At 46.6% G+C, this 267471-nt stretch overlaps 2 protein-coding genes and 1 long non-coding RNA gene across 13 annotated transcripts; 1 reads left to right on the plus strand and 2 right to left on the minus strand.

Moving 5' to 3' along the window:
- Positions 1 to 73890: 73890 nt before the first annotated feature.
- Positions 73891 to 79102, minus strand: LOC117062714. 2 transcript variants are annotated; one of them, XR_004428507.1, is made up of 4 exons: positions 78247 to 79102; positions 77202 to 77280; positions 75399 to 76164; positions 73891 to 74510 (listed from the first exon to the last, which is right to left on the minus strand). It is a non-coding gene; the product is annotated as an uncharacterized LOC117062714 (long non-coding RNA). The 2 variants fall into 2 exon arrangements; XR_004428506.1 differs by having other exon boundaries at positions 77202 to 79102.
- A 1882-nt stretch (positions 79103 to 80984) lies between these two features.
- Positions 80985 to 225790, minus strand: LPIN1 (lipin 1). 10 transcript variants are annotated; one of them, XM_033176529.1, is made up of 23 exons: positions 225721 to 225790; positions 189755 to 189811; positions 167997 to 168076; positions 144392 to 144592; positions 142296 to 142391; positions 138501 to 138808; positions 136442 to 136567; positions 134182 to 134289; positions 130706 to 130832; positions 127842 to 128148; positions 126436 to 126529; positions 125278 to 125468; positions 123150 to 123243; positions 121870 to 121939; positions 118061 to 118153; positions 114213 to 114292; positions 106315 to 106441; positions 104802 to 104950; positions 104213 to 104299; positions 93183 to 93335; positions 89059 to 89173; positions 87836 to 87939; positions 80996 to 83750 (listed from the first exon to the last, which is right to left on the minus strand). In XM_033176529.1, exons 3-23 carry the CDS (start codon positions 168003 to 168005, stop codon positions 83591 to 83593), a joined length of 2799 nt encoding a protein of 932 aa, XP_033032420.1. In that variant the 5' UTR covers positions 168006 to 168076; positions 189755 to 189811; positions 225721 to 225790; the 3' UTR covers positions 80996 to 83590. The 10 variants fall into 10 exon arrangements, with proteins under 10 accessions (XP_033032416.1, XP_033032420.1, XP_033032419.1 ...); XM_033176525.1 differs by lacking the exon at positions 167997 to 168076 and having other exon boundaries at positions 80985 to 83750; positions 225606 to 225722; XM_033176528.1 differs by lacking the exons at positions 189755 to 189811; positions 225721 to 225790 and adding an exon at positions 178300 to 178622.
- A 16389-nt stretch (positions 225791 to 242179) lies between these two features.
- Positions 242180 to 254269, plus strand: NTSR2 (neurotensin receptor 2). The gene is given in 5 exon segments (XM_033176828.1): positions 242180 to 242973; positions 250028 to 250301; positions 252300 to 252390; positions 253725 to 253899; positions 253901 to 254269. Coding segments are annotated over 5 exon segments (1239 nt in total). The 5' UTR covers positions 242180 to 242349; the 3' UTR covers positions 253976 to 254269.
- The last annotated feature ends 13202 nt before the right edge of the window (positions 254270 to 267471 follow it).

Raw genomic sequence — 267471 nt, forward strand, 5'->3', positions numbered from 1 at the left:
TAGACATACCTATGCAACTCCCCTAGGAGGATACCCCTGAGTACTTCTACCTTATTTTTCCTAGACTTTACCCCACACCCCTTTCCCTTTGCTGATTTTCATCTTTGATCTGCAGCCTTTCCCTGCAATAAAGTATAATTGAATATAACAGCCTCTGAGTCCTGTCCATTCTTCTAGCACATCATCAAATTCATTTTGAAGAAAATCAACAACATGGGACGAAAATGTATAACTATAATAAGAAAGTTAGATGGCACTGGAACAGAAGGACGAATGGAATGGAACAGAAACTCTGATGATCACTCTTCTCCCACAGATCACACTTTTTTCAAGCCTCCACATTTCCTTCAGGTTGAACGTTCATTTTGCAATGCACTACTTCTGCTATTGAGCTTCTACTAATTCTTACATTCTATTAAAGTGGCATTTGTTTTATGAAATTTTCTCCAGCTTCAGGGAAAAGGAATTGCTCCCTACTCAATGCTCCCACAGAAATTTGTTCTGGTCTCAGCACTAGTCATACTGAAGCAATGTTGTACAATCCATATTTATCTGTCTTCTTTCCCGCTAAACTGTGGGTCCCAGAGGGCTCGGTCAGTACCTGATTCATCCCAGTGTCCCTGGCACACACTACAACATAGAGGACCTCAGTAGATATTAAATAAATGTATAATGAGTAGAATATTAATAATGATGAAAAATCAAGTGTTGTGAGGTAAGTAAATTGTAGTGTTCAATAGGAACTATGGAAAAGGATAAAAACCTGAGATTTACATTTGGCATAAATAATGTGCCATCCAATGAATAACTTCAGGATTTATTTGATTTCACATACACACACCCACAAAATGAAGGCATCATGAAGACCAGACTAATAATTACAGAAGATATGTATACAGTTTGCCAATTTGTTAGAGTGATTGAAGAGTGTCTCCAAATAAATATGTTTTTTCAGGAAGATGCTTCGTGGTGAACTGCAAACAAGCCTTGAAAGTTAAACTATGAAAACTGGGTAGTTTCATTGAGTCACAGTCTGATATCAAACTTCCATTCATGATGGAATCCATTCATCTGCCCCTAGAAATAGTTTTTTACTTAATTTTAAAGACTCTTGCATCAAATCTAAGCACTCCAAAACCATATTACTTCATGCACACTAATTAGAAGAACTTTCTTTTAAAAGATAGAGATTAAAGGAGAATCTCTCCTTTGCATTATTTATAGATAAAATATTTGCTAATCAAATGAATACTAGTAATACTATTACAGGAAGAACTCAAAACTCTCAAGGAATCTTCCATTTTCTTTCTCAACCTGAGTGTTCTCTACTTGCATTACACAGTATGGTAGCCACTAGTAACATATGGCTAAGAATCATAAGGGCCCAGTGTGGTGGCTCACGCCTGTAATCCCAGCACTCTGGGAGGCCGAGGCGGGCGGATCATGAGGTCAGGAGATCGAGACCATCCTGGCTAACATGGTGAAACCCCGTCTCTACTAAAAATACAAAAAAATTAGCCGGGCGTCGTGACGGGCACCTGTAGTCCCACCTACTCGGGAAGCTGAGACAGGAGAATGGCGTGAACCCGGGAGGCAGAGCTCGCAGTGAGCCGAGATCGCGCCACTATACTCCAGCCTGGGCAACAGAGCGAGACTCCATCTCAAAAAAAAAACAAAAAAATAAATGGGGCTAGTACAATAAAGGAATTAAACTTTCCATTTTATTTCATTTCAATAGCCACATTGAGAAGTAGCTAGTGGTTACCATCTTAGATAATGATATAGAAAATTTCCATCATCTCAGGAAACATATACCGGATGGTGTTGACTTATACTCTAGATGTCTAAAATTCAGTCAATATCAATGAAATTAACAAACAATGACAAGTGTGTAGTTTATCAAAATATAAACTCTGACACTGACCTATATAAAGATGAAGGGTGGTCCCTGTCTTCAAGGAGACAGATGTGAAAACAGTGAATCATCCCTAATGCAGGAAGGCAGAAAAATTACATGAGGGAGCTAGTAGATCAAAGAAAGCTTTAGCAGAGACGTGATATTTGTACCAATTCATATAGGAAAGAAAAATTTGGACAACAAACAGGGTGGGGTTAAGGAGCCCTTAAGCCAAGGGAACCGCTGTGTATAAAGGCACAGAAAGACACTGAAGAACCATGGCATCTGGTGGGCAGCACATGGATTAGTGAGGCTAGAAGGGAAAGATGATACTGTAGCGGGGAGGCATGAAGACCTTGTAGATCAGGGAGCTTAGAACAATCCCTTGGAAAGATAGGGAGCTGTATTGGGTTTTAATTGAGCAATGATATGGAACATAGATGTGTTCTATAAATGCCATAATGGCCAGGCACAGTGGTTCATGCCTGTAATCCCAACACTTTGGGAGGTGAGTGGATTTCTTGAATCCAGGAATTTCAGACCAGTCTGAGCAACAAAGTGAGACCCCATCTCTACAAAAATAAGTACAAAACTTAGCTAGGCGTAGTGGCACACACCTGTACTCCCAGCTACTAGGAAGGCTGAGGTGGGAGGATAGATTGAGTCCAGGAGGTGAGGCTGCAGTGAGCCATGATCACGCCACTGCACTCCAGCCTGGGTGACAGGGCAAGACCCTGTCTCAAATAAATAAATAGGTCATAATGGCTGCTGAGGGAGAAATGGAGAGGATGGAGATAGAGCAGAGATGAGGAGGCCAAGGAGGACACTGTGACCAGCAAGCAGAAAAGAAGCGACCACGCTGAGCCAGGACAGAGGAGGTGAGGCTGGAGAGGAAGCAAGCAATGCAACAGTTGTTTATTCAAAATGGGTTAATATTTTTTTAAAAGACTATTTTTTGAAAATATAGCAAGTGTGAGACATGTAATTATTCTGGCATCCCAACAGCATATGCTGTGAGAGAAGGTGTTGCTGCAATTTTTAGGATGGGCTCTCCTTAAAGCTCACAAAACCACTCCAAAATGCTGAGCATGCAGCAACCTGAGAAAGCCCATTGCCACCTGCTGCAATCACTCAGCCAGCACAGCAGTTGTGTGATGGATTCTTCGGGTCAAAGTAGATACCAGCCATGGCAGGTGAGCCAAGCATGGCAAAGAGCCAACTGGGCATGAAGACCAGGCCCTGCCAAGGCCCTGCCAAGGCCTTGCACAAAGCCCTGGAAAGAGTCCAGGATGTGGGCTCACACAGCCCATGTTTTAGGGTCCAGCTCAGCAACTTACCAGAGCCAGGCCTTTGAGTGACTCACTAAACTCTAAGCTCCTAATTTCCTCACCTCTAGAATGAGGCAATGCTATTTATCTCATAAGGTTTATAGGAGCATAACTAGTGCATACTGAGTGTCTTAAATGAGTTAGTTCCCTTTACCTTCCCCAAAGCAGGCTTTCTAGGTAGCCAATCCCAAAGCTCTAGTGGGAAGAATTCATATTTAACATGGAGCCTAAAGTCCTTCCCACTTTCATGTCACATTTTTCTTTGGTGTCCCCAGTCCTTGGTGGAATCTAAATACTCTACAGGTTTTGGAAGAGCCCAGGGAGAGGGCCTCATTGAATAGCTTTGTGAGGATACTTTATTCAATAAATCTATCCCTAGAGTAACTGAGGGGAGTCTATTCTTTGCTGGAAAGCTTTGAAGACGGCAACTGAGCTAGAGAACATGTTGGAAACTTCTCACAGAGTGCAAACAATCTAAACTGAACTTTTGCAAACCATTCATGTCTTACATAAACTTAATAAGGTCCTGAGGGATTTTTATTTAAAAGAATAAAAATGCCCATTGCTGCTTCTGGAGTGGTTTCTATGGGGTCCTTTTCACATGGCTACTCCTTGCAATGATCCTGTGTGGTAGATTGTTGTTATGAACTGAATTGTGCCCACATTCCCCACGCCAAATTCATATGCTGAACCCAAACCCCAAATACATCAGAATGTGATTGCATTTGGACACAGGCCCTTCAAAGAGGTAATTAAGTTAAGCAGACCTTAGAATAGATCCTAATCAAATCTGACTGGTGTCTCTGTGAGAAAAGAAGATTGGGACACACAGGGAGATGCCAAGGGAACCAGCCATGTGAAGAGACAGCAAGAGGGCATCATTTGAAACCAAGGAAAGGGCCTCAGAGGAAACCAATCCTTCCTGCATTTTGGTCTTGGACATTCGGCCTCCAGAACTGTAAGAGAACAAATTTCTATTGTTTCAACTACCCAGTCTATGGTATTTTGTTATGACAAGCCTAGCAAACTAATACGTAGGTTTGATATTTTTAAACTCCCAATTTTTTGGATGAACAAATGGCTTGAGTTTGCACAGCTATACTTGAATTTGAACATGGACTTGCTTGAAAACCCATGCTTTTAACATTACCTTGTGCTATGATTCAAACATGTCATTCAAATTTTATGTGTTGAAAATTTGATCCTCAAATTCATGTGTCGATTGGAGGTGAGGCCTTTGGGAGGTGTTAGGATTAGATAAGATCATCAGGGTAGGACCCTTATGATGGGACTAGTGGGTTTATAAGAGAAAGGGAGAGCTAAACTGACACACATGCATACGCAAGCCCTTCCTCGTATACTGCCCCCCACCAGGTTATGATGCAGCAAGAAGGCCCTCACCAGATGCCAGTGTCATGCTCTCGGACTTCCCAGCCTCCAGAACTGTGAGTCAAATAAACTCCTTTCCTTTATAAATTTCCCAATCTGCAGTATTCAGTTATAGCAACAGGCAACAGATTAAGACACCCCGAATATTTGCAAAGCAAGTTAGGTTTTAGGCATATTTTATGAAGTTACTATTTTTAAGTAAGTTTGCATGAAGATGGTATCTCTACAGTCAGTTCCGCTTTCATCTTCTGTCTCCAAATGGTTAATTCCCACTCTAGATCACTACTTGTTTCCAATCACAATAAACACTAGCCATGCCATGACTAAACTGTGGCTGTGTAGTAAGGCTATTAAATTCACTCTCCTATGACTAAGATAAAGAAGGATAAAATGGAAAAAAGAATTGAAACTCTCATTCCTACCATCTTCAATCTACTACAGTGATAATAATTATAACTTTTTCCCACTTATCCAGACAGATTATGCATGGAAATGGATATTAAGGGAGTGGGTTAATAATGGAAGAAACACAAAATTGGATCAGGACGTATTTATTGATAGGGAACCACTAAGTAGAGATTCTGGATTTAATGCTATACCTCAGGGGGTTAGAAAGGGCTCTATTTGGTTGGTTTGTTGGCTGAAACATGAACTAAATGTGGCCTATACTAAATGAAGCTGAAATGCCATAACTACTTTGGTATACTACAAAAGAAGATATCCAAAGACTTAGACTGGATGTTAGAACAGATTTAACATGTAAGATCTGCTCTGCTCATCTAACCTGCAAGGATCAAAAGGACATACCTATGACTATGAGTGGGAGAAGTCAACTTGTGTGGGGAGCCCCATCAGCCTTGGAGAGTTCTGGGGTTGCTTTTCCCTGTAAGTCAGAAATCACAGTACGTGCTGTGCCCTCTGAACTGGGGTCTTTAAAAGCAATGGGGAAAATTGGATGCAAGGGTGGGCCAACAGGGCCAAGTAATGGCATTTAATCACCAAAGACAAGGTGGGTGTGGTTACTGTAATGGACAGCAGAGTCAAAGCAGCAATCTGAAAAGTCTGACTCTCAGAGACCTATGGTGTTGGTTAATTGATCATCGTGTCCTTAGAAGAGAAATACGTGGATATTCCACTAAATTCTTACTTGATCTGTATAAGCAGAAGAGTCCTAGGTTGAATAAAGAGAAGTCCACCACGAATTATCAAAAACAGAGAGTTGAAATCCTTTCATCAATTCCCAGACTTTAGCCAGTTTACAGACTTGGAATGACCTGAGTGAAATGGAAGCCAGTTCCCTTGAGGAGGGCCCCTCACCATGATACCAAAAATTAACACTGTCCATCTTTTTCCCAGCCTTCCCCAAAAGGATCTACATCTTCTACCAGAGTGACTACGCATTGGAGGAAAGGAAATAATCAGACTTTTGGGCACTACGAGGCACTGACTCTGACCTCGCACTAATTCCAAGAGACCCAAAACTTCAGTGTGGCCCACCAGTCAGAGTAAGGGCCTATGGAGGGCAGAGGATCAGTGGAGCTTCACTCAGGTTCCTCTCACAGTGGGTTCAGGGGCTCCCGGACTCTGGCCCTAGTTATTTCCCTGGTTCCAGAAAGCAGAAACCCCACATGTCTATCTCAAATATGTCCTCCAACCTGCCTACAAATTAGCGCAAATTTTGTTTATTGTCATAAGATCATTGGGATCTTTCTGTCCTCCTTTCTTTTTTAAATTATAAAGAATGTGATTTTTAAAAGTTTTTTTAAAACCCCAGGCTAGAGAAAAAACAGGTCATGCAGAGTAGCTTAAAAGTAGTCATGAGGCCAGCGTGGTGGCGCATGCCTGTAATCCCAGCACTTTGGGAGGCCGAGACGGGTGGATCACGAGGTCAGGAGATCGAGACCATCCTGGCTAACATGGTGAAACCCCGTCTCTACTAAAAATACAAAAAAAAAAAAAAAATAGCCGGCCGTGGTGGCAGGTGCCTGTAGTCCCAGCTACTCAGGAGGCTGAGGCAGGAGAATGGCATGAATCCGGGAGGTAGAGCTTGCAGTAAGCCAAGATCGCATCACTGCACTCCAGCCTGGGTGACAAAGCTAGACTCTGTCTCAAAAAAAAGAAAAGTAATGAAAGTGCTTACACTTACTGGTGCAGTTTTGTAAAGAAACTTTTAGAGAAAGTCCCTGCTGCACACTGTCATTGAGCAAGGGTGGCCTGTCATTTTTCAGGTCTAAGAGGTACATTAACTTCATCAAGCAATTATGGCTCTTCCTGGCACTTCCGGGGACATCAGGAGTCCACAAAGTATCAGACGGAAATTATCTTCCATTTCCTTCCCTTCCAGAGTTCTACCAGGTTCCTCCTCATCTCTGAACTCTGCCTCATTTGAAAGGACCAAGACTATCCGTCCCCCATGTCTCTGTCTTTTGAGCTCAAGTCCATCTTGACAGTTCCAGTGACCCCAGCCAGCCAGGGGTCACCCACATAACAGTGTGGCAATGTTTCTGCCATTGATCACGGCCCCATCTTCAACATCTGTGAGAGGCAGGGCACACAGTCTCCCCTGAGAACATTCTATTAAACTATGATTCCATTTTCTCTCTCCACTTCTTCATAGCCCATTATTCCATAAATGATAGCCTGCCTGGAAACCAAGACCTAAACCCCACTGTTTGGGCCTCACACATGTAATTCCTCACAGTCCAGACCATGCCTGTATATGGATGGATGAGGGAGTAAAATTTCCCAGGGGCTCAAAAGCTGCCAAGGGCCACTCTGCCTCCAGCTGAAGGGGCTGCACTGCAACACTCATCTTCCAGGGAAAGAGCCAGATAATGGGGAAGCCGCCTGTGTGTGGGAGGAGGGTCCATCCCAAGCCTCTGGACTTTGCTCATGGGACAAGGGTAAAGATGGGCAGGAGAGGAGAGGATGTTCTCGTTCCAGGACATGTGTTTTGAGACCACTTTCTCTCTGCTCTGCCCCAGGATCCTTTCTGGAGCCTTGGCTGGTTCTCACACTATCGGTTTCTTCTCAGCTCCAGGCCCCAGGAGGCCTCTACTGATTCTCCTTCCTCTCAGAAACTGGCACCACCCACAATGTTCCCTGACGAACCTCTTCCCCCAGGGCCGGCCCTACCCTTCCCCTGCTCAGCTGTGAAGCGTTGAAGTCCTTCCCAGATACCTGGCTTCCTGGTCGCCTCTGAAGAGGAAACTCCAGGTTGTTTGCATTTGAAGAGTTGTACCACCGGTGCCAACAAGGAGATGGGATAAGTGAGTCCCAGACCTGAGACTCTGGGATCTCATGGCCTACATGGTTGCAGGCCTGGTGTCTAGACACAACCCTCTTCAGATCTAGAAGGCCATGGCATACCAGTAAACGCCGCCTCTTTGTCCTTCTTCCCAGGAGAGGTTTGCCAGCCCTCCTTTTGCCCTGCCAGGGAGGACCCCCAGAGGAAGCGTATAGCAAGACCAAGTGATGAACGCCATGGCATGCAGAGAAGATCATGCATGGGTGGGTGGCAGCTGGCAGCTCCAGTGAGCTATGGGACCATGTAGTGGCCCAAGTGGAGACAGTGGCGCTCTAGGCAACTCACAGGCAGAGACACCAGCTGCTGCAGAAGTTCGGAGGCTCAGCCACTGGACAGGAAGCATGAGGAGGCCTCGGTCACAGAGAATAAAGAAAGAGTTCTGTCCGTGGACATTCATGCTGGAGCTCATCCAGCACACGTTCCCTGGGTGCTTGCTATGTGCCAGGGTTGGTCTGAGGACCCAAAGAGGGACAGGATTTAGTCCTTGACCTCCAGGGACTCTTATTCCCAAGCGGGAGACAACTTGTTACAAAACATGAGTATAAAGTAAAGGTCAATGCTCCCTCCCATACTAATCCCATCCCTATATGTTAAAACGTTGGCACATATTCACTCAGAAATGTTTCTGTGACTACACCAAAAATCAAAAACCAAGACGCTAGAACCCACCCAAACACTACCACGGCACCCACGGCATGCAGTGCACAGAGGCCACCACATTACCCTGTGACCAGTGCCGTGGGAGTCCTGAGGGTGCAGCAGAGGGAGGGACACACCCCAGGCAGGCCAACAGGAATGCCGATTCAGGGGCTGCCCTCTGTCCCCCTCATCCCCTATCCTGGAAGGTACTCGGTTTCCATCTGCAGGTGGGCTTAGGGCCAGGGCTGGAACCCAAGGACAGGACAGGACTTGGAGCTCAGTAAGATCTGACCAATGCTTTGTGTTCTGAGTCTCTGGTAACCCTGTAGGGAAGGCAGTGAAGAGACAATCCTCATTACAGAGCCATGTTAACAGACACAGAAAAGGGGCTGCAGGTTGGGAGCTGTTGCAGGGCTCCTGTCTCTGGGGACAGACAAGAGTTTGTACCAAGGTCCACATCCCTTCCCACACATGTCCTCAGAGGCCTCCTCTAGAAGGGGAGAGGAGGGACCAGTCAAGGGAAAGCAGCCTCCTGAGCAGGGCCTGAAAGCGTCACCATCTGCACTGCCCATCCTTCCCAGGCAGAGGGAAGGAAAACTGGCTGGAACCAAGGAGAGGCAGTGGCTGGGGAAGTGAGGTCGACCTCTAAATTTTATTCTGGTTTACTCACTATATTTTTCTTTTTTCCCGAGACGAAGTCTCACTCTGTCGCCCAGGGTGGAGTGCAGTAGCGGGAATCTTGGCTCTCTGCAACCTCTGCCTCCCAGGTTCAACAGATTTTCCTGCCTCAGCCTTCCCAGTAGCTGGGATTTCAGGTGCCTGCCACCATTCCCGGCTAATTTTGTATTTTTAGTAGAGAGGATCTCACTATGTTGGCCAAGCTGGTCTTGAACTCCTGACCTCAGGTGATCCACCCGCCTTGGCCTCCCAAAGTGCTGGGATTATAGGCATGAGCCACTGCACCCAGCCTACTCACTGCTTTTTAGTGGGTGGTCTCGAGTATAATCCCCTCTACCCTCAGTTTACTCTTCAATAAAATAGAGATAACAAGTTCTTTCTCCTGGGTTTCTGTGAGAATGCAGTGAAATCGTATGTAGGAAATGCTTAGCCCTGGGCCTGTTGCCTGAGGACACCAATAATCAGGGCAGCATTTATGAGCACTGTGTGCGGGGCACTGCCTTAAACACCTGTGTGTGAAACAGTAATTAATGAGCAAATCCTCAAGGCACCTCAATGAAACAGATGTTATTATTATCCCATTTTACATATGAGGAAACCAAAGGGCACAAACATGAAGGATACTGTCTCTCCTAAGTTCACAAAACAATGGAGAGAATGTACTCAGATTTGAACCCAGGCAATCTGACTCCAGTATCTGCAGCCATAACCACTTGTATATGTGGCTTATCAAGTAGCAGAAATGAGGGTGGTCATTGTCATTTTGCTAACTTTAAAAGTTTATTGTGAGGATTAGAAATAAAACCTAGACTGTCTTTACATGGTGCCTGGACCAGTCTGTAGGTATTCAAGAAATAGTAATTAATAATTAGCATTACTATCACTTTAGTTGAGGCCAGTAGAAGGCATGCACATAGCCAGCCCCCATAGAAGCTTCCTGTATTGATCATCAATTGCCACAATAACGCTACATAACAAATATCTCCAAACTTTAATAGCATGCAACAAAAAATGTTTGTTTAACTCACAAGTCTGAGGGACTGGACTCACTCATGTTATGTTTGGGCTGGCTAGGTGCTGGCTGATCTGGGATGGCCTGGTTGGAGCATCCAAGGCAGCTCAGCTGTGCCTATCATTCATTCTTTAGTTAACTAGCCCAGGTTTGTTCTCATGGTGATAACGGAGCATAGGAGCAGGAAGCCCAACAAAGCAAGGACTTTTCTAGTTCCTCTTTGCATCCTGTTTGCTAACTTCCCACTGGCCAAAGCCAGCCACACGGCCAAGCCAAAAGCCAGAACAGGAAGACTCTGCGCAGTTCCAGGGAAGAAGATATGGACAGGGCAAAATCTTTCACAATTGCAAAACCAGCAGCTTGTCTCTGAGCTGCTGCCAGTGCAATTATCAGAATACTACACACTCCTCCTCCGGGAGAACTCCTTCCCCTCATGACTCTTATGTTAAGGTTTCCAAACTCCTCGGGCTTGGTTGTACCCTTCAACCTTCTGAAGTCAGTTTGTTCAGTCAGTGTATGCCAGAAACTATGGTGGCCACTGGGAATAGATCCATGAACAAGACAAACAAGGTCCCTGCTGTGAAGGAGCTGATATTCCAGTGGAGAAGACATGCATCTAAATACATATTATAATTTCAGTTCATGAAAAATTATGTGAAAGAGATTAACCAGAAGAGACAGTGTTGGGATAGTCTTGGAGGACACTGACCTTTGAGAATCATGTCTATATTCTCAGCCCTAAATCTAGTGCCTAACACGGAATAGGCTTCAATAAATATTGAAAGGAGGATGGATGGATGGATGGATGGATGGACGGACAGACAGACAGCCAGGTGGGCACTGAAACCTACCTGGCACTTCCTGCCCTGGCTTCCTCACCACCTTTACTCTCTATGGCCCATAGGATACAAGAAAGATCCCAGAGAGAAGACCCAGTTTCCTCTCCACACCTGGAGGGCCAGCCCTATGGCTGAGCCATCTCAGCTCTCTGAGCTTAGCAAAAGGATTGCCTTCCTTTTGACCTCTCTGCTCAGTGTTGGAAAAGTATCCACAGAGCAAATGCTGCCCACTGTCCCTTCAGAGAAGTCCAGACCTGCTCCTCATGCTTTTGTGTATGCCCTGGTTTAGGGGTGTGAAAGGAACGTAAGAAGCAGAGGACGATGCCACCAGATCCTACTCCTCCCAGGTTTCCCTGAGCTACACTGGCAGATCCACTAACCTGATATTTTAACTTCTTGCCTCCATACTGAACAACTAGCAGTTACTTGTATATTTACTCTTCACAATAATTCACTGAAGTTGGTTTTCAGTGTCCCACTTCACTGAGAAGTTAAGTGATTTGCTTCAGGTCACTGTTATTGAATGGTAGAGCTGTCACTCAGAGCCAATCTTGCAAAGTCGAAGCATGGAAATAAAAAGTTCTTCTAGTCCTATAAACATGAATTGAAATCCACATCCTACCACTTGCTTAGCCCTGTTACCAGGCCATGCTAAAGCAGAGATGAGTGTGACCAAAACCAGCAGACACAATGACATCCACAGCCTTTCAAACTTGTCTGGCAGAGCACGTCTCATGAAAGCTCAGATGTTGGTGGCTTGCATTTTTCTTTTTTAAAATACTTATAGAAGCAACTGACAAGGCAGATTTTAAATCTTAACACAGTAATAAAAATTACCAATCTTCCCAGTTGCATGTGCCTACAAACAAAATATCGTAAATGACACCTTCTCCCTTGGAAGCCATGGCAGCCTGTCAGACAAAGGCTCCAGATGTGAGTCCAGGTGTTTCACTGGACACTCTTCACCAGAGCCTCTCTCTGATGGCAGGTGGTGACATTTGAGGCAGATGTGAAGTTGGCGGGAGCACGATGAAGGGTCTTTGCACCATGCTCTGGGACAATTTATACTATGGAAGGTTATTTTTAATTTGTTCCACATGAATCATGAAAAACATGAAACATTCAGGGGGTTTATCATAATTTTCGATGAGATAAATACTGTGTGCTCATGCAATTTTTAAAAATTGGAAAATAGCTATTTAGTCCAAGAACTGCATTTTTAAAAGTTAACATAAGGAGGTGATTTCCTAAAGAGCCTTGTTGTCTGAGATGAAAGACCAGCTAAGCCTTCTTAAGGATACAGATCAGATTTATTGCTTTGGTTATGTCCCTTGACTAGGACAAGGCTTAAGCCATGAGCTATCCAAGCAGCAAGATTAAATTCTGCAGAACCCAAGCATGTGCGTGACTGTGCCATGTAGCTTCAGCTTTGCTGTATTTGGGTCCTGCAGTCCCATTTACCCTGATGCATACTACTGTCTATTCAACCCTGGGCAAGTTGCTGAGTCTCTCTGAACTTCGGTTCTCCCATTACCACAATAGCTAACTTTTTTTTTTTTTTTTTGAAATGGAGTCTCGCTGTCGCCCAGGCTGGAGTGCAGTGGCGATCTCAGCTCACTGCAAGCTCCGCCTCCCAGGTTCACGCCATTCTCCTGCCTCAGCCTCCCAAGTAGCTGGGACTACAGGCGCCTGCCACCGCGCCCAGCTAATTTTTTGTATTTTCAGTAGAGACAGGGTTTCACCGTGGTCTCGATCTCCTGACCCTGTGATCCGCCCGTCTTGGCCTCCCAAAGTGCTGGGATTACAAGCATGAGCCACTGCGCCCAGCCCACAATAGTTAACTCTTATGGCAGGTGAGAAGATTAAATAAAATCACAGAGCTTGTTTGGCAAACTATGACAATGTTAGCTGCTGTTGCTTTTGTAGACTGAAAAGAAGACACAGTATTTTGAGGATCCATCCTAAGCTCAGCAATGTGCAAGGAGCCAAGAAAAGATGTACAAGAAAAGCAGATGTGGGTCCTAGCTCCAAAGAGGAAACAAAGAGAATCGTGTAAGATAACAAATAAGCAAATTAGTATTTTATGAGACAGGTTACAAACAGGCAGAAGATTTTGGTGTGAGTGGCCACATGCACATGCCTGTAGGAAAATACAGTGGGAGGGAGGGTAGGTTCCCCATGAGACATGAGCAAGGCTGAGAAGACTCGTATCTCAGACACCAACCTGGCAAAGTCAGCCAGATCTAATTTAAAATATGGTCCTGGTCACATACCTGTCACCATGCACCTCTGCAAGCGTGGCTCTGATCCAGGTGAGCTAAGATTTGGAGAAAGCCCAGTCTCCAGGGCAGCCCTGGCAGAGCCACCCCTGTGGACCCAGGTTCCTAATTTGCAGCATAGGCCACCACTGGCCCCTTACCCTACCCTGCACATGGGCCTCCACTAGGAGGAGCTCAGAGAGGGCAGGCAGATGATGCAGAAAGGGAACTGAGGACCTCCCCCAGAAAGAACAGCAGGTGCAACAGGGGGAAAACAGACAAAATGAGGTGGAAGGGAGACGAGGAGGACAATGCCCAATGACCGGGTACCTGCTGTGTGCCAGGCACTATGGTGCGTACTTTACCATCTGTATTAGACCGCTATCTCACTGCCATAAAGAACTGCCTAAGACTGACTCACAGTTCCACATGGCTGGGGAGGCCTCAAGAAACTTGCAACCATAGCAGAAGGTGAAGGGGAAACAAGGCACATCTTACCATGGCAGAGCAGGAGAGAAAGATAAAGAGAAGAGGAAAGTGCCACACTTTCAAACATCAGATCTTACGAGAACTCACTATCACGAGAACAGCAAGCGGGAAGTCCTCTCCCGTAATTTAATCACCTCCCACCAGGCCCCACCTCCGACACGTGGGGATTACAATTCGAGATGAGATTTGGGTGGGGACACAGAGCCATACCACATTATTATTTGTTATCCCACTTAACTCTTTCAACTGGAGTTGAATATCCCTATTTTACAAATAAGGAAACTGAGGTTCACAACAGTTATAAGGCTACCACAAGATCCCACACCTAATAGGTAGAGGAAAGATTTGAACTCAAGTCCTTAGACACTGAAGCACCGGCTCTTTGAGACTTATGGAGGAGATGAAACTGATACAAGTGCAGGTGAGCCTGAAAGCAGCACTTAGCCCATAAGGATTCTTGGCTTTGCTCAGGAATGAATTCAAGGGCAATCCAAAGGTAGAAGAAAATGGCTTTATTGAAGAGCTGCATTACAGCCCCATGACTGTCCCCGCAGAGCAGAGCTAGGCATAGAGTAGTAGCTCAGGGCAGTTTTGCGGTCATACGTATATCCACTTTTAATTGCGTGCAGATTAAGGGGTGGTTTATGTAGAAATTTCTAGGGAAGAGGAAGTAACTTTTGGGTCATTGCCATGGAAAGCGGCAGTAACTCCTGGGTGTTGCCATGGCAAGGGTAGATTGACATGGCACACTGGTGGGAGTGTCTGATTGAAAGCTGTTTCTACTCTTGCCCTGTTTTTGCTAATCCTCAATCTGGTCTGGTGTCCAAGCCCTGCCTCTGGAGTTGAGTCCTGCCACCTACCTTAAAACAGACCATAAGCTGGGGAGAAATGGCAGGGGCAAGGGCAGGGTAAGCATCCTCCACTTCTCTGCCTTTTCCTCAGCTGGGAGAAGAAGAGGTCTAAGTTGGAGATACTCTCTTGGCCCCTTTGGAAAGGTCTTAGAGGTTTGAAGAAATGGAGCCAGAGGAATAGAACAGCTTAAGGAATAGAATAGCTCACCGCTCCCCCAAGACAGAGACAGGAGCACCACAGAGGTCCAGCCCCAAATATCTCAGTTGTGAAGAATGGGAACTGGGGGTACACTCTGTCCAAGAATGAAGATGAGGCATCAGATAGGGCACTTTCTGGAAGGCATGTCTGGCCCTGCCCTGGTAGCCAGGACAGGTGAGATGGATGAGGCTGGTCTCAGAATGCCACTGGGGAGAAGGAGGGCCAGGAGCCTGGATCTAGCAGCTGGGAAGGACACTACCCATGAGGGTATCCAGCCAGACCAAATATGGGGAGAGGCTGGGTGCAGTAGCTCACGCCTGTAATACCAGCTCTCTGGGAGGTCGAGGCAAGTGGATCACTTGAGGTCAGGAGTTCAAGACCAGCCTGGCCAAAATGGTGAAACCCCATCTCTACTAAAAATACAGAAATTAGCCAAGTGTGGTGGTGAGCCTCTATAGTACCAGCTAGTCGGGGGGCTGAGACAAGAGAACTGCTTGAACCCAGGAGGCAAAAATTGCAATGAGCCAAGATCATGCCACTGCACTCCAGCCTGAGCGACAGAGCAAGACTCTGTCCAAAAAAAAAAGTAAAAGAACTGAAAGCACAAGTCAAAAAATCCAGGAACCCACATGTTTGGAGTGGGCAGGCCTACAGCAAGCCCCAGGATCGACTTGCTCCATCTCCCTCCAAGATCAAAGCCAAGTCATTTCAAGTAATACATTTACATTAGCACAAACTCAAAAAAATAGAACAGAATTCAAAAGTCTGCATAGATTTTTAAAGCACAACACAAGACTCCAAAGAAATTTCACCAAAACTCCAGCCACTGGGCTGTGCAATGGGAATTTTCCAAAATAAAATTCGAGGAAATAAGGAGATAGCAATACGAGGGAGAGCAGCGGGACCAGGACTCACGGGAAGACGGGGCTGTGGAGTTCCATCCCTTTAGATAAGGGGATCTAGGAAGCCAAATGGGTGAGCCCTGGACTGCAGTTGAGGATCCACTTACACAAATTTGGAACATGTCGCCAAAGCAAAAGACAACTCCTGCCCATCCAGGGGTTGAACACCAACAGAAATTGTCCAGCCGAGAGTGTGTAAACTATAAAGGGCTCCAGGACATAAGGAATCACCATCCTGGCCAGACAGCCTAGCCTGAGCAGCACTGCCTGGTTCCTGAGTGGTCCTCTCCTCCTGACCACGCCCACCTCCGCTGTAGCTCCACCCATCTTTCTAGCCAGCCCTAGACACATACCAGTCTCTGCTCCAAGCCTTGGGGCTGCCACTGTGACCTCTCTCCCTCACCTCCTGGTGGATGAGTTGCAGATGTGAGCTTTGCTACTGTTTGCTCCCTTTGACTGCTGTTTCTTGGACCCACAGTCCAGACCTGTGGACAACTCTTCACTGCTCTCCAAGGTCCATTCTGGCTGAGCCTCCTCTGCTACTCAGGCTGCACTGGGAGAGATGGTCCACAGTGCCATGGAGCTGGCATGGAATGGGTGCGGGGGGGGGGGCAGCAGGGATACCTGTTGTGAGCTGAATTGTGTCCCTCCAAAACTCCTATGTTGAAGTCCTAATCCCCCTCCCTGTGTAGCTCAGTATGTGCCATTATTTGGAAATAGGGCAGTAAGTGGTTAAGACAAGGTCACGCTGAAGAAGGGTGGGTCCTAACCTACATGACTGGTATCCTTGTGGAAAGGGGAAGCTGGGAGACAGATGTGCATGTAGGGAGGAGCCATTTGGGTGATGCTTCTGTAGGCCAAGAACAAAGCCCCACAAACTGGGAGAGAGGCCTGGAGCAGTCTCCCTCACAGCCCCAGAAAGAAACCAGCCCTGCCCACAGCTTTGTTACAGGAAAGGGATCCCAATCCAGACCCCAAGAGAAGGTTCTTGGATCTCACACAAGAAAGAATTCAGGGCGCGGCCATAAAATGAAAGCAAGTTTATGAGGAAAGTAAAGGAAGAAAGAATGGCTGCTCCATAGGCAGAGCAGCCCCAAGGTCTACTGGTCGCACTTTTTTTTTTTTTTTTTTTTTTTTGAGACGGAGTCTCGCTCTATCGCCCAGGCTGGAGTGCAGTGGCTCACTGCAAGCTCCGCCTCCCAGGTTTAAGCCATTCTCCTGCCTCAGCCTCCTGAGTAGCTGGGACCACAGGTGCCCGCCACCTCGCCCGGCTAGATTTTTGTATTTTTTTAGTAGAGACGGGGTTTCACCGTGTTAGCCAGGATGGTCTTGATCTCCTGACCTCGTGATCCGCCGGTCTCGGCCTCCCAAAGTGCTGGGATTACAGGCTTGAGCCACCGCGCCCGGCTGGTCGCACATTTTTATGGTAATTTCTTGATGATATGCTAAACGGAATGGATTATTCATGCCTCCTTTTTTTAGACCATAGAAGGTAACTTCCTGAGGCTGCCACAGCATTTGTAAACTGTTATGGCGCCGGTGGGAGTGTGTAGCCGTGAGGATGACCAGAGCTCACTCTCGTGGTCATCTTGGTTTTGGTGGGTTTTAGCTGGCTCCTTTACCGCAACCCAGTTTTTTCAGCAAGGTCTTTATGACCTGTATCTTGTGCCGACCTCCTATCTCATCCTGTGACTTAGAATACCTAACCATCTGGGAATGCAGCCCAGTAGCTCTCAGCCTTATTTTACCCAGCACCAACTCAAGATGGAGTCACTGTGGTTCAAATACCTGTGACAGTTTGAGCTCTGACTTCTGGCCTCTGGAACCTTCTGCTGTTTAACATCCCCATTGGATGGTATTTGGTTACAGCAGCCCTAACAAACTAATACAGAACTCAGTCTCTCACCTGCAAGTCAAAGAGGGCTTCTGCAAGTAGTGTGGCCTGAGCCAAGTCTTAAAGAATGGAAAAGAGAATTCCTGATAGAGGAGGAGAATGGAAGTTGTTCTAGGCAGAAGAAAGAAGCTGAAGCATAAAGATTGTTCCCAATTAACCACTAGAAGCTTCTGAAAGTGAAAGTCGCTAACCACTGGAGAGAAAGCAGGGGCTGCCAGTGTTGGTTCATCCATGGCAAGAGCTAGGAGTTGGAAATGCTCTCGGAGATGTAGTCCAAATCTACAATCTTACAAATAGGAAAATTAAGGGAAAGGGAGGGGTAATAAGCCACCCAGGGTCACACAGGGGTTACAGCCCAACAGAACTAGACTCCAGCTGTCCTGATATTCGGCTCTGTAGACACCACACTGATTTCTGCCCAGGACACGAGTGATGTAAAATGAGCTATGATTGAAAGCAGATTTCTGTTTTAAACAAGGCTCATTTAAAACAAAAATAAGCCTCGTTTACCCATTGCTTTTGTTGGTATCTGTACAAATACTTTCTTTTCCATGTAATCAGTATTGCATAAACTTGGTCTATATGGAGAGACACACAGGAGAGAGGGCAGCACCCAGGGCAGACGGGGAACATTGTCGCCTGAGTAAAGTGATGGTTTTTCAATCAGGGGTTCTTACCAGCAAAATTGTTCGTACCTTCCTAAGGACGTTCTGTCCTAGACCAGATGAGGAACAGCATCCTGTACTCCCAGCCCGCACGCCTGATGACTTTAACACGTTCATTGTTCTGCTCAGATGAAGGCTGTTGAGTGACTCACTCCTCCCTTAGTCAGAAACTCTAACCAGATTTAAGGAGAAATTTTGCTGTAAAAGTCATCGGGTGGTTGGACAGGAGTGGCATCTAATCCCACTGCGGGTTCACTGGGCTCTCTCACTGGGAGGTGATGGGCCCCAGGCCGGGCAAGGTGAGGTCAGGCCAGCCAGGGCACCCCAGCCTTCCAGGGACAGACCTCTCCTCCAAACACCAATAGGAAGAATTCAGCCCTCACTGTGATATTCTCACCCCAGTTTATCATCTCACAGTCTGCATGATACAGGACAGGTCCCAGCCTCTCTGGGATTTGGTTACTTCATGAAATTCAGCTTACCTACTTCACTTGGATGAAGACAGAGCACTGGTTGGATGAATTTTAGATTTCTTCTACACTAAAAGGCTGTGCTCAACTGGAAATGGAAATATTAGGATTAACAATCAAAATAGGCTTGAGTTGGGGAGCCACTGACATGAGCTCCCTCTATTTCCCTATTCGCTACCCTTCTTTGAGACCTTACTTCTCTCTCTTCTTGTGCTCCAAAACTAACCCCTCACTCCAGAAAAGGGAAGAGGACAGACCAATGTCCCTCTGGCCCTGGCCCTGGCCCATGGCTCTGGACTAAACCCTTTATGGAGTACACATCACCTCATTTAACTCTCAAAACCCTGGGAGGGGCTACAACTGTGCCCATTTTATGTATTTGGAAACAGAGGCTCATAGAGGTGCAACAAATTGAGCCTTGTGTCTTGATCTCCAAATATGCCCGTCTGCTTTGACATTACATCACAGTACCAAGCTGTACTTGGGTTCCTCAAACTATCCCTTTCTGCCCTTCAGGAATCAGGCTCCAGCCCGTTCCCAACTCCTGCTCTCCCATACTGCTTCCATCTTCCCCATTTCACCACCCTCTCCCCTTTCCCCTGTCCCTGTGGCCTCCCTCCCTCACCACACACACTCTCCCTAACAATTGTATTCCCAGCCTTTCTGCTTCTGCACAAAATATTTTATTTTTCAATGTAATCAGCATAACATAAACTTGGCCTATATTGAGAGACACATAGGAGAGGCTGCAGTGCCCAGTGCAGACTGGGGACATTGTCAACTGAGTTAAAGCATGGTTTTTCTTTTTTTGTTGTTGTTGTTGTTGTTGCTGTTGGATACAGGGTCTCATCCGGTCTGAAGTGTAGTGGCACAATCTCAGCTCACTGCCTCTGCCACCTCCTGGGTTCAGGGATTCTCCTGCCTCATCCTCCTGAGTAGCTGGGATTACAGGCATGAACCACCAGATTTGGCTAATTTTTGTATTTTTAGTAGAGACAAGGTCTCGTCATGTTGGCCAGGCTGGTCTCAAACTCCTGGCCTCAATTGATCTGCCCACCTCAGCCTCCCAAAGTGCTGGGATTAGAGGCATGAGCCACCGTGCTCGGCCTAAAGTGATGGTTTTTCTATCAGGAGGTCTCAGTGTGCTCTTGATAGCCCAACCCAATGACCTTTCCCCCACCAGTGCCTTCACATCATCAACAAATTACCCAAGATGGTTCCCCCTCTCCTTCTGATCCCTCCTCCTCTGCCTCTTTTATTCTCTAGTATGGGGAAAGTCATGACTTCGAGTTCTACTCAATCAGCTACTTCCAAGCCTCACTGATTTTTTTTCTCCTGATTGCTCTGATTCTGCCTATTCCCTGCTGGAACAATTCATACTTCCCCATCAACTACTGACCCGTTGGAAATCATACCACAGTGAAGCTATGCACCAGACGTAGGGGGAAAGGTGCAATTATTTTGTGGAATCATCACAATATGCTTACAAAGGAAAATAAAAATCAGGTCATGTTGCTTTCTTAAGAATGCTGATCTAAATGCAAAATTCAGATGCCACAAAATCATACTGTTTATTCAGATGCATGCCAAGGAAAAAGCTGAATGCGTCCTAATTCAGGATAATTTAAGTGTTCTCTTTTCAATGGTCTGGAATATTTACAGTATTTAGCAAAGGATAAATTAATATATTTGAGTAAGAGAGATAGGAGGGAGGCACTTAGGCTCTAAATTTTGAATATGATGCTAACATAATAGTGTGACATCTTAAAAAGAGAGGATTCTACATCTCAAACTGTTAAGGATATTATAAGATCCACCTTCTGGTTCTGACCACTCTAGACTTTAAAAGTACCCACTCTTTCTTCTCAAGTCCTCCAAAATCACGTTTTTTAAAAAAAATTAGCCAGGAATACTATTTGAACTTTGAATTTGTCATAGCCAGAGCATAAACAGCTAATCATAAAGAATGGAAGGAGAGGCAGCCAGATGGTGATCGTCTTACATTACAATTGAAGGACAAAGCAAGGCATCATAGACAGAAGGGCTGAGCCCAAACTAGCAGAGGGAGAAATCAGTCCTATTGAAAAGTCACAGTCTCAGAATAATACCTCTAATAATATACTTCTTACAGATTAAGAGTCATGAAAGTGTTGTCCAAAATTTGAAGAGTTCAAATCATTTCCTTAGCTTCTGTTTCATGATTTCTAAAAGGAAGGTAACAATGGCATCGCAAGATTGTTGAAAGAATTAGATGATTATATAGAGACTGTCTCAGTGCTTGGCACCTACTAAGCATTCCATCGCCTTATTCTTATTGTCCATTTGACTGAGGGAGCAGAGCTATTGAGGGTCCATTGTATATTCAGGACTCTACCAGGTGCTACATAAAGGAGAATGTTTATGCAACCTAGGAGATATTTGACATGAAATGGTTTAAAAGCAATACTCTTCCTAACTCCCAGCTGTTGCAGCCATGATTACTTTTAATAGTGTGATACCGAAATTGTCATGGTATCTACATTTCTATCTGACAGTGAAATCTGTTTTCAGCTCAGATGCCAATAAAGAAGTGAGCCTACCAAAAGGAATTCACAGTATCCCTGCTTTCTCCACAGAGCAGCAGGACTCTGAAAGAGAAGAGGTGGGAAGCTAAGAACACAAAGAGAAGCCATGCAGGGATTCACAAAAACAGCAGGCAGCCAGTGTTGCTGATGGAGTGTTGGAGGAAGCTGTCCTGTTAAGCAATACAGTAAAAATGACTGCAGTGAAAGAAAATGGAACAAGTGCATACGTTGACAAGAAAGACAGATTCCTGTACACAAAGACATTGCCAAGATGGCAAGGGTGGCATTTGCAGATGATGGGCAGAGGGGCTGGCCCTCCCACACTATGTCAGATTGGCTAACAGTCATTCCTTGGCAGGGAGGTTCCCAACCCTGGCTGCATTGCACCATCATCCGTGAAAGATCATTTTATTTTAAAATCAGATTCTTAGTTACACCCTAGCCCTACATAATTAGGATCTCTGGGGATTATATCCTGCCATTTCACAAATATTAAATGCCATTATGCTGCCTGTTGACTACTGTCCCCAATTCTTCCATATCTTTCCCATCCTCCTTCTTGCTGCATCAGTCTTTGACTTTGAAGAGAACTCTAAAGCCTGGAACTGTCCAGTTTTCCCATACAGTTAGGATTCTCCAGAGAAACAGAACCAATAAGATATATATGTGTTTGTATATGTGCATATCCTTATATATATATATGATTTATTACAAGGAATTGGCTCACATGATTACACGATTATAGTGCCTGAGAAGTCCCAACATTCTGCAGTCAGTAAGCTTAAAACCCAGGACAGGCTGGGTGTGGTAGCTCACACCTGTAATCCCAGCACTTTGGGAGGCCAAGGTGGGTGGATCACCTGAGGTCAGGAGGTTGAGACCAGCCTGGCCAACATGGTGAAATCCTGTCACTACTAAAAATACAAAAATTAGCCAGGCATGGTGGCTGGTGCCTGTAGTCCCAGCTACTTGGGAGGCTGAGGCAGGAGAATCACTTCAACCTGGGAGATGGAGGTTGCAGTGAGCTGAGACCATGCCATTGCACTCCAACCTGAGGCAACAAGAGCAAAACTCTATCAAAAAAAAAAACAAGAGAGCCAACGGTAATTCCAGTCCAAGTCCAAAGTCCTGAGAACCGGGAAAGCTAATGGTGTAAGTTCCAATTCAGTCCAAAAGCAGGAGAAAACCAATGTCCTAGCTCACACAGATAGGTGGAGTTCCCTCTTACCCATCCTTTTTCAGGCCTTCAATGGATTGAATGATGCCACTCACATTACGCAGGGCCATCTGCTTTACTCAGCCCAGATTCAAATGCTAACCTCTTCTAGACCTCTCTTCTAAACACAACCAGAGTACTGTCTGACCAAATGTCTGGGCACCCTGTGGCCCAGTCAAGTTGACACATAAAAGTAACCATCACAGACCACATGGACCATGGGGATGTCTTCTGCCATCCCTGCCCAGTAAGACCCAACATCTGTATTTCTATACCCAAGTGACAGACCAAAGAAAGAGACATCTGACCTGAAACAATTACAAATATATCTAATGCCAGCTTGATCATCAGCACCAGCCCTCACATCCTTCACTGACCCTTACTCACCTCCACCCCAAACTCCCATTACTCCATACACATTTACTATTTTCCCACCCCCCTACTAAGCCCCTCTCATGGCCTTACTACCTCATACCTCCCTGTCAATCCAATCTCTCATCCAAACTGTCAGTCCACTTCCATCATTGCCTTATTCCCCATTTCCTCCCCTTCCTCCCTCGTGCCCGTGATATCCACTATCGTCGCTTTCTGTCTCCCTCCCACCTCCTCACCCTCAGACAACATGCTCAATCCTCTCCCATCCCATGACAGACACTATAAAGCCCCCACCCAAAGATGACCACATCCTCATTCCCAGAGCCTGTGCATCTGTTACTTTATATGAAAAAACGGACTTTGCAGATGGGATTAAATTAAGAACTTTGAGATGGGGAGTGTATTAGTCCGTTTTCATGCTGCTGATGAAGACATAGCTGAGACTGGGCAATTTAATTTTTTTTTTTTTTTTTTTTTGAGACGGAGTCTCACTCTGCCGCCCAGGCTGGAGTGCAGTGGCCGGGTCTCAGCTCACTGCAAGCTCCGCCTCCTGGGTTTACGCCATTCTCCTGCCTCAGCCTCCCAAGCAGCTGGGACTACAGGCGCCCGCCACCTCGCCCGGCTAGTTTTTTGTATTTTTTAGTAGAGACGGGGTTTCACCATGTTAGCCAGGATGGTCTCGATCTCCTGACCTCGTGATCCGCCCATCTCGGCCTCCCAAAGTGCTGGGATTACAGGCTTGAGCCACCGCACCCGGCCGAGACTGGGCAATTTAGAAAGAAAAAGAAGTTTAATGGACTCACAGTTCCACATGTCTGGGGAGGCCTCACAATCATGGCAGAAGGTGAAAGGCACGTCTTACATGGTGGCAGACAAGAAAGAATGAGAACCAGGCAAAAGGGGAAAACCCTTATGAAACCATCAGATCTAGTGGGACTTATTCACTACCACCAGAACAGTTTAGGGAAACCACCCCCATGATTCAATTATATCCCACCACATCCCTCCCACAACACGTGGGAATTATGGGAGCTATAATTCAAGATGAGATTTGGGAGGGGACACAACCAAACCTTTTCAGGGAGATTTATCTGGATTAACCAGGTGGGCTCCAGTGTAATCATAAGGGCCCTAATAAGAGGGAGACAGGAGGGTCAGAGTTAGAAAAGATTTCATGACAGAAGCAGAGGTGGGAGGGATGCAAGGAAGGAACCACGGGCTAAGAAATGCAGGTGGCCTCCGGTAGCTGGAAAGGGAAAGAAAATGGATTCTTTCCTGAAAGCTGTCACAAAGAATGCAGCCATATTGATGCCTTGATTTTAGGGCCTGAGTCCTCCATATCCATAAGAATAAATTTGTGCTGTTTAAGGCCACCAAATTTGTTGCAATTTGTTGCAGCAGTCACAGGAAACAAACATCTGAAGATCACCTCCTTGAATCTAAATCCCTCCTTAGCCCGCTGTTCCATGACTTTCCGTCCTATCCAAGTTTCTGAAATAATTGTCTAATCTTATTTATACTTCCTCACCTGCCATTTACCCAACTCATTGCTTCCTGTCCCATCCCCATCGACATGCATTTTATAATTTATTATTTTAAATAATGTATGGCCGAAGGCAATGCAAATCAGTCAAATATTGTTGAAAATGCTCCATGAGTTTATCAAATGGGCTGGCTGGACTGCCACCTACATACTCACGCTTTGAAATCTGTGACTCCAGACTGGCTGTCCCCATAGCTTCACACTATGGGGGGCACTGCCTGGTACACATTTTCACACAGGCACCCAGTAGAGCCTCAGACTCAAATTGTCCAAATCTAAATTTATTTCCACTATCTCCTTCATCTGCCCCTCAAAAACAGCCTTCTAGTGTCTTTCTCAATTTGAATTACAACAATAAACCAAGTCACCCACGTAGGAAATCAAGAATACCTCTTTAAATTCTTCCCCTCCTTTGGGTACCACATCCCATCAATCTTGCTAGTCTACACCCTAACCATCTCTTAAATCCATACATTTTGGAGGGATTTTGTTGTTCTGGTTGTTTTGTTGTGGTTGTTGTTCTTGCTATTTGGTTTGGGTTTTTTGAGAGAGTCTCATTCTGTCGCCCAGGCTGGAGTACAGTGACGCGATCACAGCTCACTGCAGCCTTGACCTCCTGGGCTCAAGAGATCCTCCTGCCTCAGCCTCCTATGAGTAGCTGGGACTACAGGCATGTACCACTATGCCTGGCTAATTTTGTTTTTCTTTTTCCGTGTAAACCGGATTTTGCCATGTTACCCAGGCCGGTCTCAAACTTGAGCTCAAGCAATCTACCAGTCTCAGTCTCTCAGAGTGCTGGGATTACAGGCGTGAGCCACCACAACTGGCCCATTTTTTTTCCCATTACCTATTTTATTTGAAGTCACCATTATTTCTTGGAATTACTTCTTAATTTGTCTTATTGCTTCCATGTGCATTGATCTGCTATCCCCATGGCAACCAGAGTGGTTAACATAAGATGCAAATCTATCTACTCCTCAGCTTACCCCTTTCAATGACTTCCCAGATGAGGCAAAGTAAGCTGTGTGGCTTAACAGGGGCCTCAGTAATTTAATGCCTACCTACTGCTCCAGCCCCACTTAACTTCAGACACTGCCTCGAATTCCATGTACCACCAACTCTGCATATACCAAGATAATCCTTAGTTCCATGTCTTTTGTTCTTGTTGGTTCATGTCTTCTAACTTTGTTTTTGCAATTACTCATCCTTCAAGCCTTAACTCAAGCATTACCTCCTAAAGAAAACTTTTCTAGACTGTCCCAGGCCAGAGTGAGGTTCACTCCTTTAGATTCCCAGAATGTGTTTGCCAGCACTTGGCCCAGTGCCCAGTCACCCAATTTGATAAACTCATTGAGAATTTTCAATAATATTTGACTTGATTTGCATTGTCAAATATGTCAAATATGTACTGATTTGCATTGTCAACTATTGTCAAATATGTACTGTCAACAAACATTAATGGGACTGTAGGCATTAATGGTTTGTTGGGTGAATAAATGAATACACACAGTCAATTATAGTCAATCGGTACAATAATGGAGGTGAGAAAAGGATGCTATAGGAGCACAGTGGAGGGGCACCTTGCCCTCCTGTAGAGCCAAGGAAGGTTCTATGAAAAGGAAGCAGCAAAGCCAAGCATGGCAGGTGACCTGAAGGGAGAGGAGAAATCGTGTTCCAGGCAGATAAGCAGAGACAGCTTCGTGATCACATCATTGGTGAGTCACATGGGGCCCCTCGCTCGCTGTAGGGCTCTGCTGTCACTGTCTTGAACTTCTTAATTTTTGAATATGGAGACCTGCATTTTCACTTTGCAATAAAGGCCACAACTTAGGTAGCCAATTGTGCAGATGAGACCAGCTTGTCCAGAGACACAGGGACCTGGAGAAAGAGCTCAGCAGACCTGAGAGTAGCGCTGGTCTGACTGCGCTCCCCTGGGCCAGACTCTCAACCACAGTAAGAATGCATCTGCCTTCCCCTGTGCATCTTGATCTATTTATAAATGTTTAGGAGGAAAACACCAAATCCACATTTCCAAGCCTTTTTCTGCTCAATACTTAAATGTGCGTATCATGAGCAAATCAAATCCATCTGCTACAAATTCATTTACACTTTGTTGAGGAGAATGGCCCCCTGCTCCCTCCCCATGAGGGCTATCGTGTGTCCAAGAAGTTATCTAAGCTCTCTTGGAGCTTTTGGGTTTAAAGAAAAGGGTTTTGCAAAATCTTAATTTAACTCAAGAAAATGGAATTTAAACCTCAAAAGGTCTGATCATATCTTGCTACTCTAAATCCTCCAGTTCAAGATGAGGACTCACCCCAGTATCCGTGTGTGGCAGGCAAGTCCCCCAAGGAGGGACATTTCCTCCTAAGAAAGACACAGTGCCTTGGTTGTACATTAAGAGCTGGAAACTCAGAGGAAATCTCTCTGCTGCTTGAGGAAAAAAAAAAAAAAAAAAGCCTCTTGCTCACACCACTGTATTTAGAATCACAAATCTTTATAAAAGGGATAATTGAGATCATCTACAATAATAACCACCATCTGTACAGCACTTTACACTTGATAAATCACTTTTACACTCATTTGCTTATCTAATCCCTGCAGCTATTTTGTAAGAAGAGGAGAACTGTTATCATCACCTTCAATTCTGTAGCAAAGGCAGATGAGGCCCAGAAAGGCTATGCGGATCCCCCAAGCTCACACAGCTAACAGTAGCAATGCCAGGACTCAGACTCGGCCCTTGACACTCCACCGTGAGGGTTTGACCTCAACCCCACCCACTATTTCTCAGGGAGAAACAAAGCTAGCATCGTCCAGGCTTTCACCAGCCTCGCCAGGAGTCACTCACAGGGCAGGGTGACAGCCACACGCCCACCTCCCTACCTGGCACCCTTTCTACTCCTCTCAGTGATCCTTGTCTCCCTTTACTGAAACAAGTCAGGAAAAGAGGCTGATTTCTTCTCATTCCATTCAAAGAAATGATTTCATTGTTGCCGACATTGCGTCACCCACTCCTCTGAAACAGCCAGAAACAAAGCTATTCACTTTAACATACACCATTTTTCAAATCCTCACAACAACCTGGCAACATCAATATTTTGCAACCCATTTTCCTCAGGGAGAAAACTGAGGTTCTGGGAGGATAAATCACAGGCCCCTATGAGATCAATGGTAAATAGCTAGCAGTGCCAAGACTGCAACCCAGGCTTTTTGGCGCTGAGCCTAAAGATGCTTCCACTAAGTCACATTGATAGCATTTGGCTACAATCCCATGAAGACAACCAGAGGCAGAAAATGGAGCTAATACAGGAGAAAAGGGAGAGAGACAAGACATTTCCCAAGGCCTGGACTGGGAAAGATGACTGTATAAATTGCCTGTTTGGTCACAATCACTAAAAACTGCAGGAAAATCTTATGCATGAGGAGCAAGACAGCCTGAAGGGGGATCAGGGGCTGGCCCTAGAGCAAAATCTGAGAAGTCAGTGTGTATATGCATACAGAAGACACACAGTTCCATCTCTTTCAAGTATATGCAAACTAAGCTATAAATTAGTACTAATCAGTACCTGAGGTGAATTAATTAAAAAGTTACAATTCACAAGAGGCCAACATTACTTGATAATGTATCACCAAAGCTTATGAATATGAGAATTTATTGCTTGGCCCAGATGTTGAAAGATGTTGAAGGAATGCTTAATTTCTTGAGCTCTTGGTTTGAAGCATCCATTGATTTTATACAGCATTGAAATAACGCTAGCATTATTGTGTGTTTACTAAATTATCCTTTTAACAAACAACCACCATTTATTCATGAGTTAATATTCGGTGCTTTGCTGTGCTAAGCATTTTCTACACATTTCATTTAACCCTCAAAACAACTACTTGAGACAGACACAATTATCAGCACTTCACATTTGCTTTAAAAAAAAAAAAAAGTAAGCTCTGTGATCTAAGAAGCCAAGGTCACAAAAATTAACTGAAGAATCAAATATACAAATTGGTGTCTGCCCAATTCTGCCCATAGCAATGACTCTTAATTCAAATGAAACCCTTGACAATTCTGACTTACTAAAATATAAATGACTAAGAATTTGTTTCATTTGTAAAACATTTAGCTTTGCCTGTTTTTTATTTGAAGCTTAGGGATGAACTTGAATCTCACATCTGCGGCATGTAATTCTACTCATTTTCATGCTATATGTTCATTCCTAACTTCTCAATTCCTCTTTAACCAAAACCAAAATCAAATGTTTCTTCCTGGTGGGTAGAATGAATACAGAGCCAGATTATAGTAATTGTTTTGAGGTTGCAGGAGCGGAGTGAACATAAAGTCCCTAAACCTCATTGTAGGCAGCTGCAAGAAAAAGGCAGCAGTGGAGAAATTAGAATTTTAAAAATCTGGATTCCATGGATTTTGAGTTCAGATGTTTTAAATTTTTAATAGCATGATTTCCTAGAATAAACATGTTTTTCTTTTGTAATATGAAAATACACTTTAATTATTAAAAATACAAATGATAGTTTGGCTGGGTATAGAATTTTTAAATAACAACCCTTCATCCAAACTTTATAAATGTTGTTCTGTTAACTGTCTTTATCCAATGCTGTAGAAGGAATTATGAGGCCTCCTTGATTTTTTTCCACTGTACTTGTTTTTTCTTTAAGTATTTTAGGATTATTGTGTTATCCTTAGAATTTAATCCTTTTGTGAGAATACATCAAGATATTTTCCAGATTTAATTAGATTTTTTTCAATAAGGTTCACAACTTACTTTGGTTTCAGTAAAATTTTATTCTGTAGTATTTTGAATAATGTTTCTAATTTTTTCTTTATTTTCTAGTTCATGTTTAAGTCATCTTTTCTCTGATCTTTTATTCTTCTGTCATTTTTTTCTCCATCCAACTTTCACTCAGATTTAGTCCTCTACCACTTGGTTCTGTATGACTCCAAGTATCTACTCTGGTATTATTTGCTTTCTTACCTTATTTTTGGAAACTGTTTTTTCCCAATAAAGGTAACAAAATTTCAATCAAAATATAATGGAATATCATGGGAGACTTTAAAAAATCTTCTAAAGTTTCCTATAGGAAAAAAAAATAAGACTAAATGAGACATTATGGGGAAGGGAGCAGAAAACAGTAGAAATGAAAGGCGAGAAGCCCTGCAATAAAAGAAATTAAAATGAATTTTAAAACTAATAAGAACAGAAAGAGTGTTTGCCTATTGCCAAGATAGGCAGGCAAATCAAGGGGGCAGTATAATTTTGTGTATTCTTCAAAAGATATTTTAGGAGGGAAAAGGTTTCCACCAATGGCAATCAAACTTCTAGCTAACCATTTAGGAAAAAAATATCACACCAGAACCCTGGCTTACATTTTATAACCTAAACTCTAGATGATCTTTAAAGATCTCATTTTTTTAATATGTAAAATTATTTAAATAAGTTATAAATATTTACATAATATTCATAAATAAGAGGACTTTCAAAGTATTTCACCAAAGACAAAAAGCATGAAGCCAAACTCTGAGAAATTTAACTCTATGTAAATCACCTAGAAAAGTAGGTACCTACAGTAATGGGAAAAGATACAAATAAAAAATTTACCAAACACACACACACACACACACACCACACACACACACACACAGGGAGGGGTGGGGGGGCAAGAAAAAATAAAAGAAATACAAATGCCCAATTAACTTATAAAAAAACTTTTAACCTCACTATAATCAAATGACTGTAAATTAAAGAAAACTCTTGATATGTTCTCAACTTTTATCACTTGCTTCATAGACTATTTTTATGCATTTGTGAGATAGAAAAAGAGAGATTTGAATGGAGACACTTGTAAGACCAGATGTTGGCAGAACATGAGGGAGATGAGTGAAGAGAGGACATAACATTAACTAGAATAACATAACTGTGCCTAGCAATAAAAATACAACAGGTGGCCAGGGGCGGTGGCTCACACCTGTAATCCCAGCACTTTGGGAGGCCACGGTGGGCAGATCACAAGGTCAGGAGATGGAGACCATCCTAGCCAACATGGTAAAACCCCATCTCTACTAAAAATACAAAAATTAGCTGGGCGTAGCAGTGTGTGCCTGTAATTCCAGCTGCTCAGGAGGCTGAGACAGGAGAATCACTTAAACCAGGGAGTTGGAGGTTGCAGTGAGCTGAGATCACACCATGCACTCCAGCCTAGTGACAGAGTGAGACTCCGTGAGACTCAAAATAAAAAAAAATAAAAATAATTAAAAAAATTTTAAAAAACTAGGTAGGACTAGACTCCAAGGACAGAAAGCTCACCAGGACCGAATGTAGTCAAAGACATTCAGGAAACCTGGGCCTTTGAGCTTGGCCTCGAGAAAAGGAAACACCAGTGCAATAGACTTGGATATACTCCAGTCTTTCAACCTGCCTCAGGTGACCCAGATGGCTGGGAATTTGAAGGTAACTGAGCAGAGGGAAATTAATGCAGGAAAGTACACTTGTGTATCATGCTTTATAGTTCAAAAAAGTTCTTTGGAACATTATTTTCACATAATTTTCAAACAACCTTTAGTATTCGACGATGAAGAGGTCATTACCCTCACTTTAGAAAAAGAAAACTGAGACCAGGCACGGTGGCTCACGCCTGTAATCCCAGCAATTTGGGAGGCCAAGGTGGGTGGATCACAAGGTCAGGAGATCAAGACCATCCTGACTAATACGGTAAAACCTCGTCTCTACTAAAAACACAAAAAATTAGCCAGGCCTGGTGGCATGTGTCTGCAGTCCCAGCTACTTGGGAGGCTAAGGCAGGATAATTGCTTGAACCCAGGAGGTAGAGGTGGAGGTTGCAGAGAGCTGAGACCACGCCACTGCACTCCAGCCTGGGTGACAGAGCGAGACTCCATCTAAAGAAAAAAAAAAAAAAAAAAAAGGAAACTGAAGGTTGGAGAGGTGGAAGAATTTGCCTACAGCCTCACTATTGTATAACTGGAAGGAGTACTCGAGCCCCATCTCATAGAGGAGTCCTGCCTTCTTCTTCATCATGCCTGTTACATGTAGAATAAAAATAACCCACTTCATGCCTCTATATAACAGCTACACTGGATTCCAAGAGTGGATTCTCATCCAAGTTTCAAGTGTGGTTATGCTAAGGAACAACAACTGGTGTTGGATGTAAAATGCTGTCAGACAAGAATTTTCTAGAAGAACCCAGATGCTCTTTTAACCCCTCAAAAAGCCCTTTGCTGCATCTGGATCCTCTTCTGGTGGGGGCAGAAAAACTTTTTAATAAAAGTATAAAAATTGCTGCCAAAAGAACATCATAGCCATCACTGCATAAATCAGAATGCACTTACTGGTGGGTGTGCCCTGACCATGGCAGAACTTGCTGTGTTAACTCTCTTCCCATCAGAACTCTGTTTCTCCAGGTGAAAAACTAAAGTGTCTGGTAAGATACTCCCTAAATTCACATCTAGCTCTGAACTTCATGGGCACCACAGTTTAAGAAGGAAGCAGACACACACTCAAAAAAGAACAAATAGGGTGAGGGGCTGCACCTCACATTGTGATAAGGGGTGACCAAAGGAACCAGGGACTAGAGATGAGAGGACACTGGGGAACGTGAGTGGTGTGCAACTCCAAATGTCCTATGTGGCCACAGAGAGGGAAACCAAGGCCAATGGGTGAAAGCCTCGGGGAATCAGAACGTGCTTGAAAAACTCAGCCGCCCAGGCACAGTGTCTCACACCTGTAATCCCAGCGCTTTGGGAGGCTGAGGCAGGCGGATCATGAGATCAGGAGATGGAGACCATCCTGACCAACATGGTGAAACCCCGTCTCTACTAAAATACAAAAAATTAGCCAGGCATGGTAGTGCACGCCTGTGATCCCAGCTACTTGGAAGGCTGAGGTAGAGGAATCACTTGAACCTGGGAGACGGAGATTGCAGTGAACCGAGATCATGCCATTGCAGTCCAGCCTGGGCAACAGAGCAAGACTTCATCTCAAAAAAAGACAAAAAACTCCTGAACCATCCAAAGATGAAACAAGCAGTTTCAGTTTCTAGAGGAGAGAAAGGGAAGAGAGAGATGAGAAAACACGTGTAGGCCGGGCGCAGTGGCTCAAGCCTGTAATCCCAGCACTTTGGGAGGCCAAGACGGGCGGATCACGAGGTCAGGAGATCAAGACCATCCTGGCTAACACGGTGAAACCCCGTCTCTACTAAAAACTACAAAAAACTAGCCGGGCGAGGTGGTGGCGCCTGTAGTCCCAGCTACCCAGGAGGCTGAGGCAGGAGAATGGCGTGAACCCAGGAGGCGGAGCTTGCAGTGAGCTGAGATCCGGCCACAGCACTCCAGCCTGGGTGACAGAGCGAGACTCCGTCTAAAAAAAAAAAAAAAGAAAGAAAACACGTGTATTGAGCTCTTGTCTTGAGGCAGGTAGGACCTCTGATTCTAGACACCCATAAACGCTAACTCCCACCACAATCATGCCACTTGGGTCTTATCAACTCTGTTTTCCATGTTACAAAACTGTAGCCCAGAGATAAACCACTTGATCAACATTGGGAGTAGTGAGTTAGTGAATGCCCCATCAGCAAGACACTGAAATGGAGGATAAAATACTAGTTTAAGCTTATTTAAGCCTCCCATGTAGAAGGCTGGACAAGAGGCTCTTTGTAATCCCTTCCAGTTAGGAAATCTCATGATTCTGTCTATTGTGCTTGGGTGCTACTTCCCAATCACCATGAAGAAGCCTGACCTCAAAATGCTGAATGGAAAGAAAAAGGCCCATTGATGGTCCAGCCTCCACCACCATGACGACCGCCATCACCACCACGCTGGGCACTAGCCACGCCTATGAGCAGAGATACCGGCTGCCATTAAATGCAATGGCTCTCAAGGTAAAGGTCTTTATCATTTCACAGGGGAGGAAACTGAGCCTTGGCAATGCAAATTATTTATACAAGGTCATCTAGAAAGTAAGTGGCAGAGTGCCAGCCCAAAACCAGTCTGACTCCAGAGCTGCAGCCATCTTCAGAATACCCCACTCTCTCCCTAATTCTCCCTGCATGCTGCCATGATGATGGTGCACCTGAGCACAGAATGTTCCACATTAAGAAGTAGAGGACCAGGTCTTGGACCAGTTTCTGTTCCCATGGCTTAAAAACAAACATGCTCTTCTGCATGAAGCTGTCGCAAATGTTACTCCAGCAGCGCCTGCCCTCCTTGAGGAACACAAAGAACTTGATGGCACAATGAGAATCTGCCTGGTTTCTCGATTTGCTGTGGTTCTGGAAGGTAGCTCCAGGACACTGGTCCTGCCATCTGGAAGCCCTACCCAGAGAAAAGGCAAGATGCTACCTTGCAGAGTGTAGCTCATTTGAAAGATTCATTCCCCCAGGGCCATATGCCCCACGCCGGGGACGCTGATTTGGCTTGCCTTGCTCTCAAGGTACCAAGGCCATCAGTAACTTTCTCCACACTCAGCACTTTCTCTGCCTCTCTGACTCTTTCAGCTGAGGCTGCAATGTTAAACATGTAGTTTTGTAAATTAATTCTTTGAAGATTCACTCTTGTCAGCTAACTTTTCTCTCTGTAATAAGCCAAGGAAGTCACTTACTAGCAACTGAAATTTCCACTTTCATGTGCTCCCAAGCTTTTAAATTTAAGACAGTGCTCCAAAACCTCTATTCAGCAAAACTCCCCAGTTATATACTCAAAAATTTTCACTTAAAATTAATGGGGAAAGTGAGCATCCCATCTTGGCCCCGGATAAGAACAGGATCTCAGTGTATCATCCAGGGGAAAGAAAGAAGCCAGAAGACAAACCTTTAGCTAGCATTTGACTGCAGACAATCCTAGGTTTTGTTTCTCCTCTCCAGCCTCAACTCACAGTCATTTATGCCACGAGCTGTCCTGCGCCAGGTTGGGGGTAAGTGTCCCTACAGAGAAGAACCGAGAAGAGGGAGAGACAGACTCTGCCCTCTTAGAGTGTGCGCTGAATCGGGAAAGGACGCACAATCCACCCCAGGACAGGGCAGGCAGTCCTCAGAGGTGCAGGGCATGCCGGTAGCAGCGTGAGACTGGGAGGCCTGAGTCCTCCGCAAATTTGGACAAGTCACTTCCCCTCTCTGAGTTTCAACTTATTTATTTTTTTTTTTTTTTTTTTTTTTTTTTTTTTTTGTTGAGACGGAGTCTCGCTCTGTCGCCCAGGCTGGAGTGCAGTGGCCGGATCTCAGCTCACTGCAAGCTCCGCCTCCGGGTTTACGCCATTCTCTCGCCTCAGCCTCCGAGTAGCTGGGACTACAGGCGCCCGCCATCTCGCCCGGCTAATTTTTGTATTTTTTAGTAGAGACGGGGTTTCACCGTGTTAGCCAGGATGGTCTCGATCTCCTGACCTCGTGATCCGCCCGTCTCGGCCTCCCAAAGTGCTGGGATTACAGGCTTGAGCCACCGCGCCCGGCCTCAACTTATTTATTTTAAGAAAAAAAATTTTTTTTTTTTTTTTTTGAGATGGAGTCTCCCTCTGTCGCCCAGGCTGGAGTGCAGTGACCGGATCTTGGCTCACCGCAAGCTCCGCCTCCCGGGTTTACGCCATTCTCCCGCCTCAGCCTCCCGAGTAGCTGGGACTACAGGAGCCCGCCACCTCGCCCGGCTAGTTTTTTTGTATTTTTTAGTAGAGACGGGGTTTCACCGGGTTAGCCAGGATGGTCTCGATCTCCTGACCTCGTGATCTGCCTGTCTCGGCCTCCCAAAGTGCTGGGATTACAGGCTTGAGCCACCGCGCCCGGCCTATTTTAAGAAAAAAATTTAAATAGACTCAGATTTTAACTAAGATGCCTTCTATCCCCAGCTTTCTAAGATTAAGAGTAGCAAATGCTCCAGAAGCAAAACAAATGTTCCTGCAAGGATAAGGAGAGTGGTTCCCATACAGCAAGTCTGGGAAGGGGCTGGGAAATCAGCAAACAGGAGCTGGCCTCAAGGAGCAGCCAGGATGCCAATAGGTCATGGGTCCAGAGAGGATGGCTGGAGACCTTCTTGCCAAAGAAAAGATTCCCACCACTTCTGCTGCTGCCAAAGGGGAGGGGAAGGGAAAGCAGAGAGGCGGGGAGAGAGAAACAGGCAGAAAGGGGGGAAAAAAGGAGAAAAGGAAGAAAAAAAGAAGACATCAAAAGAGGAGGAGGAGCAGAAGCAACACCTAATAATAACAGTTATAATAATACCTACATAGCCCTGAACGGTTTAGAGAAGTTCTGCCCACATAGGCTCATTTAACTCAACCCCATGCTGGGAAGCAGGGGTCGGCACATTCACCACCTTCACAGACTCAGAGTTGGCCTCAGAGTTGGGAACTGTGATCTGATAGCAGCGAGCCTCCCATCATACAGCTCTGACCACAAGCTCAGCATGCTGCCACTGTGCCAGGGGGTGTCCTGAGGAGCTCTGTGCAGGTGCCCTCAGCATGTTCCTGGCTGAACAGTCTCTAAAGGCAAGCAATCCACAGGCAATCAAGGACACCCCTGTTGTATTCTGCTGCAACCACTGGGGAAGGTTCTCTCCTTGACCGAACTCCAGCCAGGCTTCACTGAGCCCTTTCTCAAGGAGGCCTTACCCTTGACCTGTAAAGACTTAAAACACAAACCTAGTTTCTCACAACTCAAGGCCACACCCCTAGGATGACTCCAACCCCATTAAAATGATCAAGGCTGAGGAAACTCAAGGCTACCAAAAGAATTCAGTGTGTTCTAGTTGACACCTAAAGATAGGTCCCTACCTCCCAACCCCAACAAGAGCAGGAGCCTAGACCCGATGGGTTTCACATGGGCTCACCACCCTGCCTACCTTTTGTCATTTTCACTTCTGACTCTACCAAGCCCCTGCTCACCACCTCCACCCCACTGTCACCTCCCTCCCATTTCGTCATGCCCCGTCACCTCTGTACAAATCGCAGGTGAGTTCAGTTCATGCTGGCCTCTTCCCCCTGTTGCAATGGTCCATTACTGATGAAAATCTGCCCCTACCACTTACCTAGGGTCTGGCTTTGTCAAACTTTGTCACACCTCAGGACTACTGCTTTCAGTTTCAGAAATTGCCTGCCTGAAACATTTCAGAGGATGGAGAGAGTTTTTAAAGCCAGGTAGGTACCTTAAGGAAAAGTGCAGGGTCTTGGGGCATTTGCGTTGAGAAGGAGAATTGAATGGGTGCACAATGCTGTTGCAGGATTATCTAAAGGGCTATTGTATCAGCCAGAATCCGGCTGGAAACAGATGGCTTTATCAAATTGGGTTAATTAGAAGAAAGCTTGTCAGCAGCAAAGGGACTATTTACAATGCTACAGGTGTGGGAGAGCCTAAGGACGAAGCAGTAACCTGGAGCCAGCAGCAGAGAAGCTGTACCATGGCCAGGCACAGCAGGACACAGAGGAAGTTGTTACCAAAACCAGAAGAAAGTCATGGAGAGAGAAACTCTCCTTGAAGAAACAGTGACAGTCAGGGCAAAGCCAACCAGAGGCAATGCAATCCACCACAGGAGCCCAAGGAATACATGCAGCTGGACTTCTTCTCCTCCCTCCTTTCAGTCTCCTGCAAAGACACACCTTTGGCCAGGTCCAGCTGAAACTCAGAGCACATAGGACCCTAAGGACAAAGAATTCCATAAGCGTCAGATTCCCAAGGCAGAGAGAGGAGTGAAGAAGGATGAAAAGAGACCCTGGAGAGGAAAACGGAAGTTATCAGACACAGCCGTCATGTGGGAAAACCAGATATGGGCGTGAGACCCACAGGGAGAGTGGGAGAGGGGGGAAAGAATCAGGATGGAGGAGGGGGAGGGGAAGGAAGAGAAGAGGTGGGGAAGGATGGGGGCAGAGGGGAAGGGTGGGGGCGGAGGGGATGGAGGGGAAGGGTGGGGGCGGAGGGGATAGAGGGGAAGGTGGGGGCGGAGGCTAGGGGACGGGGAGGCGAGGAAACGGAGACGGGGTGAGGGGACGGAGGGGGGGGCGAGGGGACAGAGGAGGAGTCGAGGGGACGGAGGGGGGGGCGAGGGGACGGAGGGGGGGGCGAGGGGACGGAGGGGGGGGCGAGGGACGAGGGGGGGCGAGGGACGAGGGGGGGCGAGGGGACGGAGGGGGGGGCGAGGGGACGGAGGGGGGGGCGAGGGGACGGAGGGGGGGGCGGGGACGGAGGGGGGGGCGAGGGGACGGAGGGGGGGGCGAGGGGACGGAGGGGGGGGCGAGGGGACGGAGGGGGGGGCGAGGGGACGGAGGGGGGGGCGAGTAGGGAGCGGATGGAGGAGGGGGGAGAAGGAGGAGCTGACGGAGCAGGGGAGAGCGTGCCGCGGACGGTGGGGGGAGAGAGGGAAGGGAAGGGAGAGAGCGGAGGGGACCGCGGGGAGGGGACAGAGGGACAGGGACGGAAGGAAAGAGAAAGAGAGTAATAAAGAGAGTTGAACTAGGAAGGAATAAGGTTCCATAAAGAGTACTGGCTCCCCACCATTGAATTTCAAGTCAAGGTTAGAAGATGACCAAGTTAGGAATGCTCTAGAAGAAATCCAGTGTTAGATTGGATTAAATGACTTATAAAGTTGCTTCTAACTTGATATCCCAATATCTTACAAAAAAAGGAGATTAAAAAGGTTTGTTGTTGTTAATTAAACAATTGAGATTTCCTCCAATCTTCTCAGTCTCCACCCAAATTAAATCTCTGCATTCAGCTTGCCTGGGAGATCATAGAAAATGCTTATTAAGTGTGCCACCAGAGTTAAATTTCTGATTAGGTAGAATTTTGAAGTCACTTGAGATTTTTTAAGAAACCTGTCCTGTTTATTGTGACAACAGAATGACCTTGACAAGGAAAGGAAATATTTTCTAATCCACACAACTTCAGAAGACCACATTCTTCATCACCTCAACAAGTATCACATTTGCTCCTGAAATTTGATACATAATTTCCCCACAGCCTTTCTCAAATGGAGTCACACATTACAAATGAGAGAGCATCTAAGAACTAACTACAAATTTTGTTAACTTTTATGCTTTTACCCTATAGTTTACCAAATAATAATGTTTTCTCCTCCCATTTACCAAGAGCTATGGTCAAAGTTAATTAAAATCTAGTGTAGCTGATGCTTCCATTTCCTGAACAGAAATGGAAATGATTCAAAGGTTAGCAATTCCATAATTACTCATAGTATATTTTATATACCAGAGGCATCTCATGTGGGCTTTGTATTAAGTGAATAATAGCAATGCTGTTTTGACTGAATAATATTTCAGTTAACTCTATGGCCACTAAGTAGTTTACACTTAGAAAACCAAGAAGACCATTTGGAAATGTGTGCATTGAAATCTACCATACATGGTTACACAATATGTTTTTCATTATTGCACAATGTCTTCAAGAATGGAACTAATAAAGCTGATATTTCATGGTGTGGGGTGCAGACTAGCAGTTTAATGTAATGTTTCAGCTCACAGTTTCTTGTATACAAGGAACAGATTAAACTGTTCAACTGCAGACGAAGACCACCCAATGTTTAGCTGCACAGGTGAGGTACAAAAAATTGGCTCACAACTCTTTTCTCCCAGAATGAATGTAACTGATTGACCTATCTCCAAAACAAGCATGACAAAGTCATAAATTGATGAATTCCATTCCTGTTCTGGGAAAATTATGAATTAATTCAGTTATGTTCAGTAAGCCAAAATGTTGTAGTCATTAGTGAGTTTTTTAAGAGCAGTGGTTTTGTTGTCTTTGTTCCCGCATCGCCAGTGGTAAGTGGAAGGCTTGGTGTTGTGATAGATCCATGTGATGGTGCATTAGCAGAGAGCTGTTCACGCACAGAGAGCTGTTCACGCACAGACATGCCGTGTGGGACAGGCGAAATGAACCCTCTGTGTCCCTGGAAAAATGATCAAAATGTGACTCTCAATGCCAGAATTTCACCCAATCACTAAGAGATCCTCATCCCTCACATAACCTCTCCTACTCACTGTGGGCTTTTTAAGTCCTAAGCTGAATGGGCACCACCTATCTCTTCTCTGCATTCATGTAGCAAAGTCCACTTTCATTTGTACATTTGTTCAGAAATCATTTATGCCCTGTGCAGGAGGTTTCACAGACCAAATCTCAACTCATCCACCTATCAAATCTGCCATTCAGGGATATTACTCCCATTTTTATGGTTATTGGCCTTATTTTCACTCACTTCTAGTGGTGTTGGTCCTTGTGCTCGCTAATGCAGCTGAGCATATCGTACAGATGAGGCCAACAAACTCCAGGCAGGAAAGAGGATTGCCCAAGGTCACCCTTCCTGTTAGTAAGGCAAAGCTGATGTCAAACTCCAGGTCTGTCTGAATGCAAGTTCTTTGATCAGCTCCTGTACCAAACTGTTCTGTATCTGGTCAGACACTGCAGCCTCCTCAGTACTGTAGCTGCATCCATTTTCTCTTAGTCTCCAACAACAATCATTTTGGAAACATAACAGGCACTATCCAGCATATTCACACAATACAAATAGCTCATTCTCGCTAGGCACTTACTATGGGCTGGCACTGTTCCAAGTGCTTTCCAGGTTCTTTACACACTATTCAATTCTCACACCAATCAGGAGGAAAGTTACTAGTGTTATCTTCATTCGACAGATGAGAAAAATGAGGCACAGAGGGGTTAAGTAACCTCCTGAAAGCCACAGAGCTAGGAAGTAGCAAAGTTGAGATGCAAACCCAGGTTGTCTGTCTCTAGTTTATGTTTTGGACTTCTACACTAGACTGTTTCAAGGGTTCCTCTATCAACATAAGGGGACTTTATTGACATAAGCAATCATTATTTATCATTATTTACTAAATGTCTCCTGCATGCCAGCCTTGGACATGTCCTGGGCACCCAAGAGTTAATGAGACAATGTAGTCCTTCTACAACAGTGGAAGAAACAAGCACTAAACAACAAAGAGCTATGAAAGAAAACACACAGTAAGCAAAAATGAGGATGGAGAGTGGAGAACAAGGGTCCTTTCAGCCTCAGTGGTCAGAAAATGCTTCCTGGGTTTGTTTTTTTGTTTGTTTGTTTGGAGACAGGGTCTGTCGTCTGGGCTGGAGTGCAGCGGCACTATCACAGCTCACTGCAGCCTTGACCTCCTGGGCTCCAGCAATCTTCCCTCCTCAGCCTCCAGAGTAGCTAGAACTACAGGTACACACAACCATACCCAGCTAATTATTTTTTATAGAGACGGGGATCTTGCTCTGTTACCTAGGTTGGTCTCAAACTCCTGGCCTCCCACCTTGGCCTCTAAAGTGCTGGGATTCAGTCATGAGCCACCCTGACTGGCCTCTCTGGATCTAATTTGATGAGATTCAGCACTGCCAAAAAACACAACTTACAGGTGGGAACGAAACAGTTTCCCTCCTTCAAAGATCATTTTCTCAGCCTGAGTTTGCATCTCTCCTTGGACCCTTGCCAGTAATGTGGCTCCAAATCAGTTACTTAACTTCTCCAAGAAACCATTTTCCCATCTATAAAAGAGGAGTGAGAATAATCATCACCTCGTAGATTGCTGTGATCATTAGATGTAATGTAGAGAAAGCACGGAGCAGATCCCTTGCCACATGGCAGGTCCTGGGCAAATGCTTGTCCTTGCCTTTCTTTCTCCTCTTCAGCCTGATCAGCTGCATCGGTGCTGGAGGCTGGTATCCTCAGAGCAGGTATGGAGGGAGTGTTACAGCCCAGCCACCCTCATACCCAGATCTTCTTGGCCAAGCACATGACATGCTCATAAGTCTCTAAAATAAAACAGATCTGAGGTCAGCCACAGTGGCTCATACCTGTAATTCCAGCAATTTTGGAGGTCGAGGTGGGAGGATCACCTAAGGTCAGGAGTTCAAGACCAGCCTGGCCAACATGGTGAAACCCCACCCACCCAGGTCTCTACTAAAAATACAAAAATTAGCCAGGTGTGGTGGTGGCAGGCGCCTGTAATCCCAGTTACTTGGAAGGCTAAGGCAGGAGAATCACTCAAACCTAGGAGATGGAGGTTGTGATGAGCCGAGATTGTGCCATTGTACTCCAGCCTGGTCAGCAAGAGCAAAATTCCATCTCAAAAAAAAAAAAAAAATTAAAGCAGATCTGAGTGTCAGCTATGAATCACTACTGTGTAGGCCAGGTGGACAAAATAAAGCCACTGATCTTTTGGCAACTGTTTTCAAGTCTATCAGTCAGAATAAGGTGGGCTTTGCTGCTATAATGAGAAACAATCCCAAATACCCAAAAAAGGTTTATTGCTCACTTGTGCTACACGTCATAACCGACAGAACCTCTTTCTTCAGGAACCCAGGCTGAGGGAAGCTCTAATCCTTGTCTCTGCAATGGCTGAGATTGGATAAAGCAAAATGGCACATCAAACACTAGTTTTTGAGGCTTCTGTCCACATGCTACTGTGCATGACAGGTCACATGTACCTAATTTCAAGGGAGCAGAAAGTTGCCATTTTACCCAGTGCCTGGAAGAAAAAGAAATAATCCGAGAACAGCACCCATGAGAACCTCCAGGAGTCTGTAAAAATGCTGTGCCAGAGCCGAGCTGGAGAGGGGAAATCCCACCTCAGGAGGAAACCATCCCCTTCTGAGCAATGTCAGTGTGGCTGTCCAGCAGGTTCCCTCTCCTCTTTGGAGAAGCACCTCACATTATCCACAGCTTCTCAAACATCTCCCCCAAAGTAGCTAACATTAAAGAAGGGAGAACTCAGACCACCAGGCAATTTAAATGCCAAAAAGACCTTCCACTGGTGAGCAATTTCACAAAGCCTTGTTTTACCCTATAGTTCATATGGATTTGCAGCCTACTCCATTGTGTGTTACTGTGTGTTTTAATATCAAAATCAATGCTTATGCAAAGTGTGTGGTGCTTGTGTTTTTCCCTCACTGCTAACCCATCACTTCATGTTTCTGGAACATCTCAGTAACAATCCCTGACATTCCAAAACATGATTCCTGAAATTTTCACAAATTGCCACAATCCCTAATTCCATCACTTTGTTACTTAGATTTTTTTTTTTTCCCCTAGATAAAAAATGCTATCTGCCATTCACTTATAGCCTCGTGTCAACCACTTGGCCTGCATTGCATCGTTCCAGACTCATACCAGTTTTCCGGGAAAGGGACAGCAGGACTGGGGTCTCTCCTAATGATTAGGAAGTAGAAACTCAGGGAGGTTCAATGACTTGTCAAAAGCCACACAGCAAGTAGCAGAGAAGCAATTTGAACCCAGTTCCAAGCAGCTCTGAATCCCTGCCTTTTCCTCTGTAACCATATTCCCTCTTAGCTTCAGCTAAGAAATCAAACTCAGGTCTCCATCAGTGCAAAAGCAAACCTCAGGCACCAGTTGTTTTCGTCGTTGGTGCAAGATTCTGGCTCTCTTTCGGGAGCAAGCTTCATGGAAAAACAAAGTTTTACTACTTTGCAAATAGTGTTACAGGAGTCACTACAATGCAAGTACCACACAAAGATAGCCTCGATCACTCACTGAAAAGCAGCTCCTTGTCACCCGACAGCTTCATAGCCACTGGGATTCTAATTCACAACTCGGAAACAAACAAACCACTACGTGGCATGGGCCTTGGGGGTTCCTGGCGATGACTCAAATCAGATTGCAAAACACAGAAAGAAGAGTCTCCACCCACCTCAGGGTCTGGATGACGGGAGGAAAGGGCCACTAAGAAGGCCATGGGTACGAAAGTGTCACAGTTTCCTTGACGGGCTTAGAGCTAAACTCCAAGGCTCCACAGGCCCATGCTGATTAGCCTCGTGCCCAGTAAACAGGACCCTGAAGGCCTTTACCCAGGCCCAGGTGGGGGAAAACATCACAGTAAAGAATCAGCTCCACCTGTCAACTCTGGTTTCAAAGACAGCCTTTCCAAACATTATTCTCAGTGGCAGAACCATTACGTTTTACATTAAGAGATGGGTCAAGAATGAAATTGTAAGCATAAAAGCAACGAATGTTACAAAACAAAAAAAAAGAAAAAATAGATTCGAGAATAGAAAATGTTAAATTCCTTTATGTCGAAAAAAATCCCCACACAAAATTATAAGGCCAATGACAACCTAAAGGGGAAAATATTTGTAACGTATAAGATAACATGTCAATGACTTCAACACAGGGTCATTCCTACAAATCAGCTTAAAATATATGTCCTTTGTCTGAGGAAGAGAACATTTACAAAAGTATAAACGGTCAAGGAGTATTTCTAAAACGTTTATCCTTACTGGCAACCAGAAACACAAATTAAATAAAGGTACTGCTTTTTACCTAATTGATCTTTATTTTTTTAAGATAATACTTAGTGCCCTTGAGAGTACCATAATGTAGGCCCTTTCCCTCAGTGCTGTGGGAGAGTAAATTCCAGGAAAGCAATTTAAGCAATATGTATCAAAAGTCCTACTAATGTTATCTCATTTGATCCTGTAATTGACTTCTGGGAATCTGTCCTAGGAAAATCATCAGAAATATGGAGGAAGATTTTTATTCCAGAATATTCACTATAATGTTATTTGTTATAATCAAAAGAAAGAAGGGGGGGAGGGAAGGAGGGAGAAAGAAAGAAAGGAGAGAAATGAAACCAACCTAAACGGCAAAAATATAAGTAAAAAGGCAGGGTAGGGTTAAATAAAATATGGTGGGGAGAAATTATAGAGTAATAAAAAGTATATTTTCAAGAATTATTTGAATGACATGGAGAAATGTTCAAAATATACTGTCAATCAAAAAGGCAGACTCTAATACCACTGTTTTAAAAGAAAATATTACTGAAACATATATACACACAGTCATACGCTCACTAAAATGCTCATAAAACAGATGAGGAAATAAGCCACTAACAGTGATTGTCTGTGGTGTGTTACAGGTAATTTGTTTTCCTTCTTTATATTTTTCTGTATTTTCCAAATTTTCAAAACTAACATTTATATACATGTATACACACACACATGCTTTTTTTTATAATTAAGAAAATATTTTTTGAAAACTTTGACTGGAAATTTTGCCACACTTTATTTCCTTCCCTGTATCCATGCCCTTGGGCACTTGGGCAGTGACACACCACACTGAGCTTAGCCTCTTGACTTGTTTTGACCAGTGGATTGTGAGCAGTTGTAATGCAAACAGAGGCTTATGGCAGTTACCTGTGGGAGCTTGTCTTAACTTGCTGCTGTTGGAATCCTCCCACCAACCCCTGTGTGAAAGAGCCTGGGATGGTCTGTTGGACAATGACAGATATATGGCCCAGTTCCCTCATTGCCCCAGCCCTAAGCTGACTAACAGAGCCGCCTAGCCAACCAGCAGGTGACCACAGACACAAGAATGAGCCCAGCCAGATGAGCAGAAAACCACCCAACTGAGCCAACCCCCAAACTGGCAACCCACAAATTATAAAATAAATACATTGTTGTTGTTTTAATCCACAACATTTTGGGGACAGTTTGTTATGCAACAAAAAATAAATTACATAAGGAAAAAACGTACTCTAGCAGTAAAGTGGAAAAATCCTGGGTTTCTCCTTTGAGTACATTATTTAACCTGTGACTCCATTCTGTTATCTATAATGTGGGAATAACACTGCTTGCTTCACTGGGAAGTTGCAAGAATCAAATGAGTTAATGTACATGAAGGCAGCTGATACATAGTAAGGCTAAATAAATATGACATGAATCTGAATTACTCTTAATTGTCAGTAATTATTGGGAAGAAAGAAGCATTTAAAAATCTTAAGAAGAGAGGAATCAAAATATCTCCATCTCCACAGCTTAGGAGTAGCTCAAAAATATGATATTAATATTTTTAGAATTTTATTATTATGAACAATGAATAAAGGATAAAGCCTTGGGCTAGAATTTGGGGGCTTGAGTTTTATATCCTGTTATGGACTAAGTGTTATATTAATTAAAAATTGATATGTTGAAATTTAATCCCCAATGTGATAGTATTTAGAAGTGGGGCCTTTGGCAGGTAATTAGGTCATGAGGTTGGAATCTTCATGAAAGGGATTAGTGCACTGTATTAGCCCATTTTCATGCTGCTGATAAAGTCATACCCCAGACAGGGTAATTTATAAAGAAAAAGAGGTTTAATGTACTCACAGCTCCACGTAGCTTGGGAGGCCTCACAATCGTGGCAGAAGGTGAAAAGCGTGCCCTACATGGCGGCAGGTAAGCGAGAATGAGAGCTAAGTGAAAGGGGAAACCCCTTATAAAACCATCAGATCTCACGAGACTCATTCACTACGAGAACAGTATTGAGGGAACTGCCCTCACAATTCCGTTATCTCCCACCAGGTCCCGCCCACAACACGTGGGAATGATGAAAGCTACAATTCAAGATGAGATTCAGGTGGAGACACAGCTGAACCATATCATGCCATTATGAGAAGTGGCCAGAGAACTAATTCACTCTCTTTTCTCCATGTGAGTAACAATGAGAAGTCAGCAGTCCGCAACCCAGAAGAGGGTCCTCATCAAAACCCAGCCGCACTGGCGCTTTGATCTCAGACTTTCATCCTCTAGAACTGTGAGAAGCACACTTTTGTTGAAGCCACCCTGTCTATGGTACTTTGTTATAGCAGCCCAGATGGACTAAGACATACCCTGCTTCTGCCATTGACTTGGAATATGACATGGGGTGTTTTTCCTATTCCAACTTAATATGAACTTATTTCCTAAGTGGTGGTCTCTGGGGTCTGAGTCAATAGCCAGAGCCAGAGAAGAGTTGAATGCAGAAGTATTTGAGATCTAAGCTTAAAGCCCAGTCTCCTCCTCTGGATGTTCACATAGTCATACCCATCTGCTTCTCCTGCACTCATAGCCCACCCCACCCTATTTGCTCAGCACTCAGCCAAACGAAACAGCTGGCTATTCTCAGGCAGGAGGCACAACGGTTGTACCTTGCTTATGCTGTTGCCTCTCCTTGGAACATCCTTTTGCACAATCAGACTCCTACTCACAGCTTCAAGACTCGCCCTGGGAAGACTCCTCTGACCCCTCAGATAAAATAAGTATCTCTTTCTCTCATGCTCCCACAACTTATTTATCTTAGGTCAGGTTTTCTAGAAGCACAGGCTAAGACAGGGATCCTTGTACAATTGATTTATTAAAGGAGTTCTCTCAGGAGGACCCTTAAGGAGAGGGAAGCCGAATAGGCCAGTAGGAAAAGCCAAGCAAAGATGCATGCTCAGCTGAAGTCCATGTGGAGGCTGAATAAACCCTCAGAGTAGGCCCACCTGAGGCAAGATGTGTCTGGCCTTCTGTGCCCCCTGCTGTCAGTCAACCATGGCTGGAAGCCATCCCCAGAGGTAGGACATGACCTTCCAAGCATTTCCAAAGCAGCACCCATTACCCAAGATGATTCGAAGGGAAGGGCGCAGCTGTAGGCTGAGTGAGCCGTCAGGTAAAAGGGCGCTGGGGGCACTGGCACTGTCTCCTATCATCCGTGCCTCACACCTGCACTTCACAGGAAGTTCACTCCATTAAGCACAGCCTCTTCTGGATTCTGGTTGATCACAATTTCTGGAGAAACGTAAAACAACAATGATGTTGGGATGAACTGCCCCCCCCCCGCCCGCTGCTGGGTGGGTCCCAAGGTTGCCCCTGAAACTCACCATCTCCCTCTTCCACCAGCCACACCACATTTCCCTCCCCAGCAGCTGGGAGGTCTGCTGAGCTATGTGGATTTTCCTGAGGGAGATGGTACCCAGATCTTCGCCTGGGGCAGCGGGGTCTGGGGAGGGTCTGAGCCCCTGGGTTTCATGTTCTTATTAGGCCATAGCCGCAGAGCCTTTCCATTTCCTGTTAGAATTGAGTGTGGGAGTGCCAGGGGTGCCCAAGGGATCACCTGATGCCCAACACATTTCCTGCTGCTCCCACGGTGAAGCATTATGAAGCAGCAGCTCACTGTCCCCTCGTGACGAGCATGGTTCATGACTCTTTTTTGTTTGTTGTTTGTTTGTTTGTTTGTTTGAAACATCAGGCTTCTTTTTGAGACAGAGTCTTACTCTGTCACCCAGGCTGGAATGCAATGGTGTGATGTCAGCTCACTGCAACCTCCATCTCCCAGGTTCAAGTGATTCTCCTGCCTCAGCCTCCCGAGTAGCTGGGAATACAGGCGCCTGCCACCATGCCCAGCTAATTTTTACTTTTAGTAGAGATGGGGCTTCACTATGTTGGCCAGGCTGGTCTCAAACTCCTGACCTCAGGTGATCCACCCGCCTCGGCCTCCCAAAGTGGTAGGACTGCAGGGATGAGCTACCATGCCCGGCTGGGTTCATTACTCCTACCGAAGTAATAACTCCTTTCCTTGCCTGTCATCTATTGGCACATGAACCCAAAATGACCAGCAGCAGCTGTAGCTTTACGTTTAGCGGGCTCTTGCTGTATTCCCTGATGGTATTAATAATATATCCCCTCCGGGAACCAAGAGTTCTAGATCCTCAGAGCCTAAAGTTGCAGGGACAGGCACAAATCCCCACGTGATTGCTCAGGGTGATAGGGAGCAGAGCCACTGCTGCTTCCATCTCAGGGTTCCTGGACCCACCCCTTCCATCTATTCTGCAGCAGGGCTCACGCCAGGGATGACACCTGCTCTGTCTTCTCACTCCGCTTTGCACAGGCTTTGAGAGCAGGGTTCATTTGTATCGATCTCCGTACATACACTCATTCCCACTGCCCTGCATCACTAAGGCCACTGATGGAGGAGAAAGGTGCTTTCACATGCCACATATGCCACATCTCTGAGTGGTTTGGCTCATTTTCCTCAAGCAAAATATCAGGACCATGGTCCCAATACCTAACACTGGGATGGCAGGTCAGGATGCTAAACTGGGGCCAACTCAGGATATCTACAAAAGCAAAATGGCTGCTCAATTTGGGTAAAGAGCTGGCAAAGTTAAAAATATCATAAGCAGTCTATATGTGGTCAGGAAGAAGAAGGGTGATACCGAAGACCAGGATATATAAAGGCCCCGATCCTGCTGGAAATTCAACTTTGGAGAGTAGGCTCATTTCTCTGCCGGGCCAGTCTCCCCTTATTTGGAAATCAGGGCAGCGAGATTGTCACCTGGGGTCACAGCAATGCACCAGGTCTCTGTCCTGAGGACCACAATCTGTCCAGGCTCTGGGAGTGGAAGATGGACTGGGCAGGGCGTGTGCATGGAATGTGCTGGACAATGACCAGCTCCCTGGCCACAGCCAACCCTGAATATCCTGCCTTGGCCAGAAGGATCCTGGAGAGGAAGCAGACACAGAACAATTGGGAAAGGTCTAAAAACCGCAGGAGTTGGCTGAATACAGCCAAGAGGCTGCCCAGTGATGCAATTCATGGGAGACAGAAAGAAAAGAAAAAAAAAGAAAAAAGAGCCCTCCAATCCTACCCAGGAGCATTCATCATTCAGCGTGACCTTCCAGGAATCTGCTGACAGACACAAAGTGTTTTGTGTGACTTTCTGCCTGGGACCTGGAATGACTGACGCGTCCCGGAGAAGGGGCGGAAGGGAGCTGGATGGTGGGAAGACTGGGGGAGGCGGGCGGCCTCGGTTCCCTGCAGGGGGTTTTTGGGCACCATCTGCTGGTGGCAAGGGGAACGACACCCCACCTCTGACCCAACAAAGGAAAGCAATGTCTAGGGGAAGCAAGTACTGAGGGAGGGCGTGGGGGAGAGGAACACACACACTTCTTACCTGCTGAGCCAGAGGCTTCCACGGGTACCTTCTGGTTAGGAAAGAATTGCTATGCCCATCTTACAGATGGGAAACTGAGGTTCAGAGAGGTGATTAATTTCACCAAGGGCAAGAATGGAAGAATTTGTTGCCATTGAATAACCATTCCTTGTTCTGAACTCATTTATACAGGCTGGAATAGTTCCTGGAACATAAATGCTGGCTGAGTGAATGGCTGAATATAGCTTGAGAAGTAACTTGTGTTTTTGTACTATGCCTGTGTGAACCCAACAAAACAGGAAAAAGTCCATGCAAACCGAGAGTGGTGGCTGTGATTGCAGATGGCTCTCCGGAAACGCCCAGTGCACGACATCCTCCCCACCTCCCGTTTCATCCGACAAGATTACAAACTACTTCAAAGCCTGGGGCAGGTTTTACTCCTTGTTGACCTCAACCTAGCATTTAGCTGTCCTGGAGGGGCCACAGAAGGAAGAAAGACGATGCAGCTGCATAGGCAGGCACTAGATTTCAAAGAGGCTCAAACTGGTGCAAGGTGACAGGTGACAGACTACCACTGAAGTTCTGAAGAACCCTTTGCTATTGTGACAGCTTTTCGCCAGCCACCCGGTTGTTTCATGTCTCAGGGAGGACCCTTATCTTCTCAAAGGTCTAGTGAGACTCAGGTACATCAAGCCTTTTCATGTTGAATTCTACCAGCATGTCCATCCATCCCCTCCTAATCCCACCCCCCGACACACAGACACACACACACACATAAACATACACACACATCCTTCCCCCAAACACAGAAACATACCTACATACCAACACTCCTACACACAGGCAAAAACTGCACCAGTCATCAACTATGACACAGTAAACATCAACATCCCTAAACACTGAGATCGGTAACATCTTTGAATCTTTGCAATTAATTCCTCTATTATCCATTATTCCTCCATTCTCTCTGACTGGGATGAATATCGCCCTCTGGCAAACTCCTGTTCAACTGTCAAGGCCTATCTCCAGCATCACCCCACTCTCTGAAACCTTTCCCTACCCCATCACCGTTTAGTGTTCTCTTCTCTGACTACCGGGGGATTATGTTTAGAGTTGACAATAACACTTAGAGCATTGTCTTCATGTGTGCATGCTGTTGGGATAAGTAGTAAGAGTTCATTGAATGAATAAATGAACAAATGAACAGTTTCTTAAAATCCTCTAAGAAAAAGAAAAGGAATTGAGCCAACTGGAAAGGGAACCTAGCCATCACCAGCCCCTGCAATTCTAGATTTGGACCCAGGCAGCTCTCAGCCCCTTGGCCTGACCTGGCACCTTTCCACAGATGTGACTGTCCTTCTCAATGTGGGAGGGAAAAGGGAGGCCCCTAACTAATGGAGGGAAATGCACAACTAGTCATCAAGAAAAATGAGCTTCATAAAACAGCAGCATGTCAGAAGCTCTGAGATCTGAAAGTTTCAACATCCAGCAAATCTCCCCAGACACTTTTAGGCCAGCATTGAACACTCATTTCTTGTTCTCAGGCTCTGACCTCTCTTGGTATTACCTAGAAAAGGTGACTTTAAGACTGCCTGAGAGACATGCACCGCGACTATTTATCAAATGAATGATTTTTCAATGAGAGCATGAAAATGACCAAAAACCAATAGTCAATCCACTCATCCAAGATTTTCAGCCTTGTCCCAATTGGAATAATCCCTCCAGGAAGAAGGACACCAACATTTACTGAGCATCTACTATGCATCTGCCACTTCACCCTCACAGCTCAGCTTCAGGGTAGATGTTATCCTTTCCTGACAGATTAGGAAAGAAGCTCAGAGAGGTGAAGTAATGTGCCCAAGGATACCCAGCTTGTCTGTGGGGCAGCAGGGCTCACTCCAAGGGCATTGAGGCCAGTGCCCCACCCACTCCACAGCCTCTTCCTGCACACTGAGGGGGCTAGAGACCCGGTAGCAGAGACTGCTCTTGTCCTTGGGTTATTTTTTTCTCAATTACCCCTTCTCGACTCCTTATCCCACGCAGGAATGATATCAACTCTGAAAAGGGTTTGAAAGAAACTTCTCTCTACTGAGAGAGAAACAGCAGAAAGAACAGCAGAGATTGAACCCATGGTTATTCATTCAACAGGCACATGGGCTGCAAGCCCATTGTGGGCCGGGTGTGGACAGGTGGAGGGTTGATGCAAGGCCTGCCTCCAGCGGGGCTCTGCCCATCCCATCCTTGGCACAACAAGGGAGAACCAACACAGCCCACGCTTTAACTGGGGAACGTAATACTAACTAAGCTTGCAACCAGACATGCCACCAGATTTAACTAGAGCTTGGCAAAGGCAGAGAAGCCAGAAGATCGTATATTGCTGGCTGTGAAACTAAGTTTCAGGCTAGCAAACCCTTGCTCAGCCTTCCAGAACAGTATTACCATTTAGCATTCAGAAACATTCACTGCAAAAGCCAAAAATCACCTTATTTGGGGGAACACAGACGCAAGGAAAAATGCTGAGTGTAGATCTTATAGAGAGAATAACTGGCACATCCAAACAGCAAGACCTTCCCTCTGGGAGAGCAGAATCCCCATCAGCAGCAAAGATATTTGCACCTTTATTTCCCATTTATTTATTCATTAACAAAAATGCATAGTGTGACTACCAGGTCCCAGGCCCTGTCCTAGGCTCTAGAGCTGCAGCAGGGACAAAATGGACCAAATGTCTCAGCCACACACACCTCACATACCAGTGGGGGAAGACAGGTAAAACCAGGAAGTAAATCCTAAGCAGCTCAGGAAGACAATAAGCCCCATGGGAAAGCTGTAGTACAGCAGGCAACGGGGCTGAGAAGTGCAGGTGGCTGTGTGCAGTGCTCAGAGAGTACACCCATGGGAGAGACATGTTTCTGATCCCTTTGAGGAGCTGCTGAGTCAGAGCCATTTATAAAAGCAGTGGCAGGTGCAAGATGCCCTCATGGAAGTCTGCACAAGGGTTCGAGGGTCAGAGAGAGAGACTCCATATCTTCCTGGATGGATAAAGGAAGGCTTCCTGGAGGAGGTGGCTTGTGAACCAATGTTGGCCAGCAGACCTGGGGCGCTGGGTCATTTCAGCCCACAGTCAAAGGCATAGGTGCACATGAGCAAACGTCAGTCCCCAGCAGCATTGCCTAGCCTAGTGTGTTAGTTTGCTAGGGCTCCTGTAACAAATACCGAAAGCTAGGTGGCCTAAAACAACAGAGATTTATTTACTTCCTCACAGTTCACATCCAACATCAAGGTGTTGGCAGGGTTGGTTCCTTCCAAGACCTCTGATATGGTTTGGCTGTGTCCCTACCCAAATCTCATCTTGAATTGTAACTCCCACAATTCTCACATGTCATGGGAGGAACCCAGTTGGAGGTAATTGAATCGTGGGGCGGGTCTTTCCCATGCTGTTCTCCTGATAGTGAATAAGTCTCATGAGATCTGATGGGTTTAGAAATGGGAGTTTTGCTGCACAAGCTTTCTCTGCCTGCTGCCATCCATGTAAGATGTGACTTGCTCCTCCTTGCCTTCCGCTATGATTCTGAAGCCACCCCAGCCATGTGGAACTGTAAGTTCATTAAACTCTTTTTTTTTTTCTTGAGATGGAGTCTCACTCTGTCACCCAGGCTGGAGTGCAGTGGTGTGATCTTCGCTCACTGCAGCTTCCACTTCCCAGGTTCAAGAGATTCTCCTGCATCAGCCTCTTGAGTAGCTGGGATTACAGCCATGCACCACCATGACTGGCTAATTTTTTTTTTTTTTTTTGTATTTTTAGTAGAGATCGTGTTTCACCGTGTCCACCAGGCTTGTCTTGAACTGCTGACCTCAAGTGATCCACCTCCCTTGGCCTCCCAAAGTGCTGGGATTACAGGCACAATTACTGGGATCCACTGCACCTGGCCTAAACCTTTTTTTCCCCAGTCTTGGGTGTATCTTTATCAGCAGCGTTATAACAGACTAATACAGCTCCTCTCCGTGGTGTGCCAATGACTCAGACATCCACCTTCTCCATGTCCTCACGTGGCCACCCCTCTAGCTCACATCCTGGTCACGCTGTGTGTCCCAGTTTCCTCCTCTTGTAAGTCATGGGTCAGACTGGATTAAGACCCACCCTAAAGTCCTTCTTTTAGTTTAATCACCTTTTTTAAGGCCCTATCCCCAAATGCACTCACATTCTGTGGGGCTGAGGGTTAGGGCTTCTACCCGTGGATTTTGCGGGGACACAGTTCAGCCCATACATAACACCTAGCTCGCCAAGAAATAAGTGCCTGCCCTGGGTCACAGGCTCTCTCTGCAGGGAGGTGTGTTCCAGCGAAGTGTGTGAATTGGCGCACCTGGGACCATGAACTCCACCTTATCCTGCAGCTCCTCCCTCACTGGCTGCTGCACTCTCCTCTCATGTTGGTGCACAGTCACCCTAGACTATAGACTTCTCCAGGGTTCCCACCAGGAGCACAGCAAAGCTTCTCTGTATCATCTTTTATCTCAACACAAGCAATGCACCTCCCACTCCATAGCCTTGGCCCAAAGGGCATGGTCAGGAAAGATGGGCTGACCACCATCCTGCTCCACCTCCCTCTCTTCTCTTTCTCATGTGCTTCTGGACATGAAGGGGCAGACTTTCAGCTTCCTCATCCCCTCTGGAAGGAACTTCCTCTGAAGCAGAGGTCCCCAGCCCCTGAGTCACAGACTGATAACAGTCTGCAGCCTGTTAGGAACCAGGCTGCACAGCAGGAGGTGAGTGGCAGGCGAGTGAGCATTACTGTCTGAGCTCCACCTCCTGTCAGATCAGCAGTAACATTAGATTCTCACAGGAGCACAAACCCTATTATGAGCTGTGCATGTGAAGGATCTAGGTTGCATGCTCCTTATGAAAATCTAATCCCTGATGATCTGAGGTGGAGCAGTTTCATTCTGAAACAACACCCTCAACCCCCAGTCCATGGAAAAATTGTCTTCCACAAAACCAGTCCCTGGTGCCAAAAAGATGAGGGAATGCTGCTCTAAAGCATATTCTCCTGCCTCGCCAGGCTCTAAGCCTCTGCTTCACTGAGGCAGGCCCAGTCTGTCTACACTGTGGAGACCCTGGGCCTGAGGTAGCCATGGAGGGCTTCGTCATAGGAACCATAGGATGGCTTGGATCTAGGGATGACCAAGGATGAAAATGGAGTGGCTTAATGTTCCAAAAACATTATTCCTATAATAATCATAATAGTTCATATCTAGTGATCCATATATGCACCAGGCAGAGAGCAAAGTGCTTTCCATCTTACCTCATGACATGGTTTGAATGTTTGTCCCCTCCAAATCTCATGTCGAAGTGGAATTCTCCATGTTGGAGGTGGGGCCTAGTGGGAAGCGATTGGATCATGGGGGTGGATTCCCTCATGCATGGCTTGGGCCATCCCCTTGGTGATGAGTGAGTTCTCACTCTGAGTTCATACGAGATCTGGTCGTTTAAAAGTATGTGGCTCCCACCTGGCTCTCTTGCTCCCTTGTTTGCCATGTGACATGCCTGCTCCCCCTTCACCTTCTGCCATAATCTTAAGCTTCTTGAGGCCTCGCCAGAAGCAGAGGCTGGTGCTGTGCCTCCTGTATGGCCTGCAGAGCCATGAGCCAAATAAACCTCTTTTCTTTATAAATTACCCATCAGGTATTCCTTTAGAGCAATGCAAAATGGACTAAGACCTTTCATTTAATGAAACAACCTCATGAGTGCCACTTTATGGAAGAGGAAATGCAGCCACTGGGGTAAAATGCCACGCCCAGGTCCACACGTCTAGAAAGGGATAGAGAAGCCAGCACATTCTGACTCCAGCACTCGTGCACCTCATCACCGCAGTTACTGCCCACAAGTACCTGGAAGCAAGAGGGGCAGCACAGTAGTCCAGAGTGATTGTCCCTGTTCCTTGCAGAGGACACGAGGGATAATAACATCACACTTCAGTCCTAGAAGTCCCAACCTCCCAGGCCAGCCCTGATTCTCACCCCTTCCGGTGCAGACACCCTAGAGTGATTCAAGCCCCAAACCCGCTTCCTCCCAATCTCCATTCTCTCACAGCCACCTTCCAACCACCCATCATTCACCCCGCTCCTTGAATACTTTGGCTCCTGGCCCACTGTGTTCCTGTCCAACTCTGCTCTTGCCACTATACCTGATGACATTGAAGCCCCTAAGGATGACCCACTCAGTGCCCTCTGTGCTGGTGTCTGTCCTGCTCACTGTGACCCACCTTTGTCCCATCGACCTTGGTCATCCGTGCCCAAGGGTGCATCCTGGACTCTGTACATGATAAAGACTGCACCACTTCTGACCTCTCAACTTCAAATGGCCCCTAACTGTCCACTATATCCTCGCTTCCTCTAAATCCCTGGCCCTGGAATTCCCTGTGGAATGGAGTGTCATTCTTCAGTGAGGCTAAACTTCTGAGCTCCCTATGTTCCCAGAGGTGGTCCCACCCCCGTGCCCCATGTTTCTGCCCCTTCGGACCCAGCTGTGCTTCTCTGGTCCCTCACGACAGCCACCCCATTGCTGTCCCTCCATCGAACTGTCCCCTAGACAAGCCCCAGTCCTGGTTAAATACCACCAATCACCCTGTCCCTGCCTATCCAGGTCGCTGAATATTACTGAAGAAAGTCCACACAACAAAGCTTATTGGTTCATTCTAACCCCACGACCACAAAAAAATCTCAGATGGGCACTCAACCCTGCCTAGCAGTCCTGTGGTATCATTTCCCCTCTCTAACACAGCTATTTAATTCTTTTCTTCTCCCCACATAAGTCCCTTAACCCCTCAGTTCTCATCGGGGGGTGCCACCAGAAACATGTTCACCTTCCCACATCTTCCCTCCTGTTACAATGGCAGCATCCTGCTCCTATCCAAGGTGGGGCCCTCCTTTATACTGAAGAATGTCGCCTGTCACCTTCTCAAGGACTCTGCTCCCCTCAAATCTCTCAAATCTCCTGTCTTCCCTCCTTCCTCAAGCTCTCCCTTTCTCCTGGGTCATTACTTCCAGCAACACACAAGTTCCCATTGCTCCTCTCTTCAGAGAGAGAGCTAGAGAGAAAATCTGGATAAAGAGTCCATGGTCCTTAACTGTATGATTCTTTCAACTTTTCTATAATTTTCTTTTTTTTTTTTTTTGTTTGAGACAGAGTCTCACTCTGTCGCCCAGGCTGGAGTGCAGTGGCCAGATCTCAGCTCACTGCAAGCTCTGCCTCCTGGGTTCACGCCATTCTCCTGCCTCAGCCTCCCGAGTAGCTGGGACTACAGGCGTCCGCCACCTCGCCCGGCTAGTTTTTTGTATTTTTTAGTAGAGACGGGGTTTCACAGTGTTAGCCAGGATGGTCTCGATCTCCTGATCTCGTGATCTGCCCGTCTCGGCCTCCCAAAGTGCTGGGATTACAGGCTTGAGCCACCGCGCCCGGCCTCAACTTTTCTATAACTTTCAATCTTTCCAAGTAAAAGTGGAAATACATGACAATGGAAGAAATGTTAAGAGAAGTTACCATGGGTTTCACACTGGATCCTCTTTGATATGTATGAGACATTCCAGTAAACTTTTAAATTGCTTTAAAAAATCCCCTTCACCTCCTCCCCTTCCGTGTATCTTCTTCATGGCAGAATTCCTCAAAATGTCATCCACATTCACTACTTCTACTTCTTCACTTCCATTCTGCTGAAACTGTTCTTACCAAGATTCTAACGACTTCCAGGATGCCAAGTCTAATGGCCTCATCTCCCCAACTGCCTAGCAGGTATTGCAGATTTAACATGTCCACAGTGGAGTTCAATGGGCTCTTTTCTTAGTTGTCCTGCCACCACTATCTCGCTAGTTCAACCCAAGAATGCAGGAGGCATCCCCGATTTCTTCCTTTCCTTTAAGCCTCATATTGAAACAACCAAAAAATTCCCATGGTTCTACCTCTACAGTATTTCTTTTTGAGATGGGTTCTTGCTCTGTTGCCCAGGCTGGAGTGCAGTGTTGGCATGATCACAGCTCATGGCAGCCTCAACCTCCTAGGCTCAAGCGATCCTCTCACCTCAGCCTCCGGAGTAGCGTGCACCACCACGACTGGCTAATTTTTTTTTAATTTGTTTGTGTAGAGACAAGGTCTCTCTACCTCACCCAGGCTGGTTTTGATCTCCTGGCCTCAAGCAATCCTCCTGCCTCGGCCTCTTAAAGTGCTGAGATTACAGGCATGAGCCACCATGCCCGGCCTCACAATATTTCTTAATTGCCCCTCTGCTATTTATTCTTCCCACATCCCCCCGCCTTAAAACACCTCAGTTACTTCCCTGCACTCTTACAAAGTCCACTAGAGCTTATCACCATGGCTGAGCAGACTCTGAGGAAGCTGCCACCTGCCTTCTTCTTCTTTGCCATGGGTCACATCCCCTCTCCTCCACGGCTGTCATGCTGGCCCATCCTTCCCCGCCGGGGACACAATTGGCCCTTTCTAGCTCCCAGGGCTCTGTGCTTGCTGTTCCCCTGCCTGGGAAGCCCGTTTCTCAGCTCACCCAATGGATGACTTGTGCTCACGCTCACTACTTAGCTTAGACACAGGCCACCCTTGACCACTTATCTAAAGCACCCGCCTCCCCAACCAGGGCCCTGCAGCAGCTGCCTCTCCTCCACTGCTGGCTTTTTTCAGAGCCTTCTCTTGCTGATGTTGTACTGTCTGTCCTTCCAACTACAAGGGAAATGCCAAGATGACAGAGACTTGATCTCCTGTCGCCACAGTGCAGGGTGATGGATGAATGAGCTATAGCTCAGCAGAGGCCTACCAAGGCAAGAGGAATAGGAGTAGTGGGTCTAAGCGCTCACCCTGCATCATCGGGGTGAACGCACAGGCAGTCTGGGAGCACTGGGTCTTAGCACTCACCCTGCATCATCGGGGTGAACACACAGGCAGTCTGGGAGCACTGGGTCTTAGCGCTCACCCTGCATCATCGGGGTGAACACACAGGCAGTCTGGGAGCACTGGGTCTAAGCGCTCACCCTGCATCATCAGGGTGAACGCACAGGCAGTCTGGGAGCACTGGGTCTAAGCGCTCACCCTGCATCATCGGGGTGAACGCACAGGCAGTCTGGGAGCACTGGGTCTAAGCGCTCACCCTGCATCATCGGGGTGAACGCACAGGCAGTCTGGGAGCACTGGGTCTAAGCGCTCACCCTGCATCATCGGGGTGAACGCACAGGCAGTCTGGGAGCACTGGGTCTAAGCGCTCACCCTGCATCATCGGGGTGAACGCACAGGCAGTCTGGGAGCACTGGGTCTAAGCGCTCACCCTGCATCATCGGGGTGAACGCACAGGCAGTCTGGGAGCACTGGGTCTAAGCGCTCACCCTGCATCATCGGGGTGAACGCACAGGCAGTCTGGGAGCACTGGGTCTAAGCGCTCACCTGCATCATCGGGGTGAACGCACAGGCAGTCTGGGAGCACTGGGTCTAAGCGCTCACCCTGCATCATCGGGGTGAACGCACAGGCAGTCTGGGAGCACTGGGTCTAAGCGCTCACCTGCATCATCGGGGTGAACGCACAGGCAGTCTGGGAGCACTGGGTCTAAGCGCTCACCCTGCATCATCGGGGTGAACGCACAGGCAGTCTGGGAGCACTGGGTCTTAGCGCTCACCCTGCATCATCGGGGTGAACGCATAGGCAGTCTGGGAGCACTGGGTCTAAGCGCTCACCCTGCATCATCGGGGTGAACGCATAGGCAGTCTGGGAGCACTGGGTCTAAGCGCTCACCCTGCATCATTGGGGCGAATGCACAGGCAGTCTGGGAGCACTGGGTCTAAGCGCTCACCCTGCATCATCGGGGTGAACACACAGGCAGTCTCCAAGGGCCTCAGCCCTGAACATTCAGGCCATTCAGGGCAGGCGACCAAGAAGGGCCTCCGTCCTGACTGCAGCTACCTGAAATGCCCAGAAACGCAGCTCCAACCCCATCCCTGGAAAGCATTTTCCTCTCAGCGTCTAGGTAAGATGGTGAGATAAAGACCTCCATCTCTGTGAGTGTCCCCCTTTCCACCCCACAAACAGCGCAACGGTTTTCATCATTGTTTCTTTATGCTCTTTTCACTAAAATCCTCCAATAAACCTTATCACCTGTGGGGGCTCCAGGCCATCATCTCTCAACCCCATTGGCATTCTGGCCTCATGTCCCATGGTCCACTTGTGTGGGCAGCACTCCAGGCCCCCAAAACCCAAGGCACCTGCCTGACACACCTTTAGGCTTTGATGTAGACTTGGCCCCCAACCAGGATTGTTCCCGTTATTTTTCCCACTGCTCTAGAACTGACCTCTTCTTCTTCACAGCTGACTAAAGCTGACATGTATTACTGGCTCTGTGTCATTGCATGGAAAGGTTACCGCCGGGGACAGTTAAGAGGGTGCCATAGTCAGGAGCATGATGAATAGGGTGGGAAGATGGTGTGGGGAAGTGGGAAGAGAACAGGACTTGGAGTCAGGCAGATCAGAGTTCCAAACCTACCTCTGCTGCTTCTCAAAAACACAGGCAGGAACAAGCCACTTCCCTTCACCCGAAAGTCAGAGCAGAATCCCGTGTCATAGTTTTATGTGACAATGACATGAAATCATGTGTGGAAAGTATTCGGCACACAATCAGGGTGCTATCATTGTTCTTCCCTTCCCCCTCCCTGGCCTGCCTAAGACTCTGCTATGAGTTGGCCCTGCAGGCCAGGGTCTCTGCAGGTCCCTTCCCTGAAATAGCAGCTCTCCTTTCTCTCCCCCTAAATACAACTTGAAAGACACACACTTGTTCCAGTTGAGAAGATGATTTTCAGCCTCTCCGCCACTTCCAGTTCTGATCTGCAGCTCGCAAACCTCTCGGGAGATTCATTCTGGGTTATCACTCCAGCCTTCCCTAGGTTATGTCCGTCCATCTATCCTTTGTTATTCTGAGGAAATATGGACTTTCACTGTTCCAGCTCTGCCCCTGCTCACCCAACTCGATGCTGGAAACCAGGAGAGATACTTGGGTTCAAGTCCAGCTCTGCCACTCACAGCTATGCAAGCTCAGAAACATCCACAAAATGTACCTTCACAGGGCAGTGTTCACCCATCCACTAAGCTTGAATTCAGTTTTTGTTTGTTTGTTTTTGAAACGGAGTCTCACTTGTTGCCCAGGCTGGAGTGCAGTGGTGTGATCTGAGCTCACTGCAACTTCTGCCTCCTGGGTTCAAGCAATTCTCCTGCCTCAGCTTCCCACCATGCCCAGCTAATTTTTTTGTATTTTTAGTAGAGACAGGGTTTCACCATGTTGGCCAGGCTGGTTTTGAGCTCCTGACCTCAAATGATCCGCCCGCCTCGGCCTCCCAAAGTGCTAGGATTACGGGTGTGAGCCACCACGCCTGGCCCACTAAACTTGAATTCAATGAACATGGCTGATATGTGAACATTCTTTAAAATCTACAGACTGCCAATTCATTGTCGTGATTCCGGAAACAGGAAGGCTGTTTTCTCCACCATTCTTCTCATATCTGTGAACATTAGGGTACCTGGCCAAAAATACAGTTCTTGACCTGTTGTATCATGCCTTCTTATGATTTCTCTCTCTGCCACTAGACTATGGGTTTCTTGGGGGCAGAGATGGAATTTGGTCTCTGGCTTCCCCTGTATGAGCATATAAGTCTTTGGCATAGAGAAGCTGGAGTCGGTGACTACTTGAAAAAATGACTTCAGTGTAACTAAATTACTCACCCACCATCTCTGGGCCCATTTCTTCATCTGCAAGATGACAACCGTATTCCCTCAAGAGCCAGTGGTGTGAAGGTTCTCCTTGTCAGCCTCTATCACTCTTTCTGGAACCCTCCCACCACCCGGTTAGATGCCCCAGCTCGTGCCCAAGTCACAGGGGTTTTCATGCTCCTAAGGCACCTCTATCTCAGGTAGAGTCTGTATGATGAACTGTAGTCTCATGGTGTTGACTTGGACTCATGTCAAAACCTCACTAATTGTCTCATATCAATGTCATGTGATTTACCCAGGGGCTCACCTGTCCAGGAAGAGCCCTGCTCAGAGTAAACTCATCACTTGGAGCTGGGGGCTGAGAGCAATTAAATCCTAAAGATTGGGGATGGTGAAAATTCAGACACCACAACCCTGACAAGGTGCAGACTGCCTCCAGGCCACGCTGAAATCTTTTGCCTGAAGGAACATGGTGGAGAACAGGCTTTAATATCATCCATTCATCCAACACCTTTTGGGGTACAATCCAAGCCTAACCATTTACTAGCCTGGGGTGACAGCAGGTAAGTTAATTTACCCCCTTGAGCCTCAGTTTCCTCATCTGTAAAAAGGTGACAAAGATACCTGTTTTGAGGCATTAGAGTGAGGATTAGACAGATGTTACAATCATTAGAATAACTAGACAAATAGAATATTTAGAAATAGAAACTCATCATACAATGACTATATTATTTAGCCACATGGTAAGGATTCAGTAAATGAAACTAAATTTAGTATTTTGACTCTATCACTTACTCTTTGTGTGACTTTGGTCAGGATACCTATTTTGGGGGCCCTAAATTTTTCATCTGGAAATTAGAAACTGCTTCTCCTAGTCATCCCATCATGCATGGAATGCACCATCATATATGCAATGTCATCTAGCACGCCACCTGGCACTCTCCTAGCCCAAGGTCACTTCCTTTACCTCACTGCATTAGTCAGGAGCTTGAAGAGCAGAAGTCCAGGAGGGTTTTTTTGATTGGTTGGTTGGTTGGGTTTGTTTGGTTTTTGTTTTTGTTTTTGTTTTGAGACGGAGTCTCACTCTGTTGCCCAGGCTGGAGTGAAGTAGCCTGATCTCAGGTCACTGCAGCCTCCACCTCCCAGGTTCAAGCAATTCTCCTGCCTCAGGCTCCCGAGTAGCTGGGATTACAGGAGCGCACCACCACACCCGGATAATTTTTGAATTTTTAGTAGAGATGGGGTTTCACCATGTTGGCCAGGCTGGTCTCCAACTCCTGACCTCAGGCAATCCATCCACCTCAGCCTCGCAAAATGTTGGGATTACAGGCGTGAGTCATGGCGCCCAGCCTGGAGTCTTATAAAATATGCCCCTCCCGACAGCCCCTAGGAGCCAAGGAGCTACCCAAAATTGATTATGGGATTCCACTGGAGCCCCAAAGCAATTTTAAGACATGACCCAACAGACCTCAAGTTGGCATCAGCTGTTGTTCAGCACACCTACTGTGCGCCAGCCCCTGAGCCACATGCTGGGCCCTGAGATTACTGTTTCCTGGCTCAGTCCGAGGCCAGCTCCGGAAAGCAGGCCTTTCCATGAGTGAGCTGCAAACCTGTCAACAGGAGCTGGGCATGCCTCCCGTGGAAACAGAGCGCCCCTTCTCGGGCTGCAGGCACACTTCCAGGAGAGCTGGGCACACAGCCGCAGCTGGAGGCCAGCCGGGCCGCGGACACTTGCCCAATTGTGTGAAGGACCAATGGGAGAAACAGTATCCACTCTGAGATGCACAAAGCTGCTGTCAGCCTCCCTCTCCAGGTGCTGCCGAAGGGAGCCTTCCAGAGGCCTTTCAGGGACAGCCAGGAATTGTCCCTAATGCAGCCACTGCAGGGCCATCAAGACCTTCCCACGGGGCTCCTTTCAGCTTTCACTGAAATTAATTAGCAAATGGAATCCGAGTAACGTGATAATAGGTGATGCTTGAAAGGAACTTCTGTAGTCACCTATCTGAGTTTCGCTTTCTTGTGGGAACCCTTCTCTCGCCCATTGTCGTCCCAGATGTCATCAGGAATAGGCACAATGTGTCCTCTTCACAGATGAGAGCAGAGAATCAGACTACCAGAGTCAGAAGGGGACTGAAAATTTACCTAACCAGTGGTTCTCGAACTTTAGGCGGTACCAGAACACCCTCCCCATCCTCCCAGTTTAGTAAAACACAGATCACTGTGCTCCCTGCCCTGCATTTCTGAGCTGATGGGTCTGGAGTGGCGCCTGAGAATTTGCACTTCTAAGGAGTTCCGAGGTGATGGGACAGAGACCACCTGGGAAAACCACCAACCAGGCCAATCTTTCAGTGTAATGGGGAGAAACAGAAGCCCAGAGAGGGGAAGGGACTTCCGGGCATGACGCAGGGCATGAGAACGGGTCTCCCTCCCGACACTCAGGGCAGGTCTCAGCCCATCCATCCGAGACCTTCCAGCTTGTTTCTGCTGTGACCCTCCGGCATGATGCTGATGTCTCTGCACTCCACCACTGGGAATAATCGCAGAAGCCAAGTGAATGAGCAGGGAGATAGAAAGCATCAGCTGGAAACTGTTTTGATGCGTTTCCAAAAAATTAGTTCCCCAAGGTCCACATGGAGGAAATAGAGCATACAATGGGCTGAGTCGGAGGTCTGGTGGCTCAGTGTGGCTGCCATGGGCAGGTCAACAAGGCCTGGGACAAGACGCCCTTTGAGACCTATGCATTATCGTGTAGAAAACAGGGAACAGCTGAAGAAGAGGAAGATGGTGAAGAAGATCACTTTGAGTGCACTGGGGAGAAAATAACAGGGACAGAGATTGGAAGCCTAGTGCCTAGGAAGAGGCAGGTCAGTGACCCAGCATGAAACACCCTGAGCCAGAGCCCTGGGGACAGGACAGGCTGGGGGGATGGGCAGAAACATGAGCTTCTATCATGTGATGGTGCCAGACATATAGTAGATGCTCCAAAAACCCCAAATCAGGGTTGCCAATACCCCACACTGTGCACATCACACAAAAAATTAGCAGGCGTGGCAGCGTGCGCCCATAGTCTCAGCTACTCAGGAGGTTGAGGCAGGAGAATGGCGTGAACCTGGGAGGCGGAGCTTGCAGTGAGCCAAGATCGCGCCACTGCACTCCAGCCTGGGCGACAGAATGAGACTCTGTCTCAAAAAAGAAAAAAAATACAGAGGAAGGAGACCTAATATTGATTGGATATGTACTCTGTGTCAGGAAGTTTGTATATACAGCCACGCATTGCTTAGCAACAAGGATACGGTCTGAGAAATGCATTGTTAGGTGATTCCATCATTGTGCAAACATCATAGAGTGTACTTAACACACACCTAGATGGTAGAGCTTACTACACACCAAGGCTATATGGTATAGCCCATTGTTCCTAGGCTACAAATATGTACATGTTACTGTGCTGAATACGGTTGGCCATTGTAACACAATGGTAAGTATTTGGGTATCCAAACATAGAAAAGGTACAGTAAAAATACTGCATTTATGGGACCACTGTCATCTATGCAGTCCATCACTGGCCAAAACGTCACTATGTGGTGCATGACCACATTATCACTTTTAATCTGCAGGACGATCCAGTGAAAAAGTATCAGCCCGATTTTATAGATAAGGCAGCTGAGACTCAGAGAGGTTAAACAACATGCCCAAAGCCGTTATCCTGGTATTCACCATTGTCAGAAAAAGATTGCACAAGACTTTGAAATGGGAAAAAGCAGGCTAGTGGGTGTTCGTTCTAGAGCATCCTTCCAAGTTATCTGCACTTTCTGAACATCTTTGTGCTATTTTACAACTTTATAAGTTGCAGAAAACTGATAATGCAAGTAATGCAAATAATTCCTGTCCATGGAAATCCAAATCAATTTTGGGCCTTGAAGATACAATTGATTATTGCCCTGGGGACACAATTTGTTTTGCATCTATGTGCAAATTCATTTCCAGTTACTGATTGCCTATAATTTGTGTGTTCATTGAACTTGTTTTTACATCTTACTAGTTCCTCATTAATTAATAAGTTAAATAAAATCTTTGGCTTGCATTCATTATATGTTTTCATGAGAGTCATGATTTTACCTTTAACTTTAACACCAGTTAGGATTCAAATCCAAGTTTGTTGGTTCTTTCCAGTTAATTATACATAAACACATGCACACACATATCACTGTTCATAACAAGTTCTTTCACCATTAAGCTTCCTGTCAAAGGCAAACTAACCTTGGTTGAAATTGAAAAGCTATACAAAATTAAATAGATCTTTTAAAAATTGTATTTTTCCATATTATTTAATACGGACTGAATTAGTAAGATTTGACTTGAGTAATATGGCAGGTCAGCCATCAGTGACAGCCCTGGATTCCTACTAGAACATGCATCTGTTGTTTTTGTTCCAAATATTTTCTGTGCTTCCCTGCCTCCAACTTCACCAGATCCAAAGGGGACGAGTTGTGTGTTTTCATCTGTTTCTCCTAAACTACACTGTGGCCAAAAGCAAACTGGCACATGGTCAGGGCAAAATAATGCAGGTTGCATTGAACTGAGCTGGACTGAACTAAACCTGCACTCAGCCTCTGGCATCTGTCCAGGAATGCTTGCCTTCCTACAATGCCAGGTTTTAGTGAATGGTCTTCCAGGGACACTACACTGAAAAATCTCAAGAGTTTTCCCCATAAGGTGACCGGAAGTTGTCCAAAGCAGGAAGAATGGCTGCTGCAGTCAGCAGGCCCTGGGTGAACAGACCCAGTCCCCACCACATCACTGCCCCTGTCATACACACACACACACACACACACACACACGATGAGATCATGGGGAATATGGGACAGGTTCTGGAGTTGGACAGCTCTCAGCTCAAGTCCTAGCTACATCACTCAATACTTTTTTGAGTTTCAGCTTTATCATCTCTAATGGTTAATTTCACATGCCAGCTTAACTAGATTATGGTGCCAGGTATTTGATCAAACACATTCTAGATGTTGCTGTGAAGATGTTTTTAGACGTCACCAACATTTAAATTGGTAGATTTTGAGCACAGCAAATGACCTTCTGTAATGTGAGTGGGCCTCATCCAATCAGTTGAAGACCTTAGGGAAAAAAGACTGAGGTCCCCTGAGGAAGAAGAAATTCTGCTCCTGACTGCCTCTGGACTTGAGCTACAATGTCAGCTGTTCCCCAGGCCTCCAGGCTGCCAACCTGCCCTGCAGATTTCAGGCCTGCAGCCCCCACAACTGCATGCACCAATTTCTTAAGATCTCTCTTTCCCCAAATGAAAGAGTATTAAATGAGAGCCCAGGTGTGCTGGATTGTGCATAACTGGGCTTTCTGAGATGTTGTGGAGTAATAAGAAATGTATTTTCCTAGACCCAGAAAGAATCCATCTTGCCTGACTAGTACTCTGTGGATAAATGAAGGATCAAAGGAAGCTACAATGAGACATGAAGTGTCTTTACCTGTCTTCTACTCTGTGTAGCCACCTCACTTCCAATAGGTATCTGCATCTTTGGCTAAATAAATAGGAAACTTAAACCGTAGAATGTTTTTTGTGTGGGACAATGGGGTATAAATCCATAATTCACCCGAAATGTTGCACAACTAAAAAAAATAAAGATTATTTACTAAAATTTCACACATCTTGAGGATTACTTTACCACCTCATAAAGGTCAGTTATTAAGTAGATTGTCAGAATGGCATTTGGATGTTTAACATCACCCGTACACCCCAGGCCACTCTATTTGATCAAATGCAAACAGAAACCAATAGGGTGGCTGCTGTCATCAGATTCTGAGGTGCATGCGCTGAACTTGATTTAACTGTGCAAGTGTGTCTGTGAATTAGCTGTCTCCTGAGGGCAGGACAGCAGCTGCAAAACCACTCCCCCAACTTCTACTATTTCATGGGATTCTCCAAAGGCTCTGAAATAAACAAGAACAGGATATTTTGTAAATTAGCTCCAAGGCTACATTATACCCTGTTCTGAAATGTACCCCTATTCTATTACACACAGTATGTAAGTTCAGCAGTGTAGTCTATTACGGCCCTGGAGAGATCGTACAGAGCGCCCAAATACACACTGAAGAATGAGCGCAAATATGGACACTCGATTCTTTCTCGTTTTTAGATTTCCACATGGGAATTAAAGTCCAAATAAATTGAGGTAAAAATAATTCTCTTTTCAAATTTCCCTTTCTGCTCAGTGTTAGAGAGAGGGGTTCCTGGTGGAAGTAGATTTCAGATGGATTTCTCCTGAAGACACTGCTTCCCAAACCACTTTTCAATGGACAGGATTATTTTGGCATCTGCAAAGGACTGGAAATCCAATCCCAAGTCTTCCTGGGCCCCACTTTTCCAAGAAGCCAATAACAACCACAAGATTCTCTCACTACCATCCCCTCACCCATAAAATTTAGAAAACTCAAGCAAATTTCAAGCCCTTAGAAGAGTACTACAAGTACAATCATGATGGCAGGACCAATTCGTAATATGGTTCAGACGCCAGCCTAACACCATAACGGACATTTAAGGAATTTTTGAAAGAAGGAAAATAAGTGGCAAATGTATGGAAAAGTTAGATATGCATGATTCCTGCTTCGCTAGCATACCAGCAAGTTCTGCCAATTGTTTGGTATATTTTATCTATAAATACAAATTCAACAGACAGATTTCATCTTTGAGGAGGCTCATGGTGATAGTTGCAGACTGCCTGCCCTCCAGACGCTGGCTTCAGTCCTCCAGCAAACTTGAGAAATGTGAAATCTCTGCATCTCATTAGGGCTCCCTTCTGCCTCTTACAATCTCTTCATTTCTGGCTCCCCAGGTGGTCCTGGCACCCCCATGCTGAAGCAAATATCAAGATCTGTCCCTACTCTCCTATCAGAGAAGCATGCCACATTTATTTTTAGCGTTTTGCTTCCTGATGATTCCACTGTGGGTTTTCCCGTGCATTACTCAAGAAGATGGAATATCCCTTGTAAAACCACCTCTTCCCTTCAGCCCGCAAAGGCCTTTATCCTTTTATAGATAAAATCCACCCTCATGCTGCTGTGGTTGAAGCCACAGTCTGTCTTTCAAATCCACAATGACAATCAGAGCTTTTAATGATGTAAACACTCCAAATTGACCCCACTTGGAGGGTGTAGATGGAGACTCAGATTCAATCGGTTTGGGTCGGGACTTGGGCATCAGTAATTGTTTAAATTGGCCCCCACCCCCAGTTAATGTTAATATACAACCCAGGTTAAGAATCCCTTCTGATGAGATGCAGAAGGTGCTCTGTTCTTAATCTCTCTCACCAGAAGCAGCTGCAGCCGTCATTCTGATGGGACACAACCTGCTGCATCCTCTGCAGAACAAGTGAGGCTGGAGATCCTGAAAATCAAGGCTCAGCTCCCCACCCTGAGAATCTCATTTTCATGCAAAATTCACAAGGGGTATTCTCAAAGATTTCCAGCCAAAATGTGCCATAAATATCAACTATTCCTCCTCCATTCCTCAATTGCAATGCATATAAACATAAGAGAAGTAACAGCCATTGATGAATGTATCCACTGCAGCATGATTAAGTTAATTAATACATCCTTCACCTCATATACTTACCCTTTTTTTGTGATGAGACCATTTAAAATCTACTCTCGGCTGGGCATGGTGGCTCAGTCCTGTAATCCCAGCACTCTAGGAGGCCAAGGCGGGCGGATCACCTGAAGTCGGGAGTTCGAGACCAGCCTGGTCAACATAGTGAAACCTGTCGCTACAAAAAAAAACTACAAAAATTAGCTACACGTGGTGGCACACACCTGTAATCCTAGCTACTTAGTAGGCTGAGGCAGGAGAATTGCTTGAACCTGGTAGGCGGAGGTTGCAGTGAACTGAGATGATGCCACTACACTTCAGCCTGAATGACAGAGCAAGACTCCATCTCAAAAAAAACAAAAACAAACAAAAATAAATAAATAAAATCTACTCTCTTAGCAGTTTTAAAGAATATAGTACCTTATCACAGTCCTCAAAGCATATAAATATCAAAGCATCATGTTGTACATCATAAATATATTCATTTTTCCTTTGTTAATTAAAAATACAATAAAAAATTTTTAAAGAACAAACAGGCACATAGGAAGCAAATGTCAGTTTCACTCATCTGGACAAGTTGTCAACACCCCCTATTCACTCTGGAAAAATACAAGAAGAGCTGGTATGGAGATCACACCTGGGTCTGAGGCCAAATGAGGCGCTGCACCTACCTCTCTATAGGTGGGAAGACAGCCAGGTGCCCACTGAGCCAGGCGTGGGAAGGGGAGAGATCAGAAGCCCACTGGGTGCACATGGGCATTTAGAGCTGTGCTTTGGGGACCACAGAGAGGCCGAGGGATGCCCTCCAGCCTCCCAGCACAGGGGAGACCTCGGCGTGTGTCAGGGGTCACCTCACCACGCAGACTGGCCCTCCCTGTTCCTGTGGCCTCACGTATCCTTGAAAGGGCAGCCAAGGCTGGCTGACAGGGCAGGGAATGGGTGACGAGCAGCCTGGAGGGGCTGGCACCATTCTGAAACTCTGCAGACTGGACCTTCACCAGCGGCTTCTCCAGCAGGAGCTGCCTTTCTCCTGTCACCTTGTTTGGAACAATGAGGATGTTCAGATTGAACATGTTGCCTCACTGGCCACTCGCTGGCTGTTCCTCAGGGGTCAACCACTCAACCTGCCTCAGGTGGACCCCTGGACTTCCATGCAGGCCTCGGCCGGCTCTGTCTTTCTGGGCTGCTGGACTCTGTAATGGACCCTCCATGTACTCAAGTGTCTGTGCTAGAGACTTGGAAGTGATCCCAGCTTCCTCCCCAGCTCTCCTCAGCTCCCCTCCTTCATGCCCGTGTCACTGCCTGTTTGGACCTTCAGTTTCTCCATTCTGAGCCACCGGGAGGGTCTTCAGGAAAGGTTCCTTGCTCCTGCCCAGCCCCTCCCATCTGTCACCACCACCACCTGGGTGATCCCTCTAAAGCATCACCCAACTCTGCCATTCCCCATTCCTTCTCCGTTTAGTGGCCACCAAATGCATGGGAAATGAGGCCAGGCCACCTGGTTCATGATGTGGCCCTGCCCATCCCTCAACAGCATCCCTGCTGCACTTGAGAGCCAGTCCTCCAGCCACACTGCTGCCCCTCCATTGCCCTGTTTTCTCTGTTCCCTGGGGGAAATGTCTTCCAGACTTTGAGGAAGCAGCAAGAGACAAACCATGACCAAATTCCTCTCTGACTATTGGGCGAAGTAAGATGGAGACTAAACTGCTTGGCTCTGTCCCTTGGAGTTCATTGAGGATGTTGAGTGGGTACCTTGGAGTGGGGGCCAAAGGTCAGCTTGAAGTGGGTGTGAGAGGGAAGGAAAGGGAGGAAGGGGGAAAAGCAAGGACAGTCAGCTTCTGGTGTCCACGGTGGATTGGTTTCCGGCCCCTGTGGATCTCAAAATTCATGGATATCAAGCCCCCAATATAAAATGGCATAGTATTTTTTTCAACCTATGCACATCTGTGTACTTTAATCCCTAGATTGCATATAATGCCTAATACAGTGTAAATGCCATGTTAATAGTTGCTATACTATATGGGTTAGGAAATCATGATAAGAAAAAAAGTCTGTATGTGTTCAGTAAAGATACAGTTTTTCTCCCAAATAGTTGTGATCCATGCTTCGTTGAATCCACAGATATCAAACCCATGGATTGGAAGGGTGGACTACCTAGTCATCTCTTCCAAGGATTTGGCCATAAAGGGAAGCAGAGAAATGGGTGGTCACAGAGAGGAATATGAGTTGAGGCTGGTTTTACGTTGATAGGACACATCACAGCAGATTTCTATGATGATGGGAATGATTCTGTAGAGAGTGGGAAATTGAGATATGGGCACTGGAGTGGCTAATGGCAGGTGCATTGTCCTGGAGTTGGGGAGAAGAGGCAGGACAAGGTGCTAGAATAAAACTGGGCATTGGGGGCACTTGTACAGTGAGCGGTGGGGCTCCTCGGCTGCTTCCTTGGTCCAACTGTGGCATGTGACAGGCAGTTCACCACAAGCTCCACCTCCTGCCACGAGGCCAGGCAGCCTCTCTGCAGAGACCAAACAACCCCAGAGAGGAAAGCTGCAGGTGCTGATGTTACAGGGACATGCAGACTACCTGCAGCAGAGCCCATGGCTGACAGGATCTGCACACCCCACAAAAACACAACCACACCCCCCATGTTCACAACACAGACACCCCACACACACCCATATACACCCCACAGACACAGACCCACACTCATATAACCACACCCACCCACAGACAGACGCAGACACCTGCCACCCTGCCCAGGCACCTCCCAACCCCATAACTTTTTAGTACATCTCCCTTACATATAAACAGATATAAAGTATTACCAGACACTTGAGGGAAGTCGCCAATAGAAACCAAAGCAAACAAACAAAATTTGGGGAGTTACTATTATGATTGAGATAATTCAGGAAACAGAAGAAAATTTCACAGGCACTGTAACTAATGTCTTCAGAATGGTAGACTGTTGCCACGCATGGGAGATGAATACCACAAAAAAAAAAAAATTAAGAACAATCCATTTGGGATATGGGACACAGGGCCTCCAATGAAGGAGAAAAGCAGAGAAGATTCCAGAATGATGGCTTGTTGGGGGTCAGAGCAGCCGTTAGACGGGAACGTGCAGGGAGAGCACTTCAGTGGGAGGGTTTCCAGGAGGAAAAAAGGAGACATATATTTAACAATGTGGAAAATATTACAGAGATTTTTTCCCATAACATTTTTTGGAGGCTGAGGAAGGAGTTAGTAATAATTTGAAAAAATAATGCACCATGAAAAATGGAGCATTTTAACTCCAGGAAAGGGCAAAAGTTATAGAAATTTTTTAAAAACATGATATTTTTTATCCTACAAGGCTTAGGGATGGGAAAAAGCACATATGAAAGACAAAAACTTCATCTGGCATCATGAAGTCAATAAGGAATGCTTAAATTTCATTAATCAAAATATTGTAGTATGTTGATTTTGCTTAGAAATATATAAGTAAATTCCAGAATAAACAGGGGAAAGGGTTGAAAATGAGAATCAGGAGGGGTGTGGGGGAGGGGGACAAGTAGGACCAGCCATGTGGATTTTGTGTGTCTTCTGGTAAAAATCTTCAACTTTTAAAACTATGTGAATATGTTATTTTGGTTTCAAAAACCCAGTAGACTGAAAACTATAAAAAGCCAGCAAAATAAAGGGAGAAAGAAAGAAAGGAAGGACAAAAATTGAGGCAAGGGGGAAAGAGGTGGAAAAGGGGAAAGAGAAATTGACCAGCAGGGGCAACAGACACAGTTCTTGCCTGCTCTCTTCTCCACTCTATGTTTTCTCACTAGTCAGATTCTCCAAGGACGATCCCTTTTATTCCATCTGGTGGCCAATTGGAAGAGTAGCTGCAGTGGGCATTGATGGCAACAGTCGCCATTATGTCTGTCTGAGTGGTGTTTTGTACTTCAGTATTATACTCAACAATAAAGCACTGGGAGAAAGAAAAAGTCATTGCAGTGCCTACTATGCAGATGATGCAATGCCAAGCATTAGGAGATCTAGAAGCTTATGCCTAGTTGGAGACAGACATTGAAGAAATTATGCACAGAAGTGGGGCAGGTGCAGTGACAGAATGTCGTGTCCTGTGAGGGTGCCACACAGAGAAGGTCTGGTCTACCTGGGGGTAAAAATGATGGGTGTTATCAGGGTAGGGAAGGCCTCCTCTCGGGAGGGACGCCTGGACAGTCCTTGGACCTTGGATTTTCTCTACTCCTTTCAGTCTCTCCCTGGGCTCATCCTGCCCTGTGGCTTTCATCACCACCTGTGTACTAATCATGCCCAAATGTCTACTGACAGCCCTGAGTTCTCCTGTGAAAATCAGAGTGGCATATCCATTGTCCACTTGATGTCTCTTCTTGGATGTCTAATCGTTCTTACAAAGCTACACATCCAAAGAAAACTTGATTTTCTCCCCAAATTCAGCTCCTCTTAGTTTTCCCCTTACAGTGGTCTGCAAGGCCCTTCACAATCGGGCTCCTGCTACCTCCACCACCTAAGCTCTAGCCATGCCGGCCCCTCATCTCCTCACCCCCTGCCCCCAGCTCTGTCACTGCAGTAGAGGGGTGGACCCCTCGCTTCGTTCTCTGGGAAATGATGCCTTTCCATCACTCCACTTTCCTCTCTCCCCTGCTCCTTTTCTATTTGCAGACCTTATTACCACTTGACATGTTATTGGTTTCTATGTCCCTCATGTAGAATACAAGAACCTTGAGGATAGGGATTTCATTGTTTTGTTCACTGCTTTTACTAATCTTAAGTACTCAGGACTGTCTTAGCATGCCAAAAGTATCTGAAAAGCTGACATTCTAGAGTCTTCACCATGCTGGAAGTTTACTTCTCACTCACACAAAGTCCCTTTTAGTACTTGGCAGGCTGCCTTCCACAGAGTGACTCAGGGACCCAGGTTCCTTCCTCAGAGACCTTTGCTTCCAGCTGATGGACAGAGACAGAGTATGTGACAAAGGTATGCCTGCTTTTTAAATACCTTGGCCCAGATATGATTCAGGTCACTGCTGCTCATGTTCCCACTGGCAAGATGGAGTGACATGACCCCACCTAACATGGGGGTGGGGGCTGGAAAATACAGCCCCTGCCAGGCAGCTGCTTTTCAGCCACTACTCTACAATATGCAAGGAAAGCAGAACTCTTCAGAGGGCAAGCAGCCATCTCTCCCACATCTCCTGAGGTTCAGGGTCTCCAAACTCCCTGTCCCTGCCCCCCACATATACAGGAAGCCCCACCCCAATGAGCATTTCCACCAGGATATAATGCATCATGAACTCAGCAACTGAACACGTCACTCCTTTGTATTATTATTCTATTGTTACATTAGTGACAAAGAACAGAAGGCAGAAGAGAAACATAATTTACTTCGTCCTGTGTCCCATTGTCTCACAAGCTCCCACTCTTGTGTGTCCAATCAGTCTCAGCTTCCTGGTGTCCTGGCCAATCTTGCCATTCAGCCAAGAGATGGTGTCTTTGGCAGGAACCTCAGTTTACATAAATGTTTCATTCCACACCACAGCATAATTGGGTCCTTGCAGATATCTCTGAATTGAAAGAGCAAGCTCTGCCTGGTGAGAGGAGCAGGGTCTGGTTTGCATTTGTTCCTGGTCAAAACAGGAAGTGCCTACCCCATTTTTCACAATGTTAGCTTTTTTTACAAAGCGAATGCTCTGTGGGTGCACACAATGATTCAACACTGAGGAATACATGGAGGCTGCTCCAAGTCACTCTCACGGCTCTGTGGCCCCTCACCACCATCAGCTCAGCCAGGATGGATATTGTTGCCTCTCTCTGAGTATTGTCTTGCGGTCTGGCTCGTGCAGAAAGCACACAACGTGGCTGTCACTCTGATGCCTCCCCACTTCACCTCCATTGTCCAGTGGCCGCCCACAGGACTGTCACTCTTGGTGGATGCAGGGCTCAACTGCTGGAAACAGTGAGACAGAGCCTGATGACTCTCATCATTCTGGATTTGGAGACCTGAATCCTAGTTCTGTCTTTTACTAGTTAGAGGACCTTAGGCAAAAGTCTCTGAATTTCAATTTTCCCCTCAGCAAAATGAAGTTAATGACTATAAACAGTGATTTGGAAATAGCAATGATAATAAAGCAGTTGTGTTTTACCTGGCAGTTTCCAAAGCACAGAGAGCTTTGTATGGGTCTGCTTGAAACAGACCACAGGGAAGGTGAGGCTGATGCTGGGCCTTGAGAAGTACATGGGACTTCCACTGGGGAGAGGAAGGTGGCCATGGAGTCTCACCCCAGTAATCGCAGCACTTTGGGAGGCTGAGACAGGTGGATCATGAGATCAGGAGTTCAAGACCAGCCTGGCCAATATGGTGAAACCCCATCTCTACTAAAAATACAAAAATTAGCTGGGCACGCTGGCGTGCGTGTGTACTCCCAGCTATTTGGGAGGCTGAGACAGGAGAATCACTTGAACCTCGGAGGCGGAGGTTGCAGTGAGCCAAGATCATGCCATTGCACTACAGCCTGGGTGGCAGAGCAAGACTCCATCTCAAAGAAAAAAAAAAAATGTGCAAGCTGTCAGCCAGATGAGATGTTCGAAGGTGCATTACTGTAAAGGCTGTCTACTGTTGTGCCAGTTGAGAGAAGTCCCTAGCTTTAATGAATATAAGAACAAGCATATCAACCACCTATGAGTGCCCCAAAAAACCATGTGTTATCCACAAGCATAGTGAGATACTACCAGGCACTCACAGGACATCCTCAATTTTAATGTTTGCCCTTTTAAAGCTCACACTTTCACACGTTGTACATGGACACCCTAGACTACCCCCGGGTCTGAAATTCACCTTTACACATCAGCCAGTGGTTTCACACTGTGGTGGAACGATGCTGACTGCCAGGTGCTGCTGCTGCTGCTGTGGAAAGAAAAAACCAGGCCTCCTCTGAGCCAAAGTCAAATCAAGGTCAAAGTCTTCCTCCTCCCATGGACGTCAAGGGCATCTCCAGAATCCCCAGCGGGTGGCGCTTTCTGATCAGCCTGGTGTCTCAGGGGTGGAAAGGTGGGTGCATAAGTCCACCCCTGCCCCATCCCACTCATCTGGTGGTGTCATGCTAAGATCCCTTGCCCTATCTTTTCTCCAGGCACTTCATGAATCAGTTCAGACTTTAGGCTTTTGAGACTGCTTAGCTACCTCGCACCCTGACCCCGTTCCTGCAACAGGAGGTGCCTGTGGGAATGAGAGGTACCCAGACCAGTGTCCCTGGTCCCCAAGGAAAGCTCCCTCCCATCACAGGGCCCCCAAAAATCTATGCAAAGGTTATCACCTGCCCATCCACGAGCTTGCTCCCAAAGCAAGCAAAACCATTATGAGAAGTTGTAAAATTGCTTTGGCTCTCTAAAAATAGGATTACCCACCCATTCCTTTAGACACCCAGCCCCTCCACGTGATGTTAGAGGGCGGCAGGCCGCATGCAGGTCTGGAAGTGGCTTCCTGCAGGTCTCTTCACCTGCTCCTCTCTCCTCCCAATGGAAGAAGCAGCTCTACTCACCCATGAAACCTCTGAGCTTTGCCCAAGGATGGATCGGAATGCAGGACCGCATCATTTACATCCCTAAGTGTGCCAAGGATTTGAGTAAGCGAAATGATCATGTAACCTCCAAACCAAGGCTTTACAGCACTTCAAAAAGAGAAAATCAGGACCATGAAGTCTGGCTGAACTTTAAAGTCCCCAAATTCAAGTCAGCGCCACATTTGTCCTGTGAGACAATGGATCAAGGAGATCCTATCGTTGTTGTAAAAATTTGCAACAGTTCATTGGCAGTCAAAGTGGATGTCAATATGGAATAAGAACTTTCTCATTACTGCATTTTGTAGAAGTCAGTGTTATAATGACGATTTTAATGGTGGTCCATTATGCTCAAGTCAGAAGAATCAAGTTGACAGATAAAACAAAAAGCACAGATCCATCTATTATAAGCCCAAATCCAACATCATTTCACTAGCTTCAATACATCAGCACTTTCCACCACATACCATTAATATTAATTTGAACTCTGTTAGCACTATAATTTTTGTTTTGGTTTTTGTTTTTGATACACAGTCTCATTTTGTTGCCCAGGCTGGAGTGCAATGGCGCAGTCTTGGCTCACTGCAACCTCTGCCTCCAGGGTTCAAGCAATTCTCCTGCCTCAGCCTCCCAAGTAGCTGGGATTACAGGCATATGGCACCGCGCCCGGCTAATTTTTGTATTTTTGGTAGAGACAAGGGTTCACCATGTTGGCCAGGCTGGTCTCGAACTCCCGATCTCAAGTGATCTACCCACCTCAGCCTCCCAAAGTGCTGGGATTACATGCGTGAACCACTGTGTCCAGCTAATTAGCACTATAGTTTTATATGTACTTAAACACATTTTGGTTTTATAATGCTATAAGAGCTACTGTTAAATGTTTGTACATATTTAAATAAAGTTATATTAAAAATTTAGTTCAACACCAACATTTTAAATATGCCTACATTATTTAAATTTGAGGAAAAATATTGTATAATATTTGTCCACTTAACATATATTCACTAATCCTAAGAAATTCATCTATTCATCTTAGGATTCACTATCCTAAGAAATTCATCTATAAGAAATTCATCTTATACCATAAGCGGATTTGTGTGTAAGGTCCGAAGGAAAAACTTCACTGTGCAAGAAGTCATCGTTATGGTCATCCTCTGTGTACTGCATGAAGGAAGAACACAAACGTTGGTCCAGAATGAAGTCTCTTTCAATAAAATAGAGGTTAAGCGCCTCACTCAACCAACAAGCACTGTTTATTTTTTAGGATCTCCCTGAAATATGAATCAATAAGACACAGAACAAAAGCAAACTTGATGGGTGGGAGGAGCGGGAAATATGGAGTTCCCAAATGAATGTGTTACTTGAAAATATAAACCATTTCTTCTTAGCTTGGCTCTGTCAACCATCTCGGAAAAGGATGTTTTTACAATCAGAGCAGAAATATGACTGGCGGCTCCTACATTTACATTTCTTTGTTGCAAAATGAATGTAACTTGTTCAGATTCCAACAGGGAGAAAGCAGCAGAAGTGGTGGTTACTTTCCAAAGTGAAACTTAAAACCACAATCTCCGGTGCACAAAAGGCAGAATGAGTCACAGGAAGAGGCCACTTGCTTGCAAAACTCATTAAAAGCAATGCAGGGCTGAATGGACTTCCTGCACCAATGAAAAGATCACTGGCATCAGGACAGGCACCTCCAGGCTCCAACAATTTTGGGGAGGAAGGGAGCCATTAGCAATCTGGGCACAGCCCAGGCCTGCTCCTTCACATGCACACCCCCTCCAAACCCCACCACACACACACACACACACACACACACACACACACACCACACGCTCCAAGCTGCAAGGCCTGGAATCCCCTCCCGGCCTGAGCCGGCCCACATCCCTGGGAAGGTGTCTCAGGCTAGAAGCAGTGTAGCAAAGGATCACAACGACACCTTGTGACTCAAGCGAGCTCCTGTACTGAGCTTCCAAGCTCCTTCTCAGGCGTGGCCAGGAGAAGACAATCTTTCCAGGCAGGGGCTTCCCTCCTGCGGCAGATCTGCCTGAGCTCTGGGCAGTGAGCGTTGCTCTGGCCAGGCTAAATTAAAGTCAGATGTGAGCTGAGCAATATGGAAGAGGCTACCTGGGAGCAGGATGCAGGGCCTCCACTGCATCGTCTAAACCCTGCTTCTCCAACGTGTACGTGAGACAGAATCCCCGGAAGGACTTCTTAAAACAGATAACCAGGCCCCACGCCCACCCACGGTGAGATTCAGCAGGTCTAGGGTAAGGGCCGAAGCATTTGCATTTCTAACAAGTTCCCTCGTGCTGGAACTGCAGACTACACTTAGAGAACCGCAGATCTAAACGGTTTTTAGACCTGAACAAACACAACCAGACAGCACCCTTTCCAGCCAATAAGTGTTGTTGACCTTGGGCTGTGCCAACTGCAGTCACGTTGATACCAAAACAGTCCCCTTGAGGAACTCCCCCCTCTGCCCACAAGTCGGATCCACAGCCTGGCTGGTCTCCAAGGCCAGCACTACCCGGGAAGGGGCCTTTGTCAAAGCGGAGACTTTACAAAAAAAAAAAAAAAAAAAAAAAAAAAAAAAAGGCTGTGCTGCCAAACCAAAAGCGATTGTGCCCCCCGGTGGCCATTTGGGCCCACTGACTTCCAGGGTCAGGTTCTGTCTGCTCATGTTCTGGTTTCCCTCAGGTTCCAAGCTCCCTGCCTGGCTTGCAATGGGAGTGACACTGGTCACCACCTTTGATGCAGCAGGAGTTTGAAAAAAGGGTTGGAAGCAGAAAGGCAGAAAACCTACTGGCATTTTCACCACTTTTAGTTTAAGGCAGAGATGGGGCACAGCACTGGTCTGAAGACAAAATATAAAATACGAAGGGGAGTGGTCAAAAATGAGCCAGGTGTGGTGGCATGTGCCTGTGGTCCTAGCTACTTGAAGCCAGAGCCGGGGGATTGCCTGAGGCCAGGAATTCGATGTTACAGTGAGCTATGATCGCGCCACTGCACTCCAGTCTGGGCGACAGAGCAAGAGCCTGTCTCCCAAAAATAATAATAATAAAATAGTCTTAAAGTAATAAAGAGCAGAGGCAGACAAATGTGAGTGGAGACGGGACAAATCTCTCCTGAAGCAGTGGATTAGGCCGCACCAAGTTTCTATTGTAGGAGCCAGTTTTTTTGTTTTGTTTTGTTTTTGAGATGGAGTTTCACTCGTTGCCCAGGCTGGAATGCAGTGGTGCGATCTCAGCTCACTGCAACCTCCGCCTCCCAAGTTCAAATGATTCTCCTGCCTCAGCCTCCTGAGTAGCTGGGATCACAGGCGCGTGCCACCACGCCCAGCTAATATTTGGGTTTTTTTTTAGTAGAGACGGGGTTTCACCATGTTGGCCAGGCTGGTCTCGAACTCCTGGGCCTCAGATAACCCGCCTGCCTCAGCCTCCCAAAGTGCTGGGATTACAGGCATGAGCCACTGTGCCTAGCCTTATAGGAGCCAGTTTTTTAATTTTTTAAGATGGGGACAACTTAACTTTCCTCCAGGACAGTTCCCCTGTTCTAGGGCTGTAGTAGGGCCACGTGCATTCCCTTTTCCTGGAAAGGGCACTCTGGGGTCCGATGCTGATGGTCAATAGCCCCATCGTCAACCTTCCTCGGCTTCTGATGCAAGAGTGCTGATGTGTCCGTGTTTGAGAACCAAGCTGTAAAGCCTTTTTAACATTCAGGCGATCACAGCTGAGACACTGGGGAAATCCAAGCCCCCGAGCTCCTTTCCCCCGCACACGTGACAGCTGCCTGCAGAGTTCCGCCAGCACGTGGGCATCAACAGGCCGAAGACAATCATCTAGATGAATTTTTATTTTAAAAGAGCCCACACACTGAAGTCTGAGTTGGAACAGATCCGTGACAGTGTTCAACAAAATGAGAAGGTGTTGTTTCTTACGACGCAAAAGCATTAATCCTACAGGCACCTAGAGATGAACCGTTTGGATGTGGGCTTCGTTAGGAATTCAGCCTAGTATCTTGACCAGCTGTGTTGCATTTAGGGGGCCAATACTTTTCCATTTATTCCGAAAACGCTTAGGCTGATGCAGGTAAATCAATAGGAAGTCTCCAGCCACATCCACATGTAAAATCAATAGGAATTATGACAGTTTTCAGCTTCTATGATTGCACTAGTCAAGGATTTTGATTCATTCAAAATGAAAAATGAATCTGGGGTTCACCACAGAGAAGAGTCGAAAAAATGAGGACAGCAGATGTGAGGCTGGGGAACCCCCATGGGCTAAGCACGATTCTAGGTCAGGCCCTGAGAGGCACTTCATGAAATTCACTTGATTGAAACCTCCCTCCTCCTGAATCATCCCACCAGGGCAGGGAGGGATCCTGGGTACAGCCTTCTCCTCTCTTTTTTCATCTCTCCCCTCCCTCCCAAGTGCATAGAGAAGGTTGGTCTTTTACCCATTTAAATCTAAAACATCAGGAAAAACATGTATTCCAAATAGTGAACAATTCATAGCCTGAAGATTTTTTTTTAGAATATGCTTGATAACACACCCCAGAAAAATCAACAACCGAGTAACTTACCAAAAACTATTTAAAATTCACACACGAGGTCAGGAGATCGAGACCATCCTGGCTAACACGGTGAAACCCTGTCTCTACTAAAAAATACAAAACACTAGCCGGGCGAGGTGGCGGGCGCCTGTAGTCCCAGCCACTCGGGAGGCTGAGGCAGGAGAATGGCATAAACCTGGGAGGCGGAGCTTGCAGTGAGCTGAGATCCAGCCACTGCACTCCAGCCTGGGTGACAGAGCGAGACCCCGTCTCAAAAAAAAAAAAAAAAAAAAAAAAATTCACACACCTGATTTTCAGAGAAGTCTTTCATCGGTCTCATTTATTGCAATATTTTCTAGCTTTGCATCCAGTACAACACAATGAAGTATCACAGTGATTTTTATCGTTGCACCAGCATATACAAATACAGATCAAATGTAAATAAAATATGCTTACAGTGGTAATCCAAACATAAAACTGCAAAGGGAATTCTCTTTGAAAGTGTAGTTATTTTTCTCCAATGTACCAGGTATATATTTTTCTCTATGCCAGGTATACATATTTTTCTTCATCACATGTGACAAACATCTGATGACTTGTCACTAAGTGGGATTCATTTCCATAGGGCAACTTTGAAATGTGTGGTCCAAATACAGCATTCCAAAACATGACCTCAGCATCACTGGGTTATAGTCATGGACACAAAGATAAACCAACTTGCATATGCGTGAGTGCAGCCCATATAGAAATCTCACTTTCAGAAGCCAGAAGGCAGGTGTTAATATGCCAGCCTTGCCAGGGCTCACATTGAACTTGACACAGATCTGAGAGTGTGACTTTCTGGAAGGCATGCTCTGTTTCATAGTGCAGTGATGTGGAAGTTTAAGGTACATCAAAATTCGGGGTCCAAAATTGCATGTTCTGAAAACTCCGCCTGCAGAGTGTGCTGGGGCAGAGGGTTGCCCGACTGCAAACTGCATGGGGGATACGTCCCCCCATTCTCACAGCCAAAGTTCCTCCCAGGTGCAAAGGAGAAACTGTGAACCTTCGCAGGCCCATGAGCTTATACTTAGTTCAGAGCAGTTAAAATTCACTCAAATACCCTCATTGCATAAATAATGAATATAGCCTCTTTAGGTTACTAGTGAACAGGTGCAGAGAAGTTAGTTAAGGCAGGCCAATTTTTTTTTTTTTTGACATGGATTCTCACACTGTCACCCAGGCTGGAGTGCAGTAGCGCCATCTCGGCTCACTGCAACCTCAGGCAGGACTATTTTTAATTATTTTTAATATCTTCAAAAGGAATCTGCACATGCACATCCGTGTTTCTACAGAAATCGCAATTGATGGCAGATCTATGTTTGCCTTTGTGTGTCCACACGAACCATTTGGCAAAGGCATCCAATGCTAACAGGGCCCACCAACTAAACGGAGGCAACAACTCTGTGGATTTTCTTTCACAGAAAGAGTAAAATTTCATTCAACTGTTCCATTTTTTGCCTCCTGTGATTCAAACAAGGAAATTTAAATAGGAAAATGTTTCAATCGTTGGAGTAAAACACTCTTTAAAAAAATAATGCTTCGAAAAGTAAAGCAAACTCTTTTACCAAAATAATTCTTTCACTTTTCAAACTGTTCTGTCCACAAGCCAGTGTAATAAACAAGTAAAAGAATCACATTCTGTCAGCTTAAAGAATGCCACTCAAATTATTACTTTTTCACTTGCCCTTAACTTGAGTGGAAAAAGCTAAGGAAAATAAATGACTCATAAATCCCAAAAGATCAGTCTATGAGAAAGAGAGAATAAGGCCCTTTGGATAGTCTAACACATACGTCTTTTTAATATATTAATGACAGTGGTATAGAAAGAACATGACTAAAATGCCTATCACAGTAACCTAATCAGAGTAAAACAATAAATAATATCTAAAAGAATATAGTTTAACTTCTTGAAACTATTTTCTTAAAACTAACCAGTTTCTTTGGAGAGCTCTCAATAGAAGTCAATTATCATTATCATTTGGCATAAGTGTGCTCAAGTCCACATAGTCAGCACCACCTTGCTGGACGGAAGGAAGCCGGCAGTGTCGAACTCATTCAAAATACTGCCTTAGTAATATTTACTATCATTTTAATCTAAGGCATTGCAAAGTTACCATGAGCTAGATGAAGCGCATTCTAAATAAAATATCTGCCATAGATACATTAAGGCATAAATATTTCAGCCTTGAGCCACAAAAACTGAGGGAAATATGCCAATTAAATAGACTATCTTTAACAAAAGGAATTAAAGAAAAACTTATCACCTAAAAATGAGACTAGTCAGCAAATACTGTAAGGGGCCCATCCACGAGGCCAAGTCTGAGGCCAGGCCTGGACCCAGTGACGTCTGAATTTCTATCAGAGACCTCAGATCCAGGTCACATGAGCCTTCACAGCCCTCCCCACTGTATTCAGAAGGTGGTGGCACTAACATTGCTATAATGGAAATGCACCCCCTACTTTGCCAAAAACCGTGCGTATCTGGCATTCCTCGATTGACCCTGTCCTAGGCAGGGACAGCCCTCAGACAGCCACCTTCTGCCTAGGTTTCACAGCCCCAAACTGCACGTGAATAGCTACTTGCTGGGGCAGGCCGGAAAGGCAGCATCGTAACTGGCATTAAGCCACAACTGTGGAATGCTTTTCACGGTACAAATGCGCCCAACTCCTCGCCTAGAAAGTGCTCCCTTCCTACTTGCTTAGAAATGTAAGCCTCAGGGTGGGGCAGAGGAGAAATGCTTCTCAATTCTCTCTGCTGTCAGGCCAATGACGACGCGCCAGGCTCCCAGGTGGAGCGGTGCACTCCCAGGAGATTTATCCTTTAATGGGTGACAACCAGGCTCTGCACTGCTGGCAAGAGGCTGCTTGGGACATTTTACGCTGAGGCAGAATGAATGTCCTGGTTTTCAAAAGGTGGCAGTGGCTCTCTCCAAAAGGTGAAGTTACTGAAGGTATCCGAACAGGGGAAGTCTGAAGAATGGCTTCTTTTCAGCAACGGGAACACGTGGTCGACTACTTCACAGAGTCTGACATACCTGGAAGGAAAGGGACATTGTCACTGCCACGGAGTGACACCAGCTCTGCACCCCGGGGCTGCATGTAGAAGTCAAGAGAGATCCACAACCTCAAGGAGCAGATGGCCTACTTATTGACACGACTGAAGCCATTCTAGAATCATTTGTTATCGACTAATTGAAAATGAGAGATAAAAATGAAGAGCATACAAAGGAGGCATCAGAGAAGGCTCTGGGGAAGAGGTGGGTGGGACCCGACTTCACTTGAAGGACAGGAGAAGGGGAGACAGCCAAGCAAAAGACGGCAGGAGGACGTCAGCATGGCCAAGGGATAGCACCTGCTGCAGGGGTCACATACGGGACATCGGGGGAAGAATCACAGACCAGGCACGTCTTTGGAGCACCAGACAGAGACTGCTTCATTGCATAGTGAAAAGGAGCTGGGTCCTGGGGTTACAGAGACATTCATTTGACCTTCAGCTCTGCCATTTACTAGCTGCGTGATCTTGGGCAAATGGCATAATCTAGCTAAGCCAATTTCCTCCACTGTAAAGGAAGGAAAATAAAAACTAGGCCACAGTTTTAAGGTTAATTAAATAAAATAACATAGGCAACATTAAAATAATGTATACTGGGTGCTCAAATGTATCTAAGCGACAAATTATGAACACGTCTTAGAGAAAAAAGCCCCGGTTGCCATGACGGTCAAGAGACCTGGGCTCTCCTGGTTGCTGTAACCTTGGACAATTCTCTTGCCCTCTCGGCGCCCTTCATCTTTATAGTGTGTGGAGGTGAATTAGAGCAGGGCTTCCCAATGCTTCCTACAACGTTCTCTTGCTCTCTTTTTATTTGCATGCCCAAAAATATGTGGCATGTTAGTTTCTGTGGCTTATACTATGAAAAGAAAGTTGCTATATTGAATATGCATGTTCAGACCTCCAGGCACCTCCAAACTGAGATTCTGGCACACCCAGTCCTCTGCCAGCCATCCCCAGATTCCTCCCTGACAGTCACTGATCCCTGTCTAGTTCCAAATTGCTAAGAACCTAAATCGCATGTTCTGAAGTATAAAATAATGTATTAAATGAGGCTGAGTGTGTATATTTAATAAAGGACCTCCAAAGGACTTTTGAGAAACAGCGTGCTTGCACAAAATGGAAAAATGATGTCTCCTAATATAAAACTAAGAGTTATGTCTTTCCTGGGGATTCAAACAAACAGACAGATTTTTAAAATACCTCCCAGCTTTCAGACTTATTTGTCTGAGGTTTGTGGCTGCAGCAGGAGGGCCCCTCCCTGCAGGCTTGACTGCAAGGCTGCGGCGGGCACTGGACGCAAACCCACTCTCACACTCTCTGAGCAGCCAGGCCGAGTTTCATCTGCGCGCCTCCCCCAGACCGACCTCCACGCACAGGGCTCCTCGGGAGCAGGCACAGCTTATGCACAGACGCTCACAAACGAAAGGGAGAAAGAACTGAGCTGCTCCCCCTGTGTGGCCCCATCCATCTGAAGACATTTCAGATGACTGTCCCAGTTCTGAACGACAAGCACTTACTTGGCTCAGAAATAGCTATACCAAGTTCAGTGCCAGAGAAATGTAAGCCCCCTGGGGGAGGAGATTTCCTCTCTCACAGGAACAACCCCGCCTCCAGTCCAGGTGTAAATCGACAACCTCCCCTGGTAATGAGTCAAGTAAGTCTGCAGAGCTCCACCCCAGGCCAAGCCATGGGCGAGGTGTGCATGTTAACCCTAGAGCCTCCGTCAATGCAATGGACCTCAGAGGCCACCTAGCCAAACCCTCTCAGATGCTGGAGTCCCTTTTGCATGCACCTCATGGCAAGACCTGCCGCTTTCCCATTCCTGGACAGTGTCTCACTGGTTGAAAGTTCTTTTCGATCCTGATATGTTTGGCTGTGTCCCCACCCAAATCTCATCTTAAATTCCCACGTGTTGTGGGAGGGACTCAGTGGAAGTTAACTGAATCATGGAGGCAGGTCTTTCCCATGCTGTCCCCGTGATAGTGAGTAAGTCGCATGAGATCTGATGGTTTTATAAGGGGGAGATTCCCTGCACGAGCTCTCTTTCTGCCTGCTGCCATCCATGTAAGACATGACTTGATCCTCCTTGCCTTTGACCATGACGGTGAGGCCTCCCCATTTTTTTTTTTTTTTAGATGGAGTCTCACTCTGTCACCCAGGCTGGAGGGCAGTGGTGCGATCTTGGCTCACTGCAACCTCCGCCTCCCGGGTTCAAGTGATTCTCCTGCCTTCGCCTCCCAAGTAGCTGGGATTACAGGTGCAAGCTGCCATGTCCGGCTTTTTTTTTTTTTTTTGTATTTCTAGTAGAGATGGGGTTTCACCGTGTTGGTCACGCTGGTCTTGAGCTCGTGACCTCAGGTGATCCACCCGCCTCAGCCTCCCAAAGTGCTGGGATTACAGGTGTGAGCCACCGCGCCCGGCCTACATCCTTTTTCCTGTATAAATTACCCAGCCTTGGGTCCGTGTCTTTATTAGCAGCCTGAAAACAGACTAACACAGATCCTAAACAGAAACCCACTAGGTCCTCTCCAGCCTGGGGAATGAGGGGGGAGCAAGAACGAGACATTGTCACAGTCAGCCACTTAGAATAGAAGAGGCAGCAGAAACTGCAAGGAAGGGTTAAAAAAGGAATCAAGTTCCTCCTGTTTTTCTGCCAATCAGGAAGCAGCCTGACACTGACTCGCCTTCTACAGGAGGGAACAGGGCCTTGGCTCCATCCTCCCCTCCCTGCACAACCCTTGAGGACTGCGCTTGGGTACTGGCATGACTGTAGGGTTAGAGGAGTCTTGTAGGGCAGTCCCAGGACTCCTGTTAGTCTAGAACTGCCCTGCTGACACTCAATTAGAATCCAACTGGTGTAAGGACCATCTTGAAAGTAAAAATCTGCCCTTGAGGGAACTTAGCTCTCTATCTATCTAAAATCACAGGAGCTACATGGAGAAAACTAATCCATAGTAATCTCCTAGAACCAAATTCCCCTAGTCTAACTCCTCCAGATAAAGAGGACCCCCTTGGACTCTCTGGGGTCACTAAGGCCAGAGGCTTTTTTTTTTTTTTTTTTTTTGGGAGATGGAGTCTAGCTCTGTTGCCCAGGCTGGAGTGCAATGGCGCGATCTCGGCTCACAGCAACCTCCGCCTCCTGGGTTCAAGCGATTCTCCTGCCTCAGCCTCCTGAGTAGCTGGGATTACAGGCATTCACCACCACACCCAGCTAATTTTTCTATTTTTAGTAGAGACAGGGTTTCCCCATGTTGGTGAGGCTGGTCTTGAACTCCCAATCTCAGGTGATCCACCCGCCTCGGCCTCCCAAAGTACTGGGATTACAGGCATGAGCCACCGCACCCGGCCTGCCAGAGGCTCTTTTCCAGGTCTGCACAGACAAGACCAGAAGAGATGTGGTCTCTGAAATGGACAAGGCAGGAAGACAAGGGTCTGCCTGGGCTGACGTCACCCAGTGGGCCCACCTCCCAACAACATGGAAGGAGGAAGTGCTCTCCATTCTAAGAAGTTAGGAACCCGATGGGGACAGGATAAAGTCAAGAGTGATTCTAAGTACACAAGCATGCCGCATTAGAAAGAGTAATCCCGTGTAGCCCACTGACTCAGGAAAACTGGGCTTTGACCAAAAATATGAGGGGAATTCTTAACAATTACACAGCAATGTCTCTGGTAAGAAACATTTGGTATGTGAAGAGATATACAGTTCCTCATCTTTAAATATAGCTTCACATATTTCAGTTTGGTTACATTTCTCATTCACATTCTAGGCTTTCAAACCTAACTTGGCAAATCTAAACTACTAGTTTTCAAATTCATTCAATTCCATTCTGTAGCAGAATTTAACCACGAGTTTAAATTTTAGACCCAGAGGGGCTCTGATTCAGTGCCAGCTGTCTAAAAATTATGTTTTGGACAAAATATGAGGAGTTGAAATACATTTCTTCATTATAAGAATTAGAGATTAACATGCAGGCAGCAAAGGGGAAGAGGTACACCACGAACTGGGAAGCGTCATTTTAAGATAATGGTACTGATATAATAATCACATAAAACATGTACAATACTCACGATGAGATGTTGGTCTTCGCATGCTCCTGTACCAGCTCTCCTTTAGGGTTGACAGTAAATATTCTATTCAAAGACACTCCTACTTGCTTGTATGAATACACATCCTATATGTGGTAAAGGTGATTTAAAGTGTTCATTAGAAAAAAAGAGTTCATTGTAAAAACAAGTCCACGGTATTTCTGATTTGATGAAATACCAAATTTTCATTAACCAGAGCTCTACCTCAAAGTGGTGCAGTGAAAGTATATCCTTTTTTTTTTTTTTTTTTTGAGACGGAGTCTGGCTCTGTCGCCCAGGCTGGAGTGCGGTGGCCGGATCTCAGCTCACTGCAAGCTCCGCCTCCCGGTTCACGCCATTCTCCTGCCTCAGCCTCCCGAGTAGCTGGGACTACAGGCGCCCGCCTCGTCGCCCGGCTAGTTTTTTGTATTCTTTAGTAGAGACGGGGTTTCACCGTATTAGCCAGGGTGGTCTCGATATCCTGACCTTGTGATCCGCCCGTCTCGGCCTCCCAAAGTGCTGGGATTACAGGCTTGAGCCACCGCGCCCGGCCAGTGAAAGCATATCCTTCGATGGGAAACTGTTCAATTAGTTTTGCTCTCTGGGCCTCAACTCCCTCATCTGTTCAAGGACTGGGTTAAAGAAAAGACAACCTATCAGGTCGCGCAATTCTAACATTCCTTCAGGTTATTCTCTGACCCATATTCCTACTTCATGAAAATCTCCCATAATTTTCAAAAGTAGGACTTTCCGACGGAGCAGTTAGTACCTAACTACATTCTCTAGAATACTTAGCTTTCTAGTAAATTTGGGCATACGTGCAAAATCTCAAAGCGCTTCTTTCATGATACGAGACAACACTAGATGTGAGATGCTGAATTCACCATCATGGTTAGGACTAATTTTGCGGTTCCCTTCTGGTAGAAAGAACCTAATCCGATTACATGTTCTCGCTTTACTGCTTTAATGAATCATTTGGAATTTGGAGTTTTAAGTCCCACATCTCAAGCTTTGACCCACTTGCCAACCTTCAAAGAACCCTGGAGGCCATAAGACAATTTGTAATCCCCTTCCCTTTAGATGTAGGCAAGTGGCTCTTCACCAGGCTACTGCTTCTAGGATGAGAATCTGACTCTACATATAGTTCTAGGATAGGGCTTTCAGATGACAGCAACCAGAAAACGCAGTCATTTCAAGGGTTTTTCTACACCCAATCTACTACTTACAGCCGGTCGGTTTCCAAAAGCAGCATAAAAGGGTTCTGTATTGGGGAAAAACAGGTTTTTGATGTCTGTCAAACACTGGACTTTAAACTTTTCTGGCTTCTTTTCAATCACTTCTCTGTTAAACAAATAAATAATAGATTAACATGAGAGGTTAAGCTTCCTTTAGCATCAAACTGTTTTTAGCTGACAAAGCTGCCACAACACTAAGAAAACTCAAATCTTCAAAAGTTTAGTGTGTGTCAGGCAGTTAAGACATCCCAGAAAAGCACGAGATGGAAAGTAAACCCATACTTTCAAGTCTTTCTACAAAGAAAACACCAAGGATGAGCCATTTCACCAAGAGTTCTCCTGGTCACCCAGGAAACAAAGAATGACAGAGCATAAAAACAAAAAGGAACATCTCTAAATTAATTCGATGAGGCTAGCATAACCTTAAAAACAAAACCTAAAAAAGAAAAGTATGGGCAAAGTGTGGACCAATCTCATTTGGAATATAAGCGCAAAAATTCTAAAATATATATATACATATAAGTGTGTGTGTGTGTGTGTATGCACAAATTGTAGCAATGTATAAAAGCTGGGTTTATTCCAGGAATGAAATAGCAATTTAATATTTAAAATCAATATAATATAACACATTATCAGGTTAAAAGAGAAAAACACGATCATCTCAACAGATACAAAAAGGGTATTTGATACCAGTTACCTCCCAACTTCAAATTCATTTTAAAAAATATTTAAATTTAAAAAGAGGATTTGATACAATTTAACATCTAATCCAGATGAGAACTCCAACCAGGAATGGAAGGGAATACTAAAAAACCTAGAGTGAACATCTTATTAACAGTGAAATAATGATGGTCTGTATCACTGTGGCAATTCACTGTTGTACTGCCTGCCCTATCAAATGCAATAACATAAGAAAAATAAATAAAAGTTATATATATTAGAGAGAATTAGGGGGAAAAACTGTCATCACAAAAAACAAATATGCACATTAAAAAGCTGAACCTACACATGAATTACCAGAATTAAAAAGACTCTAATAAGGTTAGCAAGTCAATGTACAAAAAAAATCAATGTACAAAAATTAATCGCATTTTCATGCATCTGAAACAAGTAGAAAAGTTAATTGTGTAAATGGTATTTTAAATTAAATTTTAAAGTATAAAATGTCTAGAAATAAACTTAACAGAAGATGTGCCAGACCTTTACGGCTAAAATTATAAAATCTTACTGAAATACATTAGGAAAGACCTAAACAAATGATGAAATAGACTAGACTCTTGGATTGGAAGATCCAATATAATTTTGAGATATTAAGTCTTCCTAAATCACTCTACAGATTCGCTGCAATTTCAGTCAAACTCATAACAGTGTCTTGGCTGTTTTGATGCAATTTGAGTCTAGAAGCTATGAAAACGAGCAGAAAGCCAGGTCTAGCACTTCCGATGCTGGGAAGGTGAGGAGCTTCTGCAGCTGTGGGAGATGGGACACTATGGCCTTGGCCAATTCGTCCAGGCCTTTGCCAGTGGAACAAAACAGAAAGCCCCAAAACAGAATCACACATTCACAGATACTTGCTTTATGACCACAATGGCAACTTGGAGCAGCAAGGACAGGGCAGTCTTTTTAGCATGTGGTGCTGGGACAAATGAATATCCATGTAGGAAAAAAAAATTAAATTGCACCCCCACTTCATTCTACCTAAATAAATCCATTCTTAGTGGATTATAGACCCAAATGTGAAAGCAACACCTTCAGATAAAATACAGGACTGTCTTCATGCCCACAGGTCAGAGAAGACTTTGGTAATACACAAAAAGCACAACTACTGAGGAAACAATATGCTCAATGACATAAAACTAAGTTTATTTTCATCAAAAGCTATGAACTGGGAAAAGATACCCACAGCACTCCTGACAAAGGCCAAGTGATCGCCATCCTGTGCCAAGGGCTTGTTTCTGCCCACTGCACCACACGCATGTCCACCCACTACATTCCCCTCCTGCATCCTAATTCAAAACCTAGCGGTAGAATCAGAACTGCACCCAGTTAAAGAGTTGTGCTAAGGAAGGTCATTTGTGTGCCCATCAATGATAGACTGGATAAAGAAAATGTGGCACATATACACCACGGAATACTATGCAGCCATAAAAAAGAATGAGCTAATGTCCTTTGCAGGGACGTGGATGAAGCTGGAAGCCATCATTCTCAGCAAACTAACACAGGAACAGAAAACCAAACACTACGTGTTCTCACTCATAAGTGGGAGCTGAACAATGAGAACACATGGACACAGGGAGGGGAACATCACACACCAGGGCCTGTCAGGGGGTGAGGGGGCAAGGGGAGGGACAGCATTAGGACAAATACCTAACACATGCGGGGCTTAAAACCTGGATGACAGGCTGATGGGTGCAGCAAACCACAATGGCACATGTATACCTATGTAAAAAACCTGCACGTTCTGCACATGTATCCCAGAACTTAGGGTAAAATTTAAAAAAAAAAAAAAAAAAAGGAAGGTCATTTGCATCAGGGCAGACTTGGCTAGCAATTCTAGAGAACCCCACGGGACAGCTAGCACATGGAATGGCTGTGGCTTGATGGCAGCCCTGGGAAGGACCAGGCTGGTGGCCATTTGCCGCAGGAGCACTTTGGCCTTCCAAGAGGACATACCAACTATGTGATTTAGGGTTCTTAAAATAATTCCTTCCAGGGAAAAAGCAATATACCTTAGACAATGATATTTAAATAAGGAAATGAGAAAAGGATCACTTTAAACGTATAGATAGCATTAGGATGTCAGAGTAACAATGTCGACTTTTTGCTTGGCCTAGCAAAGCCTTACTACTTAACGCAGGCTGATGAACGGCTTGTTGCAAATTGTCAGCATAGCTTAGGGACACAATTTCATTAAAATATCAGGATTTCTATGGAGATCAGTGCTGTTACGATAGCTCTGAGGACTTGAAATACACTAGGTTGTGCCTGACTTTTCTCCCCTAGAACGTGCGTGTCTCAATTTGAGATCCTTTACTACAGGAAAAAAGCTACTGCTTACACAAAACAACACCGTGATGGAAAAGGTACCTACAGAGCTAAAGGAAAATACACAAGAATCAACATGGCATTGGGGGCCCATTTAGATTCTTCCATTGTTTGCATGATTAGCAGCAGCCAACAGTTCATCTGGTCTTCAAATTCAGGCAGAATCACACCAATGACATTCATAAAGACCAAGTCTATGATACTTATAATCAGCCTTCAGCAGGGCCCAACGTCCCATGGTTGACCACAATAGATTTGCCTTTGAGAGGTATCTAGTAAATTGCCCTGGGCCTCCAACTACAGAGACATCCAGTGTTTTCTTCCTCCAACTACAGGGACATCCAGTGTTTTCTTCCCCCAACTACAGGGACATCCAGTGTTTTCTTCCCCCAACTACAGGGACATCCAGTGTTTTCCTCCTCCAATTCCATGGGGCCAGAGTTAGTCTAGCTTAGCTACCTTGATATGGCCCAGTAGATGAAGGGAGGAAGGCAATCAGAAATTGGCTAGTGGTCTGTTAGAGAACCCTCAAAACGAGCAGTGTTCCCAGAACGCTAAGACAGAAAATAACAAGTATGATGGGTGGCAAAAGCCAGGTGGACGATGGTCATTGGTAGATGGGCCACTTAAGGATCCCTAAGGAGATGAGATAGAGGCTCATTGTCCAAGGGACATTAAGATTTAGCCAGGCTACTCAAGAAGAGATGGAGCAGGAGAGTGACCCAGAAAGAGGGGAACAGCATGTGCAAATGCTCCAAGCAGAGACAATTGTCTGGGAGACATAGACTGAGATGTAGAGACGAGAGAAACACCCCTGGAGAGGAGGGGAGGCACGGGCCATGAGGAGCCACCAGGCGCCAAGCTCCTGAGTCTGGGCTTGGCCTGAAAGCCGTGAGGAGCCAATGCAGGTGTGGACCTGTGTTTGGAATGATTTTCCTGGTGCCGGCTATGGAGCATGGATATTGGTTGGAGAAGACCAGTGAGGAAGCTATTCTTACAAAAATTGCAGTTAGGAAGAGAGAGGGTCTGAACAGGCCCACAGATGTAGGTGTAGGGAGCAGGCCTGGTACCTGTGCAGGGCAGAGAAGAGGCTGCTGGGACTCAGCAGCAGGGGCCCCTGGGGCAGCACCGTGCCCCTCTCGTTGACCCAGTGCAGGTAGCCCCGCGTCATGTCCGCCATCCCGATGGCACGGGCAGAGCAGTACAGAAATTTATATCCGTTCCTGAAAGACATAAAACATTCATATTTCATGGCATCAGAAAATGGGAACTTTTTGCCTTCACAAATCCTGATCCAGATCTGTTCTGAAGAATGGCACTGTTTCAAGTTCCCCCACATACAAAAGTCCACATTCTACAAAATCTTGCTTGCAATTGAGAAATAAGCTTAAATACATTTCACTGTAATTCACTAAGCACTTCTGTGTTCCCCACTTTGTTTAATCCTCAGAAGAACATGGCTGGATGAGTATTTTCCCCTGGTTTTACTACTATGGAAACTGAGGTTCAGATGGATGAAACTGGTTCACCTGCCTGCGCCTGAGCCCTTCATACTCCCCCGGTCCCAGCTCTTGGCTAGAGCCCCTGCGACATGTCCATAGCCACCTGCCAATTCACACACTTTGCTCCAGCATTTGCTTTATTAGCCCCTACACACATCCCATTAAATTCCTCCTCTCTTTTGAGTAATTCACATCTGCACATAAATATTCTGCAATCTCTCATTTCATCCTAAAAAAAAGCCAAGCCAGAACAACCACACACACACACACACAGACACACAGACACACACAGACACACACACACAGACACACACACACAGACACACACATACATACACACACACACATACACACACAGACACACACACACAGACACACACACACACAGACACACACACAGAACAGACACACACACAGACACACACACAGACACACATACACACACAGACACACACACACACATACACACACAGACACACACATACACACACACAGACACACACCACAGACACACACACACAGACACCACACACACACAGACACACACACAGACACACACACAGACACACACAGACACACACACACACACAGACACACACACACAGACACACACACACACACACACAGACACACACACACACACACACACACACACACACACACACACACACACACAGACACACACACACACACACACAGACACACACAGACACACACACACACACACACACAACACACAGACACACACACAGACACACACACACAGACACATACACACACAGACACACACAGACACACACATACACACACACACACCACACAGACACACAGACACACACAGACACACACACAGACACACACACACAGACACATACACACACAGACACACACACACAACAGACACACACACACACAGACACACACATACACACACACAGACACACACACACACACATACACACAGACACACACACACAGACACACACAGACACACACACATACACACACAGACACACACAGACACACACACACAGACACACAGACACACACAGACACACACACAGACACACACACACAGACACATACACACACAGACACACACACACACACACATACACACACACACACACACACAGACACACACACACACACAGACACACACACACACAGACACACACAGACACACACGCCAAAACGTCCTTAGTCTCTCTTTGGCTAAGATACCATTTCTCTGTTCCCTTTTGTAGTAAAATTCTTCCAAAAAGCTGAGTATACGCATTGAGTCCACTTCTTCACCTTCCTTCCTCTCCTCACTCCCAGCAGACTCTCATTCTCTCGTTCCCTTCCTTGCTGTCCCTGCACAGGTCACCTTGATGCCCATCTTGCCAAACCCAGGTATCAACTCTCGATTCTTGTAGGAATGGACTCCCCAGTAGTCTCTGCCTCAGGGGTTCGTTCCTTCTCCCGGAGCACCTGAGTCACTCAGCCCCCAGGACTCCACAGTGACCGGGTGTTCTCCTCTTCAGCAGCCACCCCTTCCCAGACACGGCGGCTCGACTGCTCCCATCTGCACTGCCAGTCTCAAAACGTACAAGCGCCCAGGGTCTCAGGCCTCATCTCTCCATAGAGGATCTGGGGATCTCACCCACTTCCATGGCTCCAAATGCCATGTCTAGACTGAAGCAACATAACTATTCTATGAATGCAACTTTGTTGCATTAGCAGGACTCCATCTCACATTTTTTTTTTTTTTTTTTTTTTTTTTGAGAGAGAGCCTTGCTCTGTCCCCCAGGCTGGAGAGCAGTGGCGCAATCTTGGCTCACTGCAACCTCTGCCTCCCAGGTTCAAGCAATTCTCCTGCCTCAGCTTCCCAAGTAGCTGGGATTACAGGCATGCACCACCACGCCCGGCTAATTTTTGTATTTTTTGTAGGGAGCGAGTTTCACCATGTTGGCCAGGGTGGTCCCGAACTCCTGACCTCAGGTGATCCACCTGCCTTGGCCTCCCAAAATGCTGGGATTACAGGCATGAGCCACTGAGCCCGGCCCCATTTCACTTTTTTTTAACCATCAAAAATTTAGTGTCTAGAATGAAATGTGCTCTAAGCATAAAAACTTGGTATCAAGTTTCAAGGTCTATTATAAAAAAAAGAAGGTATGATATATTTCATTAATCATTTTCATATTGATTATATGTCTAAGTGATATCATTTTGAATATGTTGGATTAAGTAAAATATATTATCCAAAAATTTTTAAACACTACCCCAAATGCATGGACCCTGTCCAGACCCCTCTCCCAAGCTGCAGCTACTATGAACTCCACATTATACCCACTGTGCAGTACAGGCTCACTGTGGACCCCACAGTACTCATCATACTCCAAAATGGGTACCTCCAAAACCACACACACCACAGCGGCTCCTCCCCAACTCACCCCGAGACTCCTCGGGAGCCCGTGTTGCAAGTAGCAAGTGGCATTCTCCTAATCCAGGTGTGACGTCCAACCCTCAGGGGCCCCACTGGTGTCTACTTGCCCTCAGCCCTCACACCATACAATCAGCAGGTCCTCTCTGCTCCACCGCCAACAGCCACCCAAACCGCCCCTCAGCACCACCCAGTGCCCCCACCACAACCACACTGCACGGCCTCCCGGCCTCTGTTGCTGCGACAATCTTAAATGACCTCCCTGCTGCTATCCCGACTCCACATGGTGCTCTAAGAAAACGTAAAGCGTAGCCCACTCACACTCAGAACCCTCCCGAGGCTGCACCTCTTGCAGACATCATCCAAACCCTTCACTGTGGCCTATAAGACCAAGAAGACCTGGCCCCCACCTTTCTCTCCAAGCCCAACCCCATCTGCGATGACTTCCAACTCCTCATTCCTGGCAAACCACACAGGTGTTCCCATCCTTCCTCCAACTCGCCACGCTCATCTGTGCTGGCACTTGCCCATGCCGTTCCTTCTGCCTGGAACACCTTTCCCCCAGTCCGCAGGGACGGCTCACACCCTCACCTCACCTAGGTCTCTGCTGGATCTCGCCTCTCCAGAGGGCCTTTCCCTTGACCTCCCCTACACGATCAAACACAGCCCCCCTCACTCCTCACCCAGGCACTGGCCCTCGCTCTGCCTTCCCTCTCCTCCTAGCACTGATCACTAATACGACGTTACAGTCCCTTATTCAGCTGTATCTCTCATTCATCCATAAACTCCATGAGGACAGGGACTTTGCTACAACCCCAGTACCAAAAACAGTGCTTGACTTGTAGCAGACACTTAGTGAATATCTGCTGAATGAGTGAATGAACTGCCCGCTTCCTATCCAACGTATTGCTCTACCATAAATATTTTATAATGGCCAATGGACTTGTTTCAAAAACTGCTCAATAATATGTTCTTTAAAACTAAGAAACAGGAAAGTTTTAAGACAAAAAGAATCTAGACATAACAGCTTATCTGGAATACAGGGATGCATCTGAAAATCAGTCTTTTCAATTTCTTTTTTTTTTCTCTCTCTCTCTCTCTCCTCTTTTTTGAGACAGAGTCTCGCTCTGTCACCAGGCTGGAGTGCAGTGGCACGATCTCAGCTCACTGCTACCCCCGCCTCCCGGATTCAAGCAATTCTCCTGTCTCAGCCTCCTGAGTAGCTAGGACTACAGGCATGCAGCACCACACCTGGCTAATTTTTTGTATTTTTAGTAGAGACGGGGTTTCACCATATCGGCCAGGATGGTATCAATCTCTTGACCTCCCAAAGTGCTGGGACTACAAGCATGAGCCTCCGCACCTGGCCAATCTTATTAATTTCTAAATATCTTTGTATTTTAGCCATCTAATTAATACAACCTTTAAAAAGAAATCACTATTTCCATGTATAGCTCTTCACATCAAAGTCCTAAAAGCTGCCACCTGCAGAGATCTAAGATGCTAATCTATACAAAACTGGATTGTCAAATATATTTCACAGTTGGGCCATGCCACTGAGTTACTGTCAGCGTGCCAGCATTCTTGCCTGACTAAACTTAGCTGGAAAGCCAGCTCGAGAGTGGCCTAATGGGGAAAACGCGTGCTGGTGGAAGAGCCTTCCCTCCCGCCTTCAACAAAAGCCGCCTGCAATGCCAACAAGTGCTCCCATCAAATGCTCAGGCAGCACTAAGTCTCCACGGTGCCTCTCACAGGGAAGACCCCTCACTCAGGAAGGCAACCAGTGGCAGGACATGCCCCACAGGCCAGCCCAGTTGAAGTCCCTGCTCAACCCGTAGGCTCCTTCCACGGTCCCTTCAATGCACACTCACTCACTGGGCGCTCCTGTGCCAGGCCACACGTGGGGTCTGGGGTGCCCACAGGACATGGCACAGCCCTGCCCTACAGGAGCAGAGAGTGCTTGGGGAAAATCAACAATTACCCAGCAGGAAAGGTGGGATCCAGGGATAGGAAGTGCCAGTGGATAAGGGTGCGATACACACACACATCACTCCTGTTCCTCTAGCATTCTCAGCAACTGGAACACCAGAATGGAGGAAAAAAAAAAAAAGAAGGATCCATGCCCAGGCTTGGTGCAAACAGTTTTCTCCTCTGCCCTAATCTCTGCATCCCTCTTAAGACACTGACTCAGGGAGATTTAAATAGTTTGGAAAGATCACCTTTGGGAGCATTTTGCAAGATAAGCTTCTAGACTGGAGTTTCTCAACACTGACATCTGAGACGGGAGGAGAGTCTGTTGGAGAGCAAGGCCCCCACAATGCCGCGTCACTGGATATGCAGCACCACCCTGGGTCCACCCACTAAGGGTCAATAGCATGCCCCAGTTATGTCCATCAGAAGCATCCCCGGACACTGCCATATGTCCATCAGTTGAGAGCCACTGCTGTAGAGAAAAATGACTCTGTGGCCCCATCTGCCATCCTAAGGGGAGAGAGGGTCACCAGCCACCTTGAGAAAGGAAGGCTCAGCACCACTCAGGCTTGGTGAGTCACCTCCCAGGCACTCTGCAACCTGGTTTCTGCCTACTCTCCTGCTTCATCTTTTACCTACCCCACCGTCTGCACCGGAGCCTCCCTTTCAGTGAGCCCACCCAGCACCTGCTCATCCCCCAGCCTCCCCTCTCGCTCCTACTTCCACCTGTGGTGAGCTTTCCTCTCCTTTGAAACCCTGCTCCTCCAGGAAGACTCAGCGGAGTGCCACCTTCTCACAGGGCCCTCCTCTCACACCTCTGTCAATCAAAATTAACTTCTCCTTGACATATGTCCAACAAAAACCAGCATCTTCCTCGCTCGATCTGCCCCTCACTGCCTCATCACAGGGAGCCCTAAGTGTCTCCTCCCACAGTACCACAAGCTTCTTGAAGGGAGAGACTGCTCAGCACCCCCGACGGCACTTAGGACAGCTCCTGGTACAACCAGAGTCCAGCGGAACCCTGTGAGTTTGGGCTGAGGTTTGGCTTGGAAAAGCAAAACACACCCTCGTGCAATCCACCCAGCCAGGAGCAGAGCATTCCCAGGTTAGCAGTGACCTCAGGGGTCATCTAGACTAATCTCCTCATTTTACAGAAGAGGAAACCAAAGCTCAGAGTAGGTACTCGGTCCCAGGGCCCAGTGTGAGCTAATGGCTGCTGCTTCTGGGATCCCGGCCCGACTCCCAATCAGACCTTCTATTTACCGCATCATCATATCTCTTACTGGCAGAGAGCAATGACTGCAATAAACAAAGAAGTGCTGATGTGAAAGAAAGAACTGCTGCAGGCAGGAGAAGAAAAAAGATCTAGGCCAGGTGCAGTGGTTCACGCCTGTAATCCCCGCACTTTGGGAGGCTGAGGTGGGCAGATCACCTAAAGCCAGGCACTGGAAACCAGCCTGGCCAACATGGTGAAACTCTGTCTCTACTAAAAATACAAAATTAGCCGGGCATGGTGGCATGTGCCTATAATCCCCGCTACTTGGGAGGCTGAGGCAGGAGAATCGCCTGAACCTGGGAGGCAGAGGTTGCAGTGAGCCAAGATCATGCCATTGCACTCCAGCCTGGGTGACAAGAGCAAAACTCCATCTCAAAAAAAAAAAAGACCCTAACAAGTCTGCTACAGATGCCTCTCATTTTCAGTCCACTGGCTTGGGACACCACACACCTAGGCCCTAGCAGAGCTAACGAACCTGGAGAAACACGATAAGTGTTCTTTTCCCTAAGTTACAAAAACACTGGCTTCTGGTTACATGAATATAAAAGCATGTATGAAATAAGGTCAAAAATTCAAACAATTATTGCCCAAATTTAGGGCCCAAAGGACCCCTTAGCTCAATGATTTAGATCTTTTAGGCAACAGTCCTTCTTGACTTTCCTTCTACTTTTGAATACACCTGAATCTGAAAGGGGTTCCTGTATCTTCCATTTGTATTTATTCTGTTTCATCAATACTCAAGCCAGCTTTATACCCTCTCTATGAACAAGGTGACAATTAGCCTTACGGATCATTTCTCATGGGCTGACTAGATCCAAACAAGTAATTAACTTCAGCAGAAAACAAAACTGTCCTTATTTGCTGTTGTTTCAGGCAAGTGGTTAACTGCAAGACTGGCTTTCTCTCTCTCTCTCTTTTTTTTTTTTAGACGGTGTCTTGCTCTGTCGCCCAGGCTGGAGTACGATGGTGCGATCTCAGCTCACTGCAACCTCCACCTCCAGGGTTCAAGCAATTCTCCTGCCTCAGCTTCCCAAGTAGCTGGGATTACAGGCACCCACCAACACATCTGGCTAATTTTTGTACTTTTAGTAGAGATGGGGTTTCAGCATGTTGGCCAGGCTGGTCTCAAACTCCTGACTTCAAGTGATCCACCTGCCTCGGACTCCCACAGTGCTGGGACTATTCGTGTGAGTCGCTGTGCCCAGCTGAAGACTGGCTTTTTCATTAGACAAATACGACAGTGCATAAAATGTAAGTCGCACCCAAATTCAGGGGAAGCAATGTCAGGAAAAAGTTCACAAATCCTCATGTAAATGGCATCTTTTTCCTGGTACCCAGTATGAGAACCATTTCTCTGTTTCTCTAGAAATCACAATACAGATTCAAAAGAATGATGGCAGTCATTAGAAGAGCGGGCCACAAGCCTTGGTCAATTCTTAGCCTGACGGTCTCCCAGCGGTGGCTGCTAAGGCCATCATGTGAGGAGGGTTGAGAGAGGCTGCCAGGATGGGAATTACTTTCATCAGTGGTCAGCTCTGGGGGCTGCCATCGTGTCCAGTCTGTCCTCCATGATGGGGACCAAGGCCAACAAGCCAGGCCCAAGCCCTCCAGTATCCACATAGAATCCAGCAAGTCCGGGGACAGGGAAGAGGCCAGAGCTGACTAGGGTCACCGATTGTGGCCTCAGGACTGTGGCATCTGAGCCAGGCATTAAAGGCTGCAAAAATATTGAGAGGCAAAAATCAGAGGGGAAGCCATGTCAAGCTGAGGCCACCACATAACAAAGGCAGGAAGATGGGGACGGAGTGCAGAGGAGGAACAGAGTCTCTGGATTAGAGCAGGAAGGGCTGAGAAACAGCAGCTGAAAATAAGGGCTTGGAAGAAGGCTGGGACCTGAAAGTGCCAGGTTTCAAATGCCACACCAAGGAGCTGGCACCTCCTCCTACGATGCTGAGCAGGGAACCCTGAAGGTGGTGGCAAAGCTGCCCTGAAGACGGGTTTTCAGAAGCCCTGGCCATCCTGCAAATCACACAGGCCTGACTGGGTGCCCCGGACAACACATACATCCAACTCCATGAGCAGGCAACTGTTGGGTCTCCACGTGACATCATGCTCCGGCCTTTCAACCAAAGTGATAGCACAGGAAGGGTACAGCAGTATCTGTGGGTCCAGACAAACAGGTTTCACTCATTCTAAACCAACCAGTCAAAGAATGGTCAGGGTTTCTTCAGTAAGTCACACAGCTTTATTTTTCATGAAGATCTCTCTTCTGAGAAAACCCAAGAGACAAATCAAGACCCAAAAAAAAAAATTAAAAAGCAACAGTGTTTGTTTAATGTTACGGTAAGGACGGAAATAGATTTATGTTCCAAAAACCAAATGAATCAGGCTGTGCACTACTCAATATCCTGACCCATGAGGGCTTCTTTCTTTCAACTAAAAATAGATGCAATTTTCAGTGTCACACAAGTCAAGGCAGCTCATGAGTAGATTAATCCTTCTAAATGAAAGGTCAGCCCATGGTGAGGCTGCAGGGAGGGGACTCTGCACGTCCGCCATCGACAGGCACACAGACTGGGATAACCTTTTTAGAGGGCAATTCGGCAATATTGATCAAATCTTTAAATGTGCTCATCCTTTGACCCAGCAATTCTACTCCTGGGAATCTACTTTACAGCAGGACTTCCCTAAGTGTATGTGCCTTCTTTATTTATTTATACATGCATTATATATCATAAGCATTGTACGTGAACGCTTACTGCATCGCTGTTGGCAATAGTGGAAAAAGTGGCAACTACCTACACGTTCACCAACAGACGGCGAGTTAAAGAAAGTATGGTATATCCAGATGACAGGGTTCTGCCCAGCAGCCAAAAGAGTAACGTAAATATTACATCAAATGAAACAAAAAGATATGATGAATAATTAAATAATGTCAGTGTATATGTGTGGGAATGTTAATTTTTTTTTTTTGAGATGGAGTCTCTCCCTGTCACCTAGGCTGGAGTGCAGTGGCGCGATCTCGGCTCACTGCAAGCTCCGCCTCCCAGGTTCACGCCATTCTCCTGCCTCAGCCTCCTGAGTAGCTGGGACTACAGGCACCCACCACCACACCCAGCTAATTTTTTGTATTTTTAGTAGAGATGGGGTTTCACCGTGTTAGCCAGGATGGTCTCTATCTCCTGACCTCGTCATCCACCCGCCTCGGCCTCCCAAAGTGCTGGGATTACAGGTGTGAGCCACCGTACCCAGCCCAAATTTTTTAAGTTCAGCAAGATAGAACCAAACTGTTCATAGTAGTTCTACTTTTAAGGAAGGGAATAGCTTGGAGCAAGGCAGGGAGGAGGGTGATACAACCTCTGCACTTTAAAGTTTCTATAATCTTGGCCTATTTTATTAATATATTTATGTCTTAAGAAGTATGTATAACTTTTGTATGAATAATTTTTAAACATGAAATCTAGAAAAGTAAAGTCAAACCAATGAGCCTGGGCATCTAAGATGACATCTGAAGCTTTTTAAATGTATATATTTATTTTTTTAGAGAGATGGGGGGTCTCACTATGTTGCCCAGGCTGGATTTGAACTCCTGGGTTCAAGCAATCCTCCCACCTCAGCCTCCCAAGTAGCTGGGACTACAGGCATGTGCCCAACAAAATCTGAAGCTTTTAATCCCACCAAGTTATAAGGTTTTCTCTCCAAGCCACCATTTTTCTACTGGATCATAAAGTCCCAGGTCAGAGACTTACCTAGTTCATGGTAATCCCAGGCAACTGCCGTAGGATGAGGCACTAATTCCTCAAGGAATGCTGGATGGATGAATGGATGCAGGGCAGGGAAATACAGTTCATTCATCTGTTCTAGAAACAGCTCTGGATGGTGGCCCATTCCCTACCATCACCAATGTGGGCTAGAGATGAGCAAACAAGGTTGGGAACCACGGGCCTGGGACTTCCATCTTGACGCTCACTACATGTGAATGTAACTTGCTCACCCCCCTTACCCACGGAGAGACAGCGCTGTCCTGATTCAGGCAGAGGCACCTTCCAGCTCTAACTGGCTGGAGAACAGAATGCTGTGGAGGGGGAGATTTCACTCGCATGGGAGACTTGAGGCCACAAAAGGCTGGAGAAGGCATGACTGAGCGGGAGAGAGGCTTGGGCCCGGCAAGCTAGAATGCAGGCGTTTCGGGGGGACGTGGAGAATCCCTGCAGGGCTCTGAACCCTGGAGCCAGACGACAGCAATGGGAATTTGGATAAATCACGTTAGTTTTCCTCATTAATTTCACTCATCTAAACACAGAAATGACATTATGTGCTTTTCAGAATCGCTGTAAGATGTAAGTGACGTAACCCATGTACCCCGCACAGAACAGCAGCCGGAGAACTCCTCTCCCACCTGATGTCTGGGGCTGAGGCCCACGGTGGGCACTGTTCTGTTCTGGGCCGCTTGCTGGAGCACTCCACAGACCAGGTGGACACTACGTACCCTCCTGGTTGGCTCGCAGGGCCTGCGATGCCGACAAAACTTGCCTGGAATCTGCAACTTTTTAGCCTACAGAAAATCACTGGGCATATATAACATATAAGCTCCTATTTCTTCATCTGGCTACCTCTGCCATCCCTCGGGATGAGCTAAACCTCAGTCTCATCCCTAACGCTGCCACCATCTGTGTTCTCCTAATAATCGAGTTCCCTATACTTCGCTCCTTGTTTCTTGGTATTGAATTCAAATTTAGAGTTACTGGGATTCACTTTCACTCTGGACTCTCCACTGCCACCCCTGACCCCCACTGCCCCTCCCCGGTTGAGGTGCAGCCCTCTCTACAAGTCACCCCGTGCTGGGGCAGGAAAGATTCCACATGCAGAGTGTGGTGCACACAACCAGCGTTCGCAGGAGGCAGGAAACAGGCACTCTGTACTCACTGGCTCACTTTATGGTACAGCTTAGCAATGCCCTGGTGGGTCCAATCCTTCCCAAGGGTGGGCAAAATGTGGCCAAGAGTGTCTGATCTAAATGAAGAGAAAAAGAGAAAAATAAAGTAAAACTCCCATTCAGATTCATTGCACCATTCATGCCTCGTTAAAACACACACACACACACACACACACACACACAAGACCCACAACTTTCTTTCTGGATAGAAAGCCCAAGGCTCAAGTCATCAAAGTCGCTGCTGACGGAGGGACATGGTAACCCACGGAAGGACGCCTCCAGTCTGATCATGCATCGAGGTGCCTGGCTTGCTGAATCAAAGGAAAAGGCCATTCCGAAAAGATGCTCTTGAGAAGCCCCCACAGAAGCAACAAGTCGGAGAGATAACACCCTAGAGGAAAACAACCCAGCCCTAAACACAATGATGGACACCAAGGAGCTGAAACTAAGCAGCTCCAACTGCACCAGAATTCGAACCGTGCAAGTCCCATGAGGGGAGCGGAGGTGCCAACACCAGGCTCAGAGACCGCGCGGTGAAGCAAAGAAATCTACCATGGCCCCCAAGTCAGCAGGACCTACCTGGTGATCGTCCCGTCAATATCAGAAATGATGACTTTATCATCCCAGTTCCACAGGTAGATGGTGCCCTCACAGCGGCAGGTGCCTTGGTACTGCGTGGTGACACTGAAAACCACGTCATTGGGGCCATTCTTCAACTTCAAGCTTTTCTGAAGAACATGAACCATTAATATTTGTCTGCTTGTGTGAAAGGTCCCGATGGATGGACATTTGGATTCTGTTCCATGAGAAGCAGCATTTGGCTTTAAAAACAAGGGGCTGCCCTGGGCCCTTGTATAATTCTTTCTTTCCCCCACCCTTCCTTGTTCTGGTGCTTTCTGGGGTTGGACAGGCAAAACAAAACCTCAGCTCTCTCAGGCCCCCTTGTAATGCAATGTGCCTACTTGCTACAGAGTTGTTTTACTTCCCAGGATAGTGCTAATTTCATCCAGTATTTTCAGATTAGAGTCATTAGCCAGGATTCAGTGACAGGGCTATCCAGCGTAATAAATCACAATTTTGGAACAGGATACACTTACCACTCCATGACTAAATAGGAAGGTCATGATTCAGGGAGACAGACTGAAGCCAAGTGTGAAAATACATTTCCCTAAATAACCATGTTTTAAAATTATTATTATATTGACACAAATTGGAAAAAGAGAAGTCTCGGTGATCAGTCATGCCTCATATCCAGAAGAATATAGTCTAGACCCAAAGAAATCACACCAAATTCAAAATGCAAAGTGACTTTTGAGCAGTTTTGAGTCCCTGTGCCAGAACTCCTGGTGCATGCCAGTTGGCCATTCAGACCCCCAGGCTGCCTGACTGCAGGTGTCCCCAGTGTCACCAGTGGGAGCCGTGAGTCACACAGAGACTCTCAGGCTGCAGGGTCCCACACATGGCCTGAGTGGGTGTCTGGGCCTGTTCCTTATCTTTTCCTAGTAAACACCCTCACGCCTGAGCCAGGCTCCCCACTAACTCGGGGGAAATGCAAAAGACTTGATTCACAAAAAAAGCAAGGATAGGTGCCCACTGGCCATGACCAATGGGATCCAAGAAAGGGTTTTTAATTAAAACTGGTCTCACATATGGAAAAATAAAAGGACACCATGACCAGGTGATGCCCCTGGTTACCTGAAATTCTCTAAATTCTATCAGAACTGCTTGATTTCCACCAACTGAAGAGATGCATTTGAGTTAACAAACATCTCTCTCTTGATGCAAAAACACCCTTGAGTGATTTTCAAGTCTATCTATGATTGACACCTCAGGATGAATTAGCTCTGCCGGCTGCCTTCCTCCTAAGGAAGGCCAGCAAAAGGAGAAGACCAAAGGGAAGGTCACGTTGGGGACCCAGCCTGGATAATGCTGGAGTAGGGGTGGAAACAGCAGGTACCCAGTTGAGGGATTGCAGGCCCGCTGGGATGAAAGGTGACAAGTAAGGGGCACATCCCAACCATCACACAGCCTTAGGAGCCTGCAGAAACCTCAGGTGCTTACAACACAGCCACAGCAAGCATGGGAGACTCACAAGCTGCTCGGAAGTCAGCCGGAGAGTCTTCTTGTAGCTGACGTTAGGCAGAAGAGGGAGGTGGCCTGCGTTTGATGGCTTGGCAGCTGCGCGCTCCTCATCACTGGAGGATGATTCATGCTTTACTCTGGAACACACAGTGATGTCATCACCAATTAGAAAATGCATCTGGGCAGCCACAAAAAATGCATTAGCCTTTAATCAATGACTAAGTCAATCCAGTTTCTCCTGAGTCCCATCTCTTGGGTGATCATTTACCATAAGATGCTAAATTTATCAACGAACTCTCACTACATCCCCATTCATGCATCTCTTGCATTACACATGCGGGGGCTGCCTCTCCTCATTCACTTGCCTATTGATGAGCTACCATCACTATTTTAAGCCAACAGGTTCCTATTCATGACAAGCAGGGTTAAACTCCCTCTTGGCCTAGGAAGATGCTAACTCTCTTCTCTGTCTCTCTTCTCTTCCTATCTGTGACTGTAGGCCAAGCGCTTGGAGTCCAGGTTTCTACAAGTCCAAACTCATCCGTCAGTTCCCTGTATAAAGTTTGCCAAATACACAACTCCAAGGAATTAGGGCCTTTCTAGGACTTACGGACAGGTGCCAGTGAAAGCAAGGAAGAATCACCAATTCTACCCCGCAGGATCCCCCAGAGGGTCATCCCATGAGCAAGGAACATGCCTTACTTCCCTGCTCAGAATATACAGGTCAGTGTCCCTAACTCCTCTAGACTTTTTTGTTCAGTGGGGAGCTGGGAGGTGCAGGGTGGGAATCAGGCTCGTTTTCTTTAAATAGTTCACGTAAAGTATATCTGTAATTAGCTGTTCACTCAGTGAAAATCCTGCTATGACATAATCCCCAACCCAGTAGTATTAGCTCTGCCTTCCAGGACCACTATCTTTGAAAATGCCTCAATGCTATATGAAGCGCTTAGCAAATGTCTTAGACTAAATGGAAAAGGCTGAGTGGCCCCGAAAGCAGCACATCCCAAGCCCTGCGGTACTTTGCCTTCCTACAAAGCTTCTGGCTCAGTACCTTCCTCTTGGCAAGGTTAGCATATACACAGAGCTCCAGCTCATTTTTTTTTAACTGTTTTTTTTATTTTTTATTTTTCTATTGACATATTAATTGCACGTATTTATGGGGTGCATGTAATATTCTGATAAATGCATACATTTGCATTTATCAAAATATCATGCATACCCTGATCAAACCAGGGTAATCAGCATATCCATCACCCCAAACTGTAATCATTTCTTTGTGTTGAAAACATTCCAAATCTTCTCTTCTAGCTATTTTGAAATTTATAATAAATTACTGTTAACTATAATCATTCTGTGCCATCAAACACCAGAACTTATTCTTTTCATCTAACTGTATGTTTGTACCCATTAACCAACCTCTCTTCGTACGCCTCTCCCCTCTACCCTTCCCAGGTCTGGTAACCACCATTCTACCCTCTACCTCCATGAGATCAACATTTTCAGCTCCCACATATGCGTAAGAACACGTGATATTTGTTTTTCTGTGCCTGGCTTATTTCACTTAACATGATGACCTCCAATTCCACCTATGTTGCCACAAATGACAGGATTTCTTCTTTTTTATGTCTGAATAGTACTCCATTGTGTATATGTATCACATTTTCTTCATCCATTTATCCATTGATGGACACTTAGCTTGGTTCCATATTTCAACTCCTGTGAATAGTGCTGTGATACACATGGGGGTGCAGGCATCCCTTTGACATCCTGATTTCCCTTCCTTTGGATAAATACTCAGTAGCGGGATTGCTGGATTGTACGGTAGTTCTATTTTTAGTTTCTAAGAAATCTCCTACTGTTTTCCCATAATAGCTGTACTAACTCACATTCCCGCCAACAGTGTTTAAGAGTTCCCTTCTCTCCACATCCTTGGGAGCATTTGTTATTTTTTGTGTTTTTGATAGTAGCCACGCTAACTGGGGTGAGATGCTTTCTCACTGTGGTTTTGATTTGCACTTTCCTGATTAGTGATGTTGAGCAAATGGGACTATATCACATTCAACAGCTACGGCCCAGCAAAGGAAACAATCAACAGAGCAAAGAGACAACCCGTTAAATGGGGAAGACACGTGCAAACTTCTCATTTGACAAGCGGCTGATACCCTGAACGTACAAGGAACTCAAACAACTCAACAGCAGAGAAACCAACAATCCATTTAAAAGTGGGCAAGGATCTGAATTTCACAAGAGAAGATGTACCAGTGTGTGTCTTATATTTTTATGTCAATAAACTCTCTCCTCTCAGTGCTAACTTCCTCTCATCCTACTGCCTCCTGTTTCCCCTGCCCTTGCCTCCCTTAAGATCTCCTATGCAACCTACAGCTTTCGGACCCCATAAATGTTCATTTAAGAAGTGATTCCCAGTCTCACCAACATGGCAAAATCCATCTCTACAAAAAATTAAAAAATTAGCTGGGCATGGTGGCGCATGCCTGTAGTCCCTGCTACTTGGGAGGCTGAGGCAAGAGAATCACTTGAACCCGGGAGGCAGAGGTTGCAGTAAGCCAAGAATGTGCCACTGCACTCCAGCCTGGGTGACAGAGTCAGACCCTGTCTCAAAAAAGAAAAAAAGAGATCCCTACAACCCAGTACTGCCCAATTCTGGGGAGACGTGAAGGAGGACAGTGCTCCACAGCACCTTCACTTCTGTGTTGTTTCTAACGCACTTGTGTGGAGACCTGGCTCCTTCCAGTCCTAGAATGAGCAGGCCCTGCCTAAGCACCTGCTCCCTGGGCCCCAGGAAAGGGAGGTCTGTGGGCTTCAGGCTGCTGGCCCAGAGCTCGTTCAACCAACACTCAAGCATACCATGCCACGCATCGATGGGAGAGCAAATAACCTATTCCTACTCACACAGGGCTTGTGTCTAAATCACAACACAGAGACCTGGGCTGAAGTCAAAGATTTAGAGATCACTGGGACAGAGTCCTGGGGGAATACGCCATGGCAACAGGAGGCTGAGTCGAAGGAGCACCGGCTAGAACTGTGGTTGGCCTGTGGCGGAGCTAAGCTACACGTGGATGGAACGGTACCATGACACTGGGGGCTGACTCTGGTTCTAGGTGGCACAGAGATGGCACAGCAGTTAGACTCTGAAAAACACTGATTTCCAGCCCTTGGTAACTTCAGCCTGTATTACCTTGGAGAAAGCACTTCTTCATTTTTTAGCCTCGATTTCTTATCTTAAAATGCAGAGGAACAACTGAACCACATCCACTCAAAACTTCAGGATGCAGGCAGGTAACAGGCTGGAGAGACCTGGACTGGGAGACCCAGACATAAGCCCCAGCAAAGGCCGCATCCTAAAACATTCCTCCCTGGGCCTCAGTGGGTTCCTCTGTAAAATGACCTGGTCCGACCAAAGTCCCTTTCAGTTCTGACACCTACGGACCCTATGAACCAGGCTGGTTCTTCTCAACCAACAACCTGGAGGTTTTCAGACGGGGTAAATGTGGTCCTGGAGCTAGTACAGCCTGGCAAATGCTGCTAGGGATGGGGGGTGGTGCAGATTTCCTTGTCAAGCAGAAGAAGAAAGAGGCTACAGGCCCCTCATTGAATGGGAAAATGTTTATGTTCCAACCAAACAGTTTGGAGTGAAATGAGATCCAAATGTGAAGCAAAGCTCTTGGTGACAACAGATTGATGTGTACCTCTGCCGGCGGGATGAGGAGGCAAGGCGGAATGGCTGTGATTTCCATCTGCTGCTTTAAAAAAAAAAAAAAAACCACTAAATTTGTGCAGCATGCCATGTTTGAAGGAACACAGAAAGGAAAACACAGATACAAAGACTAAAATGCGAGATGTGCAGTTGGCTGTTGGTGGTTTCGGCTTAGGGCAAGTACACGGTCATTTGCGGCTGCCACGTCCCAGATCACGCCACCCTGCACAGAATAAAATGTCTCCTTTTCGGAGGCCCCCACCCCACCCCTTACAATGGCTCATTAAATGTTGCTTGCTTTACAGTATCTGCAAGAAGCAACAAAACAAAACAAAAGGGCTCATGTCATTTGAAAATGTGTGCACAGAAGAGTAGCTGTGAACAACATCTAAGTTAGCACTTGTCAGTGTACGTTTTTCAAACGGTATTTTAATTATTTGTATGGTGACAAGCTGTTTGCTCAATTATGGGACTTCAAGGACTGTTACGTCAATCAAGTCTGTCAATTAGGAAAACATTCTGACACCTTTTTTTTTTTTTTAGTCAACTGCATGACTCTAATAAGGAGACTCAAAGTCTGAGATGCCAGTACAAATTAAAACGTTTACATTTTTCAAGAGAACTTTATATTCTTTTCAAAATCTGAGTTCTTTTTCACAAGAACCAATTCTTAATTTTTCAGGTTTGATGAGGAACCACAGTGTGACTAACTCAAAATGGCGAATGGTCCAGCTGTTTCTATTTGACGGGGAAAAGCATTTTTTGCCCACATTTGAATATGATTGTATTGGACGGTGAGAAAATCCGTGACACCCCAAGTAAACTGCAAGAGCTGAGGTTCCAACTTGGGAAGAGCTGCAGAAGTATCTCGCTGCTCTCCCCACTCTCCTGGGGTCCTGCCTGCTATGGCTAGAAGGAGTAAGAGTAAGAGCAGTGCTGGCACCAGCGATGCCACTGTGCCCACTGTGTATAGGCCCCTCCCAGTGGCTGCTCTCTTCCTTCCCTTGTAAACCTAACTCTCTGACCCTCAGGCGCATCTTCCCCTAGGTCTAAGACTGGCTATATTAGTCTGTTCTCACACTGCTATGAAGAAATACCCAAGACTGGGTAATGTATAAAGGAAAGAGGTGTTAATTGAATCACAGTTCCACATGGCTGAGGAGGCCTCAGGAAACTTACAATCATGACGGAAGGCAAAGGAATAGCAGGCACCTTCTTCACAGGGCAGCAGGACGGAATGAGTGCAAGCAGGGGAAATGCCAGATGCTTGTAAAACCATTAGATCGCATGAGACTCAATCATCATCACGAGAACAGCAGCACGGGGGAAACAGCCCCCCTGATCCAATTCCCTCCACCTGATCCCACCCCTGACATGTGGGGATTATGGGGATTATAATTCGAATTTGGGACATTTGGAGGGGGGAAACAGAACCAAAGCATATCATTCTGCACCTGGACCCTCCCAAATCTCGTCTTCTCACATTTCAAAACCAATCATGCCTTCCCAACAGGCTCCCCAAAGTCTTTTTTTTTTTCTTCAGATGGAGTCTTCCTCTGTCACCCAGGCTCGAGTGCAGTGGCACGATCTTGGCTCACTGCAGTGACCTCTGCCTCCTGGGTTCAAGCGATTCTTCTGTCTCAGTATCCCCCGAGTAGCTGGAATTACAGGTGCATGCCACCACGCCCGGCTGATTTTTGTATTTTTAGTAGAGACAGGGTTTCACCATGTTGGCCAGGCTGGTCTCAAACTTCTGACCTCAGGTGATCTGCCCGTCTCGGCCTTCCAAAGTGCTGGAATTATAGGCGTGAGCCACCATGCCCGGCCCAGTCCCCCAAAGTCTTAACTCATTTCAGCATTAACTCAAAGTCTACAGTTCAAAGTCTCATCTGAGACAGGTCCCCTCTGCCTATAAGCCAGTAAAATCAAAAGCAAATGAGTTACTTCCTAGACACAATGAGGGTACAGGCACTGGGTAAATACACCTGTTTCCAATGGGACAAATTAGCCAAAACGAAGGGGCTACAATCCCCATGCAAGTGTGAAATCCAATAAGACAGTCAATAAATTTTAAAGTTCCTAAATGATCTCCTTTGACTCCATGTCTCACATCCAGGTCATGCTAATGCAAGAGGTGAGCTCCCACAGCCTTGGGCACTGCGAGAGGGCAGGAAGGACTTGGCAGACATCTTGCATTTAGCCCACAGAGTCTATTTTAAAATACTTGAAACTGTATGGTTTGGGACTGAACGCGTGTCCTCCAGGTGACCACAGAGCCACCCTCCCCAATCGGTTTCTGCACTCTGGATCATTTTCTCATGAAGTTGCCGCAAAGACCCAGTGAGATGGGGTCAACTGCATCGGTGTTACTCTTAACCCCATTTCACAGACGGAGACGCTGAGAGGTGGATTAATTTGCCAAAGATCACACTGAAGGCTGTTAGACAAGGTCCCTGTTCTACATCCTGCTCTGTGCTACCTCTTGTGTTTAGAAATTATTGCCAAGACAGAGAAGGTTATTAAAATGAATTCCAGGAAAATGGGGCATTTCTAGTGTAGCTATTTAAGTTGGTTTAAGTTGCTGAGAGCACCTAGTTTTGCATCTTTCTTTGCGTGCCTCTTTCGGGGTAGCATGCCTCCCACGCAGCCTCCAGGTCAGCTCCATCCCAGCCTGTCTGGGCACTGACGGTGGCACTGGCATCTTTGCTCAGATGTGTCAGGGAGCTTGCCCGAGGTCCAGTGGTTACCAAGGAGCACAGCTGGGATTCCAAACCAGACCTGCCTGACTCTAAAGTCAGCTGCTTCCACTACAGCTTGCGGAGTAAACCACCACTTATTTTTAAAATGTCTGGTTTCCATGCTGGCTGCTTGATGGATCGCTCAGAGGGTGGCACGTTCTTGGCCTGGGCTCCATCCTCAACACACCTGCCTTTTCCCTTCCAAGCGCACTCACAGCCAAACTCAGAATTCCCAGCTGGGAAATATTGAGACCCTGGTGCCTTTCCATTCTTTCTTGTGCCTGTGAAGCACAGACCAGGGGTGGGTCAGCAAGGAGGCCCCTGGGACACCACCAGGGGAAACGGAAACGTTTCCCTTCAAGAGCATCCCAGGCGAGAGCGGGCCAGGCCATTCACAGGCACATTCAAACTCACCCCTGCCAAGTCCCACAGACTCGTCTCCACCCTGTTCTTCTCCACAGAGAACAATAAAGAAATCAGATCGTTTCCTACCTGCCTCCCACATGGGTTTCTGTGTGTAGTAAAGAATCCTAGATGTAAAATTGTTTAAGACGCAGAGCCATGGCCAGGATTCAGAGGAATGGAAATCCACGCCTGCCTCTCCCATAAATCAACAACACATGGAGAAAACCTCAGTGGTTCAGTGATGGTTGAGCAACACTTTGGAAAGCCTACTCTGTGGGGCAGTGGCCTCCAAGATACAACAACCAGTAAGATGTGGATCTGGCCCCAATTAATCTGTTAGCACTTTCTGTCTGCTAAATAAGAAATGGAATCCTGGATTTCTTCAGCACGGAAATACTGTAAACATGAAGTAATAAGTAAAAGATGGTACAGAGCTCATCATTCAGTGTCAGTATATGATACCTGCATCAGAATTAGTGTATAATTGGACTGTCCTTAGAGTCACCTCCAACCCCATACAAAGAGATTAACCTGAAGACAAACCACAAATACTGATCAGTATCATCAAAATCTAACCACTCCTATGCCAAGTGAATATGAATCCATGTCAAAAGTATCAACATAAGTCCTGGTCAGTATTTAAATTGCAGAGAAAGGCAAGTTCCTTCAGAAGTGAAACTTACTTCCATGTTATCATTAGGGCTATTATTTATTATCATGATCACTGACATTATTCTCACTGTTATTATTGTCATTATTGTCATCATCATCATCATCTTTGTATAAAAGGACAATCACATGCCAGGACCATTAGAAATGCTCTAGTTATATTATCTCACTTAAGGCTCACATTTATTTTACAAATTAGCTACCTAAGGGAGCAACTGCATCCATTTTGCTCACGGGAAAACCAAGTTAAATAAATTGCTCCAGGTCACCAAGTGAATCACAGAGCCAGAGTTGGAACCGTGTGGTGAACCCTAGCTGCATCCAGGCGGCATGTGCCATGAACTTGGACACTGCAACATCCCAAGAAGCCTCCTACCGCACCTCGTGGCCATGCTGAGCTGCAGTGGTTGCTCTCCAGTGCTATGTCCGTTGCCAGCCAAGCACTGCTCCGGCTTACTTTCCTAGAGAAGGAGGAAAGAAAGAGTCACAGAAGTACCACAGAGAAGGGGCTTGCAGGCAGCTGTGTTTTCCCAGGGGCTTCCTTAATGCAGGATCCCTGAAGGTAGAGCCTTCCCCAAGGACACCCACCCTAGCCATCACCCCAGGAGGCTCTGGCTGTGTTTGTTTCAGTGAGTCCTGGTCGCTCCTTTGCTAAGAAGTATACGATTAAACCAAGAAATATTTTTGACAGAAATGAGTCTGTTATCCGTGAGTGTTGGTGGCACCAAACCAAACTCCATCATCACTGTAGCTTATGCAAATGCTTGATCAAGGGCTGCTTGGATTCTGGGGGCCTTTCAAAATATTTTCTTGAAATTGCTGATAGAAATGCTTGAAAATATTTTCATACCATATTTTGCCTGGGGAAGATGTGAAAGCATTTTCTTCTTTTCCAAGATCATATACTCTTAATAGAAAATCCTCTGTTGGTGTACTGGAAAGAACCTTGGATTTCTTTTTTTTTTTTTTTTTTTTTTTGAGACGGAGTCTTGCTCTGTCACCCAGGCTGGAGTGCAGTGGCCGGATCTCAGCTCACTGCAAGCTCCGCCTCCCGGGTTCACGCCATTCTCCCGCCTCAGCCTCCGGAGTAGCTGGGACTACAGGCGCCCGCCACCTCGCCCGGCTAGTTTTTTGTATTTTTTGTAGAGACGGGGTTTCACCGTGTTAGCCAGGATGGTCTCGATCTCCTGACCTCGTGATCCACCCGTCTCGGCCTCCCAAAGTGCTGGGATTACAGGCTTGAACCACCGCGCCCGGCCAGAACCTTGGATTTCTAAGAGAACACCTGGGCCCAGTCTTGTCTCTCTTGCTTACAAACTTTGGGCAAGTCATTTAACTGTTCAGAACTTTGCTTCCTCATCTGTGAAATAGGGGTGATATTCTCCATCTCCTAACGCTGCTATGAGGACTAAAAGAGACTCTGTGTCTGAAACACAAAGCTAGGCACACAGCAGGCAAGGGAGGATGGAGATGGGCAATGACCCTATGGACAGAAGAGACCAGAGAGAAATGTCAAGGGACCAGGGGTAAATGACTAAATCTCTTTATCTGTGCTCGTTTCATCAGGAGACAGGTTAACGATTTCTACTACAGTCCTTTAATAAAGAAAATGAACAATACAAACAACATAATAGGGTGACTGTCTTAACATATGATTAGCATGAACTAATTTCAAATATCCTTTAGGTTTTTTAATAAGCACACAAATAATTGATATAATGTGTCCAGTTTTGTTTTATCTATTTATCATGTGACTTAGCCACCACTATTAGCAATTTCTTCTTAGGCTATTTCCCAAATATGTATCTAACTGAAATTATGTTTTAGATTTTTAAAGAAACATTTAATTTCATAATTGTTCCTTACTTTATAGCAGCACTCCACTTAATTGAAACTGGTGAGAATTTGGATATTCTACAAAGAAGTCATTGAAATATACTTCCACCTTAAATTCTAGAATATTCTGCTCTCTAGTAGGAAAACTAGAGAGGCCCTTCATGCTTTAAGGCCTCTAATATAAAGTATATATATTTGCACTCATCTGTCTGTAGCCCTTGGAGATCAGTAAAACTGATAAGAAGACCTCAGATATGCTAACAGAAAATGTCAAAAAACAACTATATCTTGATAAAACTCTTCCAGCAAACGTTTTCCCTTTCAACTAATGGCATAAATAGAGTTCATGGCAGTTTATGATTAAAATAACCAATCTGACTGTTGTCCCTGTGGCTTCTTCATACTACTTTCCGAGAGTAATCAGCACGCCCTCAACAAATATTTGCTGAACCCCCACTCTGGGTCCAATATGGGAACCAAGAACACCAAAGCAATCAGAGCCTACATGGTCTCTGCCTCATGGAGTTTTGGGTCTAGACAGAAAGGAAAGGTTCATCACATAGTCACATTAGTAATTATACAATTATCAACTATGACAAAACTTATGGAGGAAAAGTTCATAGGCAGAGGACAGCAGACCAGACTCATGTGCAGAGAAAGGGCTACTGGATCTGCTAGTTAGCTAAGCAAAGCAGGGGAGAGGGGTCCACAGAATACTACGTAATGAAAACAGCATGTGCAAAGACCCCAGGGTAGAAGGTACCTCCAGCCATTGAAGCTAAAGCACAGAGAGCAGAGGAAAACAGCAAAGATGAGATTAAAGAGGCAAGCAGGAGCTAGAACACACAAGCACTGTAGGCCGTGATAAGGACACCAGCCTTCATTATAAGAGCCCTGGGGAACCACAGTAAGGCTTTAAGCAAGAAGCAACATAAATGGGAGCCGTCCCCTAAGGAGACCAATGTATCCGCAGTACAGAGAATGAAGAAGCAAGGGTGAGGATGGGTGCAAAGAGACCATCTGGAAGCACCTCTGGGAGAGATGACAGCAGTGCAGATTCGTGGGAGTGGAGCTGGAGAGACATGGACATGTCAGATAAGTACTGAAGATGGAAAACTGATAGGACCTGGTGTGGGAGTGAGGCTAAAAGCATGAATCTCACCCACGGATGGACAGTGGTGCCCTTTTCTGACTATGGCCCCAGTGATGGCAGAACTCGCAAGAATCCCATGAGTTCAACTCTGGAAGTGTTAAGTTTGAAATACCTTGAGGCATCCGCAGGACAATGTCTGCTTAGTTGGCTACTTGATAAATGGACGTGGAGTAGAAAAGAATGTCCGGTTTGGAGACAAAAAGAGAGTCATCGCATGGGCAGAAGGGAAAAGTAAGAAGTAAAAGGAGAAAAGGTGGTCTAGCATGAGCTTTGAGGACCCTCCTAGAGGTGACTAAGCCAGAGCGGGAGCAGCCTGCCGGGAGGGGGAGGCCCAGGTGGACACAGGGGCCTGGGAGCCAAGCAAAGCAAGTGCTTCAAGAAATAGGAGGAGAAGGCAACGAAGATCTGAAAGAAATCACAGGCACTCATAAGTAAGGCCAAAGCCATGGACCTTCAGACATGCCATTTCAGTGAAAGGACTCAGAGAATTAGTCAACTGCTATAAGTATATATACCTCATTAAAATTGTCCTCACAGGCAGGGCGTGGTGGCTCACGCCTATAATGCCAATGCTTTCAGAGGCCTAGGCAGGCAGATCGCTTGAGCCCAGGAGTTTGAGACCAGCCTGGGCAACATGGTGAAACCCAACTCCACTAGAAATGCAAAACTTAGCCATGCGTGGTGGTGCATGCCTGTAATCCCAGCTATTCTAGAGGCTAAGATGGGAGGATCGCTTGAGCCCGGGAGGCAGAGGTTGCAGTGAGCTGAGATTGCACTACTGCACTCCAGCCTGGGTAACTGAGTGAGCCCATTTCAAAAAAAGAAAGGAAGGGAGAGGAGGGGAGGGGATGGGAGGGGAGGGGAGGGGAGAAAAAGAAAAAGAAAAAAAAATTGTCTCCACAAGCAGAAGGAAGATATTTAATTTCTTAAGTAACTGAATTCCCAAGGTGAATCCCTTCTTTTACAGATGACGAAATCTTACCATGAGGGAGTGACTGGACCACAGTCTCCTAACGGTTACAGAGCCAGGGGGTGACGCCTATGCTGCTGGCTCCTGACCTTCCTCCCCACCTTCGCCACGTTCCGCAAGCCCTAGCCCTAGTTCATGGCAGAGCTAACTCATGAAAACTCAGCACTAGGGCCTATGTTCATTTCTCTGATGTAAGTACATGAAAACCAATCTCACTACACAAAACCAAAACTTGCTAAGTGTGAGCACTGCTTTGTCTCCTGGGCTTACCTCCTTGATCGTGGTGTTTCTTCCCCTCCACGAAAACCACCATCTTCCTCCCTTTTTGGGCATTTTATCCCTCATGATAGATTCCACAGTGGCCTGTTTTAAATGGATGGTAACATAAATAATGGAACAAAAAAAGATCAACTTAGCACATTCAAACCAAAAGAAACATACATGCAAATTAAAGTAAGATTTAAAAAAAAAAATCAGAGAAAACACAACATACTATTTGTGGGTTAAAAATTTTAGAGAAGCAAAACCTAATGACATCCAAAATTACATGAAGGTAACTTAAGCATGAAGACTTAAGAAGATGTTAAAGGAATAAACAAACAACAAATAAAATACAACACAACAACAACAACAGAAAAAGAAAGCATGAGAAATCATTAGTGATTAGTAAGACTGGAACTTTTCAAATTAAAGTGGCTAACTGGTTAAGACAGTATTACTCTCAATATGATTATAAAATAAAATATGAAATGATTAATATGGGGTAGAGGATAAAACAGTTTTCAACAAAAGGTAAAATGCATAGGATATTTACGAAGTGTAAATTTCTAAACATTTACATTAATAGGTACATTTGATTTAAAATCTCAAGTATTAAAAAGAAAATTCATACTTTTAACTTAGGCAAATGAGTTTAATGGGGAGATTAAATATGAATTGATAATTTTCTACATTTTTTCCAAAGCACAAAATATCTATCTATCTTGAGGTTCATTCCAGGACCAAGGTAAAAGTCATGTAATGTCCATTCCTCAGTTTACAGAACTTTCAAGTAGCTGACACCTCAGCTAGTAACGAAAGAATGATTTAAGCTGAAAGATTCAGTCTAACAGGGTGCAGGGAAGCAGATAGGTAAGTAATTTACTATGTAGTTTAAAAGATCTCTATCTGACACAAAAGAAAACCCAACTGCAGTAAAACACAAACCACTCACATCCAGTTCATAAATAGGACAATTCACAAAGCTGTCAATGACCTATTTCCCCTAAATCTACTCATAAATGTAACAAAACCACAATTTAAAAAAAAAAGCAAGCAAGCCAAAGAAAGGAAAAAAACAAACAGGAGTATTTTCAGTCCTTCACAAACTTGTTCTAATGTTCATTTGAAAAACAAACAAAAATAGCCTAGAAAATTCTCAGGTAGAAGAGTAGTAAGTAGAACAAGCACTACTGGATATTAAAATATACCTAAATATACTAAAAGAATGCAATGTTGGTATACAAGGACACATATCACAGGAACAGAAAACGAAAGTCCAGAAATAAATCTGAATTCACAGAGAAATGTAACAGAAGGTGAAGTTTTAAGTGCCTCTGAGTGGAGGATAGGGTTAGTTAACATACGGTCCTGGGATAATTCAGTAGCCGTGTCAGACCCTGGAGGATAGGGTTAGTTAATACACGGTCCTGGGATAATTCAGTAGCCATGTCAGACCCTGTGAGCAGCTCACCTGCCTCCCCTTTCTTGCTGACAGATCTGAAACTCTGTTCAAGAATCAGGCTGCAATGCGTGTGGAGAAGGCTGGCTCAACTCCAGAGGATGCACCTCAATGGGTTGAAGCCATTCACCGTCATTTCATTGCTTTGCCAAGACTGCTTTAGAGGTGATCATGCGACTAACTTTGGCCAATGAAATATGAGCAAGCTGCCCCCACCCTCCCGTTTCAGATGTGGCGATATGAGGAGATGATCTGTAGGGCAGTCATCTTGTGACCATCAGGGAAAAGCTGAGAAAATCACAAAGAAGCTAACCCAAATTCATCAAGCCTGAAACTGCCAGCCTCTAAGATCCTTGTCATATGAGATCATTACTTAAGCCACTTTTAGTCATTCTGTTTTCCTAAAACAAAAAGCATCTTCACCAATTCAAGAACTTCCTAGGAAAAAAAAACTGGTTTGGTTCCCAATACCTCCCTCATTAAGCTCAAAATAAAATCTAGATGGATGAAAGATTTTAAAATCTTTCAAAATTTCCAAAACTTGTAAAAATACACCCCCTATACAAAAAAGCACAAAAGGAAAATATAAGGCCTATCTTCACAAGTTTTGGAAATGGGGAAGCAGGGCCACTTTAAGTGTGATATAAAACCCAACAGCCATAAAAGATAAGATGGGCAAATTCTGGCCGGGCGCGGTGGCTCAAGCCTGTAATCCCAGCACTTTGGGAGGCCGAGACGGGCGGATCACGAGGTCAGGAGATCGAGACCATCCTGGCTAACACGGTGAAACCCCGTCTCTACTAAAAAAAAATACAAAAAATTAGCCGGGCGAGATGGCGGGCGCCTGTAGTCCCAGCTACTCAGGAGGCTGAGGCGAGAGAATGGCGTAAACCCGGGAGGCGGAGATTGCAGTGAGCTGAGATCCGGCCACTGCACTCCAGCCTGGGCGACAGAGCGAGACTCCGTCTCAACAACAACAACAACAACAACAACAACAACAACAACAACAAAAAAAAAGATGGGCAAATTCTACATTTAAAAATAATTTCTATATTAGAGAAATGCCCTATATAGAGTCAAAAGTTACTGACTTGTAAAAAGATGTAGCATGCATATCACAAGAACTAATTTAAGTTTCAGAGCCCATGTGGATTTCTTTTTCAGTGAATAAATAAATCCTTTAGCTATATTGCTATTGCAATGGCCTTTTTTCTTATGGATTTGTAAATGTTGAGAACGGTGATATAAAAATGTGTCCCAGGCCATGGATACCATGGCAGGGACAAAATAAAAACCACTTTGGAGAACATGCCCTTAGCCCAGTCCACAAAGGTACCCACAGATAAAGCACCATCCAACATGAGATTGCAGTCCTCAAAACACAACGCATGCACACACACACACGCAGACACACACACGTACACACGTGCACATACACATGTGCACACACACACGCACACACCTGCAAAAGTATGCACACATGCACACATGCAAATGCACACACATACACATATGCACACACGCACATGCACACACACCGACACACAGGCACAGGCACACACACACATATGCAAACCCAGGAAGAAGCAAGCCTAGACTCAACAAAGTCTGATTAGACCTTCAAGAATCTCAAGTGTTAGAACTGGTTGACCGACTGCAACATCCTAAGGCACACAAAAGCTTGCTAAGCACACAAAGGACACAAACAAGTCTAAGGCAGTCTCTTCAGCAAAGAACGTATCATCTAGTAGGAAGATCTATCATTGAAAATTAACAATTCCCGGCTGACTGTCTAGTGAATTGTTTTGGGGAGGATGAGAACACTGCAGGCTGGCAGGTGGTGTGGCTGCCTTCCTAACTCTTCCCTGCAGCCACTTACCTAATCTCCCCTGCAGACTGGGAGCTGCCCAGGCCCTGTACTGGCTCCAGCCTCAGAGAATCAGGCATGGGGCTGGCTTCCTGGCTGAGCAGCACCTGACACTGGCACGGACACCTGCGCCTGACCTCGAAGCCTGCTCCACCCCTTCCAGGGTGACACTCATCTCCCTTTGTCCTCACTGGGCTCTGAGGTCCTGGCACCCGTCTGCTCAGCCTCCACCTGTGCCCCTTGCACGGCAGATATTGAGAAAGGAATCTTTGGTCCATGATTGGGAGGTTTTGCCTCGATAAGGAGGAGGGGGAACCACGTGCAAGGTGCAAGAGAGAGATCTGAAACTCCTGGCCTGTATGCTCATGAACTTCAAAACAGCACAGTGGAATTAACTCTGTGGTTTCCACAATAAAAGTGAAATTCCAACCACCCAGGTTAAGCCATCCATCATTTCTAGCATCTCCTTTTCTTTCTCATGTTAAAGCTCACCTTTGGCAAAGGTTTCTGGAAGGCCTGCATTGCCAGGAGGAGGGGTGCTGCTGTTGTCCAATTATAGTATCTAACACAAAACAATGAAATAGATGTCAAAAAACGGAGGCTCAGACTGAAAACCTTTCCAATGTCATATAAAGTAGTCAAGGAAAGCTCAGGACCCCAGCGAGGTCCTTAAAAAGCTCAATACTCTTGCTGGCCCCCCCCTCTCCCCCAGGCAGAGGCTCCCGTCCACCTCACCCCAGCCGCTAGTGAGGGCCCAGCAGCAGCCATGCCAGCAGGGCGGACAGTTGGACATGCCAGCAGCCCAAATCCCACAGTACAGCTGCTGCACCAAACCACAATGTGCTTGGGGTATTTCTTGCCACATGTCAAGGAAAAGGCAACTAGGTGTAAAACATCCATGGCTTAAGGGAGAAAAGCTTGCTAACAGTCTGCAAAAATAAATGTACATCCCTTGCCCTCAGATAATGAAGTTTTCCGTTTTTTTTTTTTTTGTGAGACGGAGTCTCGCTCTGTCACCCAGGCTGGAGTGCAGTGGCCGGATCTCAGCTCACTGCAAGCTCCGCCTCCCGGGTTTACGCCATTCTCCTGCCTCAGCCTCCCAGGTAGCTGGGACTACAGGCGCCCACCACCATGCCCAGCTAATGTTTTGTATTTTTTTAGTAGAGACGGGATTTCACCGTGTTAGCCAGGATGGTCTGGATCTCCTGACCTCGTGATAAGCCCGCCTCGGCCTCCCGAAGTGCTGGGATTCCAGGCGTGAGCCACCGCGCCCGGCCGATAATGAAGTTTTTCAAAAGGGTAGAGATGTAGGCTACTCTGATACACCCATGTACTGCACAGTGTGATATTCACATTCAATAAGAACATTGAGCTGGGTGTAGTGGCTCATACCTGAAATCCCAGCACTTTGGGAGGCCAAGGTGGGAGGATCTCTTAAGCTCACAAGTTCAAGGCTACAGTGAGCTACAACTGCACACAGCCTGGGAGACAGAGCTACACTTCGTCTCAAAAAAAAAAAAAAAAAAAAACAAACAAAAGAAAACCTGTAGAGATGAATACTAAAACTCACAGGACTGAGGGCTATCGGAACCTATCAGCTGTCTTGCCAGTTCTGTGGGCATGGAACTCTGACCACAGTGAAGGCATAATAAAGCAATGTAGCAAAGTCTTGATTTTATATATTTCTAAGGCTTAATGTCTAGGTCTATTTGAAAACATGAAACAGAAACAGTATCATGCTACGGCCAAAGTGACTTTCAAGAGGTACTTACTTACTCCCAATCTTTACCACGAGATTGGGATCATCGATAATAGCAGGGTTGTCCACAAACTGTTGATACGACACAGCTTGCTCCAGGAATGCATCTGTGACAGCAATTGTAGAGGATCAGGGAAAAACAAAAAGAAACGTCAGCTCAAAATTAGGCCTACCTTTCATTCGCTCACTCACAAGTGTTTTCTGAGAGTTTGTGCATTCCAATTGTGCAGACAATCCTATAAAATGTATTTGTAAAGGCCACGCCATTTTATCTGGAGGGCGGTGTCTGCGCAGCAATGCAGGGAGGCCAGGGCAAGTCTGAGGATGCTGAGGGACGTGTACCTTAGTTGGGGCACATACGTTCACACAGGGAGTAGGGGTGAAAACAGCCTGCATGTGCATCGGCACAGGTAGAGTCATGGCTACGCATGGCACAGAGGCCAGGCTCCCTCGGCTGAAGTCATGGTTATTGGGGTGACCCTGGGCAAGCGGTTCACCTCCCAGGCCCCAGCTCCCTCCTCTAGCATGGGGATAATAACCACACCTGCTTCCTAGGGTGGTCATGGGGACTGATAAGGTCGTGAATAGGAAGCACAGGGCCCTTCCGAAAACGGGGCCGCCTCCACCACAATCGGAAGCAGGAAGGGCACTGTTCTCAGTGCGCTGGGGCAGCCGCACCCGGATCAGAGCAGAGGAGAAGGTGGCAGGGTCAGGAGGCCCAGACCTCGGCCCTGGACGCTCTCAGTTCTTTGACCGGCTCTGGCAGCTGGGCTGTACCTTGAGCCTTGACCGTGGTTCTGACCATCTCCCTGGCCCGGAGCCACGCCTACTCCTTCCCTGGGAGCTCCTATTTACCCTGAACCAAACCGAAACCCAGCAGACATCAGACACTAAAAATCTCCTCTGTCCAGGAAAAGAGTCCCTGGGTCATGATGCCAGCCCAACAGGCCTCGACATGTACCCTCAGAGCCCTAATCAGGACCTCCAGGGACTCTCCTGTGGTCTCCTGACTGTGACAATCTGGCCTCACCTGTAAGGACTGGACACTCGCAGATCCTGCCCCATGAGATAACACTCAGATAACGGCGCCCGGCCTCGTCAGTGCTGTCACCCCACCCCCACCAGCTCATGTGTATCAAGGGAGGGAACACCCAGGGGACTCAACGGGACACTGGTCTCCTCACGCCAGTGTCCAGAGAGTGCGCTCGCCCCCCATGCCCTCAGAAACACAGTGGGGCTGGGTATTAATGCGTGGCCCTAGGAAAACTGAGTGAATGAACGGAGCTGGCGGGACCCAGCACACAATCTTGTTTCCGCTCTCAAAGGAATGGCTGGCACCGGCATGAGAACAAAAAGGCCTCAATCTTTGTGGAAGAAGAAATTCCCAAAGCCTTGAAGGGACCAGGGTGGAGGCAGGAGTCTCAGATGGCAGCCCTGGGTGGAAGGGGAGATGCGGGTGGCTCCTGAGAGGTAGAGGGAAGAAGTATACAGCCTCAGCCCCTTCCATGCCAGAAATACCACGAGGGGATGGAAAACAGGAAGTAGTGACGGAGGGGTCGGGAGGAGTGCAGGGTGACTGTGTCTAGTCCCCGTGTCCATCAGCTGATAACTGCTGACTGCGCCCCGCTATGGGGCTTGGGCACACTCGGCCATGAACTGTCAGGAGGCCCTGGCAGGGCACTGCTATGAATGTGGCAGCGCTATGAATGAATCACCTAAGCCCACCCTATTAACGCCCTTTGAATCCAGCCGGGAAAACTTCCCAGCCCTCCTCTGACCAACTCAGACCTCCCTGCTCCAAGGCGCCAGCACACTTCTCTCCCGCTGCCAACACCCTCTAATTTAATTAGACTGACACTCCCCTCTAGCCTGCAGGTTTCTGGAGGCTGTCCCTGCAGTGCTCGCCTGGGGCACAGGGGACACACAGTGATGGCCTGAGCCATGTGTGACCCACAGAACTCTGAGGCCGGCTAACTGCAAGCTAGAAACATCGGGGTTACGAGTTCGGTGCTATCATTTGTGCTCTCATTAACCGCAACCAAGGGAAAAGATGCCTTGACACACACCCCTTGGAGAAACCTAAGCCTCTGGTCCTTCTGACCGGCGGCCACCAGAGGGCGCCCGCGCGAGGCCCGCGGTACCTTTCGTGATCTCCCGGTGGTCGCTGAGGCCCCCGCAGAGGGAGATGGCGATGGAAGGGAGGTCCCTCAGCCCGTCCGAGGTGCTCTCCACGCCACTGTCCACGCCTGAGCTGCCCACAGACTGCGGGGACTGGTTGGCTGACCGGGCTCCGTTGTCGCTGGCATGTTTTGCGAGTCCAGAAGGGTCTCCGCTGGAAGGAGGAAAAGCGGCAGAGACCAGCTGAGGACTGTCCCAGTCCAGGGTCCCACATCGCCATCCAGTGATGCTCTGGCATGTGGCCCTCAGAGCCGCAGACGGCTGCATCTCAGCACAGATGTTTATTAAAGCACCACGACAAGGAAAGAGACATTTAAACGCCTTAGCTTAGGGGACAAAACCATTATTTCTCAGCCGGCTGCATCTCCCTATACTCCCCTAACATAGCCTGAAGAAGTAAGCTGTCCTCCCTGTTCCCTGCCCTTCCCCTCCAGGCACCAGCCCTGCCCTAGATCGCAGGCAGACTGGGGGTGGGTCCCCAGGATCACGGGAGACCCTCCTGGGGGAAGAAAGGGCTGCACAGCCGCCACTTATTGGGCTGTGGACCATGACCACTGTGGACAACATGACCTCAGGCTTCAGAGGGAGGGCAGTCTGGTGCCTGCACCCCTGTCCCGAGGTGGAGATGCCGCCCAGTGCCCACACCCTATGTCCACAGAGAGAGCAGGCAGATTTCACAAGGCGATGGGAGCCTCCCGCTGCCTCTCTCTCACACACTTTTTTTTTTTTTTTTTTTTTTGAGATGCAGTCTCACTCTGTGGCCCAGGCTGGCATGCAGTGGCATGATCTCGGCTCACTGCAACCTCTGCCTCCTGGGTTCAAGCAATCCTCCTGCCTCAGCCTCCCAAGTAGCTGGGATTACAAGTGCGTGCCAGCACGCCCAGCCAATTTTTGTATTTTCAATAAAGATGAGGATTCACCATGGTGGCCAGGGTGGTCTCGAACTCCTGACCTCAAGTGATCTGCCCACCTCAGCCTCCCAAAGTGCTGGGATTACAGGCGTTAGCCACCGTGCCTGGCTGTCTTGCACACTTTCTAATCAAACATAAGGGAAGACTGGGCTCACACAGAATGGTATTTAGATTATAGAAAATGATGTGAGGAATTAAGAGGAATTTTACTTTTTGGGGAAATACAGGGCTGCCACTTCAGGATCCATGTCTGTGAGGTCATCCAAGTAGACGCCGTCAGCACCAAGATGTCGGCTTCGTTTATCTAAAAGGGCGAATGGCTCAAGTTAGAAAACCACTCTTCTAGAAATGACCTCATGGCCTTGTATCTATAGAAACAGCATTTAAACACTATGTGCAGATGGGCTTCCAGGTACTCAAACTTCCTAAGAACCACAGTAGTTCCAAATGTGTTCTATTTTGTCTGGTAAAACTGAATGGCAAGAGTTTTTTAGACAAATACTTTGAGGTTTGGGCCCAGCACCGTTGAGGGTGAGAAGCTGGTTTTGATGGACTTCTTCCATGATGATGCTGGAGAAAGAGTGGATTGAGGTCACTCTTGTAGGTACCGAGGCCCCTCGCTGGAGGCCACAGCCTGCGCTTTTCCCATTGGAAAATGGTGGGCAGTACAACATGACTGTAGACCGCCAAGGTCCACAAACCAGGGCCGTCATCCACCATCGTGTGGCCGGGATCAAGTTAGTTAACTTTGCTGAGCCTCATTCCTCCCCCGTAAAGTACCTGAAGTGTACTGAGCACTCAACGCATTGAGGCTATTACCATTATCATTACACTTACTATGAAATGATAAAAGCTTTCATTGGGCACTTCCCCATCAATACCCCGAGGCAAAGCATCCGACACTGTGCATTGTCAGACACTGGGCATGATGACTTCAAATGCCCTCTTTACTTCTGGCAGAGAATGATGTAATTGGTCCATACAATTCTAGAACACCACACGAAGCTGCTGGGTGGATAGAGATCAGGCCTGGCATCGTTGATACTGACGCACAACCAGGAGTGCATTAAACCAATGCAGAGCGCCACTGTGTGCCAACCACTATGCCAAGCGCCGAGGAGAGAAAGGTAAGTTCGATAGAAAAGACTCTTGATCTCAGACTATAGGGGAGTCGGGCAAAAATAAATCAATAAAATAATGATCATTTGAAATCGCGACAAATGGTATGCAGAAATTACAGTGGGTAAGGGGCTGGAAAGCAACACAGGTCAAGAAGAGAGGCGGCCGGGATTAACCTAATAATCAGCTTTATTAAAGTCACATTTATGGGTCCCATGGTGTGCTGAAAAGGACTTAACTCTCCCAGGTCTCAGCAGCCCTGGTGTGTAAAATGAGGAAGTTTGCTACATGATCCTCAAGGCCTCCTTCATGCCTGATTTCCTGTGACTAAGTTCTGATAATTAAAATATTCCTCCGAAGAGCACAGACTGAACATGATCATTGTCATAGTTCAGTTTCTACCTCAGTTTCCTTGGAACTTTGGAAAGGACCTGTCATTTGAAGAGTGAGCATAAACTATGAACAGGAAGACAGCTGGGGAAACCCAACCTTCATACCTTTTTTCCTAGAAGGAGAATCCGTCTTGTTTGCTGTCTGGACTACACTGGCAGAGGGGGGTTTGAGCTCCTCGATCATGGGCAAGAGTGGCGCTGCTGCTCCTAAGGTCTCCAGGTCTTCTTCATTCACAAACTGCATTTCTGTCTGAGGCTTGTTCTGGTCCAGAAGCGCCCCTCCGGCCAGAGTTGGCGATTGGTCACTAAAAGTGTCTGAAGATTCGCTGTGAATGGCCTGAAAGTGACTTTTATCACAAATTTTTCTAGTGCTCAATGGGCCGGACTCTTTCATCTTGTGTGGAGAAGAAGACTAGAGCAAAGAGGAGAGAGGGACAGAGAGAGAAAGAGAAGGTCAGCACAGAGGCAACCAGAAAAACTGGACAGAGAACAAGAAGTAATCAAAAGCAGGCAAGGACTTTTAAGCCTCAGGAATCACCTGGTGATTTCTATACCTGCCAAAAAGTCCGGAAACCAAGATATTAGGTCCAAAGCAAATGAACTTTCCTGTAAAACATCAACTGCCAAAGAGAAGTGAGATTAGCAATGCCAACAGGCAGGAGCACCCTAAATGTTCACTGTTAGATGGCAAGTCTAGTCACACACACTGGGATTCTCTGTGGCCATGAGAATAAATGAATTATAGCTACACCAACAACATGAATGAATCTTGCAAAACTAATCTCTGCTGTTAAGATCAAGTTTACCCTTGCAGGGAGCAGAGGGGTCAGTCTGAGCAGTGACCGCAAAGAGTGGGGGTTTCCATGCTGCTGGTCACGCTCTGCTTCTCGGTCTCGGTGCACGTTGCACAGATCTGTTCCTGCTGTGAAAATGTATTGAGCTATACATTTACAATCTGTATTTCTCTGTATGTATATTTCAATGAAGTTTACTCCCAAAACATGAGTGAATAAGTCAAGATTTGGTGATAGTTGGTTCACATGAGTGAGAAATTAGCATTTCTGATTCTACCATCAGAGGGATTTCCAGTTACAGAAAAGATTTATTCAAACAAAACCCAAAATGCAATTCATGGGCTAAAAAGAGGGGAAAAGGTATTTACTTCTCTATCTGATCAAACAGCTTCAATGGAAAATGAAAACAATGCTAACAGAAAATCTACGGTTACAACTATTTTGCCAGAAGAAGTGACGGATTTGCACTTCCATGCTGTTTCTCCAGCAACTAATGACATCAACTTGCAAAGAGAGTTGGCTGGGTCAGCACCATAGCTGTGGACAGGGAAATCAGCACTTTCTGTGAAATCTAAATGTAATCTAGAAAAGAAATGGATCCACAACTTTGGCCTCAACAGACTACTCTCCAAAAAGCTGCCCATCTTGACTCTTTTTAAGGAACGTTTTCAATAGTCATTCATTCACTCACTCACTCACTCATTCATTCATTCATATTACAAACACTTATTGGGGATGCAAAAGGCTATAGCATCTTCTAAGGACCTTACAATATTTTTTAAAGCTTGTGATATAATAACATAATTCAAGATGCCTATAATACATTAGCATACCAAGTAAAATTTCTTGAAAGAAAAGACTGTGTTCATTTCATGTTTTTAGAAACACATTTGCTGAACCAATTATGTACCTACATGTAAACCCACTGCATTTCCAAGATAGGGAAACTGGGGCTCAGCGTGCATGTGGCACAGCCAAGGAGAAAGAATGCAAATATTCAGAGGGCCTACAGGTGCCAGATACTTCACATACCTACATTAGCTCTTCTAACCTCCCAACAATTCTGTCATTTTCTCACCATTTTACAGATGAAGACACTGAGGTTCAGGGAAGTCTACTCATTTGCCCAAGGTCACCTTTCTAGCAAAGTGGTGGAGTGAGGACTCAAACCCAGAATAACTTGCTGCCTCCCAGGCCCTCATTCTCTCTGCTACACTCAGCTACTTCTCTATGTATTTTGGAGATATCCATAGGGTCAAATTCGGGGTCCCACCAACAATGAGGGCCCAGAAATACTTACTACTTGATGAATCAAAACCTTAAGGTTTTCTGACTTTGTTTATCTATTAGGCTGAAATCTTTCATTTCTGTTCTATTAGCCTTTCCCTCTCCCAGGGCTCTCCCAAATGTCTCTCTCTGTGAGGGACACAAGAACATGTGGATTCCAGTTCTCACAACTCAGCTTCTCTTTCAATGGGCCAAGAGTCCACATCTCTCCCCCTGTGGCTTTGCTCCAGTCATCACTGACCTAGCAGAATCAAGAGCTGGAAGCTATTTTTGTTTACAGTTTCAAGACAGCAAGATTATGTGTAAGTTGTATTTCTTTAATTTAATTTGCATTTAGCTGTGATAGAAAATGTGGATCCTGGCTGGGCATGGCAGCTCACGTCTACAATCCCAGCACTTTGGGAAGCCGAGGTGGGTGGGTCACTTGAGGTCAGCAGTTCAAGACCAACCTGGCCAACATGGTGAAACCCCGTCTCTACTAAAAATACAAAAATTAGTGAGGCGTGGTGTCATGCGCCTGTAATCCCAGCTATTCTGGAGGCTGAGGCAGGAGAATCGCTTGAACCAGGGAGGCAGAGGTTGCAGTGAGCCAAGATACAGTCATTGTCCTCCAGCCTGGGTGACAAAGTGAGACTGTCTCAAAAAAAAAAAAGTAAATCCTAAGAGGAATCCCATGGGTTTAAAATCTACAAAAGCAATGAGACCTCTCTATACTGTTGGTAATGTGGAAGAAAGTAATTCCAACATTCAAGGCTAATCCTTAATATATTTTGGTTTACCTCTGGCTTCTGGTAGCTGTGTTTCTTGGCTATGCTATGATACTAATTCCATGTAATTTAAGCTAAGTTAGAAATCTTTGGTCTGTGGCAGAATTGAAGAGACGCTCACCTTAGCAGCCTGCGGCAGCTCTCCCCACAGCCAGAGCATTTCTGGGTTCTTCTGCCCCGTCCTGTCCGTGGACTTGCTGACCAATTCTGAATCACTTTTAGGTGTTGAAGGTCGGGAACAGGAAGGACTTAAGAAAACACAAAGCGAAAATTAAGGTGGGAAAAGAAACTTCTGTAAATGTTTTGGGCCCAGCTCCATGGCTCAAATAGCCCGGAAAATGCACCCCCAGCTGTCGTTCGCTCTGAGCAGAGCCTCATGACAAATCCCTCCTCCGGCCACCAGGGGGCAGTGCAGCGCGTCCCGTGGAAGGCGCTCCACGTGGGTCGCCCGCCCCACCCTGCCGCCTGCTGGGCCGCAGAGGAGAGGAGAAAAAGAAGTAACCCAGAAAAGAATGTCTTACAAAAGAAAGCGATGGAAAAAGAAAGGGAAAAATAGTCTGTTCTTACCTCAAAAAGACCACCCTTCCCCACCCCACTCTGCACTCGCATCTCCTGCATTCTGCTTCCAAACCAAGTTCCTCTGCTGTCAGATGGCTGCAAAAGGGTCTTGGTTGGCTCCCGCAGGCACTCATTAGAGTCTATATTTTAAATATTTATAATCTGCACTGGCCTCGGAAACAGGGAATTATATCATATGCCAGTTTTACCAAAGATGCTGGATGCCACAAATAAACTCGATAACGTTGGGCAGGAGCCTCCAAGTTGAAATTTTCTAAGATCTTATGTCTTCCAGGAATATTTGACAAGGGACTCACCAACTGGCTAAGGCTTGCTCAGTAACCACCTCCATGTTTCCTGAATTTTTACTCTGAAGACCCAAATGAGGTCTTACTTCTGCCCAGCCAAAGTAACCATCCAAAAGTCACTAACTTATCCACAAGATCCTCACCGTATTCTAAACAACTTAGAGAAATATTATTTACAGCAGCAACTCTTGTAATTATTTATTGCCGCATAATAACATGGTTAATTATTGCTTATTTTCCCGCATCATTTCCTCTAGAAGAAGACCGCAGAGTTTTCAGACAAAGCAGGAAACAAAACTTTGCAGTTTCCCCTGCTATCTTCTTTCCCAGACCTTATCTATTCTTCGGAGACTGATGCTCCTGGTCTCATTTATCTTTGAGTTAGAGTTCAACTCCAATTGAATACAGCTTTCCTGTCAATACAAGGTGAGTTCATGATGATCCATAACTTGTATCCAACAAACACGGACCCTATGGGCTAAACCGATCCTGAATCTCTTTGCTCAAGCTACATAGAGTAGCTAGACCAAGCGCCCCCCTCTCATCTCACACGGAAAGGCAGAGGGTGGTCCCTGCTCCCTGGGTGCCCCCGACTCCCAGCCCTTCTAACGACGTACTGCCACGGGGTAGCCTGTACCCTCTCTTTCTCCTGCCTGGGGAGAGGAGGCTCCTGACATCACACACACTAGGAGAGCTTCTGCAACGGGACACCCTGCTCCCAACAGACACACATTTCTGCCCTTTAGGGAGCAGTCCTATGAGAAGGCACGTGGGGCCCCCACACATCCGTGTGAGAAAACCTCCTGGTCTTTCAACCTCCTTGCTCCTCCAGTTCTACAATTGGACTTCTCCAAAGAGACAACACTTTTATGGCACTGAAGCATCTACAGTCCCATGTTCAGTATCACTGCAATGGGAAAAGTGCAGGCTGTGGCCTCCAGCGAGGGGCCTTGGTACCTACAAGTTTGACCTGAATCCACTCTTTCTCCAGCATCATTGTGGAGGAAGTTCATCGAAACTGGCTTCTCACCCTCAATGGTGCTGTGCCCAAACCTCAAAGTATTTGTCTAAAAAGCTCTTGCCACTGTTTTACCATACAAAATAGAACATATTTGGCTATAAGCTCTTTGGAGCAATAAATTATCTCACTGCCACCAAATGAAATAAAGTCCTTTAGACAAAGCTTGCTCTGAGCAGGGGTCGGCAAACATTTTCTGTAAAGAGCCCAGTGGTAGATATCTCGGCTTTATGGGTCTTATGACGTCTGTCGCAACTACTCGCTGCCGTGGTGGTGTGAAAGCAGCCACAGCCAGTATGTAAACCAACTGTCTATGCCCGGGAAAGCTTGACAGAGGCACATGGTGGACCAGATTTGACCCATGGGCCGTGGTTTACCAACCTCTGCTCTAGAAGAACAAAAATGTGGAACACGGTTCTCCTGCAGCGACTCCCAACTCCAGAGTTCCTAACATTCTGGTCCCTTCCTAAAAGCCGCAAGCCACGAAACAAAGCCCTAGAGGCCCTCAGGGGTGCCAACTCATGCATAAGGAGCCCAGCCCTACACGAAAGTCTAAGCTGCAAGTCCCTCCCCGACAGCAAACAGGCCACCACCATAAATGCTGCCCGTTCAGGCCACAGCAGCCCTTCTCCAAAGGTCCTGTGCACAAATACAGAAGCTCTTTCTGCTGACCGTCACTGAGGGAATTCAGATGGACCGAAGAGGACCCAGGAACGGGGCCCACTGCCAAGTGGGATTTACCAGAAAGATGACTCCAAAGTGCTCTGTCATCAAATATTATTATTTTAAGATCAAGGGGTTGTTCAAAAAAGTAAGCTTACAAGGTCGATGACTGATGTTCATAAATAAGGTATTTATTAGCCTTATCAAAGTTTTCAGTATTTTTGCCAGTCCCAATAAGGCTAATTAGTTACAACTGTTTACGACTTTGTTTTCCTCATTCTAAACGGACTTTTCTTCTGCAAATATAGCCTCTGAATGAAGTACATCCTGAGGTCTGGTTCTTTAATCAAAAAGAAAAAAAGGTTTTCCCATGTACAGATTAATCGTAGCTTCATTTGCTAAGGGCTTATAAAGTAAACCATGTAAGTCCACAAAGTAGGTAGGCCAAAACTGAGGGAATGAAGGCGGAAATCTGAGATGGCTGCATCGAATGAACACACCAACCTGTGATCCTCAGCCTGAGACTCAGCCCATTCTCCAAGATTCTGTTCTAGAAATGCTGCGGAAAGTGTCTGACTCCATTATTCAGACAGCCCAATAAACTGCTTAAATGGTTATAATAAATTCGAGTGGTATTCTAAAAATATCTTGTAAACTTATTTGTCAAACAACCCTAGACAGAAAACAGAAGATCATGTTCCCAAGCCATATTTCATTATTCTCATTTTCAAAGCACTCCACAGAATTAGGTAAAATTATTTGCTTAACCATAATTTCCAGAGAGTCAAATTTAGGAATTAAAAAAAAAAATCTGATCATCGACAAATGCTTATAATGAAAGGAAGAGAGTAATCTATAGACATATTTTTTCATAAGTAATTTGGTTAGTGAAATCGATTTGTAGGAGTTAGATCAAAATTTTCACTTCATATAATCTATAGGTATTTTCTTCATAAGTAATTTGGTTAATGGTAAAATACACTTATAATAAGAGTTAGATCAAATTTTTCATTATTGAATACATCCCAATGGGGAAAGTAACTCCTCTACCTTTCCGGAGGATGGAACAGGGAAGACTGTGGAGGGCAAGAACTAGACAGACCTCCCTCGGCTGCATCTGCAAGATGAGGGGCAGTCCTTTTGCAATCTACCAGGCTACTGGATACCACCACGTGATACACATTAAAAGAAAGACAAAATCAGAGGTCAATTACATCAAGTAAGATTTCATAAAGTATATTATATCAAGATTATATATAAGATTATATAAAGTATTTGACTACTCTCAACAATGACATTTTTAAGAAAATAAACTCAGGCATCTGATAATGGCAGAGCACTGGATATTGAAATTGCTAAGAAACCAGTGTGAATTTTCTGAGACACAAAAACAGGAAACTGCCAAATGACCTATTTCACTTTCTGTTTCACCCACGTGTAGGAGTGATCGTCTCTGGTCACACTTCGGTGCTGAATCAAACTACATAAGCCAAAAATCTGATCGTGTATGCTGTCAACTGTCTCTTTACAGAAAATACCTAATTCCAAGTGTGGAAATGTAGCTATTTATCCTTATTTTTCATTCCATTTGGTGACGGTCCAATCTACATAACCTGACTCAGTCATCGTGCTGCATTCATGAGGCAAAACGTTACAGATGTTTGGAGCATTAAACATGCTCAGAGTTGCGTTTAAAGTATTTCTTTTAAATCCTTAAAATTAACCTACAGTGCTTGAACAGAGTTTTCAATCTATTATTGGGTTCTAAATATTCTACGTTATTTTCCTCCTACACCACTATTTTTCCCTCCACTATTTTATCTCCACAGACCTAGAGAAAGAATGAGAATCTAGAAAGGTCTTATATCTGCACTGTCCGTTATAATAAACCACCAGCTACAAGTGGCTCCTGAGCACTTGAAATGTGGCTGGTCCAAATTGGGATGTTCTGCACATGTCAAATACAGAATGGAGTTTAAAGGCTTGGTATGAAAACAGAAATGTGACATATCTCATTAATAATTATTTAAAATTGATTGCTTGTTGAAATGATATTTTGGAAATACTGTGGTCAAATGAAATACAGCTTTAAAATTAATTTCATCTTTTTTTAACTTTTTAAAAATAGGGCTACTGGAAATCTTAAAATTACATATGGAGCTAGTTATTATGTTTCTATTGAACAGGGCTAGGCTCTGACGCAGCCGACCTCCATGCAGGGACTTTGTCACAGGCCTCAGCCTCAGCCTGCTGGACTAACCTGCGACATCAGTATTGGCTGGAAACCAGACATGGGACGTGTCTATTTTCTCTCCAGCCTCCATGTCAGCATACACTGGGGACTGCCGCTTGCTAATGCCAAGGTTACCCTGATCAAACTGGAACTGGGGTGGCGTTTTGATAAGACTGGCTTTAGGCAGGAACCCAGAGTTTCTAGGGGCTCGCACACTTCTACTTCAGATTCCAGAAGCAAATCTAAAGCATGAGGTGTACAAATAATCCAAGGATGTCACTGGCATTTAGATCAGCGTTTCTCAGTCTCTTTTTCATTATCACCACCCCCCCGAGCATTCTGAGAAATTCATAGCCCAGCTCCACTCACCATGAAATGTGAATGCTATGGCCCCTTAGAGACCACAAACCATTATAATGTCTAAGATGCTGTTGCCACCCAAGAATGAATTTTCATCCCAGTGGGGGTTATATTATTTCCTGTGTTGAGAACACAGGATTTAGATCTATCCTCTTCCCCAAGTCCTTTGAAAACTAGCTGGGGGGCTCACTATTCCCACAGGCTTCACTGATGTAAACATCTCTGGGGTCGTCAGGATGGCATTTGCACAGTGAGCAGCTCTAGTTCTCCAAGTTTTCCTCTAGGGCAACTTGTGAGTTCATTTCAGGGAAATAAATATTCTTGAATTCGGCAGAATGGATTAAGTGTGGGGGGAGGCATCATTCTAATAACCCTGAACGACCTCAGCGGCTCCTGAAGCAATGTCTGTGTTTTTGAATTTTACTTAGGGCTAAGTATCAAGAAAGGCTCTGCCACTTTGTTTTCTCCTATTAACAATTAGCATGATGTAATTTACATGTTTTTCCTTTCAAGTTCACCTCCAGGGAGCTACAGCCATATCTGCAGATGGAGTCTGACACCAGATATAAGTGTATGATCTGAACATGTTCTGTTTTTAATCCTAATCTGTACCTCCTACTCTACACTGTGTTTTTCCTGGTCCTAATTATTTTCACTTTTCATTTCTATTTCATTCTTTTCTTAGAATTGTTCCCCTGGGCCAGGGGAACAGCTTACCTGGGAGTGGGCGACCACTCTCTATCTGAATTAGGGTATGAGGCTGACTGAGGGTAAATCACGGCTGGGGAGAGGTTTTCCTTAGGAATATCATCTTGGAATGGAGATATATCATTAGGAAGAGTTCTGGAGGAAAAAAATAAGAAGACTAAAGTCAGAGAATTCTTAATGATAGATTCACAATCAAGTTCCAATTTTTTCTTGATTAGCTCTAAGTGCTTTGTAATTAACATGATCTCTTTAAACAACCAGACCTGTTCTAGGCAGTGGGAGGGGAGAAAGTGATACCGGCATCCATAAATGTGTCTGTGTGCTAATGCTCTGGCTGAATTCTAAATGTAAAATGATTTTGTTTCGGCATTTGGACTCAGACACGCGTGCGGTGATCACACTCCTGGCTCCTCCCATCATGCCACCTCTTGTTACCCTACACAGTCACGTTCCAAAAGCCTGGGAGGTAGAGCGGCCCCAAACCGGCCCCAGGGTGGTCTAAAACCCCTGCCAGGTACAGGCAGAGCTGCCGAATAACTCCATGACCATGCGCTGATCATGTTTCGTCTAGCAGAAGAAATAAATGGTTACAGAATATGCCTTATGGTTACAGAATAACTGCAAACGGCCTAGTCTCAGGTATAAGCACACTCACTACTAAATACAATTCACAATTTCAATCATGCAGAGGCCTTCTGTCTGTATGTTGATATTACCTGGAACACCTACCCCTAAATTTTGGACGTAACAGTCATGCAGACAAGGCCATTATAAGAAGCCCAATGACCCTGGTTCTGAGCCTGTCACAGGTTAGAGGCTGTAGTTGGGAAAAGCAATATTTGTTGCCAGTTGTCATTTCTTTTTCACCAAAAAAAAAGATATATTCTATTCCGAATAATGACGCAGGAAGATACTCCTGATGTTCCTTATCCCTTCTTTATGTTAACAAAATTATCAAAAATTACACTGAATTACATAAAAATCTGAAACATCAAATATCCTCTCAAAATGAATTTTATCTTTTAAAACTGGCATTTTTCACCAAAATAGTAATACATACAAACAGAATTTCACTACATTGTTAAAAGCAAAGAAAAAGGAAACAAAATTTTCATTAAACTTTGGACCTAAGTCAAAAGGAAAAAGGAAAAAGTTTGCTTATAGAGAAAACAGCATTTTCTTCATTAACTTTTAAGCCTGAAATCAGCGCTTGCCTATAAATCAGCCCAACTGTGCACGATTGGTGCTCAAATAAGAATAAATAGGTTCCAAGAAAATAGGTTTGGTCATGAACTATTCATTTGCTCAGTTCCTGTTTCTTGACTCCATCCCAGGCTGCTAAAGTGATCAGCCAAGGAGGTTTGGCATCACCACCTGTCTCTTGGCTACAGCACAGCAAATCTTTATCCCACTCTAGGACTGGGTCCACATGATTCCAAAAGTCAGCCTAAAATAGGGGTCCCCAACTCCTGGGGTCCGTGCCCCTGTCAGAACCTGGGCCACACAGCAGGAGGTGAGTGGCAGGCAAGCTGGCAAAGCTTCATCTGTGTTTACAGTCGCTCCCCATCCCTCACATTACCGCCTAAGCTCCTCCTCCTGCCAGATCAGTGGCAGCATGAGATTCTCACAGGAGCAGGAACCCTGTTGTGAACTGCACATGGGAGAGATCTGGGCTGCACACTCCTTATGAGAATCTAATGCCTGATGATCTGTCACCCATCACCCCCAGATGGGACTGTCTAGTTGCAGGAAAACAAGCTCAGGGCTCCCACTGATTCTACACAATGGTGAGTTGTGTAATTATTTCATTATATATTACAATGTAATAGTAATGGAAATAAAGAGCACTACAAATATAATATGCTTGAATCATCCTAATACCATCCACCCCCAGTCCATGGGAACATTGTCTTCCACAAAACTGGTCCCTAGTGCCAAAAAGGTTGGGGACCACTGGTCTAAAACACATAAAAGAATAAGGAATTATGGGGGGAAAGTTTATAAAAATAATCTTGAACGGGTAACCGTCTGATTCTGGCACAACCCCTCCACCCTGAATGGTTATTACCTGCTGCTCTCCGGCAGCTCCATGGCCTCATCCGAGCTCATCTCAATGGGGAACATGTCCTCATCCTCAGACGTGTTTGTGCTGTCATCTCTCTTCAGGCTGTCCAGCTGGGACTTTCTCCTCCTTTTTCTTCTCTTCTTTACTACAGAGCTGCTTGACGGCGTCTCGCTGGGAGCGATCACTTGGGCTGGCGTGCCGGGATCCAGGCCTCTTATCCTGTCCACAGAGCCTCTCTTCAGCTGACATTCCATTCTCGAAGCTCCTTCTGACAGGATGGGGGAGGTGGCCAGGTGCATGGGGATGACTTCCTGAGAAAAGAACACATTTTCTAAAAAAAGCCTCGTTAATTCGGGTGAAAGGAGCAGGGCCTTGCCAGAGGCCTCCAGGATTCATTTCAGAGGCCAAGTACCTCCTGGGGGGGGCCACAGCAGACAGGCCAGCTAGAGGCCACAGCCACGGTGACCAGGAGATGTGGCTGCCCAATCTGGTAGATGATCAGAAAGCTAACAACGTACTGAATGCCACTTTGTACTCAATCTTGCATTTATGTAATTTTAACAAGGGGAGGTAATTCTCAGTGATCTCAAGCCTCCGAAATTCAACTGTGGCTGAAATATCCAGAGCACAGAGAAAAAAAATGGGCTTTGACTCACCATATTATGCTGAGAATTGGATGCACTCTTGCACTTCTGTGTAGATGTGGGTGTGCGTGGGTGGGTGTTAGAGACAGAAAGAGAGATAATGTGTATTGTGTATTTTTTATATGCACTGAATTAAGATAATAATGATCTAAAAACAAAAAACACATAAAACAACCGACAGCAGGGCAGGTTCAGGGAGGGCCCTGAACATGGAGGAAGCAGATACTGATCCTCTCTTTAAAGACAAAAGGGAAAAGCACAGCCTGTCCATTTAGCGGTTGTTTGTAAAGATTCAGCAGTTTTTATAAAACTCTAGTAATCATTTTATCAATGAATGCCTCGTTTTGTATGAGAAATTTGTTGACAATAAGAATATACAGAAAACAGAGGGAATAAATAAAAATGTGCTGCTGATCATTCAAGTAGGTTTGGAGAGCTTCAGACATGCTGAAATAGAACATGTACACCGGAGACATGCAGCTGTGAGAGGTCATCTCACCTGGCTGCTGGACTAGACCAACTAGAGAAGCAGCACAAATTCTCAGGTCAAGAGCAGAGAAGGGCCCTTGCTGTCCGCAGGCTGGCATGGAATGGGCAGCCAGGCAGACCCCTGCAGGCACATGCAGCACCAAGCAGTGCTGAAGGACACAGGCTCCCCAGCTTCCAGCAGCATCCCGGGGGTCCTAAGAGGCATCTGTATGTTGCTGAACATTCTCTGGCCTCCAAGGCCCCACCTCCCCCACCACAGGCACCCTGTCAGACCAGCAAGACCAGCAAGCAGGCCCCATACAGGTCCCGCTGCATGCCGGCCCAAAATGCTTCCTCAGCTCCGGCAGCCAAGAATCTATCTAAAGCCAGGTACAAATAGAAATTAAAAATGCAGGTGTCCACATGCAGTGGAAAGAGTTTCTGTCAAAGGCCATTAGGAACCAATTAGTATTTTCGGAGTCTTCCCATCTAAGAGAGGTGAAGAGCAGGTGGGCAGGGATCCCCAGTAGCAACAGAGTTACTCTAGAACATGGAAGGGGAGATGCTGGGTCCTCCCCAGGCACCACCCTTCTGGGTGGGCAGGATGGAGGCAGTGCCTGGGACGGTTCTGTCCCGAAGCTGCAATTATGGACACTTGCTTTAAAACCTGGAGCTATGGGCCGGGCGCGGTGGCTCAAGCCTGTAATCCCAGCACTTCGGGAGGCCGAGACGGGCGGAACACGAGGTCAGGAGATCGAGACCATCCTGGCTAACACGGTGAAACCCCGTCTCTACTAAAAAATACAAAAAAAAACTAGCCGGGCGACATGGCGGGCGCCTGTAGTCCCAGCTACTCAGGAGGCTGAGGCAGGAGAATGGCGTAAACCCGGGAGGCGGAGCTTGCAGTGAGCTGAGATCCGGCCACTGCACTCCAGCCTGGGCGACAGAGCAACACTCCGTCTCAAAAAATAAAAAATAAATAAAATAAATAAATAAAACCTGGAGCTATAAAGAGCCATTCCTTTTTAATCATGGCTGCCTTCCTGGAAAGGAACTAGTTCAAGCCAATTTCATTCAGGAACCCCTACATCAGACCTCTTTAAGGTGCTTCATCTGTGAACAAAAGAGTTAAAGACGTGGTTTGTCTCAGTAGAAAACATAACCATAAATCATGACCTTGGATTTGGCAAAGGACTCTTACATGTATATGACACCAAAATCATACACAACAAAAGAAAAAACAGCAGACATTAAAAAGATAAACACAAACTTTAAAAAGAAAGAAATTAGACTTCATTACAACTAAAAACTTTCGTGCTGCAAAGGACACCATCAAGAAAGTGAAAAGAGAACCCACGCAATAGAAGAAAATATTTACAAATCATATACCCGATAAGGGACTTGTACCTAGAATATATAATGAAGGCATACATGACAGTAGTAAAAAAGAAAAACAACACACAGACACACACGAACTAGCAAAGGATCTGAATAGACATTTCTCCAAAGATTCAGAAATGGCCAATAAGCACATAAAAAGATGTCAGACACCACTAGTTATTAGGAAAATGCAAATCATAACCATAAAGAGATACCACGTCACATCCACTAGAATGATTAGAATCACAAAATCAGAAAAGTATTGGCAAAGATGTAGACACATCAGAACTCTTTGTGTGCTGTTGGTAGGAATATAAAATGGAACAGCTGCTTAGTAACACAGTCTGGCAGTTCCTCAGCTGTTAAATGTAAAGTTACCACACGGCCCAGCAATGCCATTCCTAGGTATATAACCAAGAAAAATCAAATGCATGTGTCCACACAAAAACTTGTATACAAATGTCCACAGCTGCATTGTTTACAATGGCTAAAAGGTGGAAACAATCCAAGTTGTTTGTAATGATGAATGGAACAGATGAACGGACATGGTCTATGGATACAATGGAATACTATTCAGCCATAAAAAGGAATAAAATATTGATACATACTAAAACCTGGATGAACCTTGAAACATTAATCAAAAAAGGCACAAAAGATGGGATACTATAATTCCATTTAAAAGTTCAGAATAAGGAAATCTATAAGAGATAGAAAGACTAGTGGTAACTTAGGGCTCAGGGATTGGGGGTAGAGTATAGGGGAGGCGATATCTAAAGGGTATGGTGTTTCTTTTGGGGGTGATGAAAATGTTCTAAATTTGACTGGTGGTGATAGTTGCACCTGTCTGTAAATATACTAAAACCACTACGTGTACACTTGAAATGGGTAAATTGTGTATATGTGACGTATATCTCAATAAAGCTATTAAAATTTTTAAAATATTTTTTAAAGTAATTCAGCCACTCACTTAACAAAAGAACATTGGGCATTTGAGATTTGACACATCAGTGTAATCTGTACACCTCTGACAATGGTCCAGGCCCATGTGTGAAGTCCATCCCTCTGTCTCCTGGGAAGTCGTCAGCAAACTGAAGCCAGCCAGGAGAGCTGAGTCTGTGTGGACTCAGCGCACCCCCAGGCCATCTGGCTCAAATCCCTCATACAGATCAATGCCCACTTTTCTCTGCCCCATTGTCCACACAGCCAGGGCCAGTATTACTTTGCACAAACTTCCGCGGTATCTCCAGATAACCATTGCTCAAAGCTCAAAACCAGGAAGCAACCCTGACCGCCCAGCCCTCCTTACCTGATCATTATCTGTTTCTTGAACAAAAAATGCTTCTCCATTATCTCCCAATTTCATGTGCAAATCCACAGATTCCCCATTGATTTCTATGTCAACCTGAGGGGAAAACATGGTTAAGAAAAGAATGAGCTGCCTTCACCAGAACAGGAGACCTCGTGGGGAGAGCCAAGTCTCTGTGGATACGCTGTCATCACATATACCCTGAAGTGCCGCACAACTCCCAGTCTCAGTCAGGCAGTCCCATCCAAGGGAACGGTCACTTGAGCACTGGAGGAGTTCTGGGTTGGGGAGTGCAGGCCCCTGACCAGGAAAGAACGAACCCAAAACAGTAGGTTGGTGCAAAAATAATTGCGGTTTTGGCCATTATTATAATTATTAAAAATAGTGGCAAAAACTGCAGTTGTTTCTGCAGCAAGCTAATAGAAAGATTCCTCCGAGACCACCTGGTCTAACTCCTCCTTTTTCGGCTGAGGAGCTAGGCCAGACAAGAGGAGTGACTAGACCAGGGTCACGTGGCTGGTGAGAGTTCAAGCTGCAATCAAAGCTTCCCCAGCCCCAGACATTAGAAATTATACTCTGGAAAACTCACCAACTATTGGCTGGGATCCTTCACCCATACTCAAGGAAGAGCTTCCACTTGAACTTAACTCAAAGGACGAATCATGAGACCTCATCCCAAAATCCACATTAGGTGGGGGCATGAAATGTCTATTTGTAAATATTTGTTTCTTTCCATTTGTGTGACAGATTGTCTGCTAAAACTGGCCACATCAATATCCCGGTCCTACCCGCTCTTCCAGAACCTTTGCTACTCCTGAAAATAAACTAGAAATAAAAATCTAAGCTCACAACTGACTGAACGGACCCCCTCTTGGTCAAGGAGATGCCAGAGAAACCTTGAGAACTGAGTTCCAGGCCATGATGGAATGCGAGATAGGACATGCTTCCTCATACCCCACCTTAGTAACCGCCATTTCAAAAGGGCCAAACAGAAACCAGCCCTTTCAAAAGACTCTGCACTGGTATCAGCAAAAGAAGCTGCTCTGCCTTTTTTTTGTTGTTGTTTGCCTGATAAGAGCCCAGGAACTGGTCCTGGCCCATCTAGGGAGAATGTGCCCTGAGGGTTTTCCCTTCCTCTGCTCCACCCTTTGATGTCAGACACCAGAAAACTCTACCCTTGGCTGGTGCTAGTGCCATCGTGTTTTGAACATGGGTCCCCTGGAGAAGCATGACGCTTAGCTGCACATGTGCATGTTTTCCTCTCCTGAACACTCGTGACTCCCCTCCTGTGGCTTATTAAATATGTAGATTCTGTGATCCCAGAAATCCCTGGTCTCTTTGCCCCTCCTTCAAAGCGTCTGTTTCTGCTTCTGGCCGGAGGCTACACTTCCCAGCCTGTCAGAATTGGCCACCCAGCAGGCAAGGCAACAACCTAGTTCTCCTCTCCAAATTTATGAACTTTATCCTTCTTCCACTGACACCACCAAGAAAAGCCTATTTCTCCTCCCCTTGAGCCCAGGCAGCCTTATGATGGCCCCAACCAATAGAGCACAGCAGAGGTGATGCCATGTGGCTTGCAAAGCTAGGCCATAAGAAGATCCAGCATCTGCCTGGCTTCCTCCCTCTCAAGATGCTCACCTCACCACTGCCACTGTGTTGTGGGGTGCCCTGGCCACGTGGAGAGGCCATGGGTAGTTGGTATGACCAACAGCCTCAGCAAAGAGCCCAGCCAAGAGCCAGAATCAACCACCGGTCACAAAGAATGTGAGTGTTCAGATGATTCCAGCCCTCAGCCTTTGACCTTTCCAGCTGAGGCCCCAGACAGCAGAGAAAAACCATCTCACTGTGCTCTGCCTGAATTCTTGACCCACAGATACAGGAGCTTAATAAACAGTGGTGTGTGCCATGGCACTTTAATTTACACAGCCATGCTAACTAGAATAATTTCAATTAGTCACTGTCAGTTCTATGACTGACCATTTCCAACGGAGACCTAAAACTCTGGGTCTGAGAGTTCAAGACAGGTGGCATCACCAGAGTGCAAGGGCATTCTCTAAGGAGAGCCGGTGCCAGGTCCCCGTGCCCTGAGAGCTCACCACTTTCTCTCGGGAGCGCAGGACGCCCATCTTCCCAAAGCGGACGTGGAAAGGGGAGCATTGGAGGTTTCCATTGGGCTGGCGGATGACAATGATGTCAATGCACCCTGAGAGCGTGGCGGGGTTCAGCCCCTTGTAGAGCTCCTTCACGGTGACAAACACCTGGCCAGCTAACTGCCCCACGTAATTCATGGTCTGTGCCTGGAAAACAGACAAAAAAAACACACACAGACACACAATTAATCCAAGGAAGAGCCAATCAAAATGAACTCCTCACCATTTCAAAAACGTAGATTACACACTCAACTTTCAGCTCATCTCGTTTGTGGAATGTGCTCCGTCCACCCCCATGGCCTATCAGGGTCCATTGTGGCCCATTAAGGCCCATCAGGGCCGATTACGGCCCATCACGGCCCATCAGGGTCCATCACAGTCCGTCACGGCCCATCACGGCCCATCACGGCCCATCAGGGTCCATCACGGTCCATCACGACCCATCACGGCCCATCAGGGTCCATCACAGCCCATCACAGCCCATCACGGCCCATCACTCCAACTCCCACAGCAAGCCCACCAGTCTCTACTCTCCCAGAGTCCAGCACAGACAGCCTTGACCCCATGACATCTAATCTCAGTTGTCCCCAGGCCCTGTCTCCTCTGCAGTCCCATGAAGCTTGTTCATATTGTCCTTAGGACCACTGCCACTTGCCCCTTCTTCTGTCATGATGGACACGTTTTACACACTAAATCTCAAGACTGTAGAGGAAAGAGACTATTTCATACAGCTTAGGATCCCCCACCATGCCAATCACAGTAGCTACTTGATACTAGTTGAAAAACAAATGACTATTTTTACTGGAGAAGGGAAATGAATGATTTTTGTTTGTGACAATTTCCATGCGGTCTTTGTCTGCGTGTCTGACTTCTCTCCACTGCTCCAGGGAACACCAGCGCTCTGGGCTGCTGGCCGGCTATCAACTGCAATCCACTCAGCAAACATTCAGGCCATCTCCTGTACAGGGCCTGGGGCCACAACACAGAGATAAAGAAGAAAAGTCCTGTCCCCTGGAAGGACTCACAGGCTCGTGAAGGAAACAGAGGTAATATCCAAGGAACTAACAGGGCATAGTAGCTTATACCTATACTCCCAGCACTTTGGGAGAATGAAACAGGTGCATGGCTTGAGCCCAGGAGTTTGAGATCAGCCTGAATAACATGGCAAAATCCCATCTCTACTAAAAACACAAAAATTAGCTGTGTGTGGTGGTGCGTACCTGTAGTCCCAGCTACTTGGGAGGCTGAGGTGGGAGGATCACTTGAACCCAGGAGGTGGAAGTTACAGTGAGCTGAGTGTGACTGGAGTGCAGTAGCACGCACGCACGCACACACAAACTAAAATATATGTCAGTGTTGCTGAATTTGTTTTAAGTAAACACTAAGGGAGTTATGATCAAGGAAAGAAGGTGCATCAGAGGAGCTGGCACTGGAGGCGGGCTTGGAGGAGGACAGGACACCCTCAGATGTCAGATGAGAAGGTGGACAGGGTACTGCGGGACAGTGAGAGGTTCATGCAGAAGCATGGAAGCTTAAAACTACCAGACTGGAAGAGGGAGCTGTGCCCAGAACAGAGAATGTGCAGAAGGGAAGGATGGAGAGTGAGAAACCGTGCCAGGAGATGTGGGCTCTGCTGTGTGAAGCCATCAGATTCTGGAACAAAATGACACTTTGATCCAAGATTTAGCAAAAGCATCACTCTGGCAAGAAAAAAACTTGATGGCAGGAAGGCTAGGAGAGAAACAATTCCCCGCCTGGAAAGGAGGTAGAGACAGAAGACACAGACGGATAGGGACAGGACAAGAGCTATTCTGGGTTCAAGGCAGCTGGAGCCACCACTGTGCTCTGGCCTTCTTTTCATAGCTCCGGATCCCTGACCACCTGGTGCAGCCCACGCCTGCCCACATCACTGTCCACTCTACGCAGCTCTCCGCTCCCATCCTTCTGCCGTCACTATGCCCTGCTGTGCTAACCGGCGGTCTTGACTGGCCCATGGCACTCACATCTTATCCCTGGACTGGGTCATGGCAGGCAGGAGTCCTCCAGCCCTCCTCTCTCCACTCCTTGCTTGGCTTTAGGGGGTCACGCCATCCCTACTCTGGCCCTTCAGGGACGTGGCACCTCTTGGTGGTCATCCAGTCTCGGGAGTCTCTTCTTTCCAGCTCTGACTTATACTCCAGGGCTGAGTCCCAGACTCTCTTCTCCTCTCCCGTTTATTCACCTGATGCTTTGGTGGATTCGTGAAGCCACGTGGTTGCAAATACCGCCCAAACAGGAAGGATTTGCACGACGTAATTTCCAGTCCACCCCGAGACCTCACCCCTCCTCCTGGTCCACACTGCTGCCATTCTTCAAGGCGACTATCCCAGGACACAGGTGACCACACAGATAACACCCCCACCTCAGGTCACTTACAGACTCCAGGAAACACCACGTGTGTGAACCTGTGGCTCACAAACCTGCCGTGTAGACAGGTTGGTTCTGGGAGCTTTTCCTATCATTCAGTGGCGCTGTGATATTATGATGTAAAAGGAAATATATATTTTGGTCTTCATCCCCAGATCCCAGCCAGAACTCCTAAACCCCTTATAATTTCTAAGTGATCAGAGTGATAGGAATGCCTTTTGTTACGATATTTCGTTTTCTTCCCCTGCTCCTGAAACAGCTCCTTAGCTCCAGAGCTTTATTGCTCTGGTGAAAGGAGCGTCTTTTGTCACTCAAGATAAGCCCCCTTCGACCATACCAAAGTTTAATCAGAGGACTCTGGAGGATGGGGGCTGGTCTAGCTGCCAAAGGAACTAATCTGTGATAAGCGTTGGTGCCTTCAGCCACTCCCCACCCCCCACCCCATCCCCAACCTCCAGGGAGGGCGAGGGGAGGGAGATTAAGTGTAATCAATGGCCGATGAGTAAATTAATCTCGCCTGTGTAATGAAGCCTCCATAGAACCCGAAAGAAAGGGGCTCAGAGAGCTTCCAGGTTGGTGAAGGCGTGGCAGTGCTGGGAGGCTGGGGTGCTGGAGAGGGCATAGAAGCACCACTGGCACCCCACCACCCTGCCCTGTGCACCCTTCCACCCTTCCACCTGGCTGCTCCGGAGTTTTCTCCTTTATAACAAACCAGTGGCAATCAGTAAACTGTTTCCCTGAGTTCCGTGAGCCGATCCGCAAAGGAATGAACCCAAGGAGGTGGTCATGGGAACCCCTGATTTATAGCCAGTCAGGCAGACGCACAGGAGGCCCAGACTGACTGGGATCTGAAGTGAGGGACAGCTTGTGGGGATGAGTCCTTAGCCTGTGGAATCTGATGCTAACTCCAGGTAGACGGTGTCTGAAATGAATTCAATTATAGGCACCCAGTTGGTGTGCTCCAAGAGCTGGAGAACTGCTTGGTGTGGAAGAGGCACACACAGGTTTGGTGTCAGAAGTGTGTATGAGAGTAGAGGAAACTGTATGGTTTGTTTGTTCTTTGATGAGCTACATTCTTAAGGCCAAGGATAAAACTTTGGTCTTTCAAGTTAAAAAAACAAAATATACCTTTTGTATATCTTACCCCAACTGCTATGAAATAAGCAAAAGTGAGATCAGCACACCCATTTGCAAATGACGCTCAAAAGTGGTCAAATCCCCTGCATGCAGGGGCTAGTAAGAACTGTGGATTTAATTCTAATTTAGAACAGGCCAGAGAACCAAAAGTCATGAATGATACCTACAAAGGAAAGAATGCAAGAAGCCCTCCCAGGTGCATTTTACAATTTTAAATGAAGCTCTCTGTACAGATACACCTCCTCTCTCAACAGGAGGAGACAAGCCCAGCCCTTAGTAAACACACTCAGGGAGGAACACACATCTGCCTTCCTTTTCACCTGGGGGTAAACGCCAGAGCCCAGCTCCCCCTTCATCTGTCCTGCTAATACGTCACATATATATAAATATCAAAACACACATTTCTCTAAGTTTACGAATGGTGCAGGTCTAACTTCATGCAAAAAAAGGTGCGGTGGGATGGTTTCTGAAAAGATGTACAGTGCAAGAAATGATTCTTTATAACCCTGATACTTCTTATTCCTTCCACGTTGAACTTAGATTTTAACATGTGTTTGGTAAGAAAGGTAACCCTCTAACTCTAAAACTACGTGCAAGCAGTATTAATAACATCTTTGTACAATTTCTTTCATATACATTATCTCCTGCTGACTCTCACAATACCCTGTAGGAATGCAGCCTTTCAGATGGTAAAACCAGAAGATAGCCAAAGTGCAATGAAGATTGCAGGGCTAGTGAAGAGAGGCTGTCTGGATTCCAGTTTCAGCAGACTGGAACCCAGTTCTTTGGATTTTGAACCTCTCTTTCGGTTCTGTGAAGCCCCTTCTCATGTTCCCCATCTCTTTGCCTTCATCACCCTTGCAGGTGAGGTGTGTTTGTCACCGAATGATGAGACCAACTCCCCAGCAGTGAGGCCCCAACCCCAGGCCAGCACATCTAAGAACTACTGTTGATATTTTTTTACTTGTAAGAAAGAGAAAGCTCATAACTGGATAGCATTACCACATCTCTGCATCCTAGCCTCTCCTCTGTAAAGGAGGCACGTTGGCCTGGGTAACCTGCAAGGTCTAATTCCAGCTCTATCCGTTCCAAGACAAAGGCTCCACTCCTTAGTTCTTAGCAACTGAAGAGGCATCTTTAATAATTTAATTGTTGCTCTGCTCTCTTGTTCTCAAGAACAAGCATCCTTGCCCCTCTTCAGTGAGCAAATTCAAGGTTACTGCTCAGAATCCAAGAATTTGGAAGTTAGAAGGATCCTTAGTTGTTGTTCCAACAACCTCATTTTTTAAAAGTAAGCCCAGAAATGGGAATTGACTTAGCAAAGCTCTCCCCATGTCAAAGACAGAGCCAAGACTCCAACTTCCTCTGTGACCTTCCCACTGGATTAGTCTGGAGTATTTTCCTACCACAAATAACCAGAAGGTGCTTTGATATCCCCAGCTGTGGCTTTAGCTTAGATTAGTGGTGCTCTGATATCTTTAGCAGTCCCCTCTATTGAATAACTTCTTTGCAAATCTGAAAATACCTCAATTTGAAAGCAGGAAATCTTCTCATTAATTCTCAACAAGTGACAGGGTCACGGGCTCCACCTGGCAATCTGTTGTCTGTTCCTAGGAACTCAACATCTACACCCTGGGCCTGCCTTAACAACTAAGCACTGAAAGTTTTTAAAAGGGTGAATACCACCACTTCACATCTATTAAGATGACTACTATTAAAAAAAAAAAAAAAAAACCCAGAATATAACAAGTGTTGGCAAGGATATGGAGAAACTGAAACTTGTGCACTGCTGGCAGGAATGTAAACTGTGCCCACCTCACATCTATTAAAATGACTACTATTAAAAAAATAAATAAACAAATAACAAGTGTTGGCAAGGATATGGAGAAACTGGAACTCTTGTGCATTGCTGGCGGGAATGTAAAATGTGCAGCCACTTCAGAAAATAGTCTGAATTCATCAAAAAAGTAAAAATAAAATTAGCTTATGATCCAGCCATTCCAGTCCTGGGTATACACCCAAAAAAACTGAAAGCAGGTGTCGAAAAGATATTGGCACACCCATGTTCGTGGCAGCATCATTCATAATAGCCAAAAGGCGGCAGCAAACCCAGGGTGACAGATGAATGAAAAAGCAAAATATGGTCTACCCATATCATGGACTATTACTGAGCTTTAAAAAGAAAGGAAATTCTGATACATGCTATCGTGTGGATGAACCTTGAGGACAGAAGGTTAAGTGAAATAGGCCAGTCACAAAAGGAAAAATGCTGTATGATTCTACCTATATGAGCTACCTTAGGTAGACAAACTCATAGAAACAGAAAGAGTGATTACCAGGGGCTGGGGAGAAGTGGAAAATAGGGAGTCAGTGTGTGTTTAATGGGTACAGGGTTTCCATTTTGCCACTGAACCATACACTTACAGATGGTTAAAATGGCAAATTTTATGTTATGTGTATTTTATCACAATCAACATTTTTTTTTAAGAACTGGGGAGAGGCCGGGCGCGGTGGCTTACTCCTGTAATCCCAGCACTTTGGGAGGCCGAGGCGGGCGGATCACGAGCTCAGGAGATCGAGACCATCCTGGCTAACATGGTGAAATCCCATCTCTACTAAAAAAAAATACAAAAAATTAACTGGGCATGGTGGCGGGCGCCTGTAGTCCCAGCTACTCGGGAGGCTGAGGCAGGAGAATGCCGTGAACCCAGGAGGTGGAGCTTGCAGTGAACAAAGATTGCATCACTGCACTCCAGCCTGGGCGACAGAGTGAGACTCCGTCTCAAAAAAAAAAAGAATTGGGGAGAGAGAATATTATATTAACCAGAACTCATTTCAGGAAGCCAGGATATTATGTGGTTAAATAATTTCTTTGAAAGAGAATTGGGGTGGAGGGGGCAATCCCTCTCCCAGGAGGCACCATGCCCTTTAAGGCACCGGGGTGGGCCCGGTCACTCCAGGCACCTGTTGCCTGGAGGGGTGCTGGCAGGTTAGAGGCAGCCAGGCTCTTCTTTCTCTGCTCTTCCTCCAAGCTCTCTTCTAAATAAATCCTGGACAAATGTTTAAAGAATACAAGAATAAACCAGCTGAGTATAAATTCCCAAATTTTACTTTCAGTTATGTTTCGAGTAAAAGGTTCAAGGAAGAAGCTAACTTACCTGAAGAAGCCAGACAAAACCAGCCCATCAACCCACCTCCCCATACCTGCCCGTTAATCTCATGACTGTCTTTGGTGTCGGTTTCCTGCTGTCTGCTAAAACACGTGACCAAGCAGTGAGGGCTTTAAAGAAGAAAGTATCTTAATTATCTCAAGGGTGACAAACAACAATAAACAAAAACAAAACCTGCAGAGGACCAAATGGAACGCTTCGATTTCCAGTGGCTTTCACATGCCTGCTATTCACTCACCCCATACCAAATTCCTTTTAAACTTATTGACTTTAATCTCAAAATTTGGCAGGAAATAGCAGCTTCACCTGACAGGATTTTATTTACCACTCGAAACAGGATTGTACAACCTCTAGTTCAAATGTTTTTGACGGAGAACTCAGCCAAATCTTACAAATATCCTTTGGCAAGACTGGGGTTCTCTAAGTGTGGATTTTCAGAAAAGCGCTAAGGTTAAGTAAGTTTTTTGAATGTGACATCTTCTAGCTTGACCTTCTGAACTAATACAAATTTTCCGAGGTTATTACATCCCATTGGAATACCATCTTTCCAGATATCTTGGGTTAGAAACTGTTTTTATGTTAGAACCAAACAGATAATATACCAAAGAACATAAACATCTACAAGCATATTCCACTTAGAATTCTACTTATGACATGAATAATAAATAGCAAGCTCAACTCGAATAGCATCGATTATTAAAAACACATATGGGGGCCACATATGGGGGCCGGGCGCTCACGCCTATAATCCCAGCACATTGGGAGGCCGAGGCTGGCGGATTACCTGAGGTCAGGAATTCAAAACCAGCAGTCTGGCCAGCGCGGTGAAACCCCATCTCCACAAAAATACAAAAATTAGCATGATGCCTTTCATCCTAGCTACTCAGAAGGCTGAGGCAGGAGAATCGCTTGAACCCAGGAGGCAGAGGTTGCAGTGAGCCGAGATCACATCATTGAACTCCAGCCTGGGCGACAGAGTAAGATTCCATCTCAAATAAATAAATAAATAAATAAATAAATAAATAAAGGGATTTGAATGATTTTAGGCCACACCCCTTAAAGGACGATTCAGGAATCTGCTGTTCCACTCATTTATTATGCAAGTAAATAAAAGTGATTTTAATTCCATTTCTAGTTCCTTCAACTAGAACATTACCTAAGGCACGTTATCTGGGACATAATAGTGGCTCCATTTTCCTATTGTGGGTTTGCTCCTTGGAAATGAAATGATGTCATGGTAAGCCACATCTAATGATATACAAGACTGGCCAAGCAAATGCAAATGCAAAACTGTCTCAATAAATGCACTCTTACAATCCCCGTTTTTGTTCAGTCTTTCTCACTTGTACTTTTCTTCCTACTCTTACTTCTTTAAGAACTAAGTGGCCAGGCACAGTGGCTCACGCCTGTGATCCCAGCACTTCAGGAGGCCGAGGCGGGCAGATGATGAGGTCAGGACATAGGGACCATCCTGACTAACATGGTGAAACCACATCTCTACTAAAAATACAAAAAATTAGGCAGGCACGGTGGCACGCACCTGTAGTCCCAGTTACTCAGGAGGCCGAGGCAGGAGAGTCGCTTGAACCCAGGAGGTAGAGCTTGCAATGAGCCGAGATGGCGCCACTGCACTCCAGCCTGGGTGACAGAGCAAGACTCTGTCTCAAAAAAAGAAAAAAAGAAAAGAACTAAGTGTCTTGCAGGAGTTGAACAATAATTAACCCTCAAATCTGGGTTCCTACCTGCCTCCTCCGTTTTCTCCCCTCGCTGTCCAGGTATATGACCCCTTCATAAACACGCCCACATGACCCTATCTTTCAGCCTCAACCTCCTCCTCAGCCCTCCGGCCCAGTCACCCAGGGCAGTAGCTTGATAAATATTCCTGTCATTCATCAAGTGGTTGAACAGACGTCTATCTACCAAGTGAGTCTTCTCTCCTTGAGGACAGGGACGAAGCTTGCTCATTTCTGACGCGGTACCTGCCCCACCGCAGGGCCCAGGAGATGTTTGCAGTGCTATGTGGCCATGTTTTCTTTAACAACTTCCCACGTCTTCTTTGATGACATTCTGCAACACTTGCCAGGAGTCTAATCCTATGTATTTGTGTATCAAGCTAGGTATTTCTGGAATGATGTAATTGCATTAAATCTATATGGTGATTGATTTCCAAAAGCGAAAGTATTTTCTGCGTTCAGAATGCTTTTCCTCCCATATAACAGAAATAGAGGATCCAAGCTCCTTCAGTCCTACTCTTAAAACATTGAGAACCAGTGGGTGTCCCAGAGCAAAGGACCAGGGCTCAAGCCAAGTTCATTGACCTGTGGTGACCATTTTGCCAAAACCAGGATGGAAGTGGCGGCAGGCAGGAGGATGTGGATGTGTTTTGTGATGGGGTCTCCACTTACCCAGGAGACACAGATGGCCTAGGGCTGTCGGGGGCCATGCGGGGCATGTGCAAGCCCCTGGTGTTTTAAGGAGGAAGGAGTTGGCAGGTCATCACATAAAGAGCAATGAGGAACTCTGCCAGGAGCAGATGAAACAGAACTGCGGAAAACCACCTCGGGTTTCAGTATAGGCTAACCTTTGACTTACCTTTGAAAGGACACTCAGAACGAAACAGAACTTGGGGCTCTCTGAGAAAACAAACCCTATTGCCTGTTTGAAGTTAAAGTGTTGTCTGTCCTGTCAATACAGACCCTGAGACTGATCTTTGTTTTCCTGGGGCTCTAGGGGGAGCCACAGGTCCAGCCTAGAGGAGTCAGCCTCTGGAGGTAGGAATCTTCCAGAGCCCGCAGACCTTTCCCAATGCCCCTTATTTGTTTGTGCTCAGAACACTTAACACATCACTGCTAAGCCCCAGGGGAAAGGCCATGGGAACCTCCACATTCCATAAAATGTATGAAACTCCTTCATAATTTGTAAGCATATCTGATCCGATTCTAAACAACCCTGGGAAGCACTCCAGGGTAAGCATCATCACCCCATTTCTGATGAGGAGCCAGGAGCACCAGGTTTATTCCAACATGACTAGAAAGGGAACAGAGAAGAGTGGGGAGCCCAGGATGGACTCCTAGTCTCTGCTGCTGTCCTCTGCACAGCACTACCTCCTCATCTAAGGTGGATAAATCCAGTATCAATGGGTGAGGCCCAGGTAAGGACAAACCAGTCATGTGGCTTTAGCAAAGCAGATGGCAACCATCTAATTCTAAATGTCAACTAATATTGAGCACGTGTTTACAGGGCATCCAGTGCTGGAGAGATCATCATAGACTATAACCGAAGTCTGAATTACAGAGAGGCAGTTTCCAATCCAGGGCAGAAGGCACAATCTAAGCTTCCAAAAACTGGTTTACTAGAGGGAGTGGGCTCACCCTCAAAAGGTGCATTCAAAAAGTCTAAACCACCACTTGGCAAAGAGGTTGTAGAAGTCATTCGAGAATCTGATGTGGCTCTCACTTTGATGAGATTCTGTGACCTGGTCATAGTAACTTCATGAAATCAAGTCTTCATCTCAAGCAAGAAGCTTTTATTTTTGGTCCCATCATGACATTCCAGAGTATAAACAGCAAGTTGCACCCACCACCCTCAAAGTAGCTTGGCAAGTTAGGGTACGAGGGGGAAAAGCACTAAAATTTAAAAACCAGAAGAAACGAAAGACGACAGCAGGAATTGTTCTCTGCCAGAGCATAAATTTCCTAAGACAATGCTCCCAAACAAAATTTACTGCGAGCAGTTTAAATAAACAGCCATGACATCTAAGGGTAAGACTGAAAAGCAGAAACAACACAAAATTGGCGGTCAGAAGGTCTGGCTGTGTTATCTTCCGGCATTTACCAGCTATGTGTGTGGAAGCAGGGTATTAACACAACGGCTGTCATCCTCAGTGGTCAACACAATGACTAGTTTGGAAAGATCTTTGCTCCTGGAAAACACATGCAAAATCGTATTACTGTCACAACCTCCCATAGGAGGTGGCTACAGAAGCAAGCCTCAGGGTTGGCCCTGGATGTGACACCTTCAAAACTGTTCTCACCCGCAGCATCACCACTCCCTGACAGTGCCTCTCAGAAGGTAAAGTCAAAAGCCATAGTTCAAAACCTTCCCTACAACCCTTAAGGACTTAGAAAGGCCGAAACACCCTCCTGGGTACAGTCTGTGATTGAAGACTTCTCTGGCACTCGCTCAGCTCCGAGTGATTCATCATTTCCTGGAGAGAGGCTACCTAAAACCCACTGACTGCCCAGAGAGCAAACATGCATTCAGTCATATCTGCCCTCACGGCAGGTGCGTAAAGGGCACCTGCGGGCTTAAGGCACATCCAAGGAGCCTAGTGATTCAAAAGCCAAGCCAATATCAGTCTGGGATGGGGCCCCCTTATCTATGTTCCTGTTATCAGCAGGAAATTACAGCTCCCAGATACAGACCTGGCTGCTGCTCATGGGGCCGGCAGATCATGTCAGGACAGCTCAATGGCCACCCCTGGCACCCTTCCTCTAGGGAAGGCACTGCCGGCTCCCCAGCTGGGCTTGACAGGGACTATTTTGGGGCTTCCTGCTCACTGCCTAGCCACCCTCCTCTGAGCACACTGCAGGCAGTGTCTCAGCATCTGAGGACTCTATCTGTGGTCTGCCCAGTACCGGATAAAGTCACAAACATCTCGCTGTTACTGGTGTTTGCCGAGATCACATCCACCTTGGAGGTTTATGAGACAAATGAGGATTTTCATCCAAAGCATTTAAAAACACAAAAAGCTTCTAAGAAGTGCCCAAAATGGTATAATGACTAATAAGACTTGCACGAAAATGAAATTGATTTATAAAGTGTTAGCTTCCTCCTGTAATTTACATTAATGGCAAAGAGGAAGTCTTTTCAGAGCATTGTGGACTGATACTTATGGCGGTTGATAAGGGTGGTGAATTACCTGTGACAAAAGAGGAAGTCTGGCTCAGACTCAGGGTGACGCAGGGAACTGAACACAGACAGAAAGTCAGGCCACCTGGGCAGCAGCCCACGCCCTGCTGTAACTGGCATACACTCACGGACAGCTGCTGCCCTCTGCCAGGTCTGGACTGGCTGAGTCCACCAGCATCCCTGTGGTTAAACTGTCCTGACCAGAGTGCCCTGAGGAGCTTCTTAAACAGAAGAGCACAGGTCTGCATCCATCACTACCTGCTGGGAAATTGGGGACTTTCTTGGCATGCCAGGGTTTGTGAGACATTCCTATCCAAAACACAGAAACTCACTAGAAAAGCTGGAGATGCTTTAAAAGGCCAGCAGGTCAGAGGCCCTGCAAGTCAGAGGCCTTTTAAAGGCCTTTCAATACTTCCTGATGAAAGCGATGAAACAGCAAAAACAGCCAGCCCTGGGGTCCAGCCACCAAAGCCCTGCCTATGTTAGGCAGGTGGGAAAATGTGCAGCTCCCGCAGTGAGCTTCCAGGGTGGCAAAGCGACAGGCATTTCCTCCTCCAGCCCACCCCCACCCTGCCCATCCCCCTCCTTGCCCCGGGACAGGAGGGCATTCCCATAATTAAGCTCATCTGTAGAACTCCAGCACATGGCCGGCCGGCCGAGCTCCAACCATTCATGACCACAATTTCATACAGTTCCAGAAAGGACAGCACTGCTGACACTGTGAGGATGAGGTGACAGAGGTCACGTGGTTTCTTGCCTCACGATTACATTAGAAAATTCCACATTTACTCCAAAATTGGCAGAATCCATCTCCAGGCTTCACAAATGGCCAAGAAACGCTGCTTTCTTGGAACTGCCAAAATTCAAAACCCCCGCCACAGCTTTCCCAATCCCACAATTTCTGCCAACACCAGCCACCTCTAGAAGATTAAGGTCAGTTTAAAATGGCCTCAGACCAGCTCAAAAGAAAAAATGGACAAAACGTATAGAGAATTCACATTTGGCCAGTAATACATGAGAGAGATATTCAACCCCATTCATAATTAAAGATACAGGAATCGAAAGAGGCCTTTCAGATGGTCCAAAATCAAAGCATTTCATTAAAACCCCAGGGCCTGTGAAAAGTAGGAAAATCAGACATCCGCATTCACTACTAGCAGGGTCGTAAATGGGGTAGGCAATGTGGCAATGCCTATCTTTTGGGGCACATGTTGGCAAACCCCAGTAACTATACTGCTGGGAACTGATCTTACAAATACAGTAAGATCCACGTACAAAAACAGTAACCGCAGCATTAATTGTAATAGGGAAAATTGGAAATAATATCTGTATGACTCTGGCTTAATAAATTATGGGCCATTCACATTGTAAAATGGAATATTATGAGGCTGTTAATAAAATGGGAGAGAGTAGCTCCATAAATATTAACATGAAAAGGTACATATAGAATGAAAATGGGTAAAAAAATACTCATAATATGGACCCACTGTGGGGTTTTATTGTTTGTTTTGTTTTGTTTTGAGACAGTGTCTCACTCTGTCACCCAGGCTGAAATGCAGTGGCACGATCTCGGCTCACTGCAAGCTCCACCTCCCAGGTTCACGCCATTCTCCTGCCTCAGCCTCCCGAGTAGCTGGGACTACAGGCACCTGCTACCACGTCCGGCTAATTTTTTTGTATTTTCAGTAGAGACGGGGTTTCATCATGTTAGGCAGGATGGTCTCGATGTCCTGACCTCATAATCTGCCCATCTCAACCTCCTAAAGTGCTGGGATTACAGGTGTGAGCCACAGCACCCAGCCGAACCCATTTTTTAAAAATTACATGTGTACATATTTTGATAGGCATAAAAAAAATATGGAATGAGCTACATACAAAACAAGATTCACAAGATTCACCCCTGGGACCAGCCAGGGAAAAGGAGGAAGAGCTCTTCACTTTTTATCATAAATACTTCCCATAATGTTGCTTTCTAGCTTTTGTTTTTTATGTCTGCATGTATTTCACACCAATTATTAGTGACCTCAGAGAACTGGGAGTGAAGGATGGAAAACTCTGGTCCACTCAGTCTCAGGGTCTCCCCATCACTGAAACCACTGAGACAGAAGAGGGTGCTGGACAGGGGTACTCCTGCTTTGGAGGGAAGGTCAGATGAGGGATCACTCAACTCCTCCAGCACTGAGACTTTGCAACCCTCAGACACTACAATCCCAGGTGACGCTTGTTCTCAGGTTCCTGCCAAGAAATACAAACGGCCTGGATAAAGGTGGGCACAGACATCTAAATATGGTGTGACCACTATGCGGGGCAAAACAGCCCGAGGCTTTGACTCCGATCCTTTGGCTCAATTATTTAGCTCACTGATGAACAACAGAAAGTTCTTTTCCTTTGAAGACCCAATGGCACGCTCTCTCTACACACTTTCAAAAGCCCTCTGCCCCAATTCGTGTCTTGGTCAAAAAGAATGTTCTACCCTTATAACTTCATTTCTGTATCACCCCCCACCCCTACCACACCCCAGCAATTGGGGGGTGGGCAAATATCACTTGGATGTTCCAGGGCACTATCTATTAGGAGACAACATAGCTCAGTACGTAAGAGCACAGGCTCTGGAAGTATTCAAATGCTGTCTCTACCTTCCACTAACTCTGTGGCCAGGGACAGGTTGCTAAGCTCTCTGCACTGTGGTTTCGCATCTATTTTATAAAAAGGGATGACATCAGCACAGCCACCTCATAGGACTGTTGTGAGGCAGTAAACATAAAGTACTTTTCAAAGCACATGCACCAAATAAAAACCAGGTGCTAACTCTGTGACCACAAACTGGTTCCAGACAAAACCCGGTCTTTGAATAACGTCTCTTGCTGGAGAGGACTTTGTATATATCACCTACATAAATGGTACCTTCCCAAAAAGACAGAGGCAAAGAACATTACTGGTTAAAATGAATACAGAACAATCTGAAGGCTATGCCTACGTTCCACCAGGGTGGTAACACGTTCTCATTTGCCCCAAATCTGAGCCCAAAGAGGCCACCCCAAGACTGGTGGCATTCTGGCATTGCAGAGTCCAATGGTGGGACATTCTTTTGCCAGAACAGTTGTCTGGGCGCGTGCCTTGTCGGGTGCTCGTTATCCTAAAACCCTTGTTGCTTGTCTCCTGTCTTGTAAACTGAAGACCTATGGCCTAGTGAGATCCATGAACAGAGGATGACTTCATCAAAAAGTGAGTGTGTGTGGCTAAGGGGACAGAGGGCAAGGGGAGAGGAGCAAGGATTTCCAGGGGGCAAGGCCGGACGGGTGGGAGGCACAAGTTCATGCCAGCAGGCACATGGGGGTGTTGGTTGTGTCTCCCATGCACGGTCTGTGGTCAGCTTTGTGAGCCAATGCAAATCAGCTTACACTCTGGAACAAACAGGCCTCCTTACAGAGCAAAGTGCCTGTTCTAACAGCCTACAACTTTTTCTGGAAAGCCCCAGCATTCAGCATCAGCCGAAAATTCTAAGTTGTTGCAAGAATCACAAAATTTGGTCAGTGGGTTGAAAAATCCACTGTAGCCATCACCCTGTAGCCATGACCGCCGGTGTGAAAATGCTTCTGGCTTCTCTCCTGATGGAGCCCAGTCCATCTGGTTCCTCCCAACCTCTCAGCTGGGAGTGGAAATGGCACAAGGCACCCTGCATCCCTCAGAGTGCAGAAGAGCCTGTAGGCCAGACACTGTGCTGAGGTTTTAAGACTCCTGGGCCACATACCTCATTGTGAAAAGTGTCAGCCTGGACCCAGACCCAGAGCTTTCTACAGGCAGAAACTCACTACTCAACATATCCCTGCCTGCACAGACCCCACCCCAACCCCAGCTGCGAAGGGCTTGTTGGGTGAATTACAGGTGGGGAGATGGAGAGGCGAAAGCAGTGGAAAAAGGAAGAGGAAGGGAGCCCACAGGAAGGGAGGTCAGGGCACTTGCTCTAGACCCCAGCAGCCCCAGGGCCCAGTGTGGCCTCCTGGGGGGCACAGACTCCCTTCGGGCACTGGTGCATCCTCTGATCAAGGAGCAGGGCCAGTGCGGGTATGTCCCCTCTACACACAGGCATGGGCCCCTCTCTCTCCACACCCTCACTCACAGCTCACAAAGCGAACATTTCAGAAACAGCCATCTGATAGGCACCTGGGCCCCTTCTGAAGGAAGAACCTGTGATGTCACTGAAAGGCTCTGCTTGGGTTTTGTACCAACTCTTTTTTCCCCACACACCCCATTCCAGTGTTAAATGAGTGGGCTTATTATACAATACATTGGACCAGGGTTCAATAAAGTGTCAAAACTGTGACTTTGCCCTTCTCAAGGAACAAGCCCCAAAGCTGCTAGTGGGTGATTCCAGGGACTTCCTCCTCAGACCCCCTCAAAAGCTCCGAGATCCTGTGCCCAGGTTACCAGTGAGGAAGTGCAAGTGCCAACAGGTTGAACCGCCAGCCTCGGTGTCCTGGCGGGACCTGACACCTGGATGTCTCTCAAAATGCTCCAAAAGCTGCCGCCATCCGTGCAACTCCCACCCTAAGGAAAAAGCCGCCTGTACCCCTCAACTACCGCCATTGGCAGGCTTGCGCAAATCAATTAATCCCATTTAGGTACCTTTTAGGCCTTGAACCCAGTACACAGAGGGTCCGGAAAAGTCAACCGGAAGAGAGGTGGCAGGCAGGGGGAGGGGGCGTCCCACAGGGATGATTTACAGAGCAGAGGCCGGCGTCAGCCAGGACTGTCCCAACCCTGCAAAGAGCCCCTCCTCGCTGGCACCCTGTGGCACCTGAAAATAATAACCACCACAATGATTCGTGGACCCCATATTATGTCCCAGGGGCTCGTTTTTATCTCAGTTATTTTTACAACAATTCTGTAAATGCCTATGATTATCCCTTGATTTTACAGATGAGAAAACTGAGGCTCAGAGGATTCGAGTCTTCTGCCCAAGTTCTACATCTGTGAGTGGTCAGAACAACAACTGCAAAGCCCAGTGCCCTGTGCCGGCCTCGGCGCCTCTCAGGCCACGGTGGCCTCAGGATCTTCTTCTGAAATATCTTGTCATCTCCTGACCCTCCCCTGCCCTCTGTTCTGGGCCCTTCGTGCAGCTGACCAGGCAAAGAGCAGAAGAGCAGGCCCACAGACTTCCTTCTGTCCGGGCCAGGCCGATCGTCCCCACCTAATCCAGGCCAGGCTCCTCCTCAGTCACTTCCAAGATCCCCCCCACAACCAGGAATCCCTGTGGTCTCTCACCTGAACCCTCGGGTTCTCTCCCACACCGCAACACTCAGCAGGTCCGCCCCTTGTTCCCCTGTGCTTTTCTAAAAGAAAAGAACTGCTGATAACCGAGACCTGGGTGGATGAAAGAACTCGCTCAGGATCCCAGGAGCTCAGGCAGAGCCCAGATCAGAGCACAGACCTCCCCACCCAAGTCCAGGGCTCTATTCATGCCTGGCTCCACAAGACCACAGGGCCCTACATGGGAACAGGAATAATAAACGCCAAAACACACAACCATGCATAAAAACACTCAATAACAAATGCTGGCAAACGTGAAGCGCTATCAAAATATAGAATCATAAATCCAACTGTTACACCTTTCAACAACAATCTGGAAGCAAGAAAAGCGCTCATGTGTGGATGTACTTATTTCTCAAATACTATACATTCCTCAACTGCTTACTTTTATTCATAAGACCCAAACTACGGTACAAAGGATAAACAGCCAATCTCACAATCACTACCCTTAGACCACCATACCACAACACCCTCAGTTAAAAAACTGTGACAAGCTTTGATTTCCCAAGACACTTCTATCCTGTGGGAAACTACTGGACTCTAAAAACTCTCCAAATTAATACTGCCAGTTGTCTTCATTGGTTTCCTGCTTGCTGATCAAAAACAGGGTTGAATTTGCTTTCTCCAGCAACTACTGACCACACAAATTACCTACTCTAGCTCCACAGCACTTAAGTTACTCCCAAACGTTACTTCTCATCCTGCATTTTCCTGGTCTTCCGCATAATAAAATTATGTTGCAGGAGCAGCTGATGGAGCTCACTAGGCCTCGCACCTACTAGGCTGCAAAGGTGCAGAGCCCTCGCAGGGGAGAGCTGTAATATGAGAACCGGGATTCCAACCTGGGCTCAGCCTGCCCTGCCGCCCAGCAACTGTGTGACCTTGGGCACAGAGGCCAACGTCCCTGAGCCTCAGTTTCCTCAACTGCAGCGCTGGAATCCTAACTCCGGGGGAAAGAAAGCCTCTCATCCCAGTCCCCGGCGCCAAGCAGGGGATGATCGCGCAGAGCCAGGACGCACCCGCGCTAGCCGGCTGGAGCTGGTCCCCGCGGTTCTGGGACTGCGCCGCAGCCCCCAGGGGCCCCCACGCCGCTCGAGATCAGCCAGGCCGGGCCCACGCCGGGCCTCGCGGCGCGCAAGGAAGGCCAGGCCCGAGGGATGCTCGCGAGGCCCTCCAGGCCTCCAGGGCCTGTTTCCCCGCCTCCCTCCCCCGAACCACTTCCCGTAGAGGGCCGCGGAGAACGTAGCCCGGCCATCGGTCCTCGGGCCCCCGGGGCCGGGGCCCCGCCTCGCCACGCGCCCTCAGCGCCCCTGCGCCGCTCCTCACCCCGCCTAACCCGAGGCTGCGGCCCCCGCTCCACAGCGGGAGGCTGGAGGCGGCGGCTACTCACCAAGCAGTGCCGCGCGTGGCCGCCTTTGTATGCAAACACCCAGCCGGTCGCCCGCTGTCAGCGCAGCTCGCCATCGGGGGCGGAGAAGGGGCGGGGGCAGAGGCCGGGGGCGGGGCCGGGGCGGGGCAAGCGGGGCGGCGCGAGGGGGACTCGGGAGGCGCTGGCTGCCCGGCTGCTTTCAGGGCCCGCTGGCCCGCTCTGCCCGCTCACCCCTGGCCGCCTACCTTAGCGTTCCTGGGGGTGGGGCCCCTTAGGCCGCTCTTCTGATTTTCCTTTCCAGAGCCAAACTCGTGTATTTCTTCAACACTCTGAATTGACCTATGCCGATGACTGGGGGAGTGAGGACGGAGGGGAGCAGAGAAAAGGCAGCCAGGTAAATGTCCAAGTAAGCCTCCCAGGGCCTGGCCGCGATCTCGTCGGTCCTGTGGGTCCCGCTCATCATCAGTGGCGGGACCTGAGCCCATCCTTGACTTTGCTGACCCTCCCCCTTCCTTTCTTCCACCATAAAGGCGCAATCGCGTTGACCTATCGCCATCTCCTCTTAGCTTCTCCTCGCTGGGCCACCCCTGTCCTTCATCCTGATGGTGACAGCTTCCACTCTCACCTCTGCCAAGCGGTGGTCCAGGTGCGGAATGGTGGCTCTGAACAGGAGGGACAGGCAGCTCCCTGCACCTCTCCAGCCAGGAGGCAGGCAGAGGATAAACAATGAGCCACATAATGTCTGGTGGTGAAATGATTTCCATCAATGGGAGGGTGTCATATTTGAACTAAAACTCTAAATGACAAGAAACACCTATGTCTACAAAGACGGGGGAGGAGGCAGGGTTTTCTGGAGAGCAGAAATGGCAGGTGCAAAGGTCCTGGGGCTGGCGCTGTGGGCTGGAGGGGAGGCAGGGGCCAAATATTCAAGTCTTGTAGGCCAAGGCAAGGAGTTTAGGTATTATTTAGATGTTATTCCAAAACCAATTCTTTTTGAGACAGGGTCCAACTCTGTCACCCAGGCTATAGTGCAGTGGCACAATCTTGGTTCACTGCAGCCTTCACCTTCTGGCCTCAGGCAACCCTCCTGCCTCAGCCTCTCAAGTAGCTGGGACCACAGGTGCATGCCACCACGCCCAGCTAATTTTTTCAATTATTTGTAGGGACAAGGTCTCCCTATGTTGCCCAGGCTGGGCTCAAGCAATCTTCCCACCTTGGCTTCCCAAAGTGCCAGGATTACAGATGTGAACCACCACACCTGGTCCAAAAAGAATTTTAAACCTGGGAATTATATGATCTAATTTACTTCTTTAAAAAGTCACCCCTCCACTCCATGGAAAATGGACTGCAGGAGTAGAAGCCAGCAGACAGGTGGCACTGCAGGGAACCAGGGGACATGATGGTGGCTCAGATTGCAGGGGCTGCTCAGCGAGAAGTGGAAGGACTTCAGAGAGATTTGGAGGCAAAACCCACAGGCTTGTTGATGAATGGAGCAGGTGGAGGTGTGTGTTGCGATACTCAAAGACAAGTCTCGGTGTGGAGATTGAACCAAGATGCAAAGGGGCAGGGAGGAGACCAGCTTGGAAACAGCATCGAATGCGGCAGCTTAGTGAATTGGATGAGCCAGCCAGCTCTAGATAGACATCTGGGGGCAGCTGCTTGGAGAGCTTTGTCCAAGGACGCGGCTCCTGTCCATCGGTCAGGTGTGGACACGCTCCAGCTGGGCTTACGGCAGCTCCCACCTAGGCAGCCCGTCCCATGCTGACAGTGCAGAGGTAGGAGCTACACAAAGAGAATCTTGCAGTTTGTAGGTGAGCTACCTCCACAGGGGTTTTCTCAGAGACCAGAGTTGCAAGTGCATCACAGCTGCCCAAAACTGCTGGGGTTGCAAGGTCCCAAAAGGACACCCTCCTGCACCCTCCCCTCCTACCTCTAGGGAGGAGCTGGCCTGGGAAGAAGTCTACCCTATGTGGAAAAGCTTTCCAGGAAGCCAGTCCAACTTCAGGCCACTTAAGTTTATTTTTTTGTGTGTAAAATAAGTCCATTATTCAAATGTGGAGATAAGAGGTCTGAAAATACAGGAAAATTCAACTCAAAGCCCTCATTCTGAAAATGATGAGCCTGGGGGCCCATCAGGGCTAGAGTCAGTTCTGATGAGCAGGGTCTGACTAGATTCAGAGCAAATTAGGTCCCGCTGCTGCCCAGCCTGCCACTCGGGGAAGGCCAAGGTTGCGGGGAGCCTTTGTATAAACAAGCAATGGGAAGAAAACACTCACTAGATCACAGTGCGCTCCCAGGCGATAAATGAAACTGGACTTTCCAAAGCCCTGGTGCTTTTGATCTGGCACTGGCTGGAGTCCCCCTGGGAGGGCCCTTGGCTGTGCTATCAGCAACCAGGCCTGATTGAGCAGTGACTCAGCCAGGAGAGCTGAGGCGATCCCCCTGGCCAATCCCAGGACCTAGCCACACTCCGAAGAGGAGAGGGAACTCAGGGGATGAGTAACCTTGCTCTAGCTGACTGGAGGAGGAAGGAGGGGCTGAGTAATGCCTCAGCAAAGCTAGCACAAGCATCCTGATTCTAGAGGCTCAGTTTCACAATCCGGGAAATGGGCTGCAGATGACACAGATCTGCTTTGAGGATGAAAAAGGCATCATGGGAAGCTGCTGTCACAGTTGCGGGGTTGGAAGATTTTTCAATTCTAAAACCCCGTAAGTTGAGGAGTGGCCATTCCCAGAAGGATCTGTTCACTGCTGAGCCCAGTTGGTGACAGTAGCTGTTGCATCCCGAGAACTCTGAAGTTGTCCAGATCAACCACCTGCACAGGCCCAGAATACCTGGGGCAAGGTAGGCAGGAAGAGTGAACATCCCTGTTCACGGGTGTCCAGCAAGCTACTGTAGGAAGGAGAAACACCAGCTGATCCCCCAGGACTCTGAGCATGGTTAGCTCTGTAACTGCCCTGGCAGAAAAGATCCCAAAGAGAGGACAATGAATTCTTCCCCCAGAGGTACAGCCTTTTATCCCTGGTACCAGTGCCTGGGGCTCTGGGGAAGGGAGGGCATCTCCTTGGGGTCTAAGGCCACTCCTTGGTTGGAGGCCCCTCACGAGGTGACTTTGTCCTGGGCACTCTCTCAAGAACCAGGTGGGAACCAGAGGCCACCTGGTGCCGCTTCACTACCTTGGCAGCAGGGAACAGAGCAGCCTGGGAATCCACCCAAGGTGGAATGGGGCCCCTGGGTGCTGTGGCTGGCTGAGCAGGGCCAGTTTCATGGGAAAGCAACAGGTATAAAAGGCCCTGGGTTTTGCAGGGAGAGGACAGTGATCCTGGGAGAGCGAACATCTGGAACCAAAGCACAGAAGGTTTTGATGGTCACCGGGCTGTCCAGAGGCCTACTCCACAGTTAGGGCGGGGCTCGCAGATTAGAGTCGAGGCATAGGAAGTGGCAGGATGATAAAGGCTGACAGCTGGCCACAGAGGAGCATGTTGAAGGCCCTAGGCCGCGCACTGGGGGCTCCAAAGGGGAGCAGACCAGACATAGTGTCTGTCCTCAGGAAGTGCACAGTCTGGGGTTGTGATGGTGTAAAAACTGTCACAGTGCTCCTGGCTGCTGTGAACTGAAGTGCTGTGCACTGATACAGGATTTGACCTGCCCTGTCCCCAAGCAAGAGGATTCACCTGACCTTGGTGGCCTGAGCAGGCACCGACCTAGGCAAATCTAGGCCAGGTGTCAAGGAGCAGAATGAACCATGGGCCAGCCAGCAGCACACGCACAGCGGTCAGGCATGCACAGGTGCTTAAAAGAAGGCCCGTGGCTGGCCGCTGGTGAGTGGGGGAGTTCGGGAGCTCACAGCAAGCCCCATGCCTGTCTTCCACTGGATGAAGCAAGAGTGGGTATGGAACACCCTTTCTCCTCAGGTCAGATTGGGAACGATTCATAATGAGCGGGGCTAGAACAGAGAACAGCAGAGAGGCAGGAAAGAAGAAAGAGACCAAGGTGCGAGGATGGGGCAGGGAAAGAGACCTCAACATGACCAGGGATGGGAGGAAAGAACTCCATCGCTTAGAAACAGTGGCGGCTGTGCTGGGAAGTGCGGACTGTTACAGTGGGCTCTAATTCCAGGAGGAAGAAAAAGACCCCGCATATCACCGTGAGTCAGTCCTCGGAGTCGCCATGACCTTGCTAAACAAGTATGGGGTTGTCACAGCCTTAAGCAGCACATCTCAAGTACCACATTCCCCAGTGCTAAGAAAACAGCTACACAGACAGGATGCTAAGGAGAGCTCAGAGGTAGAAGACCCTTAAGAGTCTCCCTTTCCCTAGATAGGAAAACTGAGGCCCAGAGAGGCAAACAATGGGTCAGTATATGTGTCTAAACTTATCTAAACATAGAAAAGGTATAGTAAAAATATAGTATTAGAGTCTTATGGGAGCACCATCGTATACGCAGTCTGTAGTTGACCAGAGCATTGTTATGCGGCACACGACTGTAGATCTTCTCATTAATAATAGGCCACCTGGTCAGGCACACGAAGTCTAGGGTTCAGAATCCAACAGGCTCAAATTCAAGTCCAGCTCAGCCACGTGGCTGAGTGCTGTCTGAACCTCAGCGTCCTCAGCTGTTAAAAAGAGATAACCAACCCCATCTCAGCAGCTTTAGGGGGAAATTAAATGAGATATATTGGGATCCAGATAACCAATAAAATATTAAATCACTTTACCAGTTCAAGCTCTTACCACTCAGTGTTTGCAGGGGCTTATCACTGATGAATGAACTCAGGAGTTCAGGAGTTCAAGACCAGCCTGGGTAACATCCTCACCCAGCTAATTTTTGTTTTTTGTTTTTTGTTTGTTTGTTTGTTTTGAGACAGAGTCTCACTCTGTCACCCAGGCTGGAGTGCAGTGGCACGATCTCAGCTCACTGCAAGCTTTCCATTCCAGGTTCATGCCATTCTCCTGCCTCAGCCTCCCGAGTAGCTGGGACTACAGGCACCTGCCACTACACCCAGCTAATTTTTTGTATTTTTAGTAGATATGGGGTTTTACCGTGTTAGCCACGATATGTATTTTTTTTTTACAGAGACAGGGTTTTACCATGTTGCCCAGGCTGGTCTCGAACTCCTGCACTCGAGTGGCAATGTTTGGAACCAATTTACACAGTTCTTTTCCTTGCAGTTGCCAAACAATATTATTTATCTAATGGTCATAACACCTTAGCAGATAATAGAACTACTGAACAGCAGTGCTTACTATGCTCATGGATGAGGTTTCTAGTTGTCTTCTATTAAGCAGGTGGCTTTGAATTCTGGCAGCTCACGCTTCAGAGTTACCTGTGGACACACAACATCATTCACAAAATGTTCTTTTTCTCCCCAATGTCTCTTGAGAATGAAGATGACCAGGCCATCCTCACGTTCTACAGAGGTTAACCCAGCAACTCAGGGACACAGCTGGGGCAGGACTCCTGGGCTCCTGGTCAGTTCCTCTGTGGGGATGCTAAGCCTCAGGGCTGACATCTCTTAGCTCTGTCTTCCAGGATAATTTCACAGGAGCTCCCATTTGCGCTGCTGTGAAGGCCATCCTGCTCCTTGTCAAGCCTGTCTCCTCCTTGGCTTGAGGAAGATCTCTTTTGTGCCCAAACTGTGAATAAGCAAACTGGATGCAGCATCTCTGATTGCTCTGGGAAGAAACTTATGAGAAGTGCTTGAGAAAAGTCATGACGTTCTGCCTCTGCTAAGCAACCTGTTGGACACTGCTTGGTAGATACGGCTAAGTGGTTCTTTCTTCGGACCCGATTCCTCTGATTAGCAACCACAGATCTTCTGGGTTTTCACTTGTTTATTTCTGTTTATTGTCATCTCTGGGAAGATGGTTTCAAATTTTTTATCCCCCAATTGAACCCCGTATCAATTGATAAGTAGATCTTTTGATAAGTAGATCTTTCTCTCTCTTTCTTTCTTTCCCTTCCTTCTTTCCTTCCTCCCTCCCTTCCTCTCTCCCTCCCTCCCTCTCTCCCTCTTTCTCTCTCTCTTTCCTTCCTTCTTTCCTTCCTTCTTTCTTTCTTTCTTTCTTCTTTCTTTCTTTCTTTCTTTCTTTCTTTCTTTCTTTCTTTCTTTCTTTTTCTTGAGATAGGGCCTCACTCTGTCACCCAGGCTGCAGTGCAGTGGGGCAGTCTTGGCTCACTGCAACATCCACCTACCAGGTTCAAGCGATCCTCCCACCACAGCCTCCCAAGTAGCTGGGATTACAGATAAGTCCCACCATGCCCAGCTAATTTTTGAATTTTTTGATAGAGACAGGGTTTCGCCATGTTGCCCAGGCTTGTCTGGAACTCCTGAGCTCAAGTGATCTGCCTGCTTCGACCCCCCAGAGTGCTGGGATTTTAAGCATGAGCCACAGCATCTGGCCAAGAACAAGAATTTTCTATGGCTGCATGAAACAAGGCAATTCCCAGCGGTAGTGTATATCTAGGGGGAAGTGTACTTAGTACAGAAAGTCTTTCCCTTCCCAAGTCACCCCTTCATGAGCTTTGCAGCTCTGTTATGAGAACTACACACATCTAGGATTGTCAAAGATGAACAAATGACTGTCATCCTTGCTAATATTGCTTGCGCTGAAATCAATTTTTCCTGATACTAATATAGCCACTCCAGCTGTCTGTTGATTAGTGTTAGCATCACATATGTATCTCTTTCCATTCTGTTTACTTTGACCTGTCTTTATGTTTAAAGTGGCTTTCTTCATGACCCCATACAGTTGGGTATTCTTTTTTGTAACCAATCTGACAATTCCTGAAGTTATCACTGAAGGGTGTGATGGTTAATTTTTGGTGTCAACTTGACTGGGTTAAGGGATACCCAGATAGCTGGTACCGCATTGTCTCTGGGGATGTCTTTGAGTGTGTTTTTGGTAGAGGTCAGCATTTGGATCAGTGAATTGAGTGAGGAAGGAAGATTCATCCTCACCCATGTGGGCTGGCCTCCATCCAATCAGGTGAATTCCTCGACAGAACAAACAGGCCGAGGAAAGGCAAATTCACTCCCTCTTCTGAAGCTGGAACAGCCTTCTTCTCCTGCGCTTGGACATCAGCACTCCAGGCTCTCCAGCCATTGGACTCCAGGACCTGCACTGGTGGCCCCTCAGGTTCTCAGGCCTTTGCTACGTCACCAGCTTCCCTGGTTCTCTAGCTTGCAGACAGCAAATCACAGGACTTCTCAGCCTCCATAATCATGTTAGCCAATTTCCAAACTAAATACCCTCTCATTTATCTGTATCTATCCTATTTGGTTCTGCTTCTCTGGAGAACCCTGATACAAAGGGTTTATATTGAATGTCATTCGCATATGGTTATATAGATAGTAGCTGTTTTAACACCTTCATCTAATTCTATCATGAGTATCATTTCGGGATCTGTTTCTATTGATTGATTTTTCTCCAGATCCTAGGTCATATCATCCTGCTTCTTTGCAAGTCCGTTATTTTTGTTTGGACATGGGACATTGTCAATTTTGTACCGTTGGTGGCTAGGTTTTGTTGCATTCCTTTAAACAACGTTGTGCTTTGTTCTGAGACGCAGTAAAGTTACTTAATATTAGTTTGATCTTTTTGAGGCTTGATGTTCAATATTGTTACAGCAGATCCAGAACAGCCTTTGTTCTAGGACTAATTTGTCACCTCTGCGAGGCAATTCTCTTCTACTTTTCTCCTCGATGTCCTGAATTTTAGGGGGTCTCCCCAGTCTGGCTGGTGGAAATGTAGTTTTTGTTGCGTAAAATTTACCTCAAAACTTAGCAGCTTGAAACAACAAGCATTTAGTCCCTGCAGTTTCTTATATCAGGAATCCAGGGGCAGCCCAGCTGATGGCTCCGACTCAAGCTGTCTCGTGAGGTCGCAGTCAAAGTGATGGCTAGAATGGAGCCCTCTGACTGGGGCCAAAGGATCTGCCTCCAGGACGGTGACTCACATGGCTATAGCCAGGGGCTCCATTTCTTGCCTCATGGACCTGTCCGGAGGCTGACTGAGCAATACAGCTTCTGGCTTCCCCAGAGGGACTGACCCAAGAGAGGGCAAGCGGGAGCCACAGGGCTTTCTACACCATAGTCTCTAAAGTCACAAACCATCACCATCACTTTCACCACATTCTGTCCTTTAGAAGCATATTAGTAAGCCCAGCCCACAATCAAGGGAGGTAGGAGTAGGCGCCTCTTTTTGAAAGGAAGACTCTCAGATAATTTAGGGATATATTTCTAAGCTGCTGTCACAGACACAAAGTATCCCCAGGTCTGAGTGATTTCTGGAGATCGTTCTGCCTGCAAGCTCCTTTCTTGGTGGTTTCCTCACATTCATGTGCAGACCAGTACTCAGCTGAAGACTCGAAGGCACTCCTTGCAGATCTCTGAACCATTCTCTGTGGCTCCTTCTTCTGCAGATCTCTGCCCTGCAAATTCGAGCTCCCTTGGCCTCCCAGAAGCCCACATTCCATCTCCTGAGCTGGGTAGGCCCTCGGGCTCTGTTTGGGCTCCCTCTTCCTGCACTGCTGAGCTGGACACTTGCAAGGCTGCTCGTATTGCTTCCCCTCTCCCAGGAATCCCTGTCCTGTTCTGCCTATTGTCCAGTGTCCACTGTTATTTCAGATACTTGTCCAGCTTTCTGGCTGTTTTTAAGACAGCAGGGTAAACCTGCTCCCTGTTATTCCATCAGGACCAGAAGTGGGACTCCCCAGCAGCGGTGCTGGCTCCCGAAAATGAGTCAATGACCATGTAGCAGAGGGGAGACTCACACCCTCCCCTCTTCTTTTTTTTTTTTTAATTATACTTTAAGTTCTGGGATACATGTGCAGAACGTGCAGGTTTGTTACATAGGTATACACATGCCATGGTGATTTGCTGCACCCATCAACCCGTCATCTGCATTAGGTGTTTCTCCTAATGCTATCCATCCCCTAGCCCCTCATCCCCTGATAGGCCCCAGTGTGTGATGTTCCCCTCCCTGTGTCCATGTGTTCTCATTGTTCAACTCCCACTTATGAGTGAGAGCCTGCGGTGTTTGGTTTTCTGTTCCTGTGTTAATTTGCTGAGAATGATGGCTTCAGCTTCATCCATGTCCCTGCAAAGGACATGAACTCATCTTTTTTTATGGCTGCATAGTATTCCATGGAGTATATGTGCCACTTTTTCTTTATCCAGTCTATCATTGATGGGCATTTAGGTTGGTTCCAAGTCTTTGCTATTGTAAAAAGTGCCGCAATAACCATACGTGTGCATGTCTTAATAGCAGAATGATTTATAATCTTTGGGTATATACCCAGTAATGGGATTGCTGGGTCAAATGGTATTTCTGGTTCTAAATCCCTTAGGGATCGCTACACTGTCTTCCACAATGTTTGAACTAATTTACACTCCCACCAACAGTGTAAAAGCATTCCTATTTCTCCACATCCTCTCCAGCATCTGTTGTTTCCTGACTTTTTAATGATTGCCATTCTAACTGGCGTGAGATAGTATCTCATTGTGGTTTTGATTTGCATTTCCCTAATGATTAGTGATGAAGACCTTTTTTTCATACGTTTGTTGGCCACATAAATGTCTTCTTTTCAGAAGTGTCTGTTCATATCCTTTGCTCACTTTTTGATGGCGCTGTTTGGTATTTTTCTTGTAAATTTGTTTAAGTTCCTTTTAGATTCTGGATATTAGCCCTTTGTCAGATGGGTAGACTGCAAAAATGTTCTCCCATTCTGTAGGTTGCCTGTTCACTCTGATGCTAGTTTATTTTGCTGTGCAAAAGCTCTTTAGTTTAATTAGATCCCGTTTGTCAACGTTGGCTTTTGTTGCCATCGCTTTTGGTGTTTTAGTCATGAAGTCTTTGTCCATGCCTATGTCCTGAATGGTATTGCTCAGGTTTTCTTCTAGCGTTTTTATGGTTTTAGGTCTTACATTTAAGTCTTTAATCCATCTTGAGTTAATTTTTGTATAAAGTGTAAGGAAGGGGTCCAGTTTCAGTTTTCTGCATATGACTAACCAGTTTTCCCTACACCATTTATTAAATAGGGAATCCTTTCCCCATTGCTTGTTTTTGTCAGGTTCGTCAAAGATTAGATGGCTGTAGATGTCACACCCTCACTTCTAATGTGACATTATCTCGCTCCCTCCTCCTGGCCCACTTCCCTATAAAGGTGATGTCCTTTGGCATACACTTCAGATCAGCACATCTGTGTGTAGCACTCCAGGCTTCATCCTTCTTCCCAGCTTTCCCCAGCCTTGTAGTCCACAGTGCCTCCTTTGCCAGTCCCAGGGATGATATTCAAACTATTAGGCATGCCATGAGCATAAGCCAATCAGAGCAGACACCAGCCACAGCAGAGCAGGGACCTGCTGGCTTATGGAGAGGGTTGCAAAGGGAAGGTGGCAAATCTAAGAGAAGAGATGAGATGACAGGTATGAGGCCACTTAGGGGACTGGGGACAGTGACTACAATGGGTATTTCTAAATTTCTAATATTTTAATCATTGGCAAGGTCATAGCAGTGTATACCATATGAATCTACCAAAGAAGAAAACATTTTTGGAATTGCTTTTTAGCTTCAACTGAGAAATACATCTGCTATGGACTGAATCTTTGTGCCCCCTAAAATTCATCTGTTGAAGCTCTAGTCCCCAGTGTGATGGTATGATGAGGTGGAGCCTTTGGGAGGTAATTAGGTTTAGATGAGCTCTTGAGGGCAAGACCTCCATGACGGGATTTGTGCCCTTATAAGAAGAGGAGGAAACCAGAGGTCACTCTGTGTCATGTGAGGACAGTGGGAGAAGGCAGCTGTCTGCAAGCCAAGGAAAGTGGGCATCACTAGAACCCGGCCATGCTGGCACCCCGGTGGCAGAGGTCCAGTCTCCAGAACCATGAGATAGAAATTTCTGTGGTTTAAGCCACCCAGCCTATGATAGGTGTTCTAGCAGCCTGACCTAAGACAGTATTCTAAAAAGACCTGAAAAGATGCTTGCATCCTAAAGGGCATCAAAGTGATTTCAAATCCACAAAATCAACCTGGACTGAAGGCACCCCAATGCTCAGTTCTTCCCCAGGCTGCCCCAACACAGAGCTCATCAACCAGCTGTAGAAACTGGAACCCCAAAACTAAGGTGTCAGTCAGTTGAATGACCCAGCATCTGGCCTCAGTGAGGGAAGCTGACTTCCAAATAAAATCAGCCTTCTGCAAAGACACTGTGCAACCTGTGACAGTACTAGGACACCTGAGCCAGCCCCCTGGAGTCATAGCTCAGCCACTAAATGCCTTAGCAGATAGACCTTTGAAGATAAAATCTACAGCATTAAGTGATATAACCATTTATCAGCTCAAAAGAATGAATTAGGAAAGCAGAAAGAGACTGAATATGCTAACAAATCATATCATTTCATGGGAAGAATGTAAATGCTGTTTGCCTATTACCATTCACTTTGGCACGCACCCATTTCATCATTGACCTAGAACCTGGGGTTGGTGAGGAGAATAACTACACTCTGAGGACTTCATTCGTCTCACATTTCCCCTATTCCACAGTGTCCAGTGTATGCCAGACCCACAGAAAGGTCTCAGAAGACTTGTTGAAGGACTAATGGGTTGATTGGCTAAGCTAAGCTAGCACAGGAAAGGGACAGACCCTTAGGAGAGCTATTGTCAATTTCCTAGATTCAAATACGTGTTCGTGTGTACTTAGGAAAGCGAAATTGAATTTTCCTTTAACCTAAAGCCTAACATTAATATAATATATAATAAAACCACATACATCGAAAAGGAGCATCAAAGATGTAAGAGGAACATTATCCCCCTCCAAGGGTGCCATGGGAACACTTTCTTTTTTTCTTTTTTTTTTTTTTTTTTGAGACAGAGGCTTGCTCTGTCACCTAGGCTGGAGTGCAGTGGCCACAATCTCGGATCACTGCAACCTCCGTCTCCTGGGCTCAAGCAATTCTCCTGTCTCAGCCTCCTGAGTAGTTGGGATTACGGGCGTGTGCTACCACGCCTGGCTAATTTTTGTATTTTTAGTAGAGACGGGGTTTCACCATGTTGGCCAGGCTGGTCTCAAACTCCTGACCTCAGGTAATACGCCCGCCTCAGCCTCCCAAAGTGCTGGGATTACAGGCCTGAGCCATCGCGCCCAGCCAGGAACACTTTCTGAATAACCTTCTGGTCTCTGCATCCCTTGTTCCTTCTGTCTCATCAAAGGAGCTGTGCAGCTGTAGCTCAACTGTTCCTTTCTAATGCAAGGGTAAATACTAACCAAAGATATATATATACATATATATATATATATATTTTTTTTTTTTTTTTTTTTTTTGAGACGGAGTCTCGCTCTGCCGCCCAGGCTGGAGCGCGGTGGCTGGATCTCAGCTCACTACAAGCTCCGCCTCCCGGGTTCACGCCATTCTCCTGCCTCAGCCTCCCGAGTAGCTGGGACTACAGGTGCCCGCCACCTCACCCGGCTAGTTTTTTGTATTATTATTATTATTTTTTTGAGGTGGAGTCTCACTCTGTCGCCCGGACTGGAGTGCAGTGGCCAGATCTCAGCTCACTGCAAGCTCCGCCTCCCGGGTTTACGCCATTCTCCTGCCTCAGCCTCCCGAGTAGCTGGGACTACAGGCTCCCGCCACCTCGCCCGGCTAGTTTGTTTTTTTTTTTTTTTTTTTTTTGTATTTTTAGTAGAGACGGGGTTTCACCGTGTTAGCCAGGATGGTCTCAATCTCCTGACCTCGTGATCCGCCCGTCTCAGCCTCCCAAAGTGCTGGGATTACAGGCTTGAGCCACCGCGCCCAGCCCCAAAGATATTTTTTGAATTATCTCTCATGCAATAAGGGGAAGAGACTGCCTTCCTCCTCCTTCTCTGAGAGCATTTACTGTAGGACACGTGTCATTGTAAATTCTTTCTCTGTCCCTTTGAGATGTTGTAAATCTTTTGAAAAGCTAAATAAGCCTGTGGCCACCTGTAAAACTCAGGAGTGTTTCCTAAGAGACCTGGAGGCCACCTCCTTGAAATGTAAATATGAGGGAAGACAGCACCCCATCTCCTAATTTCCGTGAGAAGGTAAGAGAGAGCCTATTTGGCAGGGGACTTGCTCCAAGATGCAAAACTATCTCCTGTCTAGATGGCTTTTGTTTCCCCCTTGGGTCTTGGGTAAAAGCAATTAGCTAATGCAGATTACCACGTGATTTCAAGATGAACTAAGAAGGATAAAGGGTGCTGTCAAGTGCTCTTACTTGAGGACTAGTTATGGTTTATCTTCAGAACATGTATGCAATGGGTTGTATTTGCTTGGCTATAAAAAAGGGTGAGTTTCTCTCTGTCACGTTATTATTACTGTCATCCATCCCTCATCCTATGTGTTCTCAAAGCGTGTGAGTGAGGACACGAGAAGAAAAGGTGGTCATTGGTTAGAGGACAGGAGAAGAAAAGGTGGTCATTGGTTAGAGTCCCTTATGCTCTAACAGTAGCTTTGAAATGTCACATTGCAATGTGAATGAAGGTCTCTAATTTAATACAAACTGGTCTCTTTTGATTCATGACCAAATGCACAATACTCTTTCCTGTGTAGAATCATCAAGTGTGGTACAGGAGAAAGAACACAGGATTTGACATCAGAAAGGTTGGCTTTGTGTCCCAGCCCTGCCCCTTGCTAGCTGTGTGACTTTGTCAAGACATTTAATCGCACTGAATTTCAGTTTGATTGTGTCAAGGAGATCTCTTGGATTCCTTTCATTGTTGCTTTTCATACAATGGACCAGAAAACCTACACTAGTAGAAAAACTGGCAACATTTGAATCAATTCTGTGGCTTATTTAAAAAATAATAATAACTGGCTCAACGTTGCCACATATGCCTACTATCACATGGTTGCCAAAGTCCCAGAGGCTCCAGGAGCTTGGGAGGGGGAGGGTTGAGGGGCTGCTGGGGTGGGAAGAGAGGCTGAGGCTGCTCTTAAACAGACGAGATCTGATCCAGACCTGGAGGAGCTTTGTACGACAACCAGGAGAGATGAGCAGAGAAGAGACAGGGGACAGGGGAGAGCGTGGCTGGGAGTAATAGTGGAGCCACACGTTTAGCAAACCTTAGGCAACGGGAAAGTTCAAAACGTGTTTAGGATTCACTTGCAGGTTATCAAACAGCCCTATGGGTTTGTTGAGCCGTTAATATGGGAAGACAGGCTGAGACCGATTTGTCATGGCCTCAGATGGCAGCCTAAGGAGTTAGCGTTTTGTCCTGAAGGTCCTGGAGAGCCATTAAAAGCTTCTAAGCAGGAAGTAAAACATTATGAAACCTCTATTTTATTAAATGAATCTGGCTATGGTGGGCATTTCATATGCCAGGCAGCAACTGAGGTAGAAAGGGCTTCTATGATGGTCCAGATGGTTGGTGATCAGGTCAAGCTATGACCATTGATTGATTGCCATGGAAACTGAGGAAGGAACAGTGCATTTCCATCATTTTGAGTTTATAAGAATGGATCACTCCAGCAATAAGGCCGCCAGTCACCACTCAGGCTCAAGGTGGGGTCACGGCAGCCTCTCTGCAGTGCGTTAAGTCCTGATCCCACCCTGTGAGATGAGAGTCCTTGTAGCTTTATCTCTTAAATGTCCTTCTTGGATTTAGGAAAGCTGAATCTTCATTTGTTTCCACACTCATCCATAAAAGAAGGGCAAGAAATCCAGGGAGAAAAAAGTGATTCCAGGATTGTGCCCACATGTTTCCCTGTCAGGAGCCCTGGAGTGTCAGACCACACTGGCTGGCTGTTTCAAAAAGTCTGTGACAGCCACCTTTTCCCAACTCAGAAACAAAACAGAACAAACAAAAAAATCTACTACTTTAAAATCCCAGTGGAATTGCGCTTCCTATAAATGTGTTTTTGCTGATTGTTTTTGCATGATGAATGCTTCCCAGGGTTACATAAAATTCTAGGGACCCCTCTTTCCCATGGAGAGAGAAAGAGGATCAAGTCAGGAAAGGGTGAGGGGACCAAGAGACAGACATCACCTACTTCCAATGGTGCTGTGGGCTCTCTCTGGGTCCTGGTTTGGGAATTGAAGTTCCTGTCCCTACTGTTCTCATCCCTCTGAGAGGAATTAGGCTCTGAGGATTCCTGTCAGGATGAAACTTGGAGAGTTCCCTGTCCCTGAAAATACTCTCAACATCACAGGCTGCCTCTAATGGCATCCATGCATCTAATGGCAATTCCCCATGTTAATAAAATACTGGGAAAAAATTATTGTCTACATTAGAATTTTATAAATATGGACCATAGTTTATGATTCTTACAAGAATTCCTTGAGAAAGCATCCAGTTACACGGAAAAGCTGGCGAGACCTGTCTAAAAGCCCAAAGCGGACCAGCAAATGGGGAACAGTATCAAAACTCCCAGTCTTGTTGCACGGCTCCAGCCTCCCCAAATTCCAGTCACTGCCCCCTTCAGCAAGCCAGTGCCTGGGAAGCCCGATGGGGGACATGTTGACCTGCGTCACCGGGAAGCTCCAGAAGCATCGTGATTCCCCACCCTCCCTGCCTGCCCTTTACCTTAGCTTTCAGAGGAAAGTCTCATCTCCCCATCAGAAGGTACATTGTCAGGACCCTGCTCAGCTTCCATTAACTTCAGATAAAGGCCCCTGCTCATGGGAACCTGGGTCTCCTGGTGGATTCTCCTTTTTCTTCTGATTTTCTAGTTCTCAGCAGGCTGGGCCACCGCTGGGTGGCTGCTGTTAGCACAGGCATGGCTGGCCCCGGTCTTGCCCTTCATTCTCTCTTCCCTCCTGTTCCTTCCCTCAGGCCGCCTCTTCCCCTCCCATCCTCTCTCCCTCTCCAGCTTGCTCTCATGCGTGCCCTGCGCACAGGCTCTCCCAGGAAAGGCCATTGTTGGGCGGCAGGATTCTGATGCTCCCCACGGGCACTATGACATCAGCATTTGGTGGTGCTCAGAGGAGGAGAGAAAGAGATGAAGAGGAGTGAGCAAGGCTTCAGGAGGAAGCATGCAGGAGACCAGCCCTGGATTCAGACTTGAGCCTCATCCACACCAGAGGCCAATAGAAGGCTTGGATTACAGCAGGGGCAGGTTCTTTCACGAAATCAAATTTCTCTTCACTGATTTCTGAATTCACAGCAAGCTAACTAGAAGAGATTTTTAATTCAGAATGTTGCACTCCAACGAACTGAGAAAAACATTGAGGGAGGGAATTACGGAAATTTGATGGTATCTACTAAGTTTGATTTTGAGAGTTTTGTAATAAATGTTGTTGAATAGAAAAGGCATCAAGTCCCTATATATGAGCTCTTTGAAATGCCTAAATCAGAGGGATAAAATGATGAATAATTACGGTATACAATTTTTGAATTATTGTCAAATCAACGAAAATTAGAAGTTTTTAACATGCTAAAATGGAAAGTTATTCAACAGAATGGAATCCTTTAAAATATGACAGAACGGCGGGGCGCAGTGGCTCAAGCCTGTAATCTCAGCACTTTGGGAGGCCGAGACGGGCGGATCACAAGGTCAGGAGATCGAGACCATCCTGGCTAATACGGTGAAACCCCGTATCTACTAAAAAATACAAAAAACTAGCCGGGCGAGGTGGCGGCGCCTGTAGTCCCAGCTACTCGGGAGGCTGAGGCAGGAGAATGGCGTGAACCCGGGAGGCGGAGCTTGCAGTGAGCTGAGATCCGGCCACTGCACTCCAGCCTGGGCGACAGAGCGAGACTCCGTCTCAAAAAAAATAAAATAAAATAAAATATGACAGAACTGCCACTTAAGCATCAGAAGTCTGCTCAGGCATGACTCTGGGAGCCCAAACTTTTCACAGAACAGCAAGGAACATCCCTATGCTCCTCATTCCCAGTTTTTTTGTTTTGTTTTGTTTTGTTTTGTTTGTTTTTTGTTTTTGAGACGGAGTCTCGCTCTGTCGCCCAGGCTGGAGTGCAGTGGCCGGATCTCAGCTCACTGCAAGTTCCGTCTCCCGGGTTCATGCCATTCTCCTGCCTCAACCTCCCAAGTAGCTGGAACTACAGGCACCTGCCACCACGCCCGGCTAATTTTTTATATTTTTAGTACAGACGGGATTTCAACGTGTTAGCCAGTATCGTCTCGATCTCCTGACCTCGTGATCCACCCGCATCAGCATCCCAAAGTGCTAGGATTACAGGCTTGAGCCACCGCGTCCGGCCCTCCTTCCCAGTTTTTACATAGATGCTTAGGATTCGAGGGGGTTTTCTTCTCATTAGCAAGACTCTGGCACCATCACTATGTCTAGTACCAAATCTCTACATTCAGGATAGAAGGTGCAACTTAGAAATATCAGTTCATGAACCATGGGTCATCCCTTTGGGAAAATGCAGAGTCAAGCCAACTCTCTTGATCTTCCAGGCATACAAAACCTGCTTGCCCTTCCCCACTTTGAACAGTGCTTTTGAACTTTGATGGAAAAGCCACATTTGGAAGGCAAGTTATTACAGGGAAGAGATTTTTTTTTTTTATTTTGTCTCTAGTTCATGGTACCTTGGATAGATGCATGTTCACTGCAGAGTCCTACAAAGCATGCTCTCATGTTCAAAGGCAGGGCAGTAGTTTCTAGTAACAGCGTGGGATTTGTACATTACCTTATTGACTTTTTATTATGCAACAGCACCTTTTAAATCATATGCTAATCTAGCACATTCAGTTGTTCTATATAAGAGAGTGTGGTTATTCCTAAAATATTTACCAATCATTTGTTCTAAGTGCTGGGCTCTTCTGTAATATTTCAAGATCATGTCAACCCTTCCTTATTAAAATTTGGGAACTAAAAAACAATCACTTGCTTCTGAAATCATGATTCTCATTCTCAAAAGTGTACAGTACCCTACTGAGACTGGAAGGGGTGTTACTGAAGCCTGCATGTTCAGTAGGCTACAAGATTCCGGCTTAGGTAACACTTCCACCAGCCTTAGAGTAAGATCACGTAGCTTTGCATTTTCCCAACCCTGTAATTTTGGACTGCACATCTATTAGCCTGAAACAAAGGAATTCATTTCTCCTAGGCTTCTCTGCAGGTCATGCCAACACCAACCTTAACAAACTGCAGTCCCTACTGTCCCTACTGGCCCTTACACCGCAGAGCCGTGAGGATGATGGCTCTCCTGTTTGGAAGAGAATGACGCAGGACGAAAGGGGTGGGCAAACCATGGTCTAAGTATGAGATCTGAAGCTGCTTAATCTACAAAAGAAAAACCCGTGTGAGGAATGGAAGATGGAGATGTGGAGGCCTAGTGTCGAAGGGCTGGCATTCAGGGGAAGGATGACATTTGTCTGTAATCTCAAAGGCTATGAAGGATGGAGCTGGGTGGATTTGGGTTCATCATGAAAAGGACCTATGAGTAAGTCAGGCCTGCATAAAGGTGATCTGGAAGCCCCCCGCTGCACCCTCAATTGGACAGGGGCTGTGGAGGAGTTTTGAACATGACTTAGCAAATGGAGCCAGATTCCTTCAATGCTCTATCCAGTCCTAACTCAATGAACTAACTCCCTCCTTCTTTTTTTCTGTCTTCCAAACTGAACTACTATATCTCTTGCAAAACCAATCGGATAATTCTGTGTTAAGCTTCCTGTCTCCCACCCTAAGCAACCACAGATGAATGATGGTTGTTGCAGAGATGGGCAAGTCTGGGTTCTGAGAGCTGCCATTGAACTTCTCTGTGCTGAGCTGGCATTAGCTCCTCTCCTCTCCCCTCCCCACCCTGCTTAGAGGATGCTCTCCACATTTGGAGGTTTGTGTCACACTTCTAAGTGACCAGGGCTTCTCTCCCATGAGAAGAGAAGGGACAGGAGGACTCCGTCTAAAGGTTCTGAGTTTCAGATTTGCCCATGGGCCAGACATCAGGCTCTGTCCATGAGGTGACCCAAGTCACCAGAGGAAAAGTGACTGTCCCCAATCTCCACATTAAATTTGCCCTGGGCCTCAACCAAACTCTACGCTTTTTCCTCCTAGAATAGTGAGGATATAGGCCCGGTTAAAAAAAAAATCCCACAGGTCCTTCTGGAGTCTGGGGTGTGCTGGATAGGGTGTGGGGAACTGGGGACTTGGGTTCTAGCTAGTTCTCTGTCCCTTACTATGAGACCCTGCACAAGTCACCTGGGGACCTCAGTCCTCACACTGGAAAGTGACACAATGGGAAATAGAGGATAACCAGCACACCTTTTAGCCATGACCTATAATTTACATCTCTATGAGGTGACTTCACAGGCACAGATCATCTTGCATCCTCACCCCTGACACACACACACACGCACGCACGCACACATGCGCACACACGCACGCACGCAGTACAGTAACTGTCAATCTCAGGTCTGAGATACCCCAGGGCATCTCTAATCATCTCAAGCGATATTGATATCATTTCAGAAGAAGGAATTAATGCAAATTCACCTTGATTTTAAAATAGGTAACATCCCACCCAATACTTTCTCCCCTCCCTTCCCTGGGGACGTGTAAGTAAAGATTCAGGCACAGCTAACCTAATTGGAGGAAGTTCTGAGCAGAGTTCAGCACAGTCTAGATAAGGAATCAGTTGGGAGTTTCTGGAATCTCAAATGGAAGAGATGGATGGAGTTAGAGAGCAGGGCATGGGCAGACAAGGACTCGCCCTGTCCTAGCATTACTCAGTCTGAATTCTCTTCTCTCACACCTTGCTTCATATGCCTAATCTGACACGGTACATCTGCTTGGTCCATGCTCAACTCAGCTGCAGCATCCTCAGGAGACAGCTGGATCAGCTAGAGAGCTTCAGAACGAGACACATCACTCTGCCAGACACCCGCACTGCTCTAGCTCCAGGATCCAACATCTGACCACATGTCGGCAGCCACCGCTGCCCTGGCTCCACCGTTTCTCCCCAGGTCTAAGCTTAAGCTGCACCGCATGGCTTCCATTTCTTCACACTTGCTCTGCTCCCTTCTACCGCAGGGGCTTTGTGCAAGCTCAGCCTCAACACGAATCTTCCCCCTTCTTCACCTGGTCAATAGCCACTCATTCTTCAATCTTAGTTCAAGCATCACCAGCCTCCCTGGCCATGTCAGTTCTCCCTGTTAGACACCCTGGCTGTTCCACATATCTTTTATTCAAAATAGTTACATATTAAAGCATTCCATTTGTGCTTACAATTATTGTAGAATTACCTCCCAGCAAACAGATGCTACAGGAGGGAAGAGACCTTTTCTGCTTAAGTATCTAGTGCAATGCCTGGCCCTTAATAGCTGCTCAACAAAAATTTTTAAATGAATGCTTAAATACCATATCATGGGTCATGTCTAGTTGCAAAAAGATATTCATCATAATAAAAATAATAAACTATAATTAAAATATACTCATCATCATGAAAATAAATGAACTAGGCATATACTGGTGTTAAAGGTATCATTGCCTCTATTGTGGGCCATTTTAGGATGCAAGGCACAGTAGGGGTAAACAATTAAGAGAGGCTTCTGTGGTCTAGGAATGCAAGATCTAGTAAATATATAATGTCTCCAGCAAGAGAAAGGAGGACAAGCAAGGCAGAGTAAGCTGCCCACTGGGGTGGGAGAAGGGAATGATAAAAGGGAGGACTGGAAATATACACCAAAGTAAGTCATTAATACAACATTTCTATTCACAACTCAGAATTCACTGAACAAAAAATGGCCATTCTGTATAAGATTCCAAGTAAATGCATTATTGTTGTATCTGATTGTGCTAGTGCCTGTCGCTAATCCATGCCACAATGATTCATGCTTAAAAAAAAAAAAAAAAAAGAAGCAATTGGCTATAAGGGCCACCACAGTGCATTTCTAGATAAGAGCTCAGTGACTGTTAAGGGGCACCTGCGTAAGAGCTCTGTTAACAATGCTAGGCAAGGAAGAACACCCCAGGGCAGATGCCAGACGGAGCAAGAGACAAACATGCATTTATTTTCCCTTTACTCCAGATAGCTCATTAAATTTCTTTTCTTTCTTTCTTTTTTTTTTGAGATGGAGTCTCGCTCTGTCACCCAGGCTGGAGTGCAGTGGCGCGATCTCGGCTCTCTGCAAGCTCCGCCTCCCGGGTTCACACCATTCTCCTGCCTCAGCCTCCAGAGTAGCTGGGACTACAGGCACTCACCACCACGCCCGGCTAATTTTTTTCTATTTTCAGTAGAGACAGGGTTTCACCTGGGGTTAGCCAGGATGGTCTCGATCTACTGAACTCGTGATCCGCCCGCCTCGGCCTCCCAAAGTTCTGGGATTACAGGCGTGAGCCATCGCGCCCGGCCTAGCTCATTAAATTTCAAGGAAACTTCAGAATTTAAAACTCACAGCAATGTAAAGAACAGGAGGGGCATCTTCAATGGAGAAGATACTTCAACAAATTTGGAAGGTGAAAGCAAAGGGAAAGTCTGACTAAAATAACATAGAGCAAGCTACACCCTGGACTTCCTGCAAAGGGGGCTGCAGTGAGGGAGAGGCCCATCTACCCACAGAACTCAAGCAGGCACTGGCCTCAGGAGCCCCAGATAACAGCCAACTCCTGGACTTTTTATTCCAGAATGAACTCTATCAGTTGGAGCTTCCAGGCAAGTTTTTTTATCCCGTCCATGCTAAATAAAAACAACCACAAAGTGCCAGGCATCTGAGGAAACCCTGCAATGTAAAGAGGAAAAATAACAAACAGAGGAAACAATTCCAGAAAAAATAAAAACAATGAAGGGAACAGAAGAGAAATTACTAGGAAAAAACAGCCCCAGATCAGAAGCTCAGATATGAGATGCTATTTCATTCATAAAACAAAAAACAGAATAGTGTTGTAAAGAAGAAATAATTAGAGAACAAAAAAAGAAGTTTGAAAAGTAAACAATTTGGATTGTGAAAATAATAACAAACAATAGAAAGTGAAATTTACAAAATCTGCCAAATCACAGACCAAAAAAGTCGGGCAATAGAAGATAAAAGAGATAGAGAACTACTCCCTACATCCTTAGCCACCACCCTTGTTTTTCCACTTTTCTTTTATCTCTTGGAATATCTCATCAGCTGATATCTATTAGAGGAGAAGGGACTTGTCCCCCAAGAGACTAAGTTCTGAGCAGATGAATGAAAAGTGGCTACCTCCAGGTACATCAGTGTGAACTTTCAGGACACAAAGAGTTAGCAGAAGATCCTAAAAGCTTCCAATAGGAAAAAGTAAAATAAAAGCTCACCTAACAAAGAAACGAAAGCCAGACAGGCATAGCAGGAACATTTGCTGCTAGAAGGTAATGGAACAATGTGTACAAAATTCTGTGAGAACTGAACATCAACCTCAAATTCTAAATTCAACCCAACTCAAATGTGAAGCCAAATTAGAGATTAAGACATGCAAGGATTCAAAGTATATCTCCACACACCTGTAATCCCAGTACTTTGGGAGGCAGAGGCAGGCGGATCACTTGAGATCAGGAGTTCGAGACCAGCCTGCCCAACATGGTGAAACCTTGTCTCTACCAAAAATACAAAAAAATTAGCTGGGTGTGGTGGTGGGCGCCTGTAATCCCAGCCTACTCGGGAGGCTAAGGCAGGTGAATCACTTGAACTCAAGGGGCGGAGTTTGCAGTGAGCTGAGATTGCTCCACTACACTCCAGCCTGGGCAACAAAGCAAGACTCCACCTCAAATACATACATATATATATTCTGACCCCCTTTTCCTGGGAGGTTACCTGGAAGTGTACTCCAGCTTTTGCTTATTGTAAAAGAGTAAACTAAGAAAGAAGAAAACGGCGATTGGGTAACAGTAGCTCCAGTGAGGGCCTCCCAAGACGCAGCTCTGTGGGAGGACTTAGGAGCAAGCGGAAGAGAGAGCTCTCCTGGAGAGAGGTCCTGGGAAAATAGGGTTACCTACACAGGGAGCTGACAGTCTGGGGAAACTAGAGAGTGATAAAGGCACTAAAAATAAGGAAGCAATGAAAAGAATTAGAAACTACTGAAAGAGAGCAACTTCTTGTAGAGGTAGAATAGTGCTTAAGAACAAGGTCTCTGAACCTCTGTGGGTTTGAATTCTAACTCTGCCACTTTCTAGCTGTGTGACCTTGAGCAAATGACTCAGCCTCTCTGTGCTCAGTTTGTCAGCTCTCAAGCAGAAATCATAATGGGACCAACTGAGAAGGCCGTTGTGAGGAATAAATGAGTTAATATTTCTAATGCTCTTAGAAGAAAAGAACCTGTCACCTGATTTGTGGTATGTAAGGTTTGCTAAATACATTTTTTTAAAATTCTAAAAGCCATATGAAAAATATGGTCATCCAAATAGAAGGAATAGATCCCAATGATAACAAGGTAATAGGCTTAAAAACAAAGAATGCGATGGTTTCCACGTGATCGGCTAATGTCAAAGTTTAAGGACATTGTCTGTTTGGAGGGTGCGGGGGATGGGCAGGGAGTAGTATTTTTCCTAACAATAAAAAAGAGAGGCAAACATAACCTCCAGGAAAAACACCCCCCATATCTCTCCCTACCAAGAAAACTCTTTACAAGTAAGGCAGTATCTGAACGTAGAACAAATTAAAATATGATGAGATTATGCATAAATGCTAGAGTATGAGAAAGGAGATCATTGGCATATCATGCTCTGTAGAATCAGCCAGACCCTCCTCTATCAGGCATGAATCCACAGGGCAATGTGCGAAGACGCGTCAATCAACTGGATAGGAACAGGAGACTGTGGCCTTCATTGTGAGCCAGTATTTCCTAGTTGATTCTATAGGACCAGTCACATAAATCGCCTTGATCACATTTTTCAAAAATAAATCTAAATCTAGACAAAGTTTCCCTTCCTCCCCTGACAAAACGTGCTCCCTCCAAGAAAACCAAAATTTAGGTCCAGTCCTTTCCCAAACCTAAAGACAAGAAATAAAAACAATAAGCAAAATACGGTTTCCAGGAGGTAGGCCAGGATAAGCTAGAATTCTGGGAATTGCTGTTCTTATTAGAAATGTCGCAATCAAAGTACACATCAGCCAAGAGGGAGGCACAACGTAAATGGTGTTGCTGTTTCTGGTGTCACAGATTGTCCCAGCATTCCAGGCCTTTTGCTGTCTTTACTCTTGTTTGGGGATGGAGCAGGGGCAGAGGGGTTGGTGAGTGTATATTTCTTTGGGTTTCTGTAATCCACAGCTAGATTCTTCAAACCAAGAGCTCGACCTCCTAGAAAAACTTTCCCTCAAACATGCCTCCAGTCAATGGAGAATGAATTGCTGGCTTCTCTGCACTCACGAGTCCACAGGCAACTCTGTCATAGCACCTGTCACATGGCACTGCCATTATGATCCTGCTATCCCCTCCCCTGCTTGGTGAACTCCAGAAGGAAAAGACTAACCCTAACACACTCATCACTGTGTCCCCAGTGCCTAGTGCAGTGGCACAGTCACTAGTAGGGAGGGAGAGAGAGGGACAGTGTCAGGGAGAGGCACAGAGAGAGAGAGGAGAGCGGGAGAGAGAGGGTGAATGAGAGGGAGAGGGACAGCGGGAGGAGAGAGAGACTTTGAGTCTTATTTTCTCCCCTGTTGTCCTTCCTCCTCATTTTTGGTTTTCTCATTACTAAACATTCCCGGAATTTAGGAACCTACCTTCTACGGATAGCAGGACATAACAATGATCAATGATCAATGCCGGGATAGAAGGAGAGGTGTCGGTTGGAAGCCTGCCTGATGCCCCAGCCACCTCCCCATGCCATGTGGCCTCCAGTGTGAGTCCGTGCTCCAGACCATGCATCAAACTGCCAGCTGGTCACCTGCCTTGGGAAGTTCCATGGGCAGTTCACACTCAGCCAGGCTAACAGTGGACCCCGAACTGCCTTCCTGCCTCCAGGCCCACCCCTATGGCTGTACTCTCACAGGGCTGCAGATCTGGAGGGTTTGCCTGCTTGGGGCCTTTCAATCCGCCTGCCCTGGCCCCTCACATACCATTACCTGTAGGATAAAGTTCAAGGTCCTCAGAAAAGCAGACGAGGCCTCCTCTCATCAGGGCCCATCCTCCTCCTCCATTTTCATCCCCTCTTCCAATCACATCCCCCAGACCTCAAAGACACTGTACTGTTTCTTACCGCTGTGCTTGGTCAACTGGTATGGCTCTTTCAATACCCTGCAGAACACTCGCCTTCTCTTGGAAGCATTTTTCTGAAATTGCTTCTGAATCCCCCACCCACACAAGCTGTTACAAGCCCTACTTCTCCCCTCCCATGAGGCCTGTGGTGAACAGCAAGCTTAGGATTCAATGAAATCCTGCTGTAAGCATGTGGAATGCAACTCAGAGAAGTCAGGTAACTTGCTCAATGTCACACATGCTGTAAGTGGTAGAGCCATGACCCAGATTTTGCACTCCTGATCCAACACCCCTACCATGGATGGCGGCGGCTTTCTGTAATTTCACCCTTGAAGCAGGAGCCTCCTGCTTGGCACCTCCCGTCCTGAGCTCCCTGTGTCGCTGGGAGCCCAGCTCTGTGCAGAGTGGGGATGGAGGCCAGTGGATTGCCTTTCCTTACCTGCCTCTCGTGTGTCCTGCACGTCGGGCCAGAAGCACGGCTGGAAACCTGGTAGCCATGGGCTCCTGCCCCACAGTCTGGAGAATGGGACTGAACCACGGGAAGCTGCCCGAGGCCACCTCCATGATTATGGGGCCTGCACTCCCACCCACAGGTGAAGGGGGTCACTTACTTCGATTTCCTGCACCTTCTCACAGAGCGGGGCTTTTCTCCCTCCAGACGTAACTGCCACTAACTGCTCTCTCCTCAGGATTCCTGGCCTCCATTTGGCCCCGGTCCCTGCCAGTCCCCTTGGAAATAAAATTTCTGCTCCTCACAGAGCGCCCAGGCCAAGCCTTCCTCGCAGCCTTCTTCATCCACGTCACTGACGCCTCTGGATTCGTCTCAACGACGAACCTCTCACTCTGCCTGCGGCTGCGCTGAGCCTCAGGTGTCCTCTGAGAATCCTTGGTCCACTCTGTTTCAGTGTCCTTTTCTAACTTTGGCTCCTCGAGGGTGGAGACTAAGTGTTACTTTTGTTCCGTAGCCACAAGGCTTGGGCCAGGCCACAGTAGGGACACTAAGCATTCCGGTGTCATCACTTCTACCCTGAATCATTCCACAGCCCCTCTGGAGCCTCCCTACCCACACATGCTGCCTCCAGCCTCTCCCCCACAGTGGAAGCATCTCAGGGGTAAGATCTGTGGGCCTGTAGCAAATTACATGATGCCCCTGAAGCTGCAGCTATAGCTCCAGGGCAGGGTGAAGGCCCGAGGAGAAAGGAACGGGAGAGGGAGTCTGGGACCACCTCTGGGAATGCCGGGAGAGGGGTGTAAACAAAACATCTTCCTACCCACACAGTAGAGGCTCAGAGAGTCTGAGGGCTGAGCGTAATGATGGCCTTTGGGCTGTGGAACATGGGGTCTAGGAAGAGCCAAAAAGACAGCCTCGGGGGCAGACAGAGAGCAAAGCATGAAAACCAATCCCAGAGATGCTGAAGGGCTGGGCCAAAGCCTGGGAACCAGGTGCAAGGCAAAGAGGCTGCGGCGGGAGGAAGAGGCAGAATATGGGGAAGGGCCTTGAGGAGCTCGGGCGTGGGGCAAAGGCTCTCATTAGACGTGTGCAACTGCATTTGCGGTAACGACCATCCGGTAAGGGCAACCAATGACGTGAGTGTGAACGCAGACCTCTTCCTCTTGGCACTGGGGAGCCATTGAAAGTTTTTTAATCAGGGAGGTGACAAAATCCTATCTCTGCCTGGAGGAGGATTCATCTCAGGAAGAAGAGATTAGGAAACAGCCAAAATGTTTGCAGCTCCATGGGGAGCTAATCAAGCATCCAGAAAGTGCTGCAAGCAATCTCTGAAAGCATCAACGGAAAGGAATAGCCCTGTTTTGGAGACTGTAGATATCCACGGCAACAAACCGCAGTTGGACATGGAGTATTTTCTCTAATCTTAAAATGTAAAAGCGTAACAAAGACATTCTGTCACAACGGCACTCACATTAATGTTTGAAGGCCACACATTTCGAATCCACCCAGGGTCTCTCATTATTGGAATCTGAAAAACAAAAACATTAGAAATTAATTAATACAAATGTTCTGGAATTAGGTGGTGGTAATGGTTGCATAACTTTGCCAACATACTAAAAACTCACTGAACTCTACACTTTAACATGGTGAATTCGGTGGTATTAAGCTATATGTCAATTTAAAAAAATAAATTAGTAAGAAGAACGTGTGGCTGGGTGCAGTGGCTCATGCCTGTAATCCCAGCACTTTGGGAGGCCAAGGCAGGCGGATCACCTGAGGTCAGGAGTTTGAGACCAGCCTGGCCAACATGGTGAAATCCTGTCTCTACTAAAAATACAAAAATTAGCTAGGCATGGTGGTGGGCAGCTATAATCCCAGCTATTCAGGAGGCTGAGGAAGGAGAATCACTTTAAACCCAGGAGCGGAGGTTGCAGTGAGCTGAGATCATGACACTTCACCCCAGCCTGAGCAAAAGAGCGAAAATCCATCTCAAACACACAAACAAAAAAGAATGTGGTGTCTTTTCTTTGAGCACATTCAACTATGATGTGTCAATTACATAGGGTGCGTTATAAGGTTGGAAACGCCCTGTCTCTCTTACTCTTTCACTCTTTCTCCATCTTCACTTCCTCCCCAAAGCACATGGATCCTATTGATAAAGGTATAAGGAGGCCAGGCAGCATGAAAAAATGATGAAATTGGAAGTCAGAAGACATGACTCAAGTGCCGCCTCTGCTGTTTCTTAGCCACAGGACTTGTTTTCTCACCTGTAAAATGTAAGTAACAATAACCCCTGCCCTGTCGAGTGATGGGAGTTATTGTGAGCATTAAGTGAGTTCATTCAGGCAAAAAGGCAAAGCCCAATTCAGATACTAGCTATTAGGACTGTTGGCATGGCGTTATCCTAGCAGGTAGGACATGTGCACTACCCCTTTCTCACAAGTGTCCCAGTTAGAACTGCACAAATGGCACACGGAGTAGGCCCAGCCTTCCTAAGGGAGGTATTGTCCTAGGCCTAAAATTATACTTAAATTATACTGAAAAACATGTGTGCTCTGAGTTCAACTGCCAACAGCCCAGAATAAACAGCTCCAGAAGCCCCTAACCCTCTTCCCCTGTCCTGTCCCTCCTTGGCCCTGCACCCCACCTCATATTCATCTGACCCACTTAAATTTTCCAGCACATATTTGTTGACTGACTGTTAGTTAATGGTGTTGCTTTACATCATGACATAGAATAGCTCTAGGGTCATGTACTTTGCTAGGTACTGGGAACACAGCAACAAATGAGATGCAAATCTTGTCCATAAGTCACTCATAAGCTAGTGGAGGGCAGGAAGACAAGAGAGCACAGAGGAGGAAGTTAAGCATCTGCCCATGGGTAATGCAAGGAAGGTTCCGTGCCTTCTGAAGGAGGGGACAGTTGAACTGCCTCTGCAGGGTGAGTGGGAACTCTGGGAGAGGAGAGGACAAGAAAGGCTGCTCCAAGCAGAGCAGAGAGCATGTTCAAAGAAATAAAGTCATTGCACATGTGTTGGGAACAGCAAGGTGCCCCTCGTGACTCCAGAGTAGTTGCGCACATGCAGTAGGTGTGAGGGGGTGCCGGGGGGACCATGGGGCAAGGAGGCAGGAGAGAATGAGGCCGGCATGGCGAAGGCCTCACATGCCCCCAGGAGGACCTCTGGCCTTGTGCTCTAAGCCAGCCAGTTTCATTTTTTTAAGAATGCCCTCCTCAAACAACAACTCTTGCTGGAGCCCATTATGTAATTAGAAAAAAGGTCAATGGCTATGGGCAAATGGGGAAGGGGCCTGGAGTCTTGGTTACAGAAACCCTGAGGCTCTCAGAGCAGTGTGAGAGCAGTCACTGTGCACCACTGGGGACTACAGAGGAGGGGAGGGATGATCAGATCTGTGTCTTAAAAGGACCACGCTGACCTCCGAATGGGGGGTGCATTCGAGGCAGAGAAGTGGACTTGAAGGTTATTCTAGCAAAGGATGGCTGGGATGTGGACAAAGGTGAGGACAGTGGGACAAAGAGGAAGACGAGCTCTGAACACAACCACGTGGTAGAATCACCAGGAAATGATACGCAATTTGGATTGGGGGATTGAAATACAGGAAACTTTCAACGATGCCTGAAGTTTCTAGTCTGGGTGACTAGGTAGATGATTATATCTCTCACTAAATTAGGAAAGCAAGAGGGAAGAATTTAGGGAGGAATAGTCTCCTGGAACCACATCCAAAATAAAAAGGATAGATTTTCCTTTAAGACAGAACCTGGGAAAGAAGGCAGATGTGTGTTATAGGATTCTATCAAATCTGGATCCTTGCTGGGGAAGCAGGGGTAAGGCCATTGATTTCTTTATCTAGATGTTGCTTAATATGGAAGCTAATTAAGTCCTCATTTCAACTGAGCAATGCATTTGAAACACTTCTTGGAATCCAGTTGCTGCTTCTATTTCAGCTCCTTTGGAATATTTCAGCATGCTACAAAAAGTCATGCAACTTGGGTACAGATGTTCTGGACCATCCAACTCAAATTCTTCAGGGGCCACCAACACAGTCACACGGGCACCAGAATTCTCTGCCTACAATAGTTGGATTGATTTCACACTCACGAGGTAGGCTAGGAAAGCTGCCAGCAGTTTAAATTCACAGTGTTTGGATTTGGCACCGATTCAAAATGAAGTTTTAAATCAAATACAAGATATATTCTTGCACTGCCAGAGGAGCAATATCTCTGACCCCCAAGAGTCTGGTTTGAATTCAGAGATTAAATATAAACACAAGAGCACCAAAAATGGTGACCCAGTATATATCAACAATAATTTCTTTCACAACTAAGAAGAAAATGGGCTCATTCTGCCCACAACTATCTGTCTGTTGTAATTCGAAATTCCAATATAAAATGTGAAGCTCAGCCATTTGGATTCTGGCATCAAGCAATTGGCAGTCATGGTGGAAGCCAAAAATGAACCTGGCTTTTAACTCCAGTTCTTCTACTAGGAGCTGTGTGGTCTTGGGCAATCAATTACCTTTCTAAGACTCAATATTCTCATTTGTAAAGAAAGGCTAACAATAAAATACTTACCTTAACTGATGTGAGAAGCAAAAGATAGAATACTGTGAAAATAGTAATGTACCATACAGATGTCAGTGGCTACTCCTGGATGATGGTCATGAAGTGAAAGATTCAAGGTTAGAAATAGGTGAGCATCTTCGGAGCAGCTGGCTTGCTTCTACCTTGCTTATATCATGAGCTGCATGATTGTTCAGGTCCTTGTTCGGTGCATTGGCTACCAGAGCCACTTTTCTGTTTTCGGTGTGATCAGACTCCAGGAAACACATGCTTGGGTTAGCCTCCTTCTCAACTCTATTGTTTGTCTTGATTTCTTTCTTCCTTTTATTTCTCATTAAACATAGATTTATGTAACTGCTATGGATTGAATATTTGTGTCCCCACCCACATCCCTGCCACCATGAATGCATATATTGAAGTTCTAATCCCCAAGGCGATGGTATTTGGAGGTGTGGCCTTGCAGAAGGTGGGGGTTTATTAGGTGATGAAGATAGAGCCTTCATAAATTGGATTACTGCCCTTACAAAAAGAGACAGGAGAAATATAATCTCACTCTGCTATGTAAAGATACAGCAAGAAGGCAGCTGTTTGCAAACCCTGAAAGAGAGCACTCACCAGAACCTGACCATGCTGGCACCTGATCTTGGTCTTCTAGCCTCCAGAACTATGAGAGATCAATTTGAGTTATTTAAGTCACCCAGTTTATGATATTTTTCTTATAATAGCCCAATCTGGCTAAAACAGAAATCCTGTTGTGTTTTGAACCATTTTTTGTCCATGGATATATACAGCAAAGGACAGACAGGTGACAGATTAGATAGATAGATAGATAGATAGATAGATAGATAGATAGATAGATGTGATAAATAGAAAAAATGGAAAAAATGCTTAGAGAATGAACACAGTAAATGTAGATAGATGAGCAAAGGGAAGACGGATACTTTCCTGCCCTCTTTCTCTGGGTTATGTTGTTTGCTTGCTCCCTTGACTGTGCCAATTATTACTGTGTAAAAAGTACTTAAAATAGAACCTCCAAGACTGGTCTTAGTCAGGGCCTCTGCCACTTGAGAGTGGAATCATACTGACCATTGTGTTACCCTCTCTGAGTTTCAGTTTTCTCTCCTAAAGAACTTACATGATACTGCCTACCTCATGTAAGTTCTGCTATGAGAGTCAGACGGAAAATGTACTTGAAAGTAACCAGCTCATGGTAGATACTCAATGAAGCCAAAATTGAATTCCAATCACAGCCTCATTCAGATTAAGACCCAGGTCACAGTTCCTTGTAATCTTCATGTGGCTGGGCTCACTGCTACAGTTCTTGCCATGATTTGCTGGAAGTCACATATCTGGAGCCTACGTCCAAATTCACATTCAGATCTGTGCGATTCCAAAGCTCTTGCTGCTGTTTCATTGATGGTGCAATATTTAAACAGCAGACATCTCACAAACACAGACGGAAAAGAGAGAGAGAATTCACAGAGAGTAATGTTTCCAGATTATCAGGCCCAAAGTGGCAGGCTGCTCCCAATTTACAAATGGGGTGTCCAACGTTCATTTGTAAATTTTTGTAAAAGCAGGGTAACATTTTCACATAGAAACAGTACTACCAAAGTCAGCTTTTCCAGGACAAGAAAGGCAGAGAAAACTATAGCATAACTGAAGAAACAATGGCAGCGTATAACTCAGGACCTAAAAGCATTATTGTTGGTTTATACAGTCTGCTTTCATGGGAAAACCCATTCACAGTCCAATGGAGGATTCCAGGAATGTGTGGGAACGGTCGAAAATGTAAGAGAAGAACCCTGGCCTGGAAATCAGGCAATCCAGGCTTTAGCGCTGGTGTCGCTAACTTGTTGCAAAGCATTGACAAGGTATCGCCCTTCTCTGGGTCTCAGTTTTTCCATCTAACAGAGGCTTGAGTTACACTTGGTGATTTCTAAGGGCTTTTCATCTCCAAAATTCTGCATCTATATGCATACACCCTCCTACATCTGATTCCAACAATGATACCCCCTTTCTTTTGTAGCCTGGTACCCTCTGTTGAGATAAAGGAAGAAGATAAAGGAAGATTTGCTCTGAGTAGGGGAGAGATGGGGTGAAAGGGATGATGTTATATGTATGAGGACTCCTCCTGGGACAGTTCTGGCAAATCTGATGAGATAACTACTTGTGGTTTCCAGCATGGGTTTTGGAGTCAAACTGTCTAGAATGATCTAGGGTAGAATACTGGCTTCACCACTTACCATCTGTGTGGTCTCGAGCAATTCATTTAATATTCCTGAGCCTCCATTTCCCCTCTATAAAAGGGGAATAACAATGACAATAATAATAGTAGTAGCTTTGTCATAGGGACTTTGTGAGGATTAAAGGAGATACTTAATGTCAAGTGCTCAATATATATTCGTTATCATCATCATCATCGCCTTCCCTTCCTCCCGTTGAGAGGTGCATAAACTGGGTTCTAACTGTAACCCTGGCCTGCTGGGTGACTTTGGCAAGTTTTTTCCCCTCTTTGGGTCAGCTTTCCTATTTACCAAATGCCTAGATTATATCAAAGCAAGGGTACCTAACTGGCCAAGTGCAACACAACTGGTCTCCATCTCCAGTGCCTTCTGCTCCACTGAGCACATCACACCACATCGTTCCCTGCTGAAAATTTTTCATGGCTCCCCACTGCCCAGGAGTTAAGGCCCAGCCCTGGCATGCATGGTCCTGCATGATCCCCTCCTGCCTGCCCCCTTGCCTCACCTCCTCTCCCATGCCTCATTCTCCACTCCAGGGACATGCACAGTGTTCCCATCTCAATGACTAGGCTCCCCTGGTTCCTCCCAGTCAAAGTTTGACCCTCCACCCAAATCTGTCCTTGGAGCCATTTCCATTACTCAAAAACCAGCTCTCCATGAGGCCTTCTCAGAGTTCCTCCTTGGCAAATAGTCGTCCTCCTCTGTGCTGACTCAGCATTCCAAAGAGAAGGCCACAGTGCAGTAGGCAAAAAGTGAAACTGATGAGAGTCAAGCTGCTGGATTCCAGCTGTGGGGGGAGCCGACAGTGAAGGGTAATGCCCATTCCCTGGGTGGCTGAAGGCAGGTCACTGCTCCTCTTTGGGCCTAGTTTCCTTCTCTGTCCTGTTAGTTAGGAGAGATGACCTCCAAGGGTCTAGGTGAAGGTTGCTGCCCCATTGCCTGACACAGATGGTCTTGGATGCCAATCTGATGCCAAACTGTGATCATCACTCAGGGTCTTTCTCAGTGAGGCCCAATTCAGTTCACTTCCCCAGGATCTTCTCACATGAAACTCTTGAAGTCCAGCCAGCTTCTCTAAGGGGCCTGTTCAGTCATAATTAGCGGAGACCACTCACTCATCATTGAAACATGTCAGAAGAGTCATTTGAAGGAAGTAATCATGTCTGGGTCAATGGTAGGATCCATCCCAGCAGGCAGGTGAGCATCTGGGGTGCTTGCAAGAAGCAGCAGCGCTTGATTGGGAAGGGCCCTGGCCACTCCCTTTCTCCCTTCCCAAGCCACATCCAGTCACAAGCAAATCCTGCAGCTCCACCTCCAGTGGGGGACCCCAACCACTTCTCCCATGCATGCACCACCACCCAGTCCCAGCCACACCGCTTTCTCCCGCAGCTCCAGCAATGGCCCCACAGCCAGTCTGTTTCTGCTCCTCACCAGCTCTGCTCCTCACAGCAGCCAGAGGAACCTTCTGGAATGTTAGATCACGCCACTCCTCAGCTCAAACCCCCCCCTCCCCGTGCTCCCCAGTCTGCTCAGTAAATTCCAGGGCCCTACAGTGGCCTCAGGGGGTCTGGCCAGGGTTCCGGACTCACCTCCTGCCACCTCTTCATCATCCATGGTGGCTTCTTCCACCTTAGGGACTGTGCATGAGCTGTTCCTCTGCCTGGCAGATCCTCCCTAAGCCTCATTCTCTCACTTCATGCTGGTCTCTGCTCCAATGACCCCTCCTGGAAGGGACTTCCTTGGTCCATCTGATCATCCCCGACCTCCTTACCCTGCTGTCTTTTTCTTGTTAGCACTTTATCAGTATCTGATGTTAGATACTTATTCTTTATTTGTTTTCTGTTTTTCCTACTAAAATATAGGACCTTCCTTTCTCTCCTACCATACCCCCAGCACCTGTGATAATGCCTCGCGTGTAACAGGCTCTCTCCTAAGAGGTGCTGTATGGCTAATCGCTGCAAAGGTTACGTTTAGTCAGTACCCATGCTCTTTCACCAAAGCTATTTCCACTTTTTAATGACAGTCATAGAGTTTTAGAGCCAGGAGGAAGAGCTCTTTTTGGCCCTTTTGATATTTTGATAAAAGCTATGAATCCTCTCCCCACAAAATGCACATTCACCCAGAAACCTGCACACCATTTTAGGTGGCTCAAAAACCTGTCACATTACCTAGAAACATCTTTTAGTTAATGAGCCCCCAGATATAGAACACCTCCTCACCCCACGCTCCAAGAGGGTAAGTGCTTGCTCAGGGTCACGCAGCTCTAACCTGACGGGAGTTCCCCAGAATATCATGGCAATGGAAAGATAATTAATACTCAAGGGAATTGGATCTAAGCCCTGGTTATAATATTTAATAATGCTTGGTCTTGAGTAGGTCTTGAGCACTGTGAGCCTTAGGAGTTCCATTTCTTCAGTTATAAAATGAGCTTAATAATATTTGCTCCATCTTCCAAGATAGCAAGGGCAGGTTGAATGCTTCTAATGTGTGTACCTCCGATCACTCTCTGAGTTCATCTGATGACACTGGGCCCACCCAGGTAATCCGGGATAATCTCCCTATTTTAAGGCCAGTGATGAGTAACCTTAATTCCAACTGCAACCCTCGTTCTTTCCTTTACCACATAATGTAAATTTTTCACAGGTTCTGAGGATGAGGATGGGGCATCTTTGGGAGACCACTACTCTGCTTGCTTCCTAATGGGCTTGCCCACACCTCCCTGTATCACCCTGCAGTTCACTCGCCTTGCTGCATCCAAAGTCTTTTTTTGTAACACAATTTGGTTATGTCACTGTATTAGTCCGTTTTCATGCTGCTGATAAAGACATACCCGAGACTGGGCAATTTACAAAAGAAAGGGGTTTAATGGACTTACAGTTCCATATGGCTAGGGAGGCCTCACAATCATGTTGGAAGGCAAGGAGGAGTAAGTCACGTCTTAAGTGGATGGCGACAGGAAAAGAGAGAGCTTGTGCAGGGAAACTCTCGTTTTTAAAACCATCAGATCTCGCAAGATTCATTCGCTATCACAAGAACAGTGCAGGAAAGACCTGCCCCCATAATTCAATTACCTCCCACCAGGTTCCTCCCACAACACATGGGAATTGTGGGACTTACAATTCAAGATGAAATTTGGATGGGAACACAGCCAAACCCTATGAGTCACCTCTATGATTAAAACCATTATATCACTTCCCACTGCTTTTAGAAGTAAATACAAAAAAGTATACAATTTTCTAAATCCTCCTGAACTTGGTGAATGGTTTTCACCCACACTTGCAGTCTCATTTCCCACTTGTTCCCTTTGGTCTCTCTGGCCCAGTCACACTAATCTTTCAACTCCTCCTATTCAGCTTACTGATTCCAGTCCCATGGCCTTTGCACATGCTACTCTCCATGTCTGAGATACGCTTCCACTGGATAACCTCTCTTCACCCCCCAGGCCACAGCCAAGTGTCCCTTCCTCGTAGGGGCTATTCCTGGCCTCCTCAACCTGCTCACATCCTGATTACACCCTCTCATAGGGCACCCTTGTAACTCGTTCATGGCACTTAGTGCAGTTTGCAAATTTACATTTGTTTGCATACTCAGCTGATGACAGCATCCTTCAAAAGGAACAGTGCCTGTTGGTCTCATCATTGTGTTTGCAGCAGTGGCTGGCACTGGTAGTCAATAAACACTTGTTGAATGGAAAAACAAAGGTGATTTTTTTCAATATACAGATGAGCTCAGAAGGTCGAGGGACTTGGCCAAGGCCACCCAGCTAAAATGTTGGGGGGAGGGTGAGCTGGGATTTGACTAAGTTTGACTTACTTCAAAGCCATAACACCACACCATCTGCATTTCAGGCTACTATTTATAGGACGGGGCTGGAGATGGCTTTATTTGATGAATAAGCCACATCCAGTTACAAGCAAATCCTGCAGGCCATTCATCAAATTTTCCCATTTCAAAAGATGAAGGTTGTATTGATCTCTGCAGCCCTCAAGGGGCCTCATGTCTTGGGCTTTTTTCTGATCAATCCCATGGCCAGTAAGCAGTGGAAGTTCCCACCACTAACATGTGGAAGTTCTCTCCTGTTCCTGGTTATGTCCTCCCAGCCACTTTGAGAGGTGAGCTCCTCCAGGCCTCACCATTGATAAATGGTGACTACCTAGTCCCCAGTGCCCAGTGTTTACCCAGACATCTGACACATAAGTGTGTGTGTGGCCTCTGGAGGTACTCAGATAGCAGGATCCCCGGGGGAGGAAACTCCATGGAGCAGAGTCCTGCGGTGGAGCCCAGGGAGACAGAGGACCCAGGGCTGGGGATCCCAGCTGTGTGACTGTGAGACGTTTATCCCCTTGTCTTGTGGGGATCCCAGCTGTGTGACTGTGAGACGTTTACCCCTGTGTCTTGGCCTCATTGTCCCTGAGTGTACAATGAGGGGCTGGATGCTTGGTGCTTCCTGCTAGAACATTCTGTAATTCTAGTGAGTATCTAGCACAATCTTCGGTTCCAGACTTCATGGACACTCCATATAGAAGGGACCCTAGATATAACTAGATTTAGTATGTGGAAGGGACTTGGATTTAAGTGCCAGAATACAAATCTCTGCCCATTAGAAGTGACCTCCAGTGTGAGCGCCTACCCAAGCCTCATATTCCACTGGATACATCACAATCCAGGGTGGTGTGATTTGCTACCCAGCTCTGCCTCCCCTGGGTGGGGCCTCACAGTTGCCACTATATCAGGCCCAGATGCAACCACAAAAGTGAGCTCAATATGGAAGGCTTAAGCCTCCCATGAGATGTATGTGTGTACATATATTAGATTAAAGATGGCCTCAAATTCTTTGCTACTCCTTCCACTGAGAAATAGAGTCTACTAACCCTCCCCTTAAATCTGAGCTAACCTAAGTGACTTGTTTGATCAATAACATGCAGGACAAGTGACATTCTTCATCTTCTGAGGCTAGGTCATAAGAAGCCTAAGCATCCTCCTCATTCTGGGGGATGCCAGCTACCAGGTAAGAGGTTTGACTACCATGAGATGCCAAGCCTGAGAGGCCTTGTGTGCTGACTCCTGTCAATGGTCCCAGGTGAGCTAAGCCTTCTAGCCACCCCCAACCAAGGCAGCAGTCAGGTCAGGGAAGCCATCTTGACCCTTCCAGGCCAGCCCATCCACCAGTCAGGTACTGCAGAGTCATCTCAGTCAATGCCATGAGGAACAGAAGAATCACCCAGCTGAGCCCCGCCCAGGTTCCCAACCCATTAAGTCATGAGATACAATAAAATAATTATTGTTTTAAGCCACTAAATCTTGAGTCAGTTTGTTTTGGAGGAATAACTAGAATAGAACATGTATGTGGGGGGAGGTGGCAGGGAGGCAGGTCTAGTTTGTGGGTTTCTGTGTGTAACTGCATCTATGTATTTGTATCATGATGGGGAGAGACTAGTTGTGTCTATTTTTGCAAGTGCCTATGAGTTTGCCTGTTACACAGTTTGTACTTCTGTGAGTTTGATACGTGCCTGTTTGTGTGTATATATGGCAAAATAATGAGGCAAGTCCTCCTGTATAAAATCTAATCCCATTGCTTAATCACCTCCTTGCTTATTTATGAAAAGAGCCAGTGCAGACCAGAGATGTATGCACATGCATACGTGTCTTTACAAGGAGAAAGTATGACTGAGGAACAGGTTAAGATTGGACCCCAGGGTTCTTGGGGCAGTTGCGTCAGGCTCTTTGGGCACCCTGAACCTCTGCCCTCTAAGCCTAGGATTGGTCACTATGAGCCAGGCAGTGGGCAACTCAGATTCATGCTATCCCTACTCCAATCCCCCCAGCAGGCAGCAGCTCCCAGAGGATTTCTCATGGGTTAGAAGTAAGTGTTATGCAAAAACCAGTTCCATGGTGGGTCAGATACACTTGGAAACACTAGATAAAACAGAGATAAAGATGACTTTTCCCTCGTAGCTTCTCAGTACCTTTACTACATCACTACATTGTCAGTCTCCAACAGGGAATGTAGAATGCAGCATTTCCCCAAACCTCTAATCTTGAAACCCCTTTCTTACTGAGTAAATAGTAGTATTTGTATGTCAGGTAACTCATTTTGGAGAAATTCTGCTGCAGAAATATCCAAACCTGGGAGGCGGTCTTCCACATTTCCATCTCCATCTATCCCCTAGGGAAGATAAGTAGTAGTCGCAAGAAATTCAAGTCTCTATGGGGAGACTCGGAAAAGGATCCATGTGAGAGTTAGGAGAGAAGAAGGGCAATAAAAATGATAGGCAAACAAGAGTAGTTTGTGCCATGGTGAGGAGAGACAGAGAGACAGGGAGAGGCAGAGAGACAGAGAAGCAGAGATGAGAGATAGAGACTGAGAGTGACCTGAGGTCACAGCAAGGGGAGGCTGACCCAGCCTGCCCTGCTAACATTACTGTTAGCATAGTGCATACTGTTTGTGCAGTCCTTACTGCAAAAAGACCCCTGGGCATGCATGAAGATTTCCTTCTAAGCTAGGCCATGACAAGTAAGTCAAGGTTTCCCTTTCTCAAGCATCCGCGTTGTCTCGCATATTTCCTGTGTCTTTTTACCTCCTGTACTTTGATGCTTTGCTATCCAGGGTGTGGCTGGCCCACAAACCTTCCCAGGGCCAGGCCTTGTCTGTGAGTGCACCTTTCACAGGCAAACCAACCAGTCCAGAGCCCAGACCCCAACCACCTCTTCTGTCAGGGCGTCACCCTCTGGGCCACTATCCACCGTCCTGTTCATCCCAGGGCCTGGGACCAGACAACGAGCAACAGCCTGTGTACTCCAGAACCCACTGAAATTATTCACACTAGCCAGCCCTAAGCCCGTTTACCCTGCTTCACCTGTTTCTTTCCACAGAAACCACAATAAAGACTTTTGTCCACATTTTTCCCTTGCTCTCTCTGCCTCGTGACCAACCCAGCGCTTCCCCATGTGGCCTTGTGTGACGTGGCCTGCCTCCTGTCTCTAGGGACCTGTGAGCACCACAAGCCTCCTCCTTCGTGACAGTCATTTTCCTGTCTGTCTTACCGTACCCAATTAAAACAAATCTCTAGTGCCCTTAAGACACTTGGCATCCGAGAGCCCCAAGACCAGAAGGTAGAACTCAGCAGAGACAAGCACGATGATGTTAGAAAGCTGATATATGCAGCGGGGATTAGACAGAATAGTTCAGGAAGAGTTTTACCACGGGCAAGGACCAAACCAAACAGACACTCAGCCAGTAGGAAAGGACACGTCAGCCCTGGCTACACCCATGGGTAATACCAGTAGCTTTCTGTAATCTACACACACAGGCTTTAGAATTGGACTGGCTAAGCTGAAATCCTAGGCCCATTAGGCACTGCCTGTGTGACCTCAACCTAGTCATTTAACTTTTCTTTGCTTCACATTTTTCATGAATGGGGATGATGATATGCTGTTATTAGGAGGATTGAGTGAGGATGAGGGTAAAGCACTTAGTATAGAAACTAGTACATAGTATGCGTTCAATAACGTCATATTTTTATTACTATTACTACTGAAACATAGAACTAAATAGCAACAGTATGATGCATTAACTCATTTGTATTAAGAGTCTACCATGTGTGTCACCTGGGCCGGCGCTGTGACAAGCATGAGTGTTTGTCACGGTTCAAAGCAGAGAGACCAGCAGGGACTGGATTAGGCAAGTCCAGTCACACATTCACTGAGCATCTATCAGGTGTCGTGACCTGTGCTAGGCACTGAGTCCATCAGTGGGGCAATTATAAAGATAACTAAGACAGGATCACTTGAGTTACTCATAGCCAAACAGGAAAAACAGATGCAGAAACTAACATATGTAATCCAACATGATGCTTGCTGCATGGAGGCACAAACGAAGGGCAGGGTAGCCCAGGAGGAGAGAAACCTCCTAGAGAAAGGTGGGGACAGTCAGGGAAGACATCTAGGAAGAGCACAGGAGGACAAGGGAGCATGTGGCAAGAAGCAAAGGCTTCAAGGAGACAAGAATAACCTTGGCCTTATAGCCAGTGAGGATGCCAGAACACAGAGTGAGTGGGAGTAAGGCCAAGGAGGGGAGAGGCCGCCCAGAGATAAGACTCTGCAATTCAGGAGAGGAGCTGAGAACTGAGGGCTCCACTGAGGTGTCCTGCCCAGGACAGCAACAAAGTGACCCAAGCCTTGGTTGCAGAGGAACTGTCTGGGAGCCTAGGGGTATGGAGTGGCTCTAGGGAGGTGGAGGGATGAGAGCAAAAACAGCTGCCATGGAGCGAAGACTAATTGTGTGCTCCGTGCTGTGCTGGGCATGTATACTTTTACCTTCCTTCAGCCTCACTCTCTCCCCAGGGGGACGTTTAATTAGCATCAGCTTGGAAATGAAGATGCTGAGGCTCAGAGTGGCTTCATATGGCCTATCCACACACTGTGGAAGTGGCCAAGTGGAGCCTGAATCCAGGCCTGCCCAGCCCCAAGTCCCTCACCCTTCCTTGTCTATGATACTGCCTCCGGAGAGGCAGGGAAGCCTGTGCTGAGGCTGGTGCCAAGACCCATAGTGGGAGAGAGAGAGAGAGAGAGAGAGAGAGAGAGAGAGAGAGAGAGAGAATGAACCAGAGGTCAGGATGAGACAGGTTGTGAAGGTGGCACAAACCAGTGTTCTGTGCAGCCTTAATACACGGCTCACCCCAGATGGGACATGCCCAACAGGCACTGGGCATTGCGCCACCTGACTGAGGTTGTTTGAGTCGAAGAGTACCCTGGGATGCAAAGCTATGTTTCTGTACATGGGCAGACTTTTGAAGCTTCACCTGGGAACCAGTGAGTTCTTGGATTGCAGGTGACTATGAACAATGGACACAGGCTTTCCAGAACCTGAGTGACACCTGATATGTGGATGGCTATCAGAGGCCACTGGGCTCACTTGCAGGGACTTCACCCTGTGCATCAAGGCAGACAGATGGCCACACAGGCAGCTTCCTCTTCCTAGAATAACCATCACAGAAAGATACCTACCATGTGCCAGGGGCTGTGCCAGGTGCTACCCAGAGTCAATTCATTTAGTTCTCCAAGCACTGTGGGTATTACGTCCCTTTTTTTTTTTTAATTGAAGAAACTGGGTTTCTTCGCAAAAAAATTCTCATAATATTTTAAGAACGTTTACGAATTTGTGTTGGGCCACATTCAAAGCCATCCCCGGCTGCATACGGCCCGCAGGCCATTGGTTGGCCAAGCTGGATTCATGGCCTCCAAATATTTTCCCCAAAGTGGAGGCTGATTTGAAGGAGGCACAAGTTCTACAGGAAGGGTGTGAGCTCAGGCAGTGGACCCAAGGCCAACCACTGGCTCAGGCTGACACGCCAGAGTGACAGCTGACAGGCATCATTTAGACTCCTAAGTTCCACGACCCACCTTCTGCTCACAAAATGTGCAAAGCCCTGACCTTGTCCAAAATACCAGAGATTCCACATGAGTAGGACCCTAATCAACAAAGCTTAATCTGTTTAAATAGAAGTGCCCAGCAACAAGAGTCCTGATAAAAACACTGTGTATTTCATAACGTGGGAGAAAGGAATTCGCTCCATGTTTAGAGGCGTGGCGTCGGGCAATCTAGAAGACCAGCTTTTAACAACCTGGGCCTGATCCACCAGCTCACACGTGAGTGGGTTCCTCTGCAGAAATAGCACCAGGAACATGAAGAAACAGCTGTTTCTGAAACCGTTGGAGCCACGTGGTGTTGTCCTTGCTACTGTGTGCTGTTCCTGCGTTTCTCAGAAGAGGCGTGGGACATGGGAGCCAGTCACAGAGGCCCTGACTCTAAAGAGGATTTTTAAATACAGAACTTGGAGATAGTCCCTTGACCTCGGGCACATCCAGAGCCTTCTCCCAACGCATCTGGGCTCCTGAGACAGCTGCAGCCTGCCGCAAAGCTGTCAGGAATGAGGGCCACGTGCGGCTCATCTGGGCCCGGCCAGGGGAGAGCAGGCAGCCTGAGTCAGGGCTTGCCAGGACGTCAAGTGAGGATGGCCACCGAAGCCGCCCTGCACACCCCTGGCTGAAGTGACCTGGGTCACAGACACCCACATCCCAGCAGGATCAGGACCTGAGAGAGGGGCTCTAGGCAGAAATGCGCCCATCGCCTGGCAGAGACGACAACACAGTCAGCGCTGGAGACAGTGAAACTCCACGACCACCATGGGCTCCACCAGGACTGTAGGCAAAGCCTGGCACTTCTGGGTCAGGAAGTCACCCACAGCCGAGGGTGCATGAGTAGTCTGGCTTGTGACTGCGGGCTGCCCCTCCGGAGAACCTGTATTTCTGAGCACATTGGCTTCCATGTAATGTGTGGTAGGGCTTGTTCCCTGGCCTGGTGAGGTGGGGAGGAGGGGGTTGTAAATGGGGAAGGACACAAGGATGGGGACGTTTGGTACACAGGCTCTGCCAGCACTCACACACCAGCAAGGCCAATGGGATGACTCAGTGTGATTCAGGTTTTCAGTGGCTGCAAATCCAGCCCGCCAAGCACTTCTCTACTCACCCTGCTCATGAATGGGCGTCGTTTCCCTGTGCCCAGGCCAGGTCACTACCAGTGACAGGTGAGGGAAGGAGTCGGCAGGTCACCACGGTTCAGCAAGCACTGGGCACCCGAGTGCTAGGGAGGAAGGGACAAGTTCCCAAGATGCGACACACAGATTCGGGCAGGCTTCCAGCTTCTAGGCCAAAACGAGGAGAAGCAGGAGCTGAGCACAGCTTCTTGTGCAGCCGCACAGTGGCCCACGGGGGCTGCTTCCTGTTCCTCCTGCATTGGCCACAGGCCACCAGGAGCTGCTTGCTTGCTGCTCCAGCCTGGAGCGAAGACAGAGTTCAGGGCTGCCACCAGCACAAGAGCTGGGCATGGCTAGGAGGCACCTGGGTTGCGCTGTTGTATCCAGAAGCAGCCTGGGGCTGGCCGGGGGAGCACACAGCCCTCCTCCCAGCCTCAGGGCTGCCTATTTGAGTGGCAGCTCCTCTTAAAAACAGTGCAGAACAAGCCCAGGGCCCCACAGAAGGGGGCGTTGCCCTTCCCAGAACTTGAGCTCCAGGACTTCGCGTCTGTTTCCACCAGATACAGCTTGGGGCTGGGGAACAAAGAGCCTTCTCTGGGTCAGAGGTGGGGGACCCAGAGGCTAGGCAGGAGCTCCTGTTCTGAAGGGTCCCAGGCCCGCGCCGCAGATGCTACTGACGTGGAGAACCACTCTAAAGAGGAACACAGAGAGGTAGGAGCGCAGAGGAGGTGTGGCCAGGGGAGGTACACCTGGGCGTAGCCAGGGAGGGGCGCAGGACACTTGGAGGCTCAGAGGAGACCCACGTGGTGGGGAAAGGATCCCCCGAAAGGTGTCAGAGCACGAAGCAGCAGGAAGGAGCCACCCTGGGCCGCTGCTAGGACCAGTGGTGCCCTGGAGGAAGCGAGCAGTTGTGTGGCCTGAAAGCCGGAAGTGTCCCCAAGTCTCTACATGACCACACAGGCAGTCACCTCGCTCCCCGGCACTTGGGGCAGGACAGAAGCTCACTGTCTGCTCATCAGACACCTTGTGCTGCCTTATAGACACCTTGCCCGCCGGCCATCCTCACTCACTTCTGACCGGGACCCAACTCTCTGGCCGATTCCAGGCTCTAGCACCATTTTGGTGCTGCTTGAGAAACATCTAGTTTAAGTCAAAATCCAATGTCTTTTAAATATATAGACCATATGTACCATATGTACCTATGGACTAGAGGTGAATATATATACATCACATCAAATTCAACTGACCCAGTATTTCAGGAGCACCTACTATGTCCCCAGCCTGCATGGGAAGCTGGGGATTCTGGCATGAATTGCACCCTATCCTTCCCTCGAGCAGCTCATTCAGGAGTCAGCAACCCCATCAGAAAATCAAACACCACATGTTCTCACTCATAAGTGGGAACTGAACAATGAGATCACATGGACACAGGGAGGGGAACATCACACACTGGGGCCTGTTGGGGGGTGGGGGCAAGGGGAGGGAATTTGGAGGACGGGTCAATAGGTGCAGCAAACCACCATGGCACACGTATATCTATGTAACAAACCTGCATGTTCTGCACATGGATCCCGGAACTTAAAGTAAAATTAAAAAAAAAAAAAAAACAGGAGAGTCAGCAACTATCAGAGCCATAGGATGGTGAAGGATGCTGCCAACCTCACAGCAGTGGGAAGGGGCTTGGCCACTGGGCAAAGAGGGGAAACATGTTTTATCAATTAAACTTCAAAACTCAGACCACATTTATAGTGGTCAATACAATCTATGGGAGGATATTGATTTGGACTGAGCTCCTGCAGTAGGTCCCAATAGAGCAATCCAAAAGGGAGTCACTCATGCTAAGTAAGGTTCCACTCACCAAACCAAAACCTAAGCTGTTTCCTTGTGAGATATGAACTTCCAATAAATCAAGACAGAGATGATAGCCACATCCTTAAACAGGCCAGCTTCCTTCCGGCCACCCACAAAAAGAACAACAACAACAAAAAACACACCAGAATTTTACAGCAATCAATCAAAAGGAGCCCAGCTACCCCAGGCTGGCATTATAGGGAGGTCCCCTCTGTTTTAACCCATGTGAGGAAAGTAATCTGAAGTTAACCAATCTGCTCCTCCCCTGCCCCTCATGCCCTGACTGCATCTCCAGATGCCCTCCTTTGTCCTCCATTCCAGCCGTGCTGAGCTCCTCATATTCCTCAAATACGCCACCTTAGGGCATCTGCACTGGCTTTTCTTTCCCCTGCAACACCTTTCCCCCAGAGTCAAATGGCCAGCTCCCTTATCCCCAAGTCTCACTCAGATCTCATCTGCTCAATGAAGCTGCCAACCACGGTTGGCCCTTCCCTGTCCAAATCCCTGGTCCTTGTACCTTGCTTCATTTTTTTCCATTGCACTTTTAGCCTTGGGCATGTTCTATCACTTACATATTTATTATATTAATTGTTTATGGGCTGCCCACCATGTGAACTCCATGAGGGCAGTGCTTTACTTTTGATTTGTTTTGTTTGATATATTATGTTTGTCAGATTTGTTCACCAAAGTATTCCAAGTTCCTAATACAGTCATCAGCACATCATAGGCTCTCAATAAATGTTTTCCAGCGATGGAATCGAATGAACTGTGGCCTCCTGACCACCTGGGGCCTTGGTTTTCAGGTCTTCATTTCATGGGCAGGAGCACCAAAGAAGCCCTGTGACAGCCTAGATGATGGATGATCACTGAGCTTCATGGATGCTGAGAAAATGGGGGGAGAGGGTCACAGCGAACCTCGGCTGTAATACTGCTTGTATATTTCTTAACGTAGTGGTGAGGATTCAGGAATTTTTTCTATTATTCTTTATAACTTTTGTATGTATGAGAGATTTTATATTTTAACAAAATTAACAGATGTTTAGTAAAAGGCAAAAGATGTATGCAATCTGAAGAGAACCCAGAGTATAACATTGACAGATATTTTACAAGTTAGCCTTGCCTATCATGTGCTCAGTCCTGTGCTAGGTGCCGGGCTGGGAAGCAGATGGAGCAGATAGGGTACACCAAGGACCATGGTCTCATCTTCAGAGAGCTTGGTAGGTGCATTACGAGACAGCACTGCAAGCTTCAGAAACACACACCAGGACAGAAGGTACAAGGAAACCAGCCCAGGATTTGCAGGCAAACACGTGACATAGACACTCAATGCTGCAGATGTTCAGAGCGCACAAAGTGGCAGTGGCCAGAGGGGTTGGAAGAGCTTCACCAAGACGCTGGAGCGGAGCTGAACTCTGAAGCGCCAAGGGAGAAGAAGGACGTCATGGAGACTAGAAGCCATGGCAGCGTGCTCTCTGCATCCTTGCATGAACCTCTCAGATAGGCTCGAGTAATGATAACAACCTAAACCTTACCTTAGTTTCTTCACGCATTCTTGGAGTGGATTATTCTGTACACTCTACGAAGTGTTTTCTGTTTCAAGGGCTCTATCATTCTGTGTCAAATGACTAATTCATTCTATGCTAGGCATTGGGCATGCAGAAATTTTAAAAATATATGACTCTTGGTCAGGCATGGTGGCTCACGCCTGTAATCCCAGCACTTTGGGAGGCCAAGGCGGGTGGATCACCTGAGGTTGGGAGTTCGAGACCAGCCGGGCCAAGATGAGGAAACCCCATCTCTAGTAAAATACAAAAATTAGCCAGGTGTGGTAGCTCAGGCCTGTAATCCCAACTATTTGGGAGGCTGAGGCAGGAGAATCGCTTGAACCCAGGAGGTGGAGGTTCCAGTGAGCCGGGATCTTGCTATTGCACTCCAGCCTGGACAACTGAGAGAGACTCCATCTCAAAAATATATATATGTATGTATATGTGTGTATATATGTGTGTGTATACATGTACATATATGTATATATGTGTGTACATATATGTACACATATATACACACACACACTTATGTGTATATATACACACACACACACATATACGGCTCTTGCCCCCAAGAATTCACAATCTAATGTGGGAGTCAGACATTATTGCCCCTAAGAACCTTGAGAGGGAGGTACAGCAAGTATCATTGCCATTCCCATTGAAGATGAGGAAACTGAGGTTCAGAGAGGTGCCAAGGACAAAATGTGATCCCTGTCTCAGGGAGCACCCATGGTGGGGATAGTTTCAGATATAAACAAGAAGCTCTGTGCCAGGTGACCACTCACACCACAAGGAAACTATGAACCACCAAAGGAGGTGCTTGTTGAGAATGCAGATTCTGATTCCATAGGTCCAGGGTGGGCCTGGGAGTCAGCATTTCTCATTAGCTCCTCTGAATAGTGCAGGGCTCTCAGACTGCTGACCAGATCTTTCTGCAGAGTGCCCGGGTCACATTTAGAAAATTCTGGGATCTCTAGATCAGTGTTTCCTAAGCCTGGCTGCACATCAGAATCACATGGGCAATTTGCTAAACATGCCCAAGGCTCAATGCCAGAAATTTTGATTCCACAGGGATTGGACCTAGGATTCCATCACATCAAAAAAAAAAAAAAAAAAAAAGTTGTTAAGGTGATTCTGACAGCCCTTTGGACCAACTGTTCCTGGCCTTGCTGGGAACCTGAGGATGCGTGTCTTGCCTTTTCTACTTCTCCGACTCTCTAGCTCCACCTGTCGGACCTATCTTGTCTGTCATAAAGACCCCGAAGCTTCCTTCCAATCAAAACTGGGCCCAAGTCTAGAGAAAGCCTCAGGGGTAGGATTTGGCCAGTCCCTATCCAAAAATAATATTTCTCTCCAACTTCAGCTGGCCTCAATGCCTTAAATTTCTCAGGCTGAGAATATATTCCTAAGATTTCAGGGGCAGAGCCACAATCCTATTTATCTCTGTATCATGGGGCTTAACAAAGGGAAGAGGATAGGCCTGATACCTGGAAGTAGAATTTAAATGAAAACTTCGAGTTAAGCATTGCCCTTTTTTCTGACTATTTTTATCAAAAACATCTGGAGAAGGGCAATTTAAGTGATTTCTGTCCTATGGTTTTCTTCTGTGATGCAAACTGTGAACACCCAGAGCACCATGTACCTGGGAGGAAAGCAGAGAAGGAGACAGCGGCTGGGGGAGGAACGAAGGAGGTGGACGCACGTGTAGGGCGTGTATTGTGCTCCTTATTGCTAAGCACTATTTGCTAAGCACTTTAGAAACTTAGGCCACAAAATCAGATTCGACTGAAGAATTCACTAGCATTACCTATTCCCAGGCCCCACTCAAATCTACTAAATCAACATCAACAGGGATAGAACTCAGGAGCTTTGCAAAGATCCCAGGAGTTTCTGGTATTTGGGAACCACTGCACCGCCTTGTTTAATCTGCACAGCAACCCATTTTACAGATGAGCCCACCCAAGTGCAGAGTGACTTACTGAAGCCACACAGCCAGTATGTGCCAGGGCCAAAGCACGAAGGAAAGGGGACCAAACTTTCTAGTGGCATTTTCACAGAAAGCAAAAATGTTCAAAATCCCTGGGGGAGTAAGGACAGAGGCCTTTTTGCACCAGCGTTTTACACCAGTGTTTCCTTAGGATGCACAGCAAGGTGTGTTCAGTGTATGGACTTCATCCTGGGTGACCCCAAGTGAGTCATTCTTCAGATCAGAAAACAAGGGTTAAGGTTAGGGTAACAGCCTGTAAGAAAGTGACAGCCCCCAGAACTCACAGTAACAACTCTGCTCAGGAAAAGGCATTCCATGTTCATAGAATAGTTAGATTGGAGAATCAAGGGACTCACACACACTCACACTGTAGGTAGGGGTTTCAGAGAGGCATTTGATAAGATCTTTCATGATGCTCTAAAGGTTAGTTTAGATACCCTGGGTTGGGTAATAGTATATCAAGCACAGCATTTAGACATTGTTATTCCTAAGAAATACGGAAATCAAGTTGGATGGGGGCTTCTCAGGCCAGGCCACTGGCTCTATTCTTGCTCTTTCTTTCTTAGACATTTGATCAATACTGAAGTGGGAGAGAAAGCATGCTTGTGGCTTATGGTCAAGATGGTTTAGTGAATTTGTATTTTGAATCAAATACAAATTTGAATCACCCCCTCTGATCCAAGCCCACAGTATATCAATGGATAAGCAAATATGACATAGCAGGCCTCCAACACCAGTCAGTGTGCAAGAACCAAAGACAGATTAGAAATGTGTAAGGTGAATGGAGCTGAAGCCACAGGCCCAGCAGGCTCTGGCCTGGAAGGAGGTCATGGCTGGAGGTCAGCACCTGCGAAGGAATGCATCGACGGGACATGGGAGCCGGGCTTCACACTGAAGGTAATCCTGGGAAGGGATTTCCAATGCTGGTGAAAAGAGGCTTAAACATGTCTGCAGCCCTACTGCTTAGGGCCAAGGCGATAGAGGGAAGCGACCCAACCTTTCAAGCAGGAAGGAAACCAAAGGCTACTTCGTTCACAGCCCAGATTTCCCCATATCACTGTAAGACGGGAGTTTGGAAGTGCTGTTATAAGGCCTGGCTCTGGACCGTGCCCTGGGACCTGGGGAGGCAACTACAAACCACAGGACGGAGGGTGGACCTTCAAATCACCCAGCCTTGCTGCTAGAGAACAAAGGACTAGGAGTTGGGGTGAGGGGTGTTAGAGCAGAGAAGAAAAAACACAAGAAGATTTTAAAATTCACTCAAAATGAGCCCTCCAGCAAAACGTCTAATGCTAAGGACAGCACACAAAATAAATATTTGGAATACAGATTTACATCATGTTGTATCCTAGTTATTCTCATTTAACAGTCATTATCAGGTTATTGAACAATCTGATAATGACTGTTAAGTGAGAATAATTGAGACACATAAAGACACAGATTAAGGAATAACCTCCATTAAGAAGAGAAATTATGAAACAGATATCAAAAGGTAAACAATGAAATAAGGGAAAAGAATCTATTAGAAATATTGGATATGAAAAACATAGTCATTGAAATTAAAACATAAATATCAATATGACAGATAAAACCTAACAGGAAGCATAAAAGAGAGAATTAATGAAGTAAAATATAGTAAGGAAGCATTCAATAGGCACGGCAAGTCAAAGAGATTAACAAAGAAGTAAAACAGCAGCTAGGAGACATGGAGGATACAGTGAGGTTCAAATTTGTGTCTAATTGTTCCAGAAAGGAGAAATAAGGAGATCACAAAGAAGAAGCTTTTGAAGAGATGTTTAAGAATCTCCCAAAATTGATGAATGAGTGATGAGTAAAAAAGCAGACTCTGAACATTGAGAAGAGTAAATAAAAATAAATCTACACCTACACATTACAGTGAAACTTAGAGCATACATGCAAAGGATAACGTTTAAATGTCTCAAGGAAGACACGTTTCCTTAAATACTGAGGGGAAGCAACTGTGGACCTAGAATTTCATAATGACATAAATCACCATTCAAGAAAAAGAAAGTGTGGAAAAAAAAAGGATACATTTTCAGATAAACAAAAACTATAGACATTTGTCTTCCATAGACTGTCCCTAGAAGAATCATCAAATCATGAACTCAGACAAAAGGTGTGGGATACAAAAAACAGCAAAAAGTACAGATAAAGATACAACAGATTGGACATATTATAATTAACATTTTTTTACTGAAAACAATAACTGAAATTTTTAGGTTTTCTTTAAAACAAAAACTAAACCTCTGGACAAGACTGATAAGATAGGGGTGTATCCAATGGTTGTCAAAGTGAGCTGAGGCTTAGGCCCTGTTTGGCAAGAGTATAGAAGTAATAAATAATTTTAAACCATGTTAGACAATGTTTGTTATATAGGTATGTTTTCTTTTCTTTTCTTTTTTTTTTTTTTGAGACAGAGTCTCACTCTGTCACCAGGCTGGAGTGCAATGGCATGATCTTGGCTCACTGCAACTTCCGCCTCCCGGGTTCAAGCAATTCTCCCACCTCAGCCTCCCAAGTAGCTGGGTTTACAGGCGCACACCATAACGCTCAGCTATTTTTTTGTATTTTTAGTAGAGATGGGGTTTTGTCATGTTGGCCAGGCTGGTCTTGAACTCCTGACCTCAGCAATCTGCCTGCCTCAGCCCAAAGTGCTGGGATTACAGGCGTGAGCCACCGTGCTCAGCCTATAGGTACGTTTTCAAAAGCTAAGGAGAACCACTAAAAGAATATAATTTTGTTCTGTGATTATGGAATTAACTGAGCAAAAACAGAAGAGAGGATAGAAAAATTATATTTTTAAATTATAAATTCAACAGAAGTCAAGAAAAGAAAGCAAGTCAGGTTTTTAGAAGTCACAAAATCAGTATGTTGGATAACAAAATCAAAATCTGAAAGGACCCTGTCAGGTCTAAAACCAACAAGATGATATTTAAGACAATTATGCTAAGCCTCAAAAGTCCATTGTAGAACTTCCAGATGCCAAAGCCTTAGCCATCAGCAATTAATGCGAAAAAATCAGAATACTTTGAAACGACCAGAGCAGTTCATTAGTCTCTCAAAGCTCCTCCATGTGTAAACTGAGGCTAAGAATTACCTGTGTGTTTCTTACAAGGATCGGCAGGACAAAATACGGAAAATGTCTCGTAGGGCACTGGCATGGAGTGAGAGCACTCAGTAAACAAAAACGATAATCAACCTGGACATTGATCATTTTGGAAACACTTTGAATTATCCATAAATTTGGAATAAGTCGTGTTTGCCAAGTACCATTATACAAGTCGGCTGCTCAAATCCAGTGTTCAGCGTAGAAGACTTACTGTTCCTTTTCTTTCTATCTGCTGACCTCTCACCCAGTGGGCATTTCGAATTAGGTAAAAACTAGAACTTGACCCCGCCTTGCTTCACCATTAACTGGGAAGTGCCTATCAAATGGCTATTAATAAACTTAGCTTCTGCCTGGGTCAAATCAGGTGAAGACACCAACTAGCCAAGTCCCTTTCTCCTTTATTTTGAACTGTTTTGAAACTCGAATCACCTTATCCTTAAAGAGAATTCACTCAAGAATTTCAACAAAACTCCCTTATTATTGGTTGAAAATGTTGTATGTATTACCTCATTTTCCATTTGTCAACACTCCCTGCCTGCTCTGCATGTGGCGAGGTGCCCTACTCCGCGCCGGTGTGTCCTGTACCCGGGCTCAGCGTGACAGCGCCCTCTAGAGGGTATTTCTGGGCCAGGACACCGGGACCCGAGCGACCGCAATGAGATGTTTCTGTGAAAGGCTGCACTTTTATGGGGTAAATGAGGAACAGGCGGGGCCTGAAAAATATAGCAGGGCATGGAAACTGGATCCTCCCAGCCGCTGCCGTGCAGAAAGTCTGCAGACTGTCACTCCGTGCTGCTCTAAAAGGAATTCCAGCCTGCAACTCCAGAGTGGTAGCTCTGGGAGGTTACTTCCTCTAGGAGTTTCAAAGGATGTTGCAAGGAGCCCTGGGGTGACTGTGGGGAGAGGAAGGGTGGAGCTGGCAAGGAGGTGGCAGGGTTGATGTAGGGAAAAGAAAGGAAGCTTGAGAAGGGAGGGCTCCAAGCTCTCCGTCCTTTTATCTCCAGAAGTTGCTCCATTCTTATTCCATGTATAGACAGGGGCCTGCAGATATTTTCAGCTATAACAAGAATTCCATGTCGCAGAGTGCAGCATTGAGAACTATGGAGAGGCTCAACTCCCTGGGCCACCACTGACACTCAGAGTGCCTCCAAGCAGAATTAACAAAGAGGACCTCTGAGTGGACAAACTTCAACAAGGTGCCCTTTCCCCTTCACTGTCCCATCCAGCCTCAGTCCCAGAGCCCAGCGGGCATGATGAGTCAAGCACAGGTTGGGTTTCCGCCCCCAGCGTCCTCTTGGCCAGCACTCCATGCAGACCATAAACTGCAGAGACTTAGCTGCAGCCCTGCCATGGCCTCATTTAATAAAAGTGCATGTCACAAGCCACCTACCTGACATGGCTGGTCTGCAATGCTGCCTTCCCCGTGAGTGTTGGTGAGCTTGGCTACTTTTGAGGGCACCCCTGTGCTTGCAGCGTCCACACAGGGTCTCAGGCAGTCTATGGACAGCCCTATGGGGAAGGTGCCATTGCTACAAATGTATTGCAGGCCTGGTCAAAACCACATGGGTCAAGGCTAGAACCAGATTCTCTGAACTGTTCAGATTCTCTGTATTTCTCTCCTACTAAATGCAATTCTCCCCTCTACAGAGTCTCATTCTCTTCATCCTAGTAACAATAAACTCTTCCCAAGTTCAGAGGCAAAGCTCCCTGTCCCTACCTTGCTGTCCATGCTGTAGGAGATATCGTATCCCCCTGCCCCTCCTTGAGCCCAGCTGCAGAGCAGCTTACAAGAGTCTCGCAGTCGTATTTATTTCAAACTTTCGGTATTATTTGCTTATATACTTTATCAAGGCCAAGAAGGATCTCAAGAAGCACATGATGAAGAACAAAAGTGGGTAATAGGATCGTTTAAAAACAGATCAGGACCAGGCCCAGTGGCTCATGCCTGTAATCAGCACTTTGGGACGATCACTTGAAGACAGTAGTTCAAGACCAGCCTGGACAACATAGAAACACCCCATTTCTACAAAAAAAAAAAAAAAAATTAAAACTTAGCTGGGCACGGTGGTGTGTACCTCTTGTCCCAGCTACTTGGGAGGCTGAGGTGGGAGGATCATTTGAGCCTGGAATTTGAGGCTGCAGTGAGCTCTGATCACACTGCACTCCAGCCTTAGCAATGCACCAAGACCTCATCTCAAAAAAAAAAAAAAAAAAAAAGAAGATCAAAAGCTATGAAATGGAGTTGGATTCAGAATGCCGGGAGGGAGTGGAGAGAATGATTCCTGAAATCTAGACTGTAGATAATCCTGCCTTTGAGCACCAAACAAAACTCTGCCCCCAGCAGCTGGGGCCGAAGAGGAAAGGTGAGTGCCCGGGCTCTACTTACCGAACAAAAAGATCCATATCAATTCATCACTATGGACACACATTCCAACTGCAAACACTGTGAGGGGCATATTCACGGGTCCTCACACGGGGTGATGAGAGCAGAAAGTCCGGGTCAGACCCTCTCGGAGAATGGCCACAGGCATCTCATTGCTCGCGTGAGAAGAAGAATGCTCTTTCCCATGGGCACGTGCTCTGCCCATGGCGCCCAGGCTATGGCTGCCCACCCTGTTCCTGTCCCTTTAAACCAGGACGACCCATCCACAAAACTCACCACACAACCTCCGTCCAGGGCCAACACACACAGTCCTCAGGTGTGCCAGACTCTCCAGCACCGTCCTTCCCCACCAGCCTCCATCTTTCCCGGAGTCCGTCCAACCCAACGTTCTAGCCTTCCTCTCTCGTTTCACTCTGGGGGCTAACTGCAGAGCACCTCTGGAGTGCTCTGGGCCCACCCACTTTCTGGTTCCCCCTTCTCCAGGTGCATCCCACCCACACTGGGCAGGGCTTTCTCAAAGGGACAGCCCAGGGGCTGTGGATGATCACATGATAAGTGCCAAAAGTGGGGTCGGGGATCCTCAGCACGTTGATGAAGCCCAGAGCAGACCAAAGCTCACCAAAGACCTGTGCGCACTCAACTGGTCATTTCATTCCGGCATCTGTTTCTTCAGCAAGTTCTGGGTGCTTGCTATGTGCTAGTGGCCCATTCCAAAATAACCACAATAGAAAGTAGGGGCCAAATTCTAAAAGCGAGCTGGTGGGTGGTTAAGAATGTAGGCATCCCACCAGCTGGGGGTTTCCAGGAGAAGGCTGAAGGCTGCACTTACACAAGGCCTTGAAGGATCACTGGACATTGCAAGAGCTCTGTCAATTGAGTGCAACCCCAAAGGAAGAAACGGGGTTGGATAAGCAGAGGCACGGGGAGAATGTGAAGGGCTGAGAAAAGAGACACAGAGGGAAATCTCTGGAAAGAGAAACAAGACCAAGTGCATTCCAAATCTAAATGCAAAGGGAAGCTCAAAATGGTACCTGAGTTTACACACATTCCTCAATGGGAAGTCAGGAAGTGACTCTTAGTCTTAGCTCTGCCATAGGCATGCCTAGAAAAGACACCTGCTACCCTGTGGGGCACTCGGTAACCCGTCTGTAAAACGAAAGGATGCACCAGATCTGGAGTTCATAAACTCTGTATTTCAGGGACTGAAGTTGTATCTCCAGCCTAGATTTCTCATCTGAATTCTGTTAAAAGGTGAACTGAGGCACAATAAAATTCTAAAGAGTTTATTTGAGCAAACGGTTCAAAACCCTTCTCTGCTACCACCTGGTTAAAAGCACCATCCCCTCCCACTTGGATTATCGCAACAGCCTCCCAACAGGTCCACCATGTCTGCCCTGCCCCGAAAGCCCAGGAGATAGGTCCCCTTAACATAGCAATCCAAGGCGGGGTCGAGGCCAATGTCTCCATGCTGGCCTGTGCTCCGCCAGCCTCCACATCACTCTCACACCATCTCCTCCTACTTTTCTCATCCTCTCAGCTCTGGCCACACTGGCCTCTTGGGGTTCCTCAAACCTGCCAAGATGCTTCAGCCTCAGGGCCCTTGACACCTCCTGAGCCTCTGCTCACTCCTCAGCACCTTCAAGTCTTTACTCACATGTCACTTTCTCAGGGAGGCCTCCCCAACCTCCCCACTGAAAATTGCATCATCCTTCCATCTCGGGCTCCCTGTTGCCTTCCCTTACTTTCTTTTTCTCCACAATCCCACTCCCCGTCTGATATGCGTGTTACTTAGACACTTGCTTATTCTTTTCTCCCCCACCTGGACTGTAAGCTTCAGGAGGGCAGGATGTTTGTTTTATTCACGACCCATTTCCAGTGCTTAGAAGAGTGCCAGCCACAGTGTCACCTAGTGAATATTTATTACTAGAATAAGCAAATGAGTGAAAAGACAATAATCTTTTATAATTTTCATTTCAGGGAGCATGCATGGTAACTGACGTACGGTTGTCAACTTTTAAACTTAAAAAATGAAAAACAATGGAAGGAAGGGTGGGAGGGAGGGACAGTACTTTCTTTTCATAAAAGATACGTTAACCTCCCCAAAATAGAAAGTGCCTTCTCCCAGGATAAATAACAGTCTTTCCCAAGGAATTTGAATGGGCCAAGTCACATTAACATATCTACCCCACAACATTGTCTTATTTTCTTTGTTCACCATGGGTCAGTGTAAACTTTGGCACCAATAACCTATGCCATGCCTAGCAGCCCTCCAGCTCTGTGTTACTCTGGTTCTTCCTTCAAAAACTATAGTGGCTCATGCCTGTAATTCCAGAATTTTGAGAGGCCAAAGCAGGAGGATCATTTGAGGCTAGGAGTTCAAGACCTGTTTGGACAACATAGACCTTGTTTTCACAACAGCTGTTTTAAAAAATTAGCTGGTTGCAGTGGCACACACCTGTAGTCCCAGCTACCCGGGAGGCTGAGGTGGGAGGATTGGTTGAGCCCAAGAGGAAAGAGAGTCCCTCACCCTGGCTGGCCCTTGCTCTAGCAGACACATCTGCTTACATCACAATCAGCCTTGGCACTGGGAAGGGTGGGGGCTCCAAATCCAGAAGCCAACTCAGACCCAGAGCTGCCGTTTAGATCACAAGAGCCAGTATGACACCTGCCAGAGGTTCACAAACTGTACAGTTCACACTGAATTTTCAGTAAATGGATACTTTGCCTGGCAGCTTCTTCTAATCCACCTTTCATGCAGCTGCTATGAGAAAAGTAAGAAGATTCTTCCGAGCTCACCTCATTCACCCCCATGCTGGGCTGGTAAAGCAGCGTCATCAGTCCCAGTTTAAAGATGATGAGCCCAGGGCTCGGAGAGGCTCAAGGTGACTTGGGCAAGGTCGCAGCCCAGTTTAGAAGCAGCAGAGCTGGGATTCCAAGCCAGGGCACCTGGACAACAAAGCCTGGCTTTCACCACACCTGCCCCTTCCTCAGGTGCAGCAGGACATTCACATAAACACCAGCCCTCCTGGAGGAACAGAGCGGCAGGGCAGGGCAGAGCAGGGCAGATCTGCTTACTTCGATGACCACAGCATTGGGGATAAGCCACGCCCCATCTTTTCTCCTCTGCGTAGAGTCCAGGAGGAGGAGGAGGCGGGGACAAAGAAGAGCGGACCCATTACTTCCCAGAGTAAAAGCCATCTCAGATCTCCCTATTTCTCTTCTTCCTTTTCAGTCCCTCACCCCCGTCCCTCACATTCAACTCCAGGCCATCTGCTCCCAAAAGTCGACTCATGGGCTGCCTCCCTTCAACTGCTCCCATCTCCCCATGTCTGGAGTCTTCATTTCAAGTATACCCAGCCAAGCCCAGCCCATTCTCTCACGCTTGAGCATGTTTAACTATTGGAAGACAAAATTACAAGATGCATTTTATATGATCTGCATTATTTTATGTGGTTCTTAGCTCGCTGGCTATTACTGAAATTCCAGATCAAGTGTGGCTTCTGCAGCCCCTACAGGGCCTGCAGGGGTGCAGAACCAACATTGACAAGTTAAACGGCAATAATAGAGCACACCACAGTTTGAGGAGTATGTGGAGTCACATAACCCATTTGAGCTTCACAATCACAAGCATCACAAACTGAGTCTCTCAGGGAAGGGACCTTGTTGAAGGTCTTGCTTTAGACACTTGCTCCCCACTCTGGCCCTGACCAGAGGGATCGGGAAGACTACTGAGGCCACCCAAGTAGGCGGTGAGAAAGGACCTTTGGGAACAGGTTTGGGTGAAGGAAGGCTACACACTGAGGTGCTTTGGCTTAATAGGTGTGTGCTAAATAGGGTGACTGCTCCAGTCCAACACCTATGACAGCAAAAGAGGGTGCCATAAATAATTACAGGACAATAGGCATAAACCTGAGTGACCCGGACAAACAAGGACTTGCATTCCTGTGATAAGGGTCTGCCCTGGGTTGGGCAGTCTGGGAGGCTGTGCTAGGTGCTGTGGGGACACTGAGATGATAACACTCTCACTTCCCCGGGGAGTGTGACATTTACTGGGATCAGAAGAAGGATCAATATGTACTGGGACATGATCACAACTATCTCTGTCACTTAAATGCTGTGTTCAGAGCCATGTCCCCTGCACTCCAACTTTACAGAGGAGAACAGAATCTGTCTGCAGCAGAAAGATGACGATCGCGAAACAAAGAAATTTTAGGCAAGTTACATTATGGGAGGACGGGAGCTCCTACCCCCAACCATGAACTGAAATGGTATGGAGATGGAAGCATTTGAGCTGGGCCTTGAAGGATGGCTAGGGCTGTGACCGGTGCAGGGGAGAAGGGATTGAAGGTGGGTGTCTGTGCCGGGGACAGGATGTGTTCCCAGCTTGCTACGAGTTCAATCGCAAACATGTAACAGCAGAGACTTTAAGCAGGACTGGCCTGGCTGCTCCCCTGTGACCACCGACTTTGCTCGTGCTCATCCTAATCTCTTGTCACTAAGAAAAGTCACATCAGACACCATGGTTGGGTTTCCAGGAGATAAGTGGTTTCCTAGGTGTAGTGGCAGAGTGTCACCTCCAGGGGGCGCTCAAGGCCTCCCCACGGTTCACCTGCAGGAGGAGTGGGGCGGACCCAGGACGCTGAGAGGAGACAGAGGCCCAAAGCCCTGCTCCCCACGGAGGCCTGCAGTTTTCTTCTCTGCCTCCATCTCCCCCACAACAAACACCCCAGGGGCCAGTGCCTTCAGGCTGGCCCGAGAGCCCTCCGAGGAGCAGGGGGCAGCCCACACAGCCGTTTCAGGGGGTTCGCGGTCTGGGAGAAGTGGACCTTTTTCCTGGGTTTGTCTCCACACCTGGCCACCGTCAGGGGCATGCGCTCTAGAGGTCCCTGTAGAAAAGGGCCCCAGAGGACGTCGCCCAGCCTCTGTTCAGGCCTCTGGTTGGTGCAGCCAAAGGAACTCAGGTGGCAAACAAAAGCTCTGGGTAGATGGGGCCCCAATTCCTACCTGGACTGGAGGTGATAAAATGGTTCCAGGGTCCCGAATGGTCACCTCCCGGGAGACCCAGCTAACACACCTGGCTCAGCACATCCCGGAGCAGCACAGGGACGTGGTAGAAGGAAAGAACAGAGCTGACGGGGGTGTATTAGCCTATTCTCGCACTGCTATAAAGAAATACCTGAACCTGGGTAATTTATAAAGAAAAGAGGTTTAATTGGCTCACAGTTCCACAGGCTGTACAGGAAGCACAGCTGGGGAGACCTCAGGAAACTTACAATCATGCAGAAGGCGAAGAGGAAGCCAGCATGTCCTAGATGGCTCGAGCGGGAGGAAGAGGAAGAGAATAGAAGGAGGTGCTACACACTTTTAACCAACCAGATCTCTCATGAGAACAGCAAAGGGAAAGTCCGCCCCGTGATCCAATCACCTCCCACCAAGCCTGTCCTCCGACACTGGGGATTATAATTCAATAGGAGCTTTGGGTAGGGGACACAAATCCAAACCATATCGGGGGTGAGGTGGGGCCAGACTTTGAGAGGCCTTGAATGCCAAGCTAAGTGACTAGAGGAAGACTAAACTCAGAGTTCTTCATACAGAGACAAATGCAGGATCTGGCTCCATGCATTTTCCCGTACAGGGCTCTCTGAGTCCGCTGGGCCGGTGTAAATGGATTCAGTGTCATGGCACCATTGTATTTACAGTCCAGCCTGTCCCGACAGGCCATCTGCTTTCAGGCGTAGGGCTGGGATTAATAATAGCTACTGTTTATCAAGTACCTGTGAGTAATATATAGTTAGGTATTATAAGCTTCATTTTATAGATGAGACAACTAAGTCTTCAGCAAATCGAAAGTTGTAACTGACAATGTTGGGGTGTGAGTCCAGGCCTCGTGGCCCCGAACCTTGGCCTTCACTCTGGGTCTTACATATTTGGCCCCTGACTGCCTGCTATCTTTCATAGACGGGGCGCCTGACCAAGACGAATGCCACCACACACACCCTAACTAAGAAAAAAATAATGTCCCAACAGCCCAAGGAACAACCCCTGCAGGCTTAGCTTTAGGGGAACACACTGTACTCTCATTCCCCAGCCTTTGCTCAAGCTGACCCCGCAGCCTGGAAAGCTCCACCCCCATCAGCTCTGTTTATTGAAATCCTATTCCTCCTCCAAGGCCAGCTTCTCTGAGAGGCCTCCTCTGGCCCTGCCAGGCTGAATCACTCTTCACCTGTGCCCTGTGAACTCTGTGGCTGGCCAGCTGCAGCCCCACCCATTCCCATTCCACCTTGACCTCCTGCAGAGGAGGGAGAGACGAGGCCTTACACACACCCCCACCGAATCACGCCCCCCGCACCCCACCACAGAACTCTGTACATATTCAGGACCCAGAAATACTTGTGGCGCAGAGACCAAGCCCGGAGTCTCTGGGAATGGCCATGGCCAACAGCACAGGTGATGCTGCCAACTTAGCAGGTGCCTCTGAGGGCTCACGCTGCCGCCAGCTGCCCTTTTCCAGCCCCAGGAATGAAAACAGCCCCAGGGCAGCTGAGCCACTTTTACCCTTCCCAGAAGCCAGTCAGCCCTGCCTGGGCTTCTGGCCAGGGCAGTCGCAGCTCCTGCCCCTCCCACCCACATCTCCTGCATCCCCCCTCAGCATTCCTGGACTGCTGTCAGTCCATCGGGGGCCTGCCTGATCTAGGTACCAGTTCCTCTGCTTTGCCGAAGCCCAACTCTGGGTCCAGCCCTCCCTGCCCTCCAAGGACTAGTCCCAGACTCAGTCACCAGCAGCAACTCCCAGTGACGCTGCCAGTTTCACGGCTCTGCAGCCACCCTTCAGCAAGCAGGTCAGATTCCTCCAGGTACAGCACCAACCTGAGCCAAGGCCAAGGCCACCAGGCCCCCTTCAGAAGCAGAGCCTTGCAGGAAGCCAGCTCTGCAGCTTGAGAGGAAGCGGGCCAGACTCTCCCTGCCCCCATCACCCTTCTGAGCCATGGAGGCCTGCCTCCCCCGAGGCAAAAGGCATGGGCACCGCACAGAGACGGCCAGGGCAAGGGTAGGGGGGATCTGGACCACAGTGGCTCAGCCAAGGGGCCTGCTGAGGGCTTTAGCCTGGGGCTTAGTATCCCTCTGTCTGTTGACAAGCGTTTGTCAAACACAGAGGAAACAGACAAGCGTTTGTCAAACACAGAGGAAGGTTGTGGGGTTGGAAGAGCTATGGAATACAAGGAAACACGTGGTGGGTTTGACATCCTTTCTGCAGCTTCATTACAAGAAGCCTTCAGTGAAGGAAGCACCACCTCTGTTTACAACATCTCCAGGCTTTTATGTTATTTAAACTTTCCTGTATATGCTACATATTCTATAATGAACATGCTTTTATAATCAGAAAAATAATTAATATCCAATAAAACACAAGCAGAAAACAGACATGATATTAAATCAGTATTAAATCCAAACTTCCACATCTGTAGGGAGGTGCAGGAGAGGACGAGGGTTGGGCTGGGCCCCAGGAGGCCTGGGTTCCTGTTCCCATCTTCCACCACTCCCCTCCCAAGGTGCTATGTGAAAGTCCCAATTTCATCACCTCAGTTTTCTCAGCTGTCAAATGGGAATCGCAGTGCTGTGCTGCCCTCCTGCCGGGGTTGTGTGAGAGAGATGCCGTGATAATGACACCTGCGTCTCAGGGCTGGCGAGAGAGTCAGTCCCGCGGGGCATGTGGCAGAGCTTCACAAGAGCCTCACCTGCCCACTTGGCAGGTGTACCATTCCCAGTCAGCACTGGACAAACTTAAGAGACATTCCAGCAATGGAAACAAGACAAAGCCATTGTAATCCTCGACTAACCACAAAAATAGTCTACTTAATCTGAGCGCGGTGTCATTCGCTTGCACCAGGCTCCCGAGAGGAGGTCCTGCTCTTGTCCTCATGATGTAGAGGGATGTTGTGGACCAGCCTGATGTCTCTCCCCTGCAGGCCTCCAGGCCATTCAGGAAATACTTGCCTAAAGGGCCAAGCTGCAAAACAGTGCGGAGATGTGAGCAGGATCCATGCCTCCTTTCTCCCTAGACAGCCCTCACTGCATTGGAGCCTGGGCACCAGCCCCAGAAGGGCCTCTTGTCCCTGCAGGAAGGCACTGCCCTGAGGATGGAGCTGACTGAAGTGACAGGCAACAGGTGCTTGGGGTCCAGGAGTGGGAGGTTGGCCTGCCTCCCCACTCTATCCCCCTAGGATGCAGAAAGCCCCAGGGCTCCCTGCCCTCCAAGCATGCTGAATGCTCTCCACTGCTATCTCAACCTCTGCAGCTGAGGACCACAGCAGGTGTCCCCAGTGCACCATTTGGAGCGGTGGTTTGACACATTATCCTCATTACAGCCCAACCCCCTGGCCTCTGGAAGAAACAGCAGGGTTCTGAATTCTGGCCCAGGTCCTAGCCTCGGGACTCACTGCCACTTAGGGTTGTTTGAACGCCCTCCACTCCTGCTTTGGGCTTTTTCGTGAAAATAACTACTTTTGTGCAACAACAACAAAGAAGCCTTGGTTGCTAGGATGAGATCTGAAAAGGGCAGTAGGGACAGCCGCTGGCTTTGGGTTTCCGCAGGAGCCCCACAGCCCACACAGCATATTATTGGAGACAGCTCTGGTTAAATGATCATATTGGAGGGGGCCCTTCAACCCTCCACACCTCACTTCCTGGCCCGCACACAAACTGGACAGACAGGGGTGTTCCAGCACAGTGCCTGATGGTCTAGAGGCACTCACGAAGCTCTGAAGTCCGATTCTGAAGATAAAGCAATCGCTATGCATTTTCCATCCAAGGCAAAGAAAAAACCCTTGAATTCTTGAATAAGTTCTACAACCTCCTCTATAAATGTAGCCTCCTGAACAGGAGCCTGTGAGGAGGAGCAAGCTGGGCCGGTCACTTATCTGGAGAAGCGTGAATGCACAAACCTATCCTGAACAAGGCGCTCTGGGTGCAAATGATCCCCGTGTGCCATCAGTACGCAGACACCTGGGGATGGAAGGAGGAAGAACACGGGCTGTGTTTGCAGATGGCCACAAGGCGGCCCTTACCCATGACCAAGCTGAGTCTGGGGAGCTCTTGCCCTGCGAGGTCTCCCAGCTGGAGCTGCGAATGCCGTCCTGTTCCCCCATGGCCCTCCCTGTGGGGTGCTGTCTGCCTCCTCACCCAGCATCAGGAGAGAAATGTCCCCCAGGCAACACCGGCTCACAGACTGGGAGGCTGGGCTGGGCGACACCGGAGCCTGGGCAGGCGGTGCTTCCCTTTGCACCAGTCCCAGGAGCCCCAGCCAAGTCACACGGCTCAGCAAAAGAGCAGAGTGTTGAATTGCAAATCCTCTCCTACCTGGGGACCAGCTGACAAACAACACCAAGGAGGCAAAGCTTCCAGAAGATGCCAGTTTCTGTCAACTTTGTGAAGGGGAAAGTAGAGGAGGGAATGATCCCTGCCAGCCAGCCACGGGGCACTGTGTACCCTGCCCTCCCCAATCCAGCTCATCAGAGGCAGCAGGACTGAGAAACTGAGTAACTTCCCCAAGGCCACGCAGCTCCCGGGATGCTTTTCTCCTGCTGTTCTTGTTTCCAGATTTGTCCGCTTTTGTTCCAGATTTTGTCTTGGGATGTTCTGTCTCCAGAGGCGATTGGGGGGAGGTGTGGAGGGAAAGACTACCTCTCGAGCTGAGTGCTGGAAATGGTGCTTTCTAGACAACAATCCCTCCACTTTGTACTCTACCACTGTCTCGCGTGAAAGGTTCTGGAGTCCTCTCTGTCCCTCTGCATCGCCTCGGCACCCCGCGGAGCGTCAGGAGAGCCAGGTCCAGTGGGGTGCTGTGCTCCCCACATGGCCCTGAGCACGGCACACCACTCTGGACCCACTTTCCCAGTGACCCCCAAGGCCACCTGCAGACACTCAGCCCCATCCATCATCACGACAGCTCTCCTGGTGAATACCTCTCGCATCAGGACGTGTGCTAAACATTGAAGATGCATGACGGGTGCGGGGGCTCACACCTATAATCCCAGCACTTTGGGAGGCTGAGGTGGATGAATTCCTTGAGCTCAGGAGGTTGAGACCAGCCTGGGCAACATGAAGAAACCCCATCTCTATCAAAAATACAAAAAATTAGCCAGGTGTGGTGATGCATGCCTGTGGTCCCAGCTACTAGAGTGGCTGAGGTGGGAGGATGGCTTCAGCCGGGGAGGTAGAAGTTGCAGCGAGCCAAAGTCACACCATCGCACTCCAACCTGGGTAACAGAGTGAGACCTCATCTCAAAAAACAGAAGAAGATGCATGATCATATATAATTCCGCAGCACCCCTATAAGGTTATGAACAGGCAACAGAAGCTTCCAGAACTGGCCTTGGGTCCCAAAGCTGGAAAATGGCAGAACAGGGCCAGGCTGACTTCAAAGGTGGTGATGCTCTTCATCTAAACCTAATCCTTGCATGAGCCTTGGATTCTGCCCAGAGTGGTGATGGGGCTGGGCTCAGGTGACCTGCCCAGGGTGAAAGGGAGGGCACATCACTAGGGTGGTTTCTTGGCAAGGTGGGGGCAGAGGGCATACTTCGAGAGAGGGTACAGAAGCCACTATCTGGTTCAACGAAAACTGAAGGAGAGGGCTTTGCAGTTTCACTGAGAGAGAAACAGCTTGCCCTGGGAGCACAGCAGGGCTAGGGAAGAAACTTTAGAACACTGTCATGCGAGCCTGTTGGATGTTCTAAGCGTCCAATAAAGGGAGTGGACTAGGAGAACAGCCTAAGTTCCCCTTCCAGGCCAAGTGAGCCTCACTGAGCGTCAGCTTCCTTCTCTGGGAGATGATACCGCCTAACCTTGAGGACCACTGTGAGATTAGAGGTGATGTGTGTGAGAAAAGTACTTGGCGCAGAGAAGGAGCTCAGAGACGTCAGTCCCAGCCTCTCACCCTTTCCCTCAAAGGTCAAAGGAAGAAGAAATCATTACAGGTGGAGAGATCCAGGAAGACTTCATGGAGAAGAGGGCATTTGGCCTGGTCTTCATGAACAGGACAAATTTGAAAACAAGGAGAGCAGGAGAACAGCATCCCAGGAAGGAGTCATAGCAGGAGCTAAGGGTTAAAAGTGAAGAAATACCGAGTGCTCTCGGAGGTTCATAGGTGACTCCCAGAGGCAGCCTGGTCACCAGGGGATCAGCGCATCCTGTGGATTCTTGACAGCTCCAGGGACTTAGGGAAATATTTCAGGGACATTCACCTTGGTCCTGGCAGTGAGGGGGAGCCAGCAGGAGGACGGTTGGAGGCAGAAGCTGCAGCAGTAAGTCAGGCCGCTGACTCAACTTCTCCAGGTGCTGGTCCTCCTCTGTCCCCACAGGAGACAGAGACCAGCCTGGGCAACATGAAGAAACCCCATCTCTATCAAAAATACAAAAAATTAGCCAGGTGTGGTGATGCATGCCTGTGGTCCCAGCTACTAGAGTGGCTGAGGTGGGAGGATGGCTTCAGCCGGGGAGGTAGAAGTTGCAGCGAGCCAAAGTCACACCATCGCACTCCAACCTGGGTAACAGAGTGAGACCTCATCTCAAAAAACAGAAGAAGATGCATGATCATATATAATTCCGCAGCACCCTTATAAGGTTATGAACAGAAAACAGAAGCTTCCAGAACTGGCCTTGGGTCCCAAAGCTGGAAAATGGCAGAACAGGGCCAGGCTGACTTCAAACGCCATGATGGCCTCCTGAGGTCTCTAACGCTCCTCTGTTGGCTCCATAAGTGCTGCTCCCTAATTCTCCCTGTTCTCCCCGGGCAGGCTGTCTCTGCTGTTTTCATTACATCTCCTCTTCTTCATTCCCTCCAGAGGGCACCCTTGCCCAGACAAAATCCATCTGGGATTGTCATGGGAATGAAATGGGAAAATAAATGAAATGAAATAAATGCCTGTCTAATACAACAGGCATACCATAGTGACCCTCACTTTACAGGCTTGGAGGCCAGCAATTCCCCACCATGGTGGATCCAGCAGGGACATAGTGTACTCAATCCAGGCCTCTGCCGTCCCAGGTCACTGTGCCATGACCCTGGCCGAAGGGACATTGATGCTCCTAGCCTTCCTTACTGCAGGAGAGCTCAGAGAGTGCTGGGGAAGGACCAGCGCAGAGCTGGTACCCCCTGCAACAGCCACTACCTGGAATAGCTCCCTCAGTGTGAGTGCCCCGAAATGTCCTTAAGTGTAAGGCAGAAAATAACAGCCATTAAGACACTTCTACTGAGCTGGGGCACCAGCACTACTACTATTTTTAATTCATTCTGTCAAGATATTTTAAGAACCTCATGACCAACGAGTGATAAGATGGTGAGGAATTATACCTGGTCGTGTTCAGCATTTGGCCAGGATCTGGTAGAAGCAGACCATGTGGGTAAGAAGGGGTTGCTGTGAACGTAGGCACAGCCAGAGTCATCGCATTGATTAGGAAGGTGCAGTCCGAGGGGAGTCTCCCATACAAACCAAGCCGGGGGGAGAGGCTGCAGCCGGCTGCATCTTGTCCTCAGTCCTCAGAGTTCCAGCCCCAAGGCACGGCCATTTCACACCCCTGTTGGCAGCAGGTGTTGGAGGAGACAGGTGGTCAGAGTGACACATGTCCCACTGCTACGTCAGGCTACTGAAAGCTCCACTGGTCTACAAAGTGGGCCAAGAAAAGGGGTCATGGCCATTGAAGGGATTCCCAGCCCATGCCAGGGCCAACCCGAAGCTCGGCATGGTGGTTAAATCCCACATTCTGGATCAGACAGGCCTGGGCTCCCTGTCTGACTCTTCCCCTTAGAAGCTGTTTTGACTTAGAGCAATTCACTCAACCTCTGAGAACCTTCGTTTCTTTACCTGGGAAAAACAAGGATAAAAATAGAGTTTCTCCCCCAGAAGGTGGTGTGTGTATATATATATATATGTTATATATATGAGGCGATGCATGAAAGTCCTTGACAATGTCTTCAGTGAGTGGCAGCAGCTATTCATCCCCATAGTCACTTTGGGGTGGCATAGATGGCTCCACTCTACAGATGGAGACACCGAACCTCTGTTTTATTTGGGGCAGCCGCTGGCTATAGACCCTCCAACTTCTCCACCAGTAGAGCTCCCGAATCTGCCATTGCTCCCCTAGTGACCTCCACCAAGACCAAGCTGAATGTCCCTGAAACATTTCCCTGGAACCCCCAGCTGTCAAGAATCCACAATCCACCTGTCTCCTGGAGACCAGGCTGCACCTGGGAGTCACCTATGAACCCCCGAGAGCACTCGGTATTTCCTCACTTTTAACCCTTATCTCATGCTATGACTCCTCCTGGGATGCTTTTCTCCTGCTCTCCTTGTTTTCAGATTTGTCCTCTTCAAGACCCAAGCCAAATGCCCCCTTCTCCAGGGAATCTTCCCTGATCTCTCCACCTGTAATGATTTCTCCTTCCTGTGACCTTCGAGGGAAAGGGTGATTGGGACTGACGTCTCTGAACTCTTTCTCTGTGCCAAGTACTTTACTCACACATATCACCTCTAATCTCAGAACATTCTTCATGGTTAGGCGGTGTCACCTCCCAGAGAAGGAAGCTGAGGTTCAGCGAGTCTCACTTGGCCAGGAAGGGGAACTTAGGCAGAGTCCTCATCATCCACTCCCCTTATTGGACACTTAGAATGTCCAGGGAGGCTTAATTGCCTGTGAGTTTCTGTCTCATCATCCCAACACCACAGAGACCCCCTCAGGACAGAGTTCAGGCCTTACTCATTTTTAGCATTGTTAAAAGATAAACTGAGGTACAATACAATTATAAAAAGTTTATTTGAATGAATAGCAGTTCATGAATCGAGAAACACCAAGCTGAAAGTGATTCCAGGCTCCACCAGGAGAGCCCAAGCGGAGGGCTTCTATATGGCGAATGCAGAAGTAAAGCAAAGAAAATATTTCATGTGTTACAATCATGTAGTTGACTTATTTGGCCTATCTCACTGGAATGTCCCTAGTTGTATAAGTTAGTTGGCAGCTTCTGATTGGTTGAACTTAAGTTCTTTTTTAAAAAAGTATAGGTACAAGAAATAGCCCTTGTTTTGCTTATATTTGCAACCAAGGTCAAGGTCACCTGCATGGCTTAACTGGTTTTGTCTGCTCAGGGATTCTTCAGGCCTTGTCTCTATTTTAATATTAATTTAGGCCAGGCGTGGTGGCTCAAGCCTGTAATCCCAGCACTTTGGGAGGCCGATCATGAGGGCGGATCATGAGGTCAGGAGATCGAGACCATCCTGGCTAACACGGTGAAACCCCATCTCTACTAAAAATACAAAAAAAAAAAAAAAATTAGCTGGGCGTGGTGGCGGGTGCCTGTAGTCCCAGATACTTGGGAGGCTGAGGCAGGGAATGGCGTGAACCCGGGAGGTGGAGCTTGCAGTGAGCCGAGATCCGGCCACTGCATTCCAGCTTGGGCGACAGAGTGAGACTCCATCAAAAAAAAAAAAAAAAAAAATTAATTTAAGTGAGTAGCGCCAATAGCGCCTCATACTCTGGAGAGTGCCCACCATAAGAAAAAAGTCAATCCTGTCGTGGTTTTTTAATTAATACACTTTTTATTTTTTAGAGCAATGTCAGGCCCATGCAAAAATTGGCTGGTGAGTACAGAGTTCCCATACACCTTCTGTGCCTACATATACACACGCACCCCACCCCGCCCCCACTATCAACATGCCTTTCCAGGGTGGTACATTTGTTACAGTGAACCTACGCTGACGTCATTATCACCCAAACTCCACAGTTTACATTAGGATTCACGCTTGGCATTGTACATTCTATGGGCTTTGACAAATGTATAATGACATGTGTCCACCATCATAGGGTCATACACAGTAGTTTCCTGTGCTAAAATCTGTGCTCAACCTATCCATCCTTCCCTTCCCCCAACCCTTGGCAACCACAGATCCTTTTAGTGTAGCCATGGTTTTGCCTTTTCCAGAATATCATACAGTTGAAATCACACAGTATGTAACCTTTTCATATTGACTTATTTCACTTAATAATTTGCATTTATGATTTCTTCATGTCTTTTTCTGGCTTGAGAGCTCATTTGGTTTTAGCACTGAATACTATTCCATTTTCTGGATATACCACAATTTCCTTATCCATTCCCCTACTGGATGACATCTTGGTTGCTTCCAAGTCTGGGTTATTAAGAATAAAGCTGTTATAAACATTCATGTGCAGGTTTTTGTGTGCATATAAGTTTTCAATTCATTCAGGTAAGTACCAAGGGACATGATTGCTGGACTGTATGGTAAGAGTGTACACTGTTTTGTAACAAACCACCAAACTGTCTCCCAACGTAGCTGTACCATTTTGCATTCCCATCAGCAAAGAATGAGAATTCCTCTTGCTTTACAGCCTCACCAGCATGTGGTGTTATTCGTGTTCTGGATTTTGGCCATTCTAAATGGTGTATAGCATGTCTCAGTGTTGTTTTACTTTGCATCTCCCTGATTACATATGATGTGGAGCATCTTCTCATATGTTTGTGTGCCATCTGTACATCTTCTTCAGTGAGGTATCTGTTAAGATCTTTGATCTGTTTTTTAATTGGTTGTTTTCCTACCGCTGAGTTTTAAGAGTTCTTTGTATATTATGGGTAACAGTCTTTTATCAGATGGGACTTTGCAAATCTTTTCTCCTAGCCTATGACTTGTCTTATTCTCTCGACTGTGACTCACATAGTCAGTGCTTTCACAGAGCAGAAAATTTGTATTTTAATAAAGTCCAGTTTATCCATTCTTTCGTTCATGGATTATGCCTTGGGTGTTGCATCTGAAAAGTCATCATCAAACCAAAGGTCATCTAGATTTTCTCCTATATTATTTTCTAAGAGTTTTACAGTTCTGCATTTACATTTAGGTCTGTGATCCTTTTGTGTTCATTTTTGTGAAGTGTAAGGTCTGAGTCTAGATTTCTTTTTGCATGTGGATGTCCAATTGTTCCAGCACCATTTGTTGAAAAGAGTATCTTTGTTCCATTGCATTGCCTTTGTTCCTTTGTCAAAAATTAGTTGACTATATTTATTTGGGTTTATTTCTGACCCCTCTGTTCTGTTCCATTGATCTGTTTTGTCTATTCTTTTGCCAATACCACACTGTCTTGATCACTGCACCTTTACAGCAAGTCTTGAAATCAAGTAGTGTCAGTCCTCTAACTTTGTTCTTCCCCTTCAATATTGCATTGGATATTCTGGGCCTTTGGCCTCACTGTATAAATTTTAGAATCATTTTTTTAGTATCCACAAAATAACCTACTGGGCTTGGATTTTTATTGGAAATTGCATTAAATCTATACACAAGTTGAGAAGAGCTGACATTTTGACAATATTGAATATTCTTATCCATGAACATGGAATATCTCTCCATGTATTTATTTCTTCATTTATTTCTTTGGTCAGAGTTTTGTAGTTTTCCTCAAATAGAATTTGGACATGTGCTGTTAGGCTGATACCTAAGTATTTCACTTTGTGGAGGGGATCCTAATTTAAATGATATATATTTTTAAATTTTTAATTCTACCTGTTTATTGCTGGAATATAGGAAAACAATTGACTTTTGTATATTAACATTGTATCTTGAAACCTTGTTATAATCACTTATTTATTCCAAGAGGGGAGTTTTTTTTCATCAATTCTTTTGAGTTTTCTACATAGATGTCATCTGTGAACATCTGTTCTTGTTTGCTGTCTACTTCTTCTATTAATTTCATCAGCATATTAATGATGGATTTTATAAATTTCTAGTCTGAGAATTCCTACATCCCTGCTGTATCTGAGTCTGGTTCTGATACTTGTTCATTCTCTTCAAACTGTGCTTTTTGCCTTTTAGTATGCCTTGTGGTTTTTTTGTGGCAAGGTGAACATAATATACTAGGTAAAAAGAATTGGGGTAGACAGGTCTTTAGTAATGTAGTGATGAAGTGTAGGGGGAGAGGTAGCATCATTTTACAGTTCCGTGGTTAGGTCTTAGGCTTTTAATAATGATGAACATCATAGTGCTTCTCAGTTCTCCCTGTCCCTAGATGGCTAGAGTGGTCTGGAGTTGGGTATTTCCCTTCCTCCGGTCAGTTAGACTCTGATAAAACCCCAGCAGGTTAGGCCCTGGTAAAATAGCTTCTTTGAGGACAGGCCTTGTTAAGAACAGTGTGCTCTGGCATATTTCAAGGTGGTTCCCTTCCCCTCCCACAGCATGAGGGGATTTTTCTCTGATATTCGCTTTGAGAGTCTAGTTGAGCTCCTGGAGGGAAAACTCACAAAAGCGTGAGCCCACCCTCCACCGTAACTGGTGCCCCTGGAGTTTTTAACTCTCTGACTCTTCCATACTGAGCCTCCAGCAATTAAAGTTTAGGTTTTCCTACCTGGGCACTGGTTCCTGTGGAGGTTTCCACTCATGGGTTTTGCCTCAGGAAAGGTATGCTTCTCGTATGTGCCTGTTGGTCTCTCCAACTTTGAGGGCAGCGGTTTGCCCTGTAACTTCACTTATCTGCCAGATCTAAGAAGAACTGTTGATTTTTCCGTTTGTTCAGCTTTTTGATTGTTGTTAGGAAAGAATGACTACTTCTAAGCTCCTGTGTGCCTGATGGAAAACTGGAAGTTTTTCCGGGTTTGAAATTGCTAGTAGTTATAATTTATAAAGCAATGGCACAGGGGCTGGACATTGCCCACTCTTATGGAATGTATTAATAGATTATTTTCTCTTGCAAGCAAAAGTATCAAAATGCCTGTTTGTCTCAGCGTTTTCTTGTGAGAAATGGATAGGGAGGGGAACAGTGTTTCATTCAAATCCTGAAAGTTCCACAATGTGCTCCAAGGCGTGGGATTGTGCATCTAGAAAACAACAAGGGGCAAACCAGGGAGTCAGGCAATAAAAGCAGACAATGAGGAGAACCTTCAGGTGGCCTGGGTAATTCTGTGGGAATTAGAACATGCTCTTACTTTAGTGAGGGATACCTTGGGAAAAATAAGTGACTTTTTCATCAATTTCATCTTATCTATTTCAATTGATCAGGATCATTCAGATATCTACACATTTATACACATACATACATTCACATGCACACATGATCGCACATACCCAGGAACACATACACACACACACCATCATCACACACACCAGTGATCATACACACAATCACACATACCTAAGATCACACACAGCCATGATCACATACACAATCACACACACCCATGATCACACACACACACTAATGATCACACATACCCATGATGAGATATACATACACATCTATGATCACACATAACCATGGTCATACACACCCATGATCATACACACACCCATTACACAGACACACCCAAACACACCCACACCTATGATCACACACATGATCATACAACAATCACATACACATATCTATGATCTCACACACACATATCCATGATCACACACACACCCAGGCACATACATTAGATCAGTTCAGGGTCCCAGCAAAAACAGATAGGACACTTGAGCCAGGTGCTTGAGGCTTAATAATGGGACTGTTTACAAGGATGTGGGCAGGATTGAGAAAGATCAGCAGGGTCGGGGGTTCAGAGATGACATGACCTAGGCCTACAAGGGGAGGGGACATTGCCACCCTGGGGTAGAGAGAAAAGAAGGTAGAGCTATTACCTGAGCCCAGGTGGAGGAGGCAGGAGAACGCCCCCCAGGTCACACACATCGTGGCCTCCAGAAACTGTGACTATGTTACCTCACGCGGGTGATGTTACTTCTTCTATCACACTCCATGGCAAAGGAGAATTCAGTTGGCAGGTGGAATTAAGGTTGCTGGTCAGCTGCTCTTAAAATAGGAAGACAACTCTGGATTATCCTTAAACAGTAATACAACTAGTTACCCTAACCCCTCTTATTCTACCTGTCTTCACCACCACAGAGCTTGACGCACACCTGCCATCCCTCACTCTCATCTCGGCCTCTGTCCTTGCTGTGTTCACCCAGGTGGGCTCAATACAATCATAAGGTTCTTAAAAGAGGAAAAGGGAGGCAGAAGAGAGCACAGAGATACTGCATGAGAGGGACTCAACCTGCTGCTGCTGGCTCTGAAGATGGAGGAGAGGCCTCGAGTCCAGGAATGCAGGTGGCCTCTAGGAAGCAGAGAAGGCAAGAAATGGATTCTCCCCTAGAGCTCCCAAAAGGGAACGCATTTTTCCAGCATCTATATTTTAGCCTAGTGAAACCCGGGTTGCACTTCTACCCTACTCAACTATCAGGTGATAAATGTGTATTGTTTTAAGCCACTAAGTTTCCAGCAATTTGTTACAGCAGCCCTAGAAAACTAACACACCAAAGAGTGACTGGAGGAGACGATCACCCTGCGGCCCTTGGGTGTAAAAGGTGTTGGCTGACCCATGGCAATCAGCCCAGATGGACCCAGTCAGAGGAGCAAACACTGGAACGAACTCTCCTCTCGCTCACCTTCCACCACCGGCCAAGCTCATTGAGAAAGGCAAAAATCAAGGGAGAAAGGGACAGTCTGTCTCCCTCTCTCTCTCTGACACACACACACACACACACACACACACACACACACACACATATGTCTGTTGTTCCCATGAAGGTAAACTGCTTCTCTGAGTCAGAAAATCCTCCTGTGACTCAATCCTGAAATGAGGAAAAGAGGGAATTACCTCTGCATTTTTAAATATTCTCTCCAGTCCACATGTTGGCATCAGACCAAAAGCTGCACAGGGATTAGAAAGAGTCAAAGGCAGTTCAGGCTGCCATAACAAAATACCACAGGCTGGTTAACAACAGGGATTTATTTTCTCACTGTTCTAGAGGCTGGAAGTCCAGGGGCAAGGTGCTGGCATGGTGGGGTGCTGGGAAGGGCCCTCTTCCTGGGGCTGACTCCTCACTATGTCCTCACATGGTGAAGAGGGGACAGGGGAGGAAAAGAATGCTCTCTTGTGTCTCCTCTTTAAGAACACTAATCCTATGGGATCAGGGCCCCACCCTTACAATATCATTTAATCTTAATTACTCCCTTACTCCAAATACAGTCACACTGGGAGTTTGGGCTTTAACATACTAATTTGGGGAACACTACTCAATCCATAGAACAGGTTCTTTTAATGAAAGCTTGCATGCAAAACACAAGAAGGCCAGGACCCGGAGCACACAAAGCAAATAGGAAACCTAGGGTCCTGGCCCCAGACACGTCCTGGCCAGCCAGAAAGCCTTGTAATACTTGACGTTATTGCCCAAATTAGGGCAGCTCTCCATCTGTGGACTCAGAACTGCTGCTCTCCTTAACTTCCCACACCTGTTAGAGTCCTCCGGCACTGAGTAGTTCTAACTATTCTCTGCTGAGAAACAAAGGAAGGTAGCTGCCTGCTCAGCAGTTGAACAGGAAAGCCAATACTTTGATTCTGCTTACAAAGTGGCAAATATTAAGGGTCAGTCTTCCAATACAGGCTGAAATCAGTGCAAACACAAATGTTGTTTTATTCTTATTCAGAGGCAACATTAGGCTCTGATGAGTATTGTAGAAGCAAGAGCCAGGCCCAGAGCATCTGTGCATGGATATACTCTCTGTGAAGGGCTTCAAGTTCCTGTGACCATGAATGAGATTTACAAACAGGGAGCAGAGCAGTCATTGTGCCCCGATCCCCTGGTGGACAGAAATTCTCAGTCTTCTGCGCACGCCTGTTGAGGGGACCCCCTGGGCAATTCCATGGTGCTGAATTCCCTCACTTCCACGTTCACTGCATTTTCCAGTCCTCCCCTGACCTGTCTGGAGAGGCCCACTTGCAGAAAATACAAAGAAAATTCTCCTCTTTCTACATGATAGAGAATGCTTACCTAGAGCTGTCCTGAGAAGGCATCAATACCGATCTAATGTCTTTGATGCTCCCTCTGGAAAACGGAGCCACCCCCAACAGTGCCACACATGAAAGACCAGAGACTGTCCCCTTTATCTTTGGGCTTCCCTCCTGTGTCGGCATTAAAGGTTTAACCCTCCCTGAAGTAAGTAACAGCCAAGGAGCTTCAGACTCTGTGAATTTTTTTTTTTTTTTTTTGACAGAGTCTCACTCTGTCGCCCAGACTGGAGTGAGTGACATGATCTTGGCTCACCGAAACCTCTGCCTCCCGGGTTTAAGCGATTCTTGTGCCTCAGCCTCCCAAGTAGCTGGGATTACAGGTGTGCACTACCATGCCTGGCAATTTTTGTATTTTTTAGTAGAGACAGGGTTTTTGCCATATTGGTCAGCCTGGTCTCGAACTCCCGACCTCAGGTGATCCGCCTGCCTCGACCTCCCAAAGTGCTGGGATTACAGCAATCCCTGTGATTCTTATCTGCTCATTGCTCTAACTCAATGAGGTATGAAAAACAGATAGTAGTCTTATCATCCCTCCATTTCAGATAAGTAAACCAAGGCTGAGAAAAGCTGTGTGAGTTGGACAAGCCATAGACAAATGAACAGCAGGAACCAAGACCCGTCCTCGCCTCTTCTGACTGCAAGCCCAGCATCACACCAACCTAGACCTTGGGAGGCTAAGCACTTGGAGGATTCTTCCAAAGAGAAGCAGAAACCTACCTTTTCCCTGCAGGGCTCATTGAGCTACATGAAACCGATTGACATAGTTTGGCTGTGTCCCCACCCAAGTCTCATCTTGAATTGTAGCTCCCATAATTCCCATGTGTTGTGGGAGGGACCTGGTGGGAGATAATTGAATCATGAAGGTCGTTTCCCCCATACTGTTCTTGTGGTAGTGAATATGTCTCAAGAGGTCTGATGGTTTTATAAGGGGCTTCCCCTTTTGCTTGGCTCTCATTCTCTCTTGCCTGCTGCCGTGTAAGGCATCCCTTGCTCTTCCACCAATTATTGTACAGTTTCCCAGCCATGTGGAACTGTGAGTCCATTAAACCTCTTTTCTTTATAAATTACCCAGTCTCGGGTATGTCTTTATCAGCAGCATGAAAACAAACTAATACACCCAATAAAAAGTTAAGCATGTATTGGTACTTGTTATTTGGTTCAAAGAATTTGTTTAACATTCATTCATATGGAATCCTTAAACTTGATGTGAAAGCTTAAGTTTAATCTCAGAGTTTTCAAATTTTTTTAGTTTTAGTTTTTAGCTTTACTTTTAATACTGTAGATATTGATAGATATAACCCACAAAAACAAAGTTCTCTGGGGTCCTCAGTCATTTTTAAGAGTATAAAAGGGTCCTGAGACAAAAATGTTATAATTTTTCAAATTAAAACTGAGAATATTTTAAGTACATATTTTCAATTCATTAAAAATAATAAACCCATTACATGCTAACAATGCATTTTTATTAGAAATAACCATGTTTCCAATTTTTAAAAAATTGCATTGTATTGCTTCATATTTCTGCAGATCTCATTAATGTCTGGCTAAACTGAAGACAACTGATTCGCTGCTTCTGCATTCAATCTGTTCCAAAATTATACACTGGTTGACGTATATGAAGAAAAGTCAATTTGTATATAAAGAAAAGTCAATTTCACACAGACATGTAATTGAAAAAGAGGGGGATATTTTAATAGTCTTTCAGATACTTGTGGATATTCTTCTCTGATATTACACCAAATTTGACAAGTAGTGGCTTCTTAAAGGTTATTACAATATGGAAACTGAAACTATACTGATGAATTTTTTATAATCAGTTACATTAAAATCCATTGGTCTACTTTCCCTTTTGAATGGGTCTTTTACTCATGCACAATTTTATACCCTCACACATTGGTTATTTGCAAAATACCGGTTCATCTAGTAGCCATGCAGATCATCCAACTGTTGATACATTTCATTACACAAAAATCACATTATCTAATACCACCATTGATATCATTAGTGAAGTCTTTGGATGTTGGGAAACTGTCAAGTTCGTAATGGCAGATACTATGGTCCAACATCCTAATTTCTTTTTGCAAGCTCAAATGTTACAAATTTATTTACCAAAATATGTTCTGTTATTTTTATTTTCCCTAAGTGCCAGGCTTACTTCATTCATTTTTAAGAAAATATCTGCCAAATACCCAGGCCTAAATAACCATAGTTTGGCAGTCATACTTTCAAGTAAAAATAACATTCCAAGGAAAAAGCAGCAAGTTCATCTTGTGACTCGGGCAAGTGCACAAATGCTTTCCTTTGAAATGACCATTGTACTTCAATATGCAGGAGAAGTGATTTTATGCATATGAAGAAGAAAAAGCATAAATGTTAACCTTTAGGATACCAGGGTAAACATTACATTTAATTTTGAGTTGCTGGCACAAAAGCAAAAGGCGAAGCATGATACACTCCATCGCTTAGAGTAACAGAAAAGAGGAAGCAGACAGGAAAGGCATATATGGCTTGATATTAAAAAAATTATTCTGAGATAATTTCTCAACCCCAAACATCATGTATTACACACGAACTTCTCTGTTGCACGTTCACATGGGCTTCCCTCTCTCCTCTGAGGAGTCTTCGGGTAGAACACAATCAAAGCTGAAACAGGGACAGAGCTGGGCAGTGGTCGTGACAAACATTTTTTATTTTGTCTCAGATTTCACATCATATACTGAGACTTTTATATAGAAAAAACAGTTGGATCTGTAGCAGTTTATTAACTCATTAAAAGCTTTTAAGCCTGTGAGATGCCATATAAAATTATTCTAAACAATGATTTCAGAGAAACAAGCACTGTGTATCACTACAGCCTCTCCACTGCCCAGCAATTTCATCATCTCTCCTATTGTTTTAGGGCCTTGATTCATCTCTTAATTTCCTTGAGATCACAAGAAATTAAGTGGACATGACCTTCCTTTTAAAATTAATACTTCAGGGCCAGGCACAGTGGCTCACACTTGTACTCCCAGCACTTTGGGCGGCTGAGGCAGGCAGATTGCTTGAGGCCAGGAGTTTGAGACCAGCCTGGCCAACATGGTGAAACCCTGTCTCTACTAAAAATAATTTAAAAAAATAGCCAGTCCTGGTGGTGTACACCTGTAATCCCAGCTACTCGAATGGCTGAGACACGAGAATCGCTTGAACCCTCAAGGCAGAGGTTGCCGTGAACGGAAATTGTGCCACTGCACTCCAGCCTGGGCAACACAGCAAGACTCTGTCTCAAAATAAATAATAAATAAATAAAATTAAAACTTCAAAATACCATTTAGGAAGGAATTGTAAATAATTTAAGGCCGGGCGCGGTGGCTCAAGCCTGTAATCCCAGCACTTTGGGAGGCCGAGACGGGCGGATCACGAGGTCAGGAGATCGAGACCATCCTGGCTAACACAGTGAAACCCCGTCTCTACTAAAAATACAAAAACTAGCTGGGCGAGGTGGCGGGCGCCTGTAGTCCCAGCTACTCGGGAGGCTGAGGCAGGAGAATGGCGTAAACCCGGGAGGTGGAGCTTGCAGTGAGCTGAGATCTGGCCACTGCACTCCAGTCTGGGTGACAGAGCGAGACTCTGCCTCAAAAAAAAAAAAAAAAAAAAAAAAAAAAAAAAAAAATTAAAAAAATCACACATTCTGACAAGAAAGCCCTCTTCCTTTCTTTGTCCCTCAATTGCAAAACACATCAGACTAAATACATGTCTAACCACTTCTGCTCAATTTACTTTCCTTGTGGGATGTTCTCATTTGTAGTTACAACTGGCTACATAATTTGCAAGACTCTATACAAAATGAAATCACAGGGTTCCTTGTTCAAAAATGATGCAGAATTCCCAGATGACAACAGCATTTGACTCAGGACAAGGCCTTTTCAAGCATGGGACTCTGTGCAAAAACACAGTCACACGCCTAAGAATCCAGCCCTGGTTGTTAGTGATTCTCATCATTCAATAAATGCTTATAATTTCAATAAATTTATTGTGCACAGTAAAAGTATATTTACATAATCTCAATTTCAACGTAGATATGGTTATATGCCCACATGGAAGATTAAACTGATTATCACCCGGCTGTAACAACTTTGCTGAAGACAAAAAAGTCAGGATCCCTGGGTTCCAATTTCAATTCTGCCCCCCAGCAAATACCAGGGGTTCTTTGATGAGATAAGAAGGCCTCTGGGCCTTTCAGCTCTAAAATTCTGGTGCTCTGCATGAATTTAGAAAAGTGAAAGGTTTTAAAACATGCTAAAAACACTTTTCACTTCATCCCCTAGCTCCATGAGAATGACACTCTCAAAGGACTGGGAAAGTGTGGCACCATGAAGATATATTCTCAGTGACAAAGGAGCTTCCTGGGGCTCTTAGGGCGGCATTGAAACAGCCCTTTAGTAAGAATCGCTGGGAAAGTCTTTCCGAAGACCTCTCCCGAGCTGCACACACACACACAAAGCAACACAAGCGCCAAGGCTCGAGACGAAAGCACCATGTCTATTTATGCTGCAGGTAGAAACTTCCACACACGTATTCGCTCATTTCATCTTCCCAAAAATTCTGCAGTGTCGATAATAAAGTTGCAAAGCCAGATTCACAGAAGTTAAAAAACTTGCCCAAGATCACAAAGTTGGAAAGTGATGGAGTCCGGCCCAACTCGTGACTATCAGTCCCCAAAGGAACCCCTTTTCCATCAGCACGCGCTTCCCTGGGTTGAACAGAACCCAGACGTGCGACCGACGCTAACGGGCTGGCACTCGCGGTCCCACGTTGGCTCAGGGACACCCTTTCGGGGGCGTGTCCTCCCAGTTCTAGAGGTTCCCAGAGAAGAGGAGGTGCTCACTAACCAGGCAGCTCGCCCAGACTCCGGGCAGTGAGAGGAAGGGAGCGCCGGCCGCGGGAGCGGGATGGAGACCAGCAGCCCGCGGCCCCCGCGGTCCAGCCCCAACCTGGGGCTGAGCCTGGACGCCCGGCTGGGTGTGGACACGCGCCTCTGGGCCAAGGTGCTGTTCACCGCGCTGTACGCGCTCATCTGGACGCTGGGCACGGCGGGCAATGCGCTGTCCGTGCACGTGGTGCTGAAGGCGCGGGCCCGGCGCGCTGGGCGCCTGCGCTACCACGTGCTCAGCCTGGCGCTCTCAGGCCTGCTGCTGCTGGTGGTCGGCGTGCCAGTGGAGCTCTACAGCTTCGTGTGGTTCCACTACCCCTGGGTCTTCGGCGACCTGGGCTGCCGCGGCTACTACTTCGTGCGCGAGCTGTGCGCCTACGCCACGGTGCTGAGCGTGACCTGCCTGAGCGCCGAGCGCTGCCTGGCCGTGTGCCAGCCCCTGCGTGCCCGCAGCCTGCTGACGCCGCGCCGGACCCAGCGGCTGGTGGCGCTCTTGTGGGCCGCCTCGCTCGGCCTCGCCCTGCCCATGGCCCTCATTATGGGGCAGAAGAACGAGCTGGAGACGGCGGGCGGGGAGCCGGAGCCGGCCTCGCGCGTGTGCACCGTGCTGGTGAGCCGCACCGCGCTCCAAGTCTTCATCCAGGTAAGGGCGTGAGTGGGGGGAAGGAGTGGGGGGGAGGAGTGGGGGGGGAGGGAACCCCCTCTCCCCGGGGAACAGGCATTTTCAACTTTAATGCTCGCCACCACCCAGAAAGTTGGGTCTCGTTGCCTCGTCCCATTTTACTAGATGGAGGGAGGCGTGGCCAAAGGGAAGCGTTGAGAGAAATCCCGATATGAATTCAAAATCAACTCCAAAGTAAATGTTCCCACTCTTGCGAGAGTGGTGTTCAGACGTTACTGGGCGTAAGGCCTGCAGAGCCTGTGAAAATACGGAGTCCATGACCCACCCGAGTTTCTGCCTCTGTAGCCTGAAGTCTGTGTTCCAACGAGTCCCCCAGATGGCTCTGGAGAGGACCTCCCTGAAGGTAAGGTGGGGAGGGGAAGGCACTCCCGGCCTGTCTTCCAGAGGCCTGATCACGCTTCTAACCTCATTTCCTGTTACCTTCTCCCTGGCAGCCTTGCCTTCCCCAGGCCACTTGTCCCCCAACACCTCTTCCTCCCACTTTCCCCGAACCCCCACCATGCCCAGCCTCTGACTTTTAAGTCAAAAGCTCATTCTGCTTTTGATTCCAACCCTTCTTATTCCCCAAAGTGCAGCTCTGCTCTCACCTCCTCCCCAACTCCAGGGACTCTCCCCTGTCTTCTGAATTCTCTCAGCATATGATGTATTTGCAGCACTTCACAATGCATTTTCTGAAAGTGATGCTCACCTTTCTAAGTGTCTGTCTCCATTTCCACATCGTTCTACAACCCAGTGTCCTCTGGTCGCTTGCTCTAGTCACATTAGACCATGATCTCATGTATCCAGCACATTGGGGAAGTGGGAAAGGCTGAGAAAGCACCGGCCCCTCCAGGCCCTGCTGGGCCTCCAGGAAACCTAAAGGAACAAAGCAGGGTGGAGCCAGAACCCCTTCTCTGCACACTGGCACACGAGGGTATGTGGGAGAGTTTACTGTGTGAATTCATCAGGGCACATGGAGGGTGCGGAGGCTCCTTACGGGACTCGTCCTAAGCAGCCTCCTAAGCGGCTGCTTAGTGCCATGTCCCCAGGTAAGGCTCCTTCTCATGTTAAGCTGCCTCCTGCAGCTGGAAGCTCAGCCTGCCTACATGGTCAAAGGGCCCTCTCTAAAGTCCCCCCTCTCTTTCTATACCCTCTCCTCATTCCTGAAGTCCCTACCTTTGTTTGTGTCTGCTCATCCATACCCTGGGCAGGGGTAGGGGACCGAAGGGCCTCAAGGAAGGTGTTCACTCACCAACCTGCTTTTCACTCACAACCGGGAGAAATCCATGGAGCAGGCAACATCTTAAGGTTTCATGGGTGTTCAGTGGAGCCGCTTTGTTCCCATTCAATCTAAACATTGTGGAGGGGACAGGGACTCTCCATGGACAGAATCCTTCCAGATCTTGAGCATGCCCCACAGTCCAGCCCCCAGAATACACGGAGGTCTCCGAGTCCCACCCCTGGAATCCACGGAGGCCACTGAGTCATCTTCAGAAGTATACCTCTATGGAGTGGCTGTCCTGGCAACAGGGCCTTCTCTCCACTGAACTTGTCACCTCTTATTTCTTTAAACAACATCTTCCTCTCCTAGTTCCTTTCTGGCAGGCTCAGCCCAGACACAGCTTGCCCATCACATGGAATCTCCTATGAACAACTGTCTGCAGTGATTTTCCCGTGGGTCTGGGGGCTCCAATGGGCACCTGGAATCAGGACACAAGTCTCCCATGGATGTGGGGTATGGAGAGTGGGATCTGGCCTGCAGAGAGGGATGAAGGGACCAAATGCCTGAGGAAGATGTATTTGTTTCTTTGTTTATTTTACACACGGAAATTGGCATTTAAAAGTTTCTAGGGCATGGTGCTGTAGCTCAAGCCTGTAATCTCAGCACTTTGGCAGGCTAAGGCAGGAAGCTAAGGTGGGAGGCCAGGAGCTCAAGACCAGCCTGGGTAACATAGTGAAACCCTGTCTCTACTAAAAGTATGAAAGTCAGCTGGGCATGGTGGCATGCCTGGTCGTCCTAGCTGTTGAGGAGCCTGAGGTGGGAAGATCCCTTGAACCCAGGAGTTTGAGGTTGCACTGAGTCATGATTGCATCACTGCACTCCAGCTGGGGTGACAGAGCAAGACCCTGTCTCAAAAAATAAAAATTAAAAATTAAAGGTTCATAATCTGTTTCTGAAATGAAAAACTCTAGCCATTGTGGAAGGGGAAAAAGAGGCTGGAGAGGGGTATAGTCAGAACTCTATGCTGCAAATGATGGAAGCAGAACTGGAGGCAGCTTCAGCCAAAATTAAAAACTGAAGCAAGGATGTTGGGGCAGCTGAGATCTCAGGTCAGAATCAGGGGCTCCGGGCTCCCAGGAGCCCCTCTCTCTCCTGCTCTTCCCAGACTCAAAAAGAGGCCTCTGGGTGTCTGTGGGTAGGGTTCACAAGCTCAGGTCTGTCCATAGGACAAGAACATGGCTTCTGGCATCCTCTGTGATAATTCAATGAGATCATGTGGAATTGCCCAGAATATTGCAGGTCCTCAACAAATGTTCACCTTCTTTCCTTTCCTGCCTTTTCTTCCCACCTGAGGGTTTAACTCCAGCTCTCCCTTCCCAGCCTAGTACAGTGCCTGGCTCACAGGAAGCAGAATCAGGGCCTTCCCACCTGTCCCGTCTTCTCTCCCTCCCTACCTGCTCTGCTCTCCTCCTTCCCTCCCTCCTCCCCTCACTCATCATCAAGCTCCCTCCTTCCTCCACCCCTGGCCTCTTCGTAATAACTCAGCTCCATTTGCCTTCTCTAGATTTACTTTTTGTTTTGTTTTGTTTTGTTTTTGAGATGGAGTCTTGCTCTGTCGCCGGGCTGGAGTGCAGCGGCACAATCTCGGCTCACTGCAACCTCAGTCTCCTGGGTTCAAGCGATTCTCCTGCCTCAGCCTCCCGAGTAGCTGAGACTACAGGTGCGTGTCACCATGCCCAGCTAATTTTTGTATTTTTAGTAGAAACGGGGTCTCACCATGGTGGCCAGGATAGTCTCGATCTCCTGACCTTGTGATCCACCCTCCTCGGCCTCCCAAAGTGCTGGGATTATAGCCGTGAGCCACTGTGCCCGGCCTAGGTTCACTTTTTGTTTGTTGTTTTTTTATTTTATTTTATTTTTACTTTTTTGCTTTGAAAACATCTTTACTCTTTAAACAAAGTTATATATGTACATATTTTTAAAAAAATGTGAGCATGAGTAAGCGAAGAGGCATGACAGTGTGGTAGGCATGAGGAACCCCACAGTAGCTGTCCCTGTGGCCTCTGGGGCAACAGTGGGAGGACCAGCAAGGAGAGGGTCAGCTGGAGACCCGCAGCCTCATCTCTCTGCTCTCTTCACCCAGGAGATCTTCCCAGGCCTTCCCACCACTTTGGCCCACTACCACTTGGTACCCCACTCTACCAAGGGGTATTATCCTCCTTTTGCCACATCAATTCAGGTCCTGCTCTTGCTGCTGGGGTAGCAGGATCCCAAGGGCTAAAGTGACTGAGTGCCTTCCTGCAGCCTTGACCTGGTTTCTTGGCCTCAGAGGCAAGTGGGAACCACTTGAGGACCTGTTTGAATCTGAGGACTGCAAAGTAGGCTGAGGCATTCGGGGTCGCGTCTACAAAGCCAAGAGCAAAGGTGGTTCCTTCACGAGCTTGAGCACCCACGGGCCCTCCCTCTTCAGAAAGTCTTTCTGTCTCACGTTGACAGGGAAGGAGGGCTTCTGTATGACCTCTGACTTACAAGCTAGTGGTGCAGAGTTACTAACAAACAAGAAGCCAGCTCAGTTACCTTGGGGGATAGTGAGGTCATCATCACCTCCCATCCTAGATGCATTTTGCTGCCTGCATGACCACTGGGAGTTGCATAGGGATCTAGAACCTGCCAATATTCTAACTATGAGTAAAGAGCCTGAGTAAAGATGAGTCAAAATCACTGATATGAGTGGTACTCTATTTTTTTTTTTGTTCACCTTTGAAGGCTTGGGCAGATCTGGACCTAGCAGCTGTAACATTCTGGTTCTGAGTCCCAGAGCTACTTATTGAGGCAAGACATTACTCCAGAGCTGCTGATACAAGGTCTATAAAGTGTGTATTTGCAGAACTACTGTCAGAACCAATATTTTTTATCATCCACACTAGTAACCTTTAGCCCCATGACAAGTTAGCACTAAGCACAGAGCAGCAGGTACAGGAATCTACCTCCCAGCTGCCGGCACGTGGTTCCCAGTTGCAGCAGAAGAGCCAGCGCATTGCTGCTCCAACCTGGCTGTGCAGTTCTCTGCTGAGCCCTGGCATGGCTGTGACAATGAACCATATTTCCACAATGCCTGGGAGCCGTGTTCCACCACTTGTCACAGTCTGGAGTGGTGACTTCCAGGCTATTCCTAACAGGGAGACAAGCTTGGAAAAAAAAAACAAAAACAAGAAAAAACAGTGCCAAGCAATGTTTGTGTCTTAAATATGCTACTCACATAGTTTCCTTGACATGGTTCAACCTGGCTGGAGCAATGAAGCTGTGAAATGAATTCTGTCAGTCGAACAGCATCTTTTGACAAATAGTGCGTTTAAAAATGTTTAACTTGAAACATACAGTGTATGTTAACACAACAAAATAACCAGACTCAAATTAGGATATTTTGGTTCTAATATTTCATCAGTGAGTTGATTCACTGTTCATATTAATCAGTGTTTTTTTGTCCAAGAAAAAAGCTCACAGTTTTTGAAAGTACAAAAAACTGTAGTTTTCCCAGAAAGATTTTAAAGCTCCCAAAGATTAATTACTAATGTATAAATATATTTTTACTTTTGATCTTTGTCTTGACTGCTATTAAAACTACAAATCGATAGTAATTAAGTACGTCATTACTGATATAAACCTGTTTGGTTCCTCAACAAACTAAACTGGTGGTCATAGGTAGTGTTTTATTTTTCTTTCAGTGTTGCTATTTGCAAGCAAACATTAAGATAAAAAGGCATGAATGATAACTCCATAAAAAGGCACAGGGTCCAATTCAGATAGTTCCTACTGATTTTAAAGTGGTATTAAATATCATCCAGTTAGTCCAGGCACAGTGGCTCACACCTATAATCCCAGCACTTTGGGAAGCCAAGGTGGGCAGATTGCTTGAGCTCAGGAATTCAAGACCAGCCTGGGTGGCATAGTGAGACCCCCATCTCTACAAAAATTAGCCAGGCGTAGTGTAGTGGCACATTCATGTAATCCCAGCTACTCGGGAGGCTGAGGTGGGAGGATCACTTGAGCCCAGGAGGCAGAGGTTGCAGTAAGTTGTGATTGCACTACTGCACTTCAGTCTGGGCGACAAAGCAAGACCTCGTCTCAAAAAAAAAAAAAAAAAAAAAGCAGCTCAGTATTTAAAATGTTTGCTAAAGGAAAGGTGGAAGAGAGCCTTAGAACTGATGAGGAGAAACCGTAGAACACACTGATTTTGAATTTTTAAAAGTAAACATTTAAAACACAGGATATTATATAAATAAATTCGGTTTTCTAAGTCAAATAGTATCAAATGATAACCCAAGGTGTGTGATGGAAAACAGCAATCCCGTCATTCTCCACGCTCTGATTCATTTCTCTATTTCTCTAGTTGAGAGGCAAATACCATGTGTTCTTGTCTCTTGCCCTCTTTGCCTCCATATTTCTAAAGAGCACACTAGCTTTATTTCTCAGTTTTAAATTGTATCCACAGTCTTATACACCTATAGAAAATGAGCATTTTACTCTTCTACATTCCTATTCCTGCCCTCTGCCACCATCACCCAACACACACTGGCCCCATCCTCCTTCCAGTATAATTCTACCACTGTGCTGGGTTAAATTTATGTTCAGTATTTATGTAATTGTGACTATGTAAACATTCTTCACAGATGACCCATGTGTTGCATTTTCTTTCTAATCCAAGGACTTTTGTTTTCTTTGCAGTTAATAATGTATGGTCTTTTTTTTCATTTGCATAGTTATTTTTACATACCTATTTGTAGTTCATTTTTAGCTTCTCTATCACAAGCGTAAATGCTCTTTCAATATGTTCCGATCCATCAGATAACCTACCAGTTTCATCTTTTATTTTTCACTTCTCCCTGGAGCTCTCTGGCCTCCCGCTCCAGTCCCACTGATTGCTCTCTAGTGCACAGGGGGAACACAGGGAAGTCTCATCTGCGCAGAGACCCCCTGGGGGCTCCCTTTCATCTGCGCAGGGTCCCCCTTGGGGGCTCCCTTCCCTCTGCGCAGGGTCCCCCTGGGAGCTCCCTTCCATCACTCCCTGGGCCCTCTGTGGGATACCCCATTTTGAATGACAGGTCCTCCTCTTTATTGGCTTATAACCTTATTTGTCTAGAACATATGTTCTTTTAATCTCCTGAGACCTGAGGAAGGGTCCATAGAGGGTAAAAAATTTGAGAATTTGCATGTCAAAAATTGTTTTCTTTTATCCTCACGTTTATCACAATATGGCTGGGTATAAAATTCTAAGATGGAAGCTATTTTTCTCACAAATTGTAAAACACTGCTCATGATTTTCCAGCTTCCACCATTGCTTTTAAGAAGTGAATGTCATTCTGGTTTTCCATCCTCTCTATGTGACCTGTTTTATCTGTTTGGAAGCTTTCAAGATCTTCTCTTTATACCCAAGGTGCTAAACGTCAGAAGAACAAGACTTGCCGTGAGTCTGTTTCCATTCATTCTTCTGAGCACTCAGGCAGCCTTTCAGTCTAGAAGCTCAGATTCCTCAACTTTGGGAAAACTTTCTTGAATGCATTTTTAAATAAAATTTCCTCCCCACTGTTTTCTCTTTTTTTATTTTTTCTTTCTAGAACCCCTATTATGAACATCCTAAACTAATTTGAGATTTTCTTTTCTCTCTCCTCACTTTTTGAGAACTTTCTTAACCTTATCTTCTAATCCTTCTGTCGCCCCTTCTGCTGACGCAGATTCTGGGCCTGGGGCATGGCCAGATGGCGAGGGCCACAGGGCCCTGGTGCTGCCCCACAGTCCTTGGCATTACCTCCACAGGTGAATGTGCTGGTGTCCTTCGTGCTCCCCTTGGCACTAACTGCTTTCCTGAATGGGGTCATGGTGAGCCACCTGCTGGCCCTCTGCTCCCAAGTGCCGTCCACTTCTGCCCCGGGCAGCTCCACCCCCAGCCGCCTGGAGCTGCTGAGTGAGGAGGGTCTCCTCAGCTTCATCGTATGGAAGAAGACCTTTATCCAGGGAGGCCAGGTCAGCCTGGTGAGACACAAAGACGTGCGCGGGATCCGCAGCCTCCAGCGCAACGTCCAGGTTCTCAGTTAAGTCCTCTGCAACATCACCCCAGAAGAAAGGGGCCCAGGTTCCAGGGCTGCCTCCACCAATCCCTGACCAGATTCCAGGGCTGCCTCCACCAATCCCTGGCCAGATTCCAGGGCTGCCTCCACCAATCCCTGGCCAGATTCCAGGGCTGCCTCCACCAATCCCTGGCCAGATTCCAGGGCTGCCTCCACCAATCCCTGGCCAGATTCCAGGGCTGCCTCCACCAGTCCCTGGCCGGGTGACCTCGGCAAGTCACTACCTCTCTCAAGGCTTCGTTTATCGTATGTCCCAGGGGAACTGTATAACCAACAGACTTCCTGTAGGGTTCGGTGGTATAATTAAAGGAAAGAATAGGAATTCTGTACATGAAGCCTCCAATCTGCTCCAGGGAGTAGCACACACAGGCAAGCAGAGACGTGACCACTTTTCAGTAAGTCTGGCAGTGTGGACGAACACAAGGAACAGTTATAGTAAAAGACTGCGGGTGCAAATTGTGGACTCTCAGATGGGCTGGGTCCCTCAATCCAGTTCCCTTCGAACTCCATTTTCCCTCCTGCAACACTGATCCATTTGCTTTCTTGTTTTGTAAGTCTCTGGGAAAATTTGGCCTTGTAAGAGAAACTCCAAAAGGCACAGGAGAGCAGAGGTCTCTCCAAGCACCCACCATAACCCAGGCACTAGCTAGGGTATAGAAGGATCAAGTACAAGACAGAGTCTCTGCTGTCATCAATGTCAGTCTTGTGTATGGACAGAAACACAAGAGCTAAGTGCAATGTGATGTAATAAGTAACACAAAGTCAGCACATGAAGGTGTCAGCCTTCATTTTATGGACAATGGCCAGTCATTGAAAAAGTTGATGTCCATGAGTGAGGGGAGATTTGCTTTTGAGACCTATTGCACTCAGCACTTTGGAGAATGGGCTAAATGGTGCCTCTCAAACCTCAGTGTGCATAAGAATGATCTGGAGAGTCGTAAAATACAAGCCGTGGGGCCCAAGATTCTGCACTTCTACTAGGCTTCTCATTGATGTTGACACTGCTGGTTCAGGGGCTACCGTGGGCTAGATTATGGCTTTGCCAGTCAGAGCAGAATAGAAGTAGGAGAGGGAAGGGGTGGGAGGTTGGGAAACTCGTCATAGTCCAGTGCAGAGGAGGTAAGAGTCTCTTAGGGAGGTAGCAGTGAGAGCAGGGAAAGCACACAGAGGAGAGATGCCAAGAAGGAACTTTTTAATAGACTGGATACAGAGAGGAACAGAAAAATAGGAGTCTCTGGCTTATGGCTTGAGTGCCAGATGAATGGCAGTGCTATAAATTAACCAGAGAAAGGACTAAAGGAGCAAGAAGCTTTCTAAGACAAGAAAGACACAAGTTCTTTTTTTTTTTTTTGAGATGGAGTCTTGCTCAGTCAGCCAGGCTGGAGTGCAGTGGTGTGGTCTCAGCTCACTACAGCCTCCTCCTTGCAGGTTCAAGCAATTCTCCTGCCTCAGCCTCCCAAGTGGCTGGCATTACAGACACCTGCCACCACGCCTGGCTAATTTTCATCCTGTTAGCCAGGCTGGTCTCAAACTCCTGACCTCAAGTGATCCGCCTGCCTCGGCTTCCCAACGTGCTGGGATTACAGGCGTGAGCCACCATGCCTGGCCCAAGAAAGACACAAGTTCTGTTGTACATGCAGATAGATAACCAAGTAGGGATATCTAGTCCTGGGTTGGGAATATATTCTAGTGGCCAGGAGGAGCTCCTAGAAGCATGCTGTGTCCAGGTCATGGCCAGAGTGGACATTCACCCAGAGGACAGGATCATATGAGGTTTGAGAAGAGATTCAGGTTGGGATATAGCAGATAACCTCAAAGTGTCCTTCCAACCCTTGACTCCAGGACCAAGTTAGAGGGCAATGCTGCTGACCCCTTGGGCATCATCCTCCCTTGGCAATGGTGTAACTGAGAATGTGTTTGCTTTCTCCTGGCGCTGTCTCTCCCTCTCCCATGCTCTGCAGGAGCCATCGTGGCCATGTATGTCATCTGCTGGCTGCCGTACCATGCCCGCAGGCTCATGTACTGCTACATCCCCGATGACGCATGGACTGAGTGAGTGTGGCAGAAGGGCCCTAGCACACAGGGTGGGGGCCCACTGGCCTGGGCCTGGGGTCTCTATTGCTCTGCAGAGGGACCCTCCATTGCTGGGTCCTCTGGAACTCTGGACTGCATTCCACCTGGTCCCGTGCAGTCTGTGCCTTGAAATCCCCCCACCAGGGATGGGGAACAGAGCGTTGTCTCTGACCTGGTAAGGCCGTGTGCATGAGAGGCCTAGCCAAGACTGTGGGATTCTCACTACAGGAGAAAGAGAAGCCTGCAGTCTGGGAAGGGGGAGAACGGGCCATGCTTCTGAGGTTTCCCCTCTCTCTCCTTCCTCTCCTATTCCGAGGAGAGTGTGAGGAAGACACAAAGCTGCGACCCCATGAGCTAACAAAGGTCTCCTCGGCAGAGACCAAGACATGCACCCCCTTTTATGACACGGTTGGAGAAGATGAGAGAATTCATAATCTGCCTTTCGGAAATCACTGTGCCCCAGTCATAAGTGGGAGCCAAACATCCAAAACAATCGAGGTCCCAGGAAGCCTCCACAGAAAGAGCCATGTGACAGAAGCCTCCTCCTCAGGAGCCATCAGCACCCTCTACACTTGCGCGGGCAACATGAGCTCGTGCCAAGCACTTCCCACTGCAGAGAACCTGCAGCAAGGAGTGCGGCTCCTCAGAAGGACCTTTGGCTCTTAGTGCAGCCACATCTCTCGACCACACGCAGCAGCCCGGGGCACCCAGGGCCTCAGTGGCTGGACAGACGGCCCCTGTCAGTCAGCAGTGTCACCTTACCACGAGGTGACCAGGAACTGCAGCCAGGGATGGCAGATCATAGAGGCTGGGTGGAGGGCGTCAGCTGCTGGTGATGAAAACATTTGTGGAATTTACATTGTACTTCCTGGCCAGGCGTGGTGGCCCACGCCTATAATCCCAGCACTTTGGGAGGCTGAGGCAGGTGGATCACCTGAGGTCAGGAGTTCAAGACCAGCCTGGCCAACTTGGTGAAACCCCGTCGCTACTAAAAATACAAAAATTAGCTGGGTACGGTGGTGTGCGCCTGTAATCCCAGCTACTCAGGACTGTAGGCAGGAGAATTACTTGAGCCCAGGAGGTGGAGGTTGCAGTGAACCATACCATTGCACTCCAGCCTGGGAGACAGAGCAAGACTCTGTCTCAAAAAACAAAAAACAAACAAACAAACAAACAAAAACCACTGTGCTTCCTGATAGCAGAAAACAGGCTTCCTCATGCAGCCCTCTGGAGGAGAGGCATTCTCCAGCAGGAAGTGGACACTGCGAGGAGGTGACAGATCCTCTAACCAGGCTTCTGGGTTTCTCTTGCAGCCCACTGTACAATTTCTACCACTACTTCTACATGGTGACCAACACACTTTTCTACGTCAGCTCAGCTGTGACTCCTCTCCTCTACAACGTCATGTCCTCCTCCTTCAGAAAACTCTTCCTGGAAGCCCTCAGCTGCCTGTGTGGAGAACACCACCTCATGGAGCAGTTACCCCCTGAAGCCCCAGAGTCCCACCCTAATGGATACAGCTTCAGGCTTTGGGGATCCCCCAGAAACCCTGACCCGAATGTAATACAAAAATGAACAGAACAAGCAGAATGACCAATTGCTTAATCATCTGGCAAAGCGGGCGAGCAACCTTATCACTAATCATTTAAGCTTTGCAGCCAGGGTGACTTCCATCAACCCCAGCTCTGCTGAGAACCATCAAGTGCAGGGAAGCCACGTGACCCCTCCTAGCCTCAGGCTCCCTCATCTGTGTAGTGGAGATAAAGAAGAGCACCATCTCTTAGTGTTGTCTGAGACTAAAGTGCTTAACACACAGCCTGGTGCATAGTAGATGCTCAATAAATTTTTGCTGGCACGATTTCTGTTGCTGCTGTTGTTGCATGGCTATTATTTCTGTTGCTACTGTTGTTGCATGGCTATTATCATTGCTTTCCTGCTGTCCTGAAAGCCCACAACACTTTTCTGTAGTTTTATGCTCAGATGTCCTGTGAATTTCCTCAAATGACAAATCAACAGTACCCCAGAAGCTGACCAAATTGGTACCTCACATGAGCTATGGTAAGATTCTCCATTCTCTCCAGGCAGGGAGCAGCTATTGACACTGACAGCAGCTTCTGCAGGCTCTGGAAAGCCAGTGCACTGCTGGTGTCCCCTCCTGCCTCTGGTCAAGCCAGCCCATGTGGCTTACGGGGAAACAAACGGCCATGCACACCCTGCCACAAGGCACATGAGGCCCAGGTATGCTCTGGCCAGCACAGTGCTGGACAAGAGTTGAATCTTAATTCTCTTCATCAGGGCAGGCTCTGCCCGTTTGAACGCAGGCTTCAGTCCTTGCACTGCACGCACAGGCCAGGCCCTCTTCCTACCGCCAGCCTTGCACCTGGAGGCGGTAAGGTTGAGGCCAGGGGAGGAATGGTGCTTTTCACTGAGTGCAGAGGATGCAGTGGCAAAAGGCAGGGGAGGGTACCGGCCTGTGAGGGGAGGAGGAGAGAGGTGGGTGCAGGACACAGCACCAATGAGAGGTTCGTTTTGATGGACTGCATCAATGCTTCCCTGGACTCTGTCCACCTCCTGACCCATCCCCCACCCCCTACTCCCACAATGAACACTGCACACACTCATCACACATACATCACACGGGCACACATCACACATGTATGCACAGACTCGTCACATGCAGACATACCACAAGCACACAGCACATGCACACTCATCACACATACATCACACGGGCACACGTCACACATGTATGCACAGACTCATCACATGCAGACATACCACAAGCACACGGCACGTGCACACTCATCACACATACATCACACGGGCACACGTCACACATGTATGCACAGACTCATCACATGCAGACATACCACAAGCACACGGCACATGCACACTCATCACACATACATCACACGGGCACACGTCACACATGTATGCACAGACTCATCACATGCAGACATACCACAAGCACACGGCACGTGCACACTCATCACACATCACATGTGCACACATCATGTCACATACACATTACACCTACAGCACACATCAGATGCACATCACACACACCACATGTAAACACATGCACACGCGTCACGTGCACACACACCTGGGCTGGTCCACTGAGAAGAGCTGGCAGTGGCTTCTGCGCAACTCGGAGGTGACTGTTCTCCAGCTCCTCAGCCCCAGAACCCCTGAGAAGAGGCCAGAGGTGATGGCCACACTCCCTTCACGGAGCCTTCCTGGCCTAGGACCACCATGGGTACCCACACGTGGGCCTCGTCGGGCGAGGACATAGCACCTGGAAAGGAGGAGCGACAGCAGCCCTGGCGTGGGGACTTCTAGAGGGGGCGGCTCTGACGGGCAGGCCACGGGCTCGCGGTGTTCATGGAGGAAGAAGGAGCTTCAGATCCGCACCAGGAAGGGTGAGGCCCACCCGGCCTAGCACCACCGCCAGTGAGGGTGCAACCTCCGTTTAAGCCGCGGCTTCGGAGTCCCTGGGTCAAAGCGGTGACTGCGGCATCCTTACACCCCAGTCAAAGCTCCAGAGAGGTCCAGGAAGCAAGAAAGGCAAGAAGTAGCTCCCACTCCAAACGCAGAGGCGTGGGAAGCAGGCTGGGGCGAGGTCTGGGGCGTGGGTCGGGAGAGCTGATTCCGCGGCCTCCTCACTGGGACCAGGGAAACCCTGGGCAGGTTCAACTCCCTGAGTCTGTGTCTTCATCTGCAAAACTGTTGGGGGCAGAAAGCTCTTAAGCCATTTAAAAACAGTAATTCAGGGCAGCAAGAATGGATCTGAATTTGAAGCAATTTGTAATCTTCATTTATCTCTTTTGCATATGTGTGTGGTGTGTGTGTGTGTGTGTCCACAGAAATGTTAATGCGCTTGATTTGGGGTGTTCTTCCAAGATCCTGCTAAGGGTGTTACGTGATATATGGCGTATATCCCATGTTGCTTTTCTAAAACATGGCAAACCCAAATTGAAAAATACGTCTGGCCCCAAGGGCTTCAGATAAAGGATTGTGGATCTGTAGTACCTAATAATAAGTTTATAATAATTAGATAAGATAATGTTAAGCTCCTACCACAGTGCCTGGTATATAGTAAATGCTCAATAAATGCTAGTTGTCATTATTGTCATCATCATCCTAGACCCCAAACTGGGTAAAACCTGGTAGTGTCCCTTAGAAAAGATTATATGAATGAGGCACACTTTTTCTGCTACATGTTACCAAAGTACAGTAAGAGGCAAGAGAAACAAGATGTAAAGAATAGATTGAGAAACATAAATGAGCTACTTTATATATTATCCAAAATGTTCATGCAAATCATTAGGCAAAACACCAGGACCCCAAAGGCCAAGAAACACACAAGAGGAAACATGCTCAGCCTCAATAGTTCCTGGAGAAATGGCAGCCCAAACAATAACACGTGACATTTTATGGGCAATATATTAACAAAAAATGTCAATGACCAGAACAAATATTGGGTGACATCAGTGTGCTCCTGTCTTAGAGGGAGAAGAAACTGAATAACTTTCTTGGAAAGCAAATTGGCAATATATTTTGAAAGCCATAAAGTGCTCAGAAACTTAGACCCTGTAATTCTACTCCTGGATATTTACTTTGAGATTATTTGCTAAAGAAGAAAAGGCCTCTCTATATGAACACAGAGTCATTGCAACACTCTTCATTTGGGCCTTTATGAGCAGGCACTGGTTCAACAACATAAATCTGTTACACTGCCTAATCTTCACAGCAGCCACTACAGTGAAAACTGTTCTTACCATCACCATTTCACATATGGGGCAATGGAAGCAAAGATAAGCTAAGCAAGGTTCTTCTCCTGCTACTTGGTAACTCGAGGAGCGGAGCCCAGGCTTGGGAGTTGGGAGCCGGTGCTCAGCCTCTACATCATGCTGCTGCCCGGGAGCTGGATGGCAAAAGATGTCAACAGGCTGGACGCCCTGGCTCATGCCTGAAATCTCAGCACTTTGGGAGGATGAAGCAAGTGGATTACTTGAGGCCAGGAGTTTAAGATCAGCCTGCGCAACGTGGCAAGATCCTGCCTCTATAAAAAATACAAAAAAAATTAGCCAGATAAGGTGGTGCACACGCATAGTCCCAGCTACTCTGTGGGCTGAGGTGGGAGAATCACCTGAGCCTGGGAAGTTGAGGCTGCAGCGAGCTGTGATTGCACCACTGCACTCCAGCCTGGGCGACAGAGTGAGATACTATCTCAAAAAAGAAAGATGACAACATTATGGAGCTGGGTGAATCACAATGCCTTTGGTCAATCAAATCCCAATTATTAGGTCACCCTTAACAAATATAAATTATAAAGTTTATTTACCAACATAAGAATATTCTGATTATATGACTAGGAAAGAAAACAACACAAATTATATTATGATATTATGTACAGATCACACAGATACAGAGAAAAGGTCAGAATGAAGCACTTAAAAATAAAAGTGGGGGCTTTGCTAAAGACATACGAGTGACCGCAGAACAGTACTAGTGGCTGTCCCCTTCATCCACCATCCAGGCACAATAATTTGGGGCACGGCAGACACACAAACGTATGGAGAAAAAAGAACCGCAAAACCAGTTTTCTTTCATGCGTTGACATAATATTGTTTGTATGATCTTGAGATAACAAATGGCACATAGGAATTTCGTTCCCCTGATGTCCCGGGTGGCAACACTGAGCCTTGATTAAAGAGCCAGGAGCCCGGGGTCAGCCCGGCCTGGGAATGAGTCCAGACTCTGTTGCTTATTAGCTGGGTACTTAAGTCCCTTCACTTCCTTGGGTCTCGTTTCCACTTCTGTAAAGTAGGCATCATCACAACTACCTGCTGGGGTTTTTTTTATTATTATTATTTTTTATTTTTTTTTGAGACACAGTCTCACTCTGTCGCCCAGGCTGGAGTGCATTGGCGCAATCTCGACTCACTGCAAGCTCTGCCTCCTGGGTTCACGCCATTCTCCTGCCTCTGTCTCCCGAGTAGCTGGGACTACAGGTGCCCGTTGCCACGCCAGGCTAATTTTTTGTATTTTTAGTAGAGATGGGGTTTCACCATGTTAGCCAGGATGGTCTTGATCTCCTGACCTCGTGATCCGCCCGCCTCGGCCTCCCAAAGTGCTGGGATTACCGGCGTGAGCCGCCACGCCCGGCCAACTATCTGCTGGGTTTTAAGAATCAATTGGCATCATGAGTATGAAAAAATCCTTACTGTATTACCTAGCACCCAAAACAACTCAATAAATAGTAACTGTCGAAATTATAGAAATGGGAAAGATATTAGTGATTGCCAAGTGTCTGGGATGTGGGGAGGGGCCCTGGAGGGAGGTGGGTGTTATTTTAAACATGTGATGTGAGGGATTCTTCCAGTGATGGAATTGTACTGTATCTTAAACCTATCAACGTCAAAATGCTAGTAAGGTGCACAGAGTCTTGTATTCTTCCTTAAAACTGCATGTGAATCTATAATTATCTCAACATTTGAAAAAGGAAGAAAGAAGAGGATCACTCATAGTCCCACCATGCAGATAATCACTATCAAATTTGTGGTTTACATCTTCTGGCTCAAAAACAAACAAACAAACAAACATAAAACAGTAGCTGTCGTGTTTATAAAGGGACACTCCGGGCTCCTGAATGCAGAGTATTGTTATAATTCTATATTTAAAATTTTTAAATTGTGTATTTCTTTGTGTGGTTAGTTGGTTTGGCTGCATACCTGCTTGCTTGCTTGCTGCTTGCTTGCCTGCTTCCTTTGCCTTGCCAAGATCAAGAGAGAGGCTCCAAAAGTGTTGATTTCATCAGGCTTCCATCTCTGAGCCATGACTTTATCAGTATCAGACTCCTAGGAGGCTTTTGCTAAACCTTAAAAGATGAAGTATGCACTGTACACCTGCGTTAGTTTCTTATGGCTGCCATAACAAAGTAACACAAACTGCCTGTCTTAAAACAACAGAAATGTATTCTCTCACAATCCCGGAGGATACAAATCTGAAATCCAAGTGTTGGCAGGGCACACCCACCAAAGACTCTAGGGAAGGAAACTTCTTTGCTTCTTCCAGCTTCCGAGGGTTCTCAGCAAACCTTGGTGTTCCTTGGCTTGTAAATGTATTGCTCTAATCTCGACCATTGTCACATAATTGTCTGCCTCCATGTCTCTCTCTCCCGTCTTAGAAGGATACCAGTCATACTGGATTATGACCATACGCAACTCCTTCACTCCACTATGACCTCATGTTAGCTAGTTACATCAGTAATTATATCAGTAATGACCCTATTTCCAAATAAGGTCCCATTCTGAGGTCCTGGGGCTTAAGAGTTCAACATATCTTTTTTCAGGACACGATTCGACCTGTAACACCACCCGAACTCCCCCTCCTCAGCAGGCTGGACTCCCACCCTGGGAAAGACCATTTGATAGAGCAAGAACTAGATTAGAGTAGCCCATGGTCTCAAGTGAGAAGAACGAGTCCTCGCCAAAGTTTTAGAAAGAAAGGAGAAGGAAAACTGGGACAGCATATTTGGCGAATGACAAATGCAGTCATAGAAGAATTCTTGTTTCTTCTCTAGACGTGAAGACCTTTACAAAGCTGCACTGGCCTTTCCAACTGTTTTGTGAAATAAAATGCTAATTCCCTCTGGGCTGGGAAATCTGCCCAAACAAGTAGACTGAAAAAGAAATGAAAGCTGTCAACATTGGATGCACCCTTGGTTCACAGTCTTCCCTTCAACAAAAGCTGTCTGCAGAATCATAAGCCAGATCTAGGAGGTTTCATGCAATTTTTTTAAATTAAAAGTGATTTCTAAACCTTAACACTGGCTGTCCCAGACTCTGGATGGCACATAATGTGTTATGTTTCATAAATGTCCACACCCAGGATTACCTCCAGGTAACCTAAGAACTGGGTTTCTCAGTGAGAAAATATTGGATCTGTACTTTGATTGTACAGAGAGCCTTACAAGCCAACAGTGCTTTCTAATATACGGCATTCAGTGGCAGTAAGTTGCTCAGGACAGGAAGCAGCTGTGATGTTAGTGGAAATATTATTACACGTGCAGGCACAAATCTAGGTTTGTTCTATCACTTAATAGCTGTGCCATCTTAGACAAGTCATTTTACCTCTCAGAGCCCCAGTTTTTTCTTCCATAAGATGGTCTCAATAATATCTACCTCAGAGTATTGTGTTGATTAAATGAAATAATGAATATTTAGTCACCTAGTAAAACGCCTGGCACAGAGTGGATGCTCACAGATGTTTGCTACTCACTATGCTCATTCTGTAGCTAACACGCTCTCTGGGGAGCTGGGTGATTTGGCCAAGGAATAGAAGCACCAACCCAAGTCTCCTGATTTGAAATGCCAGGCCCTCTCCACTGCCACATCCTGCCATGGGAACTCCAGCTCCTACGTAATAAATGTTGCTTCTTGCAGCATGATTCCTCTATTATCGTAGCAGCTCTTAATTTGCAGACAGCATTCAGGTGATGTTTTTCTTTGGGAACTATCTCTGACCCTGACTACTGGGAGGTCAGAAAAGCATCTCTGAACCCAGATGGCAAGGAACAGAGAAAACAGCTCTAAAGGTAGGCCTAGTAGGCACTATGTTAGTGATGCATAGCACATAGTCACGAAGACGCATTAAATCCTGGCCTACAACCCCGGCCCACTGTGAACCCTTGTAGTAAGTTTGGGTGAATTTTTTGCTGATTGGTTTGGGTCACTACTTGGGTTTTGAGGGCTTTCTATTTGGTTAGATTTGAGACTATAAAGCAAATTCTTAACTCTGGGGTAAGCAAGAGTCTTAACTCTGGGAGTGTCCTGGAAAAGATTCCTACAGGTCTTGGAGTGCCCCCTAAATGAAGAAATAGGAGGTTTAATGGTTGCGAATGGACTATTAGAGGCGCATGAATGGGGTTTCCTGTTCAAAATGACATCTGGCTAAGAGTACCCTGACACAGCCATTTCCATTAGAACAACTGTAAAGATACAATGGGGGAAGAGCTCATGACTTTAGGAAAAGCAAGGAACAGAAGCCAAAAATCTCATAACTTCTAGTAACTATCAAACTGCTAGAATTTTCAACCACTGGTTTAAAAAATGCTCTATTGCTTAAAACAGCAAACCTCTAGGCTTAAAATAAGTTGGAATTTGCTTAGCTTCCCACTGCCAGAAGTGTAGATGAAGGCTTTTAAGTCATTGGAAACCTGCACCCCCATTTTATACCTCCCCATCTGTTCTCTCTTCTACATTAGTTTAGAAAGAACCTGGTAATAACACTGACATCAACCCAAATGTCCTGATTTGGATCACGTCTAGAGATAGGCTCAGGCGCATTGCATCCTAACCAGCCCTGATCCATGGCACAGAGAAGGAGAATCCACCAACTGCAAAACAGTTAGGAAGCAAGGCCAAGGGCAAGCCTTACCAATTGAAAAAATTGAATTTGATTTTTCTTCATTCCATGAAGAAAAGTAAAGGCACATACACACACACACACACACACGGGACCAAATTGGGGGTGATGAATTCTGCAGGATAAAACATGCAATAGGTCAGGAGCACACCCTGGCAATGGATTTACTATCCCAGACAATGATTTCTTCCCTTCATAACCTGCAAGAAAGCATGGCTCCTTGGCATCACATGCAAAAGGCCATCAAGGAAAGGACAAGTTGTGACAAAAGGGAGCACGGCCATGCCCTGCAGGCAGTAGAGAGGGAACGACAGCGTAGGAGTTCAACCTGGGGTTTGGTGACACACTTGAGAAGCCCTTCTGGAAAGGAGCGGAAAAGCATGAGGAGATGAAGACGAGACAAGCCCTGATGGTAGATGGAAGCCACAGAGCAGCAGATCACCAGAGCTGACAGGAAAGGTTGGGAGTTCCAGAGTAAAAAATGTCACCAAATAGGAGGGATTTATTGAAAAGTTTTAACCAGAGGAGTGACACAATCAATCATTGAAACAGAGAAGGAACACTATCAAATTGTGTGTGTGTGTGTGTGTGAGAGAGACAGAGAGAGAGAGAGAGAGAGAGAGAGAGAGAGAGAGAGAGAGAGACATTTGGGTAGTGAGGAATTTCCTGTTTAAGAAAAAGTATACAATTTACACATAAGTCCTCTTTCCTTACAAAAAAGTAAAGCATCTGGAAGGGCAGAGAGAAAAATGCAGAAGCCCCCTCAACACACCCCACTCCCTGCCCCTTCCCCAACGTGGCCATTGTCAACAGTCTGGTGTTCATTATCCCAGTTTCTTTCTACACATATGCAAAAATGCACGTATAAATTATGCCTATGTATTTTTACATGTAAACTAAACTTTGTGTTCCCTTCTCTGATCAATATCTCCATGTCAGTATACATAAAACTGCCTTGTTATTTTTCACTTTTGTGCTTGGAACACTGTTCTAGAAAATCAAGTCTGCGTAGGAGGAACTAGAGTGGTTTAGAAAGTGGGTGCCCTCATCATCTCTGGACTATAGAGGAGTAAGGACAAAAGCAGGGAAGATGAGTTAGAGAGATGGAGATATTTTCTTAGCAGAAAGGCTGAGAACTCAGGGGACAGACCAGACTGATATGAAATGAAAAATGAGATGTTGAAGGCCAGTGAAACACACAACAGGGAACTGGAGATAGGCCCAGATCTAACTGTTCTTAAGGAAGGCATTAGAAAAGGGGGTGATGTCTTAGTTGTGTGAGATCAGAAGTGGTGAGGGGAAGCACATACTGCTCATCTGACAAGAACAGCAGCCTGGCGTGTGTTGCAAAGGGACCGAGGACCCAGGAAACTCTGAAAATGTGACTTTTAAAGCCACAGACACATTTTGGAGTAGGAGTAATTGGGGAACAATCCCTTAAAATATGACTGCAGTGCCAAGTGGTTACAGAAAGTATGGATATGTTTGACAGGGGAAGACTAGAGATAGCAATGTAAATACTCAAAATGCTATTAGCCGAGTTTCAAGTTCTCTGTATGTGGAAATATAGAAATTGCCAGGTCCTTAAGGAGCATCCCTGAGAAATGTATAGAATATGGGATCTAGGGAAGGCCTAGTCAAGATGAGATCTATTGGAGAAGAGCCAGACAGCACGTGGGTGGATCAAGCCCCAGCCTGGGTTAGATGTTGGTCTGACAAAAGAGCTCCTGATGGTTCTATGCAGGGAGATAAGTTAATATTTGTGACACTCTTAGAACAGGGAGTTGAACGTGATATATATATCTGGTAAGTGATAAATGTGTTGGGCTAAAATAAGTTAAGTTAAAGTGAACATTTTTATTTGCAGAGTAGATAGAATTGGCAGATCCCAAACTAATCGATTTCATCTCTCTCACTGTGGGAAGTCCAACAAGATGAAATCTAAAGAAGTACATTAGTAAAACAAATGTCTGTGCAGAAAATAAAAGAAATCAAAAAAGGCAATCCCATTCACCATTATCTCTTCACGGCCTAGCCCTACAAGTGTTAGAGACGAGGGAGATCAACTCAGGAAGCAAGACAGAGGCAGCACTTAGCAGGAAAAAGGGAGACAGGAGTGGCACATCCTTCTAAATAGAAAAAATATAGCAGAAAGAAAGGGGATTGAAAGCCATGAGCACTCCAAAATGAGGGAGGAGGGTATGTCAAGAAACATACGAGCAGTACTGGCCTTCACTACATATTAGCAGTGCTGGCCTTCACCAGGGTTTAGGAAGGTGATTGGTTCTCCAGCAGAAACAAATGTGAGGGGGAGGGGGAAGCTTCTCCAAGAAGCAGGTTCCGTAGCTCCAAGCAGGTTCTGCCCCATGGCGGGACTGCAAACACCTGCACACAGGTGAGAGTGTCTGGGGACAGCTGGTCAACCAAGAGGGTGGGGCCTTGAATATCCCTGCTGTGATGAGATGATCATGCTAAGCAGGTTTCCCAGCTTCACAGGAAGGCAGCAATGCCTCCAAGTCTCATTGTTTGAGATAGGAAAGAGCAGGTAGAGATGACATTTTCCCTAGACAGTGGAAACAGCACCATTCTTCACATGGATGAGAGAGTTACCCAGTTGAATTCAAGTGCAGACGTTGTGGATTCCAGACCCTCAGGCACAGACCGGCTTCCTGGCATGACTAAAACCAAAAGGATTTTCCTATCCTCCTCCTTCACTCAGATATCACCGAGGGTCTTCTATGACTTTTGGAAACATTAAACAGTGTACTTTAACTAACATAATTTTGCCTGAGAAAATGCTTTAAGGAATGGCAATTTCCTTGTTTGCTAAATGTTATGAGGGAAAGCCAGTGCTTTAATAATTACATGGATTCCTTGAATCACTGGATCCAAAAACCAAGGAACATCAAATAATTATTAATGTGCTAACAGAACCTTCAGAGAACCTGGAAGAATCCATTCCAGTGAGCATTCCCAGGCTGTAGCTGCAGAGGGAACCCCAAATCCACCAGGCATCTAGAATATTCCTGGATAACAAGAAGCTGAATAACAAGTAAGGGAAGATGCGTTGGGACTTTACTTTAAAGAATACATATAATTTCTTTGGATTTTTTCATCCAATTTTGCTTTACATTTGATTCCTTTGTGTTTCAATGTCTTTGAACATCAACTGATGAGGGACTTTGATTTTGCCCCCAAAATATATAATAGGAGATGATTAATATTCAAACGTGGGGTGTATTAGGATTTTCATGCTGGTGATAAAGACATACCAGAGACTGGGTAATTTATAAAGAAAAAGAGGTTTAATGGACACACAGTTCCACATGGCTGGGGAGGCCTCACAATCATGGCAGAAGGCAAAAGGCACGTCTTACATGGTGGCAGACAAGAGAGAATGAGAACCAAGTGAAAGGGCTTTTCCCTTATAAAAGCATGAGATCTCATGAGACTTATTCATGACCACAAGAACAGTATGGGGAAAACTACCCCCATGATTCAATTATCTCCCACCGGGTCCATCCCACGACACGCGGGAATTATGGGAGCTACAATTCAAGATGAGATTTGGGTGGGGACACAGCCAAACCATATCACAGGGACATCTCTATTTTGTTAGCAGATGATTATTGGAACATGTCTCAGGGCCATCAAGCTGCATAATCCTAGCAGGCATAATTCACATTGCTCATCAAGATAGGTTAAGTGATGCCAACAACAACAACAACAACAAAAAATAACTGTGAAATAAATTGAGCAATGTATTCCATGTTTATTGCAGCACTATTCAAAAAAGTCAAGATTTGGAGCAACCTAAGTGTCTGTGAACAGACGAATGGATAAAGAAAATGGGATACATATACACGATAGAGTACTATTCAGCCATTAAAAAAAGAAAAAAAAAAAAGGAATGGGAGGCCAAGGCAGGTGGATCATGAGGTCAAGAGATCAAGACCATCCTGGCCAACATGGTGAAACCCTGTCTCTACTAAAAATAAAAAAATTAGCTGGGCATGGTGGCGGGCACCTGTAGTCCCAGCTACTCGGGAGGCTGAGGCAGGAGAATGACTTGAATCCAGGAGGCTGGGGTTGCAGTGAGCTGAGATCGCGCCACTGCACTCCAGCCTGGAGGCAGAGCAAGACTCTGTCTCAAAAAAATAAAAAATAAAAAGAATGAGGTCCTGTCATATGCAACAACATGGCTGGAACTGGAGGTCATTATGTTAAGTGAAATAAGCCAGGCACAGGACAAACTCAATGTTCTCACTTATTTGTGGGAGCTAAGAAAATTAAAACAATTGAACTCATAGAGATAGAGAGTAGAATGATGGTTAGCAAAGGCTGGAAAGAGTAGTTGGGGAAAGGGGTGCAGGGATGGGTAATGGGTACAAAAATACAATCAGAATGAATAAGATCTAGTATTTGATAGCACAACAGGACGACTATAGTCAATAATTTATTGAACATTTAAAAATAAGAGTATAATGGCTTATAACACATAAACCATTGCTTATGCTTGAGGTCATGGATACCACATTTACCCTGATGTGATTATTATACATTTTATGCCTGTAGCAAAATATCTCATGTGCCCCATAAGTATGTACACCTACTATGTACCCACAAAAGTTAAAAATAAGTAAATTGTACAAATAGTTAAAAAAAACTCTTCCTTAAAGAAAAAAAAAGAAACTAGAACCATAATTCTTTTTAATGTATTTATTATTCTTAACTGGTTTAGGATTGGTGTTATTTCTGGCCTTGCAGAAGTACAGGTGTCTATATTTTCCAATTCTCTGGAAGTTTTATTTTATGGTGGTAAAATATATACCAAAAAATTTATTATTGACATTTAGCATATTCACAACGTTGTGTAACAATCACTACTCTCTAGTTCCAGACCATTTTCTGATTTTCTGGAATGATCTGTGTAACACAGAATTCTCTCTCCTTTGAAGGTAACTTTATATCCAACATGTTACTATGCCCATCAAATTTCATTTCTGTTGGGCTCCTTCCTCTGTTTCTGAGACAGATGGAGTGGTCTCCATTTATGACTACAGAATTTATGCATTCTTCTCATATATATATATTTTTATAGAGGTGGGGTCTTGCCATGTTGCCCAGGCTAGTCTCTAACTCCTGAGGTCAGGCAATCCTCCCACCTCGGCCTCCCAAAGGGTTGGGATTACAGGCATTGAGCCACCATGCCTGGCCCTCTTCTCATATTTCTAACAGTTCTCACTTTATATATTTCATAGCATGTGGGCATGTCTACAGAAGTTTGTGATCAAAATATTAAATTCTATTCGGATTAGCTCTCTCGACCCAATCTGAGCACCTCCATCTATTATTAGGTAAATTTAATCAACTTATATTTGACTATTGATATATTTTGAGGTTTATCCTCTCTAAATCTCATGTTGAAATGTGATCCCCAATGTTGGAGGTGGGGCCTGGTGGGAGGTGTTTAGGTCATGGGGGGCAGATTCCATGGTGCTTAGATTGCTTGGTGCTGTCCTCAGGATAAGTGGGTTCTCCCTCTGAGTTCATGCAAGATCCGGTTGTTTAAAAGTGTGTGGCACCTCCCCACCTCTCTCCTGCTCTTGTGATGTATCTGCTTCCCTC

The sequence above is a fragment of the Trachypithecus francoisi genome, unplaced genomic scaffold, assembly GCF_009764315.1.
Source record: "Trachypithecus francoisi isolate TF-2019V2 unplaced genomic scaffold, Tfra_2.0 Lachesis_group17, whole genome shotgun sequence".
Taxonomy (NCBI): domain Eukaryota; kingdom Metazoa; phylum Chordata; class Mammalia; order Primates; family Cercopithecidae; genus Trachypithecus; species Trachypithecus francoisi.

Excerpts from the sequence above, each read along its gene's own strand:
- LPIN1 (XM_033176525.1), bottom strand. The coding sequence starts at position 225,686 with ATGGGGGAACAGGACGGCATTCGCAGCTCCAGCTGGGAGACCTCGCAG. Across the intron at positions 125,469-126,435 it reads GCCCTGTATTTCCCCAAAAA|CGGAGACCCTTCTGGACTCG; the intron begins GTAAAATTCCTC and ends TCCTCCTTCCAG. Across the intron at positions 106,442-114,212 it reads CAGCTCAGCATGGCCACGAG|AGTAAAGCATGAATCATCCT; the intron begins GTGCGGTAGGAG and ends TGTGTGTTCCAG.